Source organism: Chiloscyllium plagiosum, unplaced genomic scaffold, assembly GCF_037043375.1.
Source record: "Chiloscyllium plagiosum isolate Xiang-an unplaced genomic scaffold, Cpla_swu_hap1 HiC_scaffold_4, whole genome shotgun sequence".
Lineage (NCBI taxonomy): Eukaryota > Metazoa > Chordata > Chondrichthyes > Orectolobiformes > Hemiscylliidae > Chiloscyllium > Chiloscyllium plagiosum.
Window position 1 is genome coordinate 13,930,608 of NW_028270142.1, and position 288,358 is coordinate 14,218,965.

The 288,358-nt window shown below is 42.1% G+C and overlaps 2 protein-coding genes across 4 annotated transcripts; one reads left to right on the forward strand and one right to left on the reverse strand.

Annotated features, from left to right (window-relative positions):
* Positions 1–34,404: 34,404 nt before the first annotated feature.
* jph1b (junctophilin 1b) lies at positions 34,405–154,653 on the reverse strand. Of its 2 annotated transcripts, none has more exons than XM_043689158.2 (6): positions 153,994–154,653; positions 133,716–134,475; positions 80,942–81,060; positions 42,546–43,192; positions 36,540–36,635; positions 34,405–36,003 (listed from the first exon to the last, which is right to left on the reverse strand). In XM_043689158.2, exons 1-5 carry the CDS (start codon positions 154,370–154,372, stop codon positions 36,555–36,557), a joined length of 1,986 nt encoding a protein of 661 aa, XP_043545093.2. In that variant the 5' UTR covers positions 154,373–154,653; the 3' UTR covers positions 34,405–36,003; positions 36,540–36,554. The 2 variants fall into 2 exon arrangements, with proteins under 2 accessions (XP_043545093.2, XP_043545092.2); XM_043689157.2 differs by having other exon boundaries at positions 34,405–36,376; positions 153,994–154,651.
* A 35,346-nt stretch (positions 154,654–189,999) lies between these two features.
* Positions 190,000–216,510, forward strand: gdap1 (ganglioside induced differentiation associated protein 1). 2 transcript variants are annotated; one of them, XM_043689154.2, is made up of 6 exons: positions 190,000–190,164; positions 199,826–200,018; positions 208,493–208,666; positions 212,144–212,238; positions 213,568–213,682; positions 215,578–216,510. In XM_043689154.2, the coding sequence occupies exons 1-6, from the start codon at positions 190,000–190,002 to the stop codon at positions 215,919–215,921; spliced, it is 1,086 nt and encodes a 361-aa protein (XP_043545089.1). In that variant the 3' UTR covers positions 215,922–216,510. The 2 variants fall into 2 exon arrangements, with proteins under 2 accessions (XP_043545089.1, XP_043545088.2); XM_043689153.2 differs by having other exon boundaries at positions 190,007–190,164; positions 215,575–216,510.
* Positions 216,511–288,358: the final 71,848 nt, after the last annotated feature.

A 288,358-nucleotide genomic window follows, 5' to 3' on the forward strand; every position in this document is an offset into this window, starting at 1 on the left:
TGAACTGGACACTTTAATAATAGCCAACAGATGCTGCCTAAATTACCAATCAGAAAGGCTTTCAGATAAGTTTTTTAAAAACACTTGTACAATGAAAGGGGAAGGCCAGTTCTCTTAGTTGAGGGTTTTCTTTCTAGTTTTGGGTTAGTTTTAGCTGGGGACCCAAAGACACAGCTCCATGCTGATCCTCTCTCTGTCTCTGTGACCTCTCTCTCCTGTAAGAACCTGTGTTTGAATTTACTGTTTTGCCAAGGGGTGTGTTGATGGGATGTTGCAGGAAATTGGAGCAGCCTTTTGCTAAGTTGTATTTTTGTGTCGATTGGGTTTTCAAATAGTTATGTTATTCTAAATTGGGTTTTCTTTTGTTCATGCATAAATAAATTCTGTTTTGTTTAAAACAGAATGGTTTGACCAGCTGCATTGCTCCTTACACCTGCTTAAACCAAAGAGAAAAGTCAGGGTCTGGGTTACTGTCTTAAAGTATTTTGAGGGGGTGTGGCCCAATCCATAACACACACCTCAGTCTTCATTCTTCAAGAGAAAAGAAACCTTACCTGCTAATCTTTTCCTGAATTCGAGCAATATAATCCTTTTAAATCTTCCTTGACGTCTCTCCAGTACCTTTATCCTCTACATTATCAAATCAAAAATATCAATAAGTTGCTCAAGCAAAATGTCCCCATTTGAAGTCCACAATGTTTATTTATTAGTACTTTTCCTTTACAGATTTGTTTTATTCTCATTTTTTGGTGTTCAGCTGACTGGTCTATATTTCCCTGGACATGTTTTCTCTCTCTCTCTTATTAAATCAGATAATTCAATTAGCAATCCACAAGGTTTCTGTTACTACATATTTTTGTCTCTGCTATCGCTTCCCTAGATTCTATAAAATATATGGATATAATATAGGGGTTGAGATATCATGTTGCATGATGATATACAGGACATTGGTTGGGCTGCTTTTGGAATATTATGTACAGTATTGCTTGCCCTGCTACAGGAATGATATAAATAAATTGGTAAGAGTGCAGAAAAGATTTACCAGGTTGTTACTGGAAGTGGAGGGTTCGCATTATAAGGTGAGGTTGGATAGGCTGGGACATTTTTCACTGGAGCATTGAGGGCTGACCTTTATAAAATCATGAAGGGCGTAGGTAAGTTGAATAGCAAAGCTCTTTTCCCTGGAGTAGGGCAGTTCAAAACTAGGGGGCATATTTTTAAGGTGAAAGGAGAAGGATTTAAAAGGACCTGAGGGGTAATGTTTTCACACAGGGTGTGGTTTGTAAATGGAATGAACTGCCAGAGGAAGTGGGAGACGCAGGCACGGCTGCAACATTTAAAAGACTTTTGGACAGGAACATGAATAGAAAAGGTCTAGAATGATATGAGTCAAATGCAGGCAAGTGGGAGTAGTTTAATTTGGGAAACCTGGGTGACTTGGGTGAATTAGACTGAAGGGTCTGATTCTATGCTGTATGCCTCTGACTCTAACACATCCAGACCTGTTATTTCAGCCTCTTTCAACTTGTTCAGTACCATCAATATATTTTAGTTTTTATTTGAAATGAACTTATTACACTGCTCATTTATCTTTAAACATCAAATCCACCTCTTTGAACTCCCTGGTAAATATCAAATTAATTAATTAATTAATAGTTCTGCAATCTTTCTATTATTATCTGTCGTATTATTCTGTCTGTTGCTTAATTATCCACATCCAATTGTAGGTTTTTTTTAAAAATTGATGCGCTGTTTAATATTTTAATGTATAGCGTTTTGTTTTATGCTCTTTCAGAATGTAATTTATGTCAGTTGTGACAGAGGCAGTTTCAGTCAAAGCATCCTGCAATGAACTGGATAATTATCTGAAGTGAAGACCTTGCAGGTCTATGAGAGAAAGGTGGGGAAATGCAGTTAGGTGAGTTACTCTTCCAGAAGACAAGCCTGGATTTGATAGGCTGAATTTTTCCTTTTGACTTTCAGGACATTGGTGTTGCTGGCTGGACCAGCATTTATTTCCCATCATTACTTGCCTTTGAGGAGATGGTGGTGAACTGCCTTCGTGAAACGCTGCATGGCCTCTTTCTGTATCATAACTATTCAATGGTTCTATAAGGATGAAGTTTGTTGCACAGCTGGATAAATTTTATCTTCATCAGGCCTGCCAAATCCTTTTTCCTGTACATTTTTAGCTCAATGATCAGTGTCCAGGGACGTTCAGGCTAGGTGGATTAGGCATGGGGTTATTTGGATAAGTTAAGGGGTTGGGTTTGGGTGGGATGCTCTTCGAAGGGTCAGTACGGAGTCGATGGGTCAAATGCCCTGCTTCCCCACTATAAGGATCCTATGATTCTATGATTTAATTTACCCAGCAAGCCTACATGACTGTTGTTGTGAGCAAGATATTCGGTTTCCTCTTCCCTCAGTTATTCTCAGTGGAAATTAACTCAACCCATTCAAATGGATGTTTTGTTAAGATCTTTGCTTGGCTGAGCAGAAAATAATGAGATTGATTCATGTTACTTATAAAGTTAAACATGCAAAATCCTTGACTATTTTTTTCCCATGCACTTTGTTAATAAATAACACGGTGCAGTCATTGAGAAAGAGGGGAAAGAAATGAATCAGAATTCCTTTCACATGAGTTACTGTACATCTCTTGGCAATAGACTATATCAATAATCAGCTTGTGGAGACACCTTAGTAATCTTTCTTTAGACAACAGTACCCTGTCATTATTGGTCAAGATAGCAGAAAATCCCAGAGAGAATTGAATTGCACTTTGACCTTAATAGTTACTGGATGGATATATTAAAAATATTGTCTCTTTATGCTGGATTCCACACTGTTTTTATAAAGTGCACGTGCACATTATGGCTTGCCTTGTAGCAAATTAAAGGGATTGTTGCTTCATCAGCCATTAGGCATTAGAGAAACAGATCTCTTGCTGACAGAGGAAGAGCATTTAGTGACAGATAATAATGCATTTGCACATATTATGCCTTTAATCATCCATTTAACAGCACAGCATAGTATGCAAAAAATAAGTTATGTATTGGTAATTGTGACAAAACAGCTGGCTATAATGACAATGATTTTATTTTAAAGCAAAGAGGGGAGAGACTATGATAGGGACCAAAGATTTGGTGGCTTTGTTTATTTTGTCTCCTTTGTCTACCTTGTTTATTTCAGGCAGTTTTAAACAGAGGAATAGTTCAAGAGGGAATGGGAAAGAAAGCAGGGCCCAGATCAAGACTTCTGTATGAATCTCTCAAATTTCAAATCTAATGTTGGTCTTGCTTTTTGTACACCTTCTTTGCAACAGTAATTTGTATTCCTCACTCTGTTTAATCATCCTATGATCTTCAATGGTATGATCTGTCTGTACTGCATGCAAAATAAAACCTTTCACTGTTCCTCGGTGACAATAATAAATCAAATAAATGAACATATTTTGAATCTCTTTGGTTCTGTATTATCGAGCTGGAGTTCTAACTGGTGACTTTCCAACGTTAATGAAGGGGGAGCAGTACCTATTAACCCACCTCTCAACCTGTCCTACCATCTTCAATCCACGGATACAACAAGGTCAATCTGCTCCTGCAACCCGTTAGAATTATATCTTTTATTTTATATTTTATATGTGTTCTTCCTACTACAATGAATCACTTCACACTTAGCTACACCAAACTTCATCTGCTATTTGTCCACCTTTTCCACCAAGTTGACTATCTCCTTTTAAAGTTCTACACTATAGTTCCTACAGTTCACAATACTTCTGAGTCCTGTACCATTTTCATGTGTTGAAATTGCAGATGAGGGCTTGGTCATTAATATATATTAGGAAGAGCAACATTAAACCCTTGAAAACTCCACTAAAAACCTTCATCCAGTAACCATTACTCAAATAAAAGCAAAAATACTGCAGGTGTTAGAAAGCTGAAATAAAAACAGGGAGTGCTGGAGAAACTCTGCAGGTCTGGCAGAGTCTTCTTCAGAGTCATTTCAGACAGAAAACATTGACTTTATTTCTCTCTCCATCATTGCTGCCAGACCTGCTGATTTCCCCACAATGCCTGTGGGAAGTCCATGCACACAATGCCAACCGCATCACTCTTTTTGACTCTTCAAAACCCCCCAGTTAAATACAGTCTGCCCTTCATAAATCCATGCTGGCTTTCCTTAAAATACCTGACCAAGAGACTAACAATCATTTCCCCATCATTGATGTTAAACTGATTGGCCTTTTGATATTTGGCTTATCTTTATCCCCTTTTTAGAACCAATAAGAAACATTTGTAATTCTCTGGCATCAATTCTGTGTCTAATGAAGATTGAAAAATTGGGACCAGTGTCTCCCTAATTTCCAGTCTCAGTTCCCTCAATATCCTTGGCTGCATCTTACTGAATTCTAGTGGCTTAAACAGAGACAGCCCGTCCAATACCATCTTTTTATCAATTTTAACCTTTTCTAGTGCTTGAACTATCTTCTCTTTCACCTTGACCTGAACAGAATCTTCTTCCTTTATTTGGACAGATGCAACATATTCATTTAAAACCTCAGCTACGTCACCTGCCTGATTTTTTGGTGCCTAATTCATCATTTGACCATCTTTATACTATTTGTTATGATCCTACTGAGGACTATTAGAAGTTTAAAGAAGAAATCCAGATATCCATCTATAATTGACAGAACAACACAACTAGGTTTCATGTTTTTCAGCAAAAATAACTTTATTAAATATCAGAAAGAATTTAAAAAAGTAAGCACAATTAAACTTTTTCACAATAATTTATAAAAACTGTTGGAATAAACTCTGTCCCACTCTCACTTTCATTCTGGAGTTCCCTTATCATAAGTGATCGCAACTTGCATTTGCTATTCCCAAAACCAACTCAAAAGGTATGTCACCACTCTCCAGGATTCACTCTGATCTCTCTTTAGTATGTCATTTGTTCGCCAAGGTTCCAGATTTCAATGGGTTTTTCTATTAGCTTCTGGCTAAGTGATGCTCCAATTTCTTTCTTGACCTTGTGACACTGAGCTTCAATTAGATTAGATTACAGTGTGGAAACAGGCCCTTCGGCCCAACAAGTCCACACCGCCCCTCCGAAGCGCAACCCACCCATACACCTACATTTACCCCTTACCTAACACTACGGGCAATTTAACATGGCCAATTCACCTGACCTGCACATCTTTTGGACTGTGGGAGGAAACCGGAGCACCCGGAGGAAACCCACGCAGACACGGGGAGAACGTGCAAACTCCACACAGTCAGTCGCCTGAGGTGGGAATTGAACCCGGGTCTCTGGCGCTGTGAGGCAGCAGTGCTGACCACTCTGCCACCGTGGTTCAAGCTTCCCAGCAACTTCCATGCAATGGCTTAAAAGTTCAGAAAAAGCCCTTTGCTTTCAACAGCCCACTGCTATGGTTTTAAACTGCAAACAAGCTGTTCACTTATAGATCTCCAACTTCGAAACACAAACACGATCTTTTTGAATGGCAGGGCAGGCTTGAAGAGTTTACTTTTGCTCCTATTTTGTGTGTTTGTATATTTGAAAGAAAGGTTAGCTTTTATTTATAACTGTGCTGATTACTATAGATTCCTTGGCTGCAACTAAACAAAACTTCCAGTCATTTACTCCTTTCCAGTTCTGCCTTATACTGAAGACCAGCTCCCATTCACAGGTTGCATCATGGATGCTAGATGTAGCATTTACTCTCCTTCAGAATGGAACATGGTCTCCTCCTGAGGTCCACAGCATCACAGATGTCAGTCTGAAGCCAATTCAATTCACTCCATATGATACCAGGAAACAGCTGAAAGGAGTAGATATTGAAAAGACTGCAGGCCCTCACAACATTCCAGTGATAGAACATAGGACGTGTTCCAGAATCAACCATGCCCTGTTCCAGTGCAGCTACCTGTCCAATCAATTGGAAAGCTGCACAGGTATTTTCTGTGCACAAAAAGCAGGGCAGGTCCAATCTGGTTAATGACCATCCCATCAATCTCTACTTGGTTATCAGTTCATATATCAACCAGGAGACATCGACAATGCTATCAAGCTACATTTGTTCCACAACAATCTGCTCACTGATGCTCTTTATAGGTTCTACCAGGACAATTCAGCCCCTGACTTCTTTACAGCCTTGGTCAAAACATGGACAAAAGAGCTGAAGTCCAGAGGTGAGGTGAAATGCCCTTGACATCAAGAAATGCTTTGACTGAGCCAAGGGGCTCCGGCTATGGGAGTAGTCGGATTGGGCTAGGATCAGAGTGGAGAGGTAGGTATCTGTTGGAATATGAGGCAGGTTTGTGATGGTCACATGAGCAAACTCCCTCAGCTTTGCTGGGGAGGTAATAGCCTATGGGAATTAATACTGGACTGCTAATCCAAAGATCCAGGGAAGGTTCTGGGGAACCAGGTTCAAATCCTGCCACCGCAGATGGTGGAATTTGAATTCAATAAATTAAGGGTCTAATGATGTTCATAAATCCATTGTTGATTGTTGGAAAAACTCATCTTTTTTTTAGATTAGATTACTTACAGTGTGGAAACAGGCCCTTCGGCCCAACAAGTCCACACCGCCCCGCCGAAGCGCAACCCACCCATACCCCTACATTTACCCCTTACCTAACACTACGGACAATTTAGCATGGCCAATTCACCTGACCCTGCACATCTTTGGACTGTGGGAGGAAACCGGAGCACCCGGAGGAAACCCATGCAGACACGGGGAGAACGTGCAAACTCCACACAGTCAGTCGCCTGAGGCGGGAATTGAACCCAGGTCTCTGGCGCTGTGAGGCAGCAGTGCTAACCACTGTGCCACCGTGCCGCCCACCGTGCCATCTTGTTCACTAATGATCTTTAGAGAAGCAAACCACTATCCTTCCCTGGTTTGGTCTATATGTGACACCAGATCATAGCAATGTGGTTGACTCTTAACTTCCCTCTGGGCAATTAGGGATGGGCAATAAGTTCTGGCCTAGCTAGTGGCACCCTCATCCCATAAATCAGTTCAAAAACCCTTCATGAAACTCAATGAAAATGAAATATAGTCAAAATATTAAGTTTCAGACCATTGTTGCAGCAAACTATTCCAGACAGGAAATTTATTGTTCTGACATGAACATCATCCAAAGGCAATGTGTTAACAAGCTGATAACATCCACCTGCCTGCCACCGCCTCCAATATTGCTAAATTATCAGACTGTGTATCCAACTTCCAGGCTGAACATAAGCTTGCCGAGATTAGTCTGTCCTCCCCAAATGCTGGCAATTGGTGCGTAGGAAGTTTAAATCTTTTTCTAGAAATGTATTTTTTTGTAATTTATCTGAAATCTACAGTTTAAATTCTGAAGTTCCCAGCATTAAGTGTCGCTTTAACAACTGTTTTAATTAACTAAAGAAACAGCAGAAACAGATTACAGTCTGTAACTGGGTCAGCTAGACCTTTTGTCTTAATATGTGGAGGTGCCAGTGTTGGACTGGGGTGGATAAAGTTAAACACCATGTTATAGTCCAACAGGTTTATTTGGAAATCCTAGCTTTCGGACTGCTGCTCCTTCGTCAGGTAACTAGCTACCTGATGAAGGAGCAGCACTCTGAAAGCTCGTACTTCCAAATAAACCTGTTGGACTATAACTTGGGGTTGTGTGAATTTTAACTTTTGTGTTAATATCAACCTTTCCAACTAAGTATGACTTAGAATGTGATTGTGACTTACAATCACAGTGCTTTAAGGAGTTAGGCAAGAGGGGGAAAGAGATGCTCCTTTCATGCTGCTTGTTTTTAACATTTTCAGCCTCTGAAAATTGTTTCTTACTCTGCTACAAGAGAAGAAGCTAATTATTTGGTGGAAGTTTATTCTATCCCTAAGCAACATTCCCCTTCAGTTGAATGCACAGCTCTAATGTTCCATGCACAGTTGTGGCTTTAACATCCAGTTCTGGAAGTTACCACAGTGCAGGGACCTCAGAGATCCTCAGAACTGGTACAAAACTTAGAAGGAATGCTGTCTTGCAGGATCAAAATAATTTGGTGACAGGTAACAAGATTTAGTTTGCTTTTATTCCCTTGTGGGATGTGGGTGTCACTGGCTGGCTAGCATTTATTGCCCATCCTTAGCTACCTCTGAGAAGGTGGTGGTGAGCTGCCTTCTTACAGTCCACCTGCTGTAAGTTGACCCACAATGCCATCACGAAGGGCGTTCCAGGATTTAGACCCAGCGACAGTGAAGGAACAGCGATATGTTTCCAAGTCGGGATGGTGAGTATCTTGGAGGGGTATTTGCGGTGTTGGTGTTCCCATGTATCTGCTGTCCTTGTCCTTCTGGATGGTGTCTTCAGTACAGAAGATTGAAACAACATCCCAGAAGCAGCTGTAAATCAGGAAATGGAAAGGAGGGAGAAACACAGGAAAAATACAATCATCAGAAATTATTCCTTTCTCTTCTACATTACTAGTCTACGTTTTATGACACCATGATCGCTCTGACCTGAATGTCAAACACTTGGTCCATTCAGCCCATCTCATTTCTCAGCATAAGATCCAGCAATATTCTTGGTAGTATGGATGTGCACAGGGATCTTGGAGTCCATGTGCATAGATCCCTGAAAGCTGCCACCCAGGTTGATAGTGCTGTTAAGAAGGCACACGGTGTGTTAGGTTTCATTGGTAGAGGGATTGAGTTCCGGAGCCGCAATATCATGCTGCAACTATACAAAACGCTGGTGCGGCCACACTTGGAATATTGTGTACAGTTCTGGTCGCCCCATTTCAGGAAGGATGTGGAAGCATTGGAAAAGGTGCAGAGGAGATTTACCAGGATTTGCCTGGTCTGGAGGGAAGGTCTTATGAGGAAAGTGTGAGAGACTTGGGTCTGTTCTCATTGGAAAGAAGAAGGCTAAGGGGGGATTTGATAGAGACATACAAGATAATCAGAGGATTAGATAGGGTAGACAGTGAAAGACTTTTTCCTAGGATGATGACATCAGCGTGTACAAGGGGGCATAATTACAAACCGAGGGGTGATAGATTTAAGACAGACATCAGAGGCAGGTTCTTTACACAGAGAGTGGTAAGTGCGTGGAATGCCCTACCTGCTAATGTAGTCAGCTCAGCCACATTAGGGAGATTTAAACAATCCTTAGATAAGCACATGGATGATTTTGGGATAGTGTAGGGGGACGAGCTGAGAATAGTTCACAGGTCGGCGCAACATCGAGGGCTGAAAGGCCTCTTCTGTGCTGTATTGTTCTATGTTCTATGTTCTAATACCACCATTTTCATTAGCCTGAGAATATGCTGACAAAGGGAGTTCTCCTGAATGTGTTTCAGAAATTCCTCCCCTTCTATATAATTAATTCTATCAAAATTCCAATTAGTATTTCGTAATTAAAGTGCCCCAATATCACCTCAGTACAGTTCTTGCAAATTTCACTGCTGATTTGCTCCTCTGTCTCTTCCTCACCATTTAGAACCATATATGATATTCCTGATAGCATAACAATATCCATTTGTTTCTCAACGCTAACCAAATGGATTCTGTCCTTACATCTTCAAGGATACCTCTGCTTTCCAACGACATCTCTAACCAATTCAGTCACTCCTCTTCCCTTTTTTCCCTTTCTTGTCTTTATTGAAAAATTTGCTGTTCATTTATTGAACAATTGCTGAACCATTGTATCGTTTTGAATGTAAGGTCCACAGTCATCACAGTTTTAAAGTCACATTTCTGTTATTGCCAATGCTTCCTATTTCCACACTTGCAGCTTCCTAGCTTATTCAGAACTGTTGGTATTAATATGCGTTGTAATTGTTTCTTGATTCCTTGTATTCTTCTATCCAGTATGGAATAATTCCACTCTCTTGTACAATCTAGCATTCTCACTTTATGTAATTTATGTTCATTAATAATGGTTGTGCCTATTCCCCCCAACAATTCAGTTTAAATGTTCTTATCCACATGAGAAAGCATGAAAGAGAGCCCCCATCCCCATTCCCCACAGTGAGGCTGCTCTAGTTTAACAATCACGTGTTGGATGGCTGTCTCTACTGATTATAAATGATGTCAGAAATGGGAAGAGGGGCTTAGTCGACCAATTACTTGGCTCGATTGACTCTTCGGTAGGTGAATTCTCTGCCATCCTTATGGCTGTTAGTCAGATGTATCAGTGAGAAAGTGGGAAACAATAGGTACAACCACTTGCTTTTCCATACAATTTTACAGCACACCCCATCCTGCCCATTTGTAGATGCCTGGTAAAATTCAGCTTTATTTTTGTTTTATTTGAACAAATACAGAAAATTAGAAATTTCTCTTCAGTTCCAACCATGCAGTTGGAACTGGGCCATGTTCCTGGATCACAGCTTCCTTTCTGTTCTGAAATCAGTGCAAGTGACAAGATCTCATCCTTAGGCTCAACAGATGCTGACATATTAAGCCAGAGGCTTCTTGGGTTGAATTTCACCACTTGGGTCCCATGGCACCACGAGCTTCACTTTAATTCCCAATACACCATGTGTTCAGAAGACATTGTGTACAGCTGTATCAAGATAGTAGATCACTGGGTCACCACTGTGGACCATCACACCATTGACAAGTTACTGGTCTTGGCTCTCTATCCAGTTGTTAACTGTATGGCCAGACCTTCAGGGTTTTCCAACATCTTCTGTTTTTATTTCTATTCCTTTGACTTTGCTTATGGAAATCATAGCTATCGGTCAACACACTATCTTCGAGTGCTTCATGCTTTCAGTTGTATCAGAAAACACAAATATTCAATTTATTCAGAATAAAGTCCAACTCTAGGGCATTGGGATAGGCTGAAGCTTCCTAGTTAAATTTTAATGAAGGCAATAAAAGTTACACCAGGCACTTCCATGGACAGTACAAACGTTGTTATTATGAAAGTTGCAATTGTTTACTTTAAAAACATTTTCTGAAAACCCCAGTTGCATTTCTGAAAAGATACACTGGGAAACAATTTGCAGTCAATTACTGGGGGCTCCAGACCAATGTATTTCATAAGTTGAATATCTGTATACAATGCCTCTGCTTTCTTGCTGCTTTGATAATTAAAGGCTGTAATGGCATCTTTTCAACGTAATGTTTTTGAAATGCCTCATTGTCATTAAACTAACACCTTTATCAACATGCTCTCTAATGTTCCTTTTGATAAGATGCTAATTAAAATAAGCTGAATAGCTCTGTGGGTGAGAAGGGGAGGGGAGGAACTGATCTAAGAAATGATACTTGGAATCTGTTGTGCATGAAGAACCACATACATGTCAAATCAGCCTTGATATCTGAAATTTATTTTGCTGAAAGCATTGAAGTAACATTCTTTTAAACTGGCATTGCATGTAACATTGTGATGGTTAGAACCTATAAATAGATTGGAATAGAGACACTGTCTTACCATCAGCTTTTAAGCATTCCAATAAATTCTCAATGAAATTAAATAGCTGGACAATAGTGCTTGGAAAACTAAACCTATAAATTTTGATATTAAACTTTTGGTGAAAAATTATTGATATGCAATTTACTTTCCTTATTTTGTATTTATACAAAAAAATGTTTAGATTTTTGGTGGGGAACCAGGAGATCTGTTAGCATGGGCTTCAATTATTGTTCAGAGTTGAGAGCCCAACTCAAGGAAGATTAGGGTCCTGACTCTGCATCAAATAAATATCAATGATACAAAGCCGTTTTGAAATGTAAAGAGTCTAATGAGATATAAAGTGTGCTGGGAGCTGCATAAAGATGGGACCCAGATATGGATGACCCTCTGACAAGACAAGCCGTTCTCCTGTGGGCACATCATTCACTGAGGAGATGGCATAGGAGGGCAATGGGCATCCCTAACGTTCTCAAATGCCTTTCTCAAAATGATAACTGAGGTGATTGCTAAACCATGAGAGTTACTGGTCCTGGCATGAAATCCACCCAGTGACACCAAAAAGGGCCTGGATGGAGGTGGTGTTGAAGATCACCAATCAGCAAGTGACTGCTACCAAGTGTTGGAAAAGCTGCTAAGATCTGGAAATATAAGTAGCAAGCAACACCTTGGTGACAGGCCTCTTACCCTCTACGCAGTAGCATTCAGAAAAGCTCAAGAGACTGATTTTCCAAAGATTGTCCCCAGCACTGGCAAAACAAATGGTGAGATGTATCACTGAGGAGTCAGCTATCCTCACACACAGGGTACAGTGGTAAGGGGGTATCATTGATGACTCTAACAGAACGCAGGACGATGTCAAGCTGTCATAGTTGAGAGAGGCCAGGTTACTCATACATCATTCTCAACAATTAGGAAGAGGGAGCTCAGAACAATCAGGAGATGTTCCATAACGTAGGTGGTGAGGCAGACACGCATAAACTGACTCTGCTGAAGTGGGCATTACGAGAATGCCAGGATGGTGGGCTATCACAGCTGGGGAGAGAAGGATCAATGAGAGCAAGATCATTTGATAGTAGTATTTTTAGCTGAAGGGTATGGGTGAAAACCCCTCCCTCATGTTGAGGCTCTTCAATAGTTGCATGATTAGGGGCTTCTGAGGTGCCTGTGTTCTTCATCACCTCTGCTTTGGTTTCCCCCAGGGGGCTGAAGAGGAGGGGAGGTGAGTGCCCAATCATCAATGAGCTCCTCGCTGGGCAGAGATGTTTCAGAGAAACATTGTCACATTATTCCTCTGCACCTTATGCCAGTGCAGAGACGTTCATCTCAATTGGATCTAAATCAAGATCACAATTAGGAGGAATGGAAGCTAAACACTGCAGATACTGGAGATCTGAAATAAAAAGCAGAGAGTGCTGGAGAAACTCACCAGTTCTGGCAGCATCTTTAGGAGATAACCTTTGTGAGCACATGCTTTCATAACTTTATCCCCAGCAGCCACCAATGGAACCTGGAATTTGTTCTTAAGAGGTCTGGCATCTGGGACACTTGCAAGATATTGCCACTGTGAATGCTACCCAGAGACTGAGTGAGACCTGCAAGATATATTTCCTGTGGTCACAGGTCACGAGGAGGTTGAACAGTTCATCCACTTTACCAACACCTTCCACCCTGACCTCAAATTTACCTGGACCGTCTCAGTACCAGAGCATCACTTCAGGACTTCCTCAGGATAGTGTCCTAAGTCAATCCACCTGCTTCATCATTCATCAACCTCCACTATAAGGGAAGAAGTGGGATACACTCTGATGATGGCACCACAGTCAGCAATATTTGTGGCACTCAAATACTGAAGCAGTCCATGTCTATCTGAAGCAAGAACTGGACAACATTCAGACTTAGGCTGAGAAGTAGGAACTAAAACTATGCTGCACATTGTCAGGCTAAGACCATCTCGAGCAAAAGAGAATCTAACCATCTCCCATGGACATTTAGTACCATTAAAAGCACTGAATTTCCCACAATCAATATCTTGAGGTTTATAATTATAACTGTGATCAGTTTCCAGATCAAAAACTGAACTGGATCTGCCAATTAAAATACTGTATTTACAAGAGCAGTTCTGCTGTGAACAGAACTGTTCCAACAACATTTAAGATGCTTATCACCATCCCAAACAAAGCATTCTGCTTGATTGGTGCCTATATAACACGAAAATCATTTACTCCTTCCACCGCTGATGGACTGTGGCAGCAGTGTCATGTATATATATGACACACAGCAGCATTGCACTGCATCTGCCAAACCATTACAAGGACAAGGGTGCAGATGAATGGGATGCTGCAAGTTCCACTCCAGTATCTGGATCATCCTGGAGCTCTCTTCCTAACAGCACTGTGGGAGTACCCACAGGACCAGATGGTCCTTAGAGGCTCACAAAGGCGGATCACCATCACCTTCTCAAGTGTAATAAATGCTGGCTTTGCCAACAACTCCCAAACCAGATAAAATACCAGCAAATATCTGTTCTCCTTGCACGCATTGATCAGCTGTCTAGTTTTCAATTGACACATGCATTTACACACCAAGTTCATCCCGAGTGGGTCTGGATGGGATACTCTTTTTAAGGGTGGGTGTAGACCTAATGGGTTGAATGGCCTCTGTCTGGACTGTGGGCATTCTGGGATTCCATGAAATATATTTGCTGGGCCTCCAAGTTCAAATCTGTGGCACTTACAGTGGCTTTGCTGAATTAAAATGATGCGCTTGTTCTAACACCTTGCTGTGTATTAAAAAGCACTTATTTTCCTTCAAGAGCAAGTTCCTTCAATAATGCGAGGATGTGAGCTTGCTGTTTAGCAATCTGTTTATGGCCTTAAACCTATACCTGCTTGTGTTGCCTTGTGCTCTCTGAATCACTTCATGCAAATTCCCAAACTCAGCAGCTGTACCACCCACGGAGCTGAATCTTTGCCAGTGCTTGGAAAGATATAGCAACCCATATATATCTCGGTCGAGAGAGTAGTGCTGGAAAAGCACAGCAGGTCAGGCAGCATCCGAGGAGCAGGAGAATCGACATTTCGGGCATTAGCCCTTCATTAGGAATGAGGCTTGTGGATCGGGTGCTGAGAGATAAATGGGAGAGGGTGGGGTTGGGAGAATGGTAGCTGAGAAAGTGATAAATGGATGAAGGTGAGGGAGAAGGTAATAGGTCAGAAGGGGAGTGACGGACAGGTTCAGAGGGCGGTGCCGAGTTGGAGGTTTGGGACTGGGATAATGTGGGGGACAGGAAATGAGGGAGCTGTTGAAATCCATAATGATCCCGTGTGGTTACAGGGTCCCAAGCGGAATATGAGGCGTTCCTAATCCAGGCGTCGGGTGGTAACGGTTTGGCGGTGGAGGAGGCCCAGGATGTGCATGTTCTTGACAGAGTGGGAGGGGGAGTTGAAGTGTTCAGCGACGGGGCGATGGGGTTGGTGGGTGCGGGTGCCCCAAAGACAGTCTCTGAAACGATCTGCAAGAAGGCGCCCTGTCTCCCCGATGTAGAGGAGACCACACCGGGTGCAATGGATGCAGTAGATGACATTGGTCAAGGTACAGGTGAATTTCTGATGGATGTGGAAGGATCTCTTGGGGCCTTGGATGGAGGTGAGGGGAGTTGGTGCGGGCGCAGGTTTTGCAGTTCCTGCGTTGCAGGGAAAGGTGCCAGGAGTGGGCTGGTGGGGGGTGTGGACCTGACGAGGGAGTTGTGGAGGAAATGGCCTTTTCAAAATGCTGATAGGGGTTGGGAGGGAAATACATCTCTGGTGGTGGGGTGGATTTGGAAGTGGTGGAAGTGGCAGAGGATGATGTATGCGGAGGTTGGTGGGGTGGAAGGTAAGGACTAGGGTGGTTCTGTCCTTATTGCATTGGAAGGGGTGGTGTTCAAGGGCAGTGATGTGTGAAGTGGAGGAGATGTTCTGGAGGGCATCGTCAACCACGTGGGAAGGGAAGTTGCGATCGTGGAAGAAGGAGGCCATCTGGGACTTTCTGAGGTGGAATTGGTCATCCTGGGAACAAATGCGGTGGAGGCGGAGGAATTGAGAATAAGGGATAGCATTTTTACAGGAGATAGGGTGAGAGGAGGTGTAGTCTAGGTAGCTGTGGGAGTTGGTAGGTTTGTAGTAGATGTCTGTGGTTAGTCGTTCACCAGAGATGGTGATGGAGAGGCCTAGGAAGGGGACGGAGGTGTCTAAGATAGTCCAGGTGAATTTAAGGTCAGGGTGGAAGGTGTTAGCAAAGTTGATGAACTGTTCAACCCCCTCGTGGGAGCACCAAGTGGCACCGATACAATCATCGATGTAAAGGAGGAACAGGTGGGGGGGGTGGTGCTGATGTAACTGCGGAAAATGGACATTCCACGTACCCGACAAACAGGCAGGCATAGCTGGGTCCCATCTGGGTGCCCATGGTCATCCCTTTGGTTTGGAGGAAGTGGGAGGATTGGAAGGAGAAGTTGTTGAGGGTGAAGACCAGTTCAGCCAGGCGGATGAGGGTGTCAGTGGAAGGGTACTGGTTGGGATGGCGTGAGAGGAAGAAAATGGATATCATTCATCTCTATGAAGGTGCCGTATCAGTAAAGGAGACCTGAATTTTACATTGAATGCAGTGTTTAGTGCAGCAGAAACTTGAACAGCTTTCAGTTTTAATATTACAATGACATTCTTTGTAACGACAAAAATTCAACAACAATGTTAGTCAACAAAGCCGGGGTTACTTTATTATTTGGAAATTTTAAATGGATCTGAATATTACACAAACATCAGTGATCAACATTAAAGTGAACCTTATGGATGGAGACCAGGTCATTGTTGAAGCAGCTGAAAACATTTGGGTTTGGATGCTACATTGGTAAACCCCTATATCAATGCTTAAGTTCTGGCACAATTGCCCTCTAATACCCAGAAAACTTTCTTTTTGAGCTATGTACTCCAATCAGTGGAGTCATTTCCCTCATTAACTTCAAATTAGCCAGGGTATCTTCAGGGCACATGTTGTCAAACGCTTTCTTGATGTCAAGGGCAGAAATACTTGGTAAACCTTTTCTTATCGATGTTTGGCTCAAGGCTGTAATGAGATCAAGGTACTGAACAACCCCAGAGTAACCAACTGAGAATCAGCGATCAGTGGTGGATAAATAAATTGTATTTGACAGAACTGTTGAGAATTCTTCCATTACCTTGTTGATGTCAGGGAGTAGACTGATTGGACTTTAGTGGATAGGACATACTTACGCAATTTTCCAGACTTTGCTGTGCACGGAAAACAGAGCTTAAATAATGTACTGGAAGTTTCTATCCAACCGCTGGTAGATTTTGCACTGATCTTTTGACCAACTGAACAGCTGTCAGCAAGTAAGTGCTATTTAACATAAGTTTAACATGGTGCATATCCTTTATGCTGGTGATTAAAAAAAAAACCCATTAAGTCTAATATTGAAAGTGTACATTAAAGACGAAGAATTGAGGATGTACCAGTTGTTTTACAAGGATTAAGTTTTTACTCTGGTGTTGGGAAGTCAATATAAATTAAATCAATGTTTATTATTAGGAAGAATGAAGCACTGAAGGTGTATCAGTGAAGTGTCGAGAGGAATCATGGACCATCCTAGATGAGTGACATGTTAATTATTGAGCAATTTGAGATGCGCAACATAATCAGGACATCAGTAACTCTCACTTTAGGGATTAGTGGAATACTGTACTAGTACACTGTGGACTGGCCACCTGATACATGCATGTCTGATTTTGCTTCCAATTGGCTTAATCTTAAAGGGTATCTGGACTACAAACCCCACTTCTCAATGGAACTCCAAAATGACAATTTTTTTCTCACATTAAATAATCTCTAGTTATTCATGTAATACCCTGTCAAAATGCACAGGACTTGGTTATATGTAGGAAATTATAATGTTCATCTTCACCCTTCACTGGGATTCAGGTAAAATTCAAGGGGCTTCCAGATACCTTTGTTTTAGAATGTGTGACAGTTTCAACATGAAAGGGCTGGTTTAACTCCCTCGACTCAGTAGAAAGATGCCAATGGCAGAGTTAATATTGATCTACTGCTCCACTGCTGCTTTGGCACCACTTTAATTCAGGCCTTTAGCCCCGACATACTTCAATGCAACTGGGTTCTATGATGTAGAAGCATAGAATCATAGAATGGTTATGACACAGAAGAAGGCCCTTTGTGTTCATGTTGCTTCTCGAAAGCAGTTTATGAAGTGCCAGTTCCCAGTCTTTTCCCTGAATCCCTGCACATTGCCTCTTTCCAGATGATCCAATTTTCTTTTGAATGCTAAGACTGAACTCTTCTCCTCCACTATTCTCTCAGACAGGTATTCCAGGTTCGGACCACTTGCTGTTTAAAAATATTTCCTTCCGCTTTGCCCATCGCCCGTTCCATTAATTATCTTAAATCTGCACCCTTTAGTTCTTGATCCTCCCAACAATGTGGATTCATTCTCATGATTTTGAATACTTTTGTTAAACCTCCTTTCAACCTCGTCTTCTCCGAGGAGACGTTTTCAGATTCTCCAATCCACTACGTAATTGTAGATCTAGTGGTTTTTCTTTTGTCTGCGCTCTCTCTAAAGTCTTCATTATCTTCTAAGGTGCAGTTTGTCCATCTTTAAAAAGCTCAGGATGCTGTTCACTTTATTAATTAATCTCTTGCCCAGTTTGCCACCCTCAATGATTTGAGCACATATACCCCAGGTCCCTTTGCTTCTATACCCCTCTTTAAATGTTCTCTTTACATTATATTGTCTATCTGCATTCTTGATTCTGCAATTGGTCACTTCAAACCTCTCTGCACTAAATTCCATCTACCACTTATCTGCCTTTCCACCAATCTATGTCCTTTTGAAGTTCTACATGGTGCTCCTCACAATTCTCAATACTTCCAATTTTTGTGCTCTGTACAAAGTTTTAAATGTACTCCATATGTCATTTAGCTCATGAATATACACCAACAAGTGCATGAGTCCTAACATCAAAACCCGAGAAACACAAATCTTCCTCTAGTTCTAAAAGCCACTGTTTCCTACCACTCAACTAAATTTGTGACCAAATCGCTCTTGTCCCTTTATTACAGGAGTTTTAGCTTTTATTCACAAATATGCTTTGACCACGTTGTTGGATGCTTACTTGAAAATTCATGTAGACCATAACAGCAGCATTACCCATATCAATCCCTCTCTGTTACCCTTTCAAAACCTCAAGCAAGTTAGTTAGACATAATATATCCTTACCAAGTCGGAGCTGATGTTCCTTGAGGACTCAATATCGAATTCAATAATTGTAGGGTCCGAACACCTTCTTGCATGTCCTTCTCCCACACATGGGCTGCATTAACCTCATCCAATCTATTCGCAGCTACTGATTCTTCCAGTGTCAGGTTTGATGATAATCCCTGCTGCAGTTTCATGTGTTCTCCTCAGCAAACATTTTTCCACATCCACTTGTGACTAAGGAAGATTTAGCTGTATTATTTCTAATTAAATGATGTATCATGGTCATTATGGATTGGAAATATAATTGGAAATTTACTTTGCTAGATTTCTGCCCAATTAGCAGCCAATCCAGACTTTTGAGTCATTTTCAGTACATACAACAGAATCACTGCAGTTTGCAGTTAATTGTGTTAAAATTATACCCTCTCAATACATGTTTATATCAATGCAACAAATTGTCATCAATTCATCCACATAAAAATAAAGATTTAGATTTTGATGAGTGTTATTTATGGATCTGCATTTAATGGATTCTTCAACAAGATTTGTAGCAGAATGGTAAAAGTATTTCAGAATCTAACGTTTAGATTAGATTACCTACAGTGTGGAAACAGGCCATTTGGCCCAACAAGTCCACACTGACCCTCCCAAGAGTAACCCACACAGACACATTCCCCTCCCCTGTATTTACCCCTGACTAATGCACCTGACACTATGGGCAATTTAGCATAGCCAATTCACCTAACTTGCACATCTTTAGATTGTGGGAGAAAACGGGAGTACCGGGAGGAAACATGGGGAGAATTTGCAAACTCCACGCAGACAGTCACCCGAGGTTGGAAACAAACCCAGGTCCCTGGTGCTGTGAGACAACAGTGTTAACCACTGAGCCACCATGCCCCACCCATCTTCTTGTTCATTTGATTCCTAAATGATTGACCAGCAGAATTTGTCACATTTTTGCCATTTTGTGAAATGTTCTCAATATGGAGTAATTATTTTCCCAATGGGAATTCTTCCATTACTTATGTTTTTGAAGGAAGCACAGGAAGAACGCTTAGACAGGTGAATTTGCAGGTGAGGTAGGATGTACATATATTAATCCATATTCATTTTCAAAGGTGCAAAGTAACAATTACTTTGTGGAATTGACTATAAGTTCCAGGTCAAAAATAACTAGAAGTGAACCTTTAGCTAGCGTGCATCATAGGGTTAACTCTACTAGTTCCAGCACTAGTTATTCTCAACTCTGTCCTCATCATTTGATTTGGCCTCATTCCAATGTTGTTTTATTAGGAGGTTGGTTTTAATTGCTATTCCAGTCTCATTTGGCACTGTCTCCTCTTTGAGGAGAAAGTGAGGTCTGCAGATGCTGGAGATCAGAACTGAAAATGTGTTGCTGGAAAAGCGCAGCAGGTCAGGCAGCATCCAGGGAACAGGAGAATCGACGTTTCGGGCATAAGCCCTTCTTCAGGAAAAGGGCTTATGCCCGAAACGTCGATTCTCCTGTTCCCTGGATGCTGCCAGACCTGCTGCGCTTTTCCAGCAACACATTTTCAGCACTGTCTCCTCTTTATCAATCATCAGGCAGAGGAGTGGACTGTTATGCTGCTCATCAAGTGACCGCAGGCTCTGTTCCTGTATCACCACAGGAGTTCACAAAGCATTTTTATTTATCTAAACCCGGTCTTGAAAATGTTGAAACATTACTAACCATCGCAAAGGCTGCAACATTTTTAGAGTCATAGAGTCACACAGCCAGGAAACAGACCCTTCATTTCAACTCATCCATGCTGACCAGACATCCCAATCTGACCTTGACCCATTTTCCAGCATTTGTCCCACATCCCTCTAAACCCTTCCTATTCATATACCCATCCAGATGCCTTTTAAATGCTGTAACAGTGCCAGCCTCCACTACTTCCTCTGGCAGCTCATTCCACACATACTGTGAAAAACGTTATCCACAGGTCACCTTAGATCTATGCCCTCTAGTTTTGGAACCGCCTTACCTGGGAAAAAGGTTTTGTCTATTCACCCTGTCCATGCCCCTCATGATTTTATAAACCTGTTGAAGGTCACCCCTCAGCCTCTGATGCTCCATGGAAAATATCCCCAGACTATTCAACCTCTCTCTATAGCTCAAATACTCCAGTCCCAGCAATATCCTTTTCTGCACCGTCTCCAGTTTAACAGCATCCTTCCTATAGCAGGGAGACCAGAATTGTACACTATATTTTATAAGTGGCCTCACCAATGTCCTGTACAGTCACAACATAATATCAGTTATATTTCTACCTGACATCTGTCACAAGCACACTTTTTCTTCAATTTCAATTTAATTTCTATCACTTTTGACACCCAGTTTGCTATGGACTTCTTTGCCTGATCTATCCTCTTAGTGAACTATTCCCAAGAACCAGGTCTAGCAAACCCTACTTTCTTGTTGGGCTGTGAACATATAGAGTCATAGAGTCATAGAGATGTACAGCACGGAAACAGACCCTTCGGTCCAACCCGTCCGTGCCGACCAGATATCCCAACCCAATCTAGTCCCACCTGTCAGCACCCGGCCCTCCAAACCCTTCCTATTCATATACCCATCCAAATGCCTTTTAAATGTTGCAATGTACAAGCCCCCACCACTTCCTTTGGCAGCTCTTTCCAAACATGCACCACCCTCTGCGTGAAAGCATTGCCCCGTAGGTCTCTTTTATATCTTTCTGCTCTCACCCTAAACCTATGCCCTCTAGTTCTGGACTCCCCCACCCCAGGGAAAAGACTTTGTCTATTTATCCTATCCATGCCCCTCATGATTTTATAAACCTCTATAAGGTCACCCCTCAGCCTCTGACGGTCCAGGGAAAACAGCCCCAGCCTGTTCAGCCTCTCCCTATAGCTCAAATCCTCCAATCCTGGCAACATCCTTGTAAATCTTTTCTGGACCCTTTCAAGTTTTACAACATCTTTCTGATAGGAAGGAGACCAGAATTGCATGCAGTATTCTAACAGTGGCCTAACCAATATCCTGTACAGCTGTAACATGACCTTCCAACTCCTATACTCTGACCAAGAAAGGAAAGCATACCAAATGCCTTCTTCACTATCCTATCGATCTGCGACTCCACTTTCAAGGAGCAATGAATCTGCACTCCAAGATTCAGCAAACCTCCCTAGGACCTTACCATTAAGTGTATAAGTCCTGCTAAGATTTGCTTTTCCAAAATGCAGCACCTCACGTTTATCTGAATTAAACTCCATCTGCCACTTCTCAGCCCATTGGCCCATCTGATCAAGATCCCATTGTAATCTGAGGTAACCTTCTTCACTGTCCATTACACCTCCAATTTTGGTGTCATCTGCAAACTTACTAACTATACCTTTTATGCTCGCATCCAAATCATTTATATAAATAATTATCATGCAGAAAATTCTCCTGAACATATTCTCGACCCTCTCAGCCCTTGTATGATTTTCTCTACACTGAGTGATGTAATTGCAGCTTTTTGTTTCTTAACTTGAACCAAATGTATTATATTCTTGACCCATCAGGTACATGGTTTCTCTCCAACATTGCAATGTTTTACTGAATAAATACTGTCAATCGTTACCCTTATCTATCTTGAAACCCAGGTATCTGGGAATATTTGATACTCAGTGCTGCCCTTGTTTGAGCTTGTTTGTCTGTACTATCACCAGAACATTGTATTTCCATGTGTTTATAGAACATAGAACATAGAAGAATACAGCGCAGTACAGGCCCTTCGGCCCTCGATGTTGCGCCGATCCAAGCCCACCTAACCTACACTAGCCCACTATCCTCCATGTGCCTATCCAATGCCCACTTAAATGCCCATAATGAGGGAGAGTCCACTACTGCTACTGGCAGGGCATTCCATGAACTCACGACTCGCTGAGTAAAGAACCTACCCCCAACATCTATCCTATACCTACCCCCCCCTTAATTTAAAGCTATGCCCCCTTGTAATAGCTGACTCCATACGTGGAAAAAGATTCTCACTGTCAACCCTATCTAAACCCATAATCATCTTGTACACCTCTATCAAGTCACCCCTAAACCTTCTTTTCTCCAATGAAAACAACCCCAAGTGCCTCAGCCTTTCCTCATACGATCTTCCTACCATACCAGGCAACATCCTGGTAAATATCTGTGACTGCAACTCAGCAATTATTCTAACCGCTTTATGCATTCACATATATTCACAGTAAACCAAATTTAGACTTGGTACTTAACAATGAAAGCATCTAACACCTTATTTTTCATACTATAGTGCTATCTCCTACTCTCAACATTCTGTTCTCCTTGATATTACTCCCTAGTATTATCCCCTGGCTCCCTCTCTCTGCTAAACTAGTTTAATCTCACTCCAAAAGCACATTGTCTTGAAATTGGGCCGGACTGTTCAGATCTGACTGGTACAAGCCTCACCTCCTCAAGAAGTAATTCCAAGGATCTAAAGCCCTCCTTCCTGAATCACCTTCCCTAGCCTCTGCTTTATGTTTACGACCTCAATGCAATTTATGAGGTGGAGTATAAGCCATGGACGTCCCACTGAGTATAAAATGTTGTGTTTGATTTGCATGGCCAATATGTGCAGGAACGTTTCTCTAACTTTCACACGTTTAAGACAGGATGGTCATTGCTGTTCAAGACTTCTTCACTGCAGGATTGTCTGCAATCTTGGATCTACTTTTCTACCGACTGTTATATGTATCCAATGTAGCACTGGCTTAAAGATAAGCAGCAATCATGAGAAGCCATTCAGGGTGTGGAGTAAATTATCACTGAGGCTATGGCCTTCCACTGGAGAAACTGAGCAGTTGTTGAGTGCATACAAGATGCCAACTACAGGAAAATTGAAACCCACTTCAAATTCACCATTCGTAACATTTCAAGTTACATTTTGATTGAAATATCCACCTGTTGACTTAAACTACTGCAGAGCTTTGAGTAGTAAAGTGATTCATTTGAAACACATTGCGCAATTCTGGAATTTTTCTCTGTCACAACTGGATTTTCCTCATTTTGTTAAATTCAAAATAAGCAGAACCATTTCAAAGCTCCACCAATCCATTCCTGGAACTCAGCATTACTCATTGCTGTCAGCGTCAGCTAACCAAAGTAACTCCTGCTTCAGGGTGTAACTAGTGAGACACTTTAATTGGAAGAATGAGTAAACTTTTATCTTTGTTGACATCCACACAAAGACATTGACCCTCAGTTTACCGGACTGACATATACCAGAAATATGAAACTAACATCAGTAATATGCTGTAGAGTATTTGAATTCTGCATATTTGGAAAGGAACAATGCAGGGTTACAGGGAGAAGGTGGGAGAGTGGCACTAGTTGATTTGTTCAGAGCCAATGCAGAGTGGGTCAAATGGCCTCCTTCTGCACTGGAACAATTCTGTGAATTAACCAAAAAGTTCACCATAAAACAGGAATAGTTGATGAGTTTTGTTTTAAAATTGTGACTAGGGCTGGTGTTTTGTTCTGCGATGGGAAATGGGGCACTTCATTGTGCTGGAGGTATACTGTCAGCTCACCAACACTGGGATGAAAGTAGGTAATTAGAGTTACAGTGGATTGAAGACAAGAACGAGTTTTGTGAAGGCAAGTGACAAAAAACCTATTTTTAATGCATTAACATGTCATGCCTACACATTAAAACACTACTTCACCAGATTAAAGTGTACCTTAGCAATTAACTCTGCAGCAAATGAAAAACCTTTTCCTTCAGATTCATGACTGGTTAAAGGTGGCATGTAGTAGGAAATAATGCTGCTGGTGAAACTTACAGCATACTGAGAGGCCTGGATAGAGTAGATGCGGAGAAAATGCTTCCACGAGTAGGAAGAACACTAGAATCCAGGGGCACAGCCTTGGAGTGAAGGGATTGACCCTTTAGAACTGAGATGAGGAATTTCTTCAGCCGAGGTTGGTTAATCTGTGGAACTCATTGGTTTAAGGAGGTCAAGACTTTGAGTGTATTTAACACAGATTTACATAGGTTCTTGATAGGTAAGGGCATCAAGGGTTATGGGGAATGGGGTTGAGAAACATCTCAGCTATGATCACTTAGCAGAGCAGACCCGTCGGGGTGAATGGCCTATTCCATTCCGACATTTTCTAGTTTTGTGGATTTGGAGAGTGCAGGACCTTTCCTTCTTCCACCAGGGTTTGTTTTTGGATGCAGGAGAGAAGGCATTGATACACTGAGTGTGATCGCTAGTTGTGTGAGAGGGATTAGGATGTGTGCTACTGAGGGAGACAGAGGGAAGGCCGATATGATGTTGGTTTTAAATTGTTAGGGAATGGAGTACAAAAGTGGGGAGATTTTGCTAAGACTATACAAGGCACTAGTCAGACGACACTTGGGAAACTGTGAACAGTTCTGGATCCTTTATCTGAGTCTTTCGAAGCAACCCAGAAAAGGTTAATGAGGCTGGTACTAGGTATGGAAGGACTGTCTCATGAAGAGATACTGAGTAAATCTAGGCCTTTTTTCACTGGAATTTAGAAGAATGAGAGATGACCTTATTGAAATGTACAAAGTTCTGAGGCGACATGACAGGGTAGGTGCAGAAAGGTTTTATCCCCGTGTGAGAGAATCCAGGACCAAGGGCATAATCTCAGAAGGAGGGGTTGGACATTTAAGACAGAGATATCAAGGCATTTCTTCTCTGAGATGGTAATGAATCTGTGAAATTCTTTACTACAGAGGGCTACTGAGGTTGGGTCATGAAGTATATTCAAGCCTGAGATAGACAGGTTTCGAATCAGGAAGGGAATCAAGGGATTATGTGGAAAAGGCAGGAATTTGGAGTTTAGGATCATCAGATCAGCCATGGTCTCACTGAATAATGGAGAAAACTCGATGGGCTGATTGACCTGCTTCTATGCTTTATGGTCTTTCCCTGGCCTTGCCCACTCTCTGATGTTATGCATCTTTTATCCCGCCAGCAGCAAGGAGAACTGTGTATTATTTTCATGGAACCGTAACTCCTTAATGAGCATGCGAGCTGGTGCCAGTAACTGCCTCTGACATGCTAGTCTCGATAGTTTATCTAGTATTCAGACCCAGAACACAAGCTCCTATCTGGCAGCCCTCTACCTTTTGCAGTGTCCACATTGTGCCATTTAACCTTGTATAGTTCAGGAGAACATTGACCTCCTTTTATTGCCCTGGAGCTGCTCCTATTCACGTACCCCACAGCTGCTAACTCCATTGCAGTTTACAGGCTGCCTTGGTCAAACAGGAGGGAGGTCCTGCTGTCATCACTGGGAAAGTGGACCTCCTGCAGATCACAGAGCTGCCTGGACCCAGCAGGGAGGTGTCGCTGTACTGTGGGGCCACTCGCTGCCTGTTCTGAGACATCACTCCAGAACAGCAGGTGGCATTGGCAGTTGAGGCGATGCAGTGAAGAAATATCACAAATTTTTGGCAGGAGCTGTAGTCTCACGATATCTACTTTCACAGCCAGGTGGATGCTGCTGGATTGCAGAGAATTATAGCGTAGGGTGCCTTTTCAGTTTGGACCCCGGACGATCAAATCAGTGAAACTATGGTGAGATCATTGGCCTCATGCCATCTTTGTTGCATGACTGACATGGCAGCTGGCTCATGAAAAATCTAACATCTAGCATCATGTGATTATGTGTGGCTAACCATCCTACCTATGATATCCTCCAGGCTTCTAGCCCATTGTGGGTTGGTTAGCTCATTTGGCTGGGTGTCTGGCTTGTAATATAAAATGACACCAACAATTCCTCCACTGACTGAGTTAAAAATCACACAACACCAGGTTATAGTCCAACAGGTTTAACTGGAAGCACACTAGCTTTCGGAGTGACGCTCCTTCATCAGGTGATACTTTTCACCTAGAGGGTGGGGGTTTGGAATGAACTGCCTGGGAGAGCAGTTGAAGTGGGAAACCTCACAACTTTTAAAAAGTACTTGGATGAGCATTTGCAATATTCAAGGCTATGGGCCTAGTGCTGGGAAGTGGGACTTTGTGTAGGTTTGGCAATATAGAAGCACGGTGGACCTGTCCGCATTGTATGATTCTATGAATCAGCTTGAGAAGGTGATGGTTAGCTACCTTCTCCAACGCCTGCAGTCCATGTGTGTAAGGAAGGGAGTTCCAGGATTTTGACCCAGTGACAATGAAGGAACAGCAATTTAATTCTAGGTCTAGATTGTTGGAAAAGAACTTGACAGTGTTAGTGTTCCCAAGTAGCTGAAGCCTTTTAGTCGGTAGATGTCAAAGGTGTGGAAGCTGGTGTCAAAGCAGGCTTTACAAACTTTAATGACTTTACTCATAATCTCCAATTCTACTTCTTCCCTGCTGTATCTCAATATTAATCTCCTGACTAGACATGCAATACACTCACAGGAAGGAAGTGGTGTGCTGCTTTAGATTTGCCGATGACAGCACCACCCTGTTCTGGACCTCATTCCTGACGAAGGGCTTATGCCTGAATCGTCGACTCTCCTGCTCCTCAGATGCTGCCTGAACTGCTGTGGTTTTTTCCAGTGCCACACTTATCGACTCTTCTGTCAGAGGGCTTCTGTCAGATTCTTGTCCATTGTATATAATTTTAATGAAAGCATTAGTCAAAAAGGATTAGATCAGGAAGGGGAAAGGTCAATTTAAGGAGAAGGAAGTCAATTATCTACACCTTTCGTATTCTATGGTAATTTTAGATGGGGCCACCTATCTCACTCAATAAAGTGGGGGATTCATATCAATACACATCTTGATCCAACTGCATCAACGCAGCACTGGTGGGAGTTTTAATTAGAATCCCTACAGTGTGGAAAGAGGCCCTTTAGCCCAACAAGTCCACACCAACCCTCCAAAGAGTAACCCACCCAGACCCATTCCTCTACATTTACCCCTGACTAATAACCTACACTAAGGGCAATTTAGCATGGCCAATTCAGCTAACCTGCACATCTTTGGACTGTAGGAGTGAACTGGAGCACCCGGAGGAAACCCATGCAGACGTGGGGAGAATGCGCAAACTCCACACAGACAGTTGCCTGAGGCGGGAATCAAACTGGGGACCCTGGTGCTGTGAGACAGCAGTGTTCACCACTGGGCCACCATGATGCCCATACCTGTTGATGAGATTTGGGACCTAAAATAGCCTGGCTTTCAAACTAATGATAAGTGCACGCGATGTTTGCCTGGCACTTCCTCCTGCTCAAAAATCCAATTCTTGTTTTAAAACAAAAAAAAACCCTCTTGATTCAGGTTGACTTGCTACTCATTCAAAACCCACTCTCAATTAAGATCTTCTCCCTTGATTCCAGTTAGACTTTCATTACCATCTTGATGCACTTATGAAACGGGGGCAGCATAACTTGGGATTTAGGTTGCGATTGAAACTTGGAGCAAAAAGATGTAATGTCACTTATATTTTAATGTACGAGCACATTCTTGGCAAACTTGCTCACACAAGTTGATTTGGAGTGCTCAAGTGTTGAAGAGAAATTTGAAAGAATTGTTTCTCACCTGAATCCCACTTCATCCATATTTCTGGACTGTGAGATGTCAAGTGCTCATTAAACAACTAGCTGGGGTTGATGGTGTTGGAACTGATAGCATTTAAAAAGTCCAGACATTTTAAAGGTACACTCATGCATGACATAAACACCCTATTTGTGTTTTTTTTGTTATTCTGAACTTGAACTTAAGTTTTCATGAGTTTGTGGCTGCTGTAGTTATTCACGTACACTTCTAACTTCCTCTACTGGCCTTAGAGTGTCATTAATCTTGTGAGCTGATACGTTTGATGAAAAAAGGGACTAACTGAAGGAAGTCAGATCAGGGTCAAACCACCTGTCCCTCCACCCAAACAAAGTTAACATTTCCAATCCAGCAACCATTTGTCAGAATGACAGCAACTAGGGAAAATGTGGTCTTTCTCTCCATTAACTGTTTTCTCTCCACATATGCTGCCAGATCCACTGAGGTTCTCCAGCAGTTTGTTTCAGATTTCCAGCATCTGCAGTTATAGAGTGACACAGGGTGGAAACAAACCCTTTAGTCCAACCACTCCATACCGAACATAATCCTAAACTAGTTCCACCTGCCTGCTTCTAGCCCACATCCCTCCAAACCTTTCCTACTCATGGTCTTATCTAATTGTCTTTTAAACAGTGCAACTCTACCTGCATCCACTTCTTCCTCAGGGTGTTCATTCCACACACTAACCTCCCTCTGTGTAAAAAAATGCTTCTCAAGTCATGCTTAAATCTCACTCCTCTCACATTAAAAGTGTGACCTTAGCTTTGAATCAAAAAAGACACCTACCATTGTTTTATTTTAATGAGGAAGGTAATCTTGTTTCTTAAAGTGTAGACTGAGGAAATGCTATTATGTAAAATATATTTTGTGTGTGCGCAAAAATGTTCAAACAGGAGATTTGCTCATGATCACTTATTCATAAGCTGAGGTGGAATACATGTGTCAGCCTGCGTTGCTGATGAAGCAGAAAGCTCTGTCTGCATTTGATCAGAAAAGACAGCCTCTTTACTCCTTGTCCCATAGTCCAGCTAACTTTTATGAATCTGCATCGAAAATGACAGGTACAAAGCTGCAGATTATATTCTGTTTCATTTTGCATGGTACTCAGGTAGTGCACCTTAAAAAAACCCCAAGGACAATATGAGATGACGTCCTTTTGTAAGTTCAGTGCTGACAGTTGTATTCATAAGTGGTCTGAATTACTTATCACAGTAACTTAACCATGGTCTCTGCAATCGAATTGTATGGTACATAACAATAGCACCCTCTTGCAATCTGAAGCAGATATTTGTACCCTTTGCACAGGAACTTTTTCACTCACTCTGACAATGAAACATTTAATCACTTGGAGACACTAAATTTGAGGCGATGAAGCTCCTTAAGAATGTAACTATGTAGAAATATACACAGCCAACATTATAATTAGATTCACTTGGTTTTATGAGCATAAACTTGTCTCTACATAATCATCCAATTGTGAAATAACCACATTCACTACATCAAAGTATAATTTGGCTTGAATTAACAAAATGATTTCTTAGTATTCCCTCTTGCAGTCCAACCTTTAGCACCCAACTCTCTTGCAATGTTCTGTTTCAAAACCTAGATTACTACATCAGTCTGTGTTTCAGCATTTTCTTTTCAAACTAGCCCCAGCCCGATAATAGACCAAAGGCCTTCCTGAACAATGGGTTTTTGGTATTTTTCAATCATCAGAATAGTTAATGGATTAGGTATTAGTTATGGTCAATGGAGAAACAATATTAACTCTTCTTGATTAACATTTTGATTATCTGTGGTGTCGGAGATCTCTCGCAAAGAATTGGGGTAGAAATGGGTTAAGTCATGCATTCAGGGTCATAAATGATGGAGCTTATGGGGGAGCATATACCAACTGATTTATCGAAAACTGTGCTTCAAGCACCTTTCAATCATTTAAGCACAAAGTCAGTGTGCACAATGTTATCAGTGATAGCCCACCTATATGAAGTAGTTGTGCCTCTTGCTGCAGGAACAGGCTCTCCATTGCTTTGGGACAGGCTGAAATGAGTGGAAGCCCATTGTTGGTTGACAGTGACTCTTAGGATCCATTCCTCTTGGTTCTACAGAGCTCTAACAAAACATTTTCTTGCTGGACTCCATCCGTGTTCAGAAAACCTGTAGCTCTGTGGTCCCAGTGTCTACTTCATTCAAAGGTGGCCACATTTCTTGCTGGGAAATGAAATTCGATTCACTCCATGTGGAAGGGGCTGGGCCTCCTCCATCTCCAAACTCTAGACACTCGACGCCCGGAGGAAGAACACCTCATCTTCCGCCTTGGGACCCTGCAACCACACGGGATCAATGTGGATTTCACCAGTTTCCACACTTCCACCCCCCCCCCCCCACCCCCCCCGCCTCAATCTTACCCAGACCCAAACTCCCAACTCGGCACGGCCTTCTTGAACTGTCTTACCTATCCATCTTCCTTTCCATCTATCCGGTCCACCCTCCTCTTCAACCTATCACTTCATCCCTACCCTCACCCACCTATTGCATTCCAGCTACCCTCCCCCCAGCCCCACACCCCCTCACATTTATCTCTTAGCCCCCTTGGCCCACAAGCCTCATTCCTGATGAAGGGCTTATATGCCCAAAACATCGACTCTCCTGCTCCTTTGATGCTGCTGACCAGCTTGCTTTTCCAGCACCACACTCTTCAACTCACTCCATGGAAGAACAAGAAATGGTCAGAGACACTGAATACAGGAAAGGCTATGGGCCCTGACAACTTTCCAGCAATAGTACTGAAGATTTTTTTTTAGATTAGATTAGATTACTTAGTGTGGAAACAGGCCCTTCGGCCCAACAAGTCCACACCGACCGCCGAAGCGCAACCCACCCATACCCCTACATTTGCCCCTTACCTAACACTACGGGCAATTTAGCATGGCCAATTCACCTAACCTGCACATCTTTGGACTGTGGGAGGAAACTGGAGCACCCGGAGGAAACCCACGCAGACATGGGGAGAACGTGCAAACTCCACACAGTCAGTCGCCTGAGGTGGAACTGAACCCGGGTCTCTGGCGCTGTGAGGCAGCAGTGCTAACCACTGTGCCACCGGGCCGCCCTTAACTTGCTGCTCCCCTAGCCAAGCTGTTTTAGTACAGTTACAACACTGGTATCTACCTGACAATGTGGAAATTTGCTGATGTATGTCCTGTACATAAAAAGCAGGACAAATCCAACCCGGCCAATTACTGCCCCATTGGTCTACTCTCGATCACCAGTAAAGTGATGGAAGATGTCCAGTGCTATCAAGCAGCACCTGCTCAGTGACACCTAGCTTAGATTCCGTCAGGGCCACTCAGCTTTGGACCTCATTACAGCCTTGGTTCAAACATGGACAAAAGAGCTGAATTCCAGAGGGGAGGTGAGCGTGGCAGCCCTTGACATTAAGCCTACATTCGACTGAATGTGGCATCACGGAGCCCGAGCAAAACTGGAATCAATGGGTATCAGGGAACAAATTCTCCAGTGACTTGAGTCAAACCTGACACATAGGAAGATGGTTGTGAGTTTTTGGAGGTCAGTCATATCAGCTCCTGGACATCTCTGCAGGAGTTCTTCAGGGGAGTGTCCTAGTCCCAACCACTTTCAACTGCTTCATCAATGACCAACATAAGGTCAGAAATGGAGATGTTTGCCAATGGTTGCACAATGCAACTCCTCAGATACTGAAGCAGTCCATGTTCAAATGCAACAGGATCTGGACAACAGCCAGAATTGGGCTGACAAGTGGCAAGTAACATTCACACCACACAAATGCCAGACTATGATCATATCAATAAGATTCTGGATCAGTGGTGCTGGAAGAGCACAGCAATTCAGGCAGCATCCGAGGACAGGCAAAATCGACGTTTCGGGCAAAAGCCCTTCATCAGGAATAAAGGCAGAGAGCCTGAAGCGTGGAGAGATAAGATAGAGGAGGGTGGGGGTGGGGAGAGAGTGGCATAGAGTACAATAGGTCAGTGGGGAAGGAGATGAAGGTGATAGGTCAGGGAGGAGAGGGTGGAGTGGATAGGTGGAAAAGGAGCTGGGCAGGTCGGACAAGTCCGGACAGGTCAAGGGGACAGTGCGGAGCTGCAAGTTTGAAACTAGGATGAGGTGGGGGAAGGGGAAATGAGGAAACTGTTGAAGTCCACATTGATGCCCTGGGGTTGAAGTGTTTCGAGGCGGAAGATGAGGCGTTCTTCCTCCAGGCGTCTGGTGGTGAGGGAGCGGCGGTGGAGGAGGCCCAGCACCTCCATATCCTCGGCAGAGTGGGAGGGGGAGTTGAAATGTTGATTTGGTTGATTGGTGCGGGTGTCTCGGAGATGTTCCCTAAAGCGCTCTGCTAGGAGGCGCCCAGTCTCCCAAATGTAGAGGAGACCGCATTGGGAGCAACGGATACAATAGATGATATTAGTGGATGTGCAGGTAAAACTTTGATGGATGTGGAAAGCTCCTTTGGGGCCTTGGATAGAGGTGAGGGAGGAGGTGTGGGCGCAGGTTTTACAGTTCCTGCGGTGGCAGGGGAAAGTGCCAAGATGGGAGGATGGGTCGTAGGGGGGCGTGGACCTGACCAGGTAGTCACGGAGGGAACGGTCTTTACGGAAGGCGGAGAGGGGTGGGGAGGGAAATATATCCGTGGTGGTGAGGTCTGTTTGGAGGTGGCGGAAATGTCGGCGGATGATTTGGTTTATGCGAAGGTTGGTAGGATGGAAGGTGAGCACCAGGGGCGTTCTGTCCTTGTTGCGGTTGGAGGGGTTGGGTCTGAGGGCGGAGGTGCGGGATGTGGATGAGATGCATTGGAGGGCATCTTTAACCACGTGGGAAGGGAAATTGCGGTCTCTAAAGAAGGAGGCCATCTGGTGTGTTCTATGGTGGAACCGCTCCTCCTGGGAGCAGATACGGCGGAGGCGGAGGAATTGGGAATACGGGATGGCATTTTTGCAAGAGGTAGGGTGGGAAGAGGTGTAATCCAGGTAGCTGTGGGAGTCGGTGGGTTTGTAGAAGATGTCAGTGTCAAGTCGGTCGTCACTGATGGAGATGGAGAGGTCCAGGAAGGGGAGGGAGGTGTCAGAGATGGTCCAGGTAAATTTAAGGTCAGGGTGGAATGTGTTGGTGAAGTTGATGAATTGCTCAACCTCCTCGCGGGAGCACGAGGTGGCGCCAATCCTCAGCCCTTTTTACCTCATATCAATAAGAGACAATCTAATCAACGCCCCTTAACATTAATTGGTGTTATCATCACTGAATTCCCCACTATCAACATCCTGGGGTTATCATTGACTAGAAACTCAACTGGACTCACCACATAAACACAGTCGTGACAAAAGCAGGTCAGAAGCCATGAATACTGTGGCGAGTAACTCACCTCCTGACTCCTCAAAGCCTGTCCACTATCCACAAGGCACAAATCAGGAGTGTGATGGAATACTCCCCACTTGTCTAGTTGAGTGAAGCCCCAACACTTGACATCATCCAGGACAAAGCAGCCCACTTCACTGGCACTACATCCACAATTATCCATCCCTCCACCACCAACATTCAGTCGCAGCACTGCATCAATTTACCATAGATCCTCAGACAGCACCTTCCAAACCCATGACCACTTCCATTTAGAAGGACAAGGGCAGCAAATATAAGGGAACACCATCACCTTCAAGCGCCCCTCCAGTCACATCTTGACTTGGAAATATATCGCTGTTCCTTCACTGTTGCTGGGTCAAACTCCTGGAAGTCCCTCTCTGATGGCATTGTGGGTCAACCCACAGCAGGTGGACTGTAGTGATTCAAGAAAGCAGCTCACCGCCACCTTTTCAAGGGCAACTGTGGATGGGCAATAAATGCTGGCCAGCCAGAGACACCAACATCCCAAACATGAACTTTTTAGAAAATTGGTACTTATACTGGACTGTCAAATTAGTGCTTTCGATCCCCATCTTTACTTGAGAAATGCAAATATTCAATGTTTTTTTTAAAAAAATTATCTGAAAGTAATCTCTTTCACCAAAGTATTCCTCTGCAAAATTGATCAAAATATCCTTAAAAATATAACAGCAATAAAGGAGCTACCTGAGTACCATGTAGCTGGCATACAGATAACCAGTACACACGCAGCATGACTGTAGGAACAAATAATAGTTTTATTCTCAAGCAATTACAGTCAAGAAAACTGTACAGAACAAATAAAATATTTTAAGTTTACAAAGAACAGAATTAAATAATTCTGTCTTAAAACACCAAAAAAGGACAAAGTATTAGAATATATAACAATTTATTGACAACTGTCAAGTGTTATCCACTTGAAGCATCATTAGATAAATATAAAGCAGTATATAGCATGTCATTTATTAAAAAAAAAGAAAAAGGGTTCATGCTAAAATAGAGTTGTGTACAATTAGAAAAAACCCAACAGTTTCTGGCTCATGCTCCTTAGAAAAGCTCATGATTTTAATATATAAGTAAATCCTTTTCTTAAATTAAATTACTAAAATGAACTTCATTTCCAAAAAAAAACATTCCCAACTACTCTTGATTTTTGTGCCAGACAAAAAGGTTTACATAAGCTTTTATTACATTTGCACTGACCCAAACACATATTGTGTTAATTTCCAATTAAATCACAGTCAGATTTGCTGTACATTGGCAACAATTTGTCTTTCATTCTCTTTATTTCATCTTTTTGATTTTTCTCCTTCACACTTTGTACTGGATTCAGAAAATACCTCTGCAGCAAAACACCATCTATTACTGACCTGAAATCACACTGATTTCAGATAATGAATTATGTAGCATCTATACATTCCACAAACCGCCAACTTCCATGTTGCAAATTTAATTTGGGTATCGATGACAAAGTTCTGCAATAAAACCATGCAAACTAACATACAGTTTACATTTAAATTCAGTACTCATGGAATACGAAATCATTCTTCAACACATATATATAATTTATTTTAAGTTATTCAGCCCTTGCATTTTTATGATTAAAATAAATCTAGAGTATTCATCTAAAATTACTCACACCAAATACTCAACCCTTTGAAATAAACATGCCAACACAATAACATGAAATGTAATACAAGGTAATGGTACAGAAATAATCTTTAACTACATTAATTAGTGTCATTTAAAATGATTAAGACACAAAGATTCAACCAGCATTCCAAGAAAAAAAATATGTTTGAGGTAAACATTATAATTTCTGAAGACTTATAAAGGCATCAGTTCTGTTAACATTAAAATTACAATGCTCTACCTGAATGTACAATAAAATTTACTTCACTTTGGAAAAGAAAATCTACATGCAAAACAAATTCCTTCCTTAACTGGTGGTTTCTCAGTGTTGACATATATGATAATTTGGGTTACTGGTCACCAGCATTTCAGTAATCACATAAACTGAATGTAGGCTCCTCATTTGATCACTGAATGCAAAGGAAACCAATTCAGATTGATCTTAGTAAATGCTGTAAATGTTGGACAGAAAAGTTTAATCTGTGACAAAAAAATCATAATTTTCATGCATAAAGTGTGTGAACATTTTCAAAATAATCTCCCAGAACATTGTACACGATGTTAGGAGCAGCCAGTAATGGAATAAGACTGGTTGAGTGATGCTGCTAATGTACGTCTAATGCGATAGGAGAGACGACTGGAAATTGCATCCACAGCACAGAATCGTCCAACCACATTCCTCTGGCAGCGGTTCCCTTCTCCCAACTAAACGTTGAGACAGTAAAAAAGTAAGGCAGCTGTTAATGTCCATCAACAAAAGTGCAGTCTGTACATTTCCAGTTAAGTCACACTCCACTAGAGCAGATGGAGCAGCCATGCACTTCAGTGGTTAGGCTGGTTCAGCAGATATTTTCCAACGACGTGGCCACTTGCTTCAGTTTTCAGAGGATCCAGAGCCGCAAATCATCACCGGGGCCCACATCAGCCCCTGACTTAATTTCCATGTCTCATCTTTCCTGAGTCCCACTCCAATTCCAAGACTCTTTCCCTGTATCTCAGCAGGTCTGGTGTCAATAATAAGGCTGATGGCACAACTGGACAGAACTGTGGGCTAATACCCTTAGTTTTCATGACTTCACTGAAGGGTCAAAACAGTTAGATTATTAAATAACTATGTTCCATCACATTCAGGCCTAGCTAAAGTTAGACAAGAGAAAACAAACAGTTTACTGGCTGATAAGAGATACTGTAAATGAAAAATTTCTAGTACCAATCTTTGACAAAGAAAATTAAATTCTTACCTTGGCAAATTCTTGTCAAGTTAGAAAATGGACAAAAAGAATAGCTAACCCAATATTCAACAGCATCACCAGGATGACCAAGATGGTATTTGGACTCTGTAATTTTTGTAAAAAGGGATATTATTAATGGGAATGATACAAGTTATATTAATGTTGCAATTTAAAAACAAAAATAAAACATCCACCAATTTTCACTCCAAAGAGCTTTTACTCAAATTAGCAGTGAATTATTAAAAAATTAAAACTATTCAAGGTGCTATAATTATTCAACATGAATTTTTATGAGACCTTAATAACGTATTTGAATACGCAAGGACTACAAATAGAATGTAGTTCAATATTGTATGATGAGAGACATTTAGACTAAGGCTGGAAATTAACTCCCATTTGATAAAAGTAGAACACATTTAAAGAGCTGGTTGGTCTCCGCTAACTGGAAATAATGGCTAATGTGACAAGACTTGTGTGGAGACTTTAGCCAAATACATTTTAAACCAAGTAACTTTTACACCATATTTTGATTTACTTGTCATAGTCCTTAGAATATCTGTGCCTTTTTAAAAACATATAATTCCAATATACAGGAATAGTCAACCGATGTGCCTCTTCATTATTTACAGAATAGGGACTTTTTAACATTCATTTGTGGGACTTGGATGTCGCTGGCTGGCCAGCATTGATAGCCCATCCCTATTTGCACTTGAGAAGGTGGTGGTGAGCTGCCGCCTTGTATCACTGCAGTCCACTTGCTGTGGGTTGACCCACAATGCCACTAGGGAGGGAAATCCAGGGTTTTCACACAATGACTGTGAAGGAATAGCGGTGTATTTCCAAGTCAGGGTGGTGAGTGGCTAGGAAGGGAACTTGCATGGGGTGGTGTTCCCAAGTACCTGCTGCCCTTGTCCTTCTAGATGGAAGTGGTTGTGGGTTTGGAAGATGCTATCTAAGGATCTTTGGTGAATTTCTACATGGTACTCCTCTCAGTGAAGATGGCGAGAAGGACAAACAATTAGGTGGGGTTTGCTCTCAAGAGATACTCACCTCCTGCCTGCAACCTCAGCAATAGGTTCTGTATGAGAAAGATCATGAGAAAGACCTTCTCAACTTCCACCAATTCAGACCCCTAATCAGGTAAGAAAAGAGAATGGGGAAACCAGGGTGATTTTTGTTTTCTGACGGTAGGTCAATAAGGTCAACGGCACAGAGGTTTGGTACTAGCAATGGCACATGGGGCAAAGGGCTGGGGCGGGTGGCATGTGAGGGAGCTAGTGATGGGGACATCTGCCAACGTAAGATAAATAGGGGCCTAAAGGACAGTGTCAGAACTGTTCAAATCGGTGTCCGTCTCGGAGCGAAGGCTGACAAGTACTTATCGGCCTCTGAACTCATCCACAACATTTCAAGTACGGCTGCAGAGACTGCCCTCAGATAATATTCTTCAGGAACCATCAAATAAGATGCAGAAGTAGGCCATTTGGCCCATCAAGCCTGGCCCACCATTCAATACGATCATGACCAATCTATGTTCTGAATTGCACATTCCCACCTACCCCCTTTGATAACCTTTGAATTCCTCACCTAACAAGAATCTATCCAGCTCCAACTTAAAAATATCCTCTGACACTGCCTGCACTGACCTCTGAAGGTTGCACAACACGCAGAAAAAAAGTCCCCTTTTGTCTCTGTCCTAAAGGGTTGATTCTTAATCTTTAAACATGTCTACCCACTTGGGCTCAGCCACAAGAGGGAACATCCTTCCCACGTCCACCTTGTCAAGATCTTTCAGGATCTCATACATTTTCAATCAAGATCACCTCTTGTTATTTCTAAACTCCAGTGAAAACAAGCCCAGTCTGTTCAAGCTATCCACACAAAACAATTTGCGCATTCCATCAATCTTAGTAAACCTCCTGTAAACTGCCTTCAATATAATTACGTCTTTCCTTAAATCAGGAGAATAATGTTGCACATGACATTTAAGCTTGGGTTTCACCAACATCCTGCACAGCTAAAACATCACAGAATTGCCACGGCATAAAAGAAGTCTATTCAGTCCATCGTACCTGCCCCAGTTCGAATTCATAGTGCCCACTTCTGGCCTTTTCTTTAAAATCCCTGCACACCATTTCCATCCAACCATCCTTAATTAGAAATAGGTTTGATAACATCCTTTCTATCATGTTCAATTCCATTTGTAACAAAAGTCTAACATCCCACCAGCATTCCAGATTGAGTGCTGTGAATTCATACTAATCTCTGGTGACTCATGCACTAGGGTCCTTTTGCACCTCATAATTCTGCAGCTATTCTCTAATTAGGTCAGACCCTGCTCTTTCATTCTTCCTATCTGCCAAAATGAACAAATTCACATTTTCCCATATTATACTCCATCTGCCAGACTCACTTAACCTACCCAGATTGGTCTGCGTCGCTGTAATGTCATCTTCACAACAAACTTTCCAACCAATTTTTGTGCCATCTGCAAATTTAGCCATCCTTCCTTCATCTAAGTCAATGATATAAATTGTAAAAAGTTGAGGGCCCACCCCACATCCCTGCGGAACTTTATTTGTCACACCCTGTCAATCTGAACCAATGTATACATCATCTCTGTTTTCTATTGTCCAGCCAATTGTCTGTCCATGCTAGTGTGTTGGCTCCTATATCAACAGGGGTTAGAGAAAGAAGGGTTAGCTGAGGTCACATGTTCACCTAGGTCCCACAGTACTGGAGGTCCCAGAGTACAATACTGGACTCAAACATTCAATACAGAGTAATGGTCCTCATCACTTTGTAACCATCAATGTCTGCCAACTATGGGGCCATGATTTGGAGATGCCGGTGTTGGACTGGGGTGTACAAAGTTAAAAATCACACAACACCAGGTTACAGTCCAACAGGTTTAATTGGAAGTACTAGCTTTCGGAGCGCTGCTCCTTCACAACCACCTGTGTGAATTTTTTTAACTATGAGACCAGTTCACTTTGCACTCCAAGATGGTTTCAACAGATAATGATGATGCACTCATCAATAAAGTGGAACCAATGTAAAAGTGAAATATTTACAAGTGAAATTTCATTGTGAAAATCACCTTTTGTGGCCTCAAATCTTATGTTACTAGCTATTGAGTAGGGCAAGGTAAGCTATGACCATGATGCAAAGCCTCATTGTTGACCAGGAGACCTTTTAATAGAATAAAAACAGAAATTGCTGGAAAAAGCTCAGCAGGTCTGGCAGCATCTGTGGAGAGAAATCAGGGCTAACATTTCGAGTCAAGTGACCCTTCCTCACTGAGAAAAGGACATTTGTCCCGAAACATTAACTCTGATTTCTCTCCACAGATGCTGCCAGACTTGCTGAGCTTTTTCCAGCAATTTCTGTTTTTGTTTCTGATTTACAGCATCTGCATTTCTTTTGGTTTTGATTTAGATTTTCTCAATAGGTTGCCTGTCGTTGTAGTATTGTCAGCTTATGGTGTGTTTTATCAATGAGAAGCTACGCTAGCTAAATTGCGTGTGTTTTGCACGCATACCACAAGGACATCGAATTTTAATGATAATCGTACGTGAAAAGGCAATGAGAGAGAAAGCAGATGTGTTGCAACGATTCTAGTCATGACATCAGGAACAGCAAGTAGTTTACACAGTCCAGACCATATTCTCTCCATTCAACCTAGTTAAGTTCCCTCAGGATCTTAAATAAAAACAAAATACTGCGGATGCCAGAAATCTGAAACAAAACAAAAAATACTGGAAGAACTCAGCAGATCTGAAAGCATCTGTGGGAGAGAGAAATGATATTTCGAGTCCAACATATTTCTTCTTTCAGGTATTTTAGTCAGGAATCATACCAGACTTGAAACTTGGGGTGGCACGGTGGCACAGTGGTTAGCACTGTTGCCTCACAGCGCCAGAGACCCGGGTTCAATTCCCGCCTCAGGTGACTGACTGTGTGGAGTTTGCACGTTCTCCCCGTGTCTGCGTGGGTTTCCTCCGGGTGCTCCGGTTTCCTCCCACAGTCCAAAGATGTGCAAGTCAGGTGAATTGGCCATGCTAAATTGCCCGTATGTTAGGTATAGGGGTAAATGTAGGGGTATGGGTGGGTTGTGCTTCGGCGGGTCGATGTGGACTTGTTGGGCCGAAGGGCCTGTTTCCACACTGTAATGTAGTGTAATCTAATCTAATCTAATCTAATCTAGAAACGTTGACCCGGTTTCTCTTTCCACAGATGCTAGCAGACCTGCTGAGTTTCTCCTGCATTTTCTGTGCTTGTTCCCCTCCAGATCTTCAATATGGCCACTTCAATAAAGTCACTCCTCATGTCAATGAGAAGAAGCACAAACTGTTTCACCTTTGCTCACAAAACAACCACCTCATTCCGGGAATCAGCCTAATGAATCTCCTCTGAACAACTTGCGATGCAGATAAATTGCTCCTTATCTAAGGAGTTCAAAACTGAACAGAGTACCCTACATAAGGTCTTAACAATGTTCCATAAGTTGTAGGAAGATTTATCCTACTTTTATACACCACCCTAGTTCAACAAAGGTCACTATTCCATTTACTCTCCTAATTACTTGCTTTACCTGCACACTAATTTCTCGTGATTTAAGAACATCCAGATCCCAACGTATCACAGAATTCTGCAGTTTATCCCTATTTAAAATACTTATTTTTTCTGCCGAAGTGGACAAACTCTCAATTTCCCATATTTTGCTCCCTTTGCCAAATTTTCACCTGTTTACTTACTCGATCACTGTTTACAGACTTTCCGTATCCTCTGCGCAATTTGTTTTCTATTTTCATATTGTCAGCAAATTTGGCTTCAAAACAGTTGGTCGCTTCGTCCAAGTCATTAATGTAGACCAGAAACAAGTTCAGGCCCCAGCACTGATCCCTCAGACTCCACAAGATACATTTTGATAACTTGGAAATGACTTGTTTACCCACAGTCTGTTTCGTGTTCGTTAGCTGATCATCTATCCCTCCTAATATTTTATCCCTACTGTCATGAGCTCTTCTCTTGAGGCAATCACTGTGGCACCGTTTAGAAATCAAAACACAATAGTGTACATCGATTGATGCCCCTTCATACTTAATACATCTTCAAGGAATCATGGGATAGCAAGGGCAATTTTTCAATTTGGTCTGCTGTAGATTAATTTTCTGGGATTTTGACTTTTTATTTCGCACATATACCATTATTTTAAAAATTACGATGTTTATAAACATGTATGTTTGTGCGGTTTTAACAGGCTGATTGGCCTTCTTCTGTATTGTAATAATTCAGTGATAGGTGCATGCTATGTTATGAAGCACTTAAACATAGAAGCTTAGCTTCCCTGATAGTGTGGATCTCCCATGAGCTGTATAGGAGAGCCAGCAAGCAGCCATGCTGTCAACCAATAGTAAGCCTTCATCCATAACCAGTAGGAAAACACACTTTTGAATCCATCTACCTGTCCCAGGTCACAGTTACTTAATGGATTAAAATTAGTCAAATCTACTGCTATGATGGAAAAATATCAACAAACATTGCCTTTCCATGTAGCCTGCTTTCTCTGGTCGTGGAGCTAGAAGATTTGCAAGGAGAGCCCAGGAACCAGATGGATAGGTAGATGGAAGGATTGAGGATGGAGTGGCTGTGCACAAAATCTGTGGGACAAGGTCACTTGTTGCCCCATACAAGTACTCTTAGGTAATGTGTTTGGTAATCTGGTTTTACCAAAATGTGCCAAGGCATATTTCATGTAGCTCTTGAGGGTTACCCTTTGCTTGTTTTACATTCCTGGAAATATTACTTGAAGTACTTGCAGGTTTAGAAGGTCTCTCTTCTCAGGTGAAGCCTCAAAGACATGAACAAAACTGATTGGTAATGTATGATATGCTTAGTTTGTGCCAACTAACAGCAACTAGAGCAGGATTAACCTGATTAATCTTTCTATTTCTCCTTCCGTTGTACATCTCAGGGTGTGATGGAAAACTGCAATAACAAGTGGATACATACCGACTCCACAATTTCTTCGACTTCTTCCACACTGACATCACGCGATTGAGATTTCAATAGTTTCTTTGGTTCGGGTACAATAACAGAAAACTGTTTCTTCAATTTTGGCTCAGGTTTAATCTCCTTGACAGGTGACTTTGTAGGCATTGGCTTTGGCGGTGGAGGTAACCTCCCAAGCGCAATGGGTGAAGGATTCGACTCTTCCTCTGGCTCTTCTGGTGGCAGTTTTACGTCTGTGCGCACAAAGTAACTATGGTAAGCACTATGTAATTGTCCATTGCCAGCAGTTGTGACAGGGTAAACTGCTGACTTGGGCTGCTTCCACTCATTCCCTTGCTTTGTCATCATCTTGGCAGTACCTTTCGACGATGATCTATTCCCTGACGCTCCCAAAACATCCTTGTTAACGCTGCTGGAAGAGCCTTTATTCCAGGTGGTATTTGACGTCTTCTTGTATATTGGTGGTGATGGAGGTGGGGTTGGGCCAGGACTGTGTCCAGGAGTATGAGGTGGAGTTGTACCTTTCCTGTAGAAATGAGGACTGTTATTTGCTGAAGAAGATTTCTTCTCTTGTGGAGGTGGAGGCTCTTCCTTCTTTTCAGTGTATCCCATTGCCTCCGGCATTCTCTGTTTAATGTAATCCAGTCCTAGAAAAAGACAGAATTATTTGTGATGCAACAACAGAATTATTTGTGATGCAACAATAATTAGGAAAAGACTGACTGATAGAGGAGCAAGTGTCAATGAAAGGAGTAAATATATTTCAACCTAATTAAAGAACGTGGAACAGACCTCTTTAACCATTTTCAGTTGTGAAAACAATCACTGTGATAGACAAAAGCAGAATTTGCTGAGAAAGCTCAGCAGGTCTGGCAGCATCTGTGAAGAAACATCAGAGTTAACGTTCTGAAGAAGGGTCATTACACCTGAAACGTTAACTCTGATTTCTCTTCACAGGTGCTGCCAGACCTGCTGAGCTTTTCCAGCAACATCTGCTTTTATTCCTGATTTACAGCATCCACAGTCTTTTCAGTTTCTAATCACTGTCATAAAATGGATAAAATCAGAAATCACACAACACCAGGGTTATAAGTCCCAACAGGTTTATTTGAAATCACAAACTTTTGGAGTGCTGCTCCTTGGTTACTTGACGAAGGAGCAGCGCTCTGAAAGCTTGTGATTTCAAATAACCTGTTGGGGACTATAGGCAAAAGTGGGTACTGCAGATGCTGGAGATCAGAGTCAAGATCAGAGTGGTGCTGGAAAAGCACAGCAGGTCAGGCAACATCTGAGGAGCAGGAAAATCGATGTTTTCAGCAAAAATCCTTCATTAGGAATGAGGGAATGCTGCTTGACCTGCTGTGCTTTTCCAGCACCACTCTGATCTTGACTCTGTTGGGATTGTAACCTGGTGTTATGTGATTTTTGACTTTGTTTGCCCCAGTCCAACATTGACACCTCCACACCATAAAATGGATAGTCAACAAAAACTTGCATTTGGAAAATGTTGTAACAAAATGTTGGAACAGCCAGTGGCTGTTATAATTTGGTGGATGGGGCAAGTTACCTTTTACATTTGGTTTCTAACAGACATATTGTTGGAGGTCACAGTCTCAAGCAATGATTTGCTCATGGGCTGCTCTTAGAATTTTGTCAAAAGGTAATAGTAGGCACCAGTTAACACTGACTGATGTCGCAATGCCGTCCTTTTTGAAATTGAGACAATTAAAAGTATTTTTGAAATGTATTCTTTTTTAAATGTTGAGTTGCAGAGAGTTCACCATTCTGTAGTTGAATGGCTACTTTGCTGATAAAAGTTTATCTTTCAGGACCCTTAGAGACAACAAAGCTTAGAAACATAATAGAGACAAAGAAAGGAAGTAAAATAGAAAGAGATGCCATTAAGTATTGAGAAATAAGGAGAAAATATAAGATAGTGAAGAAAAAGTAGTGAAGAGAAGAGGAAGACCAAATGCTACATGTGAAGATTGGGTTCAATAAAGAAAATGACATGCAAGGAAACTTTGAAAAGACGTACGTATTAAAGAAAACGTCTCCAGCTTACTATTGGGCAATAAAAAGGAATGCACACAATCAAATACAGAATCAAAAGAGCCTGAAAATTTCATAGCAACACCATTTAATTCACGGCCTGAATTTTCTCCCTCTATTTTAAAGTATTACCTGTTCAACACAAATAGGGTAATACTAAGAATCATGGATTTTTTACAGCAGAGAAAAAGGCTACTCAGCCTATCGTATCTGTACATAAAGAACTATCCAATTTACTCCTACATCTTTGGTTTACCCCCATAACCCTGTAAATTACTTCTCTTCAAGAACATTTCCAATTGCATTTCAAAAACTGCAATGGAATTTGATTCCACTATTTTTCTCATCATGCTTTCTGCATCTTAACCTGAAAGCAAAGATACTTCTCACTTCCTTTCTAGTCCTGTGTCAATTATTTTGTATCTCTGACCTCTGATTTGTCAGAGGAAGTGGTATCTCCCGACAGAATTAAAGTCTCTACTTATTTTGAATATCTCAATTAGTTCTCCCCTTAAACCTTCTCTAATTCAAGAACAACAATCTTGGCTTGCCCAATCTCTTCACTTAACTGAACTGAACTCCCTCCATCTGAATGACTACTGTCAATCTACTCCCTACACTCTTGACATCCTTCCAATTACCCAGAATAGCATTCAATACTCCAGCTGAGACCTAACAAAGGCTTAAATGCTTACATAACTTCCATGTGTATTCAATGAATGGCCCTATTTACAAAGGCAAATATCCTATACATTTTCTTAACCACGTTATCAGATTGCCCAGTCAGCTTCAATGATTTGATGAACATGCACCCCACATTGCCCTGGTCTTGCCCCTTCTCAGAATAACACCATCAAGCTTATACTATTGCCCCACTCATTTGTATCAAAAAGTGTGGTGCTGGAAAAGCACAGCAGGTCAGGCAGCATCCGAGGAGCAGGAGAGTCAACGTTTCGGGCGTAAGCCCTTCACCAGGAATGATCTCCTGCTCCGTGGATGCTGCTTGACCAGCTGTGTTTTTTGACTCTGATCTCCAGCATCTGCAGTCCTCAATTTCTCCCACTCAATTGAATGTCAAGCAACTGTCTATTTTACCAAGATAGATCCTGGAATCTGTAAATATAATGTGTATCATTACTAAGTTTTGCACTGCCTAGTCTAACGCTAGGGTATCTAAACCTTAGAAAATGCTCAGATTGCTAATCTAGGGAGAACCCAAATGCTCTTCAATCCGAAGAACTTTCACCACCATTCCCTTCGCCCTATACTGAAGCCAATCTTAGCTAAAGTGACTGCTTTCTCTTAAATACAATCTGATACTATTTTATGAGTTAATCTGCCATGAGGAACTTCATCAAATACCTGAAAACCCATACATCTCTCTGGCTGTATTTCACACTGCCCATCCCCCCACAAATGGGTTTGAAGAGAGGAGGTGCGAACTAAACTCCAACATGCAGTCTTCTTGCTCCAACCTGCCTGATATTTTATCAAGGGCTTATCATACAATCACTACATAGCAGAAAGAGGCCATTCAGCCCATTGAGTCTGAACTGACCCTCTGAAGAGATTCCTGTCCAGACTCAGCCCCATCACCCTTACCTCGTAACCCCACATTTTCCATGGTCAATCCACCTAGCCTGCACATCCCTGGTCCCTATAGGGCAATTCAGCATGGCCAATCTACCTAACCTGAACATCTTTGGATTGTGGGAGGAAACTAGAGCACCCAGGGGAAACCCACATAGACACAGGGAGAACGCACAAACTCCACGCAGACAGCCACCCATGGGTAGAATTGAATCCAGGTCCTGGAGCTGTGAGGCAGCAGTGATAACCACTGAGCCACCGTGCTGCCCCATAAGGGTTGAGAGTGGTGTTGCTGAGATTAGACCTGCTGGCCATAAAGTAGGACTTTGTACTGAGACCTTATGTAAAGATTGCCATGCTCCCATCTCATGTTAAATCACGGTGGGCCAACTGTTGAGATTGTGGGCAGGCAGTTCCTAACCTTTCAGCTGGCATACCATAAAGTCCTCTCTCCTACTTCAGATTTGGTAGATTTGCCTTCAATAAATCCATGCAGGCTATCCTTTAGTATCCCATGTTTTGTTTAAATTAAAGTTAATTGGGTCATTGATAATAGTCCTAAATGTTCTCTCCACTTAGACTGACTGGCCTATAGGTACCAGAATAATTATTGAACAGGAGCACAGTGTTTACAATCCTCACTTCTCTATTGCCATTCCAATATCCAAAGGGATTGAAAGATTGCAGCCAGAGCTTATAATATCTCTATCTTGGAAAACTGGATGTGGCAAACTCCTTTCTATCTATTTCTGATCCTTCTCTAGATTTTTATTCCCTACTCCACTACTTTGACAATGCAAGACAGATGCACACCTTAATTCAGTACCTCAGTATTTGCCTGGGCTTTGAGAGGATTTTGTTTTTTTTGTCCCTAATCAACTATATTATTTAATTATCCTTTTTATAGAATCATAAAAGAATGTTAGGGCCCCTTTTATTTGATCTTTGTTTGTTCTTTCTCATATTCTCTGTTTACTCAGCATTTACCATCTTTCAATGTCCCTCTGCAATTCTCTGTATTCCATCTATTTGACCTTTTTACACCTCAGTCATGAGGAGGTTCCAAAGCAGAGAGTAGCCATGATCTGACAGGAGTCCCCAACAATAGAAAGTACCAGATGAGGGCTGCTGGTGATCAGGTCTGGAGAGGAGGACCTGGATGGGCTCATAGTTGACAAGTCAGGAGAAGGGTCGGGGGTGTACTCCAGTTTTGATTAGATTCCCTGCACTGTGGAAACAAGCCTTTTGGCCCAACCAGTCCACACCAACCCTCCGAAGAGTAACCCCCCAGACCCATTTCCCTCTGACGAATACACCTCACACTATGGACAATTTAGCACGGCCAATTCACCTGACCTGCACATCTTTGGACTGTGGGAGGAAACCGGAGCACCCGGAGGAAACCCACGCAGACACGGGGAGAACGTGCAAACTCCACACAGACAGTCATCCAAGGCTGGAATCGAACCTGGGACCCTGGTACTGTGAGGCAGCAGTGCTAACCACTGAGCCACTGTGCCACCCCAAATGCTGGAGGCACCTTTTTATCCCCCATCCGTGGCTAGGGCAGGCTTAACCCAGATTCGAACTTTATCTAAAAGATGATTACCAAAAGCATCTGAGACACTTCAAAACTTGAAATCTAAATAAAACTGCCACAGCCTTTATTATCTGAATAAATTGGTTCTGGAGGTGGGCTCGATTTCTTTGTATTTCTAGTCAATGGAGAAAAGGAATACAGACAGTGGGTGACCAGGTAACATCACTGATACAGGTTACTGGATATCACATGAAAAGCATCTAGATTATTTACATAACACATCGAAAAATAGGTACAGAGATGTACTCCGACATGGATTTTAGCTGATTGCTTAATCAATGATTATGAATCTAGTTACCCGTCTTTCTTTCACCCTAACTATAATCAGTAATTATAACAGCTACAAATCCTCTCTAATCCTTCTTAAAAGCAAAAAAAAAAACTTAAGCATCTTTATGCCATCTGAAGCAGCACACACTTTGGAACGTTTCAGAGAATTACTATTAAGAAAACTACCTTATTGAGAAAATGAAATGTTTGTTTTCAAAATCCTATGGGAACAGTGAACATGATCTTATGTGGTGTACTTTTGCAACGAACAAAGCTTAGCAATGTCCACTTATAACTGAAGGTTATTTCAGAATGCTGTTCGCCTGTTGAACATTGATAATGTTTAGAAGGAGATATCAGGTGACAGTGCAGCTACCAGATTCATTTCCCACTAGAGGTAGGTTCAGACAATGACGGAAAATATGAAAAAAGTGGTCAATTAATATTATTTTAGCAAACTAGTTAACTATGGCACATCCTGGGAAATTTCAGTTAGGCCTGGAGGCAGCAGAACATGATTTAGTTATTATGTGACATGAGGTGCAATCTTTCCCTCTCCTGAAGGTGGTGAAAAAGAAAATAAGTGAAAGTCTTCGTCCCCCAACAATTAATGCTGAGCAAGGAGGTCTTTTGGCAACTCTCATCTTGTTGGCAATTAAGACCCTTAAATGGTTAATTAATGGCTTGTATTGCATAAAACAAAGTACTTAAAGCTAGCATAGGGAAATAGGGCAAAAAATAGGGTTATGAATGTACAAAGTAGGCAATTCAGTCCCTCCTACTTCTTCCGTCTTTCAATAATTTCATCATTTATCTCATCATGACCTCAACTCCACATTTCCATCTATCCTGATCATCTTTGGGACACTGACAGAATGTCAAGGCTGCTGTATTCAAAGTAAAGAATGGATTAATTCTAGAGCATTACTTACTCCTAACTTGTAAACCTAATATTTTTTAATGTCCTATATAAGTCTTAATATTTGTGAATAACACTTGAAACAAAAGTGCAAGGAACCTCTTGGCTAAGTTGGCGATTATCATGGAGTAAGATTGTGACCATTGTTATGGACCAGACCAAACCCCCTCAAAACACATTGTGCAAATAACCCAGATGCTAATTTTTTCTCATTTTAAAGGCAAACAGCAGATGTTGCATTCCAGATGCAATTCGACTGGTCAAATTATCACATTTGAAGAAAAACATACTTTATTCATACAATGTAGTTAAAATACATCAACAGAAAGAAGAAATTGGAATAACTTAAACGCTATTGAAAAATTAACCAAATAATGGATTAGTTAATTACTAAACAGTAACTGTTCCAATATAGTAACATCCCATAAACAGACCATTGGCAAAGGCAAGTTCAGAAAAAATAGGTTGTCTCACAGGCAATTCTCCAGTCCAGAAGGTAAACCATCAAGAGTAAACTCACAGAGAGAGAGTAGCAGGGAGAGATGTACTGCAACTTCCAAACCCAGCTTTGAGTCCCCAGCAACCACTACTGAAATTCCTGGTTCTGTGGGAGCTTGACCCCACCCATTCAGGCTGCTTGTATTGTTCCAGCTTTTTTTAAAAAAAAGGCCTCACAAACTGTTAACACTAGTGGCTCTGAGTAGACTAATCGGCACCTCTGACTTAACCTTTCTTCATAAAAACCCTGGGACAAAATACATCTCTTCAAGCCACATTGTGAATAAAACTTAATCCTCTCCTGTTAAAAGGTGAACTGGTAATTAAAACACACAACAGAATGAGTATAAGGCACTGAATAAGTTTTGCACAACGGGGTAAAAATTCAGCTTCCGCTCTCTTGGCAAGTGACGGGAGAATAAATTCTGTAATCACTGTTTGATTTTTGTAGCCTTTAATTTTCATGTATGGAAATCAGCTGGGAGCATGCAATTTCAGGATATGTGCTTTCATGGAGGGCAGGAACAAAATTTCTATCTCCAGTTTCCTGAGGAAATTCATCAGAAAATATAGGCAAAGTCACAAAGATCTGATTGATTGTGACATATCATGAACAGCAGCCAGATACCGTACAGAAATACCAGTAAGAAAGATGCAATGCAGTAAAGCTACAAAATATTTGTTGGATATCCTCAAAATCTGTGAAGCACGAAAAGTAGGACATGTTACAGCACATATTATTAGGCTGTAAACAGGCTAAATGAAAGTCTCCTTAGCAAAAAGCTTTTAGAAAATAAACATCATTATAAAAAAATAGCTAAATTGTAATACAACAAAAGACAGCCAAAAACAGACTTCTGGAATTGAAAATCTAAAGGATAACTTTAATTGATTTGAAGGAATTCTAATATAATTGTATTTCAAAATGTAATTAACATTATTGTCGTGAGAAAATGAAACCATGACAACAGCTATTAAGTCTTGGCTCTGCTGCACATATTTTGAAAACAGGGCTGCTGTTAAAATTTATTTTAGCTCCATTTCAATATTCCTTCCAATGTGTAGTGTAGGACACACACACACACACACTCTCTAGTGGGGGTAGTTTAAATTGAAAAACAATTCTTCTTTCTAAATTCCCACCAGTAATACAGCATTAATTTTGGGAATCAGGGTGGATTATGGTGGTAGTATTTGTTTCTGTTTACTGACATGATGCTGTCAACCAACAGTTATAGTCACATCAAAACACAGTGCAGGCAGGTGATGTTCTACTGCCACTATGTCTAAGAATTATAACCGAACATGTAAATAATGAACTCTGGATGACTGAATACAGTGATACATTAGAGGTTATCTCATCATGTTGAAATGGGGTCACATCATTATAGTTGGATTGAAGGAAAGATACGCTGCATATGGCTGGAGGGTTACTTAGCCTGGAAGTGTTTGATGCCTGCTCTGGATGCCAAAGATGTCAAGATGGTGTACTTTAGGCACTGTTTTTTCATTTTGAAGTTATTTTTCGTCCAAACCGATGGGTTGGAATTTGACTGAGATATAATTAGACTGGAAACTTAATATTCTTTGGTACAAACAGTCATTATTAATACAGAACTTGAATACTGTTAATAAATCCATATTTTGTCAAACATTTTTTGTTTTCATGCATCAGGACAATTCACAAGAATACCAAAGTAAAAGGAAACAACATTTTAATACTGAATGGGAAGAGCACACGGGTTAGCAAGTGGACTCTAATTGATAGAGGTCTGTTCTGCCCTTGACAGGCGTACTTTTTGTGCATTGTCTTGAAGAGTGCAAGATGGAAAGTTTTAACAATGTGTCTTTTGATTGCAATATTCAAATTCCTTAACATATTTTCAGGACAGATGGGGAGAGAAAGAATGGTTACAGGGTAGCATTTTTAGCAAAGAACACTGAAAAAATGCTAAACTGCGATTGTGTTAAGGCAGAACCCACACAATTGTTTTAAGTATTGTTACTCACAACTTTGTGATATACCTCAATTTTGCCTGACCGTATTTATCTTCAACAGTAGCCAGGTGGCATTTGAAGATTTTGAAATGATTATCTATTAACCTGTCTATCCAGTTATTTTGGGAAATATCCCATCATTCCTCACTTAGCTTTAGTCCTTTTCAAGTCCAGGACCCTCATCATGGCCTGCTCATAATTCATTTTCAATTTTACACTGAACCTAATGGAACATGGCAAGCATAAACCATAGAATGCCAACATTGTGGAAGCAGACATTCAGCCCGAGTTCAGACTGACCCTCTGAAGAGCATCCCATCCAGATCCACTCCAGCCCGGTAACCCCGTTTCCCCCATGGCGCATCCACCTAGCCTGAACATCCCTGGATACTATTAAGCAATTCAGCATGGCTAATCCACCTAAACTGAATATGCTTGGACTGTGGAAGAAAACTGAAGGACCAGGAGGAAACCCACACAGACATAGGAGCTGTGCAAACTCCACACCGACAGTTGCCGAGGGTGGAATTGAACTGAGATTCCTGGTGCTACGAGGCAGCAGTGCTAACCACTGGGCCACTGTGCCGCCCAATTCTTACATCATCAATTGCCACACAGTACTAGCTGAACACTTCTACTTCTAACTCCATTGTTTAGTGGCCTGTGGGTAGTAACGTTAGTCATAATTAAACCAAACCATATCATTAAAATGTTTCAAACAAGCTTGTTGGAAAAAATGTAGTTGTCATGGCAGAAGGCAAAAAATATAGCAATATGCTGATAATGTTGGCTGAGAGACAGAAAACAATAAATTTTGTAAATGAATGTTGCTGAGGTGGGATTCTGGTGTACCAGAACAATTAGTGTCTAATGGTTAGGGAAACTAACAGCATTCTGGTACATGTTTTGTTGAATGTGCAAATGTGAATAGTTAAAGCACTAGAAAAGCCAACAATATTTGTAGTTTTACAAATAAGGATATCCAGGGCAAGGGTAATAAAGTAACAACAGATTTGTAAATAATAATTTTCACTGAACCATGTGCAGTTTTAGGTGCCCCACTACCTAAAAGAATGTTGAAGCCAAAGAGAAGTAGATTTACCAAGCTGATGTCCAGGACAGGAGATTACAGTTATGAGATGGAGGCGCAGTGTTGGACTGGGGTGGGCAAAGTCAGAAGTCACACGACACCAGGTTTATTGGAAATGACAAGCCTTCGGAGCACGGCTCCTTCATCACCCGATGAAGGGGCAGCGCTCCAAAAGCTTGAGATCTCAAATAAACGTGTTGGACTATAACCTGGTGTCATGTGACCTCTGACATAGTTACGAGGAGAGACTTGTTTCCACTGGAGCAGAGAAGGTTACAATAATTATAAAAACCTCTTCATAACGTTTTGGCAGAGTAAATGCTAAAACGATTATTTTCTTTGCTTGAAGAGTCAATAGTGAGGGTGCTTCAAATTAAAAAGAGGCCCTGGTAGAACAACACAAGATCTTAGGACGAACTTTCTCACTCAGAGTGTGATGGGGAACATCGTGAATGCATTAATTAATTCAGTAAATATTTAAAGCAAAAGACGATAAAATGGGCAACTGGAGAAACAATGGGGATTGTGCTTGGATAACTTTGGCTTTGAGATCGTGAACGAGGTTAGTCAGCTGACTCCCTTACGTCATGCTATAGCTAAACAGCTGACCATTGACTCCCTGAATTAAATCATTTTGGTTTGATATGACTCCAGAAGACAAACTACTCACAATTTGGCAGAAATCAACCCCAAATTATTAATCACACTCAGAAGGTTCCAGAAAAAAAATCACATTGTACAGCATCTCATTAACCATACAAGATGAATGGAAGCCGTATTATTTGGGTAAAACACAGGGAGCTTTACTTTAATATCGAAGTGTCAAAATGAAGTTTTCTATTTAGTGGTACTGATGTTTCTTGCCTTGATAGATTTATATGATTTAATAATACCATTTGGTGTAAATTCTCATTAATGTTACTATTTCTAACATGAATCCATTATTACTGCAGTAATACTGTCAGAATTTGATGATGGCAAGATTCTATTAGCTCTCAGCAATGAGATTAATTAGGTACCAAAAACTGAGTTGAATTGAATTAAATTAACTTTATTGTCACTAAGTACAGCGAAAAGTTTATAAGTCGCCACTTACAGTGCATTTAGGTAAAGGTGCCTAGGTACACCTTTTTCAGTGACAAGATTAGTTACAGTGTAACCATGTTACCAACACAGAGCACCATCTTAGGTACAGAGTACCTAGATTCAATCCTTCGTTACAGAATGGAGAAAAGAAGTAAAAGTTACATAACAGCTGAACACAGTATGACCAGAGGTCAGGAAAACAAGCAGCAAAGGTCAAAGGATAAACATCACATGTTTGGAGTTTGAGCAACTTTTCCCTCTACAGGTAAAGAATATTTCTATCCTGCGCAAAAAGCAATCTCCAATTGAAATCCTTAAGTATTTACACAGAGTATTCACTGAGAAATAAACTGATTGCAGTCACTGTTTGATTAGGTTAGATTTCCTACAGTGTGGAAGCAGGCCCTTCAGCCCAACCAGTCCACACTGACCCTCCGAAGAGTAACCCACCCAGAACCATTCCCCTCTGACTGATGCACCTAACACTATGGGCAATTTAGCATGGCCAATTCACCTGACCTACACATCTTTGGACTGTGGGAGGAAACCAACTAATATTACGAAATTAAAGATACAGTAAACATAACGCTAGAGTATTTTTGCTGAAGGTAGGATGGTAATAAATGTAGCGATCTTACCATCCTTATCAGCACCAAACAGTGCATTTTATTGTGCTCTTCAGCTATGGAATCGGGAGATGGGTGGAGGGGTCACGGGATGTTACAACAGTTGGTGGGATGATGCCATATGTAAATGTCTACCTGTATCTTCTATTGTTATGCTGATTTTTGGATAATGGAAATAGTCAGATCCATATAATCACATATAAGTAGGTACATGAAAACACTCACTCCCAATTTTAATGTCATAGAGTCATAGAGATGTACAACATGGAAACAGACCTTTCCGTCCAACCCGTCCATGCCGACCAGATATCCCAACCCAATCTAGTCCCACCTGCCAGCACCCGGCCCATATCCCTCCAAACCCTTCCTATTCATATACCCATCCAAATGCCTCTTAAATATTGCAATTGTACCAGCCTTCACCACTTCCTCTGGCAGCTCATTCCATACACGTACCACCCTCTGTGTGAAAACATTGCCCGAGGTCTCTTTTATATCTTTCCCCTCTCACCTAAACCTATGCCCTCTAGTTCTGGACTCCCCGACCCCAGGGAACAGACTTTTCTATTTACCCTATTCATGCCCCTCATAATTTTGTAAACCTCTATATGGTCACCCATCAGCCTCCGACGCTCCAGGGAAAACAGCCTCAGCCTGTTCAGCCTCTCCCTATAGCTTAAATCCTCCAACCCTGGTAACATCCTTGTAAACCTTTTCTGACCCCTTTCAAGTTTCACAACATCTTTCCGATAGGAAGGAGACCAGAATTTTATGCAATATTCCAGTAGTGGCGTACCGGGAGGATTTTAATTGCTCAATTTTGAAGCAATTCTAAAAGCCCTGGCTCTTCAAATACCTACTTTGAGTTCATATACAGTTGAACCTGCTGCCTCCTCCTCATTTAAAAACATCCCAAATGAAGGGAACTTCCTTTTATGGGAAATAAGGGATTTTTGGTATGGCTTCCATTATAGAAAGGACAACAACTTTTCAAAACAACATGGTCTTTTATTCACAATGGGCTGAAACTTAACTTTATTTTTGGCAAAGTCCAAGTTGTACCCAGTTTTTGGGAGGAATCTCCACTATAAAGTAGTACCTTAAATTTGCCTCATTAACTTCTTATCTTGCATCTATGGAGTCCGCAACATCTGATTCTGGCTCCATCTTACTATGTGTTGTTCCTGGAACAACTCACCTTCTCAGCCAGAACTCACAGGCAGCCCTTGCGCCCACACCATTTGTGAAAGTCCGTTACGTACCTGGACAACACTGTCAGTCGGAGCTGTGCTGCATGCTTCCTGACACAGCAGACAGGGGAAAGCCTGCAACCCGCTTTTTGGGCAGAGTCCTGGGCATTCTGCTGGATGGGGTGGTAGAGAGACAGGTCAATCTCTAACCCCAGGACCAGCAGTGGGGGGGCACAAAACCAGACCATACACGGCTGCTCTCAGGTTGCCTTGTGGGTCAGTGTGGTCTCTGCTGTCTGCAGGACTCCATTCTGCCACAATCTTCTCTCTGATACCTTACACTCTATCTCTGCCACTGCACCCACTTCCCACAAGGCTCATGCCCTACCACTCTCACTATTGCCTGCAACATTTTCCCTCAGTCACAGTCAGTTACACTGTCCCTGACACCTCAAAACCTGTGCACCCTCTGTGCTGCCCACTCACTCACTCAAGACATCTCCTCACCTGCACCAAAAGTAAGAGTTGTGCCATCCACTTGCAGCCCCCTCATTTCCTGAGGAAAGCTGCCATCCAGTGGCGCAGAGATGGGTGGTGGACTGCCCGACATTCAGCACCTCACCCCTCATGTGGAACGTCCTGACTCCGACTGCCCTGAGTGGCTGACTGACTACAACCAAATCCCTGGTCTGGTGTCAGACTGCTCTCCACGTATTGTGCCAGGAACCCTGCACCCAAGGTTATCTCTCTTGATTTGACTGAGGACTGCTGACAACTATGGCAAGCTTCTTGGCTTTGTGTCTGCACTAAATGGCACAACACAGCAGTAGAAAAATGAGACTTGTATCTCTGGCCAATGAAGAGAAGCACAATAAGACAATACAGGACAATGCTAGGCAGGGACATGGAGAGTATCCAGGTAGGTCCAGAGTTAGTGAGCACCATAACTGCTAACAAAGAACCTGGAGATGCAGTCTGGTCCAGTCTATAAGCTGGGTGCTTGTCTCTGAGTGCACAGTGTCCTTGCTACAGTATGACATGACAGTTGTCAGTGCAGCCCAAGTGACAGTATTAAGAGCAGAAGCATTCTGTAAATGGACCAGAAATGGACCGCGAGGGTTCTTAGTGATTGGCACATATTGGATGCCAATGTCCGTGGATGTGGAATCCATGTGGCTGGTGCCCACGGAGCACACTCAGAGACGGAGGTTTTCCAGAGCTGAATTTGCCAGGTATCTGCTCTGCTTTCCATGTGGAGAGGGCAATTCATGTGTCTAAAACTCAGTAGTGGTGCAATAGCAAGGCTATCTTCACAAAACTAATAAAGTATGTCTGAATTTTAAACAGATTAAAAAAAAGAGATATGTCTTTTATAAGCAAACATAACATGCTTCTTTGTTTCAAAGTGTTTCTAAAGCAACTTCTGAAAAATTAACATTTGAATGAAATTTATTTTCTAAACATAATATTACTCTCATTAGTACATCATATTGTCCAGGTTCTGAACTAGGAACTCAAAAGTTACACATCATGTTAGATCTAACCTTTGCGTTGCTGAGCTGTTGGATTGCTTTAAAATCTCAATTAGTTTACAAATGACCTATGGAAAAGGGAATCTTAATTAGTATCATAGAATCCTTACGGTGTGGAAGAGCACGCCACCCCATCCCTGCATTTCTCATGGCTAATCCACTGAGCCTGCACATCCCTGAATGCTATGGGTAATTTACCATGGCCAATCCACCTAACCTGCACACACTTGCATTGTGGGAGGAAACCCACACAGACATGGGTAGAATGTGCAAACTCCACACAGTCCGTCTTCCGGGGATAGAATCGAACTCAGGTTGCTCATGCTGTGAGGCAGCAGTGCTAAGCACTGAGCCACATGCTGCACTAATTGTTCTGGCTTCCAAGTGACTTCTACTCCACAAAGTATGATTGAGTCTCAATACCTCTTGACATTCCCTTACAAGTCACTCAGTTCTCCAGGACGATAAACACAATCTTTATGGCATCATCTGTGGCCCAAAGGAGTGGTTACTCACCCTAAGTCTGCCTTAGATCTGAGGAGTGACTGATATACCCCAGCATTTCTTACAGGCCTCTTGTAGACAAGTCTAAACAATCTCCCCTTCACCACAAGCTTTCCACTGGCATCCAGACATCTGGAAAGTTGATGTATTTAGAATTTTTCCTTTTAATGCCACCTCCACGTTAGTTCTCATTTGACTGAAGTGAAAACCACCCAACAGTATTAAAGGGGCAATGGAGTGTTTAAACAATCAATGTGCATTTTAAAACTGTGCTAAGTTAACTAAATTGCACAAACTCAACCCCAGATTTTTTATTCTGCCGCTTTAACATATCTGAAATTTTTCTGGCGTTAAAAAAAAAAGTTTAAAAATCGTGTTGATCATTTGTGAAGAGGGCGTGTTCCGTACAATACGAGGAACTGCACTGACAGAGTTTTTGAAAATTAACTCTCAGGGTGTGGGCAACATCAGCATTTATTACCCATCCCTATGCAGGCCCCAGGATAAGGTGCTTCAGTCTTCTTTAAAATGATTCATTCATGGGGTATAGATGACACTGGCCGGGTCTGCATTTATTGCCTGTCAGTAGGTGCCCTTGAGAAGGTGGCAGTGAATTTTTCCTCTTGAATCACTGCAGTCCACGTGCCTGTAGTTAGACCCACAATGCCCTGAGAGAAGGAGTTCCAGGATTATGACCGAGCAACAGTGAAGGAATGGTGATATCTTTCCAAGTCAGGATGGTGAGTGGCTTGGAGTGGAGCTTGAAGGTGGTGGTGTTGCCATGTATTGGCTGCCCTTCTCCTTCTATATGGACATGGGTTTGGAAGGCACCGTCTATGCATCTTCAGCAAATTCCTGCAATGATGCTTGTAGATAGTACACTCTGCTGCTACGGAGCGTCTCTGGTGGAGGGAGTGGATGTTTGTGGATGTGATGTCAGTCTAGTGACTGCTTTCCCCTAAATAATAACAAACATCTTGAGTGTTTTTGGAGCTGCAGCTGTCTAGGCAAATGGGTGCACACTCCTGACTTGTGTCTTGCAGCTTTAGGACAGGCTTTTGCAGACATGCTTTCATGCGTGAACATCTTTACAGATGCAATTAACACAGAAAAGATGGGTTGACTTAATTGTCAATCCTTTATGCTTAGATTAGATTACTTACAGTGTGGAAACAGGCCCTTCGGCCCAACACGTCCACACCGACCCTCCGAAGACCAACCCACCCAGACCCATTCCCCTACCATTTACCCCTTCACCTAACACTATGGACAATTTAGCATGACCAATTCACCTAACCTGCACATTTTTGGACTGTGGGAGGAAACCGGAGCACCCAGAGGAAACCAACACAGACACAGGGAGAATATGCAAACTCTACACAGTCAGTCGCCTGAGGCGGGAATTGAACCCGGGTCTCTGGCGCTGTGAGGCAGCAGTGCTAACCACTGTGCCACCGTGCTCTAAGCACACTGTAGAAATAAGTGAAAAATTAAACCTTGTTGAATGGGACACAACTGATATATTAAGAGATCTTTAAACCAGAATATTTGCGGATCAACTTCTTTGGCCCTGGGCAGTGTCATTCCTTCCATGTGATTTCATAGATATTTATGTTTATTTCACTTAATAAAATGATTAAAACAATAAGTAACAAACAGTCCTTTTTGTTTCTTGGTTTACTACTCTTAAAGATAGGCTGCTGAGCTTGTTGCAAGACTTTGATCAAGGAAGCCACAAATTCCCTCTAGCAGCTGCCAGAATCAAAGTGATGTTGAAACAGGGAAAATCACACCGAGGAACGTGCAAAGTCTCTGTGGACAGCTTTCAAGGTCAGTGCTGTCCCCTCACTGCCAGTTGCAAATTCTGGGCTCGTGATCGAGATTTTGCATTGCCACAGAAATTGGCAGACCAGTAGAGAGAGCAAACGCAGTGAAAGCTTCACAGAACTACTTACAGTAACGCCATTGGGCAGCCAAATATTAGGTGCAATTTGTTAGCAATAATGGTAAATTATTAAACCAAATTTGTTCAAAAAATTGAGACACTTAGAAATGATTAGCAGAGAAAACTAAAATAGATAGAAATAAGTCATCTAGTATAGACAAAATTGAGAAACAATTAATAAGCTATAAATATTGGGTTATATAGTAGATAGATAGTGCAAAGGGCAAATTCCAGTTATGTGAGTAGGCACCATGGAGATGAATGTAGGGTCCTGTGAAGCTATTCTCATTTGATTGGATTTATTTTTGTTACACGTATCTAAGTACAATGAAAAGCTTTGTTTTGTGTGCAGTACAGGCAGATCATAACATAAAAGGACCAACTGATCATAAGGTATATAAACAGAGCGAAGCATACTAGGTTACGGCTGTGACTTAGAATTGAGGTTTAAAAGTGCGGAACTGTTGTAAGAAATGGGAGATCAAGATCTGTTGTAGACAGCATGCAAACAGTCGCCCTGTGTAAGTGCCATTTGGAATCTGGCTTCTTTTTTGATGGTAAGAACAGTAATTGTAAGAATAGAGAAGCAGCATGTTTTTTGTTAAAACATGTAAGCCAGTAAGTGTTGATATTCTTGTAACTTGGGTTACCGCACAGAAAATCAGCGTGCAGGTGTACCATGCAGTTAGGAAGGCGGATGGCATGTTGACCTTTTCTTTTTACAAGTGTATTCAAATACATGAAAAAAGAATAGGCTTTACTAAACTTGTACAGGGTTTGACTGAGATCACACCTGGAGCACTGTAGGTTGGTTTGGTCACCTATTTATGGAAAGCCATGATGGGGAGGTGGTTGAGGTGTGCAGCTGCCTGATGAAGGAGAAGTGCCCAAAAGCTAGTACTTCCAAATGAACATGTTGGACTATAATCCGGTGTTGTGTGATTTTAAATTTATACAAAGAATATACTTGCACTGGAGGGGACGCTGAAAAGGTTCAATAAGTTGGTTCTTGGGACTTGCGATGAGAGCTTAACTAAATTTGGGTCCACATTTCCTGAAGGTTAGAAGAATGACAGTCTGAATATCGGAATACAAGATTCTGAAGGGCTCTGATAGGGTAGATGCTGAGAGATTTTTTTTTTACTGGTCAGGAAATCTACAACAAGGTTACAGACTTAAGATAAAGGGCCTGACCGTTTAGGGCTGGGAGCAGAGAAATTACATCATTCATCAGGATGTGAATCTATGGAATTCGCTAACGTGAGAGATTTTGGATATTCCGCCGTTGACTACAATTTAAGGCTGGGATTGATAGATTGATTGGCTCTCAGGGAATCTACGAGGAGAAAGTGAGGGCTGCAGATGCTGGAGATCAGAGCTGAAAATGTGTTGCTGGACCCAGCAACACATTTTCATCTCAGGGAATCTAGACATATGGGATGCAAGTAGGAAGGTGAAGTTGAAGCCCAAGATCAGCCATGATCATATTAAGTGGCAACTACAGCTCAACAAGTCATATAGCTTCTTCCTCATCCTAATTCTTCAGTGGTACTGCAGCTTTGTGATTTTGGTCATAAAACCTACATAAGGGAATCTCAAATTCTACAATGTAACAGGGGCATCACTGAGGTACATAGGATATTAGCTGACATGTACTCAATAAACCCAGAATATATCTTCAAAGTGAGCCAGTGAGGACCAGACACACTATTCAAATTAGTACAAAGTGAAAATAAGTAAGATGACAAACCTCTTTACACAAAGATATAAAACATTCAGTTTAATGTGCCAGACAAAATAGCAGTGAAAGTAAAAGTCAAAGTAAAATCATTACCAGAGTTTGGGAATTGAGTACAAAAGGAATCAGTTTTGACTGCTTTTATCATCTTGGACTATTGGACTCTTTCTAAAGCATTTAAGGTTCAAATTTTGCAAGACTTTTAATTATTCTTAATCCAATTTGAAAGGGTTCAGAAAATATTTACAAGCATGTCGCCAGGGTCGGAGGGTTTGAGCTAAAGGGAGCGGCAGAATAGACTGGAGCTGTTTTGCCTTGAGCGTCAGAGGCTGAGGGGTGACCTTATAGACCTTAATAAAATCATAAGGGGCACGGATCGGATAAACAGACGAGGTCTTTTCCCTGGGGTAGGGGAGTCCAAAACTAGAGGTGAGAGGGGAAGAGATTAAAAAGGGGTCTGAGGGACAACTTTTTCACACAGAGGATGGTGCATGTATGGAATTAGCTGCCAGAGGAAATGGTGGAGGTTGGTACAATTACAACATATAAAAGGCATCTGGATGGATATATGAATAGGAAGGGTATAGAGGGATAGAGGCCAAATGCTGGCAAATGGCACTACATTTATTTAAGATATCTGGTTGGCATGGGTGAGTTGGACCAAAGGGTCTTTTTCCATGCTGTAAATCTCAATGACTTAATGGTTGATGTACTGTTTGGTTCACAGGGCCTTTATAAAATATATTGCACAATTTCCCCCTGCACATCAAGCCAATGTTGATGTGCAGGACAGTGAACAATATTAATCTAACATGAACAAACATGAAAAGTGTTGACTTACTAAGTATCCTTTACAAAGAACTCCTGATTTTAAAACTAAATATGCTCAGTGAGATTTCAATTATTAGTATGAAATGAGTTTACAAATTGAAAAGGTTCAATTAATGTCTAACGGGAAAATCTTTTAAGAGCAAAGGATCTCACCATGAGGTTCTTCCGAGAGAGGAATATTAATTGTTCTTGACACCCCAATGGATCTATTTCCGGCTGAAGATAGTAGATTATTAATAGGGAAATCCATGGAGGATCCTGCCACTTCATTTGTTCCTGACCAAATCTTGCACAGTAGAAAATTCAGAAGTTACAGGGAAAATGTAAGAATGTGGATGTGAGGAATGTCCAATCATCCATGATCCTATTGAATCATAGAGCAGGCTCAAGAGGGGTGAATGGTCTATTCCGGTTTCTGTTTCTTATGGTCATGCAAGAATTTGGAGACAAATGCATGGAGGTGGTCCTCCCAAAAGGAGGAATGAATAACCCTAATAAAGATCACGCAGGATTGAAACCAAGGCGATAGGAAGCCTAATGCAGAATTTTTGTTTCTGATGCAGTGTGGAGGTGAAAGTGATATTTGGGGTTGCATGGTGGCTCAGTGGTTAGCACTGCTGCCTCATAGCACCAGGGACTCATGTTCGATTACAGCCTTGGGCGACTGTCTGTGTGAATTTGCACATTTTCCCCATGTCAGCATGGGCTGCCTCCCGGTGCTCTGGTTTCCTCTCACAGTCAAAAGATGTGCAAGTTAGGTGAATTAGACATGCTAAATGGGTGGCACGATGGCACAGTGGTTAGCATTGCTGCCTCACAGTGCCAGAGACCCGGGTTCAATTCCCGCATGTCTGTGTGGAGTTTGCACGTTCTCCCTGTGTCTGCGTGGGTTTCCTCCGGGTGCTCCTGTTTCCTCCCACAGTCCAAAAATGTGCAGGTTAGGTGAATTGGCCAGGCTAAATTGCCCATAGTGTTAGGTGAAGGGGTAAATGTAGGGGAATGGGTCTGGGTGGGTTGGTCTTCGGAGGGTCGGTGTGGACCTGTTGGGCCGAAGGGCCTGTTTCCACACTAAGTAATCTAATCTAAATTGCCCAGTGTCTAGGGACGTGCAGGCTAGGTGGATCAACCTTGCGGAATGCAGAGTTACAGGGTTAGGGTAGGGGGTGGGCCTGGGTGGGATAGTGTTCAATGGGTCGGTGTGTATTCAATGGGCTGAATGGCCTGCTTCCATCCCTAGGGGTTCTATGATTCTGTGCCCTGGTTTTCCCAAAGAATTACTTCTTTTAAAAATAATTACATATTCAAGAATGGGTTAAAGAGAAATTATCATCAAATATGGTTTGAAGCTACACCTGGGATCTGATGAAATGAGGGAACAGCTGCTGGATATATGAATTAAGGGCTAACTGGGTGTGAATTTGATGTATAAATAGTGGAGTTATCAATGGAGTGAGAGTTTTGGCATCCTTTACAGGATTATAACTAGTGGCATGCCACAGGGATCAATGCTGGGACCACAATAACTTACAATATATATTAGAGACTTGGATGAGGGAATTGAATGCACTTCAGCCAAGTTTGTGGATGACCCAAAATAAGTGGGAGCGAGTGATGAGGGTGACATAGAGTCTGCACAGGAATAAAAGCAAATTGAGCAACTGTGCAAGAAAAACGCCTCAGATGGAATACAATGTGGTGAAATGTGAGGTTATGCGCTTTGGTAGGAAGAAGAGGAGCTGAATGTTATTTAAAAGGAGAAGGGCTGCAGAAAACCATGGAAGAGGGGTTTAGAAGTCTTTGTCCCGGAATCACAGAAAGCTAGCCTCCAAATGCTGCAGATGACAGGGAAGGCAAATGGAATGTTGGTCTTTATTTCAAAGGGAATGGCGTATAAAAGGGAGGTCTTGCTCAACTATAATCTCAAAAGGTGCTAGTCAGATCTCAGTGGAACAGTTTTAGCCCCCCCCCCTTATCTAAGGAAAGATATACTGGCATTGGAGGCAGTCCAGAAAAGGTTCACAAGGCTGACTCAGGTATGGAAGGACGTTCTAAGGAGGAGAATTTGAGTAGATTGGGCCTGTACATGTTGGAATATAGAAGAATAAGAGGCAACCTCATCAAAACATGGCAGGTTCTTACGTGACTTGACAGGATGGCTGTAGAAAAGCTGTTTTTCCTTGTGGGAGAATCAAGGACATGACCTCAAAAGTAACGGTTGCACATTTATGGTAGAGATGAGGAGGAATTTTAACTCCCAGACAATAGTGAATCCATGGAATTCTTTACTAAAGTCAGCTATTGAGGCTGGGTCACTATGTATATTCAAGGCTGAAATAGGGTTTGATCCGGGATATGGAGAAGGAGAATGGAGTGGGAACATACAACATTCCAGAGCAGTACAGGCCCTTTGGCCCTCAATGTTGCACTGACCTGTGAAACCAATCTAAAGCCCATGTAACCTGTACTATTCCATTATCATCCATATGTTTATCCAATGACCATTTAAAAGCCCCCAATGCTAGTGAGTCCACTACTGTTGCAGGCAGGGCGTTTTGTGCCCTTACTATTCTCGGAGTAAAGAAACTACCTCTGACATCTGTCCGAAATCTATCACCTCTCAATTTAAAGCTACTTCCCCTCATTTTAGCCATTATCACCTGAGGAAAAAGGCTCTCACTGTCTGCCCCATCTAATCCTCTGATCAACTTATATGCCTTATTAACTCACCTCTTAACCACTATTGTCTGGGAGTTAAATTTCCTCCTCATCTCTAACGAAAACAGCCTCAAGTTCCTGAGCCTTTCCTCATCAGACCTTACCTCCATACCAGGTAACATCCTGGTAAATCGCCTCTGCACCCTTTCCAAAGCTTCCAAATCCTTCCTATAATAGTGACCAGGACTGTACACAATACTTCAAGTGCGACCGCACCAGAGTTTTATACAGCTGCAACATGGCCTCATAGCTCCAAAACTCAAACCCTCTACAAATGAAAGCAAACACATTGTATACCTTCTTAACAACCCTATTAACCTGGGTGGCAACTTTCAGGGATCTATTTTCTGCAATAGCCTACTGTGGGGAACCTTATCAAATGCTTTACTGAAATCCATACACACCACATCAACTGCTTGAGTGAAGATTATCTGGTCTCATTATATAGCAGAACAGAGTCAATGGGCTGAACTGTCTACTTCTGCTCCTAACTTTTATGACTTAACTGAAATGAAGCTCTCACTAAACATGTGGACATGGAGTCTGATTTTAAAAAGGCAGTTCTCTTCTAGTGCTTAACAGTGATAGCAGAGGATGGTTGAGACACAATGTAAAGTTTTAGGGTATGATTTCCATCCCTGTTTTTTTGAAAATCGGCCTATGACCAGTGGAAGGGTGAAGTTGCAATGTGGACCTCAGTTACTTCTTCACCAAAGAGGGAACAAGGAATGGCTTGTGCACTTTTGTTACTAATATAGAGACAAGATAAGAAGCAAAGATTTTATTTGTAATTGAAGCAGAACACAGATGAAGACTGGGTGGATTTTTAACTGACATGGATAAATATTATCAAAAAGATAATCTATTGACCAACTTAGGAGGCGCGGTCAGGTTTTGTCAAGTTCGGGAGATGAGGATTGTACTGTGGAAAAGTGCATGATAAAATTCACTGGGTTGCTTGCAGAAATTTCATCTGGAAATTCCCCGTTCTGTGCTGGCATTTAAGTTGTTGGCCTGTGCCAAAGTATCAAATACAGACAGATTTCTAGTTTCGATTAGAGTTAACTTTGTGGTTAAACATACATTATGGGAATGATTGATGGAGGCACTAAAAAAAAATCCTAGGAAAACATTCAATTGTAATAGAAAGGAGGCAATTGGCAATGAGAGAGAAAATAGACAACATGATGCCAACAAATTGGAGAGATCGGCTACATACAGGTCACAGGCAAAAGTACAAACGTAGAACTGCAGTTAAGAGAAATAAGGACAGAAAAGCTATTGATAATTTTGAGAAGTGAAGAGAGTTTGGGATTTACAATTAGGAAATGAATCCCAGAACTGCTTCGGGTATAATCAATGTTTCAGGTGTATTTCAAAGTCCAGCTGACATAGACTGTCCCATACAACGCAATAAAGGATTGAATTTTACGATATTACGGCTGTATTAATATCATCGAGGGTTTCTCTCCATTAGTGTGAATGGATTTTCTCATTGTATCATCCTGAATCTACCTCAGTAACCTCGTACCACGGCCCTATTGCGTATCTCTTGTCTGATGTTAGCCTAATTCTGACACTCACCAGACTGAACTGGCATCGGTGTCATCTATAAACCCCAGCTGAATGCTTGGCCAAGCACTGGGATTCCAAAGTTTCCCTTCACCAGCAATGTAACACAGGCTGCTCACATGGTGGATGTTTCCTGGCACATTATACTTCATTTCAAGGCACACTGCCCTCCACATTGCCCTCCAATTCCTGGCATACTGTACTCCTCTTCCTTGCCCCGGTCACTGTATAATCACCAGGTCACATAGCCTACCCGTCCTTAGCCACACCCCACCCCACCACACTCTCCAAATCACCCTCTTAATGTGTTCCCAATACCTATTGCAGACCAGCACCTTTTCGTTGTCCAGTGGGGCACTGTCATTGGCAGGCAGGCATTTGGACTATTTCAGAGGAGCTTTTATTTGGAGGTATCAAAAGACAACACAAACCAAAGTTACTAGAAGCTGCAGTTCTTCCCCATACTGCACATGAAAGCTGTCATGATGACCAACAACTATTTAAGTTCCATCACTGCCTACTGCAGCCAGCTGTACTGGAACCCCGATGTAAATCAGCTCCTCTCTGGCTTGTTGCACCCAGATCAATTGGGCTCTTTCAAGCACAAAGAAAGCTTCTTCCTCCCCATTATCCCTTCTCCTCTTCCTTGGGAAACTGTTCTCATTCACCCAGTTCCTGAGCAACCATCACATCACCTTGTTGTCTGCTCCAATTTTGTACATCTCAATCATGTCCCCTCTCAGTCTCCTGTGCTCTGAGATAAACAACTCCAGGTCAACTAATCTCTCTTAAAACTGAAACTCTCCAACCCACACAGCAAACTCGTAAATCTCCTCTGCACCTTCTCCAGTGCTATCGCATCCCTCCAATAACGTGTTCCAGAACTTCACACATACCCCTAGCTGTGGCCTAACCAATATTTTATGCAGTTCCAGTATAACCTCCCTGGTCTTAAACCACTTTATCCACCTGTCGTGATACTTTAAAGGGGCTAATGTACATGCACACAGAGATCCCTCTGATCTTTGCTGCTTCCTAAAGTCCAAACGTTCATTATATGTTCCCTTGCCCTGTTTATCCTGCCCAAAGGCATCACCTCACATTTATCTGGATTGAAAACCATTCGCCCCGATTAGCTCATTTGACCACCCTGTCCACATTCCTCTTGTCATCTGAGGCTATCCTCCTCACTATTTATCACCCCACCAATTTTTGTATTATTCTCAAACTTATTGATCAACTCTAAACCATTCATATGAACCACAAACTGAACGGGCCACAAACACTAACTCTTGTAGGACTCCATTCGACAAAGGCCTCCAGTTGGAAATTCTCTCTCAACCATCACCCTCTGCTTCCTGGCATTCAGCTAATTGTAGATCTAATTTGCCAAATTTCCTGTGATCCCATTATCAAAAGCCTTTCAGAAGTCAAAGTGGGCTACAGCTCTTCAAAAGCTTCAATCAAGTTGGTCAGACATGACCACCCCTTAACAAAAGCACGTGGACGGTTCTTGGTTAACCCCTGCCTCTCCAAATGAAGATTAACTCTGGCCATCAGAATTACTTGCAGTAGCTTCCCTGTCCGTGACGATGGATGAACTGGCCTCCAGGTTCCTGCTTTATCCCTTGCTTCCTTCTTTAATAACATTGAAAACTTTCAGCCCTTGACACTGAAAGCATTTATGTCTGAACTTGCTCAATTTTGAAGAAGCCAAGTAATTAAATAGTTGTTTACTCACCAAAGATTGAAGGAAGAACTCTAGCCATCAAGTGTTGGTATTTTTAGTTAAGAACACACATGTCTAGTCAACTAAATTGTGAGGGTAATTCCAGCAGGCTAACCAATATTCACAACTTGTTGCTAAATGCAAAACCAACTCCAGACCATTGCCTGTTCTGAGGAAGGTTCCTAAAATGTTAACTTTGCTTTCCCTCTACAGACGCTGCCAGACCTGCTGAACTTTTCCAGCAATTTCTGTTTTTGTTTCTGATTTTCAGCATCCACAGTTCTTTCAGATTTTATTTAATAGACAGACCATGTCAATTCAATTGAATACTGCTGAGAACTAAAGTCTAACCAACATCATGCAACACAAGTTTTGTCCCCTCTCCAGATGGGCTCTGAAAATTTGTCTGCTCTCTCGGATTTACATGTTTGCTAAATTATGGCCAGTTACCAGCAGTCAAATCTATGTATTCCCTGACATTTTATAATGGACACAAATTTGTGAATGAGGTTTCTGATAACTGCCACACTTGCCCATCACAATGGTTGCAAGTCGAAGTTTGCCTCTACAGAATTTCAACTCTGAAGTACAAACTGAAATTCAGAGGACCGAGTTAGATTGCACTGAAAATGGTTTACTATTTGTTTTCAGTGGGCGCTGTATCAAGCTTGAAAGAGAAAGAATGTACAGCTGCTGCAGATTCTCACTGAGCTGAAGTTTATCAGTAGCATCCTCCCAGATGGGTTCCAACTCTGTGGGATTTCAGCTATGTCTCCGCTAGCCGTCATTGAAGACCTGTACTTGCCTAATATAGTTCATATTAATGTCGCTTCACCATCTGTATGAAGTTTCATCAGCTGTAACTGGAACTATGTAAATTGACAGCAAGTAAAGGTCATTCTTTCAAAGGTAAAATTATTTAGGGTAATCCCTTGCCATTTTATATCAGCTGCCATTTCTACTTTAGAATTAATAATATGTTGATTTCCTTGGAATCCAAACTGGACCCATCTCAGATCTTTTCCTTATACATTGTAGTTTTCCACATGTATAAGTCAGTTCTGTTTAACTACTGTGTCTAGTACCATTGAGAAGAAAAATGATAATTTTTATCAGCATTCGAAAAGGAAAGATGACAAATGTTAGGGGGTGGAAATGCTTGTTTTTTGGATTCAACTAGATTTACACTAACTGAAAAGCCACCAAAATATGCCCCCTTCTATCGTTCCCTACAGTTAAAGAAATTACAATGCATTACTTTTTGGTTTTTCAAATTGCATTGGATCCATGCAATATTATAAATGAAGTGTTTACCAATACACAGCCAAGTAGTGTGTCGGTACATTGGCTTCATTCCCAAAATCCCTTGCTGCTTTGGGCTAACACTGGTCTTGAATAGTAGCACAAAATGGTGATAGCAAATTTGCAGATATTTTACAACCTGTCCATTTCTCAAATTCCATTTGAAGGAATGGACGAGACAATTGGGGTGGGATGGTATACAGCATTTCAAATGATGCAATGCCCAAGACTGATTTCACTCCCTGAATGACCTATCTCAGCTTAGTTTGGATGCCGTAGAGAAATTCTGACTGGGGGAGTGGGGCATGGGAAAATATAAGCAGCTGAGAGGAGTTGAAGAGTGTGGTGCTGGAAAAGCACAGATTTCTGATGAAGAGTTTATGCTCAAAACATCGATTCTCCTGCTCCACAGATGCTGCCTGACCTGCTGTGCTTTTCCAGCACAACATTCTCGACTCTGATCTCTAGCATCGGCAGTCCTCATTTGGTCCCAGCTGACATGAGTTGCTGCAAGGAGTGAAAGGAGAATAATGAGGAGTTATTTTTGTTCAAGTCACTAGCTTTCTTGAATCTTGATGCACAAATAACAAAGATAGCTGAAAAATATAACAAATACTTTATAGCAAAGGGAAAGAAGTCCTTATTAGTATAAGAGCCAATCTGCAATAAGCAAACTTTCTCACAAATAGTACTGTGATAACGACCAGATAAATTGTTTCAGCCATGATGACTGAGGGATAAATAGAAGCCCAAAGAGCAGTGAAAAATCTTTTATTTTCCTTTTCAAAGGTATTGTGGAATAATTTTGCAAACAAAGCTTTGGTTTAACATTCAACAAAGATGGTGGCTCCAAAAATGCAGCATTCCCTCAGTACCACACTGGAACGCCAGCCTAGATTTTACACTCAGGTTTTTCAAAATAGTTTCTTAAAAATATTACATGGTACACTATTATTCTGTTGGCAAGTAATGCGAGGATGATTTTGTGTCTTATATAAAGAACAAATCCTAAATTAATCGATGTTTCCAAATAATTTTAATTTAATTCACTCTCTAAGTTTGCAACCACTACTTTTCCCTCCCTTTTCATTTATAACAAATGTTATGTGGCACTAACGAACGAAGGTCACTTTTCATATAGACTGGAACAAATAAAGTGATGTAACAGGAAAACAGCTTCCATGTTCACAAAGAAGAAAAATGCATTTGATTTGAAGTAGATTTGCAAAGTACAAGACTTCACTGGTTGCTTAAAAGTGAGCTTATTAGTAAACTAAAAAAAAACTTGCTTTTTTTTAAAATACCTTTCATAACTTTGAGATGTTCCAAAGTGCTTTTCCATTAATATAATTACTGTAAATGGAATTTTTTTTGAAGAATGGTCAGTGTTGTCATGTACAAAATGTGTTGGACTGGGGTGGACAAAGTCAGAAGTCACGTGACACGAGGTTATAGTCTGACAGGTTTATTTGATATCACAAACTTTCAGAGCGCTGCTCATTCGTCAGATGAGTCTTCACTTCACCGGACGAGGAAGCAGCGCTCCGAAAGCTTGCGATTTCAAATAAACCTGTCGCACTATAACTTGGTGTCGTGTGACTTCTAACTTTGTCATGCAAGAAATGCAAGAGCTATTTTGCACTCTGCAACCTCTCTCACAAACAGTACTGTGATAACGACCAGATAAATTGTTTCAGCGATGATGACTGAGGGATAAATAGAAGCCCAAGACCAGAGAAAAATCTTTTGTTTTCCTTTTCAAAAGTATTAGACTAGATCCCCTACTGTATGGAAACAGGCTCTTCGGCCCAACAAGTCCACACCGACCCTCCGAAGAGTAACCCACCCAGACCCATTACCCTACATTTATCCCTGACTAATGCACCTAACGCTATGGGCAATTTAGCATGGCCAATTCACCCAACCTGCACATCTTTGGACTGTGGGAAGAAACCAGAGCATCCGGAGCAAACGCATGCAGACACAGGGAGAATGTGTAAACTCCACACAGTCAGTTACCAGAGGCCGGAATCGAACCCAGGTCCCTGGCACTGTGAGGCTGCAGTGCTAACCACTGAACTACCGTGCCACCTGTGTGGAATTGTTTTGCAAACAAAACCTTGGTTTAACATCTCAACAACGATGGCACCTCCAAAAATTTTGCATCCCCTCAGTGCCACACTGGAACACCAGTCTAGATTTTACACTCAAGTTTATTAACTATTGCTTACGCATTCTGATGCAGGTGAGCAACTTACCAGTGAGACAAGGGTGACACCAAAACTAAAGATTAGTATAGCTGAATTCTCAGACTATTTGGAGCTGCGTTACTATTACAAAATAAAAGGGATTTAGTGATAGCATGACCATATGTTTGCTATACGTTAGGATATCCTGGAAGGTAGACTCCTTGTATGATGAGCATTGAATACTAAGTTGTGACTTACTAACCACTGGTGCTAATGACTCACTAACCACACACTAGTAACTCTAAGTCATGTGCCTAGGACATTGTCTATGTTGAACCCAAATTAAGTACCCAGAGGGAAATGGCCAAACATTTGACGAATTCTATATCTCTGAAACTGCAAATCAGTCCTGTTGTTGAACTGATGGATGGGAATTTAATTGTAGCTTTGGTAAACAAAAACAAATGATGGTATTATTACTAACCACCAATGGTTACTAAGTCAAAATGTAGTGCTCAGTGCTCATCATCTGGGGAGTCTACCTTCTAGGACATCCCATCACATAATAAACATATGGTCATCGCTATCACCGAGGGAGTAGATAGACAGACTGATTTCATCAGCAGCGTCCTAGAGTAAAACAAAATAGGATTTCATAGCATGTTATCTCCACAAGAAAAATGGATGCTTGCAGAAAAGCCATACAACCTGGCGCAGTTGGTATGCACTGAGCAACTTTCAGCCTTTCCATGGTCCCAAAGGATCTTACAATGTTTGTACAATTTACTGACCTCACTGTTCAATTCCGTTTGTCACTATATGACTGGTTTTCTCCTAGCAAACACAGATGTTTGCTTGAAGTCATCATTCTGGGTGCTTTACTCCCTATTCTCCTGCCATGATGAGTTCAGTATAACACAGGATGTATTTTATTTGTTGCTGATCTTGCAAAGCACGACTGCTCAATTATAAAATTAGCTGGCCTCCTGCAGTTCACAACACCCATTGGTTACCAGGGCTGTTCGACAGATGACACCACTGACATTTGTGTCGCATATGGTTTAGGTAACTGAGTAAACTGACAGACTGTGAAGCCAAATATGTTCAAGCCTTCAATTTGTGCAGATTTTGAAAAGGTATCTTTGTAATGATATCAATATAAAACAAGACTGGCTGGTTCCAATCTGTCTTGATTCTTGGCCACACTTTATTCTTTCTTGGGATCTGGTTTGTTGCTTTTCATAACTGCCGTTGAACTAGCTGACATGCTAGGCCACCAACATTTCGATGGGTCTGGAGTCACATGTAGGCCACACCAGGTATGGATGTCAGATCCCTAAAGGCATCAGTGAACCAGGTGGAATCTATTAATTGAACTTAAATTCCACCAGGTCCTGTGGTTGTATTTGAACCCATATCTTCAGATCTTTTGACAGGGCGTCTGGATTACTTAATCACTATCTCATTAAATTGTTACTCAGTGACTCAGAGATTACCAGTTGAGCTAACCAGGCTCTCTGACTTTGGCTGTGAGTTAAAGCTGGGTGGTACTGAATCAATCTACAAGGGATTGATAATGATGTTGGCCTTATCTAACTGCTCCGGACTAAATAGGATTTTGTGACAATCCATCCTAGGTACAGATGTCCTAGAAACCAATTAGAAACACGGCAGTCTATAATGATGTCTAAACATTATGAAATGCTGAAAAAAATAGAATGGTTAGTGTTAAAGAAAATGGACAGCAGCATTAAAGTGTCATCTGGGAGTATTTGCTTGATATATTAACCCTAAATATTTCTCAATGCTCCAGCATTTCTATCGGGTTATCTAGCATTTATTTGACCTAGTATAGTTTGGACGTGATTACCAACCAAGGATTCTGAACATTTGTAACTGAAGACAGCTTGGTAATCTTAGACAGCGGGAAAGACGGAGTATAAAGTTACTGAGGCGGTGCTGAAGATAACACACTATCTTTTTACAGCTGGGATACAGTCTGGCATTCTCTCGTTTATCTCATAACTCAGGCCCAACTGAATTTAGATAGCCCCTCATCCCAGCTTTCACCACTACCTCAATCTGCTTTACATGTAATATTTCTTCTCTCCAAGATTCCCTGTGCAGACCATGCACATGTCAGTTCCTTTAGGTTATGGCAAATACTGGTCACATAAAGAATTAATAAAGGCTGCATACTTCAGCAAATTTGCATGCAATAAAAGTGTTTTTCTTTGTCCTCATGCTTATATTATTATGTAACTACTGTGAAATGTCCCAATTACTTTGTCAGCAAGGAATGAGTATCCTTTCCATGATAATTAAGTTGCTATAAAATCAAAGTATTTTTCATATTAACGTATTATGATACGAGTAAGATATTAAGAGGAAAAAGTACAGAGCAAAATATACATTTCACTGTATGAGCCGCAGTCCTAAGCCTAAGCAGGTCATAGTTCATGGTATAAGCAGATCTACAGAAGTAACAGACTTGCCCAGACTCATTAGAAATGTCACTACAAGATCATCGACGTTAAGTTCAAATTTTGGCTGAAGCTGAAGTGATAAACACATTCCCATCCTTCTCTTTTCTCACAAATTAAATGTGATACTGGTATTTCTTTTTCTCTACTCATTCATGGGATGAGGGCATTGCCAGTTTGGCAGCATTTATCGCCCATCCCTAATTGCCCAGAGGGCAGTTAAGAGTCAACCACATTGCAGTGGGCCTGGAGTCACATGTAGGCCAGACCAGGTAAGGATGGCGGATTTTTTGCCCTAAAGGATATTCGGGAACCAGATGGGCTTTTTCGACAATCGTCAATGGATTCATGGTCATCAATAGACTTTTCTTAATTGAATTCAAATTTCACCATTTGCCATTGTGGGGAAAAAAATCTGGGTCCCCAGAAGATTATCTGGGTCTCTAGGTTAACAGTTCAGTGATAATAGTACTAGTCCATCACCTTGCCCTGATATGACAAGTTTCTAATCAGCTTAATGTTTTAATTGTCCAGTACAAACTATTAATTACCATTGAAACTTGTTTGCATGAATCACTTTTCCTTGTCCACTTGGACTCCTCTGAAAGAATTTGTGCAATTCTGTTGTAGTTTATTGTAAATCCAATAAATATAGGTAAAGAGTTTCATTTTGGATGCAACTGGTAATTGGGCGTAAGCTATGCGTAAAAACTATAATGATTTAAACCACAAGTTCCCACACTTTTGCCCTATCCTTCTCTTCTCTCCCACAATAGCGACAGGGACACCTTGATCCTCACTTTCCACCCACCAGCATCCACATCCAAAGGATCATAAAGCAGTCAATACTGCCAAATCCAACAGGATGTCACTACCAGACACATATTCTCCTCCCCTCCCTAGTCAGCGTTATGCAGGGACCATTCCCTCTGGCCTCCCCCTCCTCCATTCCCAACACCTTCCCATGCAATCGCAGAAGGTTCAACACTTGTCCCATTTGCTTCCTTTCTCCTCATCAAGGCCTCAAATACAACTTGCCGGTAAAGCAGCAAATATACCTGCACTTCACTCAAACTAGTCCACTGTATTTGCTGCACACATTGTGGCCTCTTTGACACTGGGGAGACAAAGTGAGGACTGGGTGGCCCCTTTACAGAACACCTACGTTCTGTCTGTAAAACTGATCCTGAGCTTCCATTTGCCTGCCACTTCAACACACCACTATGTTCCCTGACCAACTTCTCTGCCTCGGACTTGCTGCAGTGCTCCAGCGAAGTTCAGCACAAGCTGGAAATACAGCAGCTCATTTTCTGCCTGCAGACTCTGCAGCCCACAGGACTCATTGGAAGATCAATCAGTTTGGAGCCTGAGCACTTCCTTCCATGTTCTTTACCTACACCCCCCACTTCCACTCTTTATTATTTCTTTAATTAATTAATTCATTCATTCACAGAAGTCACATGACACCAGGTTATAGTCCTACAGGTTTATTTGAAATCACAAGCTTTTGGAGCGCTGCTCCTTTGTCAGGTGAGGACGAATAAACCTGTTGGACTATAACCTGGTGTCATGTGACTTCTGATCTTGTGTACCCCTGCCCAACATCAGCACCTCCACCTCATTCATTCACAGGGTGTTAGGTGTGTTGGCTTGGCCAGTGTTTACTGCCAATCCTTAAATGCCCAGAGGACAGTTAAGAGTCAACATGTAGGCCTGACCAGATGAGGATGGCAGCTTCCTTCCCTCAAGGACATTAGCAATGCAAATGGGTTTTCCCGAAAATTCACAACAGTTCATGGTCACCATTAGATTCTTTATTCCAGACGTTACTTCAAATAATTGAATTAGCATTGAACCCAGACCTCTAAAACATTACCTGTGTCTCTGGATTAACAGCCTAGCGGTAATACTACTAGGCCATCACCTCACCAATATTCAATGCCTTTGTAAACTGAAAAAGCAATCATTCAAAACCTTTCAAAATGTATTTATTTGTGCCTTATATCAAAATCAAATGAAATTATAACAGTCACTTTGAAGGTGCACAGACAGATACTACTGGTGAAACTTATGATGTTGATTATTTTGTTCTCGGGTCTTTATCTTTTGCCCGAAACATCGATTCTCCTGCTCCTTGGATGCTGCCTGACCTGCTATGCTTTTCCAGCACCACACACTTGACTATAATCTCCAGCATCTACACTACTCACTTTCGCTGTTTTGTTCTCGGGCCTCGTGAATTTGTTAGTTATACTGGCTTCCAACCTTGATTTTTTTTCAAGAAAGAGATGACTAAAAAAAATTTCAGAAATTAACTTTACATTTTAAATTCTGTAATCTTTGTGCTAGTTTGGCTACTACTTTGGGCGAATTGTATTTGGAAGAAAAGTAAACTGGCTGAAATTCTTTCTAATCTTGTGCTTGCAATGTTTTATATAAAATTCCCTGCAGTGTGGAAACAGGCCATTCAGCCCATACCAACCCACCAAAGAATGTCCCACCCAGACCCAACCTATCCTGTAACCCTGGCAATTCCCATGACTCATCCACTTAGCCTACACATCCCTGGGCACAATGGTCAATTTCCATGGGGAGAAAGTGAGGTCTGCAGATGCTGGAGATCAGAGCTGGAAATGTGTTGCTGGAAAAGCGCAGCAGGTCAGGCAGCATCCAGGGAACAGGAGAATCGACGTTTCGGGCATAAGCCCTTCTTCCTGAAGAAGGGCTTATGCCCGAAACGTCGATTCTCCTGTTCCCTGGATGCTGCCTGACCTGCTGCGCTTTTCCAGCAACACATTTCCAGGTCAATTTCCATGGCCAATCCATCTAACCTGTGCATCTTTGGACTGCGCGAGGAAACCCACGCAGAGAATGTGCAGACTCCACACAGGCAGTTGCCTGAGGGTGGAATTGAACCCAGATCCCTGGCATTGTGAGGCAGCAGTGCTAACCATTGAGCCACCATACTGCCCTTTATCTCCACAAATCTGATTAGGATGTTTCAGAATGTCCTTGAAGTCAATTTGGCCAGAGGTGGTTATGGTAAAGGGGAGTAGGAATACCACCAACAGCAATTCATAACCTGACTAACCACTTGGATTGGCCTCAAGTGAACAGCCAATTGTTACACAATTCTTCCTTTTTTATTCCCTATTTCCAGTGATTTACATTCTCTCATGTCCATTTCCTCCCCCCCGCCTGGTATGTAGGATGAACTGATTCAGTGCTGTTGTTCCTTTAAAGTTATGGTGCAATTGGCAAACAGCGTGTGCATTCTGTTCAGACTGATTGTGAGTTTCCATCTGTCCAAAGGGATCAGGTACAAGGGCTGATCCTTTCCTTTCGCATCCTCAGTGGGACGCTGCTCTCACAGTGAACGCAGCACGTGAAGCTACAGGCATGCCACCTGAGGTGTGTGGCCCAATATCACGAATGTACTGTGCTGCATAACCTTCCGTTAACCAAAATAAATTGGTTTCTAACATTCATTAGAAAATCTTTTAACACCACAAAGCAAGCATCAAAAGACAGACCAGGTTTGAACATGGAGTTCTGGAGGTATGAGAGACAAATGTTCCATTAATAGAATTCTGACTTTACATTGTCTCATGTCAATTTTGTATTTTTTTTGTAAAAGGTGACCTTTGATTTTAAGAACAGCTTTAAATGAATTTTAATATTAAAATCAGACTCTGCTTTTTACCAATACTGTCTTACTCACCTCAAAAACTTTACAATTATTCTGCATGGTACTTGAAAGCTGATGAGGTCTCATTTTACCTACTCTGCATTCTGAGTAGTAATATATCACCCCTGTGGTAGGGCAAGAATACTACATAAAGTTCATCTTAGCTCAAGGATTTGACAGAGCTGCCTAACTTTATCCTATTCAGCTTCATTGCCCGAGGTCTATATTTTAATGTTAGAGAGCCGTGTGGGACTGTGATATGTCTCCAAATGTAATTTGGTTTAAATATCCATCTATCTCACTATGGAAAATAGAAGTATTGTTGACATTTTGATAGCAAATTTCTTTTTGTTTTTGGTTAACTTTTATATTAAAGTTAGTATATGGTATATCAATCATTTGGTATGAAATTATTGCTTGCTTATTTCACAAATAAATACATTAGAATTGCCATGAGAGGTTACTAAAAGATAAATAAATGCAAATCATTTGTGCTTTATTATTCTCTTTTATTGTTTCACTATTAAGAAATATACATTATCAGTTTATACAAACAAAATGGACATTAAATTAGCTGGAGTGAGTGTAGATAAAACTGGAGATTGGGACTCTGTTTTTGGAGACTACAGCTTGTCCAAATGGAAATGGGACCTCTAATCTAGAAGTCCCACCCTCAGTTCCGACTGATCCTGTTTTCATGAGTAGGGGAAAGGGGCAGGATAAGATTCCTCATTATGGGAAACCTGAACTCGACATGCCCCCATAACATAACTAGAGTCAAAGTACACAGTGATCAGAAACAGCACTGAAAGAAATACTTGGGGGTCAAATTTTTGTGGCTCAGAGGTGGAGAGGGGCTCTTCCAAGAGTGCAGAGATGCTGTGGATTTCCTCTGCTTTTAATCACTCAATATTCCAACTGCTGTCCTCTCCAACTAGTCTCCTTCCTCACTCATGCTGTCAGGAATCATTTCCATGGGTCTCCAGTGATGGCCTGACCCTCTGTGACATTCTGCTTTTGACCAGTGGTGAAGAATCATGACTGATGTGTTCAAATAAGGTACAAGAGTTCAAACCCACTGGGTGTCTTGGTTAGATGGAATGTCAGTTGCTTTGACTGGTGCACCCGTGATTTCAGCCCCCAAAGTTAATGCAGATTCCCATACCTGTTAAATGTTTTAAAAACTAATTCAAGGGATATGGACATCACCTCTGGGCCACCCGGACGAACCAACCCAACCACCCTGTAGCACAGCATTTCAACTCCCCCTCCCACTCCACCGAGGATATGCAGGTCATTGGACTCATCCACCGCCAAACCACAACAACCCGACGGTCGGAGGATGAGCGTCTTATCTTCCGACTGGGAACCCTCCAACCACAGGGGATGAACTTGGACTTCACCAGTTTCTTCATCCCCCCTCCCCCCACCTTGTCTCAGCCGGATCCCTCCAGCCCGGCACCGCCTTCCTGACCTGCAGTCTTCTTCTTGACCTCTCCGCCTCCATCCTACTCCGACCTATCACCCTCACCTTGACCTCTTTCCACCTATCACATTTCCAACGCCCCTCCTCCAAGTCCCTCCTCCCTACCTTTTATCTTCTCCTGCTGGACACTCTCTGCTCATTCCTGAAGAAGGGCCTGTGCCCGAAACGTCGAATCTCCTGTTCCCTGGATGCTGCCTGACCTGCTGTGCTGTTCCAGCAATAAAGTTTCAACTTTGATCTCCAGCATCTGCAGACCTCACTTTCTCCTCATATGGACATCACTGGCAAGGTCAGAATATATTGCCCATTGAAAACTGCTCTTAAGATGGTAGGGAATTACTTTCTTGAAGTGCTGCAGCCTGTCGGATGGAAATACTTGCAGGCCTGATAAGGATGAGAGTTCCAGGAGTTTTGCCTCAGTGATGGTGAACAGACTGTGACCCATTTCAAAGTTAGGATGGAATGTGACTCAGAGGGGAGTTAACAGTTGGTGGCATTCCCATGCACTTGTTGCCATTATCATCTCAGGGACAGAAGTCAAATTATCCCTCCAGTTTCCATCAATAGCTTCAGTTGAGGAGACACAACAAAAATACGTTGTGGTAAAAGTACTCCGATGAAAGACCCCATGAAGTTTCATAAATTAAGAAGCGCAAATAATATCAATAATATTTATTCACGCACGGAATGTGGGCAGTGATGTCCAGGCCAGTATTTATTACCCATGATGTAAGCAAAAGAAGATTTTGTAATGAAGTTTAAAATATGGACTAGATATATGTGTTTACCACAATTGCCTCCATATGACAGAAATTGGGCTCATTCTCCTTGGAGCAGTGAAGATGAAGAGATGACCTTATTCAGCTGTTTAAAATTATAAACATTTTTGACAGGGTAAAGAAGGATGTTCTGTTTCCATTAGTTGATGTGTCAGTCACTAAGAGACACAATTTCAAGATTGTCAGCAAGAGGGCTAGGAGTGAGATGATGAGAAACTTCTTTACTCCAGAGAATTGTTAGAATCTTGGAATGGCTGCTTGAGAAAGCAGTGGAGATGGATTCCATACAAAGTTTCAAAACAGAGCTTGATATATATTTGAAAATGCAGAATTTAGAGGGCTACAGAGACACGGCTGAAGAATGGGAATAGTTGGGTAGCTGTCTCTGGAGCCAGTACAGACACAATGGGTCGAATGGCCTCCTTCTAAATGGTAAAATCTATGTTTCTATGTCCGGATAAGTACTGAAGGTCTGACATTTTAATGTGAATGCCTTCACACATCAGAGACAAGGTTAGATGAGTAATTTCACTACAATTTCAAAGCCAACTGACCAGTAAATAAAACACTTTTCCTAACAGGCTGTAAAGGCTATTATCCAATTTAAATGTTTAATTATAAACTGTTGGAACTGTTTTCATGAATCATTACATGAGAAGTCAGACTACTGCTTTGTAACTTCTGCTATCAATATAGCAATTACCCAGATTTACCTGTCACTTATGATTGTGATGCTGAAAACATGAAAGGTTTTAAAATTTGAAGTTAGAATAAAAATGGAAAAATAGAATAAAGGATCATGATATTTATGAGCAATATTTAAACCAATGCCACCTTAAATGCATGTACCACATCATTGCAAGTGTGCTTCCTTATAAAGGAAAGGTCTCTTAATTTCCAAGTACTGAACTGCTATTTTTGAAAACATGGGTTTAAATTGTCTTGCAGAATTAATTTTCTGGGTGTTTGGATGTGGACATTTACCTGGCTGGCAGAAGGTTGGCGACAGTTCCCTGGCAACTCCCCTCGCAATGTCCGATTCCTGGCTTGCAGCTTGTGCAGCTCCATCTGCTGCATCAGCTTTGGCCCTCGCGTGTGCAGTTCTAGATTAAAGAAACCAGAAGTAAACTTCAGCAATATACTGCCAGGATTATTTTATCTCTTACCCCGTACTTCGGGGAGGTGGTGGTGTGGTAATGTCACTGGACCAGTAATGCAGAGTCTCCAGGCTAGAGTTCTGAGGACATGGGTTTTAAAACCCACCAGTTTGAATTTTAAATTCAATAAAATTCTGTATTTAAACAAGTCTCAACAATGACCAGCCTTACCTCATCTGGCCGATACGTGACTCCAGACCCACTGGGCAATTAGGTGTGAACAATTGATAGCTGGTCTAGCCAGCAACATCATGGCCAAATTTTTAAAAGTACTTGGTTTATTGACTTATATGGAATTGTCTAATTGAGTAGGGTTCTCCCTATTGGAGTTCATGCATACCTAAACAAAATGATTTGAACAACAATGTAGCAATGATAATATTTGTCACATGCACAACAAATGGAAGATATTCCTCATTGATTTTACCATTTAACAAGCATTAATTCATCTGTATACAATTTACGTGACATAACTATCAAGTGCATAATCCATCAAACAGTGCATTTTCTCAAATAATTACAATGAGCCCATCCTTCATGCCATCTTGAATAAAGATAAAGGTAAATACCAGTTTCATAAATGTTGTTTTATGGACCAACAAAAGCATTATATGATAATCAATACAAAAAAAGGAACGGCATTACTTAAGATAATTTAATCACTTTTCCTGGAATAGTAATACTTTTATTCAACAAAATATTGCTTTCAACATCTAATAAATTATCTTCAACAAAAGTGGACCTTGATCATGCTACAATTAAATGTTTACAATGGACATATTTTGATTTTAAGTACCAAAATAATGATATTGTGATATAGGAATCCTGTCGAAGTGAAATAAATTCAACTTAAAGTTATTTCTAATGTTTACCTTTGATAATATTTTTAATTGTCAACTAGATTTCTGAAGGAACTATCAATTCCATTAGTTTTCCATTGAAAACTCATCGTCACTGGTTGCTTAATGAACAGGAGCCATAATACAGAAGCAAACACTTGGCCTATGCCCACCATGTTGCCCTTGTTAACATACCTGATTAGCAGAGAGAAAAAAAATCAAGTTGACAAACTGGTGAGTGCTGGAAGGATATTATACCCAGTTTTCCAAAAGGTCATACTCCCAGAGGCATGAAAGGGTAAAAAGCCAGTGCAGTGGCTGCACAGAAAGGGCATCATAACCCCACCATACATTACTTAGCTAATTTGTTTCCATGATTATTCAGAGGACGTGAGCTTCACTGGCCTTGCTCAACCTTCGTGCTGTAATCCATTTGGTGTAGCTACACCCACAATAATGTTAAGGTGGGACTTCCAGTATATTGATCAGTGACAGTGAAGGAAAGGTAATATATTGCCAAGTCATGATGGTAAGTCGTGTCCCTTTTATATGCTGCCCTTGTCCTTCTAGTAGCTGGTTTGGAAGGTATTGTAACCACCTGATGAAGTAGCAGCATTCTGAAAGTTAGTGCTTCCAATTAAACCTGTTGGACTATAACCTGATGTTGTGCGATTTTTAACTTAATCCAGTCTTGTTTCATTTGGACACGGACTGCTTAAGTATGACAGGAATCATGAAAGGCAGCACACATTTTACAATGATCATCAAGCATCTCCCTTCAGACCTTATGATGGAGGGAATGTCATTGATGAAGCAATTAGAACAGGGTGCACAGCGGGTATCTTCACTTGCTCTCTTAGCACTCAGATATTATATGCCTACTCAGAGACACCAAGCATCTCTGCATTGCTTTGCCATCTCATTCAGAACTTGAAATCTCACAGCAGTTGTATCATACTTTGCCGTTTAGCATAGACACAAAGCCAGGCAGTTTGTCGTGGTTGTCAGCAGCGATCAGTCAAGGGGCTTGGACATACCTCTGTTTGGCTCCGTGCTAGGTCAATGCACACCTGCAGCATGTGCCAAAAGCTTATGTGCATACTGCATGTGACTCAACCAAATAGCCATGTCCCAAAGGCCAAAGGGAGTGGTGCTCTGACAAGTCAAAGGGTGATTGTCTTCAGTCTGGGGAATTGCCATAGTCAAGGCAAGGATCCAATCCTCAGTCCATAGTCTGGGACAGGCCAGTCAGCGCCAGGACTCTGTATCACTGCAGTTATTGTTGTTAAGGTGAAGACTGAATGAGAGTGTTGTGTGGGGAAGCTCACGTCTGACGAGGTCAACAAGGGGTGAAAGAAAGAAAGGAACATGAGGGTTTGGAGGCCCCCATTCCCCGCCAGATTATCAGGCTGATCTTGTGAAACGTCACCTGCGTTGTCGTCCATTCTCATCTGACTTGCAAATACGAAAGAGAAATAGTCCTGGGATGTGGTGTCATAGTCAAAGAGCTGGAAAAGCACAGCTGGTCAGGAGGTAGCTGGGAATGTGATAGGTAGATGAAGGTGGGGATGAAAGTGATAGGTTGGAGAGGAGAGTGGAGCAGAACGGGGAAGGAAGATTGACAGGTAGGACCATTCAAGAGGGCACTGCCGAGTTGGAAGGTTGGGACTGGGATCGGGTGGGGGGAGGGGAAAATGGTGAACCTGGTGAAATCCACATTGATCCCGTGTAGTTGGAGGGTCCCAAGGCAGAAGGTGAGGCGTTCTTCCTCCACGCATCATACACAACTAGAGCACTCAAAGAGGGAAAAATAATGATGGCTGCTGAAGAGCTGGGAGAGTAGCAGCTGTCTTCCATGGTGGATGAGGAAGACATTAAGCAAGAGGAATATCACCTTCAGCAGGATAGAGCAAACAATGCTGGGCGCAACAAGCCAGACAGGACTTAACTAACCCTGATTCCAGTAGATGTGGGTTGGGTGAAGTGACTGGTTGAAACTTTATTAATGCTCGAAAGGTAAAAAGCCCCTTTTTATTCCATTTGCCTTTTATTTCTTCACTTTTTCTCTTGTTCAATACAAGTTAAGGTTTTAACAGTTGAGGGCTTTCCAACATGTGATGCTCCCACAGTTGAATGATAATGAGATGTTATGCTATGCCAGGCATTCAGGAAGCACTCCCTCAGACAGAGATCTAACATGGTTTAGCGTTAAAGACAGGTGGCTTGTGGAGCTTGGCTTTTGTAGCTGCAGCCACTATAACAGTCAATCAGAAAGGTGATGACGTAAGACAGCAACACATTTTCGGATGTGGGATTGTATCTGAAATGAACCACCACCTATGTGCTTTCAGAAGAGTTACCCTCCCACTATGTGTACTGTGGAGGGCTACTCATGACTCAGTGGCTGACCTGGTGCACAGCTGGTTCTTAAGTACAGCGCTGTTCTCATTTTTTTAATTCATTCATCAGATGTGGATGTCACTGGCTAGGCCAACATTTACTGTCCATCCCTAATTACCTAGGATTCACGATTCCCAGGAGGTTCTGGCTATGATGAGTACATCTGTTACGGCTGAATGCATGAAAGTGAGAGTGTGGCACTGTACAGGCATGGCATACACATTATGAGTTCAGCAGCCTAAAACTGCATGAGATAAAATGTTAAATCTCACAGAGGGACCCTCCATGAAACTCCAATTTTTGGTACAATTCAGCCCTAATTTCGAGATCTTTTTTGTCAACTTGCACTGTCTTCAAGAGTTTCTGTCGTCTTTTATGTCAAATGGCACTGACCTTTTCACGATGCAATTGGTGCAGTCTCTTAGAAATATTTTTCACAAACATTCTGACAATTACGAACAAACAATTACGGCTTTCGCCAACATTTGAAAGAAATTAAAGTTTTCCTTAGAATACTGCTTCCAGGTCAAACATCAACACTGAATTAATAATGAGGAATCTCAGTTTTGGGACAATAGCTATCGAAGCATATTATCTCTGGAGACTCAGCATAGACGCTTATCACAATTTATTGCAGACTATGGCAACTAAGACTTCACACCAACAATGTAACCAAGAGTCCAGATATATCGTACATTCATGTTTTCCTTAGGAAAATGATTTTAAAAATACACACAGACTGCATGATGAGTTTCCTTTCTCACATACTACTGGTTAATGAACTTCTGGTTCAAACTGTCCACCCAGCAAGAGCTCAAATCTTCACTTATACTACAGGGGTGATATCAACAACTTGGGTGAAATCCTATCATTAAATCAGGTGATATGACATTGTTGTTTGTGGGCAGTCAATGAATCAAGTGACTAGGTAATGCATTTCAGAGATATTGGTTGAGTGAAATATTCAGCAGGGTATCGGAAAAACGGTTCTACTCCTTGAATCATAGAATCCCTACAGTGTGGAAACAGGCCATTCAGCTCATCAAGTCCAAACAGCATCCCACCCAAGCCCGTCCCTCCCTATCCCTGTAACCCTGCATCCCCCATAGCTAACCCTCCCTGCCTGCACATCCCTGGATACAATTTAGCACGGTCAATCCACCGAACCCGCACATCTTTGGATTGTGGGAGGAAACCAGAGCCCCTGGAGGAAACCCATGCAGATGCAGGGAGAATGCAAACACTACGCAGTCCCCTGAGGGTGGAAATAAACCCGGGTTCCTGGTGCCGAGGCAGCAGTGCTAATCACTGAGCTACCGTGTTGCCCGCTTCACAGGATTTCAACTGAAGATGACATTGAGTAGTTCTTGTAAATGACATTTATCCAATAATGCAACTTGCCTTCAGTATATTACTCAAGAGTCTAGTATATGCTTAATTCACAGCATAATGTGAGCCCATGCTGTTTGGATCTATGGAGAGAATAAGTAATAGCCCACTCACTGATGCTCAGTTTGTGTTCGGTTAGGATTACTCAGCTTTTGACCTCCTTGCAACTCTGAGTCAAACATCTCACATTGACATTATCATTGTAGAATATCCCAGTATCAATATCCTGATGGTTACCATTGACCAGAAACTGAAATAGACCAGCCATATGGTCTCTTTGTTCAGCAACACTCCCTAGGACCTTACCATTAAGTTTATAAGTCCTGCTAAGATTTGATTTCCCAAAATGCAGCACCTCACATTTATCTGAATTAAACTCCATCTGCCACTTCTCAGCCCATTGGCCCATGTGGTCCAGATCCTGTTGTAATCTGAGGTAACCCTCTTTGCTGTCCACTACACCTCCAATTTTGGTGTCATCTGCAAACTTACTAACTGTACCTCTTACATTCACATCCAAATCAGTTATGTAAATGACAAAAAGTAGAGGACCCAGCACTCCACTGGTCACAGGCCTCCAGACTGAAAAAAAAACCCTCCACCACCACCCTCTGTCTTCTACCTTTGAGCTAGTTCTGTATCCAAATGCCTAGTTCTCCCTGTATTCCATGAGATCTAACCTTGCTAATCAGTCTCCCATGGGGAACTTGTCGAACGCCTTATTGAAGTCCACATAGATCACATCTATTGCTCTGCCCTTATCAAACCTTTTTGTTACTTCTTCAAAAACCTCAATCAAGTTTGTGAGACATGATTTCCCACGGACATAGCCATGTTGACTATCCCGAATCAGTCCTTGCCTTTCCATAGATGCTGGAGATCAGAGCTGAAAATGTGTTGCTGGAAAAGCACAGCAGGTCAGGCAGCATCCAAGGAGCAAGAGAATCAACGTTTCGGACATGAGCCCTTCTTCAGGAATGAGGAAAGTGTGTCCAGCAGGCTAAGATAAAAGGTAGGGAGGAGGGACTTCGGGGAGGTGCGTTGGAAATGCGATAGGTGGAAGGAGGTCAAGGTGAGGGTGATAGGCCGGAGTGGGGGTGGGCGCGGAGCGGTCAGGAAGAAGATTGCAGGTTAGGAAGGCAGTGCTGAGTTTGAGGGATTTGACTGAGACAAGGTGGGGGGAGGGGAAATGAGGAAACTGGAGAAATCTGAGTTCATCCCTTGTGGTTGGAGGGTTCGTAGGTGGAAGATGAGGCGTTCTTCCTCCAACTGTCGTGTTGCTATGGTCTGGCGATGGAGGAGTCCAAGGACCTGCATGTCCTTGGTGGAGTGGGAGAGGGAATTGAAGCGTTGAGCCATGGGGTGGTTGGGTTGATTGGTCTGGGTGTCCCAGAGGTGTTCTCTGAAACGTTCCGCAAGTAGGCGGCCTGTCTCCCCAATATAGAGGAGGCCACATCGGGTGCAGCGGATGCAATAAATGATGTGTGTGGAGGTGCAGGTGAATTTGTGGCGGATATGGAAGGATCCCTTGGGGCCTTGGCTGAAGAGCTTCTGGGCAGAGGAGATGACATCAGAGGAGATGACCCAGTGACATGACTAACCTGTACGACCACCCCGCCGCTTGCGTCTCCGCCCCCACGCCGATCTCCGTCACCATGCCTAACCCCGCCCCCACGCCGATCTCTGTCACCACGCCTAACCCCGCCCCCATGCCGATCTCCGTCCCTGCCCCAACGCCCAACCCCGCCCACACGCTGACCTCCGTCCCCGCCCCCACGCCCAAACCCGCCCCCACGCCCAGCTCCAGCCCCACACCAGGTCCTAGCTCCCAGCCCTGCCGTGTTTTCACCATCCCTCCAGAACTACCCCTCTCGCTCCCGGATTAATGAATTCAACACACGGCGAGACATCGAACAATTCTTCCGCCGCCTTCGCCTCCGCGCCTACTTCTTCAACCAGGATTCTCGCCCACCCTCTGACGACCCCTTCTCCCACCTCCAACACACCCCATCCACCTGGACACCCCGTGCTGGCCTCTTACCTGCCCTCGATCTCTTCATAGCCAACTGCCACCGCGACATTAACCGCTTCAACTTCTCCACCACCTCTCACCCACTCCAACCTCTCACCCTCGGGAACGTGCAGCCCTCCACTCCCTCCGTTCCAACCCCAACCTCACTATCAAACCAGCAGACAAGGGAGGCGCGGTAGTAGTTTGGCGCACCGACCTTTACACCGCTGAGGCTAAACGCCAGCTCGCGGACACCTCCTCCTACTGCCCCCTTGACCATGACCCCACCTCTCACCACTAAACTATCATCTCCCAGACCATCCATAACCTCATCACCTCAGGAGATCTCCCATCCACCGCCTCCAAACTCATAGTCCCACAACCCCGCAACGCCCGTTTCTACCTCCTGCCCAAAATCCACAAACCTGACTGCCCCAGCCGACCTATTGTCTCAGCCTGCTCCTGCCCCACCGAACCCATCTCTGCATACCTCGACACGGTCATGTCCCCCTTAGTCCAAGAACTCCCCACCTACGTTCGGGACACCACCAACACCCTCCACCTCCTCCATGATTTTTGCTTCCCCGGTCCCCAACGCCTTATCTTCACCATGGACATCCAGTCCCTGTACACCTCCATTCCCCCATCACGAAGGACTCAAAGCTCTCCGCTTCTTCCTTTCCCGCCGTTCCAACCAGTACCCTTCCACTGACACCCTCCTTCGACTGACTGAACTGGTCCTCACCCTGAAAAACTTCTCTTTCCAATCCTCCCACTTCCTCCAAACCAAAGGAGTAGCCATGTGCACCCGCATGGGCCCCAGCTATGCCTGCCTCTTTGTAGGATATGTGGAACAGTCCATCTTCCGCAGCTACACTGGCACCAACCCCCACCTTTTCCTCCGCTACATCGATGACTGTATCGGCGCTGCCTCGTGCTCCCCCGAGGAGGTTGTACAGTTCATCCACTTTACCAACACCTTCCACCCCGACCTCAAATTCACCTGGACCGTCTCTGACTCCTCCCTCCCCTTCCTAGACCTTTCCATTTCTATCTTGGGCGACCGAATCAACACGGACATTTACTATAAAACGACCGACTCCCACAGCTACCTAGACTACACCTCCTCCCATCCTGCCCCCTGTAAAAACGCCATCCCATATTCCCAATTCCTCTGTCTCCGCCGCATCTGCTCCCAGGAGGACCAGTTCCAATACCGTACAACCCAGGTGGCCTCCTTCTTCAAAGACCGCAATTTCCCCCCAGACATGATCGACAATGCCCTCCACCGCATCTCCTCCACTTCCCGCTCCTCTGCCCTTGAGCCCCGCCCCTCCAACCGCCACCAGGACAGAACCCCACTGGTCCTCACCTACCACCCCACCAACCTCCATATACAGCGTATCATCCGCCGTCATTTCCGCCACCTCCAAACGGACCCCACCACCAGGGATATATTTCCCTCCCCTCTCCTATCAGCGTTCCAAACAGACCACTCCCCCCGTGACTCCCTTGTCAGGTCCACACCCCCCCACCAACCCAACCTCCACTCCTGGCACCTTCCCCTGCAACCCCAAGAAATGCAAAACTTACGCCCACACCTCCCCCCTCACTTCCCTCCAAGGCCCCAAGGGATCCTTCCATATCCACCACAAATTCACCTGCACCTCCACACACATCATTTATTGCAGCCACTGCACCCGATGTGGCCTCCTCTATATTGGGGAGACAGGCCGCCTACTTGTGGAACGATTCAGAGAACACCTCTGGGATACCCGGACCAACCAACCCAACCACCCTGTGGCTCAACACTTCAACTCCCCCTCTCACTCCACCAAGGACATGCAGGTCCTCCTCCATCGCCAGACCATAGCAACACGACGGTTGGAGGACAAGCGCCTCATCATCCGCCTAGGAACCCTCCAACCACAAGGGATGAACTCAGATTTCTCCAGTTTCCTCATTTCCCCTCCCCCCACCTTGCCTCAGTCAAATCCCTCGAACCCAGCACCGCCTTCCTAACCTACAATCTTCTTCCTGACCTCTCTGCCCCCACCCCTACTCCGGCCTATCACCCTCACCTTGACCTCCTTCCACCTATTGCATTTCCAACCCCCCTCTCCCAAGTCCCTCCTCCCTACCTTTTATCTTAGCCTGCTGGACATACTTTCCTCATTCCTGAAGAAGGGCTCATGCCCGAAACGTCGATTCTCCTGCTCCCTGGATGCTGCCTGTTGTTTTCCTTATGGCTTAGCAACTTGGCAGCAGAAGAACAGTCAATTTCCACTTATCCCTGCAGGCAAGAAGAGTCTTGCAGCCTGTGATGGAGCCAGACTGACTGAACTCCACAGCCAGCTGCGCTCCAGATAAGTAAATGTACACAGCTCCGACATAAAATACTATGGCCTTCTACAGCAGGACACTGACCACGGCTACAAAAGCTGGAACATCAGCAGCAAGTAGCTTATCTTTTGTCTCTCCAACATCTGGCCACAAGGGGCAAATCAGGAATGCCTTGGAATATTTTTCACTTGCCTGGATGGGTGCAGCTCCAATTACAGTCAAGGAGCTCAACTCCATCCAAAACAAAGCTCTCAACTTGATTAGCCTCCATCTTCAACATTCACCTCTGTCATCCCCAACACACGGTTACTGCAGTGTGTAGCACCTACAAGGTGGACACGTGCCTTCAACAGTACCTTCCGAACCCACCACCTCCACCACCCAGAAGGACAAGGGCAGCAGATGCAGTGAGAACATCACTAGCTGGAGATTCCCCTCCAAGCCACACACCATCCTGGCTTTGAATGATATTGCTGCTCCTCCACTGTCACAGGGTAGAAGTGCTGGAACTCTCTTCCCAGCAACACCGAGGGTGCATCTGCCTCCCAGGAACTGCAGAGGCTCACCACCACCATCCCAGAAGCAATTAAAGAAAGGCAATAAAGGCTGCTGATGCCCGCTTCTCATGAACAAATATAAGAAACACCATTGAGCCAAAGCTGATATTAATTAATGGACTCCGTCTTCAGGGAACTACACTGGTCCTATCACTAACATCTCCTGGGTCGGGAACTTGCTACAGATACTAGGAAATCCTGGTGCAGATAGTGAAATTTTCAGCTCTGATCAAGAGTCATCTGGACTCGAAATGTTAGCTTGCTCTCTCTCCACAAATGCTGCCTGACCCGCTGTTTTCAGTGAGAGCTCAGCCTTCATTTACATGCAGGTGAACAGTCTCAGTGCACAATTGGGCTTTTGAGAAGAAAATTGGGATGAATACTGTTATGGCAGAATTCCAGTGGCTTCCTGCCCTTTTGTCCTTTACCTGTTTCGTGCCACTCAAAATCAGACATGAAAATCCAGGTCTTATTAAATCTTTGAAAAGCATTTTAACAGGACTCCTATTCTTCCCTTCACGTGTGCTCTACCCAAATGCGGGTAATTGCTTCATTGTCTGATGTTTTATCCTGAACCATTGCTTTCCGCCCTCCTGACCAGGGTAAGGAGACAGGCCCCAGGTCTATTTCAGTCAGAACAGGAACTGAACTGCCCACTTAGTGTTAATCTAAACCACACATTACCCATCTGACCGATTCAGCTAACCGACCCCCCATTAGGTTTCCATTACCTCCCAGAATTTAGCAAGATGAGAAAGTGCTTAGGTTTGTGATATGGCCCTGATATAGCTATAGTTAGGCTCTGAAATTTGATCAACTACATATCACACTAAAGCAGTGAAACACTAGGAGAAAACAGCTGCAAGTTATTGTTGCATATTTTTTTATTACATTTCTGAGACATGTTTGAGAATTTTGGGGATACATGTGTTAATCCACTCAGTGTTTGCAAATGTACAGCAATTACCAAGAGGAGCTGGTTCTCCTGCTTTGAGTATCAAAAGTTGAAGTTCTGGAAGTTAAGAAATGAAACGTAGCAGAATTTGTTTGGTTTGTTGTTTAATCGTCTATTCACATTCTAGCAGACTCTGTAGAATAGAGCATAATCTGCATAATATTTCAAATATGCTGCAAAACTCTCGTACTACAGCAGGATCTAGTCAGATGGGTCAATGGGTCGAGGAGTGGCAGATCAGGTTTAAGTTAGATAAATGTGAGGTGCTGCATTTTAGTAAGGCAAATCAGGACAGGGCTTACACACTTCATGCTAAGGCCCTGGGGAGTGTTGCCCAATAAAGAGACCTTGGGGGTGTAGGTTCATAGTTCCTTGAGGTGTGAGTGCCAGGTAGACAGGGTAGTGAGAAAGGCATTTGGTACACTTGCCTTTATTGTTCAGTACATTGACTATACGAGTTGGGACATCACATTATGACAATACAGGACATTAGATTAGATTAGATTACTTACAGTGTGGAAACAGGCCCTTCGGCCCAACAAGTCCACACCGCCCCACCGAAGCGCAACCCACCCATACCCCTACATCTACCCCTTACCTAACACTACGGGCAATTTAGAATGGCCAATTCACCTGACCTGCACATCTTTGGACTGTGGGAGGAAACTGGAGCACCCGGAGGAAACCCACGCAGACAAGGGGAGAATGTGCAAGCTCCACACAGTCAGTCGCCTGAGGCAGGAATTGAACCCAGGTCTCTGGCGCTGTGAGGCAGCAGTGCTAACCACTGTGCCACCGTGCCACCCACATTAGTTAGACTACTATTAGAATACTGTGCTCAATTCTGGTTTGCCTGCTGGAGGAAAGACGTTGTTAAACTTGAAAAGGTTCAGAAAAGATTTACAAGGATGTTGCCAGGGTTGGAGAGTTTGAGCTATAGGGAGAGGCTGAATAGGCTGAGGCTTTTCCTTGGAGCGTTGGAGGCTGAGGAGTGACCTTGTAGAGGTTTATAAAATCACGAGGGACATGGATAGGGTGAATTGCCAAAGTCTTTTTCCCATGTTAGGGGAGTCCAAACTGGAGTGCACAGGTTTAAAATGAAAAAGGAAGGATTTAAAAGGGACCTGCGGGGCAACTTTTTCACACAGAGGGTGGTGCGTGTATGGAACAAGCTGCCAGAGGAAGTGGAAGAGGTGGGTTCAATTGCAACATTTAAAATGCATCTGGATGGTATATGAATAAGAAGTGTTTTGGGGGATATGAGCCAAGTGCTAGATTAATGTAGGATATCTGGTCAGCATGGACGGTTTAGACCGAAGAGTCTGTTTATGTGTTATATAAAAGTCTATGACTCACTAAGCAAACATTGAGGTTCAGGCTCCTCCCCTCCAAAACTATATACAATAACTTTTATTTGTCAATAAACATGCTAGGATGACAAGTATATTATCTGGGAATAATTGGAAATTAAATGACTTGATGAAGTTGAAGCAGTTTCTAAATGCCATCTGGATTCAGAGCTAGAATAAAGGCCACAGACTTTACCTCAACAATGCCTTTAATAATCCAGACAAAAAGTTGTGACGTTCATCGTGATTGTAAAGGAGGAATATTATTGCTAAGTGCAGAATTAAAGTGACATTATTGCCTGAGGGTCTTCAGGCAGGCCACAGCTGACTTCTGTAGATATTCCACTCAGTGCACCACAGCGGCCTGAAAACTTCATCCTGCAGAATTCTGTCACCTGGACTTTTCACTGTGCATTTTTGTATCATGCCCACTGCAATTGTATCAAATTCTCTTGTCCTTTGCTGAAGTTACAGCAACTTGGATTTCTCAGGCTAAGACGCTCTTCATTGGTACATAAATCTGATAAATGTTGACATCAACCAAAGGTTGATCAAAGATTTAATGACAGTCTAAAAGGTTCAGAGGTGGCCAAGTATAGTGAGGACGTTTCAGAGTTCTGGGCCACCATTGCTAAAGGTCCAGCAATAATGGTGGGACAAAGGGGCAGAATTCTAGATCTCTGCTTGATGTACCAGTTTTCCACTGCCAGGTTATTTTCCTAGGAATGGGATGAGGAAGATGGCAAGGATACCTGCCATCCGGTATCCAATTCAGCCGATGGCCTTTTAAGGACTATCGTTGACACGGGAGTTTACTGGAATTTTCTACCCAGCTGTGAAGTCGTCCAGGATGTCCGTAAAGACTCTAACCAATCTTTATAGATGCATCACAGCTCAGTACGGCAACTGCTCTGCCCAGGACTGGAAGGAACTGGAGAGCTGTGAACACAGCCCAATCTATTACGCAAGCCAACCTTGCATCCATTGACTCAATCTATACTTCTCGCTGCCTCTGGAAGACCCCTCCTGCTGCCTCGGGAAGACCCCCTCCCACCCTGGCTATAATCTCTGCAAAACCCCTTCCGCAGAAGATACGAAAGTGGAAACACAAGTACCATCAGATTCAAGTACAGCTTCTTCCTCGCTGTAATTGGACTTCTGAATGGACCTTTAAAATTTCAAATCTAATGCTGATCTCGTTCTTTGTGCAAATTCTCTGCAAACGTAACGTTGTATTCCTCACTCTGTTCTATTACTCTTGTGCACTTTGTATGGTAATATGCCTGTACTCCACACAAAACAAAAAGCTTTTTACTGTACCTAGGTATATGTAAAAATAATAAACCAAATCAAATCAAAGTTCCCAGAGACAAGGAACAGTATAGCTGCCGAGAGGTGGGCACCCAGTGTCAGTACCTGTTGGACTATAACCTGGCGTTGTCTGACTTCTGACCTTGACAGACCGGGTGGGCAGAGTCGAAGAGTGTGGCGCTGGAAAAGCACAGCCGGTCAGACATCACCCGCGGAGCAGGGGAATTGATGTTTTGAGCGTAAGCCCTTCATCAGGAAGAGACAAGCTGAGAAGCTCTACAATTGTAACCAGCAGAGTTTTGAAAACCTACATGCCGTCCTTAATTGGACAGCAAGCTGGTGCTTTGGCCATTATTTGGGGGAATTCAGGGCCAATCACAACTGGGTTATCATTCCCTGCAAAGTGTGGGTTTCTGCCCCTCGATGGAATTCTGTCATCTGTGAGGAAAACCCTACTCGGCCTAATTGAAAGCACGGAGGGGTGCGAATGAGATGGTGAGAATTTTAAACTGTCGTGCATCAGTGCAATGCAGGCATTTAAAACCAAGGCTAGTGTTGATCTGAGTTTGAGAATGTTGATGTGCAATGCTACCACAGTGTCAACAAATCTCCAGGTTTCTAAGGTAACACAACTTGTAATGTGACAAAATTTCAACAAGCAGGGACTGAGCAAGCATTACTGAGGATCAGTATAGGCAGCAGTTGCTGGAAATGGGTCATAACTGGGGAAAAAGCCAACAGATAAGATGGTGAGATGAGCAAGAAGATCCCAATAGAATGATGACATCAGATGGTCAACACAGAAGCCAACAGGAAGGGTAATTACTGATAGGCTGACTGTATTTGAGACCAAAGAAACAGTGGCTGATATTGTTGCCATCTATTAAAGTCAGTTATTTATTTGAACAACAATTACTGACTCCATTTCTCTACAAGTTCAACTATTACGGAGTTGTTGAGATTTAATCAGATAGGTCAATATTAGTGGAACTACCTGAGCATCAGAAGGTATGTTTTTTGAAAAATACCAGGCTGTAATTCTAATGGGAGCATAGCATTTTACTTGGGAGGAAGCTTGAATGAAGACAAGTGAAAGAAAAAGACAAAAAGAACAAAAAAAAATTAACATTTCAAAATGACCTAATACAATCCATAACCCAGGAGAAAGTGACTCCACATTATAATAGCTAGTTTTCAGATCCACAGAGCTTGACTGGCAATTACTCACACTATCATCATGTCATTAAAAGGATACTTAGGAATTACTAGCACAAAAATGTGTGTGGTGGGTTCAGCTATCTAAATAAAACTACATTTCCCCCATTAAATCAATTTTGTTGGTGAGGCAAACAGTGAGGGACCATTTTCACAAAGTTAATGATGGAAGAGAATCATTTGCACAGCAATTTTTGGAGATTTGTTTTTGCCACTTTTCTGCATTCACCTTAAGTTGCTTCACTGTTTTGTGCACTAAAAGTCCTAAGTGACGACACAATTACGCTGATAGAAAAATCTGTCCCTACATCCATCATGAACTCTCAGCCAAGTCAAATTTAATTTGAAGAGGCGAAATCATTATACACAAGGCAATTTGATGCCTGCATTCATTTTTTTGTTTGCTTTCTTTTTGTGTTGAAACTTTACATAAAATATTGGTCAGCAATATTTATTTAATGGTAGTAAATAGAATGGTATAGATACCAATACTTCACAGATATCAGAAATGAAATGAAATGCTAAATCATTCTGAATCAGCTGCAGAATGCTGGGAGGGATAACCCCATATTGGCAATATGTTTTCAATCGCATTGAATACATCAAGACTGACAACTAAGCAGGGTTATCTTGCGTTTTTAAGTGATATACTCCTTCAGACTGGTACAGCAGGAATTTTGACATTTTAAGTAGTCACTGTGCAATGTCGTGAATGCTGATTATCCCTCTTTATAATTCCATGCTTCTAAAATTAGCAAAACCAGAATTAACATTTTGTGTTGATCCCAGACTCTGCAAAATGGTCCATCAAGTTAACACACTGCATACCATTTTCAACTGATTGTATGTACTTCCACATTTGGACTTGAAGACAGGAGTATAAGGGGGTAATATTAAAACAAAAACTCTTTGGCATAGCACTAAGTGGAAAGTGCCACAGACTGCTAACTTCATGGAGGTCTTCAATGCTATTAAATGAAGAAAGTTGAAGTGGCCATGAAGATAGTTTGTGGCATTGCCTTTCTCCAGGAATCAACGTATGTGCTTCATAAGCAAACATGTTCCTCATAGCGGTCATTATTTGGCTCAACCGGTCCATGCCAGTGATAAAAACAGAAAAACTCAACAAGTCTGTGGTAACAGAAACAGAGGTAATATTTTGAGTCACAGAACTGTTATGGTGGAGAAGGGGGTTAATGGACCCATCACGTCTGCAATAGCTCTCCGATGAACTATATGACAATGCTATATTCCTGCCTTGCTCTCATACTCTTGCACATTGCTTCTATTCAAGTAATGATCCAATGCCCTCTTGAATGCCTCAATTACACCCATTTCTGGCACACTTCCAGACAGTGCATCCCAGACCTGATACACTCATGTGATAAAGTTTATTCTCACAGTAGATTGCCCTCTCAATTGTGATTCTTTTAAGAGCGGAACAGTTTATCCCCATTGACTTTATCCAAAGCTCTCTCAATTTTGGGAACCTGTAGGTGATCTGCTCTCAGCCTTCTCCTCTCCAAGCAGAACAACTACAAACTCTCGAACCTCGCCTCCTAACACAAGTTTTCTCATCCCTGGACCAATTCTTGTGAATCACATCTGTACCATCTCCAATGCATTAGCATCCTTCCTATAGTTTGGCACCCAGAACCATACATGATACTTCAGCTGAGGTATATGAATGGTCTTGTATAAGTTCAGTATAACCTCCTTGCTCTTGTACTCTATGCCTCACAGTCTATGCTTTATTAACTGTCCTATCCATTTGTCCTGCCACCTTCAGTCAGCTATGCACACATACACCCAGCTCCCTCTGCTCCTGCACCCCGCTTAAGTATTTAAGTCCCTAATTTATATTGTCTTTATATATTTTTCCTACTCAAGTGCATCACTGCACTTCTCCACATCAAACCTTATCTGCCATATAACTGCTCATGACACGCCTGTATCTATGTTCTTCTGCAGATCTTCACTATCCTCTTCACAGTTTATAATCTTTCCAAGTTTCAGATCATCCTCAAACATTGAAGTTGCATCCAGCATACCAGGTTCTAGAACATTCATTAATCCTGAGGAAGAGCAAGGGTTCCAATACCCTCCCACTACAAATTTCCCTCCAGTCTGAAAAATATCCATTGACCATGGAGTAGCCAATTCTGTATCCACATTACTACTGTCCTCTTATTCCACAAGCTATAAATGTTCTAACAAATCTGCTGTGTGGCACTGTACTTTTTTTCTTCATGGGATGTAGACGTTTCTGGTTGGCCAGCAACTATTGCCAGTTCCTTAGTTACCCTTGAGAAGGTGGTGGTGAGCTGCCTTCTTGAACCGCTGCAGTCCATGTGCTGTCGGTAGATCCACAATGCCCTTAGGGAGGGAATTCCAGGACTTTGACATTACGACACTGAAAGAACAGCAATATATTTCCAAGTCAGGATGGTGAGTGGCTATGAGGGGAATTTCTGGTGGTGGTGTTCCCATGTATCTGCTGCTGTTGTCCTTCTAGATGAAACTGGTTGTGGGTTTGGAGGTTTTTTGGTGAATTTCTACACTGCATCTCGTAGGTACTGTCAGTAGTGGAGGGAATGGATGCTCATATACCTTTTCTAAGTCCAGTAATACACTCATTGGATTTGAATATTGACTGTTTCTCACTCCCCAGATGCTGCCTGACCTGAAGAAGTCGAGTGGCACTTTTGGTTTTATTTCATATTTTCTTCTCATAGCTGTAGTTTTTCACTTTAAAAAACACTGCAGTGCGTGTGCTCCATCACAACCTCCTCCCTTCCTACCACTCCAACTCAGATATTCTTCAGTTGTCTATGTATTGATACAATATGCACTGAAAATACCATAATTCTCAAGGGACCAGGAATTACTTATCATTAATGACCTCTTATCAAGTTACTTTCTACTGATAAACTTGGTCACCAATGAACAAAAAAATGACTTTGTGTTAATGATACTTAAAATATGGTCATTGGCTTCCAGCAAATGCATACAGAAGTTCTGAAGAAGTGACTTTTGACACATACAATTCCACATTTGTTGGTTTTCCTTGTCAAATCAGGTCTGCAATCTTACTCGGTGAACTGCATTTCGAAAATAGCAAACCAAGATCTGCAAGGGCTGTCACCTTTCTCACAACTTCACCAAACATTGAAGATTTAGTTAGTCCACATCAATTCAGTGTTTTAGGATGTTTATTAGTATGCATCTCCCTTCAAAGCAAAATAATCGTATTGGTATCCATTTACAGACCTGAATATTAAAAAGCAAAATCTAATTGAACATGCACATTTTTCCAGTAAGGTCAAACCTGGAAATTATTGAAATAGAGATGGTATTTGTCCAAAATGTTGTTCCATTTGGTTCACATTTTTCCACTGTGAAGAGGACAGTGAAGATCTGCAGAAGGACATAGACACCTGTGTCTATGTGCCACTGGGCGGCACGGTGGCTCAGTGGTTAGCATTGCTGCCTCACAGTGCCAGGGACCCGGGTTCAATTCCTGCCTTGGGCAACTGTCTGTGTAGAGTTTGCACATTCTCCCTGTGTTTGTGTGGGTGTGCTCTGGTTTCCTCCCACAGTCCAAAGATATGCAGGTGAGGTGAATTGGCCATGCTAAATTGCCATAGTGCGTTAGGTGCATCATTCAGAGGGAAATGGGTCTGGGTGGGTTAATCTTCAGAGGGTCGGTGTGGACTTTTTGGACCGAAGGGCCTGTTTTCATACTGTAGGGAATCTAATCTAAACGAACCAATGAAATTTGTAGAAGATTGATGTTTTACAGGTCCTTTCCTGCACTTCTGATGTACCCTGCATGTCTACCTATGTTACAATCCTTTTCCATTCAGCACCCAACATAGAACATAGAACAATACAGCACAGAACAGGCCCTTCGGCCCACGATGTTGTGCCAAACATTTGTCCTAGCTTAAGCACCCATCCATGTACCTATCCAATTGCCGCTTAAAGGTCACCAATGATGCTGACTCTGCCACTCCCACAGGCAGCGCATTCCATGCCCCCACCACTCTCTGGGTAAAGAACCTACCCCTGACATCTCCCCTATACCCTCCACTCTTCACCTTAAATTTATGTCTCCTTGTAACACTCTGTTGTACCCGGGGAAAAAGTCTCTGACTGTCTACTCTATCTATTCCCCTGATCATCTTATAAACCTCTATCAAGTCACCCCTCATCCTTCACCATTCCAATGAGAAAAGGCCTAGCACTCTCAACCTATCCTCGTACGACCTATTCTCCATTCCAGGCAACATGCTGGTAAATCTCCTCTGCACCCTCTCCAAAGCTCCCACATCTTTCCTAAAGTGAGGCGACCAGAACTGCACACAGTACTCCAAATGTGGCCTTACCAAGATCCTATACAGCTGCAACATCACCTCACGACTCTTGAATTCAATCCATCTGCTAATGAACGCGAATACACCCATAGGCCTTCTTACAAGCTCTATCCACCTGAGTGGCAACCTTCAAAGATCTATGAACATAGACCCCAAGATCCCTCTGCTCCTCCACCTTACTGAGAACCCTACCGTTAACCCTGTATTCCGCATTCTTATTTGTCCTTCCAAAAAGGACAACCTCACACTTGACAGGGTTGAACTCCATCTGCCACTCCTCAGCCCAAGAGGATAGTAACCACAGTGATCAGTATAACAGCTATTAAACAGTCCCAAACCAGCACCATTCACTCTTCATATCACAGCAGCCTGATCTGTTCTGCCACCAAACAACTACCATTTCAACACTGTGTTTTGTGTATTTTAGTAAACACAGACTTGCAAACTCAAGGGGCTAATTTTGACAAAAGGAAAGTTCATTTCTCACGCAATTGAAAATTCAACTCGCATGGTGGAACATTCACATAACGGCCCGAATTCTGCCGACCAGCCAATCATGTGCCATTGGAGATGGGAGGTGTGCGTGTGGATCCTACAGAATCCCCATCGATTCCAGATGGTAGTGATTCTGGGTTTGGAAGGTGCGATCCAAGGAGCCTCGGTGAATTTCTATAGAGCATTTTTCAAATTGTACACTCATTTAAATCAGCTGCTTCTGAGGGTTCTGATGAAATTAAGTACAAGAGTTACTCAGCAAGAGTTGGACAGTCAAGTACTTAGTCTAACTCCTGAGCAAACATTAAACTGATCTCACACACACACACACACCTCCCCAGAGGCCCCATGCCCCCATCCCTGCTGCACCAAGCCGAACTCCCCTTTCCACCCACTTGACAGACCTGGCATCAGCCCTCACCCAGGACAACACACACTTCTACCAGCTCAATGCCACCCCCATTGGACCTTAACCTGACATCTCACCTCAACTGCCAGATTTAAGATGAACACCCTAGTGGAGACCCGATGGGCCTTTTCTGTGCTGTATGACTCTATGGCTATGATTCCCAATAATACCTGACCTGAGCTGATTCATACTTCCACCTACAGCCATTGGACCAGGCCTGAATCAGTTCCCCCCTCCCCCCACCACCCCTCACCACCTCTCCAGGTGCTACCCTGGATCCCTGGCAGAAACCTTCCCACATGCAACTGTCTGCCGCTCTCCCTTGAACGACCAACGGCCACCTGAGGCCTGTGACAGAAAAGCCAAGTTAGCTGCTCAGCTCCAAAAATGGGCAATCTGTCCAAGAGTGCTAATTCAGCACCAAACGAATGTACAAAAATGTTGTACAAGAAATGATTAGTTGGACCATTGAGTCTTGCTCAAATAACAGAAGAGGCATTATCATCACAATACAAATAAGCCATATCCACCCAAACCTGTTAATCACCTGTGTAAGGCAACAAAACACAAAAACTCAAGGGTTAGGAATGGGGGTCGGGGGTGTACGGGATGGAGATCAAGAAAATTCCTTTCAGTATTCTTTAAGTGAACTAACAAAGGCACTGAACTGACCCTGACTTACATTTCAGGATATTTCCTTTTTAATATGGTCTCCCTAATCTATTTGAAATAATTCCTGCACTTAAAACGTACTTTCATCATTTTAAGGATGATTAGGGATAGTCAACATGGCTTTGTGCATGGGAAATCATGTCACACAAACTTGATTGAGTTTTTTGAAGAAGTAACAAAGAGGATTGATGAGGGCAGAGTGGTAGACATGATCTATATGGACCTCAGTAAGGTGTTCGGCAAGATTCCCCATGGGAGACTGATTAGCAAGGTTAGATCTCATGGAATACAGGGAGAACTAGCCATTTGGATACAGAACTGGTTCAAAGGTAGAAGACAGAGGGTGGTGATAGAGGATTGTTTCTCAGACTGGAGGCCTGTGCCCAGTGGAGTGCCACAAGGATCTGTGCTGGGTCCACTACTTTTCGTCATTTATATAAATGATTTGGATGTGAGCATAAGAGGTACAGTTAGCAAGTTTGCAGATGACACCAAAATTGGAGGTGTAGTGGACAGTGAAGAAGGTTATGGGATCTTGATCAGATGGCCCATGGGCTGAGAAGTGGCAGATGGAATTTAATTCAGATAAATGTGAGGTGCAGCATTTTGGGAAAGCAAATCTTAGCAGGACTTATACACTTAATGGTAATGTCCTAGGGAGTGTTGCTGAACAAAGAGACCTTGGAGTGCAGGTTCATAGCTGCTTGAAAGTGGAATCGCAGGTAGATAGGATGGTGAAGGCGGCGTTTGGTATGCTTTCCTTTATTGGTTAGAATACTGAGTACAGGAGTTGGGAGGTCATGTTGCAGCTGTACAGGACATTGGTTAGGCCACTTTTGGAATATTGCATGCAGTTCTGGTCTCCTTCCTATCGGAGGGATGTTGTGAAACTTGAAAGGGTTCAGAAATGATTTACAAGGGTGTGGTCAGGGTTGGAGGATTTGAGCTATAGGGAGAGGTTCAATAGGCTAGGGTTGTTTTCCCTGGAGCATCAGAGGCCGAGAGCTGACCTTATAGAGGTTTATAAAATCATGAGGGGCATGGATAGGATAAATAGTCAAGGTCTTTTCCCGGAGATGAGGGTGTCCAGAGCGAGAGGCCAGAGGTGTAGGGTGAGCGGGGAAAGATATGAAAGAGACCTAAGGAGCAGCCTTTTCACGCAGAGGATTCTGCATGTGTGAAATGAGCTGCCAGAGGAAGTGGTGGAGCTGGTATAATTGGAACGTTTAAAAGGCATCTGGATGGGTATATGAATAGGAAGGGTTTGGAGGGATATGAGCTGGGTGCTGGCAGCTAGGACTAGATTGTGTTGGGATAGCTGATCAGCATGGATGAGTTGGACTGTTTCCATGCTGTACATCTCTATGATTACATTAACAATCTCAATAAAACTGTCAGCACCTACACTATTGTACATTATATATGCCCAGATCTTTCAAGTATTTAGTCATTATCACTTCTGTGCTGTTGAGGATGTAATTGTTTGGAGTTTCAATATTGCTCTTCACTTGGACAGAGTAATATGATAACACATTGTGACTGTTTCATCCACCTGTTGTCTCCATAAAATGATCATACAGGCAAATAATTAGACATAAGTTGGCTTTGTAAGACAGAAAAATATCGTTAAACATTCTGTGCATAAAAAAGAGAAAGGAAAAATAATAAACTAGTAATACAAATTTATTGCATTAAATAATTGAAATAAAAGGTTAAAATACATAATATATGCAACTACATAGCATTGACTGGTGAACTAAGTAACCTTTGCTAAGAATCCATTCATCTATGTTTAATAAAACTGATCAAAGCAATCACATGCAGTAGGCAGGCTATTATACAACTAGTGAAGAGTATTCTCATGTTGGCTGAAATGGCTATTGTTGAATCCAAAACAATAATAGAATTACTCTTTACAGGTGATAATTTCACATTGAAAACCAACCATTGTTCATAGACAATGAAATAGGAGTAATCTCTATGGCAACCATCTGCAATGCATAATACTTGAAAGTGAGTAGGCAAATCACTTCCCAGTGGAAACACTTTGTTCAGCTACCTACCTACATGCTGTGGTACAAAAATGGAATTACAAACTTTGATGTTGTGTGATTTTTAACTTTGTTTTATCAGCTTCCTTGGTGCATTTCCTGGTGTCCAGGGACTCTGACACCCCATGTAACAATTAAATTCACAATTCCACTGAATTGCAAGTATCTTAAGTGGCTGATATTAAGAGATGTGGATTTAACTCAAAGAAAAACCTTGCACAGACCTTCTGGGATAGAAACCTCCCAAAAATCTATAATAAACCTAAAAATTAGAAATACATACATAAAAATAATTGAGCTAATTATTGGGACAAAATATCAGGAGTTGAGTGTGTGAGGTTCTTTAGTTGGAGCAAATATCATATTGGAAAACTTGCTGCTCTTTCTGATCTTCACCTTGAACAAATAGATGACAAAATATGGAGCTCTTTAGTTATATTAAATTTAGTGAGTTTTGAGAAGATTTGTAGCTCAGGTTGAGGTTCTGGATGTAGGTTTGCTCGCTGAGCTGGAAGGTTCGCTTTCAGATGTTTCATCACAATACTAGGTAACATCTTCAGTGAGTCTCCAAATGAAAAGCACTGATGGTGTCGCCCACTTTCTATTTATTTATTTGATTTTCCTTGGGTTTGTGATGTAATTTCCTGTGGTGATCACCATAGGAAATGATGTCACCACAGGAAATGACATCGCCAACCCTAGGAAACTCAAACATATAAATAGAAAAAGTGAGCTTCATTCGGAGACTCACTGAAGATTTTACCTAGTGGTGAAAGTGAACCTTCCAGCTCAGAGAGCAAACCCACATCCATTATATTAAATTTCTTTGTATGTGTGAATAATCCTAGTTTTGTGTCTTTGTTATTAGCTCAAGACACTAACAAGAGTGCTGTGTAAAATTTTAAAGCAAGCATTTTGTGCTTTTTGGTGATGTTAATTGTAAGATCATCCTTTGTATACATTCACAATATATTGTCCAGTAACAAAATCAGCCAAAGTTGCCATGGTATAGTTGTGAAAATTAATTTGCTTTCCAATGATAGACAATGATCTTAAAGCTAATGATTTGGAAAGAAGAATTTAAATTGCTACTTTCATTACTTTTCAATCAGAGGTATTTACCAAACATAGCTAGTCATATTAAAAATATGTTGCGAATATATTTCACAATATTATATAAGACAAGCAAACTATTTAATAGGATACAAAAGAGTAAATGCATAATATAACTCAGGCATCAGTGTAAAGGTGTTTCACTTCATAACACAACACTGACTTTGTCATCAGATCAGAAACCTAGAGCGAAACATTGATATTCCTCGAGGAGGAAGCCCTAAATTAGTTTCAGAGTCAATTCAGACCAAGTATTCAATTTACAATCTACACGTTTCCTCCCCACATCATAGAGATGTGAAGAAAACCTGAAGAAGCACATAGAAAATAAATATAGCAATGTACAAAACCCAAGAACTATGATCTATCCAGCTGATTCTATCCAGCTATATTTTTGTCATTTTTCACTGAAAGATTGTGCTTACTCTGTATTGAAATGCTAGTATCAATGAAAGGCTTTGTAAAAATTAATTTGTGGGATATGGGTGTCACTGGCTGGGCCAGCATTTATTGCCTATACCTAGCTGCCCTTGAGAAAGTGGTAGCAAACTACCTTTTGAACTGTTGCAGTCCATGTGCTGTAGGGAAGAAATGCCAAGAATATGATCCAACGAAGCTGGAAGGACAGTGATGTATCTCCAAGTCAGGGTGTTGATTGGTTTGGAGGGGAACTTGCAGATGGTGGTTTCCCCATGTACCTGCAGTCTTTGTCCTTTTAGCTGGTAGTGGTCATAGGTTTTGAAGGTGCTAAGGATCTTTGGTGAATTGATACAGTGGTATCAGTGCAGATAGTAGCAGCAGTATGCACTGAGTCTCAGCGATGAAAGGAGTGGTTATTCATGGATGTGGTGCCAATCAAGTGGGCTGCATTGTCCTGGATGATGTCGAACTTCAAGTGTTGTTGAGGCTACATCATCCACATAAATAGGGAGTATTCCATCACACTCTTGACTGGAGCCTTGTAGATGGTGGAAAGGCTGTGGGGAGTCAGGAGAGTTACTCGCTGCAGTATTCCTTGCCTCCGACCTGCTCTTGTAGCCACAGTATTTATATGGCGAGTCCAGCCAAGTTCTGGAATAGTTACCCCTAAGAGATTAATACTGGGGGATTCAGCGATGGTAACGCCTTTGAATGCCAAGAGACGATGGTTAGATGGTTTCTAACTGGACGTGGTTATTATCTTGCATTTGTTTGCCGCAAATATTACTATTTGTTTTTCAGTGAGTGACAAGATAAAAGTTAGCATAAAAACGGAATAGATTTCAGTCACCTATATTCCTTCCCATTTTCAATATTCATTTTTTGGCAATAGAAGTGCAGGTATACTTTGTTTGATATCCAATGCAGCATAGAAATGACATTGCAAGTAAAGCTAGAACAAATGATTTTAAAGAATGGTGTTTGCTCTCTTAGTGAAGGGGTTAACAAGAATTATTAAACAGTTTTTTCAAAAAAATGGACATAAAGGTGAGATCTATGGGGGAGGCAGTTCCTCAAGCAGACATGGGGGTCAGATTCACCATGATAAGTAGGGGAACCATCCAGCAGCACCTGCTCTGACATCAATGTAATGCTTGGATTCATCCTTTCATCGCTGAGCCTCCGTGCACACTGCTGCTACTATCTGTAAGATTCATCAGCTCCCACCCTCAGGGAACAATTGGTGGTAGTGGGATTTTATGTAGAGACACAGTCTTATCAGCTGGTAGCAGGACACTCCTCCCCCACACCCTCTCTCTTTCACTCTCTGGCCTTTTGCACCTGTCTTGCCTGTAGGGATCAGAATACTCATGTTTAAAACCAGCCCACCAACTATGTTCTAAAGTGCTATTTGGAATGGAGCTCATTCCACAGCAATAAAGAACTCCACTTATGGAAAAATTATAGTGTCTTTAGGCAGTAGGCACACGTCTTACAACAAGAGGCACTTGAAAGTCTCAAGAATAAGTCGACTTAGAGAATGAATAGTGCTTCAATTTCAGCATGATCCATTTCCAGGCCAAGTGTCATCATGGAGAGAAATCAGATACCAGGTTATGAAATTGAAGAGCAAATATTTGTGTGCAAGTACACACAACACTTCATTTGAAGAGAATGCCATACCACCAACATCAAGATTTTGCTTAGGGTTTGTCCCAGCTGAATATTGCAATTAGCATGAGAAGGTAAACAGAACCCTATTTATGCAGTCTATCATGGGAAAGACTTACACCCAGGAGTGTTCCTAGATCTTCCTATATCATAGTTTAACCTAAGATGGCAATAACAGGACCTGCTTGTCACTTTGAACTGGTTATTGTTGCCCTGAAATTCCAAAGAGTTTACACTATTTACTACAGCAACCTGATTACAAAGATTACCGAAATGGTCTTGGTAGAACAGTTAGACCTTGGTGCCACATTGCCAGGGATTCTGCTGAAGCTTTGCCAGAGAATGTCAGTAAACTTTCTGGGCACACTGCTTTGCACATGCCCTCCTGCACATTTCTCCAACCTATTCCCACGGTAAGCAGGGAACCTGATGGTGAGATCAACCCAGATGTGAATTGAAAACTCACTTTATGAAAAAAACAGCGTGTGAGAGTATAAAGTAATAGATGGTCTGGCATCTTTCTTTGATTTAATAAACCACAATAACGCAGGGAAAAATAATAAAAACACTGAATCATTCTTTGTAGTGGATTTGCAAAAGCTTTGTCAGCCTTCTGTTCCTTAATAGCTCAATACTATAGATGGGAGCGATCTCTGGCTTGGACAGACACTTCCTGCATCATGGTCAGGCAGCATTGGAGGGGCAGGAGAATCAACGTTTTGGCATAAGCCCTTCCTCACGAAGGGCTTATGCCTGAAAAGTCAATTCTCCTGCTCCTCGAATGCTGCCTGACCAGTTGTCCAGCACCACACTCTTTGACTCAGTCTCCAGCATCTGCAGTCCTCACTTTCTCCCACTTCCTGTATCATAAATAAAGCAATGGTGGATGCTGGAAATCGGAAATTGCTGACAAAACTCAGCAGCTCTGGTAGCATCTGTGAAGAGAAATCAGACTTGGGGTCCAGTTCTGCAGAAGGGTCACTGGACCCAAAATGTTAACTCTGCTTTCTCTTTACAGATGCTGCCAAACCTCCTGAGTTTTTCCAGCAATTTGATTGCCTCCTGTATCATTCCCATTTGGTCATTTGTCTACACAGGCATTTGTCCTTTTTCTGTGTATGTTGACAATGGGAGGGATATCCCATTGACAGTTCCCTGAATTAGAATTGAGCAGGAGATTGATAAAATTGTGAGGGGCATGGATAAGGTGAATAAGTCAAAGTCTTTTTCCTAGGGTGGGGGGGGAAATGTCCGAAACTAGAGGACATTGGTTTAAAGTGAGAGGGGAAAGATTTAAGAAGGACCTGAGGGTAACTTTTTTTACACAGAGGGTGGCGCACGTATAGAATGAGCTGCCAGAGGAAGTGGTGGAGGCAGATACAATAACAACATTTAAAAGGCAGCTGGTTGGGTATATGAATAAGAAGAGTTTAGAGGAATATAGGCCAAATGCTGGCACGTGGGACTAGGCCAGATTGGGACAGCTGGTTGGCACAGACAAGTTGGAGTGCAGGGTGTGTTTCCATGCTGTACAACTCAATGACTCTATTTACCAATAAAACTGGCTATCTCCCTTTATCGAGTTTAAACAAAAATATCTGCTATTCTCCACATGAGTAAGGCACATCTGGCTGATTGGACTTGGGATGAAACGAGTACCTTCATTGCATTATTCTGAAATGGACGGTGAACTGTAACATTCCACAAATCAATGAGTTGGGTTTTATTCCACAGCAGCATCTGCAGTTTGAAACTTCCATAAAAGTCAGCGTGATTAATTAGGTTTGACACACGTGTAAACATAACTCATTTCGTAAATCTTCATCATGACACAGAAAAGTAATGGTAAATTCCCTTAATTATGAGTGAAGCTTCAAGTTTTCTGTTTCAGTCATGGTGAATGCTTGCATGGTACAAATGTTCCACACAAATAAAAATGCATAGTTTATAAAAAAAAGGAACTGAAACATTAATAAGATTGAAAATGGAACAAATCCAGCATCTTGAGAATTAGAGCATGCAAAAAATCCCAGGGAGTGTCGAGAAGGATTAGTTATTAAAGCAGAAGTCACATGAATTCTGAGCCAATAATGTGCTTGAGCATGCCCCTCTGACAGAAAATGTCATCACTTCCTTATCTTAATCTTGCTATGATTAGGGGGAAAAAATAAACGAATGCATTCATCCCAAGTTAAGATTATAGAATGGTCATCACAGAGGCGGCCATTTGGTCTGTTAACTTCATGCTAGCTCTCTGCTGGAGCAATACCGTGAGTGCCAGTGCCTTACCCTTCCTGTATAGCTTTGTAACCTACTTTCCTTCAGGTTCTTACCCAATGCCCTTACTGAATCTGCTGTCACCACCCTTTCACACAGTGCATTCCACATCACGTCAGAAAAGGGTTTTTTTTTGTACAGAGTGGTTATGCTACTTTTGATTCTTTTGACAATGGATTTAAATATGGGTAATCAGGTTTTTGATCTTTCTGTCAAAAGGAACAGGTTCTGTCTATCCTTCAAAACATCGCAATGTTAAACACTTCTTATCAAATCTCCTAACTTGCTCTTCTTGAAGATGAACAACCCTGGCTTCGTCAATGGATTCACAAAGAGTGTGTGTGTGTGCGCATGTGCGTGTGCGAGATGCTGGTCAGTACCCATCTGCAAGGATCTCAGTCATTGTGATAGTCTTCCCCACCCACCATGACATGGCCTTCTGAAAAGGAGGATAATAAGGGCCTGGAAGGAGACAGCTCATCTAGGGAAGAATAGAAGGTGAGAGAGACAAGAGGAGGCGGCAGAAGGAGATGGCACTGAATAGAGGACTGCACTGACCGCACAATGAGGTGGCCTCCAACTTTTACTCACACTTTTAGGTAAAACAAAATGCTCTAAATTGGGAAATGGTGCAATGATTTTGAATTCTATCTGTGGATAGGCCCAGTGAAAAAACACAGAGACACAAAAGGTCAGTTTCACACTTCAGCATAAAAAATCAAGTGAATTTGGTCTGGGCTAATCACAATCTCAAACTCAGACAGAAAGACTGAGAGGGAAATGCTGTTTTATAGCGTTAGACACCAAATAGAATCTTGCTGAGAATAGACTTCCTTAAAGAGGCAGGATTTGTAGACATTAAGGGCCATTAAATTGTCAAAGGGTACCTAGCTTTTCAAAGTCATTGGGATAATGCTAAAAATGATTGAAGGAAGGGACTTTCAAAGGATATTGGAAAACTTACCCTAAGGTGACAGAGAGAAGGAATCTGTTGAAAGTCGAGAGGAGTTTGTGGCTTAATCTAAAAGGTTACTTATCTGTGAAAGAGTGGAATAGCACAGAAACAAAGTAGTTGGGTTATGTTAATTAGCTGATGGGGAAGCACCTCTTCTGTAGTTTGATACAGTAGTTGCCTATGAAGTAATATTTCTTCCAAGTTGATTTTAATTGGTTACTAGAGTGTCTTAAAACAGGAAATGTCTTTCCAGTGGTGGCTGGGAAATTCATTTTCCTTTTAAAAAGTTATTGGTTTTGGTTTGATCTTGAGGGAGACTATCAATTTGTAAAACAAATTCAATCTCCCAGCTCTTAAAGAATTACAACACAAGATTTCATGTGTTCTTGAGCCAAACAAAGCATGTACCAACTTCAAGCTCTATTTTACAAACACTTATTTCTCTTTTTCCTTAAAGCCTGAAAATCTCCACAGGAAGCTCCCTATTCTATTGCTATTCCGCCAAAGGGTTCTCTTTAATATTACAGGATCTTGAAAGTTCCTTCACTGCACCCATCATTAAACCAAAGGGTATCACAATCCTCAGGAATTCACTTTATGTTACCTCAGTTACCTACTATTTTCAGAGGTGACATTTCTTAGGGTCTTTCCAGTAGTATGCTACTAAACAATCCTCTTAATTAATCCTACTATAGTGGCCACACATGCTCAAACATGGGTCTCATTAACTTCTGATTCAGAAATACACCCGACTTCCCATTGCCCTTTGACTTTGCTCCATTTTTCAATGGAGTTCCCAGAGTGCAGGGTGACAGAGAATGGAAACTTTGAGTTGTAAGGAGTGGGAACTTTTCCCCTGGGGCAAAGGAGGCTGAAGGCTGACCCTATAGAAGTCTATAAAGGTCATGATGAGCAAAGGTAAGGTAAATAGCAAAAGTCTTTTCCCCAGGGTAGAAACGTCCTAGAGGCATAGGTTTAAGGTGAGAAGGGAAAGATATAAAAGGGACCTGAGGTGCAGACAGAGGGTGGTGCATGTGAACAAGCTGCCAGAGGAGGTGGTGGAGGCAAATACAATTACAACATTTAAAAGACATTTGGACAAGTACATACACTGGAAAAGGTATAGGAGGATGTGGGCTAAATACACACAAATGGGCATAGTTCAGTTTAGGATGGACAAGCATGGTTAGCATGAACAAGTCGAGCTGAAGGATCGGTTTCCATGCTGCATGACTATGACCCCTTAGTCTGGCCAGCCCCCCACACATTACCGAGTATTGAAGAGACATTCCTCACTTGTTCCTGTAAGATCTTATTGAGCTGAAAATGTGTTGCTGGAAAAGCGCAGCAGGTCTGGCAGCATCCAGGGAACAGGAGAATCGACGTTTCGGGCATAAGCCCTTTTCCTGAAGAAGGGCTTATGCCCGAAACGTCGATTCTCCTGTTCCCTGGATGCTGCCTGACCTGCTGCGCTTTTCCAGCAACACATTTTCAGCTCTGATCTCCAGCATCTGCAGATCTCACTTTCTCCTCTCAGATCTTATTGAGCCAATTGTAGCTCTCCAGCCACTGTCTGTGCCTGTGTGGCTTCTCTGCTTAGTGTCGGGTGTTTGTGCTACTCACTTTATTGGGTTCTCACCTGTATCTTTTTGTACTTTAAGAACTGAATGTAACCTGCTAATCTCTCATGTCAAGCTTGATGTTTCTCAAATTAGGAGTGATCGGTGTTGCTTCCAGACTCCTACTTCATTCACCGTTGCAGTGGACCTCTCGAGAGTCCAATCTTCTTTAAACTGTAACAAATCTGAGAAAAATTCTGACAATTGTACAGAATGAATTATGACTTCAGGATCAGTGTGGTCACATTTCCCAGCTACGCTGTGGAGATTGTGCATGAAAGCATCTCTCAATTCCCTGGATGCCGAACTCTTCCAGTAAATCTTGCTCTTTCAAGAATTTAATTCATCCTGAGATTGAAGTACTTGTCAAAGGCTTTCTGTACTTCTTGTGCATCTTGGTGAGCTATAACAATCAACAGATATATTCTTATTTGCATTTAGATGTGTACTTGCTCAGCTTCAGACTTAGTATCTGTTATGAAAGTTATTCTGTATCTTAAAATTGGGACATCTTGGGGAAAATAAATCTTGTGTTCTCTGTGGCAGCCTATCAATGAATTTAAATCTTTCTGCCAACATTATTTCTGATGCCATGTCTTCCTAATATACTTTGCTTAAAAAAGGTTTTTACTTTGCAGTAATCATTACACGTACAAGATGAATTCCACATTTAGCAGCTCTAATAATGATCCTTCTTTCTTTGTCAGATTATTCCTAGATTGTTTCTCTCCTCTGCAGTTTAAAGAAAGGTGTCCTTAAAACACAGTTTTAATGAAGGCTTTCCTGTTGTTCCTACAGCCTTGATAAAGTCGCCTCACATCCTTCTATTTTTAGAGTTCTAATTTGTCCCTTTAATTCTGGCTTTGCAATGTCAGTCGGTCTGCAATCTGTTTAAATCACTTTTGCAGCCCTTGATGTTTCCTGGCTGCAGGTCTACCTTATGATGCCCACCTGCCCTAGCAACACAGTTCAGTTGAGCTGCAACTACTGAACGTTTTGCTTTCACAGTCTGAAGTACTGCACTGTTTTTAAAAAGGTTTTCCTTACTCCAATATGTGTTTTTTTATAAAACTTTATTCACAAAATCTCTGCTCTCTGTCACTCTCTGGATTTGTAAGACAGATCACCTCCAGCCTATATCTGCTTCAGAGACATTCTAACTCTCCTGTTGCAGTGTCTCCTGCAATAGATTTGTTTTGTGTTGAATCTCTCCAAGGCTGGGAGTTGTTCTGCATTCAGGTTTTTAAATGCTCTGTATTCCCCTGTTGCTTGCTGCAGGAACAGGTAAGTTAAAGCTATGTTTGAAAATACTAAAAAATCTCCAGGCTTCCACTCGTGCCAGCACAGCGGACATGTGGGTAGGCCAAGTCTGCGATTCACCCAGAGGCAAGTTTGCTGCCACTATCCTCCATACGTACAGACCTAGAGTTCTGAGGAAGGGTCACCAGACCTGGAATGTTAACTCAGATTCATCTTCACAGATGCTGCCAGACCTGATGAGCTTTTTCAGCAATTCCTGTTTTTGTTTCTGACCTACAGGGCACAACTGGGCTAGTGTGGAAAATGAAAACCACACACTGGTCTAACTTGATGGGATTCTTGGTCTAGAAGCAGCTTATTACACTTTAGCAATGAGTTCAAGTTACTTTGATATATCAGACATGTTTACAGAAACAAATATTAGGTCTTACTCCTGAAATCTTACGCTGTTCTATCCAGAAGACTATTTGACATTATCACACAGTCATTGGTGCCTATCACAGTCCTCAGCATTGACTATATTTGATCTACATACAAGACCGTTCAAATCCAATACATATGGTTGATAAATGTTATCATTTAAAGGTGTACACTAACTTGCAAAATAAATCCAAATGCTAAGATAGCAAGTTTTGAAGCTTTCAAATGCTTAAATTCTTCATCCCATTAAAGTTTAACTTTAACTTCAGATGTTTACAAAATATAATTTCAAGGGAAGATGATTTTAAAAGCTGATCAAATTCATACAATTCTATCATTTGTGTACAAAACACATATGAATAACTTTGATTCATTTGTGTCATATAGGAATGAATTATGCCACTGAATTTACTGGTGACATTTATTATTGCTTATTCTTGCAAACACAAAATATACAGAAGTTCAGCTTTGAATTCTGACAGAACACCCACTGATCAATGAACCTGACAGGTGTTTGCAAAGGAATTTAAGATCATAGTATCTATTTCACCCAATAGACAGTGAGAAAATGAGCGAGTTTTTATACTGAACCTAATCACTAACATTACTCATCTATGTATGAACAGAATGTCAAAATAAAATTTGAGTATTTAATAATGAAATACGTGCTGTACTCCAACAGTCGTGCATCGAGTTTGAGAGTGGCACCAATTGAAACAAATAAATTCAAAACACTATTCTTTCAATTGCAGATTTGAACTTTCACCAACTAAGGAGTGACCCCAAAAATGAGATCTGCAGAATGCATTATACAATAAAGCAAGTCAAAACAGACAGTGCCTTTTAAGAGCAACGGGGAACTATACATCTTCACCATTTTGGACACTAGACATGAAAAACTAAGCTAGTGTACAGTAAAGTTGAGGCACATGTTATGGAGAATGTGCACTCGAGATGGATTTGGCTTGAACAGTCAAATGTAAAATGCACTGTAGCAGTTGAATTTTCATTGAATCAGCAGTCTAGTTGGTGATAAACATAATCTGTATAAAACTCCAGCAGTTGACAGTGCAGTAGTGATGGGCTTCTATATCAGCTGTTAGTAGACTATATTCCTGTCAACTGCTGATAAGCCAACTCGTGCATTGCCTTATTTAGTAAGAGCTGTTTGCTGACACACCAGCGCAACATGTGTATTCTGTTCATCTAGGAGTTTTTATTCTTGCTAAGCCAACTATTTTTATGAAATGCTACAAATAATCTAGATTTTACGGCACTGAAGACCTGGCTCTTAGTCATATTTAAACACGTGAATGTTAAACTCATTCACTGCAAATTAAACATTCTCTTCCGTTGTGTGTGTGTGTACACTCTGTGTAATACTTTACATGGGAAAGCTATTTCTTTATGAACTAGACAGACCACTTGGATCTTCTAATAAGAACCAGGCTAAAGAAAGCACATTTGCCTTAGCCCGATGGATACACCCACTGAATATTAATCCTTTAGCACTGAATGCCATTTGCCACTTTGAAAGCATGTGTGCAGTGTCTGGCAGAAGATCTGTGATATCTCTTTTTAACATTACATATTTCAGCTGTCATGTGCTCACCAAGGCAAGAGATTACAATGCTGAAGAATGGAGTAATTTTTTCTTTCTATCCTCATCCTGCCAACTGCATTTGCAAAAATAAAGCTTTTGTTGTCTCCAATTTTTAGAGAAAAAAAATTAGGCAGTTACAGGGCCAGATTTTTCTCAGTGTTCAGAGGCACATGTCAGTGAGTGAACAGTCACATTTAGTTTCCTTTTGAAGGGAATCGGATTTTCCCCCATGCTCCCGACTTTGTGCCATTCTCCTCTGGCTGTTCTGTCCATCTTTAGCGTGCAAAGCGACACTGTCCCTTCTGATGACAGCTCCCCATTTCCAACAGGGACAAATAGACCTCCTGCAGCAAACCATTTTTATCTGGTGGAGCAAAACGTTTTGTAAGCACATTTTAAAAAGAAATTACAGTTTTCAGAGATTGTCATGACAATGGCAAACTGGCTGAGGAGTTTGGAACATTCTGAAACTTAACCACAAAACATTTTCATACCTGCAAATGGCACTATTAGGTTCTGTACTGGAGTCAGTGTGTTTTAATGCAATGGTTCATTCTAGTGATCTGTCATTTCAAAGACAGGTTTACTCTTACACTGACCAGACTTAAAGTCATACAGTCATAGAGATGTACAGCACGGAAACAGACCCTTCAGTCCAACTCGTCCGTGTCGACCTGATATCCCAACCCAATCTAGTCCCACCTGCCAGCATGCGGCCCATATCCCTCCAAACCCTTCCTATTCATATATCCATCCAAATGCCTTTTAAATGTTGCAATTGTACTAACCTCCCACCACTTCCTCTGGCAGCTCATTCCATACATGTACCACCCTCTGTGTCTCTTATGTCTTTCCCCTCTCACGCCAAACCAATACCCTCGAGTTCTGGACTCCCTCAGTCCAGGGAAAAAAACCTTGTCTATTTATCCTATCCGTGCCCCTCCTGATTTTATAAACTTTTACAAGGTCACCCCTCAGCCTCCGACGCTCCAACTTGTGCATTTGTTCGTGCCTTACTGCTACTTTCCAATGAAAGCAGGACCATAATGCAGTGAAAAATGTAACAAAGCCCTGCCAGTGCCTGTTGTCAGATTTACACGTGGTTTTTAAACGGCTCTTAAAAAGATTGGATTTGACATGTGGGGGGGGCAAACTAAAACGTCTAACCCTCCACTTCCCCACACTGAGCAAAAAGCACTCTGCTTTGAAATTGAAATTAGCATCTGCTCTTTCCTTCCCAGAGAGCCCTGTAGTAACAATTTCAAAGAATTACTTTTATGCTTGTACTTTCCATCATGGCAGCTTTATGTCGGACCTAGAAGCTGCATTGTACTTGAATCAGATCACTGGCTAACAGTGGTCCACGGGTTTAATTTGCAACTAGGCAAGATTTTGTTGGTTCCACAAAATATGTAGAAGGAGTAAGACTTACCTGTTGATTGAAATCTCCAGTGGGCCCTTTGGAATTGTCACCCAGCTTTGCTTGGAGTAGCAGCACAAGCATGGTCGCAGTCATTTGCAGATTGAAAGACCTAATGTATATTTCAGAGATGCTGCTGATGGAGAAACATGATCAACATGGCAGGTGGAGCATTTCCACAACAGAAAGACGGCACAAATACCGCCAATAAGATTCAACTCTTAGATGCCATTTCATGAAAGGAAAATGAGTGCAGCATGATCTAATTTCCTGACCTTGAGGTTTTATGGGGTGATAATACCTTGATACTTTCAGCTGTTTCAAACCAACTCCTGATTAGTTTAGAGATGGGGGAACGTTCAGCAGATCAACAGTTATGGTGTATCCATTTGAATATGCAGAAGGTGGCAATCTGGCAAGGACAGAGGCAGAAATATCCCAGATGACTGAAGTCAAAAGTGCAAAGATCAAAAACGACTTATTCAATATTGAATTGAAAATGTGCACAATACATACAAATTCACAGCAAAAAATCCTTGAAAACTTCTGTTTGCATTACAGGTGCCAGTGGCAAACCTCACATTATTGCTGAACCCCAATCTCCCATCAGAAGGTGAAAGAGCAAAGAAGGTTACCTCAGAGTACAACAGGATCTTGATCACATGGGGGTCAGTGGGCTGAGGAGTGGTAGATGGAGATTAATTTAGATAAATGGGACGTGCTGCATTTTGGAAAGGCAAATCAGAGCAGGATTTATACACTTAACGGCAAAGTCCTGGGGAGTATTGCTGAACAAAGAGACCTTGGAGTGCAGGTTCATAGCTCCTTGCAATTAGAGTCAGAGGTAGATAGGATAGTGAAGGCAGCATTTGGTATGCTTTCCTTTATTGGTCACAGCATTGAGTATAGGATATAGGAGGTCATGTTGTGGCTGCACAGGACATTGGTTAGACCATTTTTGGAATATGGCATGCAATTCTGGCTTCCTTCCTATTGGAGGGATGTTGTGAAACTTGAAAGGGTTCAGAAAAGAGTTACACGGATGTTGCTAGGGTTAAGCTACAGGAAGAGACTGAATAGGCTGGGGCTGTTTTTCCTGGAGCGTTGGAGGCCGAGGGGTGACTTTAAAGAGGTTTATAAAATCATGAGGGATATGGATAGGGTAAACTGAAAGGTCTTTACCCTGGGGTGGAGGAGTCCAGAACTAGAGGGCATAGGTTAGGATGAGAAGGGAAAAGATTTTAAAAGGGATCTACGGGACAACTTATTCATGCACAAGGTGGTGTGCGTGTGGAATGGGTTGCCAGAGGAAGTGATGGAGGCTGGTACAATTACATCATTTAAAAGGCATCAGATGGGTATATGAATAGGATGAGGACATGGGCACAGACTGAGGTCCCAGGGCACCAGTGGTACTGGTGACTGGAATGTCAAGAAGCTTGCTGTGGCTTGGACAATGCTGAGCTTCTGCAACAGTGTTAGAGTTACTCTTAATTGCCTAGGGAGCATATTACATCACACACCTAACTCGTGCCTTGCAGATTGGAATTAGAATCAGAATTCCTACAGCGTGGAAACAGGCCCTTAGGCCCAACAAGTCCACACCGACCCTCCGAACAGGAACCCACCGAGACCCATTCCCCTATCCTATTATAGACACCCCTGACTAATGCTGGATCAATGGTGCTGGAAGAGCACAGCAATTCAGGCAGCATCGAGGAGCTTCAGCAAAATCGACGTTTCGGGCAAAAGCCCTTCATCAGGAATAAAGGCAGAGAGCCTGAAGCGTGGAGAGATAAGCTAGGGGAGGGTGGGGGTGGGGAGAGAGTAGCATAGAGTACAATAGGTGAGTGGGGGAGGAGATGAAGGTGATAGGTCAGGGAGGGGAGGGTGGAGTGGATAGGTGGAAAAGGAGCTAGGCAGTCGGATAAGTCCGGACAAGTCAAGGGGACCGGAAGTTTGAAACTAGGATGAGGTGGGGAAAGGGGAAATGAGGAAGCTGTTGAAGTCCACATTGATGCCCTGGGGTTGAAGTGTTCCGAGGCGGAAGATGAGGCGTTCTTCCTCCAGGCGTCTGGTGGTGAGGGAGCGGCGGTGAAGGAGGCCCAGGACCTCCATGTCCTCGGCAGAGTGGGAGGGGGAGTTGAAATGTTGGGCCACGGGGCGGTTTGGTTGATTGGTGCAGGTGTCTCGGAGATGTTCCCTAAAGCGCTCTGCTAGGAGGCGCCCAGTCTCCCCAATGTAGAGGAGACCGCATCGGGAGCAACGGATACAATAAATGATATTAGTGGATGTGCAGGTAAAATTTTGATGGATATGGAAGGCTCCTTTAGGGCCTTGGATAGAGGTGAGGGAGGTGGTGTGGGCACAGGTTTTACAGTTCCTGCGGTGGCAGGGGAAAGTGCCAGGATGTGAGGGTGGGTCGTAGGGGGGCGTGGACCTGACCAGGTAGTCACGGAGGGAACGGTCTTTGCGGAAGATGGAAAGGGGTGGGGAGGGAAATATATCCCTGGTGGTGGGGTCTTTTTGGAGGTGGCGGAAATGTCGGCGGATGATTTGGTTTATGCGGAGGTTTGTAGGGTGGAAGGTGAGCACCAGGGGCGTTCTGTCCTTGTTACAGTTGGAGGGGTGAGGTCTGAGGGCGGAGGTTCGGGATGTGGACGAGATGCGTTGGAGGGCACCTTTAACCACGTGGGAAGGGAAATTGCGGTCTCTAAAGAAGGAGGCCATCTGGTGTGTTCTTTGGTGGAACTGGTCCTCCTGGGAGCAGATACGGCGGAGGCGGAGGAATTGGGAATACAGGATGGAATTTTTGCAAGAGATAGAGTGGGAAGAGGTGAATCCAGGTAGCTGTGGGTTTGTAAAAAAATGTCAGTGTCAAGTCGGTCTTCACTAATGGAGATGGAGAGGTCCAGGAAGGGGAGGGAGGTGTCAGAGATGGTCCAGGTAAATTTAAGGTCAGGGTGGAATGTGTTGGTGAAGTTGATGAATTGCTCAACCTCCTCGCGGGAGCACGAGGTGGCGCCAATGCAGTCATCAATGTAGCGGAGGAAGAGGTGGGGAGTGGTGCCGGTGTAATTACGGAAGATCAACTGTTCTACGTAGCCAACAAAGAGACAGGCATAGCTGGGCTCCATACGTGTGCCCATGGCTACCCCTTTGGTCTGGAGGAAGTGGGAGGATTCAAAGGAGAAATTGTTAAGGGTGAGGACCAGTTCAGCCAAACGAATGAGAGTGTCGGTGGAAGGGTACTGTTGGGGACGTCTGGAGAGGAAAAAAACGGAGGGCTTGGAGACCCTGGTCATGGCGGATGGAGGTGTAGAGGGATTGGATATCCATGGTGAAGATGAGGCGTTGGGGGCCGGGGAAACGGAAGTCTTGGAGGAGGTGGAGGGTGTGGGTGGTGTCTCGAACGTATGTGGGGAGTTCCTGGACTAGGGGGGATAGGACATTGGGGAGATTGGGCGCTTCCTAGCAGAGCGCTTTAGGGAACATCTCCGAGACACCCGCACCAATCAACCAAACCGCCCCGTGGCCCAACATTTCAACTCCCCCTCCCACTCTGCCGAGGACATGGAGGTCCTGGGCCTCCTTCACCGCCGCTCCCTCACCACCAGACGCCTGGAGGAAGAACGCCTCATCTTCCGCCTCGGAACACTTCAACCCCAGGGCATCAATGTGGAGTTCAACAGCTTCCTCATTTCCCCTTCCCCCACCTCATCCTAGTTTCAAACTTCCAGTCTCCTTGACTTGTCCGGACTTGTCCGACCTGCCTAGCTCCTTTTCCACCTATCCACTCCACCCTCTCCTCCCTGACCTATCACCTTCATCTCCTCCCCCACTCACCCATTGTACTCTATGCTACTCTCTCCCCACCCCCACCCTCCTCTAGCTTATCTCTCCACGCTTCAGGCTCTCTGCCTTTATTCCTGATGAAGGGCTTTTGCCCGAAACGTCGATTTTGCTGAAGCTCCTCGATGCTGCCTGAACTGCTGTGCTCTTCCAGCACCATTGATCCAGAATCTGGTTTCCAGCATCTACAGTCATTGTTTTTACCCCTGACCAATGCACCTAGCCTACACATTCCTGAACACTGTAAGCAATGTTTAGTACGGCCAATTCACCTAACCTGCACATCTTTGGATTGTGGGAGGAAACCAGTGCACCTTGAGGAAACGCATGGGGGAAGAGTGTGCAAACTCCACACAGACAGTCGGCAGAGGCTGGAATCGAATCCTGGTCCTTGGCGCTGTGAGGCAGCAATGCTAACCACTGAGCCACCGTGCTGCCAAGAACAGGCTGGGGCTGTAGAAAGTAGATAGTAGAAAGGTTTTAGCGAGTCACATTAGAATTCCCAGCTCCAGCCTGCCCTTGTAACCACATAATTTATATGACTTGACCAGTTCAGTTTCTCCTCAAAGATTTTAACATGCAGACCTCACTTTCTCCTCAAAGATTTTAACCTACTGCGAATCCTCTTACAAGGATGCCTTCCTTGAAGAAGCTCTATTCCTCCCTCTACAAAGATTTCAGTGAGTCCCTCTCTCACTGCACACCCCAAGTCATCTCAGCACCGCCTTCCTAACCTGCAATCTTCTTCCTGACCTCTCCGCCCCCACCCCAGTCTGACCTATCACCCTCACCTTGACCTCTTTCCACCTATCGCATTTCCAACGCCCCTCCCCCAAGTCCCTCATCCCTACTTTTTATCTTAGCCTGCTGGACACACTTTCCTCATTCCTGAAGAAGGGCTTATGCCCGAAACGTCGATTCTCCTGTTCCCTGGATGCTGCCTGAGCTGCTGCGCTGTTCCAGCAACACATTTTCAGCTCTGATCTCCAGCCCTCACTTTCTCCCCAGTTCAGTTTCTGATCAATGGTAACCCACAGGATATTGGAAGTTGGAGTTTGTGATGTTAAAGCCATTGATCGTCATGGGGAGACACAGTCAAGATTTTCTTTCAGGAGATGGTCATTGCATGGCATGGGAGTGACATGAATGTCACTTGCCACATACCAGCCCAAGCCTTGCCACTGCCTGAGACACTGCTGCTTTTAGGATGGACTCCTTTATGACCAAAGGGATTGTGAATGTGTTGAACATCAGCACCTTTCGAAGTAGGGAAGACCATTAATGAAGCAGTCAAAGATGTTTGTGCATAGGACACTAGCTGGAAGAATTGGGGGCCCTTGTGGGTGCAGTAGTGTAGTATCCCAGCCTGAGCCAGGAGGACCACATCCATGTCCCATCTGTTGCAAAGACATGTCATAACATCAGAAAATATGTCGATAGTAAATATCTACCCTGAAAAACTCTGGCAGTGAGGTTCTCGTATTGAGGTGAGATTGTCCTCCTAAAACACCATTTCCCTTCATGTTAAATTTGATTAGCAGAGTCATTGCCTGGTGAGGCTCTTCTGTTTACCAGATTATACTAAGTTTGTTATGCTGGTGTCGCAAGAAGGCTCATGACCTTTGCTACCCTGCATTCAGTTAGATGTCAAATGATCACAAGGAGAATGCAAAACAATGTTCAAAATGTGGCTAGCAAGACCTAAAGAGGTCTTATACTTTTAATAAACTTTGTGGGTGGTACTCTTCCCAAAAAATACTCCAACAGCGATTGCAACTTAAAGCAAAAGGATGCCACACTTGTAAAAACTATTCATTTTCAGCACCAGAGTGGCTGTTTCACTGCACTGAAGATTTAAAACTTTGTGTTCACCCGAATAGACAAATGACTATTTCTTCTGTCATTTTATAGGTACCGAGTGGACAGAGTCAGCAACTTTACACATTCCACGCACATAATGGCAAGTTCTGGGTGAGACATCAGTACATCACAGCTCCTGAAGGATCAGGGTGAAGCATACACTAACTGAGTGCTAATATTCTCACTACTGTTTTCTACTGCTAATACAGGTCAAAAAAAAAAAGGAATTCCCTTAGAGATGCTGTCAATCCCCGATAACATATTTCAACACTTATGGACAGAGTTTCTGCCTAACCTCTAGACCACATGGAATAATGCAAGCTGTCACTTCCAGAAGGCACCTCATCCCTGTGTCAGCACAGAAAGTGTAGATCCAATCCTTCAAAACAATGCTAATGAGATGGAAAATGAGTGTTTACGAACAGAGGGCAGGAAGACAGTGCAATCAAATGAATCATTCATTTCTAGCACTGCAAAGGCAATAAAATATATGCTGCAAAAACAGAAAGTGGAACATACTGCTTAGGTGGGGAATTCCACTTGATTTTAATCGCAGATACACAGCATACCTCGTGAAATAACTGCACAGAGGCCAGTATCCTATCACCAAGTCACCCTTTATTTAACTCATGCACAGTACACTGGCTGTAGCTAGCCAGCCAGCTCAGAGTCAGTCATCTCAACTGAGGAGATTCTAAATCCCCTGTTTATCACAGTCAGCTTGGGCTTTCCTGGTAGGCCCAGATTAATCCAATCAGTCAATGAGATCCACCTGGTTCCAATCACTACACCTAGATATAGGTAAATTTAAATCACTGCTAGAAAATTAAGCCTTGATTTCCAATATGAATTTAAAAGTTCTATTTGCTAATGTGACTGTGGAAGTCAATTGATAAAATTACCTTCTTGTCCTGACCAGTTGCTCCTACAGTCTTAATAAAAACAAATAGCTAGGTATTTAATTCAAGCTCAAATATTTCAGTTACATGCCTGCTTTTTGTGATCGACTTTCCATTTTTTTTGGAAGAGGAGGCTGCTCCCTCTTTGTTCATGGCACATGGGTGTTGCCACCAAGACCAGCATTTATTGTCCATCCGGAATGGCCTGTTGGAATCCACTCGGTGCAGGTACACTTACAGTTCTTTTGGAAAGGGAGTTCCAGGATTCTGATCCAGCGACAGTTAAAGGAATGCTGACATAATTCTAGGCTGGGATGGCAATGAAACCGAACTTGCAGATGTAGGTGTTCATGTAAGTCTGCTGCCCTTGTTTCAGCCTTTACAATTATATAACAATGAAATACAATGAAGTGCACTGACAGTGATTGTAATAAAAAAGGTAGACAGTTCCACTCCAGCCAATATACTCATTGGTCTATTTAAATTACCCCTGATCAGACAGATTAGCTTTGAAAGGACCAGACATAATTATTGAATAAACTGGCCATTAGGAACTAACCATTAGAACATTAAGGAGCAAGAATTAATTACAAAGGTACCAATTAATTAGAGTACTTAGTAAGGGATTCCTCAGGTCTCAAATACTTCTGTTCATAAGAGTCATAGCCAATATTATCTGACAATCTTGCATGAAGTGATGACTGTTTGAGGCTTTCAACGTTAAAATTGTTAGAACGAGATATTAATGGAAATATTTCTACAAATGAAACTTATAATGCACAGGCTTTACTTGAAATCCCAGAAGTCTATTTTTAATAGTTTACTTGACAGCCTAAAAGCAATAAAACAGCTAAACTTTCAATTTTGGGTAGTATTCATACTTGCATTCAATTACCTGCAAACACTTGTCCAACCAAAGGAAAAGGAACTGGTTATCAGTTACTAACTTAGAGACCATTATTTAAAAGGAGTAGCAGGGGGTTGATGTGTTTACAAACTGTACACTGTGCATAATTCAAAGCAATTTCTCATTCTTATTATGCAAAGTTATTTAATACACCTAATACCCCCATCCTAAAGTTTGGTTTTAATATTGATTCATCACAGTCCAACCTATAATATTGTGAACAGGCAAATACCAACAGCAATTATAGTGAAGCCCCTTTTGCCTCCCAGTCATCATAATATTAATTTGTGACAGAAACTTTAAAGACACTTGTTAAAAAAGTTTTCCCCTGAACATGGAGAATAATTGTGAAACATTGAAAATTCCATTTAGTCTTGGGTAAGTTTGATTTTATGAATGGACTATAACCTGGAGTTGTGTGACTTTTAACTGTTCCTGGAAACTTTTTCCACCCGGTGTGTGTAGAAGTGCTTCCTAAACATCCTCTCCTGAAAGGTCTGGTCCTAATTCTCAGACTATGCCCCTAGTTTTAGAATGCCCAACCACTGGAAATAGTTTATCTTTATCTCCCCTGTCTTTTCCTGTTACTATCTTAAGGGCTTCAATCAGAGCACTGTCTAACCTAAATTGTAAATTTAATGCAACCAATCAAATGGCCAGCATCTCTCTCATCCCAGTCATGCCAGAGAGAGTAATGGTCATTGCTGGGGACAGTAGCCAGCCCCTAACTACATCTATCAATGTATGAAAGCAAGTGGGAGAAGGTCTCAATGGGATCAGGCCTTTAACAAGTTAAAGACACTAAATTCTGATCCACAGATACTAGTGTCAATTGTGATGCCATAACAGTGAACATCAGCAAGTCCCCCCACCACAGAATCCACCGAACCAATGTTCAATCCAATCAGCACTCAACATTAACAACACACATCAACATGGATTTACAAAAACCTTTTTGGTTAAGACACCACATAATGGAGTCATGGCTATTATCACGGCATGTGGAGTCAAGGATCAAGCAGTAAAATGAAGAACAAGTTAGTTAAAAATAATCTGGTTTACAATAGTCATTCAGGCTAGCAGGATTAGATGGGGGAGGTCAGTGCTGGGATGATTGCTGTGCACCATTTACATAAATGTTTTAGATTCAGCAATTGGAAGTACAAGATAAAAAAACATACAGATGACACCAAATTGGGAGGTTTGGGAATACTGAGTAAAATCGACAGTCGAAAACGATACCAGCACCATGGTGGAACACAACCACCTGCAAATTCCCTCCAACTCACACACCATCGGCTTGGAAATATATCGCCAATCCTTCACTCGTGCTGGGTCAAAATCCTGAATCCCTCCCTAAGGGTATTGTGGGTCATCTCACAGCAGATGGACTGGAGCAGCTCAAGAAGGCAGCTCAACAGCATCTTCTCAAGAGCAGCTAGGGATAAGCAATAAATGCTGACTAGTTAGCGTCGCCCACATCCCGTAACTGAATATTAAAAAAATATGACACTGGCAAGCTTGCAGAATGGACATGTCAATGACCAATGATTTTCAGTACAGAAATCTGAGATGGTATATTTCGATAGCAAGATTATGGAGATCATAATCGAAAACAAGAACGTATATGGGGTTGAACCACACAGATCACGGCATGTGAAGAAGCAACTCCTCAAACAGGAATGCAGGCTGACAATGCAATGAAACAAGCAAACAAAGCATAGAACAAAATTCAAAAGCATTTCAAAAGTTGTGTCACATTTCTATCACATGTTTGGTTATGATTCTGTTTTCTGGTTTCCATCTTCGAAAGTGGATATTGAAGCTCTACTGAGCCAAGTAAGTACAATTGTCAAGGAACTTTTGCATTTAAAAAAAACAGACAAAATTGAGCTGCTGGAAATTTGTATGACTATGAAAGGGTTCAACTGGATACACGAGAGGGGATGTTTCCACTAATGAGAAAGTTCCAAAACTAGAGGGATGCAAGTCCAAGATAGTCACTAATAAATACAAAAGATATTCTGGGAAAACTCAGTTTATAGTGTGGTGTGAACTTATTACCACATGGAGGGGTCATGATAAGATAATTAAGAAAAAAAAAGGAATCTGTAGAGTATTTTGTTGTGGTGAAAAGAAGTAAAGATTAGGAGGTGGTTCCTGAGGAACACTAGCTCCAACATTGACCAAATGTCCTGCTTCAGTGCTTTCCATGTAATTCCGTGCAATGTTCATTTTTAACATGGGCCAGTGGCAAATCTCTCCAAACCAAGAAGCACTGCATTCACCAAAGTAAACACAAACTATGCCATCATGAGAATCCAAATTCAGGCTTCCTTTCCTGAAAATTTGTTTGGCAAAATCAATTACCGAATATCAAAAATGTAAGGTGTGTTATTCTAAGCCTGTACTGTCAAGTTCTATTCCCAAAACATAACCTTGTTTTTAAGTGGCTGCCGAGATAATTGATGCACTGATTATTCAATAATCTCTGAATGCCAGAAAGGCCCAAGCGGATTTGCAAATAGCTAATCTAACACTTATTCAAGAAATGAGAGTGAGACGGAAAGCAGAAAACTATAAGACAATCAGCTCAACAACTCTAAAAACCAATACTTTCCTCGCTACCATCAATTCTGAGGAAGGGTCACTGGACCTGAAACATTAACTCGGATTTCTCTCCACAGATGCTGCCAGACCTGCTGAGCTTTTCCAGCAATTTCTGTTTTTGTTTCTGATTTACAGCATCCACAGTTCTTTTGGGTTTTTATTGAATGTTGAAAAATTGGTATTCCTCAGTTGTTTGATATTTTTGCCAATTTAATAATTTTTTTTTGATTCACTTCTCTCCTGGTTTGTTTGTGAGTATGCCAATATTGCAAAGCATGCCACCCTTGACCCCATTTCCAAGAGTATGCAAAAAACCCTCCTTATGGTTTAATTGCAAAACTGTGTCATTGTAGTCAATATAAAGTCAAAGTCCACAAACAGTGCTGGTACAGAAATACTGTTGAAAAGGGGAAAAAAAATCAAATCATAATCTGCTCATGGACAAATTGTGCAAATGAGGAAAATCTCAATCCATCCATATCGGAGGTTCGGAGGGATTTGTACAGAGGTGTCCTACTACATGAAACACAAAAATTTAGCACACAGGCAAAACTTAGGAAGATAAATGGGAAAATTGGCAGTTATTGCAATGGGAATGGAGTATAAAAGTAGGGAAGCTTTTGCTGCAGCTGTATAAGACTTTACTGAGAGTTGCATCTGGATTCTGGTACAGTCTTGGTCTCTTTGTTTGTAAAAGACACAAAGTCATGTTAAAAACACTTGAGAGAGAGTTCACCTGAATCATTCCCGAGCAGGAGGGTCATCTTATCAATATATGTTAGCAGGTTGGGTTTAAATCCATTGGAGTGGAGAGGAATAAGAGGTGATCTTATTAAAATATGTAAAATCCTGAGGGAATATGATCTGAATGGATATTAGAATGGTTCATCTGATGGGAAAGACTAAAACTGAGGGACTCCGTTTAAGAATAAGTAGTCTCCCTTTCAAGATGAGGGTCAGGATAATTTTGTCCCTGACAGAAGCATTAGTGAATGGAGTTCTCTTCCCTAGAAAGTATTGGAGGCTGCCTCATTGAACTTATTCAGACAGGTAGACGTTTTTGATACAGAAGGGTGTCAAGGGTTACAAGGGACAGACAGAAAAGTGGAGTTGAGACCAAACCACACACTGATCAGCTCTAACTTTACTGAATGGCAAGCAGGCTTGAAGGGCCGAATGGCCTACTCCTGCTCCCATGTCACAATGCTGAATTGATACAGACAAACCACTGTTTGAAACTAGAGAACGAATGATCTATGCGTTCATTACGATCTCTCTGATGCTTACAATTCTGATGAAATATCACGGTCTTATTTTTGTTTCAAACACAATGTGATATTTAGAAAAAGGGACCTTTAAATTTATTGGTGATAGTGCTGCAGATCTGTTTGAGGGGTTTCTACGTGTCACCTTAATGACATCTCTAGAGAAGCACCCTTGGCACTTTGTGCAGGATCCCTCAATCTAGTGTTCTGAACAGTTGCCTTGAGTACACAACAGCAATGGTAGCAGGAAGAATGTCTCAAAGAGAAACAAGTACAGATATCAGCAAGAGTTTCATTCAAATTAGATAACACCTCTTGCTTCGTAGTTTATGGTGACAGATTTAATCAGCTTTTATATCATAGTTCAAGGTAAATCAAATATTTGACCCCTTTAGTATCACAGAGTTTACAATAAAATCTATAGCTCATAAATATTTTCTGAAATAAACAAAACAAACTGTTTAACAAAGGTTTTTCAACAAAACAATTTCAAGCTACAAGAATCTGACAATAATAGATTGACAGACTTCCATTAATATGGCACTCTCCACGACCACAGAACCAAGTAGCCCGATGACTAAATAATGATGATAACAGAAGTTTGGTAACCACAGAACTTTGCAGCCAATGCGGTAGTTTTATTACTGTTGGAAAAGAGGAAACTCATCGTCCAATTTGCAAGCTCACACAAATATCAATACGAAAGTGGTCAGACAATCTGTTTCTGTGATGTTGATAGAGGGATAAATGTTGGATATGGATAAATCCTGTCACCTGCTTTGATGAGATGATGACATAGATCTTTGCTATTGACTCAGAGTACATGGGACCGTTTCCATCTTTCATCTGAAAGACAGCACTTTGGACAGTGCAGCTATCCTTCTTTAGGGCATGAACGCACACAGTCTTCTGATTCAGGGCAAGAACAATATGAAATGAGCCACAGTAAACAATACACTGTGAAACAAGATTAATTTAAAAAGGCAGGGCAAAACATGACAGTTTTTGAATTATGTAATGGGATGATAATACTTGAAAGGGAAATGCATTGATCTGGATTTTTTTTTTCTGCCTGCCATTTTTGGGGGAGATGTTAGCCTATTCACATTAAGCAGGTTAATGACTGTTCTGAAATAACGGAAGGAATTTTAGTTAAACACCACATGCTGTTAACCAACAATAAAACTCAAGGCCCAGTGGCTATAAACATACTTGTGGAGGTGCCGGTGTCGGACTGGGGTGGACAACGTCAGAAGTCACACAACACCAGGTTATAGTCCAACAGGTTTATTTGAAATCACAAGATTCTGGAGCTTGGTCTCCACCTGACGAAGGAGTAGCAGCACTTGGGATTTCAAATAAACCGGTTGGACTATAACCTGGTGTGGTGTGACTTCTGACCATAAACATGATTGTTATTGTGCCAAAATAGTTTAAGGACAGATGGTCCCTGGTGACCCATCCCAGGTGTTGGGAACATAGTAATTTAAATTTTAGCATCACAAATTGACTGCTTCAGGTCAAATGGTAGGTTAAAATCTGAAAGCTGACCCACTGAATCAAATCAAAATATGCTCACATCAGTGTATGACAAAGCATAGCCTAGCACATCCTGAAAGAGGGAAAAGAAATTGGATATTATGGGAATAAGATTTTAACCTCACGACGAAATCCCTCGTACAAAATTTAAGCAGAGCATTGCTACGGATTGACTTACAAACTTTTATGTTGGGGCAAAGGTTTCAAGAAGGAACTTTCTCAAGTGCATTAACTGGTATCAACAAAATATATTTAATAAAAACTATTCAGATTATAAAAAAGCAGGGTACATGAGTTCTGTAACTGTCCACTGTTAGGAATGCGGTGCAATCAACACGAATTTATGTTTAGCTGGGATTTATGCCATGGAATTTCAGGGAATTGCCATAAAAAGCTTGGTCATTGTGGAACACAATTATTACCATGCACCAGAAACTTTCAAAAGAACACTCAATGTGTATAGCAGAAAATGCTAGGAGCATTTTCTGTTCTAAATGATAATGATTCAGCAGAAGTATCAATCAGACAGATGACATTAATAAAAGCAGACAGAAATATTGCTTTGCAAGTGTTCCCTAAACCAAATAATTGACTTTCCGACTGTGGGTAGAAATTTGACCATACAATATTTATAATTACCACTGGTGGAATTTTACACAAAATTATTGATGTTCCGAAGTGTGACTAGCATGACCGCACTAGTGACCAAAGTCTGATACAAAAACACAGACACAATATCAAATAGATTATCTGCAAACAATAATTGAGTTTCATTCCTCATGGTCATTATTAATGGGTAGGTCCCGGGCCAAATTTCAAATGGTGTAGCGATCTCAAATTGATAACCTCACAAATACAATTATACTATACACTTATTATACTCCAGGCCAAAACCAATACATCATTCTCCGAATTAAACATTACATGCTTCACTACTAACAGCATTCCTTTTGTTACTTAATTTATGGAGTCCAAAAATGTCTCAAAACTTCAATACCATTTTCTTCAATACAGAAGAGTGCACTAATATTGTCAATGATCGTCCCTAGGTATGTTAGACAGTGTTACATTATCATTTGGAAATTTGGATGTTAAAATAAAAGTAAAATACATTTTGGTTTTAGTTCTGTGCAAGTGACTTCTGTTCCGTTCCAAATGAGTTTCTGACTTCTTACAACGAACTAAAGACAATTTCCAACAGACTGTGTAATTTCAGTTAATTACTTCAATCCAATGCCTAGTGCTGAGTGTTTACAGTTCTGAGATTGGGAAGGGGTGGGGGTAAGAAGGGAGTCTTGTGGTACAGTGGCATTGTCCCTACCTCTGGAGCAGAAGGTCCGGATTCAAATCTCATCTGCCCTGAAGGAAGGTCACAGCATGTCCACAGGTGGATTAAAATAGCTGCAATGTTGAGTCTTACATATAATCAACACATTCAGAGATGTTATTACATGCCTCTGGTCCAGATGGGGACTTGTTTCTGGACCTCCTGACTCAGAGCTAGGGATACTACCACCACACCACAAGTTGAATTTTATGACCAACACAGAGACAGGTGATTGGAGGCCAGAATCAAGTTTTAGTCCTAAACAATGGTTTCAAATCAGAAGGGCAGGTTGGCTTGAAGGAATCTCCAGGTTGAGAGAACTTTACAGAGTCCTGAAAACTGAATGGAAATGCACACTCTTAAGACTGGAAGGAATTCTCCAGGTCAGCAAACTGAAAGAAGTCAGTTGGGTAAATAATCTTAAAGGAGAAAGTGAGGGCTGCAGATGCTGGAGATCAGAGCTGAGAATGTGTTGCTGGAAAAGCGTAGCAGGTCAGGCAGCATCCAAGGAACAGGAGAATCGACATTTTGGACAAAAGCCCTTCTTCCTGAAGAAGGGCTTATGCCCGAAACGTCGATTCTCCTGTTCCTTGGATGCTGCCTGACCTGCTGCGCTTTTCCAGCAACACATTCTCAGCAGTAAATAATCTTAAAGTTAATATCACATCATTCTTCACTGGTATTAAGTTTCCATTAAGGACACCACTGGGAAACGAGTTGAATAAATTTCTTTTATTTAAAGAATACTGGTAGCCTCAAGTGAAAATGCTCAGTGACTGACCAACATGGTAATGAGATTGGAAACTATAAAACCTATCAAGTAAGGGGCATGGCTCAGGGGGAATACTCAAGTTCCTTTCTCTAGGGTATGGGAGTCCAAAACCAGAGGGCATAGGTTTAAGGTGAGAGAGAAAGATTTAAAAAGGACCTAAGGGGCAACTTTTTCACGCAGAGGGTGATGTGTGGATGGAATGAGCAGCCAGAGGAAGTGCTGGCAGCTGGTACTATTCCAACATTTAAAAGGCATCTGGATGGGTACATGAAAAGAAAGGGTTTAGAGGCACATGGGCCAAATGCTAGCAAATGGATCTCAACTAATTTAGGATATCTGGCTGGCATGGACATGTTGGTCCAAAGGGTCTGCTTCTGTGCTGTACACCTCTATGACTCAAAACTAATTTCACTCAGAAATCAGTCATACAGATTCAGATCAGCTTAGATCATAACACAAGACATATTTCAGACTTAAGAGAGGGGAAATAACACTCATTGAAGCACACATTTAAATGCTGATTTTCACTAGTAAGAAGAATTAGTAAAGAGAGGGAACAAAGTGGAGTTTGTACTGAAACAATAAATGCAAATAAAAATAGTTCTGGTTAACAGATTGGCTTCTGCTTCTGTAAATGAATGACTAACAATATAACAAAAAAAATTGTATGAGTGGCACATGCAACGTGAATGAATGCAGTATAGGAGGCAGAGAGTGGAATAGACATTCACCACTAGATGAGATCACATAACCCAGATGAGATCAGAAAATCATATCTCATTTACAGTGAGATTTATTAGTGCTGTCATGGTGAAAGGTAAATCAATCACTTTGGTTCATTAATGTCTCTGACTGAATAAAAATCGAATCACAGAAAATGTTACAACACAAAAACAGGCCATTTAGCCTGCTGAGTTCAATCCAGCTTACTGAACAACATACATAATCATACACTGAAAACAACAAATGCTGAAGATCACAGTGGAAGTGAAGCTTTGGTGAAGAGTCATCTAGACTTGAAACATTAGCTTACTCTCTCTCCACTGATGCTGTCTGACCCGCTGTGATCTCCAGCATTTTCAGTACAGATTCCAGCATCTGCAGCAATTTGCTCCTATAGTCACATATTTCTGTACAGCAAATTGATAATGGGAGGCCGGTGTGAGGGGAACACAGCATCCTTTTTAATTTTTTTATTAAAATCCGGAAGTCAAAATAATAGTAATGCCTCTTGAGCCTTTTCCCATTATTAAATTAGATCATTGATCTGGACCGGAACAGCATCTGTGTTGCTTTCATAAACCTTAATGCCCTTAACAAACAGAAGTTTCAATTCTGACATGTTCAGCTCACGGTGTCTTTTGAAGACTTAGGAGTTCCAGATTTCCAGTACCATTGCTGAGAGGAAGCCTCAAATGACCAACTCCAATTTGATGCTTAAGCCACCTTGTCTAAAGGGGCATGCCTTGACTAAAGGAAATAGCATTGTCCTTTCTAACTGATCAAGTCCTTTCATCAGCTTAAAATAAGTTGACTAGGTGATCTCAATCTTCAATAACCACTTTAACTTATTGAATATATATCTTGTCCAAATAATACATCATCCCAATTTTCATATGAGTAACTTCTGTAAATATTATTGGGGGTGCAGAAGGAACTACTAGGGCAGACCTACTGTTATAACTACAATCATTTCACTACAAGCAAGAAAGCAAGATTAAATTTCACAGCATATTTTATGAAATTCTTTAAAATTGTTCAATATTATTATTGGAACAGAGTTGCAATTTTCAACTTACATAAATAAATGTTATGAGCAGCATTCTACACATTTCTCCACTTTGTTTGTAATAGGTTTGTCATTTACCAATGCATAGGTTGGAAAGTCACCATTTTAAGTACTATTGCACCATAAATGAATTTTGACCAACAAGGGAAACCAACAACAGAAGGTGTCCATTACTGTGCTCAAAAGGTCCATTGGGCAAAACAACTCGAAAGCTAACCTTTAAGAGTCTACAGCAACTCCTGAATGCAGTCTGAAGACTGCAAAGGAAGATCAGTTCTTGATGGATTAATTCCAGCAGAAGACTAATGCAAGTTTAGAAACCAGATTTAATGTTTTTTAAAAAAAAGCTGCATCATTTTTGGCTGGGTGGTAGGCGAGCTGGGATATAATTACTGAGTAATCATTTTTTAGGAGCTGGGAAAAAGTACAACAGAAAATAAAGAATGCATGTTTCCTAAATTTGCATTGGTTCATTAAGTTGTAACAACACAAGGCTGTTCAAATAATTATAGGTTTGAGCAATGTCATTTACTATTTCCATCTTCAAAAAGTCAGGAACGTTACGTACAATTCATATTCAAATTAATCATGTTCAGAACAATTGTAGACGTTAGTAGGAGTGTTGGTAACCCACACAACATAATTACTCACCTTGAAGCTGCTATATCCACTTTCGTCCTGGCAATTGCTGCTGCTCGATGTGCTCCTTCTGTCGCTCTCCCCACCTTTTCTTGAATTTTGCTGGTTCTGATGGGTATAAGGTGCTTTTTCTTTCCTCGGATCAAAATGTTATTTTTATATTTTCCTTCTTCCTTTGTGCCATCTGGAAAGGTCGTACATCCATAACCATTCCTTTGATTATTCAACCACTCCCCCTCATATTTCATACCATTTGAGCGCTCACTTACACCAAACCCACTGCGTTTATCATTTTTCCATTCCCCCATGTAGGATTCCGTTGTGGTAGCATCGACATGGTCTTCCACTGGCAAATATTCAGAATCGCCTTCCCCAAAACTGATTGTCGAATTGGCATCACTATTTGCTGAACTTATTCTACTCATCGATGCCTCACTCCGGGCAGAGCTACGCTTGCTAGCCAGAGATGACTTAGACTCGGATCTCTTGAGCTTCAGATTTCCCAGAAGTGATCCCCTTCGGAAAAAGCCTTTTTTCTTTCCTGTCATTAACTCTGTGTCACTGTGAAACGTGAGGACGAAACCTCCTCTTGTACCAGCTGGACTATCTGCGGATATGTCATGTAGAATGGTGCCATTGCTCTGTTCACTTCGGAGCGATGCTAGGGAAGTGCGGAGAGGTGAGCGGATGACTGTGGCCATACCAAATGGTACACTCTGGCGTACACCATATCCATGACGCATTCCTCCAGCCCACTGTCCCTGGTACGTTCCTTCAGAACATGGATTGAAAATGAATTACAATGTGTATTAACTTAAACTCAAGCTTTATGTACCTAACAAATATACTTAACAGACATTTTGGCCTACTTTTGACATTTGTTACGGCCCCTTCAGAAATGGTATGCTCATATTTGCAGTTTTCAACAAGTTGAGAGTAAATCAGTCTAGAATTTGAAACGAGCAATGAAATATCAACTTTTAGTGTTTTGTTTCATGGAATGATTTTGCACAGCTACATGAACAATTAATGTTCTCAACCTGAATATATTTTGCTTGTAAAGCCAATTATTTATAATCTAAAACAACGGAATCTTTGAACATTCAATCTCAAAAATAGGATTAAATATTCAGTATAAACCAAATTATAACTTCTTATTCATGTAACAATAATTGTACATGAAAGATGACCAAGATTAATGGCAAACAAATGTAATTAAATGTCACGATCTTGCTTTTGTATAACAACACTCAGAATTACTTATTCAGTACAGATACTAACAGAATAGTTTTACATGACAATACAAAAAAACTCAATATAACATGCATGCAGAGATAAGGAATTATATTAAACTAGGAATGAACATTGTGATATAGGTTGGTGATTTTGAGTGATGCTCTTGCTCAGTACTGCAGGATTACTTGCAGTCAATCTGCTAAATCTACAGCTCAACTCAAGTTGTCAATTTCTGTCTTTTGGAAACAGAAGTCTTGATCACATTTGTAGCAGTGTGCCAACCATAAAGTGATGTCTGTCTCAGTAGCAGGAATCAGATTGTTGCTTTGAGTGGACAAAGGATGCAAAAAGACATTACGCAATTGCCTACTGGAGAGAGAAACTAAAGAGTCAGTAGAAATGCTCGGTTGGAGTTCTATGTTCCTGGCAACCCCAACTGTGCAGACTTTGTGCAGCTAGGCTATCATTTTTAGCTTCTTCTTGTAATGAGCTGTTCCAGTGGCTCAGGCGTATCACTACCTTACAACATTTGAGCACATATTAAAAGGTAAAAGTTCAGAATTAAAATAGCCTAGACTGTGCCTTTGGTTTTCACGGATAATATGTAAAGATTTTGAAATTTTGAAGACTCAGAAATCAAACTTCATTTGAAGCCATGAGTATGTATATACTGATCCTCAAATACAATTAACTAAGACACTGGAATTGAATAGAACTGGAAAATGGAAGAAAATATAACATTATGGGATATAACTCCACCTTTTGAAAGCAAAATTAGCTTTTTCACTTCTGAATTTTTTGGAATTTCTATGTATGGGCATTCACCTTAGTAAAAATATTTAGTGATTTTTTTTTCTCAAAGCATCAGAACAATATAGTTAGTAATTTCAAATTAGAATACAGAGAGAGACAGCTGCCAGTCACTAATTCACATAGTGACCAACCTGAGCTGATATTTTGCAGCAAGACCATTCATTTCATCACAAACATTCAATATAAAGCAATACTTTGGCTAGAACAGAATGGAAGCGATACAATATCCAGTAAAATGTATTGATGAATGTTTGGTGACTAAATATTATCTGTATAGCTGTCACTTAACTGAGAAATAACTCTGCTGAGCTTACATTTTCACCAAAACAACATTTTGGAAACATATCAAAGTTGTCACCTCTGTACTTTTCTTTCTGAAAAGGCATCATACATCATAACTGTCATCCAGTGAGAATGAGGAGTTGCCAAGTAGTTCAGTATCTTTGGACACTCCCATTCTTGTTTTCATCAGACTGTAAAATGATCCATAACATTGGATCAGTCACAAATAACAATAACAAGGATTTACTGCAGTAAGCTGGACAGGTTTTAGTTCGTCACTTTATTCATACATTTGGCTAGCTTTGTTACTCAATTAAAAAAAACATATCTTGCAAAAAAAAATGTATTTCTGGATACACCACCTTCAGCAACTTTTTAAAAGGATGCTAGACTAATCCTTTAATTTCTATACTAAAATTACAATTAATATTGTTTAGTATTATTTCATACTGTAGAATGCTCTGCAGCCCCACCAAGCTCTGCAATTCTAACATACAACATTCAGATCTAAAGAACACCACAGGGGAAGCCGATAACAACTCCCCACATTGAAAGGGAAGCATCTATTTTCAGCTCTACCACATAAGCATTGTTGGCAATCCTTTCACAGCCGTTGATTTCCACACAGTTTCTCGAACATTCAGTAATGGTTTAAAAACAAACTTCCTCCAAATAATCCGAAGCCATTGCTTACAATCCCACCACCAAATGGGTCTCTCCCCCAGACCAATGAGCAAGACTGAACCAGATGATGATGCATCTTTCCAGGTCGAGACAATGTTCCATCTCCCTACCTGTGTCAGCTTACGTTCTGCTGAAACCCTCTTCAATTCCTTTTCTACCAGCTAGATTAATTACTCCTAGTTCTGCTGATTCCCCTCCAACTTTTCACTCTCTGTAAACTTGAACTCATCCAGAGCTCTGCTGCCTGCAGCCTTATTTGCACAAAGTCACATTTAATCATTCCTCAGTTCTGCTGGTCCACATTGGTTTCAGGTTGAGCAGCACTGATTAGAGATACTCATCTTCATTTTGAAATCCCTTCCATAGCTTTTCTCCCTTCTTTCTGGGAGCCCTACAACCTCTCTAGCAGCCATGATAGAATGATAGAGCAGACTCAATGGGCTAAATGGTCTGATTCTGCACCACTGGGATTGGTGACCACTTCTCGGATTGCAGACAATCCTCAAAGACAAATAGCGTAGTGGGGAGATGGGCAACATTGGGCCAGGATGAAAATAACTTGTGGGGGATTCAGGGAGAAGATCAACAATCCATCAGTCCCATTCAGTCGCCGTATTCAATCGTGCATTCTGATAACTTTAAAACCCCACACAAGGCTGCCTGGTTTCTTCTTGAAATCAATCTGTTGCTTTTGCGCCAACCATGCCAGTATGCTGCTCCATAAACTAACTATCCTTTTAGAAAACAAATCATATTCTGTTTATCTTTTTTTTTTGATGCATTTCAGGCATGTGACCCCCTCATACTTCAGTTCAGCACACAATCTTGCTGGGATTGAACTTTGTTTTAACTGACAATAGCACAAACCTATAATTGTTTTGTTCTGTGATAGAGACAGTGAAGGTGAAGGGTCAGCAGCCTGAAGTATTAACTGTTTCCATCCCCAAAGATGCTGGAAAATTCTGCTGAGTATTTCTATCACATTCTGTTTTTATAACTGGTGATTGCATACTGGCAGAAAAGCCTTAAGCTGTTATTCCTGTAATTGGGTTGATCACATTGCATGCATAACTGTGTAACAGGTGGAGTGACTGCATAGTCGTCTCACATTTGTGACATAGTTAATGGCGTGTAGAGTCATAGAAAATCAATGAAAAATTGACATCAAGTTACTCTTGTATACACTAGACAGTTAGTTGCAAAGTTGCATTGTCAAAGGTCTGATAGCTGGAATCTATCAATGTCCTGTCAGCTGAAGATTGCCATCCAACATTTGGTGGATGGCAGAGAAAGCAATTAACATTGTGGATGAGACAAAGTACAACTTCAGTATTCACCTGAATTTGAAAGAAACAAAAATAGGTTTGATTATCCTGTGGTGGCATTCTCCTTGCTGAGTCAGTTTAAGAATGGCGCGATTGTGGGTTCAAGTGCCACTCTTGAGGCTTGAGCACAATCTGGTTCCAATAATCTGGATAATACCGAGGAGATGTAACACTGTCAGATTTACCATCTTTCAAATGAGCTGCTAAATCAAGCGCATGTCTGCTCTCTCTTCAGGGAATGTGAAATATCTCATGACACTATTCAAATATGTTCTTCATGGTGTCTTGGCCAATATTTATTCCTCAAACAATATCGCTAAAATAAATGGCCTGGCCATTGTCCTATTGTTGTTTGTGGGACTTTGTGCACAATTGCCTGCAATATTTCCCTAAACAACTACATATCAAAAACTTTCATTTGACTGTGATTTGGGACATCCTGAGGCCATAAAAAGATGAAATAGAAGTACAAACCTTTTTTATAAAAACCTCTACATGACATTCGGATATCATGCTGCCTCTCTTTGATGTTGCGATTAGAACATTCCACTGGGTTTTGGAATGGGTAACAAATACTCAATGGCATCGGATGATATCGACAAGCCCTATTATCAGCTCCATACACCCCACTTGAGTATAAAAGCTATTTTTCTATTTACTCAATGGGATTGCTTTAAAGATGCCAGCTGAAAGTCAGGTGAGGTCCAAATCCTTCACTGGCAGAATAATAAACTCACCTTGCTGGATGTGGTAAAGGGTAAATGGTAGCCTCAGATTACTATTCGATTACTTCAAGCAGGAGTCCTGAAGAAGGGTTACACCTGAAACGTTGACTTCTCCACTTACTGATGTTGCCTAGCTTAGTGTGTTCTTCGAGCCTCCTTGTCTACCTTGGATTCCTGCATCTTTAGTTTTTCTTGTCTCTATCCAATTACTTCAAGCATATGGTTGCAGATTTTTGTATGAATCAGTCTGCTTACAAAAACTGATTCTCATTACATAGTAGAAAGAGGACCTAAATCATTTTATTTGCCATTAAGGCATTTATTGTCTCCTATCAAAACATAAGAGCTAGGAGCATGAGTAGGCCACCTGGCCTATTGAGCCTGCTCCACCTTTCAATAAGATCATGGTTGGTCTTTTCATGGACTCAGCTCCACTTACTCATCTGCTCACCATAACCCTCAATTCCTTTACTGTTCAAAAATCTATCTTCACCTTAAAACCATTCAATGGAGGTAGCCTCAACTGCTTCAGTAGATAGGAAATTCTACAGAGTCACAACCCTTTGGACGAAGAAGTTCCCCCTCAACTCAGTCCTAAATCTATTCCCCCAGATTTTGAGGCTCTGCCCCTAGCCTTAGTTTCACCTGCTAGTGGAAACAATCTCCGTGCTTCTATCATATCTATTCCCTTCATGATTTTGTGTATTTCTATAAGATCCCCCCTCATTCTTCTAAATTCCAGTGAGTATAGTCCCAGTCTACTCAATGTCTCCTTCTAAGCCAACCCCCTCGACTCCAGAATCAACCTCGTGAACCTGCTCTGCACCCCTTCCAGTGCCAGTACATCCTTTCTCAAGTAAGGAGACCAAATCTGTACACCGTACTCCAGGCAGGGCCTCACCAGCAACAGTACCTGTACAACTTCAGCATAACCCCCTGTTTTTAAACCCCCTAATCATGCAAGTATCGAAGAGCCTCAACATGAGGGAGGCGGCACAGTGGCTCAGTAGTTAGCACTACTGCCTCACAGCGCCAGGGACCTAGGTTCAATTCCAGCTGCAGGCAACTGTCTGCGTGGGTTTCCTTCAGTTTCCTCCCACAGTCCAAAGATGTGCAAGCCAGGTGAATTGCCCATAGTGTTAGGTACATTAGTCAGAGGGAAATGAAGGGTGGGTTACTCTTCAGAGGGACGGTGTGGACTGGTTGGACCGAAGGGCCTGTTTCCACACTGTAGGGAATCTAATTTAATGTAATCTAATCCATTCCTCTAGCAATGGAAGCCAATATTCTATTCGCCTTCATAATAACCTGCTAGACCTGCAAACCAACGTTTTGTGATTCATGCAGAACACCCAGGTCCCTCTACAGAGCAGCATGCTGCAATTTGTGCCTTACAAATAACTGTCCATTCCAACGAAAATGGATGATCTTACATTTACTAAGATCCACCAGCTTATTTTAAATGCGTTAACACAGCCACCAAAATACTTAAACAGAAGATGGATACAGCTATAATGAGTTCTCTCTCAACCTTGGAAGTTAAAACACTAGTGGCAAATGTTGACAAACTTGACATGAATGCTTTGAATTGAAGGTCCAACAACTGTGGCAAGTTGTTATTCTGAAAACTGACAGACAGCATGAGTAATAAAGGAGCATTGTTTTAGGAAGGGGTAGAGGGTTGAAACTGGATAGAATATAAACTATCTTTGGGAAGTTATCTTTCTGCTGCAGTGTCTAAGTCTATAGCACCCACGCAATGATAAGCATCAGAGAGCCCCCTTAAAAGGTATAGTCATTTCTTCGATAGCGCGATATTCATGTTCTGGTGTCACTCTGCACCATACAACAATTGTGCAATATAAATAACAAAGTGTTGGCTATGTAATCGTATTACAGCCAACACATTTTAAAAGTAGCAGTATTCCCGATTCATCAAATCGCGTCACAGCCAATTCGTGTTGATGAAACGCACGTTATAGCAGCACGACCTGTAGTTCTTTATTTGAGTAAATCCAATAAGCTAAACAATATAAAGACTTACTTATTGACACTGTTGCAGGGTTAGAAATTGTACATTTGTGCAGTTTTATTTTGAGAATAAATCTAAATGGACTTCTTCACTAAATAGCTATAAGATGTGCAAATTGGTAACAGTGAATAATAACCTGAAAGTGAAGGCTGGAAACCAAGCATTTTTTGAAGATGGATTATAATCCAAGGAGCTGTTGTGAAGAATGGCTTAAAAAATATCAGTATAAAATGTCAGAACATGATTACGGACCCATGTTCGCTGAATCTAAACCTAATGATCAGTGGAAAAATTAAGTGAATGTGAGGACATGAGTTACATTCCTACCAAAGGGTATGGCCATGCCATTGTCACTCTCTAAAATAGTAAAATCAGAAGCAAAATATTTTGAGAGCTAGAAATTTGTCATTTGACGGTCAAAATAATTTTTCTTTTCTAATAGGTTTCATGGATGAAATTAACCAGAAATTTGTTAGATGTCTACAAGGTATGCTCAAGGTTAGATAGATTTTGAAAATCACATGGACAGATGTGATTTTAAATAAACTGTAAGAAAAGATTACAGAAATTTTAATTGAAGGTTTCTTTTCTCAGTGCTCACAAGTAAATTACTATATTGTGCTAAAGTGTCACGCACGGATCACTTCCAGGACTTTGATTAGGATGCGATAAGAGACTTCCATTTCAAGCCAATGGTTGGGGAGCCAGTCATTTCCAGCAACCTCAATGGCAAAAATCAAGATGTTTGGTGATATCAAAGGTTGGAAGGATTCAGTGGTTGCAGCATTTCAGGAATAACAAGATTCTGGATTCAGGCACCAGTAGAAAAGATAAACTACAGACAGAAAGAGGAAGAAACAAAGCATTTTCAGCTGATTTGGGTACCGCAGATGACTGGATTTCAGCAGCAATAACACTCTAATGAACCCAAAGAATGTCTAGGGTACAGTGAGCAGATGCTTCAGGCATGATTCAAAATATAATTGCTGGGTAAACTGCACAAAGCAGGATCACAGGTTTATCAAAGTGACACATGGCACAGAGAATTTGGAGGCTTAAGATGATAATAGTGGTCAGCCTGAAAGGCTCTGACAATGTGTGTATTAGGCTTGATTTCATTTAACTGTGAGGCATAAGGCAGTGACTGCACCTCAACAACAAGTGCAGTAGATTTGCTAAAATATTTGATTGACTCTGCAGGGAAGGTCGATGGAAGGTCAGGCAATATAAAAGCTCTTCTCGACTTAGTGAGCTCAGTGTATTGTAACCTAAGAACAGTAAAAAAAAAACTTAAAGAACTGCAGATGTTAGAAATCTGAAACAAAAGCAAAAAATTGCTGGAAAATCTCAGCAGGTCTGGCAGCATCTGTGGAGAGAAATCAGAGTTAACGTTTCAGGTCCAGTGCACCGAAAGAAGGGGCAGTGAAAGAAGGTTGACTGGTCCCGAAACGTTAACTCTCTCATCTCTCTGCACAGATGCTGCCAGACCCGCTGAGATTTTCCAACAATTTCTCTTTTTGCTTCACAAAGAAGGGTGTTGATTCTGTACAAAGTTGCTGGGGTAAGCTACTTTATTCATATTGATGTAGCTACTAGTGAAATATCTAAGGGAAAGAAAAGCAGGAATGAAATTGAAAGATTGGAGCATGACAAATTTTGGAAAGTCAATGGATCTATAGTTTATCCTTCAAGTCAATATCATATCTTCGTTACAAAACTAAAGTTAAAAGTCACACAGCACCAGGTTATAGTGTTTGGGAGCAACACTTTGCAAGCTAGTTCTTCCACATAAACCTGGGTTGGACTATAACCTGGTGCGGTGTGATTTAACTTGGAATGTGGGAGGAAACCGGAGTACCCAGAGGAAGCCCACACAGACACGGGGAGAATGTGCAAACTCCACACCGACAGTCGTCCAAGGCTGGAATCGAACCTGGGACCCTGACACTGCAGTCAGCAGTGCTAACCACTGAGCCACCATGCCACCCCCAAATTTAATGACATTGCCTCAGGAAGTGGTGCAGCCAGTGTGTTTCAAAGTTGCCGAAACTCTGGGGAAAAAAAAAAGACCCAGCTCTAGCTAAAATTGCAACCCCTAATTTTAAAAGGGTTCCTAGTTTTTTTTTCCATGAGTTGCTTCCTCTAGGTACACTATAATCATATGACCCCTCACTGTCCGAAGGCCTAGTAAAAACAAGCCCAGCCTGACCAATCTGTCCCAGTAACAGTTAAAAAGCAGAAAGAACTGCAGATGCTGTAAATCAGAAGCAAAAACAGAAATTGCTGAAAAAGTTATGGTCTGACAGCATCTGTGAAGAGAAATTAGAGTTAACGTTTCGGAACTCGTGTACATTGGAGACAGATATTCCCATGTGCATCCAGTACTTTCAATGACCAACAAATCCATCACCCAAAATTATTCTAATTACTAGGCTAAAACAACAGCTTTAGTGCACCTTGCATTACATAACATGCAAGGGGTTGCAATCCAATTCGGGGTGATTTTAAGCTAACTCACCAATTAGAAAATTGACTAAACTGGGTGCAGTGTTTGTTCTACACTCACCTGGGAGCACAGGAACAGGAGTAGGCCATTCAACCCCTTGAGCTTGCTCCACCATTCAATAAGACCATGGCTGCTCTGTGACCATATGCCTGCCTTGGGCCCATATCCCTTGATACCCTTGCTTTGTTAAAAATGTACATCTCAGACTTAAATTGAACAACTGAAATGCATTAACTGCTGTTGGAGTTGATCATTCCTTGCATGTAGAGGTGCTTTTCAACGTCTCTCCTGAATGGTCTGGCCCTTATTCTTAGACTGTGCCCTGGTTCTAGAATCTTCAACCAGTTTACTCTTATCTATCCGGTTAATATCCTGAAAACCACGATTAGATCACACCCATAACATTCTAAATTCTAGAGAAACTAGGCCTAATTTGTCACAACTCTCATAACGTAACCCTTGAAGTCCAGATATCATCCCTGTAAAACTACATTAAATCCCTCCAGGGCCCACCCTTCCTAAGGTGTGGTGCCCAGATCTGCTCACAGTACTCTAAGTGGGATCGAAGTAACATTTTGCCTACCTGCAGCATAATCCCTGGACTCCAGCCCTTTAGATATGAAGGCCAGCAATCCATTAGCCTTCTTGACTATTTTCTGTAACTATTCATTGCATTTTAAAGAGCTTTGTATCTTAATCTCCAAATCTCATTACACATCCACTGTGTTTAACTTTGTGCCTTCTAAAAATACCCTGATTTATTATTTTTTGACCTGGAATGGATACCTTTACACTTGCTTGTTTAAAATCCATCTGCCACAGCTTTGTCCATTTACCTGTTGTAATGTTATGTTGTCATTAATACTATCCACAATGCTGCCCAGTTTTGTAATGTTAGCAAATTTGGATATTTGAATTTCTATACCATTATCCAAGCCATTGGTGAACTTTGTGAACGATTGAGGTCCCAACACAAATCCAGCGGGACATAATCAGTCACATCCTGCTAATTTGAGCACGTAGCATCATTCCAACTCTCTGCTTCCTGCCACTCAACCAATTTCCGATCAGTGTCAGTTATTTGCCTCCCAATTCCATGTGGGACATTATCAAAAGCCATCTGTGAACTAACTCCACAAAGGCCGGTATCCAGTCACCAAGTCACCTCTTATTTACTTGACCCTGGTCCAGCTTCCTCAGAGGCAACTTAGGGCTTCCTGATTGGACAAGATTAACAGCCCCAATCAGGGAACTCATATTCTAAGACGTCCACCTGGCTGACTTCATTCCAATCACCACATTCTAGGAGTTCATTTAAACAACATCCATCAACTTGCCTCTCTTCACCACCTTTGTCAGTTCTTTAAAAAAAAACTCAACAGGTTTGTCAGGCATGACCTAGCTTTCATGAATCCTTGGAGTCATAGAGATATACAGCACGGAAACAAACCCTTTGGTTCAACTTGTCCATGCCGCTGATTAACTGAAATTTTGAGGTGATTAGTTCCCCTGTCCTTTATTATAGACTCCAACAATTTCCCCATCACAGATGTCAGGCTAGCTGGTCTGTAATCCCCCAATGGCCCTCTGTAACTGTTCTTAAACAGCAGAGTGACATGAGCAAATTTCCAGTCCAGAAGTTCAATCCTGGAATCCTGGGAACTCTGAAAGACGACATTCAGACATCAGCAATGTGCTCTCCTACCTCCTTGAACGTTTGTAGGTGGAAACCATGGTCCTGGGGACTTGTCACTAATCAGTTCCATTAATTTTTAAATTATTGTTGATGATTTACTTAAGCTTACAAACTTTCCTTACACCCTGTCCCTGATCCTATTAATTTCTTTGGGACTTCTCACAAGCTATCCTCCTTTTCGGTGTGAATACTGAAGCAAAATAATGCTTCAGCGTGTCTGCCATTTTCCCATGGAAATTATCCCACTCAGTCTTCAGTTGATAAATAGTACTATTAACCAGCCATTTCCCCTTTATATAACTATAAAATCTCATTGTCTTTTATGCTCGATGCAAGTCTCCTTTCATAATCCATTATAGCCATCTTTATAAGCAGCTTTGTCTCCCTTTGTTGGTCTTTGTATGGGACCCATTCTGCAGGATCATACATTTCGTTGCATTTTTACAAGCCCTTGCTTTTAATTTTAAGCTGTCCCTTTCCTCCTTAGATGTCAATTGCTGTTATTTTTGCGAGATGGAGATTTTCTTCTCATGGGCACAACTGGCATTGTTTTTCTTTGAACAGCTTCCACCGTCCCTCAGTTGTTTTACCAATTAGCAGAGCTTCCCAGTTTACTATGCATCTCTACCACATTCCATTAAAGTCTGCCTTACTTAAATCCGAAATTCTAGTTTCTGATCTGTGCTTGCCTCTTAACAAATAATATATGAAACTCAATCAAGTTATGAGCACTATTCGACAAATGCTCTTGAACAGCTCGGTTACTAATCGAATCAGGCTCATTGCTCATTACTAGATCCAGTATTGCTTGATCCTACATACTTGCTTGCACATACAAGATAGAGTGTAGCAGGAAATTATCCTGGATACACACTAGAAATTCACAACCTTTCTGACAGGTGCTTATCAGTCTCACCCAGTCTATGTTAAGATTAAAATCCCTCATTAATATTACTCTGGCCTATACTGCATAGTGGTCTAATTTCAGCATTTATACAGTATAGTACTTCTGAGCTGCTACAAGCTGGTCTATATATATCTATTGGGTTTTAGTTCCCTTACAGTTCCTTAAATCCACCCATAAAATCTCCATTTGGTGTTTTCACCTCATTATATTCTCCCTCACTACAGACGTGATTCTGTTTCTAATCCGTAATGTTACTCCATCCCTCTGTCATTTTCTCTGGGCCCCCTGTAAAGCTTACAACTTGGTACACTTTAGTGCTCAGTCCTGACCAACCTGCAGCCATGTCTCTACAATGGCCACTACATTATAGTTTCCAAATTGAATCGGTGCCTTCAGCTCATTAATTTGTTCCTCGCACTTGCATAATGAACTGTATTTTGGCTGTAAACTCTATCCTGCCCTTCAGCATCTTTTTATTATTTCTCTCTCCTGTCTGATTCAATTCATTTTTTATAGTCTTGTCCCACTCATTAAACCGGCCCTGCTTGTCCAACAACTTCCCTTCGCATGCTGACCTGCTGCTCCATGTCCCACCCCCTGCCATACGAGTTTAAATCCTCCCAAGCAAACCTCCCCGCAAGGATGTTGGTGCCTGCCAGCTCGGGCACAGCCCATCCTTTTCAGACAGATCCTAACTGCCCTAGAAGAGATCCCAATGATTCAGATATCAGAATCCCTCTCTCCTATACCAACTGTGATGTCATCCTACTTCTGGCCTCACTGGCACATGGCACAAGGAATAATCCCAAGATTACAACTGTAGAGATCCTGCTTTTCAACTTTCTACCTAACTTCCTAAATTCCTTTTGCAGAACTTCATCTCCAGTGCTACCTATGTCATTAGCTCCATATGGACCACGACCACTGGCTATTCACCTTCCTCTTTCAGTACGGCCTGTGTCGTGGAAATTAAATCGATTCGACTCAACTGCTAGCAAGAGCAAAGAAAAAGCTTTATTTTTTTACCTCTGCAGGGGACCAATACACTTAGCAAAAGCATCTTGTGTAAGCACCCTGAACAAATTTCACATATTCTTTTTATACTATTCTTATCATACGCTCAAGGACAAGAGCTAGGAAACATTCAAGCTTCTTGTTTTCTCATTCCTTTGCCGTGGATATAATTGCTTACTGTCTTTATGTTTCCCTTAGCTTTTTTGCTGAATTCGACGGCTCGCAACGTTTGCAAAGTTCAGCAAAGCCAAGCTGCCTCCACTGCAAAGTGTTTGCAAAGTTCAGCAAAGTATTACATTTAGCAAAGTATTCGCGTTCAGATTTCACAGTACATGTTAATTTTCCATTACACCTGTGTTTCATTAAAATCAACATGTGTCTTCCCAACTGTTTACTTTTAAATGATCTCCTAAGTGTTGCACTGGAACCAAAAAACAAACATTATTCCAGCACGACTTTGAGTGGATTAAGGTGGAAAGGAAAGTATCAGAGCTGATTTGGATCTCACAGCAGGTTTATGTAAAATACGACGTATCGTTGATGGGTCTAACATCCATTTTGCATTAAAAAAAATGGAAATGCTACATTCCACTTCTACGCAAGGATTAGATGTCACTGTGTTCTAGTAGAAGAAAGGACAGTGCTCAGACAAATTCAGATGTATTCTGAATTAGCAAATGTTAACAATGGAAGCACCCTCTCCTGAATAGAATACAAACTGATGTCAAGGAAAGCTGACCCGCCTGTATAATTCTTGCAAACTACTCCCCCAGTTCCAACACCATTCCCTCTTCAAATTCTTTGAGCATATTGTTACTAACCAAATCCACATCTATCTTGCATACAACTCCATGTCTGATTCTTTCTAATCAGGTTCAGCCTCAGCTACAGCACTGAACTAGCCAAAATAAAATGGCAAACGATTGTGATGTATTTCTTTTCATCCTCGACCTCTGTGCAACCTTTGACATTGTTTACCACATCATCCAAGGCCTTTTCCTACAGCATCTCCTTCACTTCCAGACTTTGTAACAGAACCTATGTGAATCTGTTACTTTTGGCTACTCTCCTTCCTCATATACACATTTTTGCTTAGAGACATCATGCAAAAGGTGCTTTTAATGTTTGAGCTGACAGACTCCACCCCTTCAGCATCTTCCTTACTGTTACTGTGCTATTGAACCAAAATTCAGTCTTGGGTGAGCCAAAGGTTCCTACAAGTTACATTCATCATTTTTGGTCCCACTATACACTGTGTCATTCCCATTTACTGTCATAGGAGAAATCTTTCTGGCCACCACCCTGCTACTGAGCTGAAGCTGCATATTCTCCATTCACATGGACATACTTCCACCCTCCAATGATTACCTGACTTCATCCCCATCTCAGCACATCTGCTGCACAAACTTTCATCTGTAGATTTCACAGGTGGCTATGACTTCAGACCCCTTCGGATCCAGAATTTTGAATTCTCTTCCAAAATCACTTCTGCTTCTCCATTTCCCTCTCCTTACTGAGACCATCCTTAAAGTCTACCTCTATAATCAAACTTTTACTGAGCACTCCTTAAATCTTTTATTTAGTTCCAAATTTTTTTGGCATGCTATGGCTCTGTGAAATGCATTAAAATATCTTGCTCTATTAAAAGCACTATATTTATACAAACTATTATTGGTAAGTAAATATTAAAAGGGGAAGGTGTAATAAAACAAGTAATGCTTTTTGCCAGAAACAGCTTTTCCTTAACAGATGCTACAGTTGTGGTGGCAGAATTTTAGACCTTGGCTACCGTAACTTTGGTGTAAAAATGTAGTGCTGTCTAATTATCTGATAATATACATGGTTCGGTATAATTTTATTACATAAAATGACTTTAAATTAGCAGTTTTTGTCTGAGTCACATGGTGTGTTAATGTAGTGTTTTATTTCTGATTGTTTAGCAATACTAAGAGCATAAAAGGATTAACCAATTATATTCCATATATGATTGATTACACTAAGGCCTGATTGTAAAACCCTTTGTAAGGTCTGAATATAACAGCTGATATTTGCAAAAATATTGATCAGTAGTTTGAGAATATCAACTGTTATGATATATTAACTTTCTAAATGAGCAATTACCACACATATTTTTAAACTACTTTTTGAGAATTAATCAATTAACATGCTTTACGAATGGTAATAAGGACCTCCTGTTTACTGACATCCACATGATCAAGAATGCATAAATATTTCAAGTACGAAATTTAAGAATTCAATTTTTATTGACAAGAAATTCCTATTCAATTTTAATCTTTCCCTTTAGTGCCTGTTAATACAGTAAAATTTTCAAACAGAAATTCTAGCCCCCCCCCAAAAAAAACTGCTTCATAAAGCTTGAAAACAGAATGCTATGAGCTTTAAAAAAATGCCTTGAACACATACTCTCAACCAAAGCAACCATGTTTCCATGGCAACATTGCTGAGTGATTTTTCAGCAGTGGGTAGCATTGCTTGAAACAAATATTGAAACTAACTAAAACAAAAATATTCATTTGTTTGAAGGACTGAATTTCAAAACAACATATGGAGAGAATTTTATGGTGGACCATAATGATATCAGTTTGTGCCTTTTCAATTTCCTCTCAAGTGCCAAAATGAATCACTGATCTAGAGTGCAGGAAGATATCTTGAGTAGAAACTTAAAAGATCTGTGTTACACCCTAAAATTATATAACATCTCTCTGTTGGCTGGCAAGATTCAAAAAATTAGAAGCTATTGACTTAAAAATTGTATTTGACCAAAGTGGATAGTCACATTACTTTTTTGAGAATATGTATATTATCAAGGAAAAAAAAAATTCAGTATTTGGTCATAACATTCCCAAGCACTTCAAATCAAATCTAATTCTAAAACTGATAATATTTTGATGTACTCTAACAATAACATGGAGTAGACTTGCTCTTCAACTATCTGAAATCGGTGTAGAATCACAAAGTACAACTGCAGTCTACTTCAAAGTGATATATTCATTTTAAAATAGAATTGATTTGTCCATAACCAAAACTCAAGGTGAACACCATACTACCTCAAGCAATCAATTTCTTTAGACTAGCCATAGAAAGGTTGTATTTAAATCAGACAGTACCCCTTGGTTAACTTTTCCAAATTAAGTTCTATAATTGTGAACACCCTTGGCCACATTTCCAGAGAGAACCAATTATGCACATTAGGTACAGTGTGTACTGATTTATTCAAGAATAATTGTTCCGAATACCAGAAATTTCCTTTTAAACATATGCTTGTTCAGCTAAAAATATAAAGTTAATAATGATTGACTGGAATTTAAATCAATAGATCTGAATAATTATAATGTAATACTAAGGATCAGGAATGGATAATGTAATAACTCATTTACATGCTCATATTTTTGCCTCATTGGTGCATTCTGGATACAAATCAATATTACTTCTGCATGATTTTGAAATGTATTGAGGATTTTACATTCCAGGATTGCTTACTAAAGGGCTTAAATGTTCGCAACAATCTTAATATTACGTGCAATAAATATGTACCAGCTTTTAATTTCAATCCATAGCCACATAAACCTTATTATATTCTCTTTTGATGCGATATTGATTATGTCTTATGTTTGTGAGTGTGTTTAAATGTCACACTGAGTATTCCAAGTTGGATATTTTGGTCAATGATGACATGAGTTTGTAAGTTAGAAAACTATTTTTAGTTGATGACCTGATCACACTCAACTACCTCGATAAACTCTAGTTCTTTCCATTAGGAGATGGCTGACAAAACAGTTTACTTGAACATAGATGTTGAAGCAGGTTCACAGTTTTTTTTCTTAAAAACTAAATGCTAGTTTTACATTTTTAAAAAAAGTTTCAGAGCTTGAAGGAACAACAAAATTTAAAGTGCTCCTCTTCGAGGAAATAAATGAGATGAATTCAGTTTTATAAAGTTTAATTTATAAAGTTTCATTGCAGCAACAGTGAATGAATATTAATATTCCTTATTAGGGAAGAAAAAGTGTCTGTACTCAACATATTTTTATTTTTTTTAAATCACTGTGAAACTACGTAACTTCTAATTAAAAGACTAATAGTATCCTAACTTTATTTTGTTTCCCCAGAGTTTCCTCTCCACTCTCACACGCAATTTATGCTGCAGTATAATCCCACAGACCTCAGCAGCCTGGTAGTAAACGATGAAAGTTGCTTTTTCTCTATTTAATCTCAAAAGGACTAAACTGACCATCCTAATCTAGACTGTAGCTAACATAGACATATCAGAAATTTCAAGACAGTGAGTGGGAATACAACAATCTCTTTTCCTCTCTAATTCGTGAATATTTAAGTACATTGTAGCACCCATACAACCAATTTTGCTTTAGCTAACTCAATACAGAAAGCTTATTCTGTATATTCCAGCACTTTATTATTGGGCCATTTTGAGGCACCTTGCTCCATACTTCAAATTGATTGAACATGCATTTGTAATTATGGTCAGATCTGTTGCTTTTAAGATGGAAGTGAAATTATGGTTCCAAATTTTTAAAGTTGCAAAACGTTAAAATGAATATTCTATTCATTGTGTATCTTTTGAATAACTTGTAGCACTTGCAGCAGTGACATATGCTACACTTTAATCTCAAGAAATTTCTCTGTTAGCACATCTGCGACTTTTTCACAATGCATATTTAAAAATAAAAATCACCTTTGTGAAAATGAAGCATGAGGCTGTAACAGTACAAATAATTACTTAGGATTGCAATTGTTCTTGAGTGATTGCCTATGACGAATCTGGTCATGATGTCTGGAGGATTCGGATTAACAACAAACATGAATAATTTTGGCTTCTTTTCCTGCAAATAATCTGTTCTGGTTCTAGATGGGAATTCAATATTCCAATGACTTTCATTTTGGGAACATGTAATCATAATCTATATTATGTAAATACATGATAAATTAAGAGCTGTATCTTTGCCTTCAGGTAATACCAATTCTGTGGCATACACAGATACAGCTTTTAATTTATCATGTATTTTCATAATATAGAATATGCTTAAGTGTTCCCAAAATGAACGTGCCTCAAATATTGAATTTGGTAAATAAATATACCTTTTCATAAATGGTTGTTCAATTTATGATACGTACTACACTTTCGCACTGGATGACATTTAAGTGCCAGTCATAAATCTGCATGGCCAAGCTGTAGCACACTGTGCCAGCAGCAAAACAAAACTGGAAGGGACTACTCAGGCAACTTGGGACAAAACTATGGAAACACAAAATACAGGAAATTCGATATCAGTGGATTTAAATGGAAAAAATGAATGACTACAGTCATTTTAGTGTCTATTACAGTATTTTGGCAATGAAGCAAAAGACAATATTCAAATGTTTATTTTTTTCTTCGAAGTATGCATAAAGGTGTTTATGTTCATTCATCCTCAAAAGCAAAGCTTTTACAAACATAAATTTATGACCACATTAAAGAATGGTCCAGTTTGAAGTTATTAATATTAATTCAAATTATCTACTACAATGATCTTTATGCAATTGTACCGCGATGATTAAACGTATGGAACTTCCCCCCCTTGCCCCACATACATTTTCATTACTTCTTTTGGAGGCGTTTGACAAGGAACATACACCCACCAGTTATTCACTTCTTCAGCTGTTGCTGGAGATGTGTTATACAAATACAGGCATATGTTGTAGCATTTGACTATCGTTTACTCAGCGGCTCCAAAATTTACTGACTTTGTTTTTTTAAATGTAGACAATAATTCAGTGAAATTATGTAGTAATTTGGACACCTTGGGTTCTGGGAATAGTTCACACGTTTTGTACATCTATAGATTTCACCGAGCTGTCTGCACTTAAAGGGGGGAGGGGGGAGGGGGGAGAAAAACTAGTTCGATACCGCCACAACATGCTCCCTTACTGTGGAATGAATAAGGATGTAATCCAGTTTCGACTCTCATCTGTTCGCTCGTGAATTAAAATAAATAAAATAAATAAAGAATTACACAGCCCCCTGTCCCGAATCCTCAGACGACTTCATAGACATCGGAGGGAATCCCAAACAATTCGTGTGAAATGACCAACAGGGTCACTTCGCCTCTATAAATCTGACAGAGTCTCACCGGGAAAAGGGAGGACGAGGAGGTGGAAGTTGGACTAACTTTGCGGAGCGCGGGAGGGAAAGCCCTGGACTCGTGGGACTGTGAGGGGAGAGGGAAGAGAGAGAGGGGAGGAGAGGAAGCGATGAGGGGGGAGAGAGAGAGAGATGAGGGGGGAGAGAGAGAGAGAGAGATGAGGGGGGAGAGAGAGAGAGAGATGAGGGGGGAGAGAGAGAGAGAGATGAGGGGGGAGAGAGAGAGAGAGATGAGGGGGGAGAGAGAGAGAGAGATGAGGGGGAGAGAGAGAGAGAGATGAGGGGGGAGAGAGAGAGAGATGAGGGGGGAGAGAGAGAGAGAGATGAGGGGGGAGAGAGAGAGAGATGAGGGGGAGAGAGAGAGAGATGAGGGGGAGAGAGAGAGAGAGATGAGGGGGAGAGAGAGAGAGATGAGGGGGGAGAGAGAGAGATGAGGGGGGAGAGAGAGAGAGATGAGGGGGGAGAGAGAGAGATGAGGGGAGAGAGAGAGAGAGATGAGGGGGGAGAGAGAGAGAGATGAGGGGGGAGAGAGAGAGAGATGAGGGGGGAGAGAGAGAGAGATGAGGGGGGAGAGAGAGACAGTGGGGAGAGAGAGAGACAGTGGGGAGAGAGAGATAGACAGTGGGGAGAGAGAGATAGACAGTGGGGAGAGAGGAGGAGAGAGATGAGAGAGATGAGGTGGTGTGATTGGGGAAAGAGGACAGAGAGATGGGAGGGAAAGGAACTTTAGCCTCTCCTCGCGGCTGGAATATCTCGGAAATTCCACGCTCCCCTTGAAGATCCCGCCCCATTGTGTTGGGAGTCTGACTGCAGTGAGGTGATGGTTGAGTTCCTGCTCAGGTGAAGTAGCCGCTTTGCTCCTGAGCTGAGGAGTCAGTCTGAGAGGAGGGAGGCTCTGCCGGTTACTCACCGCCGTCTCCGTAGGTCTCCACACCGTAGCCGTCCTGCAGCCCATTGCTCCATGTGCCTTCATACCTGGCCGGGCTGCTGAGGCTCTGACGGAGCCCGTACCTGCCCTTGAAGCCGTGTGTCCACTCGCCGCGGTAACACCAGCGACCCTTCGTCTCTACCCCCAGCCCGTGGCGCTTGCCCTGAGTCCAGTAGCCCTGGTAGGTATTGCCGCTGGGCCAGGTGTACACTCCCACCACCTCGAAGCCGTGAGCCCAGGAGCCGCTGTACTCGCCCTGGCCCTTCGGCCCGGTGCAGATGCCGTGTCCATGGGCTTTGCCGTCCTCCCATCCACCGCAGTAACTCCCGCCATCCGCGAAATCAAACCTTCCTCCAGTCATGCATGAAGCGGTGCACACGGACCGAGCGCGGGCTCAGGGACAGGGAGCAAGGGCAGGGTTGGGGGGGGCGGGGTGGGGAAGGTGGTGGTGGTGGGTGGGTGGGTGAAAAGCAGCTCGTGTGCGAGGGCAAGGAGGGAGGAATTACAAAATAAAATACCAAGGCAAGTGCAGCGGGCGCCTGAGTGGAGAGACCGCCAGGGAGGCGGGTCCGCTGCCTTTAACTGGAGAGCCGGCCAGGGAAGGCGGGCTCATCCCTTACTGGAGAGAGACACCGGAGAAAGGCGGGCGCCTACTGCTCAGGGAGGAGGGTGGGGGCTGCCTGCCACTGGAATCGGAGGGCAAGAGGCGCAGGAAGGACAGGGAGGACGCTGGGGAAAGGGAGGGAGGGGGGTAGTTGGATGATCGACTAGATATCGGTGCAGCGCAGCCCAGCCCCGCTAATGGAGAGAGGCGTTTTACAGCGGGTAATTGGCAGAGTGCCTAACAGAGACTGACAGGCGCGGTGAGAGTTTGGCTCAGGGCATGGCTAAGAGTCGCTAAGAAACCAGCGAGAAAGGGCACTAAGGGAGGCACTAGACTCGAAACCTCAACCTCGGTTTTCTCTCTCTCCTCCCCCCCCCCCCCCCCCTCCCAGACGCACCTAAACCTGCTGAGTTATTTTTATCTCTCTTTCAGAATCCTTTGTGTTGTTTAAGGAAGTCGAATAGTGGGGACCGTCCTGAGGTGTCACTGGACTGTCCTGAGGTGTCACTGGACTGTCCCTAGATGCTAGGTAAAAAAACAAGGGCTGCAGATGCTGGAAGATTTTCCTGTCCCTAGATGCTGCCAGACCTGCTGAGTTTCTCCAGCAATGTTTACTTTAGTTTCAAAGTGTTAGCATCCGCAGTTTTTTTTTCTTTTGTGTAATTGAAGAAAGTGGGCATTCACGCATCATGGGGAACAGTGTGGAGTGACTTAGAGTCACTGTATCTGTCCCGGTGGTGTGTGCACAGCGATTGGTAATTCTGACCTTGCAAGGGTAATCAAAAAGACAGTTAAGTCAACTCTTGCAGACAAAACACAAACGTGGAGAGAATCGGGAAGAAAAAGGCTCCCAGCAAAAGAATGAGTGAAAAATGAACATGTAGGAAGCAACAACACGGATAGAGAAAAACTAAAGGTGAAGAGTAGGGACAAGAGCCTAATGGATGAGCGAGGGGGAGGAAGTAAAGACTTAAAATTCAATACCGAAGAGAGATTTAAACATAAAATTGGAAAACTGCTATTGAGATGTGTAACATGTCGAGCAGCCAGTGAGACGCAAATGGGTGAAAATTCAAACGAATTGAAAATATGAAAATAACATTATTGAGACACCAAAAGAAACACATAAAGTGAAGGAAAAAAAATCCACGCGTGATTTGAGTACAAAATTAACCAGCGTAACAGTCCCGAAGTGTAAATTAAAGTTTTAAAGATTTTGAAGGAGCAGTCAGCATTGTATTTGAAACACCTTTGTGACTTGGGATGAAATGAGGGATCTAGTAAAGTTGAACAAACCTTCAACAGATGCATCCAAACCTGTTGTTTCACTAATAACTATTGAAGCTGGAATTTACATCAACCAATTCGACTCGTCTCCTTTTCACTTAATTCCATTTTTCTTAGAAAACGTCAATATTGTGTAAATACACGACAGTTAGTAATGCGTTTTTGATGAACGTTTGATACAAAGTGGTTTGTTTTGACTGGGAGAAGTTGTGATTCATGGTTTACACTCGCTTAGCGATAAGTCAGAAACAAAAGGACTGTTGTGTTTCATTGTAAACACCTACATTCATACACCTTGTTATCGTACTTGCAATCGAAACCTATTTTTTAAAAAAGCAGGAACTTTATTATAAGTTGGTTCCCCGCGACTGTTAGGTTAACCGGCAGGAAGAAACGCCAATAATGCTTTAAAACACAGAACCATGCTTTGAGTTTTGACGGTGCTTAAGCCGAACACCAGATGTTTTTCAAAGGCAGTTAAACACTATAACTGGAATACGTAATTGGAGAAAAAGTGCGTCACGAGGTTCCCAGAATAGAAGGAAGAATTAATATGGTCATCGTTGTGCAGCGGTGAGGATTAGGGGGGGACGTTTTCCTGAGAGTGCATAGGTTCATGTGGGGTTGCCTGCAAAAGACTCTCACATGGACTTGTTGAACTTGTCAGGGAGCTGACCAGAGGGGCCAGGGAGGGGCCCAGGTAGAGCCCACAGAGACTCGGTCAACCTGCACGCTGAAGACCAGGGAAAGTAGTCGAGCAACAGCAGCAGCGGGAGGAGGTGGTGTACTATGTCCCCTGGTTGCGTCAATCACGCGTGTAGCTAAATAGAACAACGGCTTGTCACAACATTCACTTTAGGGGATAATTTAACTTGCACCGATATGATTTTATCGATCTTGGCTGAAATTAAATATTTAACTTCGATTCTGGAAATGACTGCAAGTCAAGTGTAAACAAAAGCTTTTAGATACCATCATAAAGTGCAGGAACACGGTTCAAATAAATTATAACCTACAGCTGAAGTCAATATACTTAGTACTCCGAAATAATATAGACTGCTGAGTTTCCTTAAAAATAATAACTGTTATATAACATCTTAATTATATGTGTAAATCTTCATTGTTGTAAATTGTAAGCTTTCAGAGAAAAAAAAACAAAATGCACTTGATTACTAGAATGTAAATGCAGTTCCTATACGCAAAGTGTGTACAATACAGTACACATCAAATAGTTGGCACCTTCCCAGGACAACTTATTTTTTACATTCTATTATTTTATGTCCAACCTGCACCGTATTTAGATGTGGGGAAATGGTCTGATGCTGTGCTACATCATCAAATAAATCTCACAAGCTTCTCGGTATTTTATAACCAACCTGTTTAGAGATGTGTTACACACCTCTGGAGCAGGTGGGACTTGAACTCAGGCCTCGTGGCTGAGATCATTCAAGGAGGAGTGTGAGGTAGAGAGGGTTAAAAGAAAAGTTTTGGGTGAGGGAACGACAGATATTCAGTTCTGCTCCTCTCTGCAATAGAATTCCATTTCATTCTGTTTACCTTCCATCTTCTGTCCTTGTATTTAGAGTCATAGGGATGTACAGCACGGAAACAGACCCTTCGGTCCAACTCATCCATGCCGACCAGAAAGCCTAGCCTAATCTAGTCCCATTTGCTAGCATTTGTACCATATCCCACTCAACTCTTCCTATTCATATACCCATCCAGATGCCTTTTAAACATTGTAATTGTACCAGCCTCCACCACTTCATCTGGCAGCTCATTCCATACACGCACCACCCTCTGCATGAAAACGTTACCCCTTAGGTCCCTTTTAATTTTTTTCCCCTCTCACCCTAATCCCAAGCCCTCTAGTTCTGGACTCCCCTGCCCCAGGGAAAAGACTTTGCCTATTTAACCTATCCATGCCTCTCATGATTTTTAAAAGCTCTATAAGGTCACCTTTCAGACTCCGATGCTCCAGGGAAAACAGCCCAAGTCTATTCAGTCTCTCCCTACATCTAAAATTCTCCAGCCCTGGCAACATCCTTGTAAATCTTTTCTGAACCCTTTCAAGTTTCACAATATCCTTTTGATAGGAGGGAGACCAGAATTTCACAAAATTTGACAAAGTCTTTGCCAAAACAGTCCTGATAAAGAGCACTGGATCTGAAACTTTAGCTCTGCCTTCTCCCAAAAAAGATGCTGCGGAGTTTCTCTAGCCAACTTCTGCTTTTTTTTACAGATCTTCAGGCCTATACTGCTGAAGATATGGCGGCCTGTGCTAGTGTGAAGAAAGTGTAGATGACCAAGAGTCATAGAGATACACAGCACGGAAACAGACCCTTCCGTCCAACTCATCCATGCCGACCAGATATCCCAATCTAATCTAGTCCCACCTACCAGTACCCAGTCCATATCCCTCCAAACCCTTCCTATTCATATACCTATCCAGATGCCTTTTAAATGTTGCAATTGTACCAGCCTCCACCACTTGCTCTGGTAGCCCATTCCATACACGTACCACCCTCGGAGTGAAAAAGTTGCCACTTAGGTCTCTTTTATATCTTTCCCCTCTCACCCTAAACCTATGCCCTCTAGTTCTGGACTCCCCCACCTAAGGGAAAAGTCTTTGTCTATTTATCCTATCAATGCCCCTCATAATTTTATAAAACTCTATAAGGTCACCCCTCAGCCCCCAACACTCCAAGGAGGGCAGAGTTGAAGAAATACAGTGTTATTAGCAATTTGTAGCAAGTTGAGATAGGAAGATAGGTGGCCATGGAAAGTTTTGAATGGATCAGTAAAAATTTTTAGTGTAACATATGGTTGACTGGAAGTCAGAACAGATCAATGTGAAGGATGATGATGGATAAGATTTGGTGCAAGTTTGGATATGGACAGCATGTTGAATGAGGTTAGGTTTAATGACGTCACCTCAGAGAGCATTGGAAGAGGAAGGTCTGCAGGGGCCACCTAATAGCTTAAGATTTCAGCACCAGATGGCATAATATGACATGTGATATTATTGAAGTGAAATTAGTCTTTGTAATAGCAAGAATAATGGACAGGATGCCCAACTCCAAATGAAGTAGAATGCTGAGGATGCAGGCTGAGAGTGAGACTTGTTCAACTTGCTCCATTGTCCAAGGAAAAGGATGGCACTAACTGCTGGGAAACATTGATTGTGGTGAATGGTGAAGATAGTGGTTTCAGCTTCCCAATGTTATACAAACAAAATTTCAGCTCATCGAGACTGAATGTCAGACAATCAATCTAGGGGATATTGGAGGGGATATTGAGAGAGCCAGTAATATGTTGATAGAATTATGAGGGACCAGGACTAGGATTAATCTGGGATGCATCTTCAAAAGAAGACCACGGGATAATGTACTGCATCACTTTCTCTTCTTTTTGTTACTAACTCTTTAAAAAGGGCCCGAGTGAAATATTTATGTTAAATGAATAATCCTACAAGTTGATTCACAAAGTGATCTTAATGGTCTCTGAACTTGAAGTATCAAGAATCCAGATTCGATGAATAAAGCAAGGTTAACATTATTTGCTTCCCTTGTTCAAACATTTCTGATGAAGCTGCTTCATGTGGCAAAATACTGAGTTCTCTGCTCTCATCCAAGTTAATTCCTAATGCAAGAAGAGAGGTTGACTCACAAGTTACTATCAGATAGATAGGCTGAAACATGTTGATGGAAACTAAGTTCACCTGTGATCTTTAAAATTTGAGCAGTCCTTTCACTTACTGACCAAAAATAATCTTAACATTAAAAAAAATGATAATGCAGAATGCAGGAAACAGGACTTTTCAAAATTTCTAAACAACCTACAATATGGTACCATATCAAATGGTTTCTGAAAGTCCAAATATACACCAACCACAACACTAGTTTCATCCATTGCCTTTGTTACCTTGTATCTGTTCTCCTACCTTCTCCTTGTAACCTTTGATCCCCTTACTAATTAAGAACCTATCTCTATCTTAAAAACCATCAATAACTTGGCCTCCACCACTTTCTGTGGTTATAAGTTCCAATGATTCACCGCCCACTGGCTAAAGAAGTTCATCCTCATCAAAGGGTTGTTGCTTCACTCTGAGACCATGACCTTGGGTTTTAGTTTCTCCTATGAGTGGAACCATCTTCACATCCACTCCATGGTGACACAGTGGTTAGCACTGCTGCCTCATAGCTCCAGGGACCTGCGTTCAAATCCATACTTGGTTGACTGTCTGTCATATTCTCCCTGCATCTGTGTGAATTTTCTCTGGGTACTCAGGTTTCCTCTCACTGTCCAAAGATGTGAAGTTTAGTTGAATTGGCCATGGTAAGGGTGCATCTGGTTGGAATGCTCTTTGGAGGGTTGATGCAGACTCAAGGCCATATGGCGTCTTTTTGCACTGTAGGGATTCTATGATTCAATCTATCCAGGCCTTTCAGAGTTCTGAGGAAGGGTCACTTGACATGAAATGTTAACTCTGATTTCTCTCCACAGATGCTGCCAGACCTACTTAGCTTTTTCAACAACTTCTGTTTGTTTCTCTCAGTATTCTGGGAGTTTTACTGAGATCCCCCTCATCCTTCTAAACTCTTTGGAGTATAGACCTAGACTCCTCAAAAAATCTCATATGACAAGCCCATCATCACCGGGATCATTCTTGTCAACTTGCTCTGGACCCTTTGCAATGCCAGCACATCCTTTCTTAGATATGGGGCCTAAAGCTGCTCTCAATGTTCCAAAGCCGGTCTAAAGCAGAACCTTTTACAGCCACAGCGGTACATCTCTGCTCTTGTATTCTAGCACTCTTGCAATGAATGCTAACATTGCATTTGCCTTCCAAATTGAACCGGAATGTTAACCTTAAGAGAATTCTGAACTAGGATTTTGAAGTCGCTTTGTAGTTCCAATTTCCAAAGCCTATCTCCATTTTGAAAATAAACATTTTACTAAGGAAAATTTATTCTTCCTACCAAAGTGCATACTCCCACACCTTTTCACATTGTATTCCATCTGCCACTTCTTCACCCTTTCTCCTAGCCTGTCCAAGTCTACTGCTTCCTCAGCACCACCTGGGCTGCCACCTGCATGTGTGTTCTTGTTTGCAGTGGGGAAAGGGATGAAGATTTGATCCCACAAAACATCCCAGAAAAACTAGTAGTGGAATAAGTGTGGACCCAGCATAACTGAGCACTGTTGAAATAGATCAAATTTGGCAGCATTGCTGTTTGCTAGTTTGGTTATTTATATCACTGTTTTTAAAATGTAACAAAAAACACATTTCCAGAATTGCTAACTGTAAAATCAAGTTAGATGTAGAATGGAACAATCTCCACGTCACAGAACATATTGTACTGAATAATGTGCCTCAGCTCATAATGAAACAGTATTCTACATTCACTTGACAAATGTATGAGGTAAAATGACCCAGATATTGCAATAGTAATGATGACAAAACTGTCAGTGTTCAGCCTCATTACGCCTCTGAAACTGACAAACCTTCAAGAATCATTATATGTGCAGGTACGTGCAGAAATCTGGGAGCTGCTGTCAGTGATACTTTGCTTCTCCATAGGGAGCACTATTGAAGTCTCCGGTGTTTGCAATCAATTAGATATCACTGTCACAGTCAGAGAGGTCTACTCCACTGAGGAAGGGCCTTTGCTCCATTGAGTCAAAAACCACCCCACTATTCTAATCCATTTTCCAGCACTTTGCCCACAGCCTTGTATGCCTTAGGATCGCAATGTACATCTAAATACTTCTTAAATGTTGTGAGGGTTTCTGCCTGTACCAACCTTACAGGCAGTGAGTTCCAGATTCCATCAGGATTTTAGTGAAAATAGAATTCCTCAGATCACTCTAAACCTCCTGGCCCTAACCTTAAATCTATACCCATCCCCCCCAACACCAGTCACTGATCCCTCATAGCAGAAAGATTCCTTCATTTCTAACCTCTCTATACCCCTCATAGTTTTATGCATTTCAAAAATGTCCCCATTCAGTCTCCTCTGCTTTAAGGAAAACAACTGTTGATATTCCAATCTTTCTTCACAACTGAAACTCTCCAGCCCAGCCAACATCTTGGTAAATCTCTGTTGCATCCTCTGCAGTGCAATTCAATCCCTCTTACAATTTGGATCCCAGAACTGCATGCAATGCTCTTGCTGTAGCCTCACCAATTTTTTAATATAGTTTTAGCATAACCTCCCTGATGCTAATTTCTGTGCCTCGGCTAATTAAGGCAAGTATCTTGCTGCAACTATATAAAACGCTGGTGTGGCCACACTTGGAATATTGTGTACAGTTCTGGTTGCCATATTACAGGAAGGATGTGGAAGCATTGGAAAAGGTGCAGAGGAGATTTACCAGGATGTTGCCTGGTCTGGAGGGAAGGTCTTATGAGGAAAGGCTGAGAGACTTGGGTCTGTTCTCATTGGAAAGAAGAAGGCTAAGGGGGGATTTGATAGAGACATACAAGATGATCAGAGGATTAGATAGGGTAGTCAGTGAAAGTCTTTTTCCTAGGATAATGGCGTCAGCTTATACAAGAGGGCATAACTACAAATTGAGGGGTGATAGATTTAAGACAGATGTCAGAGGCAGGTTCTTTACACAGAGAGTGGTAAGGGCGTGGAATGCCCTACCTGCTAATGTAGTCAACTCAGCCACATTAGGGAGATTTAAACAATCCTTAGATAAGCACATGGATGATTTTGGGATAGTGTAGGGGGACGAGCTGAGAATAGATTAGATTAGATTACATTAGATTACATTACAGCGTGGAAACAGGCCCTTCGGCCCAACAAGTCCACACCGACCCGCCGAAGCGCAACCCACCCATACCTCTACATTTACCCCTTACCTAACACTACGGGCAATTTAGCATGGCCAATTCACCTGACCTGCACATCTTTGGACTGTGGGAGGAAACCGGAGCACCCGGAGGAAACCCACGCAGACACGGGGAGAATGTGCAAACTCCACACAGTCAGTCGCCTGAGGCGGGAATTGAACCGGGGTCTCAGGCGCTGTGAGGCAGCAGTGCTAACCACTGTGCCACCGTGCCGCCCACTAATAGTTCACAGGTCGGCGCAACATCAAGGATCGAAGGGCCTGTTCTGCGCTGTATTGTTCTATGTTCTATGTTCTATCCTATATGCCTTCTTAAGCACTTTGTGTACCTGTCCAGCTACCTTAAAGGAGCAGTGCTTCCAAATAAACCTGTTGGACTATAACCCGGTATTGGGTGATCTTTAACTTAAAGGGCTGTGGATTTGTACACAAAGATCCCTCTAATCCTCGGTTCATCCCAAGATTTTACTGTTCAAAACTGATTTTACATTGTTATTCTCATGATAAAAACATTGGTAAGAGTTATTTCATGAAAATGCAACTGCATTTGTCGAAGAATAGAATCAAAAAGAGATGGGAGCAGGGACAGTTTCTCCCCATCTACTTTATCCAGACCCCTCATGATTTTGAAAACTTCTATTAAATATCCCCTCAACCTTTGCACCTCCAAGGAAAACTGTCTCAACTTCTCCAATCTATCCTTGTTACTGAAGTGTCTCAGCCCAGGAACTATTACTGTAACACTTTTCTGCATCCCCTCCAATGCATTTACAACTTTCCTAAAGTGTGATTTCCAGAACAACACTGCACTTTAGATACTCCCTGCTCTGGTTCTCTCTGCCCCTATTAATGAATTTCAGAGCACTGTAGACTTTATGAACAGCTCTCTCCTACCATATTTAATGACTTATGCACACGCACAGCCAAGTCTCTCTGCTCCTTTACAGTCTTAAAAATAGTACCCTTTGGTTTATACGTCTATCCAAGCCATCTGTTCAGAAGCGTATCAACTCATACTTCTCATAGAACTTCATTTGCCACTGATGTGCCTGCTGCACCAACTAATCAATGTCATTTTGAAATTTTACATTGTCGCCATCATTAGTTTGCAATTCTTTCAAGTTTTGTACCATCCACAAACTTTGAAACTAACCCCTCCAATGAAAATCTAGATTGTTTCTATATACCAGCAAAAGCAAGTGTCCTGATAGCGACCTCTAGGAACTCCCCCATAGGAACAGCTAATGAAAATTCACATCAAGTTCAATATAAATGAAGTTTATTGATTGCTTTCTGAGGAGACCTCTACAGATTATGAAATAGCCAAAAGCACTATTCTTGGTGCTAATGTGTTTTTCCCAGAAGCTTTTAGGCAGAAATTTTGTAACCTCCAAAAGTAGCCTGAACAGACCTATGTGCACTTTGGGTAAAACAACTTATATTTCATCATCAATGGAGGCATTAAAGAAGAGACCATGCGCAAGAACCTCAGGGAAGTAATTGCCCTTCAAGTATTTCAAAGAAAATCATCCACTACATTTATAAGTTGGAAAACCAAATGGCTTCAAAAGCCAGCCAAGCACTGACATAATTATAAGCCTGTCCACAAGCTCTTACACAGGGAGAGATTGTTTTTCTGTAGCTTCCACAAACCTGAGAAGGATTGAAGGTGGGAGGGAGAATGAAGATGAAAAACAGAAGAAGCAGTTACAACTGAGAACACAAGCCAGAAAGCAAGGTACTGAAAGTAGAATGATGTCCAAAGGCCTACACATTACCACTGTGACAGAGAGGATACGTTTGCATTATTTTTGGAACAATATTTGACTATTGGTCACAGACTGTAACACAAGTCAATGAAGACTTAACACTTTTCATTGGTACATTTGTAGCAACTAATTCAACAAAGATAGGGCTTCAATTAAACTTCAAGGGCCAGATGTCTTAAGGAAGTATGATGAAAAATGTCTCCATTGCATTAAAGCAGTTCCTCCCCGGAGTGTTGGCAATGTGGGGAGCGGTTTCTTCCCGAAGGGTCGGCAGCGGGGGGAGCAGCTCTATCCCAGAGTGTCGGCAGCGGGGAGAGCGGCACTAACCCAGAGTGTCGGCAGTGGGGGGAGCGTCTCTATCCCAGAGTGTTGGCAGTGGGGGGGAGCGGCTCTATCCCAGAGTGTCGGCAGTGGGGGGAGCGTCTTTATCCCAGAGTGTCAGCAGTGGGGGGAGCGGTTCCTTCACAGAGTGTTGGCAGTGGGGGGAAACGTTCCTTCACAGAGTGTTGGCAGTGGGGAGAACGGTTCCTTCACAGAGTGTCGGCAGTGGGGGGAGCGGCTCTATCCCAGAGTGTTGGCAGTGGGGGGAACGGTTCCTTCACAGAGTGTTGGCAGTAGGGGGAGCGGCTCTATCCCAGAGTGTTGGCAGTGGGGGGAACGTCTCTATCCCAGAGTGTCGGCAGTGGGGGGAGCGGTTCCTCCCCGGAGTGTTGGCAGTGGGGGGAACGGTTCCTTCACAGAGTGTCAGCAGTGGGGGGAGCGGTTCCTTCACAGAGTGTTGGCAGTGGGGGGAGCGGTTCCTTCATAGAGTGTCGGCAGTGGGGGGAACGGTTCTTTCACAGAGTGTTGGCAGTGGGGGGAGTGGTTCCTTCATAGAGTGTCGGCAGTGGGGGGAACGGTTCCTCCGCAGAGTGTTGGCGGTGGGGGGATCGGCTCTATCCCAGAGTGTCGGCAGTGGGGGGAGCGGTTGCTCCCCGGAGTGTTGGCGGTAGGGAGAGCGGTTCCTTCACAGAGTGTTGGCAGTGGGGGGAGCGGTTCCTCCCCGGAGTGTCGGCAGTGGGGGGAGCGGTTCCTTCACAGAGTGTCGGGAGTGGGGGGAACGTCTCTATCCCAGAGTGTCGGCAGTGGGGGGAGCGGTTGCTCCCCAGAGTGTTGGCGGTAGGGAGAGCGGTTCCTTCACAGAGTGTTGGCAGTGGGGGGAGCGGTTCCTCCCCGGAGTGTCGGCAGTGGGGGGAGCGGTTCCTTCACAGAGTGTCGGGAGTGGGGGGAGCGGCTCTATCCCACAGAGTTGGCAGTGGGGGGAATGGTTCCTTCACAGAGTGTCAGCAGTGGGGGCATTGGCTCTATCCCAGAATGTCGGCAGTGGGGGGAGCGTCTCTATCCCAGAGTGTCGGCAGTGGGGGGAGTGGTTCCTTCACAGAGTGTCGGCAGTGGGGGGAACGATTCCTTCACAGAGTGTTGGCAGTGGGGGGAACGGTTCCTTCACAGAGTGTCGGCTGTGGGGGGAGCGGTTCCTCCCCGGAGTGTCGGCAGTGGGGGGAGCGGTTCCTCCCCGGAGTGTTGGCAGTGGGGGGAGCAGTTCCTTCACAGAGGTTTGGCTGTGGGGGGAGCGGTTCTTTCACAGAGTGTTGGCTGTGGGGGGAGCGGTTCTTTCACAGAGTTTTGGCTGTGGGGGGAGCAGTTCCTTCACAGAGTTTTGGCTGTGGGGGGAGCAGTTCTTTCACAGAGTTTTGGCTGTGGGGGGAGCGGTTCTTTCACAGAGTGTTGGCAGTGGGGGGAGCGGTTCCTTCACAGAGTTCTGGCTGTGGGAGGAGCGGTTCTTTCACAGAGTGTTGGCAGTGGGGGGAGCGGTTCCTTCACAGAGTGTTGGCAGTGGGGGGAGTGGCTGTATCACAGAGTGTTGGCAGTGGGGGGAGCGGCTCTATCCCATAGAGTTGGCAGTGGGGGGAGCGGTTCCTTCACAGAGTGTCAGCAGTGGGGGGAGCGTCTCTATCCCAGAGTGTCGGCAGTGGGGGGAGCGGCTCTATCCCACAGAGTTGGCAGTGGGGGGAGCGGTTCCTTCACAGAGTGTCAGCAGTGGGGGAAGCGTCTCTATCCCAGAGTGTCGGCAGTGGGGGGAGTGGTTCCTTCACAGAGTGTCGGCAGTGGGGGGAGCGGTTCCTTCACAGAGTGTTGGCAGTGGGGGGAGCGGCTGTATCACAGAGTGTCGGCAGTGGGGGGAGCGGCTCTATCCCACAGAGTTGGCAGTGGGGGGAGCGGTTCCTTCACAGAGTGTCAGCAGTGGGGGGAGTGGTTCCTTCACAGAGTGTCGGCAGTGGGGGGAGCGGCTCTATCCCACAGAGTTGGCAGTGGGGGGAGCGTCTCTATCCCAGAGTGTCGGCAGTGGGGGGAGTGGTTCCTTCACAGAGTGTCGGCAGTGGGGGGAACGGTTCCTTCACAGAGTGTCGGCAGTGGGGGGAGCGGTTCCTTCACAGAGTGTCGGCAGTGGGGGGAGCGGTTCCTTCACAGAGTGTCGGCAGTGGGGGGCGCGGTTCCTTCATAGAGTGTCGGCAGTGGGGGGAGCGGTTCCTTCACAGAGTGTTGGCAGTGGGGGGAGCGGTTCCTTCACAGGGTGTCGGCAGTAGGGGGAGCGGTTCCTTCACAGAGTGTTGGCGTGGGGGGAGCGGTTCCTTCACAGAGTGTTGGCAGTGGGGGGAGCGGTTCCTTCACAGAGTGTCGGGAGTGGGGGGAACGTCTCTATCCCAGAGTGTCGGCAGTGGGGGGAGCGGTTCCTACCCGGAGTGTTGGCAGAGGGGGGAGCGGTTCCTTCACAGAGTGTCGACAGTGGGGGGAGCTTCTCTATCCCAGAGTGTCGGCAGTGGGGGGAGCGTCTCTATCCCAGAGTGTCGGCAGTGGGGGGAGCGGTTCCTTCACAGAGTGTCGGCAGTGGGGGGAACGGTTCCTTCACAGAGTGTTGGCAGTGGGGGGAACGGTTCCTTCACAGAGTGTTGGCAGTGGGGGGAACGGTTACTTCACAGAGTGTTGGCAGTGGGGGGAGCGGTTCCTTCACAGAGTGTCGACTGTGGGGGGAGCGGTTCCTTCACAGAGTGTCGGCAGTGGGGGGAGCGGTTCCTTCATAGAGTGTCGGCAGTGGGGGGAGCGGTTCCTTCACAGAGTGTCGACTGTGGGGGGAGCGGTTCCTTCACAGAGTGTCGGCAGTGGGGGGAGCGGTTCCTTCACAGAGTGTTGGCAGTGGGGGGAGCGGTTCCTTCACAGAGTGTTGGCGGTGGGGGGATTGGCTCTATCCCAGAGTGTTGGCAGTGGGGGGAGCGGTTCCTTCACAGAGTGTCGGGAGTGGGGGGAACGTCTCTATCCCAGAGTGTCGGCAGTGGGGGGAACGGCTCTATCCCAGAGTGTCGGCAGTGGGGGGAGCGGTTCCTACACAGAGTGTCGGCAGTGGGGGGAACGGTTCCTTCACAGAGTGTTGGCAGTGGGGGGAACGGTTCCTTCACAGAGTGTCGACAGTGGGGGGAGCGTCTCTATCCCAGAGTGTCGGCAGTGGGGGGAGCGTCTCTATCCCAGAGTGTCGGCAGTGGGGGGAGTGGTTCCTACACAGAGTGTCGGCAGTGGGGGGAACGGTTCCTTCACAGAGTGTTGGCAGTGGGGGGAACGGTTCCTTCACAGAGTGTTGGCAGTGGGGGGAGCGGTTCGTTCACAGAGTGTCGGCAGTGGGGGGAGCGGTTCCTTCACAGAGTGTCGGCAGTGGGGGGAGCGGTTCCTTCACAGAGTGTTGGCAGTGGGGGGAGCGGTTCCTTCATAGAGTGTCGGCAGTGGGGGGAACGTCTCTATCCCAGAGTGTCGGCAGTGGGGGGAGCGGTTCCTCCCCGGAGTGTTGGCAGTGGGGGGAGCGGTTCCTTCACAGAGTGTCGGCAGTGGGGGGAGCGGTTCCTTCACAGAGTGTCGACAGTGGGGGGAGCGTCTCTATCCCAGAGTGTCGGCAGTGGGGGGAGCGTCTCTATCCCAGAGTGTCGGCAGTGGGGGGAGCGGTTCCTACACAGAGTGTCGGCAGTGGGGGGAACGGTTCCTTCACAGAGTGTTGGCAGTGGGGGGAAACGGTTCCTTTACAGAGTGTTGGCAGTGGGGGGAGCGGTTCGTTCACAGAGTGTCAGCAGTGGGGGGAGCGGTTCCTTCACAGAGTGTTGGCAGTGGGGGGAGCGGTTCCTTCATAGAGTGTCGGCAGTGGGGGGAACGTCTCTATCCCAGAGTGTCGGCAGTGGGGGGAGCGGTTCCTCCCCGGAGTGTTGGCAGTGGGGGGAGCGGTTCCTTCACAGAGTGTCGGCAGTGGGGGGAGCGGTTCCTTCACAGAGTGTCGACAGTGCGGGGAGCGTCCCTATCCCAGAGTGTCGGCAGTGGGGGGAGCGGTTCCTTCACAGAATGTTGTCGGTGGGGGGGAGCGGTCCTTCCCGAGTGTTGGCAGTCGGGGGAGCAGTTCCTTCACAGACTGTGGGCACTGTATTGGTCCCAGAAGCCGGATCGAGGCACTGAATACTTCACCTACCACCTACCCTTACCTACCACCCCACCAACCTCCATATACATCGTATCATCCGTCGTCATTTCCGCCACCTCCAAACGGACTCCACCACCAGGGATATATTTCCCTCCCCTCCCTTATCAGTGTTTCGAAAAGACCACTCCCTCCGTGACTCCTTCGTCAGGTCCACAACGCCCACCAACCCAACCTCCACTCGCGGCACCTTCCCCTGCAACCGCAAGAAATGCAAAACTTGCGCCCACACCTCCCCCCTTACTTCCCTCCAAGGCCGCAAGGGATCGTTCCATATCTGCCACAAATTCACCTGCACCTCTACACACATCATTTACTGCATCCGCTGCACCCGATGTGGCCTCCTCTATATTGGGGAGACAGGCCGCCTACTTGTGGAACGTTTCAGAGAACACCTCTGGGACAACCGGACCAACCAACCCAACCAACCCGTGGCTCAACACTTGAACTCCCCCTCCACTCCACCAAGGACATGCAGGTCCTTGGACTCCTCCATCGCCAGACCATAGCAACACGATGGCTGGAGGAAGAGCGCCTCATTTTCCGCCTAGGAACCCTCCAACCACAAGGGATGAACTCAGATTTCTCCAGTTTCCTCATTTCCCCTCCCCTCACCTTGTCTCAGTCCCAACCCTCGAACTCAGCACCACCTTCCTATCCTGCAATCTTCTTCCTGACCGCTCTGCCCCCACCCACACTCCAGCCTATCACCCTCACCTTAACCTCCTTCCACCTATCGCATTTCCAATGCCCCTCCCCCAAGTCCCTCCTCCCTACCTTTTATCTTAGCCTGCTTGGCACACTTTCCTCATTCCTGAAGAAGGGCTCATGCCCGAAACGTCGATTCTCCTGCTCCTTGGATGCTGCCTGACTTGCTGCGCTTTTCCAGCAACACATTTTCAGCACCGAATACTTCAGCCTGGTGGCCCTAGCATTGCGTTTTGGCCGGGTTTGGGACCCGGCAATTTCAGCAGCTGCTACATTGCAAGATCAGCCCAGCGTGGAGTAATGGCAGTGGAGCCAAGATGGGGTTGAAGAATGCTGACATGTTTCTTGCATTGGAGACACAGCTCTAGGATATTGCTGAGTGCAGGTATCTGATGGTGTAGGTGGTGGTGTTCCGGCTGCAGCAGTGTTTGGGGACTTGGGGCAACTGGGTATTCGCAGACTGAGGGATGGACTTTGTGCATCTGTTTCTCTGGTGGCGAAGGCAGGCCAGTGATCTTGACATTTCCTTTTCTTTTTGCTGTTTCTTTAATTTGTGCTTCTATTTTTTTATTCTGTATTTTGTATACCAAGGTGGTGCCAGAGAATGGCAACATTTACACTTTCCATTGTACTACTGTATTCCTGTTCTCAAGTAGACATGACAATAAAACTTAATAAACAATAAACTTAAAAATAAGGGCAGAAGTAAACCTTCGGCCTTTTAAAACCATTCTACTGTTCAATCATATGGCTGATCTGATTATCCTCAACTCCACTTTCCTGCCTTTCCCATAATGTTTCATTCCTTTAATGATTAAAAATCATCCATTAGTCTCAGCGTTCAATATACTTAATGACCCAGCCTCTACAGCCCTCTGCAGGAAAGAGTTTCACAGATTCACTACTGTCTGAGAAAAGAATGTCCTCCTCATCTGTGTCTGAAATGGGTGACTCCTCACTCTGAGATTATATCCTCTGGTCCTAGATTCTCCCATAAGGCAAAAGAACCTTTCTACATCTACCCTACCTCATTCCCCAATTTGTTTCAATAGGATCACCTTTCATTCTTTTAAACTCCAATAAGTACAAGCCTAATCTGCTGGACATCTACTCACAAGACAGTCTATCCAAACCTTCTAGGAGAAAGTGAGGACTGCAGATGCTGGAGATCAGAGCTGAAAATGTGTTGCTGGAAAAGCGCAGCAGGTCAGGCAGCATCCAAGGAGCAGGAGAATCGACGTTTCGGGCATGAGCCCTTCTTCAGGAATGAGGAAAGTGTGTCCAGCAGGCTAAGATAAAAGGTAGGGAGGAGGGACTTGGGGGAGGGGCGTTGGAAATGCGATAGGTGAACTTCCTTGGACTGCCTCCACTTCCAGTACATTTTTCCTTAGATTACGGGCCCAAGGCTGTTCATATTATTCCAAGTGTGTCGGGCGAGTGTCTTGTTTATGTTTAGCAAGACCTCCCCATTTTTCTCCTTCATTCCATTTGCCCTTCCTATTATTTGCTCAACTTGGATGCTAATGTTTTTGTGAACGGTATGCAAGTCCCTGTGCTATACTTTCCTGCTTTCTTTTCCAAGTTAGATAATATTCAGCTCTTCTATTCTTCTTGCCAGAGTGCATTACCTCACATTTCCCCCCACTATATTCCATCTGTCATGTTTTTTCCTATTGACTGAACCTGTCTATATCCCTCTGTAGACTCACTATGTCATCCACACTACTGGCAATAGTACATTCATTTTCATCATCCAAGTCATTAACAAATATTGTCAGTGATTGTGGAATCAGTGCTGCTCATTATGATACTCCAGTAGTTACAGTTTGCAATCCAAAAATTTACTCCAACTTCTATATGTCTTTTTAATGATAACAATTCCTTTATTCCATGTTAATATACTACCCCCTGCACCATTGTCTCTTATTAAGTAGCCTTATGTGTGGTACCTTATCAAATGCCTTTTGGAAATTCAAATAATCCAATAATATTTATGTCTCCTGTTTATCCCTTCAAAATACTGTAATAACTTTGTCAGGCATGATATAACAAAATCTGTTATGGAGAAAGTGATTGAGGAAGATAGTTTTGAAACTGATTGTCAATCAGACATGCTTGCTTTCCAAACGTTAAAGGTGCATTGAAAGTGTGTTTCCAGTAAGAGAGAAGTGTAAGGCAAAGCTTTCGAGAGGATTGGGGAGATGTGGTTTGTGAAATCCAGCACAAGCAGCCATTTACATTGCTCAGAAAATATGAAATAAGTCATGTTCAGAATGGCATCAGAAGAAAGTGAAAGATCTCAAAATGACCATCTTTTAAAACAAATAGAATTATAAATAATTACACAAAACAAATCTGAATAACATTTTTGATATAGCCAAAAGGGATTTTGATTGGAACAGAGATAAATTGTTAGCAAAAGAAACATTTTGACATTTTTGACTAGAAGTTATAATTTATCAGGTTTGAGTTGGAAAATTAACTTAGACCTGGAGTTTTGCCTACAGCTAACGAAAAGGGTGACAATTTGTTCAGGACCTCACTGGAATATCCTTTATACAGATAAAAGAAAAGTCTAAGGGAAAATGCTGATGTTTGTATTCAGTGACTGCTATGATGCTTAGAACTTACTAATCCTGCATGATACATATACTTAATTTTGTTTCAGTTAAGCTTTCATAGTTTTATAAATATATGCGAAAGTATGCAAATGAAAGTCACCTGTGTGGTCTGTAATATGTTGTTTGTTAAACAATAAGCATTTGTAATGACAAAACTGTTGCAAAGAAACCTTCACCATGGTGAAGCTTTCTCTCTCCCAAGTTGGGAGACGGATGAATTCTTCTTTTCATATGTACTCATGTGAAGCACAGTCACCTTAGTCTTGCTGAAAGCCTGTTCAGGTTGAAAAGCTTCCTATCAAGTTGAAACTCAGTTGCCACTCCATGTGGAAGTTGGTCCTGAATGAGTTCCATGACCAGGCTGGGGGAGATAGTGAAAAGAATTGGCAAAATCACACAACATTGCCCAACACTCTTCTGGACACAAAAATGACTTGGTCTTCAATCTAGGGACAGTTGCTATCACAATATTATGTAGGAGTGTCAGGGTAGTAACAAAGTTTGGGTGGACATCAGGCTGTCTGGAGGTTTTTCAACAGGGCTTCATGGCTGAGGAACATGCCTTTGACAAATTTATACAAGCCTTAAAGCTCTTTGCAATATTCCAAAAAAAAAGTGGAAGTTCTTGGATTTGTTGAGTGATAAAACTTATTTCTGTGGTTCCCGTGGATAGCAGGAAACCATATTGGATCTCTGAAAGAATTTCTTCATTGACAAGTTGGAAGAAGTTCAGGATGATTTGTTAAGAGCCGTACTCAAAGTGAACAGAAGGGGATATTTCTCTTTAATTCCTACAAATTGATTTTTTTTTTCCCTTCTTAAAAGTGAAATAAAGATGGCATTGTGAAAGCTGGGAGGTAGTACCACTTCTTTCCAGACTGTTGCAAAAGGATTTGAGAGTTTCAGTAATAGCTCATGACCATGGGTTTTATAGGTCACTGCATGGAATATTGGCTGAACCACATACCGTGTTGTTCTTCAGCAGCTGGATTGCTTTTTCTATCTAGCGGGCGAAAGTGGCTACTGCAGATGCTGGAGGTTAGAGTCAAGATTAGAGTAATGCGGGAAAAGCACAGCAGGTCAGGCAGCATCCGAGGAGCAGGAAAATTCACGTTTCAGGCAAAAGCCCTTCATCAGGATGAACGTCAATTTCCAGCACAATTCTAATCTTTTTTATCTAGCAGCCTACCCAAATTTGATCTCTCAAGCTATTGAGGGATTGTTTTGATGCTTTTCTACATTGTTGTTAAAACCTGAGAAGGTTTGGGTAGCACTCCTTTCAAAGTTCTCATATAGCTGCACTGTCTTTGAGAAATATTGCTATCTTCAACTCAGATTGGCAAGAGTTTGTTTGCTTTTGCTACAGAGATGGTCTTGGTCATCGCAAAGAAACAGTAACATATTTTGGTGTGTCACTAAATACACAGGTATATAAGGCAACAAAAATAGTTATAAATATATGCTGTGCATTAACTGTGCGCAATTTGATTCTTCATCTACAATATACTCAAAACCTTTGATATAGAGAACACGTATATATGTGGATCTTTTCAAAACTGTTTCACTGAGACATTGGAATTTAATACAAGGAGCTGCTGATGTTTCTGTTGATCCTGGTGCTAACACTGTGACTTTCAATTCCCTTAACACTACTGCATGACAATACCCACTTTATTTCAGAAGTAAATTAAATAATACCATATGAAACCTAATCTGTTGAAGTTGGGTTGAACAATTTCTTTTGTTCTAAACTGTTGAATTAATATTAAGCAAGCTGCAATTGCTAAGGTTTTCAGGTCGGGTACGTTGGAAATTCATTGTTGATTGGCTTTCTTTCACATCAAGTGTTCATGAAGAAAAAATAATTTGGTTACTGCCTGTAAACATTGTAGTCAGTCTCCTGTGGGTTGACCTGCTGCAGTTTTCAGCTCAAGCATTGTTAGTAGGTAAGGACAAAGGAAGAGGGAGGAGGCAGATGGATAGGGAGAGGAGAATCGGGTGAAAGGAAAGAGGGAACTAAGAAAATGAAGGGAAAGGAAAGAAGGGGAAGGGATAAAAAGTGGGGAAATAAGAAAAGAATAATCAAGAACAGCTTAGGCAATTATCTCAGCAAGGAAAAACATCAGCCAGAAAAGACTAGGGGTAGAGCAGGAAACTACGTAGTTAAAAATCACACAACACCAAATTACAGTCCAATAGGTTTATTTGTAAATACAATCTTTCAGGAAACTATGTAGGGTAGGATTGATGAAGCAGTAAGAAGCATAATTCTCAGGTTGATGATGGGGAAGGGACTTACTCCATGAATGAATTGGACAGCATTGAAAATTAAAGTAACTAGTGAAAAACCATTGCTACATTATTTGATGTTGAATGTTAACTGTTTCTCTCTTCAGAGATGCTGCTTGATCTGCTGCATAGTTCCAAGTGTTTTTTCAATTTCAAAATTCCAGCATTTATAGTACTTTGATTTAAAAATCTTTATCCTGTGTTGCTGACCTCTTTTCTGAAAAATGGTACTGTACATTAAAGAAGTGGTACATGAAGGTCTCAGTTATTAAATCAGATGATTGAAAACTAATCATCCATTTTTTACCTCTGTTATGACAAAACAGAGAGGGAGAGCTGACAAAAGGTTATTGGGTACACAAACTAAAAGGTGCAGCCATAAACAGTGGGAAACATTTTAAGAAACAATTTAATATGTTCAACAACAAAACCCTTCCTTAAATAAAACTCAGCAAAGAAGGACCTTGATTTGATTACTGTCATGTGTTCCGAGGTACAGTGAAAAATGGTCTCTTATGTGCTTTACAGGCAGATCCTATTATATGAGTGCATCAGGGTAACAAAACAGAGTGCAGGCTACAATATTACAGTTGTTGAGAAAGTGCAGAGAGAGAAAGACGTCCATTCAACAATCTGATAACATCAGGGAAGAAGCTGTTTTTGAATCTGTTTGGATGTGTTTTCAAACTTTTATATCTTCTGCTGGATGGAAAAGAGTGGAAGAGAATATAACTGGGACTAGGATGGGTTGTTGATTATGTTGGCTGCTTTCCCAAGGCAGCAGGAAGTATAGATGGAGTAAATGGATGGAAGGCTGGTTTGTGTGATGGATCGGGATGCGTTCACAACTCTCTGAATTTTCTTTTGGGCTTGGGAAGAACAGTAGCCAGAACACACCGTGATGCATCCAGATAAGATGCTTTCTATGGTGCATCTATAAAAAATTGTAAAAGTAGGTATGATTAGTAAGTTTGTAGATGACACTAAAATGGGTGGTGTAGTGAACTGTGAAGAAGATTATCTCAGATACAACAGGACTTTGATCAGATGGACCAATGAGCCAAGGAGTGGCAGATGGATTTTTAATTTGGCTAAATGTGAGGTGTTGCATTTTGGAAAGGCAAACCAGGGCAGAACTTAAGCAGTTAATAATAAGGTGCTGGGGAGTGTTGCCAAACAAAGATACCTAGGGATGCAGGTGCATTGTGCCTTGAAAGTGAAGTTGCAGGTAGATAGGGTGGTGAAGAAGGCAGTTGGTACACTTGCCTTCATTGGTCAAAGCATGGAATATAGGAGTTGTTGCCACTGCACAGGACATTGGTGAGGCCATTGTTAGAATGGCGCGGCACAGTGGCTCAGTGGTTAGCACTGCTGCCTCACAGCACCAGGGTCCCAGGTTCGATTCCAGCCTTGGGTGACTGTCTGTGTGGAGTTTGCACATTCTCCCCATGTTTGCGTGGGTTTCCTCCGGGTGCTCCGGTTTCCTCCCACAGTCCAAAGACATGCAGGTCAGGTGAATTGGCCATGCTAAATTGCCCATAGTGTTAGGTGCATTAGTCAGAGGGAAATGGATCTGGGTGGGTTACTCTTTGGAGGGTTGGTGTGGACTTGTTGAGCCGAAGGGCCTGTTTTCACACTGTATGGAATCTAATCTAAATACTGCATTCAATTCTAGTCGCCTTTCTATAGGAAGGATGTTTTTAAGCGTGAGAGAATGCAGAAAAGATTTACAAGGATGTTTCCAGGGTTGGAGAGTTTCAGTTATAGGGAGAGGCTGAATAGACTCCAGGCTTTACTCCCTGGAGCTTTGGAGACAGACGGGTCACCCTGTAAACATTTATAAAATCATGAGGGGCATGGATAGAGTGAATAGCCAAGGTCTTTTTCCTAGGGTGAGAGAGTCCAAAAGTAGAGGACATATGTTCAAGGTGAGAGGGAAAAGATTTGAAAAGGGCCTGAGGGGGAACATTTTCACACATAGGATGGTGCATGTATGGAACAAGCTGCTAGAGGATGTGGTGGAGGTGGGTACAGTTTACAACATTTAAAAGGCATCTGGATGGGTTGAATAGGAAGGGTGTAGGGGAATATGGGGCATATACTGGCAAATGGGACTAGGTCAGATTGGGATGGCTGGTTAGCGTGAACAAGTTGGACTGAAGGATTTGTTTTTGTGCTGCAAGACTCTATGACACAATGAGACATATGTTCTGTACATATGTTCTGTCTTTTCCACACTCGGGTCATTATGATGTAGACAGATCGGGTGGAGCTCAAAGCAGCTACCAACTTTAACCCTTTTAGGACTATGACCATCTTTTCCAAAGCTTTTTTTCCCCACAGCTAACATTAGTGCCTTCATATATAATTACATTTATTCCTATTCCACCTATAACTCTCTGACTTCACAAATTCAGGTAGAATCGAGGTTTCACAATCTTTCCAGAATGCACTTCCTTTAGACTTGGAAGATTAGTAGGTCTTTGGCGTGAGGATTGTTGACCTTGGTTTTGTTCTTGCTCCTATGAGGTCTGTAAATTGCTGCTATTCAGTTGTTTCTCACTGGATTCAACCCAATTCAATTATTCATGGATGATAATTCTTCAAAGAAATTAGGCTCCTGTGGTTCCATTTTCCAAATTCCTCAGCCATACGAATAATATACAAACACTGCAGATCTGTTGCCCTTGAATAATCATACTTTCCTGTTAAAGTCCTGTATCTACACCTATTGGCCATGGCTCATTTGTGTCAACTGTTATGCAAGATGATATCTATTGGAGTGGGCAGCTTGCTATTCTGTGTAAGACTGTTCTTTCTTATATACATTATTACAGTCCCAAAACCTTAAACTTTTTTTCAGCATAGGAAGTTGAGTCTTCCTATTTCTTCCCATCAGTAATGATTAATCATGCTGGATTTGGTGGACCAATAACTTAAAACTGCAGTGTAACTGTTCAACATTTTTCTTCAAAAAGACCTTGATCATTTGGAAGCCATGTTCATCTTTCCCATTTATCTGTTGGAGTCATGGTGAGCTTGTGACATGCTCAAATCCAGGACTGGACACCAATTGGCTGAAAGGCTCATTAGCAAATTGTGGTCCATTATCTGACATGACCATGTCAGGGATTCCATGTGATCAAATGTTTCAGGTAAGACCCTGAGAACCTCACCTGTGGTGGTAGTAAATAACTTTCTCACATCTGATCTTTAGGAAATATAGTCGACAGCAATAAGGTAAGATTGTCTGTCAAACATAAATAGGTTTGCTCCCCTTGTTGCCACAGTCTGGTGGAGAAAGTGGTCTTTGCTGACTCGGCTTATGAATACAACAAATATCACAGTCAGCTGTGAGATTTTTAATCTCCTTTGAGATTACTGCCAACCACATCGATGACTGAGCCCTTCCTCTACATCTGATGATCTCTAAGTGCCCCTTGTGTATCATTCTGCAGTGAAACGGAAATGTCCAGCCTTTCAGCAAGTACTGAAATGTTATCCACAATTGTGAAATTCTGTCAATGTGCAAAGTAAGTCTTCATGATTAACCTACTGGGCCTTTGGTCTGGCCAAATTTCAACATAATACTGTTCGGTGGTAACACACTCTTGGCCCTACTGTTATTCCTGGTGTACAGTATTTGATTGATGCTCTTCTGGCTTGCTGACCACTCTAAAGCCATTTGTGGTCTGAGTATACAATGCAATTTTACAAACAGTTTCCTCACCATTTGTTGAAAAGCTGTCCACTGTCAGTCTATTGAGTGCATCTGCTAATCTCTACAGCTTCCCCGCACACATTTTATCTCAAATTTAAACCTCCATGGATGGAGTTGGAACCCAGTATCCATACAGGCATCTTTGACAACTATTTTTCATCTAACAGGGAGACTAATTATTTATTGTCCATCTATACAGGCATTTCAGGCCAAAGATATAGGCTCAACTGACTGAAAGAACCTCCTCTCTATAATTACATAGCATGTCTCTATGTGTGGCTTTGCCCTGGAAGCATGATAACTGGTTTCCGATATCCACCTAGTTGTCCTGAAAGTACACTGCTCCTATCTGGAGCTTTGATGGATGGAGATTATGGATTGTAGTAGGGGCAGGAAATCTGCAGACTTCAGCATGCACTTGATCCTTTGGGACTTCTCCTCCTGAATAAACTCCAGCACTATCCTTGTGTTTTCTTGAGCGGTTGTCTCAAGGGGAGCAGTTGTTAAGTGAGGCAAGAATTTCACCAACTGGTTTATGTTCCAAAAAGGTTTTGAAGGCCATGAACCAATTTCAGGACTAGAGGTACAGAGCAGTGAAAGGTCAAATGGCTACTCAGAGATTGATGTTAATGCATTGGAGCTACTGACATTAGAAAATATATCCAATGCAATCCAAGGGGAAATTGGTGATCCAGGCAACCCAGATTTGACAGACATGTTTATATTAATCTAAAGGGGGAATCAATTTAAGTAATTTGCTGGGATTTTTTTTAAAAATGACAACAGAGAGTTTTGATGAGGGTAATTCTGGTGATGTTGTATACATGGGCATACAGAAGGTATTTGATGCAGTGCCACACAACAGATTTATGAGGAAAGTTATAGGTCATGGAACGAAAGGGTCTGCAACAACATGAATACAAAACTGTCTGAGTGATAAGGGAAATGAGAATAGTGGTCAAGGGATATCTTGCAGACTGGAGGAAGGTTTGTAGCAGAGTTCCCCAGAAGTCAGTGTTGGGACCCTCACTTTTCCTGATACATATTAATGACCCAGATCATGATCTGCAGAGGAAAATTTCATATTTTACTGATGACTCAAAACTTGGAAGAATTGTAAACTGTGAGAAGGACAGTGTGGAACCCCAGAATGACAAAGACAAGGAGGTGGAGTGGGCAGACAGGTGGCATATTCGTTTCAATGCAGAGAAGTGTGAGGTGAAGAACATTGAAAAACAATAGGGGGTACAATTCTAAGGGGTGGAGCGCAGGAGCAAAAAGACCTGGGTATGTACATGCACAGGCCATTGAAAGTGGCAGGACAGGTGGAAAAAACAATTAATAAAGCATACACTATCCTCAGCATTATTAATTGAGGCTTAGAGTACAAAAGCAACTAGGTGATGTTGAACCTGTACAAGACACTTGATAATCCTCAGCTGCAGTATCATGTACAGTGTGGACATCATATTATAGAAAGGGTGTGAATGCATTGGAGAGGGCGCATAAGCAGTTTACAAGAATGGTTCCAGGGAGAAAAGAACTTCAGTTATGAAGATAGATTTTAGAAACTGGGATTACTGTCCTTTGAGAGAAGACAGCTTTAAGGAGATCTGATAGAGGTTTCCAAAATCATGAGTGGGCTGTATAGTGTGATAATGGAGAAACTGTTCCCACTCATGCAAGGAATAAGAATGAGGGCACAGATTTAATGTGATGTGTAAAATAAGCAAGGGTGAATTGAGGAAACATTTGGATACGCATAGGTCAAATGGCCTCCTTCTGTGTCTTTGCATTTCTGTGATTCTGTGATGAAAGATTCCAGACCTGAAATGTTATATCTGTTTTTCTCCATTCTCAGCATTTCCAGTACTTTCTGTTTTTATTTCAGATTTTCCCCTCATCTGTAATATTCTGCTTTTTAATGAAAGATTTTGAGATTGTGTTTGTTGAGAGCTTTGGGGAGAACTTGGTGGGGAAAGGGGATTGGTTGCTGTTATAATTTTTGAAATATGGCTACATTTTGAAGGAAGTACATAATTTCATGTTGGCTGAGGATAACTTTGACTGTCAGCTGTTGTAAAATACTATTTTTCTACTAAAGCTTGAATATATTTAAAACATAGAACACACTGCACATCAGTGATAAGCAAATGATTAGTTATAATTTAAGTACATACTGACAATGTGTCTTTGTAAATGATTGCCTTTGGTTTTTAAATGTAATTTCATGTTCTTTGGTGGAGAGATGATCTGTACTTAAAACAAATTATAAAGTACAAATATAAATGATAGGGTGTGTGATATCATGTCATGAATAATAAAGTCAGGCAAGCAAATATCAGAAAAATTATCAGAGAAAGAATCTGTACTGTTTTTATAGTCAAGAGTTGTTTTATGACTGATTCAATTTTCATTCAGAATGTGCACCATGCTCTTACAGCTGATACCTTTCTGCTTTTTAACATCATTCAATGTAAATATATGACTGGTGTATTGTTGAATATTTCTGGTAAAAACATCATATTTCTGGTAAAAAAAACACCATATTTCATATTGTTTGTTTATTTTTATCTATTTATTAGTTTTTTTGTCCATCCTTTTTTTCCATTCTTGAGCTCTCTTTTGTTGCTCCCTTTGTCTTGATCCTTTGATTTCTTTGTGGGTTTTCCTGTGTCTCTGTTGTAGACGGGTGGTTTACCAGTGTGAACCTTTGGGATCATGATGTAATGATACTGTGAAGGTAAAGTTGCTATAGTCTTACCAGAGCTCTGTCAATAGTGACTCTCTCTAATGAGGTACACCATACCTCAGGTGAGGTTGAAAAGGAGAATCCTTCATGGAAATCTCAGCCAGTGCAGGAATTGAACTCACACTGTGGGCAATCACTGCATTGCAGACCAGCCGTCCAGCCAACCAAGCTAACCGGTTTTCAGCAGCAGCAGCAACTCGAAGGGCGGGAGCTTGCACCAGGGGCCTGCCGGGAGCGGTGAGTCACTGATTTGTGCTTTTAAATTTGAAGTCAGAGAGCAGAGGTTTCTGGGAAAGGAGGGGCTTCTTATTTTTGTTTCTGTCCTGCTATATAAGTCAGTGTCTTTTCAACCCGTGACCCTACCTTTGTAGAGCCTCCCAGCCAACCACCTCCTCTAACCTTAAAGACCGGGGACATATCACTTAAGCGTCGCTTCTTTTTTACTTTGTGACTAGGGGACGAGAAGGGATGGCAGAGCAGGGAGAGCAATGTTCCTCCTGCAGGATGTTTGAGGTCAGGGACGCCATTCATGTCCCATCCAAGTACATTTGCAGGAAGTGCACCCAACTCTCACTTCTCCAAGACCGTGTTAGGGAACTGGAGCAGGAGCTGGACGAACTTCGGATCATTCTGGAGACAGAGGCTCTGATAGATAAGAGTTACTCCTAGGCACGAAGAAAGCTGGGTGACTGGTCGAAGGGGGAAAAACAGTGAGTGGAGGGATCCCCTGTGGTCGTTCCCCTGAAAAACATGTATACCGTTTGGATACTGTTGAGGGGAACGACTTACCCAGGGTATGTATTGGGACCCAGGTCTCTGGCACAGAGCCTGTCCTTGTTGCATAGAAGGGAAGGAGGGAAAAGGAGGAGAGTATTAGTCATTGGGGACTCACTAGATAGAGGCTCAGATAAAAGGTTTGTTGGGAGCGAACGAGACTCACGGTTTGTGTGTTGCCTCCCAAGTGCCAGGGTCTGTGATGTCTCGGATCGTATCTTTGGCATCCTGAAGGGAGAGGATGACCAGCCTCAAGTTGTTGTCCATGTAGGTACCAACGACATAGGTAGAAAGAGGGATAGGGATGTAAGGCAGGATTTCAGGGAGCTAGGGTGGAAGCTGAGAGCTAGAAGAAACAGAGTTGTTATCTCTAATTTGTTACCTGTGCCACGTGATAGCGAGGCAAGGAATAGGGAGAGTTATCAGCTGAACATGTGGCTGCAAGGATGGTGCAGGAGGGAGGGTTTCAGGTTCGTGGATAATTGGGGCTCATTCTGGGGAAGGTGGGACTTTTACAAACAGAGTGGTCTTCACTTGAACCAGAGGGGTACTAATATCCTGGATGGGAAATTTACTGGTGCTATTCGGGTGGGTGCTAAACGAACATTTCTCATCGGTTTTCACTCAGGAAAAGGAGAATATTATTGAGGAGAAGAATGAGGTACGAGATATTAGACTAGAAAGGATCAAGGTTAGTTACGAACAGGTGTTATCAATTCTAGAAAGAGTGAAAGTAGACAAGTCCCCCTGGGCAGGTTGGGATTTATCCGAGGATTCTCTGGGAAGCTAGGGAGGAGATAGCAGAGCCTTTGGCTTTGACATTTGAGTTGTCATTGTCTACAGGTTTGGTACCAAAGACTGGAGGATTGCAAATGTGGTGCCCTTGTTCAAGAAGGGCAGTAGAGATGACCCAGGTAATTATAGACCAGTGAGCCTTACTTCTATTGTAGGAAAGGATTATAAAGATAAGATTTATAATCAAATTGCAAGCAACAATTTGATTTCAGAGAGCCAACATGGTTTCGTCAAGGGTAGGTCGTGTCTCACAAACCTCATTGAGTTTTTTGAGAAGGTGACCAAGCATGTAGATGAGGGTAGGGCAATTGACGTGATGTACATGGACTTCAGTAAAGCCTTTGATAAGGTTCCACGTGATAGGCTGTTGGAGAAAATGCAGAGGCATGGAATTGAGGGCAATTTAGCAGTTTGGATTAGAAACTGGCTTTCTGAAAGAAGGCAGTGAGTGGTGGTTGATGGAAAATATTCAGCCTGGAGTCCAGTTACTGGTGGTGTGCCTCAAGGATTTGTTTTGGGACCACTGCTGTTTGTCATTTTTATAAATGACTTAGACGCAGGTATAGGTGGATGGATTAGTAAATTTGCAGATGACTCTAAAGTCAGTGGAGTAGTGGACAGTGTGGAAGAATGTTACAGATTGCAGGGGGACTTGGATAAAATGCAGAATTGGGCTGAGAGGTGACAAATGGAGTTCAATGCAGCTAAATGTGAGGTGATGCACTTTGGGAAGAATAACAGGAAGGCAGAGTACTGGGTCAATGGAAATACTTTTGGTAGTGTGGATGTGCAGCGGGATCTTGGAGTCCATGTGCATAGATCTCAAAGTTGCCACCCAGGTGGATAGTGCTGTTAAGAAGACATACGGTGTGGTAGGTTTCATTGGTAGAGGGATTGAGTTCTGGAGCCGCAAAATCATGTTGCAACTATACAAAGCGCTGGTGGAATATTGTGTACAGTTCTGGTCCCCATATTTCGGGAAGGATGTGGAAGCATTGGGAAAGGTGCAGAGGAGATTTACCAGGATGTTGCCTGGTCTGGAGGGAAGGTCTTATGAGGAAAGGCTGAGAGACTTGAACCTGTTCTCATTGGCAAGAAGAAGGCGAAGAGGGTGTTTGATAGAGACATACAAGATGATCAGAGGATTAGATAGGGTAGACAGTGAAAGTCTTTTTCCTAGGATGATGACGTCAGCATGTACGAGGGGGCATAATTACAAATTGAGGGGTAATAGATTTAAGACAAATGTCAGAGGCAGGTTCTTTATGCAGAGAGTGGTAAGGGCATGGTATGCCCTACCTACTAATGTCGTCAACTCAGCCACATTAGGGAGATTTAAACAATCCTCAGGTAAGCACATGGATGATTTTGGGATAGTGAAGGGGGATGAGCTGAGAATAGTTCACAGGTCGGCGCAACATCGAGGGCCGAAGGGCCTGTTCTGCGCTGTATTGTTCTATATTCTATGACCCCTGATGTAACATGTGAACAAAAGAGATCTGTAAAAGAGCACATGGACAAGACACTCTGAGTTAGTGGAGATCAATGACTGTATGAAATGCTAGTACATAAATAAATGGCTGTGATGAAATGTACCTAGGCTGCAGATTAACCAGCAGACCAAGAGTCCCATCAAACTGACCAGAAGAGGTGGCAGCAAGATGACACACATGGTACCAAGTATTATAGAGAAGACATAAGCAGCCAGAATATAAAGAAAGGCTACAGCAATGGAAAACCACTGCAATACCTCAAATGCAGGTCAGAAGGAGAACCAAAATAAAACCTCTTTGACTCACCAGCAAGGAGAGGTCGTGTCCTGGACAGAAGGCTCCTAAATCTGTTGCAATCCAGAAAAAGTTACTTACATAATGCAATGATCAGCAAACATCCCAATTCTGGTTAATGCTGGAGGAAAGATCACCGGTGAAGCAGCTGAAGATGGTTGGCTCTTGACTTACCAGACCCTAAACTTATTGGTCAGAGTATTGAGTACAGGAGTTGGGAGGTCATGTTGCGGCTGTACAGGACATTGATTAGGCCACTGTTGGAATATTGCATGCAATTCTGGTCTCCTTCCTATTGGAAATATGTTGTGAAACTTGAAAGGGTTCAGAAAAGATTTATAAGGATGTTGCCAGAGTTGGAGGATTTGAGCTATAAGGAGAGGCTGAACAGGCTGGGGCTGTTTTCCCTGGAGCGTCGGAGGCTGAGGGGTGACCTTATAGAGGTTTACAAAATTATGAGGGGCATGGCTAGGGTAAATAGGCAAAGTCTTTTCCCTGGGGTCGGAGAGTCCAGAACTGGAGGGCATAGGTTTATGGTGAGAGGGGAAAGATTAAAAAGAGACCTATGGGGCAACTTTTTCACTCAGAGGGTGGTATGTGTATGGAATGAGCTGCCAAAGGAAGTGGTGGAGGCTGGTACAATTGCAACATTTAAGAGACATTTGGAATGGTATATGAATAGGAAGGGTTTGGAGGGCTATGGGCCAGGTGCTGGCAAATGGGACTAGATTGGGTTGGGATATCTGGTCGGCATGAACAGGTTGGACCGAAGGGTCTGTTTCTGTGCTGTATAGCTCAATGACTAAGGTGACAGTACAGTGAAGTGAGTTTCTTCAGTGAAATTGACAGGTTTAGAAGCTTACAATAATTGAAATGTACCAGTTGCAACTTTGCGAAGATGAGAGTCTGCTATTCACAATACATCATATAAAAGTGTGTTCTTATTGCCTGAATAGTGCTTTTTACCTTGCTGAAAGTCAGTCCACCTGACTTGGACTTTACTTATATTTGATCTGCACTTTCTTGCTGTTTGCCTTCACTGTGGCGTGGGAGCAGCTTGTCCAGTTTTATCTTGGACCTCTGATGAAGAATACAGAAACAGCAGTATACATCCTCAGACACTTCCAATTAGTACTTGCTTGTTTAGAAAGATTGGTCTCTTCTTCCTTGGCACACATAATCTCACTTGCTGAAACCACAGGCATCAAAGTGAGGTTAGGCCATTCTGACTCTTATCCAGGTCTTTTTAACAAGAAATCCATCTTTTGACAAATTCACTGTGTCTTCGCTGCCTGTCCTCTTCATTGAATAAGAATCCTGGAAAGAGGATGCTCCTGCCATGGCTGAGTTCCCCATACTACAGCTCTCAACACTTGCACGTCCACTCAATTTCCACTGGATGGGTACTGGAGTGATTCGGAACTAAGTTTTCTGTCTAGTTATATTTGTGTGTGTGAATATCAACATCTGCACATATTCACCTGTAGCTGTGAAAATGCTCTGAGTTATAGCCTGCATGTGAATATATTAACCTGACTGTCCTTTCCAGAGCTAGCCACTCCCTTGGTCAATCAATTACAGTTCAACTTTGTATCAATAATGTTAACTTTAAGTGGAAAATTGCTACATGTGGCTTATCCTCAAAACACACGAGAATTCTAACCTGACTAATTATAATGTTATCAGTCTCATCAATAAAATAATGGAAAGAACCACCAAAAGAGTCCTGCAAAAAAAAACACCTGTTTGCTAATTCTCACATTGAGTTTAGCCAGGATTACCTGGCTGCATATTTCATAAAATCTTTAAATTCAAATTTGCATGCAAGAGATGAATGGCAGTGGAAAAGTAAGGGACGTAGTTTTGACAGTAATGCAGCAGTTGGCTAAACTTAGCACCACTGAACCCAACTAAAATAGAAGCCAATATGTTTTATAGGGAAAGACTTTAGAGCCTCTTCATTCCATTAATCAACCTAATGAACCTTCTTTGAATTGCCTCCAGTGCAAGCATTTCCTTATTTCAGACAAGGAAACCAAAACTGCACGCCATGCATTAACAGTTGACTCACTAACAGCCTGTACAGTTGTAATAAGCTGTTTCTATTTGCAAAAGGCCAATATTCTATTTGCTTTCCTAATTACTTACTACCTTGCGTGCTAACTTGTTGGCACTCTGTGCTTTGACGTAATATCCATCCTTCTCGATTACAGTGGAGTACACAGTAGCTATAATCTACAGGATACACAACAAAAGTTCATTGGGTTAATTTTGATGACAGTCATCTCCCTGGAATTTTCCAGTCCTAGAGGAAGTGAGAAAAATGGTGGGTGAGCGGACTTCATTGGGTTGGAGTCAAAAAATCAGATCCTCACTGGTGAGATAAACTTCTGCAATGAGGTTCTGCCAAACTCAGAATATGAGTCAACCTTCATAATTGTAGGTGCCAGCATCTATTTGCAACTCATTAAAACTTGCTGAACTTAAATGGCTCTTTCTGATTAACTTTGGAGGGCAACCTCAAAGAGAATGAAGACCGCATGCATCAGTAAACGATCCTCAAAAATCTCATGAAACTAACAGCATGATGGCAAAGGTCAACCATGCCCTTCTTCTGGTCATCTTGCAGCTGAGGGAACATGTGTTGTAGGATATAGGAGCAGGATAAGCAGCCAGAGACGGCAGATTGGCCTGCAGATATGTAAAGTTCAGGCCAGCAGGAACCACACTGGTGATAAGCATTGGCCAGAAACCACAATTACAGACATTGCTGGAACTATCTACAAGTGATTCAGAGACATTGCAGTAGGTGCCACATGATCTTCTGTGAAGTTGACTCCAATGCCTCATAATGACTAGATAAGCACCTGCAGCCACAAGGACAGTGTAGCAATCCCATGTTGGTTACTTTAAAGGAAACAACGACCTTCAAGTTTTAAGCATGTGAACCAATTCAGGGAGCCACTGGGCACACCTGTGGAATTTCTGAGTTTGCCACCATAAATGTATCTGGAAGATGACTCTATTTGTTAAACCTCGCAAATTTGTGATGTTCCCTTTGGATACAGGCAGCCATTGTGGTCAGATTTCCTGTGATAGCAGGTTTCTCACAGGTACAAGGTGCAATCTGTTGCACTCATATTGCCATCAGAGCACCATGGCAACAACCAGTGGTGTTTTGCAATAGGAAAAGGCTACACTCTCTTAATGTCCAGATCATATGCAACCATAACAGCCAAATACTCCAGATCTTCGCAGTAATATCCACGGAGCTGTCAGGACTTGTACATTCTGGAGCTCTGATAGATGGTTACAGATGAGTGTCCTTGTGTGCCATGGCCATTGATGAGCTTGAGCCATGTATTTCAGGTTTGAACTCAAGTCAAGAACTATCTTGTGTTCTGGTAGACCTCAGACTTGAGAGGAATCACCATCCTTTCCAGACAGGTAACCAAGCACGAAGTAGACAAAAACCTAGCTGACCATATGCAGCGTGGGTCATACATAGAAAGGTAAGGGCTGTTGTGGAATGGTGGTAGTCCCTTTACCTCTTGGCCAGGAGGCCTGGGTTAAAGTCCTATCTGCTGCAGAGGTGTGTTATAACATCTCTGAATGGGTTGATTAGAAGACATCCACACCCAGGGAGATAGATTATATAGAAGTTCAAGGATTTAGCCCACAACTTCGACTCTGCCCTCAAATTCACCTGGTCCATCTTGGACACCTTCCTCCCCTTTCTCGATCTCACCATTTCCATCTCTGGCCACAATCGCTAGACGGATGTCTACAAAGATCCAGAGACCCCCATAACTGCCTGGTTCCCACCCTGCAAAAACACCATCTCATTCTCCCAATTCCTCCGTCTCTGCTCCATTTGCTCGGACAAGGGGACATTCCACTCGCGAGTATCCCAGATGTCCACCTATTTTGAGCAATGTGATTTTTCTCCCTCTGTTATCCAGACAGCCCTCTGCCATACCACCTCCATTCCCCGTTCCACTACTCTAAAGGCCCCCCAATGCAATAAGGTCAGAGTGCCCCTTGTCCTCAACTACCACACTACTAGTCTCCGCATCCAACGTATCATCCTCACACACTTCCACCAACTGCAAATAGACTCCACCACCAAGAACATCTTCCTCTCCCCACCCCTCTCAGCCTTCTGCAAGGACCATTCCCTCAGACAGTCTTTGGTTCATGCCACCCCCGCCAACGAACCCCCAGGTACCTTTCCCTGCAAGCAGAAAAAAATGCAAATTCTGCCAGTACACCATTCCCCTCATCTCCATCCAGGGCCCCAAACAGTCTTTCCAGGTGAGACAGAGGTTCACCTGCTTCCCTTGCAATCTAGTTTATTGCATCAGGTGCTCCCGATGTGGTCTTTTCTACATTGGGGAGACCAAACGTAAACTTAGGAAATGGCTCACCGAGCATCACAGCCGAATCCACAGGGCCCGACCAGACCTCCCAGTCACCGCCTATTTCCATTCCCTCAACCACTCCCTTTCTGAAATGACCACCTTGGCCTCCTCCATTGCCACAACAAACAAACAGCGCCTATTGGAGGATCAACACCTTATCTTTTGCTTGTGCACCCTACAGCCTGGAGGACTCAACATTGATTTCTCCAATTTCAAATAACCTCCCTCCCCATCCCCATCCCCATCCCCATCCCCATACCCATCCCCATCCCTCGACTTCCTACTCAGCCCCTCCCCTTCGTTTCCCTTCCACTGCTCCCTGCCACCAACTAGATCCATTCCTCCCATTGACCAACCAGGTCGTATCCTCTAGGCGAAAGTGAGGACTGCAGGTGCTGGAGATTAGAGTCAAGAGTGTGGTGCTGGAAAAGCGCAGCAGGTCAGGCAGCATCAGAGGAGCAGGAGAATTGATGTTTTGGGCAAAAGCCCTTCATCAGGAATCCTGATGAATGGATTTTGCATGAAATGTTGATTTTCCTGCTCCTCAGCGGTCGTACCATCTTCACCTATCCATACTTCACCAACTTGCCCCTGCCTCACCCTTTATCTGCAACTCCCCCTACACCCACCCCCAGTCCTGAAGAAGGGTTACACCTGAAATGTTGACTTCTCCGCCTCCTGATGCTGCCTGGCTTGCTGTGTTCTTCCAGCCTCCTGCTTGTCGACTTTGTATAAAACGTGAGCAATCTAATCAACCAGTATGTGACATGTTTGCAAAAGACCTGCCACTATCTTTCTTTTAATGCACAAATTAATTCAAGGTGCAATATGTTTTTAACTGTGGCCTGATACTGCTTACAAGCTCCACAATTTAATGCCAGCACTGCATCCAGACTGCCCTTATCACCTGGGCAGCGCTTAGGATTGTGGGAGTTGTAGTTTTCTAGGGGCGGGGCAAGATGTTGATGCGAAGGAGGGTTCTGCGATTCCTTGGACTACGTTACCCAGACTGCCCCGGGAGCACCGTCGGCGTTCGCAGGTGTTTGCGCGATGGCGGCTGCTCAGGGGGAGCCGGACGGAGGTGGGCGATGTCAAGAGATGGAGGTGCGAAGGCCGCAAGAAGGGGATGGGTCGCTGCAGGTGATCCCCAAACCCGAGAACACTCGCGAAAAAATGGTTCTGTACCATTGGTCACAGTCCTTCTCCTCACAGAAGGTGGGTTTGTCTCGGATAAGGCGGGATGAGCGGAGAGGGAGCAGTGGTTCCACAGGCTGGACTAGGCCAGGGCTAGGGCCAGGGCTAGGGCCAGGGCCAGGGCCAGGGCCAGGGCCAGGGCCAGGGCCAGGGCAAGAGCTAGGGCCAGGGCATCCTTCCCCAAACATCCCCCCCCCCCCCCAACTCCTTTACATTTCTGTCGAGGAGTACGACTTGTGTCTCCCTGCTTTACAGGTCAACCTGTTATTTTATAGTGTAAAAACATACTTTATCCATAAATTAGCTGTAAATAAGTGGAAAGGTCCAAATGCAATTCAGTACAGACTGGAGAAAATACGGTGGAATTTGACATTGCTCCTTAAAGCTTCAATTCTGTTGCAGTAGAAAGTGGTTTTCTCATTGTAAAAGGAAACTATTTGCAGTCCCATTAAGACGACAAGGGGATCTTGCAATTTAGCAGGTCCTTGTTATATTTTGACAGTGGTCTTTCCTCGCTCAAGGGAGACTGATGGATGTCCTATCTCCAGCTGAGGGTGGGTTTATCCTGGGTCAAACCTATTGTTACATGAGGACTGGGCTTGTTGTTTTATATAAATTCATGCCTCAAGCTTTATTGTTAGGGAGGACTCGGCTTGTTTTATGCATAGATTCATGCCAGCGGTGAGTAAGGACGTTTTAGGCAAAAATGAGGACTGCAGATGCTGGATGTCAGAGTCTAGATTAGAGTGGTGCTAGAAAAGCACAGCAGGTCAGGCAGTATCCAAGGAGCAGGAAAATGGACATTTCGGACAAAAGCCCTTCATCAGGAATGTTATCCCATTGTCTTATGTACTATAGAGATACAGCCTGTCCACCCTTATTGGTAGTGTATAGAATCAAATCAATTTGGTATTTTGACTTTTACATTGTCTGGTGCTGCAGCATGACAAATTGATCTCTTAATGTGTAGAAAAGGAAGGTGTTTGATTGTGTTAAACTAGTTCAGAACAGTGGTTCCTGAGCTGTCATTATTGCTTACCTCTGGCAGGATGTAAATTAGACATTTTAATGTCTGCAATGGCTGAGCATGTTACAAAATGTAAACATTATTAATGTGTGTTCAACACGGTTAATGTGATAACTTTGTTTGAATAAATGCACCACATTTGGTGTAATTGACAATAGCTTGAGTCATAAATAATTGGACATTGAAGCATAAAGGCATTTTTTTGTGCACTCCACAATTGGATGAGTTAAACTGTTTCTAGCCAATGCGAAGATTATCTATTTCCCAAAGGGCAACATTGTTGTTCTTGACACTTTTTAATCCATTTTTTGCCACCTTTAGGCTCAATTATTCTAGTGACCTATCCTCCATGAACATCCATGCGTGCAGAGCAGTGTTTATTCTGTCCTACGATAAATATCTGTTCTGCCATTATTGACTTGCACTGGTCCATGTGCTACAATGCATTACATTAAAACTTCTCTTTATGGTCTTCCTGAATCCAATATTTTAAAGCATTCTCAAAGCCTTTATTTAGTTGCATAGGCATCTTTCAGTCCTGAGTCTTTCTTTTTTAATATATAAATTCCCTTCCTTTATCTCACTTGTGGTAGGTCATGTGTTGACTCCACTTTTCCCTCATTCCTGTATGCTTGCACCAGTCTGTTCCCATACTAATGTTTGTCTTCAAGACAGTCGTACCTTATCATGCCATCCCCCATTTGTGAAATCCTGTGTGTGATTTCTTTTAACTATACGAAGGCAAGATAAAAATAAAATATCACAGATGTTGAAAATCAGAAATTAAAAACTGGCAACACTAAACAAGTCTGGCAGTAACTGTGGAGAGAGAGACTTAAATTTTTCAAGTCAAATGCGATTCTTCAGAACTGAAGAATGCAAATTATACATTTCTTTGATAAACTGTTAAATGATGTGTTGATGTCAACAGTTAGATAGGAAAACTCTGAACTGCTTACCTCGGTTGATGAAGAAGGGCTCATGCCCGAAACGTCGATTCTCCTGCTCCTTGGATGCTGCCTGACCTGCGCTTTTCCAGCAACACATTTTCAGCTCTGATCTCCAGCATCTGCAGTCCTCACTTTCTCCTCCAGGACTCCTAATCCCGAGACACAGGGAGCATTTCTTACTTCATCTAATTGCTTTGCACTGAAGAACAATGCTGAAATCCTGAAGGAATCAACTCCTTTTGGAGTCTCAAAGCTCCTTTCCTGGAGGAGGTAACCTGGAAACACAGGCATTTTCAGAGCCTTTTGCTGGTTGCGGTTAGTGGCCTGAAGAAATCGAACCCCTGCCACTACGTTACCCCATTCCTTCTGATCCCTTGAAGCTCCTTTCTAGTCAGGAAGTTGGCTATCATAGGAAACTGCTGTGAATGACAGGTTGCCTCACTTCCTCAGGCATAAAGCCATATAATTGTGTTGATAGACCCCTCTGAGAAAGTGCATTTCTTCAAATGTGTAAGGTGAGGGGGGGAAAGATATAAAAAGGAATTATGGGACAACTTTTTACACAGAGGATGGTACATGTACGGAGTGAGCTGCCAGAAGAACTAGTGAAGGCTAGTACAATTGCAACATTTAAAAGGCATCTGGATGGGTATATGAATAGGAAAGGTTTGGAGGGATATGGGCTGGGTGCGTGGGTTGGGATATCTTGCATGGAAGAGTGGACCGAAGAGTCTGTTTCCGTGCTGTACATCTCTATAACTCTGATCCAAAGTAGTTTGGAAAAGAATGCTGGGACCTCCAACATATGTACTAGCACTAAGAGCAGATTAAGGATTGTCATTGACCAATTGGCACAGAGAACCGTTCTCCTGGAACAAACTTATCAACCCATCCCTGAACCATAATATTATGTGCCATTGCCTAATTTTTTTTACACTCATGTATTGCAAACCTGATGAACCAAAATAAGGAAATATCAGTTAAATCCACTTGATTACTTCACTTACCCCCCCACCCCGCACCAAGAGATGAATTGTGTACCCCATAGAATGTGCTTACCATTGTTTAGGTGCCACTGGTCTAGAAAGTGCACTTTGTGGTCTATTAAAAAAAACATTCCAAATACTGATCACATGGATTTTGCTCCTACTGGGTAGGTATTGTTTGAACAAATTGTTAATACTATGAAAAATGTGAAGACTCAAATAGGGTACAAGAGATTTGTTAGAATTGAACTGGACTAGCCTGCTTTGGAGCAGAGAGGGTTTTTGGAGAGTCAAAGTAATGGTGCATTTTGCGAGAGGAAGGAAAGTGAAATTATTGTTGCAGACAAGTGGTAGTACCATACGACTTGGACTTCAATTAGTTGGAGAGCTGGTGATCTGATTTATTAATATGGAATGAGTTACAATTTGGAATGAACAGCCTGTGCCTCCACAGATAGATCAGTCACTTGATGTTGTATGCATAGTTATCAACGATATGACTGCTTTTCTAGATTGTTTCACCTTGCTTTTTGTCAGAGAGATGTAGCCACAATGCCACCAATCGTCCATGCATTGCTTTTAGGTTATCGGTAGTAGACAAATAATATAATTAGGAATTGTTTTGGAATTTATGCTTTTGTTCTTTCCCTGTTCATACCTGCAAAATAATAGTGATAATTTAGCCTGGATGTAGGTTTGATGGCTGAGCTGGAACGTTGGTTTTCAGATGTTTCATCACCATAACTAGGTAACATTTTCAGTGAGCCCCCAGATGAAGCACTGCTGGTGTTTCCTGCTTTTTGTTTATATGTTTGGGTTTCCTTGGGTTGGTGATGTCACTTCCTGTGGTGACATCATTTCCTATTCTTTTTCTCAGGGGGTGGTAAATGGGATCCAAGTCAGTGTATTTGTTGATAGAGTTCCGGTTGGAATGCCATGTCTCGAGACATGCACGAGAATTCCTAGAAGGATGGCATTCCAACCGGACCTGCCAGTGTGCCAAACTCCAAGAAAGCTTGAGTAATCGGCATCTGAGGGAGCTTTGAGAAAGGGTTTCACAGAATTGGTACACAGAGAAATTCTAGCCTATTGAAGGAAAGTCCAGCAGTGTGAGGAAAACAGCTGAATGCGTTAACCTCTTGGCTTCAGCTTCAACTCTGCAGTGGGCCCAAATAATATCTGAGACTGATTGGGACTTTCTTCTTTTAAGCGTTGTTTAATTTTCAGTACTCGTTTTCATCTTGATATCTATCAATTTTAGTTAAAACATTATCCCTAAGTAACCTTAAGTCGTTTAGAATAAACTTACTATTAATCACCTTAAACTGAATTACCTTGCAGTTGAATTATTCAAATTGAATGGTTGGGGGTCAGTAAATGAGCAAAATTAACAGCTCACTGACCATGTGTTAGACCAATCTGATGGCCTTAACACTTTGTAAAAGTCATCTAAATAAAGTATTCTGCAGAAGCATAAATTCTGAGCAGAAATAGACGTGACAAAATTCAGACCTTTCATAAATAAATCAGCAAATGGTGGAATATTTTGAGATTGTGAATAGTAATTGGAATATGTATTCAGCTGGAATTAACTGTCATTAAGGAAATAACCCTATTCTGGGAATATTATTAATTACCTTAAATTTTTATATCAATGTCTGACAGTTTATTGAAACAAATTAATTAGTAACTCAGACCTAGATTAATATTCTGGAGATATCAGTTCAAATCCCACTGTAGCAGTTTGCAAATTTGTTTTTGTATTAATTTAAAAGAAATACAATGTGATACCCTTAATAGTAACCTTGAAGCTATTATTTGTTTAAACGTTTAAAAAAAAGTCAACTGGCTCAATAATACTTTTTTATTCACTTCTGAGACTTGGGTGTCGTCTGTCCCATGTTGTTCTTGAAGGTGGTGGTGAGCTGACTCCTTGAACCACTGCAGTCCATGTAAACTAACCCACAATGCCTTTAGGAAGGGAGATCCAGGATTTCGACCTAGCAGTAGTGAAGAGATGGCAATTATATTACCAAATCTGGATGGTGAGAGGCTTTGAGGTGAACCTGCAGGTGGTGGTGTTCCCATGTATCTGCTGCCCTTATCCGTCTAGATGGAAATGATTGTAGGTTTGGAAGATGCTGCCTGAGGATTTTTGGTGAATTTCTGCAGTGTATAATATGTACATTGTTGCTCTTGAGTGTTCAGTGTTGGAGGGAGTGGATCTTTGTGGATGTGGTGCTAGTCAAGCAGCTGCTTTGTGATGGATGATGTCAAGTGTTTTTGGAGCCGAACCCATCCAGGCAAGTTGGGAGTATTCCATCGCACTCCTGACGTGTCTTGTAGGTGATGGACAGCCTTTAGAGAGTCAGAAGGTGACTTACTCACCACAGTATTCCTAACCCCTAATCTTTTTTTAGCCACTCTGTTTATTTGGTGAGTCCATTTGAGTTTCTGTTTGGTGATAACCCCCAGGGATATTGATAGGGGGCATTTGGTGTCAGTAATATCATTGAATGCCAAGAGACAGTGTTTAGATTGGCTCTGTCTCTGTAGAATTTGTGTGCTGTGCATGTTGCCTAGCTGATGAGATGCCAAATTCTCAACAAATCTTTTCAAAACTTGCTTTCAACAATGACTTTTAATGTTCTAGTAAGCTTGTATTAAACTGGTTCAATGCTATGTAAGGTTTAGCAAACAACCTGATTGTAATCTAGGTAATAAATTCACATCATACTCGTCTGTCCTTTAAATTCCTTGTTATTAACATATGGGGACATAAGCTAAAATTGTGTGAGCTATCCAATTGACTTGAGCAAGACCCTGAAATGGTCATGTGCTCAGAATCAAACTTGTCAATTGGCATTCTACACTTTCCCATCAAAGCCAGGAGGTGGCAGATCAGTGAAATTACAACTGGGACACAGTGGCCCTGGAAGTACTCAGCATTGACTCTGGACTTGATGACAAAAGGAAAACACTATATAAGCTGTTAGCTCAGTTGGTTAGATGGCTGGTTTGCAATATAGAGAAATGCTAACAGCATTGTTTCAATTCCTGCACCTGCCAAGGTTGCCATGAAGGGATCTCCTTCTTATCCACCAGTCCTCGCGCTATTGCCTCTGAGAGCAGCCTTAAAGTCTTGTTTGACTGTGGCGACTTAACTTTTTCCTGTCCTCACTCATCTAAAGTATCACTCCTCCTCTATGCTGAGGCCATGATGATTCTGATTCTGATCTCCAGCACCTGCAGTCCTCACTTCTCCCACTGGGATATCAAAGCAATTACAGAAACGTGGCTTAGGGATGGACAGGACTTTTCGTCATTTATTTAAAAGATTTTGGATGTGAGCATAAGAGGTATAGTTAGTAAGTTTGCAGGTGACACAAAAATTGGAGGTGTAATGGACAGCAAAGAAGGTTACCTCAGATTACAACGTGTCCTTGATCAGATGGGCCAATGGGTTGAGAAGTGGCAGATGGAGTTTAAATTAGATACATGTGGGGATTTGCATTTTGGGAAAGCAAATCTTAGTGGGACTTGTACACTTAATGGTAAGGTCCGAGGGAGTATTGCTGAATAAAGAGACCCTTGGGAGTACAGGTTCATAGCTCTTTGAAAGTGGAGTTGCAGGTAGATAGGAAAGTAAAGAAGGCATTTGGTATGCTTTCCTTTATTGGTCAAAGTACATGAGTTGGGAGATCATGTTGCAGCTGTACAGGACATTGGTTAGATCACTTTTGGAATATTGCGTGCAATTCTGATCTCCTTCCTGTTAGAAGGATGTTGTGAAACTTGAAAGGGTTCAGAAAAGATTTACAAGGATGTTGCCAGGGTTGGAGGATTTGAGCTACAGGGAGAGGCTGAATAAGCTGGGGCTGTTTTCCCTGGAATGTCGAAGGCTGAGGGCTGACCTTATAGAGGTTTATAAAATCATGAGGGGCATGGATAGGATAAATAGGCAAGGTCTTTTCCCTGGGGTGGGGGAGTCCAGAATTAGAGGTTTCGGGTGAGAGGGGAAAGATAGAAAAGGGATTTAAAGGACAACATTTTGACACAGGGTGGTGTGTGTATGGAACGAGCTGCCAGAGGAAGTGGTGGAGGCTGGTACAATTGGAACATTTAAAAGACGTTTCGATGGGAATATGAATAAGAAGGGTTTGAAGTGCTGGCAAATGGGACTGGATTGGGTTAGGACATCTGATCGGCATGGACACATTGGACCGAAGGGTCTGTTTCCATGCTGTACATATCAATGATTCTGTGAACTTTCATTCACGACTTGCGTTTAGTATGACCTGTGCAGCATTCGGGATTGGGTTTATATTTGGCAAGTACCAATCGTGCCATAGAACTCTTGGGCAGTTACCCTCTCCAACAAGAGAGTCTGGCCGTCCCTCTTGAAATTTATTGGCATTCCCATCAGATTCTCCACAATTAAGAAACTCGGAGGTCGTGATTGACCAGACATTTTGTTGTTTCAGTCAAATAGATCTGTGGCTATAGGATAGGTCAGCGATTGAAATCCCTATAGTGAATGTATCTCTTGGCTTCCTCGAAAACCATTCTATCTTGTATAAGACATTAAATCCATAGTGTGATGGAATATTCTCCACTGGTCCAGATGAGTACAGCTCTGATAACATGACATTCTGTTTGATCAGCACCCAATCCACGTGTGTCAAAAGTGTACCGCATCTGTGTGTCATCTTCAAGGTTAACTAAATCAACTCACTGAGGCTTTTATGGTAGCATCTCCCACATTTGTGACTATCTATAAGAACAAGATGCATGGGTCGAATACCACTACCTAAATTCCGTTCTACGTCGTACACCATGCTGACTTGGAAACATATCAGAGTGGAGAGTGTAGTGCTGGAAAAGCATAGCAGTTCATGCAGCATCCGAGGAGTTGGAGAATTGACATTTTTGGGCATAAGTTCTTCATCAGGAAGATGATGTCAGGGGAAGGTGCTGGGAGTGGGACGTGGATCTGACCAGGGAGTAGCAGAGGGAATGGTCTCTCAGAAATGCTGATGGGTTGGGGAGGGAAATATATCCCTAGTGGTGGGGTCTGTTTGTAGTTGGCAGAAATGGTGAAGGATGATGTGAGATTGGTGAGGTAGAAGGTGAGGACTGGGGGCGGGGGGTGCAGTTCTGTCCTGTTCTGATGGGTTGGGAAGGGTGGGGTTCAGGGAAGGTGGTGCGGGAAGTGGATGCGATACTCTGGAGGGCACTGTCGACCATGTGTCATCTTTGGAAATTGTCATCTTTTGGAGAAGGAGGTCATCTGTGGTTTTCAATGGTGGAATTAGTCACCCTGGGAATAGATGCGGCGGAGGACTTGGGAATAAGGGATGATGTTTTTACCAGAGGCAGAGCGGGAGGAGGTATAGTCCAGGTAGCTGCTGGAGTCTGTAGGTTTGTAGTAGATGTTGGTCGCTGGAGATGGAAATTGATAGGTCAGGAAGGGGAGGGAGGTGTCAGAGATGGTTCAGGTGAACTTGAGGTCGCGGTGCTTATGTCCAAAACCCCAATTTTCCTGCTCCTCGATGCTGCCTGACCTGCTATGCTTTTCCCGCAACACACTCCCGACTCTAATCTGCAGTCCTCACTTTCTCCTTGGAAACATATCAGCTCATATGTATATGAAATATGTTCCTTTCTTGCCTCTGGGTTAAAATAGTGGAACTACTTACTTAATGGAATGAAAGTATAACCACTAAACAAAATATAGCAATTAAAGAACACTCTGTACCACCTTCAGGACAAAGAGAAATGGTTAATAAATGCTGGTCTTTCTAGTAGCACTCTCTTGTGAAATACTAAATGGAAAAACCCAAGAAAGGGTGGGTGCCGTGAGTGATTTGAAACGTGTGAGATCCTCAAATTGTTTTGCTTTGGCAGTTGAAGAGCTGCAGAACATGCCTGGGATGAGATATTTGTCTGTGACTTGGTTCAGTTGAATATGCAAACAACAGTAGAGTTCTCAATGATTGTAAGTTGGGAGATATGGGATGCTGCACAGGATATCAGACAAGGTAAGCTTATGGTTGATACACACAGGGATCATGTTTTTAGCGGTAAGTAGGTGACAAAGGTTTACGTTGGAGGTCTAAGAATTTTTTTGTAGATTTATTTGTAGGTTTGCTTGCTGAGCTGGAAGGTACATTTTTCAGATGTTTCGTCACCATACTAAGTAACATCTTCAGTGAGCCTCCGGACAAAGCACTGCTGATGATTCCTGCTTTCTGTTTATATGTTTGGGTTTCTTTGGGTTGGTGGTGTCATTTCCTGTTCTTTTCCTCAGGGGTGGTAGATTGCATTTTTTGTAATATAACAGAACAACTTGGAAGGAATCTTGCTGTAATCTCAATAATGGTTATGTATGTTTGGACTTCATCTGAGTTGTTTGCCAGGTGTGTCATAGTATTCAGAATAGGGATGTAAGTAGCAGCAGTAAGATGGCTTTGCTTTTATCAACGTCACTCTCAAATGGTTTTTGTGCTTTTTTTCTGAAAACATTGTTACTCCATTGTATAATTTTAGACAGAAAATTAATATATAAGATTTCTTTTTGCAATGACAATTAGTCAATAAAAGTAGAAGTCAAGCACATGTATATGATAATGAAAACAAGGCAAGTGCTTTTGATAACATCACACTGTGAAAGGATTAAAAAATGACATGGTGTTGATGATATCTCTGCTGCATTTCAGGTTCGTTTGGTTATTGCGGAAAAGGGTCTAAAATGTGAAGAGTATGATGTTAACCTACCATTAAGTGAGCACAATGAACCTTGGTTTATGCGTTTGAACCCAGCAGGAGAGGTGCCTGTACTAATTCATGGCGATAACATTATCTGTGAATCCACTCAGATCATCGACTACTTGGAGAAAACCTTTGAAGCTGGTAATATCATGATTCAGTGAAGCCTTATTTGTGTGTTATAATATCACAATATTATATGTGGTATATTCTAGTGAAACAATATTGTGTTTCTGAATGTCTGTGTTTTGGTGTAGATGTGATTTTTGAAGCCTGATATAAATAAAAAGGTAAGATTTAGTGAATTCACATAGCCAAGTACGTTCTCCTCTGCTCTTAGCTGATTTTTGTTTTCCCTTTCTCTGGTTTTCTCTTCTAAATTGTTAATGTGGTTTGGCTCCAACAGTGAGTACTGACAGGTTGTCTAATTATGGAGATATTAGGATCAAGACTTACCTAATGTCTGTCTGAGCTTTGTGCATGCAGATAATGAACTTAACTTTGGTGTGAATTGGTTAATATTGAGTGAGAATTGTGCCTGTCTCTCAATTTGACCTATCTGAGTGGCAAGACCAGTCTAGATGGCTGGAATTTAATCTAGATCAGTGAGTGACCAGGGGACAGAACAAAGGAAGCTCTTGTCCAGTTAGCCAAACATTTGTCATAAGGAACGTGCTAAAATCCATTAATAGGGAGGTTATAGCAGGAGACTTAGCAAATTAAGGTATGACCATGCAGAAACGACATGGGCTTGCAAATCTTCTGATTTGAAAGATAGACAATAGGTGCAGGAGTAGGCCATTCAGCCCTTCGAGCTTGCACCGTCATTCAATATGATCATGGCTGATCATTCCTAATCTGTATCCTCTTCCTGCCTTATCTCCATAACTCTCGATTCCACTATCTTTGAGAGCTCTATCCAACTCTTTCTTAAATGAATCCAGAGACTGGGCCTCCACTGCCCTCTGGGGCAGAGCATTCCACACAGCCACCACTCTCTGGGTGAAGAAGTTTCTCCTCATCTCAGTCCTAAATGGTCTACTCTATTTTTAAGTTGTGTCCTCTGGTTCGGCACTCACTCATCAGCGGAAACATGTTTCTGGCTGCCAGAGTGTCCAATCCTTTCATAATCTTGTATGTCTCAATCAGATCCCCTCTCAGTCTTCTAAACTCAAGGGTATACAAGCCCAGTCGCTTCAGTCTTTCAGTGTAAGGTAATCCCGCCATTCCAGGAATTGACCTCGTGAACTTACGCTGCACTCCCTCGATAGCCAGAATGTCTTTCCTCAAATTTGGAGACCAGAACTGCACACAGTACAGGTGTGGTCTCACCAGGGCCCTGTACAGCTGCAGAAGCACCTCTTTGCTTCTATATTCAATTCCTCTTGTTATGAAGGCCAGCATGCTATTAGCCTTCTTCACTACCTGCTGTACCTGCATGCTTGCCTTCATTGACTGCTGTACAAGAACACCCAGATCTCTTTGTACTGCCCTGATATAATTGACTTGGAACCAGTTCAGAGAAGGTTCATTTGCAGGATGAAGAATTTTTAGAATCAATGCATCCAACATCTAGAAAAGGCCCTTTAGCCCACTGAATCTGCCCTGTTTTTTTAAAACTACTCTAATGCTACAAAGGCCCAATTTTCAACATTTGGCCCACAGCCTTGAATGTTTTGACATTTCAAATGCTCATTGGTTGAGTTTTTCTGCTTGAAGTGACCTCCCAGGCAGTGCATTCTGAGTTCCCTTCACCCTCTGGGTGAGAGAGATTTCCTCAAAATCCTTATAAGCCCTGGTCCTTAAAATTATGTCTCCTTCAACTAAAGGATCAACTGTTTCCTATCAACCCTCTCCATGCCCCTCAATTTTACATACCTCCATCAATTCCCCCTTACCTTTCTCTGCTTGAATGAAAAGAAACTGAGCTTATTCAGTTTCTTCACAGCAAAACAGTTCCATCCCAGGCAACTTCCTGGTGAATATCACTGCCTCCAATCCAATCACATCCTTCCCATAGTGCCTTGATTAGAACTGCATGCAGTACTTCAGCTGTGGTTTAATCAAAGTCCTGTACAGCTCCAACATAACCACCCTGTTCTTATAGTTTATGCCACAGCTGATAAAGGCGTGTCTTGCATGCCTCCTTAACTACACTACTGAGCAGTCCTGCCACCTTCAGGGATCTGTGGACAAGCAACCGAAGCTGATTCTGTTCCTTCCGAGCTTCCAAGCTACTCCCTTGACTTGTTTGCACTTTCAAAGTACATGACCTCACACTTATCAGGGTTAGATTCCATCTGCCGCTGACCTGCTTATCTGACCAGACTGTCCATATCCTTTTATAACCTAAGTCTACCTTCCTCATGATTAATCACCTGGCCAATCTTGGTGTCAACCGCAAACTTACCACTTATCACTTATATATTTTCTCTCGCAAACAATAAGAGGCCCAACACTTATCCCTGTAGTATTCCACTGGACACTGGTCTCTGTCACGCCTTCTATCACCACTGTCTCCTATCACAAGCCAAGTTTGGATCCAATTTGCCAAGTTACCCTGGATCCTGTGTGTTTTTACCTTCTTTGTCAGTCTCCCGATTGGACCTTGGCAATAGCTTTGCCGAAGTCCATATAAGCTACATTAACTGCACTACCCTCATCTGCACACCTGGTCACCACCTTGCAAAATTCAAACAAAGAAATTAGGCTTGACCTCCCTGTGAGAAAGTCATGCTGATTATGTGACGATTAATTCTCTGCTTCAGAATTTTTTCCAGTAGTTTCCCTACCACTGATTTGAGACCTCACTGGGCTGTAATTCTGATGTTTATCTCTTGAAACATGAAACTGAATTAGTTGTCCTCCAGAACGAGGAATTAAGAATTTGGAAAGAGCCCTAGTAATTTCCCCCATCGTCTCCCACAGCAGCCTGCACTGAACTCATCTGGGCATGGAGATTTTTCGACTTTAACCCTCACCAAAACCTCCAATACCTCCTCTCTCTTCTATGTCAAATTGTTTAAGAATCTCGTAACCCCGTTCCTGAATTCTGTACCTACATTCTCCTCCAAAGACAGAAGTGAAGTTCTAGTTTAACATCCTGCCAATGTCCTCTGGCTCCATGCACAGATTGCCTACTTGATCCCTATTCTTTTCCCCGATATACTTATAGAAGATCTTGGGATTCTTCCTAAACATACCCCTTTGTTTTCTCATATTCCTGTTAGGGTGAAAGGAAAGGCTGGTATAGGCATAAGGAATGTTGGATGACCAAAGAAATTGAGGGTTTGGTTAAGAAAAAGAAGGAAGCAAATGTCAGGTATAGACAGGATTAGATGAGATTAGATTACTACAGTGTGGAAACAGGCCCTTCGGCCCAACCAGTCCACACCGACCCTCCGAAGAGTAATCCACCCAGACTACTGCATCTAACACTATGGGCAATTTAGCATGGCCAATTCACCTAACTGCACATCTTTGGATTGTGGGAGGAAACCGGAGCACCCAAAGGAAACCCATGAAGACACGGGGAGCATGTGCAAACTCCACATAGACAGTTGCCCGAGGCTGGAATTGAACCTGGGACCCTGGCGCTGTGAGGCAGCAGTGCTAACCACTGAGCCACCGTGCCGTCCCCACAGATCGAGTGAATCCTTAGAGTATAAAGGCATTAGGAGTATACTGAAGAGAGAAATCAGGAGGGCAAAAAAGGGATATGAGATTTCTTTGGCACATAGAGTTAAGGAGAATCCAAACGGTTTTTACGAATACATGAAGGAGAAAAGGGTAACTAGGGAGAGAATAGGGCCCATCAAAGATCAGCAAGACAGCCTTTGTGTGGAGCCGCAGGAAATGGGGCAGATACTAAACGAGTATTTACTGTGGAAAAGGACATGGAAGATACAGAATGTAGGGAAATAGATGGTGACATCTTGAAAAATGTCCATATTACACAGCAAGAAGTGCTGGATGTCTTGAAACACATAAAGGTGGATAAATCCCCAGGATCTGATCCAGTGTGCCCTAGAACTCTGTGGGAAGCTAGGGAAGTGATTGCTGGGCCTCTTGCTGAGATATTTGTGTCATTGATAGTCACAGGTGAGGTGGAGGAAGACTGGAGGTTGGCTAATGTAGTGTCACTGTTTAAGAAGGTTGGTAAGGACAGACCAGGGAACTATAGACCGGTGAGCCTGATGTCGGTGGTGGACAGGTTGTTGGGGGGAATCCTGAGGGGCAGGATGTACATGTGTTTGCAAAGGCATGGACTGATTAGGGATAGTCAACATGGCTTTGTGTGTGGGAAATCATGTCTCACAAACTTGATTGAGTTTTTTTGGAAGAAGTAACAGAGGATTGATGAGGGCAGTGTGGTGGACGTGATCTATATCGATTTCAGTAAGGCGTTCGACAAGGTTCCCCATGGGAGGCTGGTTAGCAAGGTTAGATCTCATGGAATACAAGGAGAACTAGCCATTTGGACGCAGAATTGGCTCAAAGGTAGAATATAGAGGGTGGTGGTGGAGGGTTATTTTTCAGACTGGAGGCCTGTGACCAGTGGAGTGCCACAAGGATCGGTGCTAGGTCCACTACCTTTCATCACTTATGCTCACATCCAAATCATTTATATAAGAGGTGTAGTTACTAAGTTTGCAGATGACACCAAAATTGGAGGTGTTGTGGACAGCAAAGAAGGTTACCTCAGATTACAATGGGATCTTGATTAGATGGGCCAATGGGCTGAGAAGTGGCAGACGGAGTTTAAATCAGATAAATGTGAGGTGCTGCATTTTAGGAAATCAAATCTTAACAGGACTTACATGCTTAATGATAAGATCCTCGGGAGTGTTGCTGAGCAAAGAGACCTTGGAGTGCAGGTTCATAGCTCCTTGAAAGTGGAGTCGCAGGTAGATAGGATAGTGAAGAAGGCATTTGGCATGCTTTCCTTCATTGGTCAGAATATTGAGTACTGGAGTTGGGAGGTCATGTTGTGGCTGTACAGGACATTGATTAGACCACTGTTGGAATATTGTGTGCAGTTCTGGTCTCCTTCCTATCGGGGGGATGTTGTGAAACTTGAAAGGGTTCAGAAAAGATTTACAAGGATGTTGCCAGGGTTAGAGGATTTGAGCTATAGGGAGAGGTTGAATAGGCTAGAGCTGTTTTCTTTCAAATTCCCAGCGTCGGAGGCTATGGGGTGATCTTATAGATGTTTGTAAAGTCATGAGGGGCATGGATAGGGTAAATAGACAAAGTCTTTTCCCTGGGGTGGGGGGAGTCCAGAACTAGAGGGTATAGGTTTAGCGTGAAAGGGGAAAGATATAAAAAAGACCTAAGGGGTAACTTTTTCACGCAGAGGGTGGTATGTATATAGAATGAGCTGCCAGAGGAAGTGGTGGAGGCTAGTACAAGTGCAACATTTAAAAGGCATCTGGATGGGTATATGAATAGGAAGGGTTTGGAGGGCCGGGTGCTGGCAGGTGGGACTAGATTGGGTTGGGATATCTAGTCAGCATAGCCAGGTTGGACCGAAGGGCCTGTTTCCGTGCTGTACATCTCAATGACTCTCTTTGCACTTGTATTTGCTTTTGTAAGTGCCCCCTGCACTTACTGTACTCCAGTCGGATGTCCATTGACTTCTGTCTCAGTTAAAACCTTTTCCTCCTTTTCCCTGTCCTGACTATTCCTAGTTATCTAGATTTCTCTGGGCTTATTGCTCCTACATTTCACCCTGCAGGGAACATGTTGGGCTTGTTCTCTTGCCAATTCCATTTTAAGCATCCCCGGCTGTTCTGTAGATCTACCTGGAAGAAGCTGTTGCCAGTATACTTTGGCCAGAATCTGCCTGATTTTAATAAAATTTTCCCCCCACCTCCCTGTCCAAAACCTCTTTTTTTTTTTGCTGACTATCTTTTTCCTTATCCATAACAGACTTTAAAATGTATGGAGTTGTGATTGTTATTACTAAAATGCTCTCCCACTGCCACCTTGAACACCTGCTGGCTTTGTTTCCCCAAAACTGGGTCCAGCACTGCACCGTTCCTTGTTGGACCCTCTACATGTGATATAAAAAGCTGTCCCTAATATATATTTCAGGAAATCTGCTTCCTTTTAGTCCTTTACGCTACAACAATCCAGGTTAATGTTGAAATCCCCAAATATAATTACTTATTGTTTTTACACACCTCAGTAAGTTGTCTACATATATGCCCCTCTGACTGTTTGGAGGTACGTAAAACATTCACAGCAATGTGACTTCCCCTTTTACATTCTTAAACTCTACACCCCAAACAAAACCTCATTTGAAGTCCCTTCCAAGATATCATTCCTCCATACTGTTGTTAGTGTGGAATTCTCCCTCAGAATGTAGTGGAGATGGTGTCTTTCAATCTATTTGAGACCGAGTTAGATTTTTGATCAACAGTGGAGTTAGGGCTATGGGTGTAGGCAGGAAACTGGAGCTAAGATCACAGCCACTGCAGACATGATCTTATTGAATGATGGAGCAGGCTGGAAAGGCCTAATGTCTAGATTAGAGTGGTGCTGGAAAAACACGGCAGGTCAGGCAGCATCTGAGGAGCAGGAAAATCGTCGTTTTGGGCAAAACCCTTCATGTATTTCCATACATTCTATATCTTCCACATCCTTTTCCACTGTAAATACTGATGCAAAATACTCGTTTAGTATCTGCCCCATTTCTTGCGGCTCCACACAAAGGCCATCTTGCTAATCTAGACTCTGGTTTCCAGCATCTGCAGTACTCACTTTTGCATGGAAAGGCCGAATGGCCTACTCCTCATCCTGTGTTCTATGTATCCATATGTTCTGGGAGAGGATTCCCCTTCTGAACCACATGGAATGACAGTGATTCTGGCAATCTGCCACAATCCTTGTGCTGGACTGATTAGCACAATAGTTGTGACTGATTCAAGCACTTAATGACATGACCAGCTGGAATCCTGTAAATTGGATTTTTAAATGTTGATTGAAGTCTGAGATTTTCAGTCTGGAAAACAAATGTAGCTGGTAAATACAGTTACAAGCTTAAATGGTAAAATCTGTTTTTTATAAATAGGTAAGAGAGCCTGAAATGTAAATGTTGCTGAGCTCCATGTGAATCAGTTGTCTCTTGATGGCTTATCTTAAAGTTTGATAGTATGTGGAGTACAGCATCCCCTGCTGTTTTAACTTATGACTTTCTAAATTTAAGAGTTCAATTTAACAGTTTTGTGGAATGTTTATATTCCTGTTAACACAACCATAAATATAACTAAATGATCAAATTCAGAATTGCATCTTTATCCAAGTTACATCTTTATAAGTAGTTTCATATCCCAAAACTAAAAATAATGGTTTTTGGAATTGCCAATTGTGGTACTGTTGTAGAAGATGTTATGAACTTGTAGGGAGATATTTTGGGATCTGTGAAACAGTATGTGTACCTTGCATGATTACAGAAAATGGACAAAACCAAATTTAACATTTTTATTTTATTGTACAAAAATAATTACCTATGAGTGGAAGTTCTACCTTTTTTATTCATTTATTTCTCCAGTGTGTTGAGACTGTAAAAGTAATGCATTTAGTGTCAACTAACTTAGAATAGGCTAGGAATTGTTCTGGAACTTTGAGACCGTAATCAATCAAGATCATATAGTCAGTGCATTTAAACACTAGGTTCTGTACTATAATATAGTTTTTAACCATCAAATTGTCAAGAAAATCTATCTATTCAGTTGCGTTTAAATAGGAAGTCATTATATTCATGTGAAATATATAAATTGGATGATATTTTTAACAATTCTTAGTTGCCTCAATTGGATAGTTTAGCTGAGTCTTCATTGTGAGTAGGCATCTGCGCTGCTGTGGGGGGGAAAACTTGTAGGTTCATGTGATATTGTTTAAAATTGAACATAAATGGGAACTGTGTCTGAGCAAATGTGCTTTACCTTGTAGAACTTTGTATTTTGTTTCACATTTGACAAAGTTTATTTTCCCCATTATTTTCATATTAAGTTCAACATTTATAAATCACATTGATTTCTTGAGCAAATTTACACATTTGTCTTTTTCTTTACAGTTATTCATTTGTTACGTCAAGTCATAGTGATTTTGAACTAATGTACAATATGTAGACCTAGCAGACTCCACAGCTGGAATGTTTCAGTTTCTGAGGTAACATGTTCTGTGATACATTTGTAGCATTCTGTTTCAATGTCCAACAAATTACTTATGGAAATTAGAACATATTTGGTATTGAATGCAGTCCCTAAGCATTTTTAAAAGAAATCTTGAATTAAAATCAGACTGGGATATTACATGTTTAAAATAAATGGCTTACTGCCTGTGTTAAGTAGTAACAAGGGAATTTCATGTTGGTTTATTTATTATTAGCATGGTGTGTGAACAATTTTAGTACTGGAATTTGGAAAATCCAAGAAATGTGAAAGGCTTATTCTTGTAACACTATATTTACATGTATACAATCTTATCAATGTTCCCTTTGGAAATGAAGTGCCAATTAAAAAAAAATAAATTGCGCAGAAAGTAGACCATTTACTTTTCTGAGCAAGTTGACTTTTTTTGATAAAAATATCCTTTATGTATTGTACTTTTAGAAAACATCCCCAAATTAATGCCAGAAGAAGGAAGCCTGTATTATCCACGAGTTCAGCATTATCGAGAACTGCTAGACTCTCTCCCAATAGATGCTTATACCCATGGTTGTATTCTTCACCCAGAGTTAACTTTGGATTCCATGATTCCTGCATATGCAACCACAAGAATTCGCAGTAAGTAGTTATCAAACAGAATTGTTAGAGTTGAAATGTGTTTCTCCCTGTTTGTTGTGATTCCAATTCACTGAAAATACAGCTAACCTAACAGTTGAAGTATTTGTAATTATATTTTATGGAGCTACCATTTTCTTGCGGTTCTTTAATCTGGGTGTAAGTTTTCCTCGCTGAGCTGGAAGTTTCATTTCCAGACATTTCGTCACCCTACTAGGTAACATCTTCAGTGGGCCTCTGGGCGAAGCACTGCTGATAATTCCTGATTACTACTTATATGTTTGAGTTTCTTTTGGGTTGGTGATGTCATTTCCTGTTCTTTTTCTCAGGGGTGATAGATGAGGTCTAACTTGATGTATAGAGTTCCGGTTGGAATGCCATGCATCTAGGAATTCTCATGCGTGTCTCTGTTTGGCTTGTCCTATGATGGATGTGTTGTCCCAGTTGAAGTGGTGTCCTTCCTCATCCGTATGTAAGGATACTAGTGAGAGAGGGCCATGTTTTATGGCTAGTTGATGTTCATATATCCTGGTGGCTAGTTTTCTGCCTGTTTATTACAGTTCTTGCACGGTATTTTGTAAATAATGTTAGTTTTGCTTGTTGTCTATATAGGTTCTTTCAATTTCATTAGCTGCTGTTTTAGTGTGTTGGTGGGTTTGTGGGCTACCATGATGCCAAGGGGTCTGAGTAGTCTGGCAGTCATTTCTGAGATGTCTTTGAAGTAGGGAGAGTGGCTAGGGTTTCTGCACGTGTTTTGTCTGCTTGTTTGGGTTTGTTGCTGAGAAATCGACAGACTCTGTTCATTGGGTACCCATTCTTTTTGAATACACAGTATAGATGATTTTCCTCTGCTCTGCGTAGTTGCTCTGTGCTGCAGTGTGTCTTGGCTCATTGAAATAATGTTCTGACATTACAACAGGAAATGGCATCACCAACCCAAAGAAACCAAACGTATAAATAGAAGTTAAAAATCACACAACACCAGGTTATAGTCCAACAGGTTTAATTGGAAGCACAGTAGCTTTTGGAGCGACGCTCCTTCATCAGGTGATAGTGGAGGGCTCAATCCTAACACACAGAATTTATAGCAAAAATTTACAATGTGATGTAACTGAAATTATATGTTGAAAAATTGATTGTCTGTTAAACCTTTCATCTGTTAGAATACAGTGATAGTTTCACTTTCATGTGTAAATCACAAAACCTTTTTTATATAAAAAGTTGCATTCTCGGGTTAGCTGTTAACAATGGTGATAGCTAGACAATATGTTGAAGGTGTTAACCCCCTGTGTTCTCTGTCTATGCCATGATGTTTAGATTGATTCTAATCTAAAGAGTGAGATAATGGAGTTTTACATAAATTCGTGCAGTTTTTGAGTTCAGAGTTCTACATGAATGTATGCAGTTTTTGAGCAAAGTACAATGTAACCCTGCAAGTACAAATTCACCCCACAAAATATGTGTGCATGTGGGTCTTTGTCTGTCTGTCTGTCTGGGTTGGGGGTTGTGAGTGTGAGAAAGTGTGTGTGTGTGTGTGTGTGTGTGTGTGTGTGTGTAGTGAGTGCAGAGTGTCTTAGGTCTGTGAGGGTGTGTGTGTGTGTCTGTGTGTATAGTGCAATGGTGGTCACCTGTAATGTGACATGAACCCAAGGTCCCGGTTGAGGCCCTCCCTATGGGTACTGACCTTAGCTATCAGCCACTTTTCTCTGCTGTCTGTCCCGAAGTCCACCTTAGACGTTGGTCACCCGAAGGTCCGAGGCTGAATGTCCTGGACCAGGATGCCCGGAGGCATGGTACATTGGGGAAACCGAGCAAAGGCCACGACAACGGATGAATGGGCACTGCACAACAATCAACAGACAGGAGGGTTCCCTCCCAGTTGGGGAACACTTCAGTGGTCCAGGACAGTCAGCCTCAGACCTTTGGGTGACCATCCTCCAAGGTGGACTTCGGGACAGGCAGCAGAGAAAAGTGGCCGAGCAGAGGCTGATAGCACACAGACACCCACACATACTCTTACAGACACACACACTCCCACACTCACACATGTACCCCCTCACAGACTTAAGACACTCTGCACTCACTACACACACACACATACACTTTCTCACACTCACAACCCCCAACCCAGACAGACGCACCACACAGACAGACAAAGACCCACATACACACATGTTTTGTGGGGTGAATTTGTACTTGCAGGGTTACATTTTACTTTGCTCAAAAACTACATGCATTCATGTAGAACTCTGAGCTCAAAAACTGCACGAATTTATGTAAAACTCCATTAGATTAGAACCAATCTAAACATCATGGCATAGACAGAGAACACAGGGGGCCAACACCTTCAACATATTGTTCAGCTATCACCATTGTTAACAGCTAACCCGAGAATGAAACTATCACTGTATTCTAACAGATGAAAGGCTTAACAGACAATCAGTTTTTCAATGTATAATTTCAGTTACATCACACTGTAAATTTTTGCTATAAATTCTGTGTGTTGGGATTGAGCCCTCCACTACCACCTGATGAAGGAGCGTCGCTCTGAAAGCTAGTGTGCTTCCAATTAAACCTGTTGGACTATAACCTGGTGTTGTGTGATTTTTACCTTTGTACACCCCAGTCCAACACGGGCATCTCCAAATTATAAATAGAAAGCAGGGATTATCAGCAGTGCTTTGCCCAGAGGCCCGCTGAAGATATTATCTTGTAGGGTGACGAAATGTCTAGAAATGAACCTTCCAGCTCAGTGAGCAAACCTACATCCAGAACCTCAACTTGAGCTACAAATCTTCTCAGTTCTGTTGTGGAGTCAGTTGGTTAAATGGCTGGTTTGTGATGTAGAGTGATGCGAACAGCATTGTTTCAATTCCTGAGGTTACCATGAAGGATTGTCCTCAGTCTCTCCCCTCACATGAGGTGTGGTGACCCTCTAGTTAAACCAGCATCAGTCATCTTTAACGAGAGAGCAGCCCTTTGGTCCTATGCTGTCTTTCAAATCCCATACTAAGTAACATCATCGGTGAGAGTTTGGCAGTTAAAGTGAAAACCTTAACTTTTCAAAGGAACCAGGGTTTGCACATGAATTGATGGAATTGGTGAGGCTACAGACAAGGGGCTGACAAATGGGATTATAATGGGTGGCTAGTTTATTTAGCAGTGTTGATACAATAGGTTTCTTTCTGTGTTGTAACTTTTCTATGATTCTGTGTGCTGTGGGTCCACCAGCACAGACAACTCACCAATTTTCTGGAGGGAAATTTGGGATGAACGACAAATGCCTTGCATCCCATAATAAAACAGGGCTGTTGTCAGTTTTTCTTGATTTGATGTGCTGTAACATAAAAAGATTAATTATGGACAATTAATTGCAATGACTTTGAAATTCCAAATCTCGAGTATTGAATTTGAATCCCCTTCTCTTCCCTGAATTCCAACTCAGTTATTGCTTTAATGTGCCCTTTCATTTACTTTCAGGCCAAATTGGAAACACTGAGTCCGAGTTAAAAAAACTTGCTGAAGAGCACCCAGATTTGCGTGAAGCATATTTAGCAAAGCAGAAACAAATTAAGGTAAGACTAAACCTTTATTACACTTATTTAACTTCATTAAAATGTGTTTCTAAATTGTGACATTATAAGCAAAAACAGTGATATGAAATCAAATTAATTTTTATTTCAGAAAATGTAAGGCTGCAAATGTACCATGGAAAACATGTACCAAAATATGAATTTAATATAACATACCCTATGTATAATCATAGATTAAGTGCCTACTTTTAAAACAAAGTGTCAGGAATAGTCAATGTTTTCTGGCAGCATCTGTGGAGAGAGAAACTGTTAACTGTTCCATCTCACCGGGCTACAGTTTGGGAATCAAGCCCCAGTGTTTCTGGATTTGTCAAGAGTCTTAAGATTTTTAGGAACTACACAGATTCCCCCCCCCCCAATTTACCCACCTTTTAGACCCAGGTGGGCAAGAAGCATAGACTAAGTTTCTGAACTGAAGAGTTCCTAATTATGACAAATGTATCGCTTCTAACTATAGATAAACAATTATGTCAACATATAACTTTACTAATTAAAACTCCAATCCACTCCTTGACATGAATATACAGAGATAAACAATGGGTGTTATGGTTGGAAGGAAATACTGGAAAGGCAGTTCAGTAGTTCTGTGCAATGGTGCCCAGGTACCAATCAGTTACTTCTTTTTAAGCTGAAACTACATTTGAACACAGTCCTCTCGCTCCAATTCAATTGTAATTATCCTTTCCCCAGTGATTGAACCAGTTTAAACAGCATTTACAATTAGTATCATGTAACTTGTTTTTAAAATGTGCAGTCATCCTTCAACAATTTGCATTTAAATCAGTTCTCTTCCAATTTCAATCCATAATCAAAAATCTTTACATAAGATTTTGAGACCAATGTGACTCATCATTCAAGATTGACTACTTTGCCTTATGACAATCCAAATGTGATCAAGATAATCCTTACTCTTTTTTTGGCCAGTTACTACTATTAAATTTTGTCTATACGATCTAGGTTATAACATTTATGGTAACTCATTAATCTGAATAATGATGCAGTTTTATCCTCCTAACTGCATCCAGAATATGGACCCCCATGTCTATTGCTTCACAAAATCTTTTGAAATTAAGGTTTTATGCATACATCTTTGGACCAATCTTTTATCTATGAGTGTGGGACATGTCCAGAGTACAGAAAGTTTGCAGATGTGGTACAAGTATCACATTTGTGAAAAATATCATTATTTCTTGAGATTTACTGTAGAGATTCCACTGATCCCTTGCATATGTTAAGAAGCAAAGTATTATTCACCCTTATCTTCTGTAGTATATAAAGCACGCTGCCAATTTTTATTTGTTTTACCTTTAGTCCAAGATACGGGACCATGATAATGTAAACTACTTGAAAAAAATATTCCGTGAGTTGGAGAGTGTTCTGGATCAAGTGGAGACTGAGCTGCAGCGAAGGATTGAGGAAACACCAGGTTTGCAACAAAAAAAATACCTTTACATTTGAGCATTTCTTTTTCCATAAGACAGTAAAATGTAGGAGCATAACTAGATGGCGGTAGCGGGAGTGGTGAGAGCGTGGACCAGGAGGCTGCTGGGAAGGTAAATTTTCCTGTTAAAGACTTGCCTTGTAACTAGGCGGAGCAAAGGCTCAACAGGAGTGGATGGGGCTTGCTGTGGCTGTGCCTGAGACACTACATGTGTAGTTTCTCCTATCTGTCGTCCTCTGACCAAAAAAGAAATGTGTGGAGGGTTGGTAAGGTAAGATTTTGGGGTCCATGTCCATGGATCCCTCAAAGTTGCCACCCAAGTTGGTAGGGTTATTAAGAAGGCATATGGTGTGTTGGCTTTCATTAGCAGGGGGATTAAGTTTAAGAGCCGCGAGGTTATGCTGCAGCTCTATAGAGCCCTGGTTAGACCACACTTGGAATATTGTATTCAGTTCTGGTCGCCTCATTACAAGGAAGATGTGGAAGCTTTAGAGGGGGTGCAGAGGAGATTTACCAGGATGCTGTCTGGACTGGAGGGCATATCTTAGGAAGAAAGGTTGAGGGACCTAAGGCTTTTCTCATTGGAGTGAAGAAGGGTGAGAGACGACTTGATAGAGGTGTACAAGATAATAGGCATAGAGTGAATAGCCAGAGAGGTTTTCCCAGGGCAGAAATGCATAATTTTAACATGATTGGAGGAAGGTTTAGCGAGACGTCAGGTTGGTTCTTTGCACAGAGTGGTAAGTGTGTGGAGTGCACTCCCAGCGCTTGTGGTAAAGTCAGATACGTTAGGGAAATTTAAGCGACCCTTGGATAGGCACATGGATGATAGTAAAATGAATGGTATGTAGGTTTGTCTGATCTTAAGAGTAGGATAAAAGTTCGGTACAACATAAATGGCCAAAGGCCCTATACTGTTCTATGTTATATGTTCTGTCACTTGGCCCGTTGTAAGAGCAAATTGCTGAAAAATGCTGGATTCTGAACTGAAAAATGCTGGAGATCACAGCAAGTCGGACAGCATCCGTGGAGAGAGCAAGCTAACGTTTCAAGTCTAGATGCTCTGATGAAGAATGCTCTAGACTCTGAAGCTTGAGCTTGCTTTCTCTCCATGGATGCTGTCTGACTTGCTGTGATGTCCAGCACGTGAGATTTTCCCTCAGCCCATTGAGTCTGCTTTGCCAGTCAATAAGAACTTGGCTGATCTGATAATCCTCAACTCCGCTTTCTTGCCTTTTCTCCAGAACCTTTGATTCCCTGAGTGATTTAAAATTTTTTATCAGTCTTGTATATATTTAGTGACCTAACCTCGACAGCCCTCTGTGGTAAAGAATTTACACAGGTTCACTACTCTGGGAGAAAATGTTCCTTCTCATCTTTGTCTTAAATGTGCGACCAATTATTCTGACATTAAGGCCTTTTGATCCTGGAGTCTCCCACAAGGAAAATTTGCCTTTCTGCATCCACCCTGTCAAATCTTCGAAGGATTTTGTATATTTCAATAACCTCAGCTTTCAATAACCTCTTTTGTCCTCCAATGGGCACAGACCCAACCTATGCAACCTGTCCTCGAAACTGGGATCTAATCCTCATAATCCATTCCAGTTGAAGATGGTGATTGAGTCTTGGGAAGTAGCACGTTTGACCAAAAATGAGGAATAAATAACAATTAAGAAAGAACTGTTTCTGTGTGCTCCAAACAATAGTTTGTAGAACATTCAAGTCTAAAATTGGCTGAAATCTTTGCTTTATTGATGAGTTTTATTGAAAGGGTAATTTGCTATCTTTGAAACTGTCTTGTAATAATTGTAAAAAAAATTAAACTTGCATCATATTGTAATTGGTGGAAATATTGATTGCTTTATCTTTTTCTTAAGCAGATGAAGGACTTCAGCCATGGCTCTGTGGTGACTTCTTCAGTCTTGCAGATGTGTCTCTCAGTGTGACATTGCATCGGCTTAAGTTTCTAGGACTTGCCAGAAAATACTGGGGAAATGGAAAACGGCCAAATTTAGAAACTTATTATGATCGTGTGTTACAGCAAAGGACTTTTCGGAAGGTTTTGGGAAATGTGAACAACATCTTAGTGTCAGCAGTACTGCCTACTGCTTTTCGGGTTGCGAAAAAACGTGCTCCATCATTTTTGGGGGCTAGTTTTATTGTAAGTCTGCTGGGAGGAATAGGGTATTTAGCCTTCTTGTTCCTTAAAAAGAGACTTGCATAGATTTTGGTGGTATGAACTTGCTCAAATTCTTGGTAGATAAAACTGTGGAAGAACTTCATTGCAGTTATCAAGTTAAAATACAACTGACTGGAGCCATTGCAGTTAACCCATTTGCTGTAGTAACAAAATTTACTGTCACTATTTTATTTTCAAACATTAAGATTGTATTGTGTGGAAAGTTTAATCAAATGCGCTCAACACAATTCATTTATTCTAGAACCACAGATAGGTTCACTTTTGTATGTTTAACCAATTTCAGGTAGTAAATTGTGAATTGGCGAAACTCCCAATATTTCTGTGCTCCACATTAACAATTTTACAATGCACTTAAATAACCTTTGAAGCTAAAAGTGAGTCACTTGGCTCAAATGTTAGTCAAAAATCAATTCTCTAACCTGCATGTATCCAACTTCTATTTGTCTTTTTTGTCTACCCTGTCCATCCTTGAAGACATTGTCCATTGTAGACATCAGCCTTTTAGGAGGTTGTGTACTGTATCACTTTTACAGATTGTTTGTCAATTTGTGAATATAATTTCAATATCAAATACTCATTCTGAATAAAGGCATACAGAAAAAATCTGAAAAAATGTTTAAAAGCTTTGGAATAGTGAGAGTTCATAATTTACTTTAACAGGATAACATCTTCGATATTTATTTCTTAGCAGTATGAAATCATTCAGATGGATAGAAGATCAAAGGAAACATTCAGTAAAGTGGTTATCATATGAAAGAGTAGATTTTTTTAAATGAACAATTTGTAGACCTGCCTGCATTTGTTTTATCATCTACATATCTCAAAGACGCTTTAACTTTGAAGCAAGGTCTACTGCTGGTGCTTCCACAGTGTATTCTGTTAATGGAGGTTACGGGCTATTGAACCAACTGATGCTCACCCAACTGGAGAAAAAAAAAATCAAGTAATAAATCTAAAAAACTGTCATAACAGACGCACTTGGGAATGGCATGCTTTCCCTTTTTCTGAGTTCTAAGTTAGTAAGCTCCCTTTTGTATTAGTTGGTCATTAGAATTTGGGGATGGATACTCCAATTTTATTGCCTATTTGACACTGGTAAAACACCAGAGGTGTGGAAAGTCTGTAATTGGCCCCTTAAGGGCCTCACTTCATTTAAGTCCAGGTGGGCCTTCTGCAACTAGCTTCTAGTAAAATATTAGCAATAGTTCTCCATTGGACCTCATGTCTTTAACTCACCACCTCACACTCTCCTTGAGGCCTTGTATATTCCTAGGCAGAGACTCAGTTAAATTTAGTGAGGTAAGCAGGTGATGACTTTGGGGATGTATTTCCTCAGTGTTTCTGTAAAATCTGATAGGCTAATTGGAATCTTTACTGATTTGACTACCTGTTCAGATCTTAATGAAAAGCCATCACATAAAATATCTACCAGTTGAAATCTTTCCTATAGAGACACCTGAGCAGAAGATTTGAAGATCCGAGGCAATTCTTATATACTTGCCACTTCCCACCACAATATATTAATCACTTCACTGTTAGCATCAGCTTAAGACTATCCACTCCTGAAAATGAGTTCCAGTTAGAAGCACCAAGTGCACAAATGCTGTTTGTACTAAGGAAGCAGCTTGAAGAAGGTTTCAGCACGTCCACTGTGGTCTCGAATCTGAAGACCTTGAAGGGAGCGTTGTTTGCTGAGTACTATCTAGTATTTGTAGAGTATGCTCTATGATGTATAGGGCTCTTTCAGTCCAATAGTATCTTGGAACCAGGAGGCCCAAGTTCAAATGAGTTTGTTTTCTTCACTGTCACTAATTTTTTTTCCCCCCAACTGCTTGATTGACTTTGAGATGAGCAGAAATTTCTGCCAGGTGAATTCCAGAAAGAATGGGACTGATTGTCTTTGGTTCCTGCTATAAACTCGCTTTTTTAGCTATCAACCATCCCTTTGGTTAGCAAACTGAGGTTGAACCATACAGTTTACAAATGTGGAGTCATATTTGGGTCCAAAGTGATCTGTTGATGGATATTTGTGTCAGGATGATTTCCAGCTCTGTATCATCATTCATATTTATTCCTACCCCAACTCACCTGATATCTTCACACCTGTCCTTGTTACAAATGGACTTTTGTCCTGCTATGAGGGCATTGGTAATCACATTGTAGTTTTTGAAAAGTTAAGGTAATTCTACGTTCTATTATCTGTCCTAACTATCTCAAGTTCTGTTCGCACATCCCTTCTGTGCTTACTGGCTTACTTCCTGGTAAAGCAATGTCTTGATCTTAGTATTTGCATCTTATTTGCCTGGCCTTGCCTTTCCCTTACTTGATGTCCTCAAGCTACACAGGAAGGCTGTTATTTCAAGGAGCAGGAAAATCTTACTGCAATTGTTCAAAGTGCTGTTGAGACCACATCTGCATCACTGAACAGTTTTGTTCCCCTTATTTAAAGAAAAATATTATTTAATTGGAGACAATTCAGATCGAGGGATTGTCTAATGAGCAAAGGCCAAACAGAATGGCATAAATCTTAGAATTAAAGGCCATTAACTTAGCACTCAGATGACAAGGAACTCCTCTGAGGGCTCGGAGACTTTGGAACTCCTTACCACAGAGATCAGTAGCAGATCCAGAGTTACGGGGAAAGGGCTGAAAGTGAATGTGAGGATTGTGGGATAAGTCATGATGCAATGAATAATGGAGAAGGCTAGAGGGGCCACACGTCCTCTTTCTGTTCCTATTTCATATACTATAGATCTGCAACAATAGCATGTGAAATACAGTTCTGAGCTATTGCGCCTTAATTCTGACTTTCAGGGCTGCAATTGTCTTATGTGCCTCTGTGTCAGATTTTGCTTTTTAGTGCTTTTGTGGCGTGCCTTGGAACATTTTGTTATGCGAAAGATGCTATCTCAATACAAGTTGTTGTTTCTCAAATTTCTTCTTATCCAGATGTAAATGTTTTCATAACCAAGGCATTTTGCCACTAGATGTCAGTGTTTTACCAGTACTGTCTGAAATATTTCAATATGCACAAAGTAGGAAATTTGTAATAAATGAGTCGTTGTTATTTAAAATTGATTAAGGTAGATGAAATTTTAAATGGCATATTTATAATCAGAAGTCTTCACAGTATTGAACATTTTATCTTGTTTCAAATTCTACTAACATAAAGAAGTGAACCTTAGAATAGTGGGTTGTAAATTCAGTTTCAGCATTCCTTGACAATGGTTCGACTGTCTTTACCCCTGGTGAGGGCAAAACTATCCAGTTGAACTTTTTGTTAGACTAAAACTTTAACTAAAACATATTTTAGATCTTTATTAGCTAAAGACTAGGACTATTTAGTAATGAAATAGCTCCCACTTAGGAGTTAGCAACATTATCTCAAGATATAATATATTTGCAAGCATGTTGCATTAAAGATAACTTTTCTGAGTTAACCAATATCAATGTGTATAATTCCTGACTGAGGAATTCTGGGGATATTACATTGTAGTAATGAGTATCATAGAGTATATGGTAAATGAAACGTAGTTTATAACAATTCTACTTTAAATTTAAACAAATTGAAAACCACAAAGAAAACAAAATAGGTATTCAAACAAATATGTCATGAAACTAATGCTCCAGTCCAGTGTGATCTCTTATTAGGTTGAAATGTCTTTGGCTTGACCTTTTATTAGATAAGCGGATGTAGGGCATTCATATCCCCTTAGCTGTCTGCAATGCTATCTAAGAATTTGCTCCCGGCAAAATGTCAGGTTCGCATATTGCTTAGTCCCATTTTTAAATTTAACACTATAATTACTGGATTACTTTTGTTTTTCCTTACACCTTCATTCACCCTCATTGACCTCTTGAATTTTCTAGGTTCTTCTGCTTTCTGACCCGCTTGCACAATAGAATATCCTTTACCTGACCAGTTCAACCAGTTCATCATCTTGACCACATCTGTTAAAGCTACTTCTTAATCTCATCTATTCCAAGAAGGACAGTCCTATATTTTCTCCTCATGATTTGAGGTCCTCTTCCCTGCTAATGTGTTCATAAGTCTCCTTTGTTTCTTGTCTCAGGCTTTACACGTTTGCTGAAAATGTCCATTGTCGATTTCTGTTAGAAGTATACACTGCACTAGTCAGGCCTCAACTAGAATACTGTGAATCGTTTAGATCCTTTAGATAAGGAAAGTATATTGGAAATGGAGTCAGTCCAAGGAAGGTTCACTAGGTGTGGAGAAACTACCTTATGAAGAGAGTTTGAATAGATTGAACCTGTGGTTATTGGAGTTTAGAAGAATGAGAGGAGACCTTGTTGAAACGTACAAGATTCTTTGGGGACTTGACAGCATAGATGTAGAAAGGTGGTTTCTCCTTGTGGGAGAGCCTAGGACCAGAAGGCACAGTTTTGGAATAAAAGAATAATTTCTTCACTCAGTTGTGAACCTGTGGAATTCTCTCTCACAGAAAGCTGCTGGGGCCAGGTCGTTAGCTGTATTCAAGAGGGAGCTAGACATGGCCCTTGCAGCTAAAGAGATCAAAAAGGGGTATAGAGAGAGAAAGCAGGAATGGGATACTGAGATTGCATGACCAGCCATGATCGTATTGAATGGTGGTGCAGGGTCGAAGGGCTGAATGGCCTACTCCTGCACCTAGTTTCCCCATCTCTGTTTCTGAAAGTCACACATTTAAGTCAGATGAGGAGGACTTTCTTCTCTCTTAGGGTAGTCAATCTTGTGTAATTCTTAACTGTAGGGGACTGTTGAGGCTGGGTCATTGAATGTATTCAAGATGGAAATAGTGAGATTTTTAATAGTAAGCGAATCAAGAGTTTGGGGGAAAGACAGTCTTCAGCTCCACTTTCCTATCAGATCAGCCATAATCACATCCAATGGTGGAACAGAGTCAATGTGCTGAATGACTCACCTCTCTCTGCTCTCTTATGGTTTTATGGTCTAACTAATGATTATAAAGTTCCAGACTGAACTCTTTAGGTTTAATTCCATCCAAATAATCACCACACGAAAGAACAAAAGTAAACTTACTTTCGGCCAAAGGATCATCGCATGTATCGGAACAAGATCTTTTTAGATTTGATTAGATTCCCTACAGTGTGGAAACAGGCCCTTTGGCCCAACAAGTCCACACCAACCCTCCGAAGAGTAACCCACCCAGACCCATTATTTACCCCTGACTAATGCACCTAGCACTATGGGCAATTTAGCATAGCCAGTTCACCGAACCTGCACATCTTTGGATTGTGAAAGGAAACGAGAGCACCTGGAAGAAACTCATGCAGACACTACGAGAATGTGCAAAATCCACACAGTCGCCTGAGGCCAGAATTGAACTTGGGTCCATGGCACCGTGAGGTGGCAGTGCTAGCCACTGTGCCACCCCAAATCTTGATGATTGTTATCATTGTTACCCTTCAATGGAGTGAGAAAAGAGGAGACAATGAAATAAATGGAATTGTGGTTTTGTAAAGCTAATTGAAATCTGGCAGGATAGTTTCTAAAATCTGTCTTGATTAGTTGAGTAATATTCTGAAAGTGATCTACACTGCTGAATAGGGTTTATAGTTGATCAGGATATTTGAATTGAGAAGTTTTGTGTAAACTGAGGGTAAAAGAGTATTTGCTAACATTTTGAAGTTTTTGTAAGTAATCTGAAAACTACAAAAAGCTCTGTTTAGATGAGAAAATACAGGCAAATATAACAATAGTATAAGCAAATGACGACCCTTGTTAGAAAATGTGTAGGCTAGGTGCATTAACCAGGGATTAATGTAGCATAATAGGGGAGGAGAATGGGTCTGGGTGGGATACTCTTTGGAGGGTCATTGTGGACTTGTAGGGCTGAAGGGCCTGTTTCCACACTAGGAATTCTATTTAAAAAAATTTTCAAATGTATGATCAACAAAATATGATATGAATAAATAGATGGTTGAAAGAAATCTGCAGAACTCTGATGTTTCCTGTCATGGTGCAATCTAGAACGTGAGGTGATAGTTTTAGAATAAGAGGTGACAGATTCAAAGCTGAGGTGAAGAACCATTATTTCTCTCAAATGATCATGAATCTGTGGAATTCACTGCCCCAGACTCTGTTGGATGCTGGGATATTGAGTAAATTTAAGGAGGAGATAGACAGATGTTTAATTAGTAATGAGTAGAAGGATTATGGAAAGCGGGCAGGAAGGTGGAGTTGAGGCCGATATGAGATCAGCTACGATCATATCAAACGCCAGTGCAGATTCGAGAGGCTGAATTGATTACTCCTACTCCTGGAGGTTTACAAAATTATGAGCGGCATGGATCGGGTAAATAGACAAAGTCTTTTTCCCTGGGGTGGGGAAGTCCAGACATAGAGGGCATAGTTTAGGGTGAGAGGGGAAAGATAGAAAAGAGACATTATTCATTTGATTGGAAGAAGGTTGGGAGTGTAACCCAGTATAAACACGGGGCCCGACTGAGTATACAGACTGTGACGTTCAGTCCATAGTGATCCTGGTGCAACAGAAGACCTGTGTGCTCTTCACCACTTCTAAGTCAGCTGGCACGAGCGCGCTTTGTATCTGCTGGTAAAGTTAGAGTAGGTTCTGCCATGATGTAGTCCAGCTATTCCAGCTGACTATGCACTTACTTCCCCAAACCTGGTCTGCACCACACATCAAAAGAAATGCTAATCAAGCTTTCAGCAGCAGAAGGGATCCCCATTACCTTTAATTAAAGAGCCAATCATCGGTTACAGTTGAGGTGTGTTTGGCTTCTTTTTGAGAAGTGTTAGTGGGGATTGTGCGGATTGGGCTTGAAGATATTGTTTTGAGCAGTGTTGGTGGAAACTCTATGGATTGGGTTTCGAGATATTCTTCTTGAGCAGTGTTGGTGGAAATGCTGTGGATTGGGTTTAGAGATATTTTGTAGAGCTGATGTGAACATTCAGGGAAGACACGGTGTTTTATGATCCAACTCTGTAGAAGATATAGAAGCTGTGTTTTTATTGCCTCAGACAGAGAAGCCCAACAATGACAGATGAGGAAGTGGGCTCTCCCTGAAAGACCCTCCTGGCCACAGGTTTTTGAGAGAAATTTCACCTGCCTCCACTTCACACAGTAGTACCACAGGTCACTCACAATGAACAAAGAAGTGGTCACTGAACCATGAGTGATGGCAGTCCTGCTGGTGACTATAAAGATCACTATGATATTGAACTTTAACCTCCAAGAAACCTTGCCAGCAAAAGAGAGTGCTGTCTATCAGTGCAGCTTGGAGATGAAGGGCTAGTTGGAGATATAATTTTCTTCCTCAGTGGAGAGACGCAGGATGAGAAGGGATGTGGTTTTGCCAGTATAGTGGGATTTCTAACACAGTATTCCCCTCATATGGTGATAAAGGACCAACAAGGGGCTACTATTCTGTTTTGTGGTGTTGTGTCTCTCTGCACAATGCATCATGTTGGTGAATGTCCAGTCCCCTAGTAATGTGTTAATCCTGAGGTTTTCTGTCACTCCAGCTGGCTTTGTTTCTTTACAGAAATCCAGAAGCTGCTCAGGAAGAAAGGCTGTCTTGTGTACACCCAGCTAATGATTGCTGCTGCTCTTACCAAAGTGATGGACTCTAAAGCCAGACCCCAAAAGTCATAGATGCCACCAGTTATCCTACAGATCTGAAGGAGAGTCTCAAAATGTTAAGATTTTGCATGAGGATCATAAAAAGGATACGGCCAATACATTTGAATGGAATCTGGTGTGAGGATGAAGAAAGACCTGATAGTTTAAGAGTTTTTTTGTCAGATAGAGCAGATTGGTCATGATATGTTTGAGGTGTTTAAAATTATGAAGGGGTAAAACCAAATAGTTTGTAGAAACAGACAGCTTCCCATGGTTGGAGGATCATAAACTGTAGAACTATTACTGCCTTTTTGAATTCTGTGTATAATATAGAGTGTGGATCTGTCTGAACTGTTTCACTTTGTTTTCAAGTAAACACACATTTATATACAGATGTAAGCTTGTAAAACCGATTCTGGCATAACTAGCACATTTATAACAACTTGAATGAAACAGTTGAATAGGCTTCTGTATTTGTCTCTCTCTGCAGGTACAAATAAACTATTACACACCAACCACGGGATTTTCTGTATATTTTTGGCAAAATATCAAAAGCTATGTGAACCATTGGCCATTGTCTATACGAAGCAATGCATTACTGTTCATTACTATATTTTCCACTGCTCTGCGCTGTAGGACATAATTGTTTATGATTGTACAGTCAAATAACGATAAATCTGTAACTACTTAGCCAAGAAATCTTATGCTTAAAATGTGATTATATGATTATGATTGGATCAAGCTTTCTATGAAATATAGTTATAAATATTCTTATTATGAAACTATGTCCCAAATCCATGTAACATGTTTGCAACCATATGTAACAGAAAACACTCGGAAAAATATACTTCGTAAATTTTCTAAAATTTGTAGCTAGATGACATCTGTCATTATTTTAATTATTTTAATATAATGAGAATGGGAAACTGGTAATATTTTACAGCCTAGAAATTTGATGGTGAACATCTTTTGTTTGGCAACTAAGTAGTCACCTAAGCCACCAAATGACTGTCCAGGAATCTTGCAAATACTTCCAGCCAGAAGTTTGATTTGGTTTGATTTGATTTGATTTATTATTGTCACATGTAACTAAGTACAGTGAAAAGTTTTGTTTTGCGTGCAGTACAGGCAAATCATACCATGCAAAGATCATATGAAGGGTGGTAAAGCAGTGCAAGGAATGTAAAGTTAGACCTGCAAAGAATGTGCACAAAAAGCAAGATCAATGTTAGTTGATAGGTCCATTCAGAAACTGTTCTTGAATCTATTGGTTCACCTGGAGGCCCACTGAAGATGTTACATAGTATGGTGACAAAACATCTGGAAATGAACCTTCCAGCTCAGCGAGCAAACCTACATCCAGAACCTCAACCTGAGCTACAAATCTCAAAACTCGCTAAAACCTATTGGTGTGTGTGTTTACGCTTTTGTATCTTCTGCCTGACTGAAGAGGTCGGAAGAGATTATAACCGGAGTGCGAGTGGTCTTTGATGATGTTGACTGCCTTTCCGTGACAAAAACAAACGTAGATGGAGTAAATAGATGGGAGGTTAGCTAATGGAATGTTCTAGTCTATAGTTTCTGATGGTCCTGGGCAGAGCAGTTGCAGTGCCAAGCTGTGATGCATACAGATAGAAAGCTAGGGATCATTCTGGACATGCCGAATTTCTTAGCCTCCTGAACAAGAAGAAGTGTTGTTCCTTCTTGTTCGTTGCATCAATGTGTGTGGTTCAGGACAGATTGTTGGTGTTGGTCGACTGATATATGGTATCAGACTTTTAATTAACTTAAGAGATCACACATCTGAATAGTAAATATGTTAATCAATTGTTCTGATTTTAGTATATCTCGAACATAATTACTGCTTGTTGAACTCATTAGTCCATTTTAAAGAGCTTGTGTAGAACTTTGTCCTTTCAGGTTATTGGTTAACTTCTTGGTACATTTATTAGCTCCAGAATGGTCTGTTTGCTTGCTGAGAAAAAGATTTTACGGACAATGCACTTTTGCTGGCTATCTCATAGTTTGCAATCATGGATGAAAACTCTGGTTGTCTATGGGCTGGGGGTTGTGGGGATTTAGGAAAAAGGAGGATCAGGTGTCACATGGAGGAGGGGAAGATTATAGAACTTCTACGGTGTGGAAGCAGACCATTCAGCCCACACTGACCCTCCTAACACCATCCCACACAGACCTATTTTATCCCTTCAGTTCCCATGGCTAAGCCACCTAACCCATACATCCCTGGATACCATGGGAAATTTAGCATGCCCAATCCACCTAACCTGCATGTCTTTGGACTGTGTGAAGAAATCGAAGGAGACCTGCAGAGACACAGGGAGAAAGGGTGCCAACTCCACACAGGCAGTTACCTGAGGATGGGATTGAACCCAGGTCCCTGGCACTGTGAGGCAGCAGTGCTAGTCACTGAGCCATATGCCACTCATTCGACAGGAAGCTGAACCCACTGCAGAACAATATATGAAATGCCTTTGCTTTAAATAGGTGGCACTAACCGAGCTGCGATACATGTTATATCCAGAACTGTAGCCTTGCAAGAGCACTTAGAGATGAGAGCTTGCCAAAACAGGTGACATCATATTTTGTGGTCAACAGATTAGTGACAATAAAGGTCTCCCTGAGTAGAGGAAAACTTACTCTTCATTCCTATTGGATGGAGCAAAGCAGGAAGCAGAAACAGTCAGTCTCACCCACATGGACTGTTCTTCTCTCATTTGGAGACCTGAAAAATGTCCTGAGCCCAAACTCATCTGGAACGGCTGCTAAAAAGCACATGCTAGGTTCCTAGCACCTGTTAATAAGCAACTTAATGATCCCCTACAAATTGAACTGCTTTGAGTGGAGCATGCTAGACATGGATGTAGTGTAATAAGCTGCAGAGTTAAATTGAATTAGTTTCAAATAGTAATGTAGAGATACCTCTCTGCTCCTTTATATGTTTTCTGACTGCAGTTTGTTCATCTCCATCCTACTGTCCTCCAATCCCTGGAACATTAACAATAATGTAAGTTAATAACATAATGAAAAATCCTAAGGTACTTCTCACGTGATTTATAAAACAGAATATGACACTGAGCCATGTAGTGATGTATTAGGTCAGATGGTCAAGAACTCAGCTGAAGAAGTGTGTTTTAAGAAATGTCTTAACACAGCTTAAAATTACAAAGAATTGGGCCAGGCTAGGTAGAAATAGACTGTTTCCAGTGGTTGCGCGATCTGGATTGGTAGGTTTATCTGCATGATCTCAATATAAAAGGCTGGGCAGACTTTATTGAGTGTTGTGAGTCTGAACTGAACTATTGAAGCAGTGATAGTCTCAACCTTCAGACAAATTGTTCCAAGGAACCAATGGATAAAGTAATACACGACTAGGGAAGGTAATGGGATTAAGCTTATTGCTCATTTGGAAGACCAACATGCAATAGTTGGGCTGATTTAACCCTCTTCTGTGTCATCATTTTTCACTAAAACTTCAAATTATGACTGATATTTTGATTTGCAGAGAGTGAAAAAAGATCAGAAGCATTCATATGATCATGTGAAGCTGATATGAATGTGCAAGTTATGATAAAGGTTTGTAGAATATTTTTATTATTTAGGAGTTTGGAATTGAATAGAGGAAAAATAGATTTTATTTTTCATTTCTGTGAAGGTGACTTTTTTTAAACAAAGGTCAGAAAGTCATTTTCAGCAGTGAACCATGGACAGTTTTTCCAAGGAAGCATGTGAATTAAGTTAAATGACTCGATCAGCTACCTCAAAAGGTTAACTGCTGAATGTCTTCAAAGTTGAGACTGTGTGATACAGAAACAAGTGGTCAGGGTCATGAATAAGGTGAGTTCAGACGATGAGAAGTCATGCTTGCAGAAGAACCATGTTTTTTTTAGTTTGTTGAAATCTCCAGGATGTGAGAATTGGTTAGTGATCTTGAGGCTATCAATATTGGAAAGAGGTTTCTAGGCCTTCAGAGTTGGAAAAGGTTTTAAGCTTCTTCAGCAATGCAGAGAAATGGACCGAAAGCAGTAACTCCAGTAAGAAATGAAAGAGTTAATTTAGGAGTGATACTTTATTGGGATTGAATGACTGTAAAGCATATTGCTTGGAGAAATGTCAAACCTTTCATTTTGCTCACTATATCAAATTGTTGAAATTGTTTATATATACATGCATAGCTTTGTTTCTTTTGTATTTTGTATAACCTTATGTCCTTTTAAGAACATTGCCAACCGATGAGAATATGTTCAATATCTAACCATATAACCTTATGTCCTTTTAAGAACATTGCCAACCGATGAGAATATGTTCAATATCTAACCATAATCGTAACCAACTGCAAAAGTAAAACTCATGATCCGATCCAGCCAGGTCTCACTCTGAGATCTAACCTGTCCAGTATTACCATCAGCCACTATCATGACAAACTTGGATGTGCATCCATATACATTTCAAATTGAAGGGTTTAAAACTAGTTGGGAGACGAAGCAAAGAAAGGACCCCATCATGTCCTGATATGGTAAGCTACTTAGACTAATTGATAACCAATTCAGGAGATGAAAGGAAACTTTAAGAAAGCAACTATAAAAAGTCGGAGCATGGCTTTTAACTGCAGATTTGAATTTCCAAGAGCTGCAGTGTGTAGTAATGAGAAGCCCAATGTTAATAAACTGTGAGCATGTTGCTGAATTCACTCATGGGCACAGGATTGCTTTGGTACATGTTTACTCCTTTCATTCTAAAGCAGAAGCATTGTTGGGTTCCATTCACCTTGTTGAGCTACTTACTGGAGGAGAAAGTGAGGTCTGCAGACGCTGGAGATCAAAGCTGAAACTTTATTGCTGGAACAGCACAGCAGGTCAGGCAGCATCTAGGGAACAGAAGATTCGACGTTTCGGGCACATGCCCTTCTTCAGGAATGAGCCTCATTCCTGAAGAAGGGCATGTGCCCGAAACGTCGAATCTTCTGTTCCCTGGATGCTGCCTGACCTGCTGTGCTGTTCCAGCAATAAAGTTTGAGCTACTTACTTCCTCATTCTGTCTTCGAGTGGCAGATTAGAATATCAGTTTGAAGAAAATCTGAACATATGTGAGCCAACTATCTAATCATGAATTACTAGAAATTCACATGATTTCAGTGTCTCTTAATTCACTGTCATGAATATTAACTGTAGGCTCACCAAATCTGCAATTGTGCCAACATACTGAACAGAATGGTGATTCCCCAGATTAAGAACATTGTACTTATCTTTATTGCACAGTTGAAGCTCATTTGAGAGTCACAGCATTGGACCAAAACATTTTAAATGCAAACTCAGAGAGTGAATGGCAAGCAGAGTCCTGCACTATGATTATTTAAAAAGCCAGCCACTCTACCTGCAGGTAAAATCATTATTAGGAACTTCTGCTACTGCAGATTATATGGGAGTGCATTGGAATATTTTTAAAAGGTGTTGTGAATTCCTGGACCTGTTAGATAGCATTGATTGAATCCTCATGAGGAGGCAGGGGATTAGGTTGACTATTCACACAAAAACTTCAACCGGAACGGGGATGTTTATTGCATTACCTCTCGGTCTGCAACATGTCCACTTGATGGTGCGTAGAGAGAGCAAGCTCCATGTGATGCCTTTGTTATCTTGGAGTTGCTCTCCTTGATGCCTCTTGACAGTGAGAGGAGACTCTCATCATCTCAATGCCTACTTCAGGACTCAATATTGAGTTCAGTCATTTTAGAGTCTGAACAGTTTCCTCTATGTCCTTTACCCACTCCTACAACTCAGACTCTATCATCACATGGGCTGCTTTCAGCACAACTGACCAATTCTCACCTACTTATGGTCCTCATTATCAGATTTTCTTTCTCCCTGGTTTAACAGGCTAGCTTTTTGTCTGCTTAACTGTCTTTTGTTCTTTCTGGGCTCTGTCTCCATGTAAGTGCTTACTCCTTTCCCTAGACCCCCTGCCTTCAGCGTACGCACCACCATTTCCCAGCTACTAGTAATTCTGAAGATGGGTTACTGGACCCAAAATACTAACTCTGTTTTCTCCCCTTAGATGCTGCCAGACCTTCTGAGTTTCTCCAGCAATTTCTGTTCTTGTGTCAGTGACAGGAGACAAGCAGACCAGCTGATGCAGCCAACCACTCAGTACTCTTTCGTATGTCACCGCGTCAAATTCCTCATCTGAACCCTGCCTCGACTGGGCTCTTCATTAAAGAATTTCAAATTCATTCTTCTAAACTCCAGTGAGAACTGCTCCAATCCACTCAGCCTCTCCTCATAAGAAAATGCCTCCATACCTGGATTCAACTTAGTGAGCTTTCAGTGGACTGCCTTCAATGCCAATATATCTATCCCCAGGTAAGAGGACGAACAACACTGTTTACAGTATTCTAGGTGTAGTCTAACTAGTGCCTTGTATGGTTTTAGCAAGTAGTTTTCTTAATTTTGTACTCTTATTCCCTTTGTCATAAAGGCCAACACTCTATTTCCCTATTAACGGTTACCAATCAATGAACTTACGGCTTTCCTGGGACATCACTCTTTCTTTTGTTCTAGCTTTTGTTCAGTCCCGAGCTTCAATTTATCCTGTAAAAGAGACGTTGCAAACTATGAATAAAAATGAAGCAAAAAGCACCTCTTTTCCCCTCTTCACCGAGTTCCCACACTGCCTCCAAATTCCCTGAACTATATACTCATTTCAGGCCGTGTCCCGCTGTAACCTTTTAACTTGACTTCTGAATTTTAAACTTTTAAAATGGAGAAGGAAGAGAAAGATTTACCAGTTGTATTCCCACACTGCCTCCAAATTCCCCAAACTATATACTCACACAGACTGTGCCTTAGTCCAGATTTGATCTGGTCTTCCTGACTGGCAGATTAGATGATGCATCCAGCTCTCAATATGTCTGCCCATCAGTGCTGCTTGGTATAACACTCCATCAAATCCCTCAACAAACACTCAGCTTACTGTCTCAGATGCATCTCACAATACATTGGTTATAGATATTTCCTAGTTACTTTCTTGCATGCAGTTTCTGCCATGGTCACAATTGAATATTGCAGATATTGCACCCTGTCCGAGCAACATTGTTTCATTGGCATTGCTTTTCCATCCATTGAAGAAGTTAGTGGTCTCAAATTGGAGTTTATTCTGTGAAGCTTTTGGAAGGATTTTATTGAGAAATACGATACAAATGACAAGTATTTTCATTATAATGACTTTGTCTTATGTACTGGCTGCAATTGTTTTTTTCACAATTTGAAGCAGTTGCAGTGCATTTCCATATATATATATCAAACAAAAAAATTCAAAATCCTCCAGAAATAGCTGTGTAAAGATTTATGTTGTAAAGGACCTGACAACTCAACCACAAGTTGCCAGGTCAACACATGATTCATTCCAACAGTGTGAAGCATTTTCCTGCAGTAATGACTTGTATTTGTAAGACAAAAACCATTGCTGGTACCTCACAAATTCTAATGTAGTCAAGGTTTCTGTTTTGTCTTTGGCTTCATCAACAATCCTGCTCCCATCCGAAAGATCCATATCCCCAAAGTAGTTGAACCAGTGCCCGAAGTAAAAAAAAAGGCCAAGCCATGCCTAAAAACTTTATCACCCGTTGCCAACAGAGTTACATCGAATGTAATAGATTTAACTATTTTGTAGTACAATTATTCTTGGTGAAACTTTATTCTCAGAATAATATACAAGTGTGGAAGTCTGACCAGCTCACCATATTCATAATGTGAGACCAGTTATAAACTTCAAACAACCAATTCAGTGGAATGTTTGCCAATATGTTTGAAAAACCAGAATACTGGAATGGAAGTACCTTTTGAAATGAACTCCTCCCAGAAAATTCCAGACCAATGGCACAACTTGCTACATTGGGGTTGGGTGAGGTATGGTAAGAGAACACCATATCAAATCCCTACAGTGTGGAAGCAGGCCATTCAGCCCTTTGAGTCCACATTGATGTCCTATCTCTGAATTTCTTCATGATTTAATCCACTTAACCCAGACATCAGGCAATTTAGTATGGCCAATCCATCTAATCCGCACATCTTTGGACTGAAACTGGAGCACCTAGAAGAAACCCACACAGACACAGGAAGACTATGCAAATTCTACACAGACAGTTGCATGAGGGTGGAATTGAACCCAGGTACCTGGTGCTATAAGGCAGAAATGCTAACCACTGAGGAACCCACTGCTGATTAAGGAAAAAGAGGAGCATTGATTTATTCTAAGATTGATGTTTAAAATTAGAGGAAGGTAGACTTCTGATTTAAGATTAGCTGAGAAGATACCATTAGATATAGTGGAATGGACAATATGGAAGGAGGTGGCTATGGCTGTGAACGCTATCGTTATAAACCCAAAGGACCCCCACCATTTTCAATGTTGAATAAAGTTTATTGACCTCACAGCAACAACCTTCATTGATATATCAGTTTTAAACCAGTAAATGTCCCAATACACTTTGTAAAAGTATAATCAGACATAAGTTAACATTGAGCCAAAGTAAGATACTTTAGAACTGGCGGCCAAAAAAATGGGTCAAATAAATGTGCATTAAAGAATGTCTTAAAGGTTGACATAGAGGCAGACAGTTTGAGAGAAAGAACAGCAGAAGTAAGGGTTCACCCTCCAATGCAGGGGCAACAGAAGTAGGGATTGCAGAAGAAACCAGGTAAATAGTGCGGTGAAGAAGGCATATGGCGTACTGGCTTTTATTGGTAGAGGAATTGAGTTCCGGAGTACTGAGGTAATGTTGCAGTTGTATAAGACTCTGGTGCGGCCGCATCTGGAGTATTGTGTGCAGTTTTGGTCCCCATACGATAGGAAGGATGTGGAGGCACTGGAACGGGTGCAGAGGAGGTTTACCAGGATGTTGCCTGGTATGGTAGGAAGATCGTATGAGGAAAGGCTGAGGCACTTGGGGCTGTTTTCATTGGAGAAAAGAAGGTTTAGGGGTGACTTGATAGAGGTGTACAAGATGATTAGGGGTTTAGATAGGGTCGACAGTGAGAATCTTTTTCCACGTATGGAGTCAGCTATTACAAGGGGGCATAGCTTTAAATTAAAGGGGGGTAGGTATAGGACAGATGTTAGGGGTAGATTCTTTACTCAGCGAGTCGTGAGTTCATGGAATGCCCTGCCAGTAGCAGTGGTGGACTCTCCTTCATTATGGGCATTTAAACGTGCATTGGATAGGCATATGGAGGATAGTGGGCTAGTGTAGGTTAGGTGGGCTTGGATCGGCGCAACATCGAGGGCCAAAGGGCCTGTACTGCGCTGTATTCTTCTATCTATCTATCTATCTAAACCAGAGTTGAAGAAACAAAACAACAGAAGACAGGAGGAGGTAGTAGAGATACAATAACATTCAAGTCTCAAAGAAGGGCTTATGCCCAAAACGGCGATTCTCCTGTTCCCTGGATGCTGCCTGACCTGTTGCGCTTTTCCAGCAACACATTTTCAGCTCTGATCTCCAGCATCTGCAGACCTCACTTTCTCCTCAGAGAGTCAGATGTACAGCATGGAAACAGACCCTTCGGTCCAACCCGTCCATGCCGATCAGATATCCCAACCCAATCTAGTCCCACCTGCCAGCACCCCAACCATATCCCTTCAAACCCTTCCTATTCATATATCCATCCAAATGTTGAATTGTACCAGCCTCCACCAGTTCCTCTGGCAGCCCATTCCACACACGCACCATCCTCTGTGAAAACATTGCCCCTTAGGTCACTTTTATATCTTTCCCCTCTCACCCTAAACCGATGCCCTCTAGTTCTGATCTCCCTCACCTAGAGGAAAGACCTTGTCTATTTACCCTATCCATGCCCCTCATGATTTTATAAAACTCTATAACGTCACTCCACAGCCTCCGACACTCCAGGGAAAACAGCCCTAGCCTATTCAACCTCTCCCTGCAACTCAAATCCTCCAACTCTGGCAACATCCTTGTAAATCTTTTCTGAACCCTTTCAAGTTTCACAACATCTTTCTGATAGGAAGGAGACCAGAATTGCACGCAATATTCCGAAAGTGACCTAACCAATATCCTGTACAGTCGCAACATGACCTTCCAACTCCTATACTCCATATTCTGACAAATAAAGGAAAGTATATCAAAGTCCTCCTTCACTATCCTATCTACCTGCGACTCTACTTTCAAGGTACTATGAATCTGCACTTCAAGGTCTCTTACCATTAAGTGTATAAGTCCTGCTAAGATTTGCTTTCCCAAAATGCAGCATCTCACATTTATCTAAATTAAACTCCATCTGCCACTTCACATCATTGGCTCATCTGATCAAGATCCCATTGTAATCTGAGGTAACCTTCTTTACTGTCCACTACACCTCCAATTTTGGTGTCATCTGCAAACTTACTAACCAAACCTCTATGCTCATATCCAGATCATTTTTGTAAATAATTGACATATTTAGACTGGCAATTCAACAATATTCTCAAAAAGTGGAAAAAGTGATCCAAGGATATGTGATGCGAAATTAGTCTCATCCTAAATGCTACACTACTGCAGTGCCTGTGCAAATCTATACAATGTCCAATATACGAGTATACTTCTGCTCTCATATCCTAGACTTATATTTCCAATTATGATTATTAACATCCATTATCTGAATTAAGTTCGACTGTGACTGCTGGAGGTGAAGACTGCTGAAACTCATAAACAGTAGCAGTGCTCCAACAAGAAAAGAGCATACAATGTTATCATCACAGTCATTGGAATGAACTCTGGCCAGTCTATGCTTTAGTGGGCCTGTGAGCTCACATGCATTTTCTTAAACATTGGTAACATGGGAACAGGAGCAGACCTTTCAGGCCGTTGAACCTGTCCCAGCACTCAATATAATCATAGCTGATTGAACACTTTTATGTTGTCTTTTACCCACACCAACCCACCCCAAGCCTCTACACTACTGGTATTCTAGAATATATGGAAGTTAATTTGGCAGTTATGTAGTTAACTTTGTGGTGTAATGCATGCATAGGATTATGTTACAGGGCTCAGGTAACAGATAGTGGTAGCTGAAAAATGTGTTGCTGGAAAAGCGCAGGATTCCTGAAGAAGGGCTTATGCCCGAAACATCGATTCTCCTGCTCCTTGGATGCTGCCTGACCTGCTGCGCTTTTCCAGAAACACATTTTTCAGCTCTGATCTCCAGCATCTGCAGTCCTCACTTTCTCCTTTAGATAGTGGTAGCACATTATGATAGGCTAGTTAAATCATGTGATAGATGAGCTAATGCTAAAGACGATGGTGGCTTAGTGCGATAGGTCAAGTGTAAGCAGGAGATTAGTGAGGCAGATGAGGATTAGTTTAGAAAGACAAAGTAAGCTAGTATAATTGATTATGGTAATACTATCAGATAAGCGCGAGAACTAGCAAAGTATAAACAAAAGAGGCTCAAGAGAGGGGTGGGCAGACAGGAAAGACATTTTCTGATTGCCACAGCTTGAATTCGCAAATATAAGTTTAACTTTGTGAAGGATTTTCTGTGTCTCCTGGTAATTTCCTCAGAGTATTGGGTGATCTTTCCACAACAGTAATTAGATGTCTAACATTCTCTACCTTAAATATATTCAAAGACTGAGCTTCCACAGCTCTGTGTGGTAAAGAATTCCAAGGTTCACAACTCTTTGATTCAAACCATTTTCAATATCTCAGACCTGAGAGGCACCCCATCACCTTTTGTTTTTAAAAGGTGCTCCCCCAGTTCTAGAGTCCCTGCCCAGGGGAAACATCTTCCTGCAGCTGCTCGAAAAGTATTTTCTAGGTTTCAGTGTGATCACTTCTCGTTCTTTGAAACTCTGGAGAAAACAGGGCCAGTTGCGCAATTCCTCTTCACTGGACAAGTCCCACCATCCAGGGACCGAGCCTGGTGAACCTTCATTGACTTCCTGTATGGCAATCATATCTTTGTTGAGATAAGGAGACCCGAACTACCCATGTATTCCAGTGGCCCAGTGTAGCATTCTCGCAGTCTCGTTCTGGCTGGGTCTTCACAGTGTTCCATTGTTCCTTAATCTGTTTTCCCTGAACCCTGGAACCATTAACTAAACTATGGTGAGCTTTATTTTAATTTTACTTCTTTTAAATTATGTGTAACTTCTGTCATTAATATAGGTGCTGCAGTGTGGTGACGTTTTACTGTATTATTCATGTAAACGAACATATGACAATGAATTTCTACTCTGATCTTTTCAGAGGCTGACAGTTTGGCAATCTCAGCAGTGTCACAGCTACTGGAGACCATTGATGAAGCTCAACTAACATTTGAAATATGATGACTGATTTAAAGGATAATGTCGTCCTGGACTGTAGGGCTGATGTCTCATTAGAGGGAGATGACTGCCGGTGGTTTAACCTGAGAGCCACTGTACCTCAGGTGAGGGGAGAGGTTGAGAAGGAAAGCCTTTCATGGTGAGCTGAGCTAGTGCAGGAGGTGAACCCACTGTGTTGGCATCACTCTACATCGCAAACCAGCAATCCAGCCAACTGAACTAACTGACCACCAAAGGCATTGATAACAAGCTAAATTAAGCAAAGAGATTTCATTTTGATCACAGATCAGTTTTATTCCTGAACTGACCTACACTTACACACTACTTGTTGATCAAGAATTGGCCAAACAGGGATTCACAATGAAAGCAGTCACAGAGGTTTACAACATGGAAACAGGCCTTTGGCCCAACATGCCTAAGCAGCTCAGTTTTCACAATTAAACTAGTCCCACTTGCCTGCGTTTGCTCCATACCTATCCCATCCATGTACCTGTCCAAATGTTTCTTAAATGACAAAAGTGTGCCTCCCTCCACTACCATCTCTGGCTGCCCATTCCAGACACTCACCACCCTCTGTGTGAAAAAATTGCCACTCTGGCCCTTTTTGTATCTCTCCCCTCTCACCTTAAACCTATGGGTCGGGATATCTGGTCGGCATGGACGAGTTGGACCGATGCTGTACATTTCTATGACTCTATGACTCGATGCCCTCTGGTTTTAGACTCGCTTACCATGTGGAAGAACTGTGGGCTAACTACCTTATCTATGCCTCTCATGATTTTATAGACCTCTATCAGGTCATCCCTGAGTCTCCTACATACCAGGGAAAAAAGTCCCAGCCTATTCAGCCTCTCATTATAACTCAAACTTCGAAACCTGAGGAAATACTGAATGGAAAAATTGTTGATTGAAAATGTTTATGATTCAGAGGTGCCAGTGACGGTGATGGTGTGCTATATTGGAGCTGCTGATTGTCCTGGAGGCTTGCATGCTCCAAATGGTCCATTCACCTGCACAACCCATTTGCCATCGTTCATTAGATGGAGCTCTCAAAGACAGCCTGATAATTGGCTGCTTCTGGGACAATCTCGTCGTTGGGAGGCCTTCAGGATTGGGACCTGGAAGCAGCACTGGCAGTGCATATCTGCCCAATGACCTGGATTTTGCAATGAATGACAAAAAAAAGCCTTTTGTTTTTGCAGTCACACACAAACCTTTAAAAGACCTGTCAGTGTATATTTCTCATTACTTAACAGCTCTTGAACCCCATCAACTCAAGAGATATTTGGCTTCTGTATAGGCCAAGTATCTCAGGGACTTTACAACCATTCAGACTGAAGAGCCTTGACTGAAACAGACAGCTAGCTCAGGAAGTGGAAAGCAAGAAATATACATTGCATGTGCATCCTTATTACTGGAAAATGAATAGAGATTAGGGCAACAAAGGATTCAGAGAGAATCATAACACTTTTAAAAAACAAAATTATACAAAATATTGTGAATTTCACTTTCTAAAAATCGGAATTAGTAATTTTATATCCAGGGAAGAAATTGTCAAATTAATTTATCGGGGCCAGAGATATTGTTTATAGTTAAAACCTCAGTTACTACTGATTGAATAAGCCCTAAAGCTGATAGCTATTCTTAGAGTGAGTGTATTGTGTTATTAGACTAAGTTCACACCATCACAGTAATACAACACAAATTTTATCAGCAAAGACTGTAATAGTATTGCCTATGGAAGAGCTGAAAATGTGTTGCTGGAAAAGCGCAGCAGGTCAGGCAGCATCCAAGAAGCAGGAGAATCGATGTTTTGGGCATGAGCCCTTCTTCAGGAAACTTCGGGCTTATGCCCGAAACGTCATTTCTCCTGCTCCTTGGATGCTGCCTGACCTGCTGCACTTTTCCAGCAACACATTTTCAGCTCTGATCTCCAACATCTGCAGTCCTCACTTTCTCCTTGCCTATGGAAGATTAGATATCACTAAAGGTAGCTTCCAGATTTTTGTGTATAACTATGCAGATGCAGATGTCAGAGTTTGTTGCCGGTTTTGCCCTGTGTTAACAGTGAGCATTGACAATGGTACAGTTATTATTAATACAGCAGGATCTGAGCTAATCATAACAACATTATTCCCTAAGGAGGCCACATTTTGTAAATTTACCAGTTTCCTTAATAGCTTGCCTAATCAAACACATAATCTAGCCAATGCTTTGCCCTGGGACATGTATTTTATCCTTAAATTATGGTGCTTCCTGTCTCCATAATAAGGGACAGTCTTTAAATCATGCTGCTTAAACTGACTTTTGGCCTAAAGAAACTGAAGATCCAACCAAACAGGCTTAAGGTAAGTGTCCCATTCTCATAACTCAGAGACAGGGTGAGTGAGATCCAGCTGTCATTAATAGAAAGGAATTGGAATAGTTCACCTTAAGAGTGAACATATGTCGAGGGAGTCATTGGTTTGCACTTTTATTATTTTTATAAAATTAGAAGCACAGGAAATTAACTGATTAAAACTATGTTCCAACCATTCTTGTACTAAAAACAAGGTTATTCATTGGATTAAAGTAGTGTCTCTTTCAATAGACTTTAATTATGCAGATAGCCTTAAAGAGCTAGGTCTATTTAATTTAGATCTGTTTAGACTTAGAGATATATAAAACAATGAAAGATCTGGACTGTGTGTGCCCTGATTGTTTAGTTTGGGAGGATCAGAGAACATGCCTTTAACAAATGCATAAATAAGAAGGGATTAAATGTTAAATGATTGCTTTCTTTGCCCTGAGAGCAGTGAACCTCTGGGTTACATGATGAGCTTGTGTAATAAATGTCACATAGACCACTAGACAATAAGAGAAAGGTGCAGGAGTAGCTTTTCAGCCCCTCAAACCTGTTCCACCATTCAATAGGATCATGGCTGATTCCTCATGTACACTCCCCTGTGTTTTCCCTGTAACCCTTGATTCCCTGATCGATCAAGAATTTAACCATCTCTGCCTGAAACATACACAAGGACTCCACCCCCCCCTCACCTCCCACAGCTCTCTGTGGTAAGGTGTTCCAAAGACTCATAATGCACTGAAAGAAGAAATTCCTCCTCATTTCAGTCTTAAGTTGGTGCTCCTTTATTCTGCGACTATGTCCTCTTGCCCTAGACTCTCTCATGAGGGGAAACATCATTTCAACATTTACCCTGTCAAACCCCTTAAGTATCTCATATGTTTCAATGAGATCACTTTTCATCCTTCTAATCTTCAGTGAGTTGAGTCCCAACTCGTTTAACCTTTGCTCATAAAGCAATCCCTACATAACTGGGATCAACCTAATGAACCTGCTCTGAACTGCCTTCAATAATAACAAAATTAATATCTTTTAACTTCAGGGACTAGACATTTCACAGTACTCCAGCTGTGGTCGCACCAGCGCCTTGTACAGTTACAGTAAGATTATTACAACCCCAAACCCCTGGAAATAAGGGCTAACATTCACTTCGCCTTGCTGATCACCTGTAGCATCTGTACGCTAGCTTTATGTATTTCATGCACAAGTATCCCTAAATCCCTTTGTGCTGCAGATTTCTGCAGTTATTCTCTATTTAAATCATATCTGTTCTCTTGTGCTCCCTTCCAAAATGAATTTCTTTGCATCCTGTAAGAAGGAGCTGGACATGTTCTTGCTGCAGCAGAAATCACTTCATATAAAGGGTAAATAAAAAGAAACAGTTAATGTACATGTGGTTAAGGTGATGTCCTGGATTGAGTGATGGAGAGGAATTATCCAGCCATTTCTCCCCTTATCTTCTCTCTGCCTGGCTTCCTTTCCTAAGAGGTTATATTATTGCACAGAATTCCAGGTGGGGGAACAATGCATAGAAAGTGTGTGTTTATATTAAGTGCTCTACAAAATAAACAAATTTAATGTTATTGCAACAGTTAGTATGCAAAGATTCTGTGTTACAAATGCTGTGCAATGTTAACGTTTAACCTCACATTGTGCAGTAAATAGTGGATATTATATTGTGATACTTTATATTGCAAAGAATACAAGGTGTACTGATAGCAATGACAAATGATAATGAAAATAAGAGAATATTTAATATAATATCTCAATTGTAACAGTACTTCAGAAAAGGTAGGCGATACAGGAGAATTCATTGATCGATTTATTATTGTCACGCATCGAGATACAGAGAAAAGTTTTGTTTTGCGTAGTTTATAGATAGATTGTACCATATATAGTGCATCGGGTGACAGAATAGAATGCAGAATAGTGTTACAGCTACAGAGAAGAGACAGAAAGAAATCAGAATTAACATTTCTGAGGTTCATTCAAATAACTACGGGGAAGAAGCTGTAGTTTCTTGGGAAAAGCAATTGCCAAACAAATTGTCATGCAACCAGATAGGATGCTTTCTCTGGTGCATCTATAAAAATTGGTAAGAGTCCTTGTGGACATGCTGAATTCCCTTAGCCTCCTGAAGAAGTAGGGATGTTGTCGTGCTTCCTTGACCGTCTCAGCCAGCTGAATGGTACACTTAAGCGAAGTAATTAAAAACTTGGTCAAAGAAACTCCCGAAGGTTGCAAAACATAAGGCTTTTGGAAGAGAATTTAGAAGGACACCTCAGAATGATCGAACATTCAACCATCAATGAACATCAATAACCAGAAGAATGAAGGGTATAAACTTTTTTGCATTGCAGGAGGAGGTTACAAAGACTGGGGAAAGCAAGGTCAAGAAGGGGATGTTAAATGAGGGTAAGGTTACTGACTGATGCATGGGAAGTATGTCGGTTGTATGTCTGTTTTGCTTCATTTTCCATGTGTTTGCTGTTGCTGCACAGTTCCCAGCGATTTCCTGCCTTGTAGCAAACAGTCTACCTGACTACACCTGAACAGTATTTGAATTAGCGCTGGCTTGGGCTTGTGCTCCTCATACTGAATTCTGAAATCATCCCTCAGTGGCAAGTGAGGCCATACAGCCTTTGGCTCCGAAGATGTTGACCTATCACCTGCCTCAATGAATCATTACCAGTGATCAGACCCATCCCTCCCATCCCTTTGATATATTTCTGGCACTTGAGAAGCTGCAATATGCTTGGCTTGGTCAGTCATTTTGACTCAGGTTTCTTGTTTCCTGGTCAAGTAATTACATTATTAAGTCATCTATAATAGCTTCCAAAAATGATTTCTTAGCATCTCATACCTAATCAAAAGCTGCTTCATTTCTTTCCTCTAATCAGATATTCCACACATTCTTTATTTCTGTGGATGAAGTTTTAAATTCCTATTCACACACTTCATGCATAAAGTTTGCAGCAGAATTGCTTATTGTGCTACGTTACAATGTGCCAGCATTATTTTAAATTAGCTAAGCAATAGTTCAGTGAAAATTTAGTGATACCCCCTCACGCTGTTAACATTAGCAACATGTCAGCCCAACTTTCTCCTTCACTTGTAATATTTAAATAGAAGTCAGAACTTTTCTCAACATCTATTAATGCAGCAACTTTTATTCATATTCATATTTATTTTTAGAAACATAGAAATATTGATTGCACAGAATGATGCCACCGTATCTGAGTCAGTACAGTGAAATCTCACATCCCTGCTCCTGATCACCAGCCTTTTAGGTTAAATCACTTCCATTGTTTCACCACAGTTTATTATTTAAAGGTGATGAGGAGGATCTTTTGCCTCTACAATTATTTCAGGTAGCAAGTTCAATTTCCCAACAACTCTCTCAAGGAAAATAAATTCTCCTGAATTCCCCACTGTTGGTTACTTTAAATTTATGCTGAAAATGTGTTGCTGGAAAAGAGCAGCAGGTCAGGCAGCATCCAGGGAACAGGAGAATCGACGTTTCGGGCATAAGCCCTTCTTCAGGCTTATGCCCGAAACGTCGATTCTCCTGTTCCTTGGATGCTGCCTGACCTGCTGCACTTTTCCAGCAACACACTTTCATCTCTGATCTCCAGCATCTGCAGTCCTCACTTTCTCCTACTTTAAATTTATGTTCACTGCGAATGGATCTCTGTGCTAAAGGAAGTAAGCCCTTCTTATCCATTTCACTTTGGGCCTTTATAATTGTATACATCCCGATTAAATCTCTACAAAGTTTCCTCTGGTCCAATGAAAATCAGCCCAGCCTGTTTCATATTTCATTATAGCTAAAAAAAATCCATTCTTGGAAATATCTTTGTGCATCCCCTCTGTGCAATCTAGTCCTTCTTGTAATGCGGTGACCAGAAATGTAAATAGCATTTTAAGTGGACTAACTCATATTTTACATAGCACTGGCATGACCTCTCTGTTCTTAAATTCTGTACCTCAGCCAATAAAGTAAAATATGAACCTACAATTAGGAGCAAGAGGAAGCGATACTCACCTTTGAACCTGCTGGATAAGATCATGTCTGATTTGATTACTCTACAGACCTGTCCACTCCTAATAAGCTTTCTCCTCCTTTCTTATTCAGAATATATCTACTGATACCTTATAAAATATTCAAGGATTCTGCTTCCATTACATTTCAGAAAGTGTGTCCCTTGAATACCTTTATAACCACCTTATCCAGCTATCCTGCTACCTCATGGTCAGTATACCAGGACACATTTAAGAGACATGATTATGATGTTATCTCTGTATCAGTGTATATGACTTGAGGATATAAAGGTCTCACATTCCATTTTACCCTGGGATCACTTGAAGCATGACACATTATTGGATGACTTCTCCTTTGCTTTAATTTACTAATGTTAACTCAGGTAACAAGCAGAGAGAGAAATACCAGAAGTGGAAACTGAGCACAAATTGTGAATTAGAAATTGACATACGAATACTTGGATACCAGCAAACAAGCCCAGATCGTGCCAAGACATTACTGATCAAGGAGTTACATTCTGAGAGAACAGCAGACAGCTCAGAACAATGTGCAGCAAACCAATCAGATCCAAAGTGAGTGAGGAAGAACACTCCAACAATGGGGATTGTGCAGTGATGTTGAGTGGCAGTTAGTAGCATGGCAACTAACCAAGTTATCAAGTAAGTGCCCTTCTCCAGATGTCGATATGATTAACAGATGGGCAGGTGTCATCAAATATTCAAAGTGTTACACTGAACTTTGAAATGTCAATCTTGTGAACTTTTTTTTATCTTTTGGTATAATCATCAAATTGACAACATATGGCTATAAACAACTGTGTATATCTGTTTGGACTAAGTTCTTTTCTTCGGAAAAAAGAGGGATTTGTTATATCTGACAATCAGTCTATTAGTATACCTTTAAGAGACATGATCATGATTGTCAAGTCACCATCGTCATAGAATCCCAACAGTGTGGAAGCAGGCCATATAATCCACACTGATTCTCTAACAGCATTTCACCCAGACCCATCCCATCCCTGCAGGGATTAGTCAAATATGGACCATGTACAGGTAGGTGGAATAGTTTACACTGCATCGTGGTCAGTGCAGACATGATGGGCCAAATGGCCTGTTCCTGTCCTGTATTATTCTATGTTCTATTTACTACCAGTTCTGACTGAACCACGTAAAATCAGTTCTGTTTTATTTGCAAATGTGACCCATCATTTCAATTCCATCTTGCAGCACAAAGCTAACCCGTGCCTTCTTTTCTGTATTGAAGGCTGAGTAGATTAGATTCCCCACAGTTTGGAAACAGGTCCTTTGTCCCAACCAGTCCACACCGACCCTCCAAAGAGCAGCCCACCCAGACCCATTCCCCTACATTTACCCCTTCACCTAACACTATGGGCAATTTAGCACGGCCAATTCACCTGACTCACACATCATTGGACTGTGGGAGGAAACCGGAGCACCCAGAGGAAACCCATGCAGACATGGGGAGAATGTGCAAACTCCACACAGACAGACAGTCACCTGAGGCTGGAATTGAACCTGGGACCCTGGTGCTGTGAGGCAGCTGTGCTAACCACTGAGCCACCATGCTGTGTACTTAAATCTTTCTCCCCACTCCCTTCATCCTCATCTCCAACAATGAGTGCAAAAAACACATGGATTTCTTTGCTGTCTCATGATCTGCTTGAGGTTACCTAGTCCATGAGACCTACTTCCTATGTACTTTATCCTAGTCCCACTAAACTTCACTAAGATATACCTGGGATGGCGCATGACCCTGGGTAAACTCGAGTTGTTTTCTTTGCAGCAGGGAAGGCTGAGGGGGGATCTGATAAAGGTGTGCAAGGTTATGAGAGGAATGGACAGCACGAATAGGAAGGTGCTGTTACGCTTGGTCAAAGAGTCAATAACAAGGGAGTATATTTTTAAGGAGAATGGCAGAAGATTTAGAAGAGATTTGAAGGAAAACATTTTTTCACCCAGAGGATGGTGGACATCTGGAATGCATGGCCTGGGAGGATAGTTGAGGCGGGAAACCTCACAGCTTTTAAAAAGTACATGGATGAACATGTGAAATATCAATAACATGTGGGAAAGTTGGATGTAGGCAGTTGTATTTTTTTGGCAGCATAGACTTGATGGGCCAAAGGGCCTCTTCTGTGCTGTATTAGTCTATAATTCTATTATTCTACGATTCTATGCTGACCACATGAATCCCCTCCTGGCCCCTGTTAGCTGCTTTGTAATTCTCTCTGGTATCCTTATAACATAACTCTTTAAATAAGATTTTGGTCATCTGACATATGTGTTTGCGTGTTATATTTTGTAATGTTCCGACAAAGTGCCTTGGGAGGTTCCATTACATTAAAGGTACCATGCAGATATAAGTTGTTGTCTGCTATCATCAACTGAATTCCTTGACACTTTTCCTTTGCCACGACTTCATCTCCAATTTTGACAATAAAGCATGCTTTCCCTGGCTCTCCCTTGTCCTGTGCTGTTCCATTTCCTCCTGTGTTACTCTAGACATCTGGCCTCCTGATATTTCTGCCTTTCTTTCATTACCAGTCTTCTGTGCCCATTTTGTCCTTGATTCTTGTATTTACTGTATCTGCAGCGTCTTACCAGTTTAAAACTACAATTCATATTCTCGGTGAAATGGTGATGTTTCATAGATGGATGACCCAAGACCATGCTTTTGTTAAAGTTGTCAACCATTGCCACGGTCAGAATGGCAATTCCATAGACCGAACCCCCTTATGAAACAAAATTTTTCACTGGTTACTCCAAATGAACCAAACCTGTTAGACAACAGCTTAGTGACACCAGAAGATTTAAATTAGTCACAATTAATCTTGATTACAGCATCAACATCAGTTCAGTTCCTCTGAGTAACCCACAAGAATTACAGACATTTTGGATTAATTGCAAGCACCATAATTGGTATAAATTAATAGAAACTTGTATGAATGCTTTTTGTCTTTGATAGCCTCCTGAATGAATAAAAAAAGCCTCTGCACTGCGATTGTCACAATAACGGTGCTGGTACAGATAGAGCACGTATAATGCGTGTTTCAGCAGCACAATTTGGCTATAACATTGCTGAAGGATTAGGGGATGGTAATATGGAGAACGCTTACCTCTGTACACAATAGCACAATCGCAGCAGTGATCATTTCACATGCTTCGTTCTGTGCTTGAGCTGATGTCAGCACTGTCAGAGCATGTGAGAGGTACAGGTATAGGACAAAACGTTGAGCAACTCCATCTCAAAAATTAAACTAATGAGTGTACATTGCTCTCCTTCTGAGACAAGAATATTCTTGTATAATTCCCGTATAAGCTGTGTATTATTGCTGCAGGACTGCATTACCCTTATATATACCATATGCCTTTCTAATTTGTTCTTGTTCTTACATATCACACAATCTACTTAAATTTTTTTTTTTTGCAAAGATGGAGGGGCGTAGTGACAAGAATGTTAGCACGAGGCGTCCTGGTGATAAAATTGCTGGTGGTGAACAGACTATTTCATGATGTTAAAGAAAGTGGACCATCAGAAGAACTCTCAAAAATCAAAGAGCATTGTGTTGCCCTTGCAAAGCGGGTTGGCTTTGATGAAGTGGAAAGTAAGGATATTGAAGAGTTGCTTGAGACCCACTGTGAAGCCCCCTGTACAGCTGATCTACAACAGCTTGTTGCTGAGGGGGATGTGGTGGCCGGAGATGAAAAAGATGAAGTCCAGGAGGCAGCACCATGAGAGCTTTCCACTTCGTTTTTGTTTTCTATCCTGAGGGAAATTGAGGGGCAATTGCAGCTCTTAGAGGACAATGATTACAAGGCAGAACACAGCAGGGCAGCAATTTGTTCAATAAGATATCATTTGACAACCTACGAATAGCTTCTTCAAGACTGAAGAAAAAGGGCAAAGCAGCAAAACTTGGATGACTTTTTTAAACCAATCCCCAAGAAACAGTCAGATGGCAATCAATGACAGCCTCACCTTCTACAAGCTCAACTGCACCTTAAGGTGGTGATGATGATGGCCCTCTGTCTCTGCATTAAAAACATCTTTTCATTATAATGTGTTAAATTTACTTTTGTTTTGTTAATAAATATGATTTAAACCTTCATTCAGACTGTGCTATGCTTTGCGTTAGCATTTTGGGTGATTTTTGAGCGATCGTGAGTGATATTTTTTGCTGGACTGCCCTAGCCCCACTTTTCTCTTGGGCCCCATTATTTAGATTGGGCGATTTTCTATGAAGTAAGGTTTCATTGGAAGCTGTTATAGGAGACCTACCTGTAATCTAATACTGCTGCTGGGGATTGTCCCTTACAAATCTCCATTATTGGTTGCATGACAAAACCCATTTTTCTCTTCATACATTCGGCACTTCGTAAGATTCTCGTTAGGAACAGTCCAACAAATACAAAATTTTATAAAACAATGTACAATGTTTCTCTGCATTGTTTAGCTTCCAAGCGTCACCCTCGACACATGTCAATGGGCTGAATCAGAGTCAGATTTCACATTTGTCATGTGTACTCAAGTACAGGAGTACAGTGCAAAGCATATAATGTTGTCAACACAAGGTGCCATCTTAGATGCAAACAACTGAGTACAGAATCTTAAGTAGAAAGAAGGAACAAAATTAAAAGTCAAGCATTGCATTGATTATAGTACAGCGACACCTTCTTAGTTTTAAGTAGTAAATAAAGAAACAAAGTGGAAAGTTCAAACATTACAGTCTTTCCCAAGTGCTTAGCCACAGTTGGGACTGCACTTTGAGGAAATCACCCTGACATTAGAAGTCTGCACTGAGACCGCACTGGAATCTTACCAGAAATCAGCCAAGGCATTCTGTCAAGTTTGATGGAGGCCCTTATATAGCCACCAGACTTCATACTGGAAGAAGTAATGGGTTACCAATTCATATAGAGTTCAATAAACCTTTGTTTTATGAATCAGAATCCTGGTTAAGCCTTTCAAGTTCATGAAATGACAGTGGCAAGTGTAAGATTGACCTGAGTAACAGAGAAATCTGTAATTAACAGATTAACAAATTCTCCCCTGTGTCTGCAGGGGTTTCCTCCAGGTGTTCCGGATAAAGACAGTGTCTTTCTCAATATCATCTTGAACTGTTGAGTTACAGAGTCATAGAGATGTACAGCACGGAAACAGACCCTTCAGTCCAACTCGTCCATGCCGACCAGATATCCCAACCCAATCTAGTCCCACTTGCCAGCACCCGGCCCATATCCCTCCAAACCCTTCCTATTCATATACCCATCCAGATGCCTTTTAAATGTCGCAATTGTACCAGCCTCCACCACTTCCTCTGGCAGCTTATTCCATATACGTACCACCCTCTGAGTGAAAAAGTTGCCACTTAGGTATCTTTTATATCTTTCCCCTTTCACCTTAAATCTATGCCCTCTAGTTCTGGACTCCCCCACCCCAGGGAAGAGACTTTATCTATTTATCCTATCCATGTCCCTCATGATTTTATAAACCTCTATAAGGTCACCACTCAGCTTCCAACGCTTCAGGGAAGACAGCCCCAGCCTATTCAGCCTCTCCCTATACCTCAAATCCTCCAACCCTGGCAACATCCTTGTAAATCTTTTCTGAACCCTTTCAAGTTTCATAACATCCTTCTGATAGGAAGGAGACCAGTATTGCATGCAATATTCCAAAAGTGGCCTAACCAATGTCCTGTACAGCCACAACATGACCTCCCAACTCCTGTCCTCAATATTCTGACCAATGAAGGAAAGCATGCCAAATGCCTTCTTCACTATCCTATCAACCTGTGACTCCACTTTCAAGGAGCTATGAACCTGCACTCCAAGGTCTCTTTTTTCAGCAACACTCCTGAGGACCTTACCATTAAGTGTGTAAGTCCCGCTAAGATTTGCTTTCCTAAAATGCAGCACCTCGCATTTATCTGAATTAAATTCCATCTGCCACTTCTCAGCCCATTGGCCCATCTGGTCAAGATCCCATTGTAATCTGAGGTAACCTTCTTTGCTGACCACTACACCTCCAATTTTGGTGTCATCTGCAAACATATTAACTGTACCTCTTATGCTCACATACAAATCATTTATATAAATGACAAAAAGTAGTGGACCCAGCACTGATCCTCGTGGCACTCCACTGGTCACAGGCCTCCAGTCTGAAAAACAACCCTTGGTTGGACATCGAGAAAGGGAGGTAGTAATTTTTCTTGGTAAGATCTGCTGACTAAAGATTCCAGGACAGAGGCATTGAATCTTGCTAAATGGAGCTTTTGCTCTCTGATGGGAAATATGATGCAGGATAATTTGAACTAACAACAGAATGAAGACATGACGGAATGCTATATTTTCTGTATTCAGTTGAAATAATGCTTACCGTCATCAACCACCCAATGCAAAGGTTTCAACAGGCAGTTCTGAGGAAGGGTCACTGAACCTGAAAAGTTAACTCTGCTTTTTCTCCACAGATGCTGCCAGACCTGTTCGGATTTTCCAGCAATTTGTAATTTTTTTTCAGATTTCCAGCATTCACAGTTCTTTTGGTTTTAAAATCAAAGAATCTCGACAGTGTGGAAACAAATCATTCAGCCCATTAAGTCCACACTGACCCTCAAAAGAGCATCCCACCCAGACCCACCCCATCCCTGTAGCCAGGCATTCCCCACAGCTAATCCACCTAGCCCGCATATCCCTGGACACAATGGGCAATTTAGCATGGCCAATCCACCTAATCTGCACATCTTTGGGCTGTGAGAGGAAACTGGAGCACCCAGAGGAAACCCATGCAGATACAGGGAGAATGTGCAAACTCCACACAGACAGTTACCTGAGGGTGGAATTGAATACACGTTCCTGGTACTGTGAGGCAGCAGTGCTAACCACTGAGTCACTGTGCTGCCCCAAATTTATTTTTAAAAATTATCTTTTTAAAAAACAATTAACTTTATTTTTAAAGGCAGTGTTTGTCATTCAATTTCAGCGTATGTTTGTCAAGTTTCTCCATAAATTTTGAATATTTTAGCTTTCTTGATTGAATCAAGTCTCTTCTTTCCGAGATGACTCATAAAGTCTGAATTGAAGCAATTTGGATCCTACAGGGAGTTGGTTTAACATGCATGCGTCTTGTTACAGAGGATGGTGGGAAGAGAAATGTAAGCATATTGCACTCTTACTGGGACAGACTTCTCTATATTTAAGAAGATTCTTATCTTTCACATGTTTCTGATTTGTAAATTTGTGCAAGTGTGTCACAGATTTTGAACTGAATTGAATTGAATTTTTTGTCACGTGTACAGAGGCACAGTGAAAAGCTTTGTCTTGCGAGCAACACAGGCAGATCACAGAGTTAAGTCTCATAGATAGTAAATAATAGGTAAACAGCGGCAAAATCAAAAACACAGATATAGGCTAATGTTAAGGGTTTGTGAGTCCATTCAGTATTCTAACAACAGTAGGGTAGAAACTGTTACGAAACCTGCTGGTACATGTATTCAAGCTTCTGTACCTTCTCCCCGATGGTAGAGGTTGTAGGAAAACATTGCCAGGGTGGGGTGGATCTTTAAGGATGCTGGCGGCCTTTCCTTAACAGCGGGCTTAGTAGATGGATTCTATTGATGGAAGGTTGACCTTTTTATATGCACATTTGCCTTCAAATGTGCATCTTATGATAGTTGCCTTATCTGTATGTGAATTTTCTCTGTAATGCTCTAAAAAGGAACATTAGCTGAATGAAATGCTCATTGAAAGTCTGATTAAGTGACCATAAAACGTACCCTAATTTCATCTGCTAATCTCTTTCAGGTAATAGGCAGATGTTGTGTTCACAGGCAGTGCATTGCCAGAAATATGTGTCCAATCCAGTTTCTTTACATATCAGGAAATAATCCTGATTTCTAATTCCCTAAATAATCCCCACTCGGAGATTCGTATGTTTTCATCTGCTCCCATTATGATCACCCATGCAAGGCACCTTAACCATCCCAACCTTACGACAGCAGGCTGCCAGGAACAAGATAAGCCTTGCCTTACCTGTACAGAAAAAGTTATACACTTAGCCAGAGTCATTTTAGGATTAGGTGTTAAACGTAGATCCTTTTTTGGCATATCCTGGCATACTCCGTCTGCTGGTACATCCGTGTACCTGTATAGTGGCTTCCACAGAACACAGAATATTACAGCGCAGTACAGGCCCTTCGGCCCTTGATTTTGTGCCAACCTGTGAAACCAGTTTAAAGACCACCTCACCTACACTATTCCATTATGATCCATATGCTTATCCAATGACCATTTAAATGCCCTTAATGTTGGCAAGCCCACTACTGTTGCAAATACATTTTGCCCAGTTGACAAAATGCACAAAGTAATTTCAATATATGACTTTTCTCCTCTTAATAAAAGAGAATCACAGTATGTTTCAATTGTTTCCAATTTTAAACAATAAACTTCAGCAAAACTGGAATATTCAACTCACTCGCATTATAACTTCTGTAATAATTTAACAAAGCACTTAGCCATAGAGTGAGATGAAAGATTTGTTGTTCCACATGAGATCAGATGTAGTTAAAAAATAGTGAAGACCTTGTATGTAAGTGATTTCATTTGTAGACTTCTCTTGATCAAAGCTTTCCAGTTTTGTGATTCCACATCCACTGTACATCGTTCAGATTAGATTAGATTACTTACAGTGTGGAAACAGGCCCTTCGGCCCAACAAGTCCACACCGCCCCGCCGAAGCACAACCCACCCATACCCCTACATTTACCCCTTACCTAACACTAGGAGCAATTTAGTATGGCCAATTCACCTGACCGGCACATCTTTGGACTGTGGGAGGAAACCGGAGCACCCGGAGGAAACCCACGCAGACACGGGGAGAACATGCAAACTCCACACAGTCAGTCGCCTGAGGCGGGAATTGAACCCGGGTCTCTGGCGCTGTGAGGCAACAGTGCTAACCACTGTGCCACCGTGCCGCCCATAAAGTTGTGATGCTTCATGTCACTTTGTTGTCACTTTGATGTAAATTAGTTTTAGTGACTCTGGCACCTCATTTAGGCTTAAGTAGTGTGAGATGTTCAACAATCATTTTCTCATGTTCAGTAGACTAGCTGTTGGCAAAGAGCTGAAAGATGATCTGGTAGATTCAGCCTGCCTGGCTGGTAGTCTCAACATGGAATCATATTCTTGTAGTTTGAATATCAAACACTTTATTTGAGTAGATAATTTGCTATGTGGATTACTGAGTGACTATTCTCGTGGTCTATATTCTGGTATTATTACAAATGAGCTTCCATTTAACAGATATGTCATTAAGAGTGTCATCGCTGATGTTCAGATTGCTTTCAAGTCCTGGATTTACAGACTGAATCACATGCTGGAATACCAGAGCGTCTGTATTAGCTTCAGGGTTGAACCTTTTGTATTATCCAAAGTCCAATCTGAGGGGAAAATACTGTATAATACCTCTATTCTTGTGCAACTAACCAGGCTGGGGCTATTTTCCCTGGAGCATTGGAGACGCAGGGGTGACCTTATAGAAGTTTATAAAATCCTGATGGACATGGATAGGGTGAAGTCAAGGTCTTTTCCCCAGGGTTGGGGAGTCCAAAACTAGAGGGCATAGGCTTAAGATGAAAGGGGAAAGATTTAACGATTGCTAAGGGGCAATGTTTTCATGTAGAGGGTGGTACGTGTATGGAACGAGCTGCCAGACGAAGTGGTAGAGGCTGGTACAATTACAACATTAAAAACACATCTGGATGGGTATGTGAATAGGCAGGGATTAGAGGGATGTGGGTCAAATGTTGGTAAATGGGACTAGCTTTATTTCGGATATCTGGATAAGTTGGACTGAAGAGTCTGTTTCTGTGCTGTACATCTCTCTGACTATGATTCTTTAAGTTGATATGATGATAGTCTGCACTGCAGTCAAGCTTAGTCAGGTGTTTGACACCAAATATTTTCTCTATGATATGATCGATTGTCAGTGCCGTGTGTCTTTTCTTTAGGAGGACTTTGTTTGGTGACTGCATATCATGACAGATTTTAGTCTGGTTCTCATTCTTGGATTTTGTGAAGAATCCACTGGGTGAGACCGAAAAATAGTAGGTTCATTCCCAACGCTCTCAATAATCTGAGGGCCCATGAGGTGACAAAATTTCTTTTCTGTCTGCATTGTGATATGAAATGGTATTCACTTCCATTGATGTGAGACTGGATGATGTTGATTGTTGATACCAGTGGAGCATTCAGCAAACAATTCAAGAATGTGGTGTTGGTGTAGGATTATTGTATGGCACTGCAGCTATGTGCAGAACTGTCACTGTAAACACATGGATAAGTATGTCACGGTCTTCAGACTTAACTTAGAATATAGCATCCATTTTGACATCTTTGAATGAGGCAGATTAAGTCCTGAGATCTTTCAGTGGTTTGTCAATATCAAAAGGCAAAATGTTTGTATTTCCCAGAGTTGTAGAGAATGAGGCAATCCTAAAGTTTCTTGATTTGGACATACCGGTGTTGTACTGGGGTGTACAAAGTTAAAAATCACACAACACTAGGTTATAGTCCAACAGGTTTAATTGGAAGCACTAGCTTTTGGAGCGACACTCCTTTGTCAGGTGGTGTGGAGTCTTATACTTATACTCCACAACCACCTGACGAAGGAGCGGCGCTCCGAAAGCTAGTGCTTCCAATTAAACCTGTTAGACTATAACCTGGTGTTGTGTGATTTTTAACTAAAGTTCCTTGAATGTTTTGTCCCCCATTACATTGAGAGATAATCAATGAAAGCACCTACATCCAGGCAGCTAAGTTAAATGTTTGTTTGGGAATGGGTGAGAAGTGGCAAAAATGTTCTGTCACTGGATGGAAGACAGGAGAGATTAAATGGTGGAAAAGTCAAGTCTTACTAAGGAAACAGTGCTCGGGTAAGAAAATAAATAAGGAAACAAAAGGTGTGCCTGGATCAGGCATGCAGCTGTCTGAAACAAAAATAAAACATTCAAGGATATGAGAACCAAATAGGAAGACAGAGATTGTAGCCTGAAGTTGTTCAACCAATATGGGGTTCAAAAGGTTGTGACGTGCCTAACTGGAAAATCACACAGTGCCAGGTTACAGCCCAACAGGCTTGTTTGAAAGCACTAACTATTGAAGCGTTGCTCCTTCGTCAAGTAGCTTTCATCAGACCTGGGAAAAGTTGGAGCTAGCTACCCAATGAAGGAACAGCGCTCTGAAAACCTGTACTTTCAAATAAACCTGGGAGAAAGTGAGGACAGCAGATCAGAGACAAAGAGTGTGGTGCTGGAAAACCACAGCAGGTCAGGCAGCATCCGAGGAACTGGAGAGTCGACGTTTCAGGCATAAGCCCTTCATCAGGAATGACGAAGGGCTTCTACCGGAAACATTGATTCTTCTGCTCCTCAGGTGCTGCCTGACCTGCTGTGATTTTCAGACAAACCTGTTGGACTATAACCTGATGTTGTGTGATTTTTAACTTTGTCTACCCCAGTCCAACAGCGATACCACCACATCCAAATGGAAACTGACATGCTGTTTCTGAGGCTTGCCTTGGGCTTCACTGGAACATAGTGAGCTTAGACGTCAGCAAGAGAACATGGGGGAGAATGAAAGTGACGAGCCCCTGGAACTCAGGATAATGAGTTCTGAGGAAGGGTCACCAGACCAAAAGGTTAACTCTGATTTCTCTCCACAGATGCTGCCAGACCTGCTGAGGCTTTCCAGCAATTTCTGTTTTTGTTTCTGATTTACAGCATCCGTGATTCTTTCAGTTTTTTTTCAGGCACATGGCTATCAACATTGGTTGAATAATTTCAGAATGCAAACTCTGTCCCTCCATTTGGTTGTCTCATCCTTGCGTGTTGCGGTTACTCTCTTATTTTTGCTTTCAGGCAGCAACACGACTGATTCTGAGGCAGCTTTTGATTCTCTGATCCTTTTTGTGCCCTATTTCTTTTGTAAGACTGATTCTTCTGCCGTTTAATCTCTCCTGTCTTCCATTCCTGTGGCAGAATGTTTCTGTCATTTCCCATCCATCCTCTGCTCAAAACCCGTTACATCTCCAACTTCTCCCAGGTCCAATGAAAGGTCATCAGCCTGAGACATGGATTCTCACTGCGGATGCTGCATGTCTTGGTGAGTAATTCCAACACTGCTCTGTTTTAATTCCATACTTTTGCTATTGGCTGTGTGTTTTTCCACAGATGAATCAGAGTTAATTATGTGTGAAAGTGTTGGCAGCCTCGAGCTGTGCAAAGTGTTCTTTGCACTATTTCCCGAGTTATAAATGAGGTCTCTCAACACGTCTTCTGGGAATGAGCAGAAAGTAACTGAGAGTGCACCTGTAATGCCCTGATCCATATCCCAGTTTGTGTGAGTCTCCATGGCAGGAATCTACATCCTAAAAATATCATCAAGTACTGTGCCAAATTATTGAATGAAGCTAAATATTTTTGTTGCAGCAATTTTTCACATTTGTAAGTATTTAAACTCTGTTATTTCACCGTGCTAGCTAGCAGATTAACAAATGACTTATCCAATTTTCTGAAAAGGATAAAGAATGATCAGCAGAGGATTCAGTCACTCCTTTCACTCAGTGATAATTGTGTTCGCTGTGTGGCCTGTCTTTTGTATGTTCGCATTGCAAATTTTTGACACCTGTGGATTTGATGTCTTCCTGTTTTCCTTGGTGCCCTCTGGTTTTGACAGAATTGAATGAAGGTGACTCCTCTATGGAGACACCCGCTCTATAATTTGGATTGCAAATGTCATAGTATACTGAAGACTCCGGGGATGTGTTCACCTTTTTATGCAGTTTCAATGCAGCTAAGATGGGAACACAGAATTCAATTACATTCAACCACCTTTCAATCAACAGTTAGATCAAAGGAACCAATATTAACCATGCTTTGAAAGAATTTGGACCAGAGAAAAGTTCTGATTGGAAATTGATAAGTGTGAACACAATTTTATTGAACACTTTTATCAGGGAAAAATCAATATTTCATCATAGTATCCCTACAATGTGAAAGAAGGCCATTCAAACCATCAAGTCCCACTGACCCAGACCCACCCTTTCCCTGCATTTCCCATGGCTAATCCACCTAACCTGCACATCCCTGAACACTATTGGCAATTGAGCATGGCCAACCCACCGAACCTGCAAAGGTTTGGAGTGTGGGAGGAAACCCACACAGATATTTCACACCGACAATTGCCCAAGGGTGGAATTGAACCTGGGTCCTTGGTAGCATGAGGCAGCAACACTTACCATCTTTTATCCAACTCTACCATTGTACTTTAATTAAACTCTCTCAATCTATTCACAGGACCCGTCAATAAAAATCTTAAATCTCTAAGTAAACAGTCTCAAATCTCCAGCTATCTACTTCTGTCATACCCTTCCGAGGTTTCGCTACACCCTATCCACAGGTGCCTACCACTGTATTCGAACTGCTTGTCTGAAAGGACAGGTTATACCCATTCACAAAGGCTGGGTCAGACTGCTCCTTGGTCTGCAATCATTGATTTGAGCTTCTCCTCTCATCCAGAGCTGGCTGTAGTCTTCGGGTCATCTCACCGAGGTGATTTCTCAGGAGACATCATTGAAGAAGGTGCAAAAATCAACTAGCAGCTAGCTGCTAGGGCTCCAGGTTGTCCTTTTTATCCTCTTCTTCAGAGGCTGTTGTCTGTGCCCATGTACTAACATCGGGCAGGGGCAGGAAGATCCAATGAGGTGACTGCTTCCAATATTTGGAGGTCACTAAACATGGTTTTGAATCTTCAGCTGGTAAGTGCTGACCTTGTCATGCTCTGGCCTATGGCTGGGTCCCACCAAGGCTTGGCTGCTCGAATACTGTCTGTTCCGGCTCTACAGTTTGCAAATTGCAGAGTTCACGTAGGGTTTAAACTTGGCTTTCCGCTTTTTATTTATTGTTATGGACCAGGTCAGACCTCCTCAAAACATTTTAAGAAAGTAATCCAGACCCTAACTTTGCTAGTTGTTTAAAGCAGGTGTAATGTGGATATTCCAGGAGGGATGCAGTTGGTCAAACCACTTAATTTTAAGCAAAACAGAATTTATTTACAAGGTTGGACTGAATGGTCCGTTTCCATGCTGTACATCTCTATGCCTCTATTGCGGGATGAAACACACATAAAGAGAACAGAATACTGAACAATGCAACGTATCCGAGAACCAACAGAATTTCCCCACTTCATGATGCTGTTCCAAATACTTGCAGCAATCCCCCACAAACAGCCCCTTGGCACAAAAGGTAAAATCAAACACAGGTTCTTACAGGAGAGAAGTCAGAGAGAGAGGAGGATCAGCATGGACCTGGTTCTTTGAGTCCAGCAGCGTTTTCAACACTACTGTGCTAAAACCAAACTAGAGAAAAGCTGAGCTGGGAGAACTGGCCACTCCCCTTTCATTGTACAAGAGCTTTTTAAAAAAATACTTTAAAGCCTTTAGCCTGAGGCAGTATCTGTTCGCTGTAATCAAACTCGCCCTAAGACCTATTCAAGCTCAGACGTTTCGGACACCCGTGTTTTTAACAACCTCCGGAGAAAGAAAACCCAAGGACAACATCACCTATACTGGTGAAAAATTATCAATATTTCTGTCACAGTCCTGGAGATCATGGGCTACCTGACCACAAAACTAATTCAGGGACTGGGAAACACTCATCGATGAAATAGCAAGAGTGTAAGGCAAATAAGTTCCTATAAAGACACAGGGTGGGACTGAGGCCGGAGACACTGGATGTTGAGGGGCATAGAATTAAGGAAAAAAAGAGATATTAATGGCTGATAGGTCTCAATACCATCCTTGGAGGGTATAAAAGATGCAGGGTAATGTTAGAGAAATTAGGAAAGCTAAGAAGGTGTAAGAAAAGGTGCAGGTGAGCAGGATAACGAAAAACCCAAAGGGTTTTTGAATTACTTAAAGCGCAAGAGAATAACTAGGGATGGAATAGGATCAATTAGAGATGATGGAGGTAATTTATGTGTGACCCGAAAGATGTGGGTACAATCTTCAGTGAATACTTTGCACCGGTCTTCACAATAGAAAATGATGACACAGGTACAGATTTCAGGGTTGAGGGCTGAGAAATATTACAAGAAATTAAGATACAGAGAGAGGGGTACTAGTAGATTTATCAGCTTTAAAAGTGGGATAAAGGTCTCATTAAGATGTTGTGCAGGTTGTTGAGGTAGGTAAGGGATATCAGGAGCCCTGGCGATAACTTTCAGGGGACTGAACATTACTGACATTGTCGCATTATTAAAAAAATTGGGGAAGAGATAGGCCAGAAGGTTAAAAGCCAGCCAGTCTAACCACATCAGTGGGAAGCTGTTAAAAACATTCTGAAGGACAGAATATGTCTGCACTTGGGGAGACCCAGATTAATCAGGGGTAGACAGCATGGATTTGTTCAGGGAAGGTCAAGTTTGATAAATTTGATCAAAGTTTTTGAGTACTGTTATGAAACGGGGTAAAGCCTCCTGCTTAATTTAAAGCAGCAACACCAAAAAAGATTTATCCTGTGCAGTAGTCTGTGAAAGTTTGAGAGTCTAGGAACAATTTAAAGTAAAAATTAACAACTTTGTTTCTTAAAGTATAACAGAGAATAATTAACTAACAACTATTTACAACTCCTTCCTCTAACCTATCTTTTACCTTCCCTTCTATAATACTAGTCTGATAAAACTCCCAATTAAGATTCACAAAACAATACTTCTTATCTCAAAACTAGGCAGCTTTCAGTTTTCTCTGTATTCCTGTCTTCTTTTCTTCTTCCTGGTGATTCTGCTTCACAGGTCACTGATCGATTAAGGTACCTTTAAGAGAGCTATTTTTCAGACAGTCTTCACATGCTGGTAGTTTGACAGTTCTCCTCCCAACTGTTCAATTTTACCCGGTCGTATACCCCCAAAGCATTGGATTGTGTCATTGGCTTTTAAGATTGTCAATATACTCAATTCAAACTGGATTGGAGTTTGGTATTTTTCAGGGTATAATTTAACCTGATTGGCCTAATTCAGTAGCTGGAGCACATAGAGTCATAGAGTCATAGAGACGTACAGCATGAAAACAGTCCCTTCGGTCTAACCCGTCCATGCCGACCAGATATCCCAACCCCATCTAGTCCCACCTGCCAGCGCCCGGCCCATATCCCTCCAAACCCTTCCTATTCATATACCCATCCAAATGCCTTTTAAATGTTGCAATTGTACCAGCCTCCACCACTTCCTTTGGCAGCTCATTCCATACACGTACCAACCACTGCGTGAAAAAGTTGCCCCTTAGGTCTCTTTTATATCTTTCCCCTCTCACCCTAAACCTATGCCCTCTAGTTCTGGATTCCCTGACCGCAGGGAAAAGACTTTGTCTATTTATCCTATCCATGCCCCTCATAATTTTGTAAACCTCTATAAGGTCACCCCTCAGCCTCTGACGCTCCAGGGAAAACAGCCCCAGCCTGTTCAGCCTCTCCCTGTAGCTCAGATCCTCCAACCCTGGCAACAGCCTTGTAATTCTTTTCTGAACCCTTTCAAGTTTCACAACATCTTTCCGATAGGAAGGAAACGAGAATTACACGCAATATTCCAACAGTGGCCTAACCAATGTCCTGTACAGGCACAACATGACCTCCCAACTCCTGTACTCAATACTCTGGCCAATAAAGGAAAGCATACCAAACGCCCTCTTCACTATCCTATCTACCTGCGACTCCACTTTCAAGGAGCTATGAACCTGCACTCCAAGGTCTCTTTGTTCAGCAACACTCCCTAGGACCTTACCATTAAGTGTATAAGTCCTGCTAAGATTTGCTTTCCCAAAATGCAGCACCTCGCATTTATCTGAATTAAATCCATCTGCCACTTCTCAGCCCATTGGCCCATCTGGTCCAGATCCTGTTGTAATCTGTTACATTGTTTCTTATTGAGAACACTTGGTGCTGTCACTGCTAGTTTTTAACTATCTTAAAGGTACAGTAGACACAAATCTTCATAATTGTACTGTTGAGGATAATGCTTTTTTAAAAATTCATTGATGGGCTGTGATCATCACTGGCTAGGCCAGCATTCCTTGCCTGCTTCTTATTGCCCTTGAACTGAATAGCTTCCAAGAACCTGATTACACGCTTGTCATTGCACCGGCTTTTAATTCCAAATTTTAAAAATTGAACTCAAATTTCACCATCTGCTACTGTGGGTTTCATGGTCATGTCCCCAGAACATTAAGGAACATTATTAGTTTTAATTTGATGAAGTCTACATGGATATCAGCCAGGCTTTTGTTAAGAGTGTCCATGGAATGCATGCTCAAGTAACAAAGAGACCATGGGATCCAAGGTAGCGTGGAATGTTGGATCCACACTTGGCTGACAAGCAGAAGGTATGAGGGTGACAGTAGAGAGATGTCTCTGTGACTGGAAATCTGTTCCAGTGGGTTTCTATAGGGCTTGGTGCTGGACCCACTCTGTTTGTGGTGCACCTCCTTGAATTAGATGTAAATTTTCAGGTAGGCTAAAGAGGTTCGCAGCTGACAAGAAAATTGGTGAAGTTGGTAAATAGTGTAGTTGTAAATTCCAGAAGGATACCAACGGCCTGGGCAGAGCAGGAAGTGAGTCCTGAAAAGTGTGAAGTGATGCCCTTGGTGAGGGCCAACAAGATGGGGGATTACACCATTAATGGTAGGACCCTGGATAATACTGAAGATCACAGTGATTTCAGTGTTCATATCCACAGATGCCTGAAATTGGGTAAAGTGGGTAATAAGGCATTTGAGAAACTTGCCTTTTATTGCCAAGGCATAAAATACAAGAGCAGGGAGGATATGCTGGAATTGCATAAAACACTGGTGAGGCCACAACTGTCCTGCATGGAAATCCGGTTACCACATTACAGGAGACTGTAGGAGAGAAGGTGCAGAGGACATTGACCAGGCTGGAGGATCTCATCTATGAAGAAAAGTTGAATTGGCTGGAGTTGTATTTCTTGGAAATGTGAAGTTTGAGAGGCGATCTGATAGAAGTATACAAGATTCTGAGAGGTGAAGATACGGTGGATAGGAAGGAACTTTTTCCATTTGTAGAAAGGTCAATAACCATGGGGCACAAGTTAGTGGTAAGATTTGATTCGATTCCCTACAGTGTGGAAACAGTGTGGTAAGGGATAGAGGGATTAGAGGGACGTTGAGGATAAATTTATTCTAAGGCTAAGAGGGTGCTGGGAGTCTGGAACTCTTTGCCTGAAAGGGTAGTTTAGTTGCAAACTCTTGTAACATTTAAGCATTGTTTTGGACCCCTCTGGCTTGACATGTAGGTTCAAACCGTCAGGAAATATATAAATGCCCGATTCGTCAGCCACACCCACAAGGCAGAGCAAAATGTCACCTGATCACAGCGCAATGCACCCTCAACTCATTGACCGCCAGTTCCAACGTGCCATTGTGAGAAACCGTAATGACCTCCTCAGGAGACAGACAAGGGTTGCAACCGATACGGTACCCTTTATTGTCCGCTACTTCCTGGAAGCAGAGAAACTATGCCATGTTCTTCGCAGCCTTCAACACATTATCAATGAGGACGAGCACCTCGCCAAGACCTTCCCCATGCCTTACTTCTCGTCTTTAAACAATTGCCAAATCTTAAACAGACCATTGTTCACAGCAAACTGCCCAGACTTCAGGACAACATTGACCACGACACTCTACAACCCTGTCATGGCAGCCAGTGCAAGACATGTCAGAGTGTTAACATGGATACCACCATTACACATGGGGACACTACCCACCATGTGCGCGGCAGGTACTCATGTGACTTGGCCAAATTTGCCTACCTCATACACTGCAGGCAAGAATGCCCCGAGGCATAGTATATTGGTGAGACCAAGCAGACGCTATGACAATGGATGAATGGACACTGTGCAAAAGTCGCCAGAAAGGGACGTTACCTCCCAGTCGGAGAACAATTCAGCGGTCAAGGATATTTGGCCTTGGATCTTCAGGTGACCATCTTCCAAGGCAGACTTCAGGATATGCAACAGCGCAGAGTCGCTGAGCAAAGGTTGATAGCCAAGTTCAGTAGCCATGAGAATGGTCTCAACTGGGACCTTGGGTTTATATCACACTATAAACCACTATGCTATACACCTCATACACACACACTCTTACACATGATCACACTCACGCACTCATACAGACTCTCTGTCTCAGACAAACACACACACACTCACATTCATGTGCACACCCTCTCACAGGCATATACTCTGTCATACCCACACACACACTCTATCAACCATGCACACACACAGACTCTCCCTCTCTCTCTCCGCTCACACCCACACACACACACTCACTCTCTCTCACTCTCTCCCTCCCCCTGTCCTACACACCCACACCCACCCAAACCCACACACTCACACACTCTCTCTCTCGCTCATACACTCTCTCTCCCTCCACTCCACACACACACACACACACACATGAACACATCTATTGGGTGAATTTGCATTTGCAGATACATTCCATTTTATTCAAAAAGCACACAATCTTTCGGCAGTCAATCCATGTGGCAATTTATCAATTCTTATTTTGGAAATGGAACCACTCTGACTCGGGGTTGGGATATAGACAGACTCTAACCTCACACCTTTAATGTATTAAGTGAGCTGAGATGTCACCTTATGAAATCTTAGGTTATCTCGGGATTGTGACTTGAAAGAAGTTCTGGGATTTGCATATTAATGAATTAAAATCTGTAGCCCCATTCTAATGATTAAAGACCTCACAGTAATCTAGATTTGTTCAATACATTGCATCAGTTAATTGACACTTTGATCCTTTACTATAAATTTAGTGTCCTATGATCCATCCCAACTAGTTACCTGATGGAGGAGCGTCGCTCCAAAAGCTAGTGCTTCCAAATAAACCTGTTGGACTATAACCAGGTGTTGGGTGATTTTTAACTTTGTACACCTCAGTCCAACACGGACTCCTCTACATCACAGATATTCACTGGGGTTGGAATTACCTCCAAGGCCAATGGCTAAGAGCTTGAAAATGGGATGAGGATAGACAGATCTTTATTGTCTGGCAGAGACACAATGGGTCAAATGGACCCATTCTGTGCTGTACAAGACTATGTCTCCTAATGCACTTTATGGATATTTTGATTTTAACAAATTTCTGTTCATGTTTTCTAAGTCTGCATTGACCATTAAATTTTGTGTTGTTACAGATTCCCTTCTTCATTTCCAAACACACACTCAATCTTTGTCTCATTTGCAAATTGCATAATCATAGCCTTTACATTCAAGTCCATATAGTTTACATATACTGCAGCAAAAAAACAAGGGCCCAATATTGAGCCAGTTCGAGTCTTCTTGACAAAAGCTACCCAATAACCTTCATTCCTCGATTCCTGCCCCTGGGCCGATTTGCCAGTTGGCCTTGATCTTATGAAGAGAAAATGAGGTCTGCAGATGCTGGAGATCAGAGATGGAAATGTGTTGCTGGAGAAGCGCAGCAGGTCAGGCAGCATCTAGGGAACAGGAGAATCGACGTTTCGGGCATTAGCCCTTCTTCAGGAATCATTCCTGAAGAAGGGCTAATGCCCGAAACGTCGATTCTCCTGTTCCCTAGATGCTGCCTTGATCTTATGGCCTATTAATTTGCAAATTAGTTTGCCTTGTTGGACATTTTGTTAAAAGCTGTTTTAAAATCCAAACAGACTGCATGCAGTCCTCGGGTTACAAATGGATTCCATTCCTGAGAATGCTCACAAGTCAATTAATCAGCAAGTCAGAACACAATAGAGTCCAATTTAAATATCCATTTGTGAGTAAGAGTGAACATTTGCATGTTGGGTCCTTAAAATTGCTAGTATTACGGAATCTTGTTTGTAAGCACTAGCATTTGCAAATCAGACGATCCTAAGTTGGGGACCCCTTGCATTTCAAATGGATTACCTTCATTAACTTCCCTTGCTATCTCTTCAAAAGATTTAATTATTTTAGTCAGACATGACAGTTCCTTAATAAATTTGTGCTTGCTTTAATTAATTCATATTTGTCTAACTGAAGATTTATCTTGATCCTTAGAATACCTTGCAATAATTTCCTCTCCACCAAGGCATGACTGACCTATAATTATTGGGTAATAGTAGATTGATAGCTGGTTTCAGTCCTCTTGTAGCCAGAGAGGATTGGAAAATGATGTTCAGCCCCTCTATAGAAGCTAGAATACAGCTTCACTCTGGATAACATCATTCTTCCATTCTAGATCTAGACATTTCCTTTAGATTTTATTTCTGTTACATTGCAGCATTAGGTTCTGTTTAACTGGTTACAGTTTATTTTCCGAAACGAATAGACAGCAGGTTGATTCTACAGCCGCTGGGAAACTTCATTACCTCAGATAATGATAATTTGTTTTGATTTTTATGAATTTCTCTGTTCAGGTTTTGTAAGTTTGCATTGACCGTTTGACATTTTGCTATCGTTACAGCGCCCCATTAGGAGGTGTTTAACTTGATGAATGTTTCTTTTAAAAGTGTGGGAGGGGGAGTGGGAGGGGGAGTTGAATTGCAAAACCTGTGCCCACACCTCCTCCCTCACCTCCATCCAAGGCCCTAAAGGAGCCTTCCACATCCATCAAAGTTTTACCTGCACATCCACCACTATCATTTATTGTATCCGTTGCTCCCGATGCCGTTTCCTCTACATTGGGGGGGACTGGGCACCTCCTAGCAGAGCACTTTATGGAACATCTCCGGGACACCCGCACCAATCAACCACACCGCCCTGTGGCCCAACATTTCAACTCCCCCTCTCACTCTGCCGAGGTCATGGAGGTCCTGGGCCTCCTCCACCATCACTCCCTCACCATCCAACGCCTGGAGGAAGAACGCCTCATCTTCCGCCTCAGAACACTTCAACCCCAGGGCATCAATGTGGACTTCACCAGTTTCCTCATTTCCCCTTTCCCCACCTCACCCCGATTCCAAACTTCCAGATCAGCACTGTCCCCATGACTTGTCCGACCTGCCTATCTTCTTTTCCACCTATCCACTCCACCCACCCCCCGCCCCCGACCTATCACCTTCATCCCCTCCCCCACTCACCTATTGTACTCTATGCTACTTTCTTCCCACCCCCACCCTCCTCTCATTTATCTCTCCACCCTTCAGGCACTCTGCCTGTATTCCTGATGAAGGGCTTTTGCCCGTCGATTTTCCTGCTCCTCGGATGCTGCCTGAACTGCTGTGCTTTTCCAGCACCTCTCTAATCCAGTATTTGGAATAGTGAACAAAATACATTATTTCCAAGAATGCATGTGACTTAACTCCACCCAGAGCTCCTCTAATCTGCTGCCTTTTTTTTTCTCTCATTTTAGCCATCCTGGAGCAGCATTCGGGAAAGTGGTCCTCAGAGCAGTGTGAGAGGAAGCGTGTGCCGGAGCAGTAAGGGGAAGCGTGTCCCGGAACAGCACAAGGTGAAGTAGTTCCCAGAGCAGCGCAAAGAACAAAGAAAATTAACAGCCCAAGAACAGGCCCTTTGGCCCTCCATGCCTGATCTGATCCAAATTTACTGTCTAAACTTGTTGCCCAATTCCTAAGCATCTGTATCCCGCTGCTCGCAACCTACTCATGCATCTGTCCAGATGCATCTTAAATGAATCTACCGTGCCTGCCTCTACCACCTCTGCTGGCGACACGTTCCAGACACCTACCACCCTCTGTATAAAGTACTTTCTGCATGTATCCCCTTAAACTTTTCTCCTCTCACCTTGAACGCGTGACCTCTTGTTATTGAATCCCTCACCCTGGGAAAAAGCTTATCTCTATTTACCCTGTCTATACCCTTCATGATTTTGTAAACCTCAATCAGGTCCCCCCTCAATCTCCTTTTTTCTAATAAAAACAATCCTAACCTACTCAACCTCTCTTCATAGCTAGCACCTTCCATACCAATCAACATCCTCATAAACCTTCTCTGCACCCTCTCCAATGTGGTGACCAGAACTGGACACAGTATTCTAAATGCGGCCGAACCAATGTCTTGTACAATTTTAACATGACCTGTCAGCTCTTACACTCAATACCCCGTCCAATAAAGGCAAGCATACCAGATGCCTTCTTGACCACTCTATCCACCTGTGCAGCCACCTTCAGGGTACAGTGGACCTGAACTCCCAGATCTCTCTGCTCATCAACTTTTCCCAAGGCTCTTCCGTTTACAGTATAGCTCACTCTAGAACTAGACCTCCCAAAATGCATCACCTCACATTTGTCTGGATTGAACTCCATTTGCCACTTCTCTGCCCAACTCTCCAGTCTATCTATATCCTCCTGAATTCTTTGACAGCCCCCTATGCTTTCTGCAATTCCACCAATCTTTGTGTCATCTGCAAACTTACTGATCATTCCAGATCATTTATGTATTTCATAAACAACAGTGTCCGCAGCACTGATCCCTGTCGAACACCACTTCAGATTCCTGCAGAAGGGCTTATGCCCAAAACGTCGATTCTCCTGCTCCTCAGATGCTGCCTGGCCTGCTGTGTTTTTCCAGCACCACATTTTTCAACTCTGGTACTCCAGCATCTGCAGTCCTCACTTTCTCCTAGAACACCACTGGTCACCTTTCTCCATTCCGAGAAACTCCCTTCAACTACTACTCTCTGTCTCCTGTTGCTCAACCAGTTCTTTATTCACCTAGCTAGAACACCCTGCACACCATGTAACTTCATTAGTTTACCATGGGGAACCTTGTCAAGCGACTTACTAAAGTCCATGTATATGACATCAACAGCCCTTCCTTTAACTATCAACTTGGTCACTTCCTCAAAGAACTCTTAAAGTTGGTAAGGCACAATCTTCCCCGCACAAAACCATGTTGCCTATCACTGATAAGCCCATTCTCTTCCAAATATAAATAGATTTTATCCCTCAGTACCTTCTCCAGCAACTTTCCCACGACTGACGTCAGGCTGACTGGTCAGTTACCCGGAATATCACTACTACTCTTCTTGTACAGGGGGACAACATTAGCAACTCTCCAATCCTCCAGCACTTCACCTGTGTTTAAGGATGCTACAAAGATATCTGTCAACGCCACAGCTATTTCCTCTTTCGCCTCCCTCAGCAACCTGGGATAGATCCCATCTGGTCCTGGGGATTTGTCCACTTTAGACTACCCAACACATCCTCCCTCCTATGTCAACGTGATCCAGAGTAAACAAACTTCTATCTCTAATCTCAACATTCATCATGTCCCTCTCCTCAGTGAACACGGATGCAAAGTAATCATTGAGAATCTCACCCATTTTCTCAGGTTCGACACACAATCTTCCTTCCTTATCCTTCAGTGGACCAACCCTTTCTCTAGTTACTCTCTTGCTTCGTATATTTGAATAAAAAGCCTAGGGATTCTCCTTAATTCTGCTCACTAAAGTTATTCCATGACCCCTTTTAGCCTGTTTGATTCCTTGTTTAAGATTGATCCTACTCTCCCGATATTCCTCCAAGGCCTGTTCTGTTCTTAGCTGCCTGAACCTTATGTACGCAAGAGGAATCGTGTCCCGGAGCAGCGAGGGGAAGTGTATCCCAGGCCAGCAAGGGGAAGAGTATCCTGGAGCAATGTGAGGGGAAATAGTCCTGGCGATCTGTGAGAGGGAAGGTGAGTCCTGGAGCAGCTGAGTATGTGGAGGAGCGGACTGGAGGGTTGGAGCGATGAATTGAGTTTATGATCTGAAAGAAAATGATCAGGGGTCACTAGTAATACAGAAGAATCAGTGTTCAGTTCAGAAACATCGCTTCATCTTAGCAGAACAGCTGTCTGTTATAAATAAATCCCCAGACAGTAAGTGTTTAGTTTGTAGAATCTTCAGGTGGTGAGAGTTTGTCAAGTCTTGCAGCTGTCAGAACTGAAAAGGAAGCCAGATCTTTCAAAATGGCAATAAACCCCTTGGCCATCAAATCTGGAATGAGTCACTTAAGCAAGAAATTAAGGAATTAAGATAAGAGTGACACACACACAGAGAATGAAGGATATTGCTCGGGAAAGCGGGACTCTTCGTTTTTGCCGATTATGTTAAAGCCTTTCTAAACAGTGTTATGTATAGGTTTGTTGTTTCTCTTTTATATTCTTTTTCTAAAGAACGTTGCGGCCTTGTTTAATGTTCAACAACTGACCACATGAACCAACTGTAAAAAATTAACGTACGATACACCAAGCCAGGTTTCAATCTTGGAATAGACTTTACCAAACACCTGTAATTGTAAAAAAAAAGCACGATTGTAGAGGGTCTTGGGGCACATTGAGGTAGTACCCTTACTTCTGGACCTGAATATTTGGCCTCAAGAGGTGCCAGAGGGGAGTCATGGGATGTCTGAACAGGTTGGTTTGAAATGATTTTCCCTCCATCAAAATGGTTTTAGGTGTTGGGATGATAGGGTGACAAGGGATGTGCTGGATGACAGGGGAGTAGACTGGATGACACCGCAAGTCAATGCCAGGTGGGCGCCTGTTAATATTCACCTCCAGAGCCTGAAACCATTGGTGTGTACTCCCAAGGACAACCAAGTTGTTGAGGCAGCTCAACCATGACATGGTCCTCCGTCTGACCAGATTCCTCAGTCAGACAGAACTTCACATCAGCCCCAAACCTTAATGGGGAGACACACTCCGAAATTTGAGCCATCTTTAGGAAATTCCTTAAGTGTCTTTCCAGTGGGTGAGGAGGGGTTTCTGGTGTAGGCTACAACTGCACAACCTTCACTTTCTAACCTTCATCCACCCTCTGAGCCCTAACCTTAACCTTAACCCTAACCTTAAGACTAGCCATAATCCTAACCCTAATCCTAACCCTAATCCAGCTGGACACTGCCATTCTATCTTGCCAGGTGGGGGTGCTGGAGGCCTCCAGTGGAGGGCTGTCCATGTGGGAGTCCTCCTTGTTACCATGGATGATCTGGGATGGTGGGTGTTGCATGCAGCAGTACTGAATAAGCCTACATTCAGTAGATTCATGGATCCCCAAGCTGCCTGTGCTTTTTGTGGCCTGGAGGAGTCCATGGACTATATGTATTAATTTTATAGACTAACACCTCCACTTGCCTCCCCCATTGTTTTCTCAAAGAGAGAAAGAGAGAGACAACTTGGTGTCTCCTGGTACATGTTAGGGCTTCAGTGACCAATGTGCAGGGGTTCATCACCACCCCTTATAAAATGACATTTTAACTTAAATTAGCCGATTGCTTTGCTGTGTCCTAAGTCACTTAAGCAAGAAATTAAGGAATTAATAAACATATTTGTTGTACTAGATAATTTCTAACCAACCTCTTCGAAGATGTTATGACACCTCTGAAGCAGGTGGGATTTGGTGCGCACTGGAACATGCCACATTAATATTGCACTTGTAGCATTTACCATCTCCATTTTAGTTGTTATGCTATCCTTCAACTTTCACAGGTAGAAAAGCTTTAAAAATGGCTGATGTATGTTTTCTGTCCCTTTTCTCATGAGCTCTTTCAATACCACATGGTCTGCTATAGCTCATGAAGACAGCTCACTTAACACCTTCTCAGGGGCAAAGGAAATAACGCCTACACACCATCAATGAACTTTAAAAAAAAAACAAGTTTCAATTTTCCTCCACATTTTCAGTATTTGGCCATCCTTGGTGTTGTTCTAAGCCAGCAATGCTGTTATTTCTGACAAACAAGCACATCTAACATAGATTGTAAAATCCAAACTTCACTCACTCACCCATCAATCTCATTGTGACCTTGAACATTGCAACTTGGCGTGAGTCCCAAGGGCTTAATTATGTTTCAGTCCTTTTTTGGACAATACATTCTAATTTGTGTCGTTAGAGGTTTTACATGTTTGTGTCTCATTGTTAAATTATTGTTTCTAGATAAGCAAGGTGGAAATTGTACTATCTGCTGACACATTAGCAAGGACATCTGTGTTTTTAATCTCAATTGTCAATAAAATGTCATCAATTTTGTCTAACCTTTAGCACAGAACTGTCTAAACAAGGTTTCACTAGGGTTGACAAAGCATGGCTCGACTTGCCATGTGAGTCCAAAAAAATGTTAATTTGTGGATGTCTGACTGAAAATACATTTTATGTTCTTTGTTTTTCTTTTGAGTGACTTTTCTCATCATTATATGCCATGTTTGTCCTAGAATGAATGATCCATGGCACTGTTCAAAGAAGAACTGATTTGTTCTCCCAGTGTCCTGGCCAACATTTACCCTCCCGACCAACGACATCAAAATAGATTAACTCCTTGCTGCTTGTGAGACCTAGCAGTGAACACATTAGCTGCTTTGCTTGTCTCCATGACAACAGGAGGCATGCTTCAATTTATTTAGACAACTGAAGTACTTTTGAGATATTTTGAGGCTAAGCAATGCATGATAAAAGTGGGAGTTCTTTCTTTGTCCACGTTTACCTATGTCCTTCCTCTGTGGATCAGTCTTAAATATGGTTGACTTTTTCAATACAGGATTTAAACATGGACAAACAGGACTGATTCATTAAGGAAACTCTATGCATGAAAACTGAATTGAGTTTTTTTGTAAACTGACCGAACGAATAGATGAAGGAACTCAGTCAATGTAATGGATGTGGAATGTTAGCAAGTTGTAATATGTTGCACAGAAGTCGTTTTCGGTAAATTTAGCAACGTGGCATATAGAAATGCAACATGAAATTTAGTTGATGAGTACAAAACAAAAAGTAAAGGTAACTTGAAAGGATAACAGTTGTGCATCCCAGCACTCTGTGCTAGATGTACTTGTGTTCTTGGTACTTCCCATTTGGACATGGATGAAGGGAATCCGACCTTGAAATTTACTAATGACGCACAGGTTGTGGACTTGGGAAATAGTCCTGAGGGTTGCAAAAAATTCACAAACAGCTTCCAAAAAACAGCAGTGGTGAAAGTAGTATGAAATTTAGGAACGGGAGAACACAGTCAATGGAAAAATGAATGACAAATTTAGAAGTTCAAATATTTAAGTCATTGGAATGGCTATACAGGTCAAAAAAAAGAACAAAATTCTGAATTTTTGAGAGAGGATGATAGAATTCCATAATAAATACACATTGAAGTCCCTTAGTGAATATTCTTTCACGGCACCTATTTAATAACAAGAATCTTGCTAGCAGTCTACGGATGTATACATAAAAGCTGTAATTCCTTTACTGTTATGATACAAAAATAGCATTGCACTGGATTCTCCTTTGTCCACGTTCTTCCTCTGTGGATCAGTCTTAAATATGGTTGACTTTTTCAACACAGGATTCAAACATGGACAAACAGGACGGATTCATTAAGGAAACTCTATGCATGAAAACTGATCACAGCTAGAATGTCTGGGCACGGACAGATGACTCTCCCACAAATTATGTAGCTAAATGTGCAACGTAATCTGTGATGGGTTTCGAACTAGCCATCACTGTGAAGATGCCCAATAGGGCAAGGTTAAGGGAAAATTGGGGAAACAGATAAGTGGAACGATCATTTTCGTTTATTCTCAAGAGCTGTTTTAATACTTTCGAAAAACAATATAAAAAAGGCTATTATTATTGTGTTGAAGTAAGATCAAGAGTTGAGTTATTAGAAACATTAAAAAAAGAAGCAGATGGACCACAAATTCCCTTGAACTTGCTCTGCCATTCAACATAATCTGGGTTAATCATTGGCTTTAGCTCCACTTTCCTATTTGCTATATATATGCTTTATGGAATGCATTGTTTACATAATGTAGGTTTTGTAACATAGGAACCTAACTGGGAGATAAAATATTTGCTACAATCGGACACGTGTTATGAAGTTTTCAGTATGTGGGTATTAATTACTGAATAATGATATTTTAAACACGCCCACCTTTTTGCAGTTCACAATTTATTTGGCCCAGTATCTGTTTTTCCAATATACTATCCAAACAGTATTTAGTTTTTTCTCGTTGTAGCCTTTCACACTGATCATAAAATTTGTTGCACTTTTTTTGTTTCATGTTCAGTAATTAAAGTTAGGTTTTTCTATTGGACAGAGAGATTTAACTACAACTTTTCTTTTCTGTGAAGCGTTCTTGATTGTCAGTGGCTTTTCTTATCCCTTCAGGTGATTAGATATGGTATGGTCTGGATTTTGTTGAACACAAATACAGAGTAGACAACGCTGGCCAAGAAAATCAATGCCCGCTGCCAATTATTCTTGGCACAGCAAGAAAGCTAGAATTTGGGTTGATCTATGTGACTGGATCTGACCTTTGATATTGAGTGATTAATAACCAGCTTGAGCTGATAATGTCAGAAAATGAGCTAAGAACTAGAAGCAATGCATTAGTTAATGGATTCATGGTGTTTGTCTCAACTATTGAATCTGATTTCTTTATTTTAATTCCTGTCTTGTGAATTTTCTCTGCTATTGAATGGGGTTTGGCACAATGGGTACTGCCCCATGCAGTGGGTTAATCTGCCTGAATATGCCAAGCTGCAGGCTAGGACCAGGAAGTGGCACTGTGCCTTACTGAATTCCCTCTTGAATGTTGGTGGGCTATTCAGCAGCTGAGGACTTCTTAAATAGCTTTGTTCTAGACGTGCACACTTTCCAGTGAAGAGTGTAAGCATAGCTGAGAACATTTCATCCAATTGTAAACCCTCTGCTACTGCTCTAGTTGAGAATAGTTAACTGAGCAAAGACCTTACTTTGCGGGATACGATCTCTTGCTGTTGTGACTAGTTGGGCAATCAGACAAAGCAGTGGGGGCTACTGCCCTGTTGTCCTCTGTGTTACTGTAAGCCCTTTAAGACTGTACTTGTGTAAAGATTCAGTTATATTACTAAATTCATAATCGAATGGCCTAAACTAATAATCGAGAAAATGTAAGTTCAAATCTCATCATGAGAATTTGAATTCAGTTCAAAAAGATCTATATAGCTATTGGTAAATGGAACCATTAAGCTGTTGGATTATTGCAAAATCTGTACATTAATGTCTTTGGGGCAGGAAACGTGTTATCCTTATGTAGTCTGGTTGATCTATGACTCATCGCCACACCAATGTGTCTACTCTTACCTTCTTTCAGAAGAGACAACACCGTCTTTTCCATAGAGGATGGGTAATAAATGTCTGACATCCTAGTGATGTGAAAACCTTAAGGAGAAATAAATGGAAATAGTTAAATGCTAACATTTAGGCGTTGCAATTTCAGGGCATCTGAAAGCATCATACATTTAATAAAGTATCTATCGAACAGCAATCTATGTTGCAATATAGCAAATGTGAAAATCAATTTTCTCATAGCAAGCTGCAATGAACATCGATGAGCTAAATGACCAGACCGTTTGGTCTCAGTGTTGTTTGAATGATGAATGTTAGCCAGGAACAGCGTGGGGCATTGGGCGGGGGGGGGGGGGGGGGGGGGGGGAGGAATATCCCCCTCCTCTTCGTTGAATAGTACCATGGAACTTTTTTAAGGCCACCTAAGAAGATAGATATTTTATCTCAGTGTAATGTCTCATCTGAAAGGTGGCAACTACCCCCATTACTGCATTGAAGTATTGGTCTTCATCTTGGGTTCAGATCACAAGACTTGAGTGGAATTTGAGTCTATGACCCTCTCAAATCACAGTTGAGACTGATAACAATGAATCAAAGTTTATCTGAATTAAACTAAAAGGAGAACTATGGATCTGGAGATCTGAAACGAAAAACAGAAATAGTTGGCAAAACTCAGGTTTGACATCAAAGCAGTGATTGGAATTGAAATATTAATTCTCCCCACAGACACTACCAGACATGCTGAGTTTATTGAACAATTTCTTATTATCTGAATTAATTCTGCACATTTTGCATTGAATCATTCAGACTAACCATTTACTGAAACAATGATGTATGTATGAATTTTGGTGGTAGGTAAATACAATTACTGTAACTGTTGTTGTATAACATTGCAACACATAAGCCAATGTCCCCATATTTTTTGTTCCTTAAGTAGATTCTTTAACAATATTCAGCAGCTTCTAATGGAAAAAAAGGCTATTTCAAACAAATGGTTTCTATAAATATTTTCTTGGCTCTATTGAGAATTGTTTAGCATGAAATAGCACACAGATGTGTTTCGTCTGACCTCAGTAACATTTCTACCTTCCTAGTTCGTAAGAAGTCATAAGAATGCACCATTTTATGATGATTAAGACAATCTTTTCCTGAAATTCAGCATTACAGTACTTTTAAGAACGAGACTTTAAGATGATGACTTTTAACTATTTAATCTTTAGAGGCTATATTTTTCATTACGTATTAATGTCTGGAAAATCTGAAATTTCCAAATGTAAGCTCATGTCAAAAGAATTCATCCTGAATGATTTAAACTTTCTGTTTCCATTTCTCCCTTTTCTAGTCTTGGACAATTCTTATCCTGAGGTTGAGCTGTCTGTGCAGGTGCATGTCCCTTGTGTGTTAGTAGGTAGTTATCAACTCTTTCAAGTCACTGTTTCTAATGATTGCATGATCACCCTGCATTTAAATTAAAAACATTCAAAAATTATCTGCACTGAATTAAATGTTCATCAACTCAGGAGAACCTAGTGTTCTGGAATCCATCTGGATCCATGTTGTTCAAAGATGCATAGTCATTCAGCAGTCCAGATGTTCCCAATAATGCTGACTAAATGTTTTCCCCTTTAAGGTAATGTGTGTGTGGCTGTGCAAAATAACGTAAAAGTCCAGAAAAAATAGAATTCCTACAGTGAGGAAGCAGTCCATACGGCCCAACAAGTCCACAATGGCCCTCTGTAGAGCATCCCATCCAGACCCAACCCCCATTATATCCCTATATTTCCCATGGCTAATCCACCTAGCTTGAACATCCCTGAATACTATGGGCAGTTTAGCGTGGCCAATCCACCCTAACCTGCACAACTTTGGGTTGTGGGAGGAAACGCACGAACAGACACCAGGAGAATGTGCAAACTCCAGATAGTTGCCCAAGGGTGGAATCAAACCCAGGTCCCTGGCACTGTGAGGCAGCAGTGCTAACCACTGAGCCACCGTGCCATTCATAATTGATTGGTCTGTGAATAACAAAACAAAGGGGATGTTGCTCTTCATGAGAAGGTGCATTCATTGAACTATTTAAGGATGGATTTAACCTGGCCTGATTGTTCTGGTTAGATCTGCTTTCCATCATAAAGATCTCCTACTTCTGTCATCTTTGTTTCAGCTCAATAGCTGCTGAAACGTCATCTGTGTTTTTGTAACCTCCAGATTCAATTGCACTGAACATTTTCCTGGCTGGCCTCTCATTGTCCATAATTTTCAGTTCATCCCTAACTCGGCTGGCTCTCCCTTATCATGCTCGGCCAACACCATGTCCATGTTGACCTGTGATGGCTTCAATGCTCTGCTTGTTCAGATAATCTTGACATTGGGGTCATTTCTGAGTCATGCAGCAAATTCGAGTGGCCGGCTTCACAGGAACAGCAGTAGGCCATTCAGCCCCTTAAGCCTGTCCTGCCATTCAACAAGTTCATGGCTGATGTCTTCATATACCTGTCTGTGGTTCGTATTCCTTAATATGTTTGCTAAACAAAAATGCATCTATCTCACATTTAAAAATAACAACTTTTATAGAAAGGATATTATTATATTTGAGAGGGTTCAGAAGAGATTTAGCAGGATGTTGCCGTATATGGAAGGTTTGAATTAGAGGGAGAGACGAGGTAGGCTGGGACTTCTCTCACTGGCACGTAGGAGGTTGACAGGTGACCGTATACAGGCTTACAAAATCATGAGGGGCACAGATAGAGTAAATGGTAGGTGTCTTTTCTCTAGGATGGGCATTTCAAAACTCGGGACATTATTTTTAAGGTGAGAAGAGAGAGACTTAAAAAAGACATGAGGGTTATCTTCCCAAAACCTCATATCATTGCCAGATGAATGATAGGGGAAGGGTGCTTGGGATGGGCACTGAAGGTCTAATAAGATTTTCTGATAATGACAATGAGCTTGCAATTCAGGCAACACCGAGTGCAAATGTTAAGAGCTTGGGTGTGAATCCAAGTTTATCAATAACAAGCATCTAAATAGCTGGGAATCTGATAGAAACTCTTCCTTAATTAGCACAAGGCATGTGGAATTCAAACTAACAACATGAGCGGAGAAACCTGCTGGAGTGCAGGAGCAGAAACAAAGGGAAATTCTTAATCCTTCACTTCTCTGGATCTGTCACAGCAAGATGGCACAGATCTGGATATTATCTCGCGAGAGATTTGATGATGGGTTTCACAGCATTCAGTGATTACCCTGCAGCTAAATTAATTAAGATCACAAGTCATGTATTTTTTTAAAAATTTGGGATGTGGGTGTCTCTGGTTAGTCCAGCATTTGTTGTCCATCCCAAATTACCCAGGGGGCAGTTAAGAGTCAACCACATTACCGTGCGTTGCACATAGTCCACACCAGTTAAGGCTGACAGTTGTCTTCCCTAAAGGACATCAGTGAACCAGATGAGCTTTTCCTGATAATCATTTCATGGTCATCAGTAGATCCTTAATTCTAGATTTTTATTGATTTGAAATTCCACCATCTGCCGTGGCAGGATTTGAACCCAGGTCCCAGAGTCCCTAGGTTTTTGGATTAAACTTCGAGTGACAATGCCACCAGGGCTGAAGAGTGTGGTGCTGGAAAAGCACAGCCGGTCAGGCAGCATCTGAGGAGCAGGAGAATCGATGTTTTGGGCATTAGCCCTTCTTGGGGAATCTGTCCACACTTAAGTGCCCAGCTATGAGACATGGCAACTGAAGAGAAAATGAGGTGCACGTGATGAGCAATGAGTGTGTCATCATTCACGGCATTAGACAGATTTTGGGTGGTGAACATTTCTGGATATCAAAGCTCATGAGGTGTCTGGGATGGGGATTTGAGCTAAGACATCCATTCAACGGTGTTTATGATTAGATGCCATCTTGGTCTAGGGGGTGAAGCTTGCTTTGAAGCTGTTCCAGGAGAGAGGGTGGGAAGTAACAGGAAGGCAAACTGGAACTCTCCCCATCTGCACGTACATGGCACCCAACATTCTTTGGGCCTTCTCCTCAGTGCCTCCCATGTTACATCCAATAATCTGTGCTCACTTTCATTCCCACCTTGAGCCATCCTGAAATCTGATACGGCCGGCTGAAGTTTCCTGGGCTTATGGTCTCTGACTTCGACATGGGCCACAAGCTTGCTTAATTACTTATGAAATATAGTCACTAATGTAGGGAAACACCGCAGTCAATTTATGCATCATTAAAGAGACGAGAAAAATGAAGTATGATGAATGATCTTTGTCTCCCTCGCATATGCATGAACAAACACTGGTGAAGTTTACAAATGTCTCAGTCTTTTTATAATTGAGGTAATTTAACATAGAACCTCCCCTTTCAAAGTGCAACAAAATCACAGATGACATCAGCCAGGAATGGGCATCTGGCCAATCAGACTCGAGAACCCTAGTATCACATGACATCCAGAGAGAGCATTGATGAAGCTGGAAGTGGATCTCTACACACTCATCGGAATTGATTACCTTGTCATCTTAGGTGATTAATCTAACTATGGGGAGGAAGACCAGCTGACTTCAGCAACAAATGATGCGACTGTAAAATGTTTGAAAGCACGCTTTGGTCATTCCCAATTTTGTGCTGAGTGACAATAACCTTCAGATCACGAGTGTAGAATTCAACTGCTTCATAAAGGGTTAGGAAAATCAGCACCATACATCATCCTCACACTATTCTCCAGTCAAATGGAAAGGCTGAAATGACAGGGAAATTGCCAAAGGAATCAAAAAGAGAGTGAACAAATCCAGCACAGATGTAAACAGGGAGCCTTGATTAGAGAAACATACCAGTTAAAGGTGTGGACAGTCATCCAGTACAATGAGTAACGCCACGTTGCACATGAGCTACACTTCCAATGGAACAAAGCTACTAAACCCTGAAGCAGTAACAGGACTGAGTGACAAAGTCAAGGTGAAATGGCAGAAAACCAAATGTAACTTTGACAAAGCTGCCACATGGTTGTCAGAGTTGAGCACTGGATAGTCAGTCAGGATATAAACCTTCAGTGCTCTCAGTAAGTATCGGTTCAAGTGGCAACTTGGGACCTGCGCAAACAGTTGCCAGCTCAATCATAAAGTGAAGGGGAACGACCAAAACGTCCCTGCAACAGGAGGCACTGGTGAAGTCGTTTGTTCAGTGTAACTGGCTAATCAGGAATGTGCGGCCTTGACATCTGCACAGATCACAGATTAGCCATTGGTTCCACAGAATGGAAACAAAACAATAATAGTAACCTTGGCAACAGCAAATGACATGGGACTGACACTCCCCAGAGAATGGATCAGTGGTGCTGGAAGAGCACAGCAATTCAGGCAGCATCCGAGGACAGGCAAAATCGACGTTTCGGGCAAAAGCCCTTCATCAGGAATAAAGGCAGAGAGCCTGAAGCATGGAGAGATAAGCTAGAGGAGGGTGGGGGTGGGAGAGAGTGGCATAGAGTACAATAGGTCAGTGGGGAAGGAGATGAAGGTGATAGGTCAGGGAGGAGAGGGTGGAGTGGATAGGTGGAAAAGGAGCTGGGCAGGTCGGACAAGTCCGGACAGGTCAGGGGATCGAGTTTCTGGAGGTTAGAAGCTAGGATGAGGTGGGGGAAGGGGAAATGAGGAAACTGTTAAAATCCACATTGATGCCCTGGGGTTGAAGTGTTCCGAGGCGGAAGATGAGGCGTTCTTCCTCCAGGCGTCTGGTGGTGAGGGAGCGGCGGTGGAGGAGGCCCAGCACCTCCATATCCTCGGCAGAGTGGGAGGGGGAGTTGAAATGTTGAGCCACTGGGCGATGTGGTTGATTGGTGCGGGTGTCTCGGAGATGTTCCCTAAAGCGCTCTGCTAGGAGGCGTCCAGTCTCCCCAATGTAGAGGAGACCGCATCGGGAGCAACGGATACAATAGATCATCACTGAGATAAACAGCCAGTGATACTGCACACACATACCATGACAAGGATCCAGAGCATAACAGGCAAGCCGCACAACTGGCACTGGGGGGATTCAAACCTACGCTTTCCTTAGAGACTGTAGCCTTAATCCAGTGCCTTAGACCACTCAGCCACGCTACCAGCCTTCCACAACCATCAAAGTTTCACCTGCACACCCACCACCTTCCACATCCATCAAAGTTTTACCTGCACATCCACCAATATCATTTATTGTATTCGTTGCTCCCGATGCAGTCTCCTCTACACTGGGGAGACTGGACGCCTCTCACAGACCACTTTAGGGAACATCTCTGGGCCACCCACACCAATCAACCCCATCGCCCCGTGGTCCAACATTTCAACTCCCCCTCCCACTCTGCCAAGGACGTGCAGGTCCTGGGCCTCCTCCACTGATGCTCCCTCACCACCCGACGCCTGGAGGTAGAACGCCTCATCTTCCACCTCGGAACCCTTCAACCCCAGGGCATCAATGTGGACTTCCCCAGTTTCCTCATTTCCCCTCCCCCCACCTTACTCCAGTTCCAACCTTCCATCTCAGCACTGTCCTCATGACTGTCCTACCTGCCAATCTCCCTTCCCACCTATCCACTCCACCCTCCCCTCTGACCTATCACCTTCATCCCCACCCCCATTCACCTATTGTACTCTTTGCTACCTTCTCCCCAGCCGCCACCCCCACCCCCCCCCCCCCACCCCACATTTATCTCTCCACCCTGGAGACTTCCTGCCTCTCTTCCTGATGAAGGGTATTTTCCTAAAATGTCGATTTTCCTGCTCCTCGGATGCTGCCTGACCTGCTGTGCTTTTCCAGCACCACTCTGATCTAAACACTTACCATTATGAGGCTGGCATGGTTAATTTAAAGACTGTGTGTGCAATGCATGTGTGTAGAGTAATGCATGAAAACAGTTGCATGCAATGTGGAAAACCTGGGTAATTCACAGTGTAAATGAAAATGCGCACAATTTATTTGTTTATCTTTGTATAAAAAAGGAGGATGTTTTGGGATAGAAATGCAATACTGTACTAATGTGGCCTTGACTTGTCATGGTCATGTGATCTCTATTTAGAGCCACACACTGCATGTGGATGATCTTACAGTCAGTTCAATAAATATACAACACAATCCAGGCTATTTTCCTGTGAGCTTCTAACACACTGTACAACAGTGAGCCTCACTGACAGCCGAACAGTGTAAGTAATTAGGAATCCCATTGTGGTGTTGACTTACATTCCTGGACAAAAATGCAGATTATGCTCATAACACACAACCTGGCTGTGTCAAGTACAGATGATCAAAGATTTCGAAACGTGTCTGTTTTTTTTAGATCTTTTCTTTGCAGAAATGGCCATAACAAAGTGATATTTGTCAGTAAGAAACACTAGCCTTTGTTTCGGTCACTAAATATCACGAGTTTGGCACTTGGTCACCACTGAAACAGCTTTCTCGGAAAAGAGATGTTCACTTTGTTAATGCTTTTCCTGAGAAAGGTGTTTTTCAGAGAGTGAATCTTGGGTTAGAAATGATGCCAGATAAAACTCAACTTATTAAACAGGCTTCTTAGGCACTGGTACATATCCAAAACAGCTGGGGCTCTGAGACTCAGATACTGCAAGACAAATGGAGAAAAATGTGAAAGAAGAAAAACAAGAACACGTGCTGAAGTTGGCTTTGATGCTCCTAACAAATGACACAATTATATAGCTCAGGAGGCCATTTGACCCATTGTGCTGTGCTGGCTCTTTGAAAAACCATCCAATTAGTATCAAAAACCTTTGCTCTTCCACCATGGCAGTATAAATTTTCCTTTGTCAAGCAGAAATTAAACTTTCTTTTGAATGTTACAATGGAATCTGCTTCAGTCTTCCTTTTGACCCATGCATTCCAGGAAAGGATACCCCCCAGCATAAAAGCCCAAGCAGGGGATGGAAAATGTCATAAACAATTATGTGCACAAATTACTTGCTCACATATCATGCAAAAGTAGCTTAGTTACACTTACTGTTAATTACAAACTGATGTTTGGCAGCTGAGGTTTCCCACTGGGGAGGAACCCTGGGCAGATGTTGAATTGAGTCGGACTTCTTCCTACCTGTTATTGAGCAGACTGACTTCTGGGATCAGTGCAGACTTCCACAGAGAATAAAATTACACCACTGGCCTAAGGGTAGTGGATGGTGCAGCGTGTGGGTGGGGGCTTTGCAAGAATGTGCTTTTGACTCCCTATTGACTCCAGAAAGCTCTCCTGAAGCAGTAGGGAATTAATGAGGAAGCAGCTGCCCTACTTGAATCCTTGTGAATTTGGTCTTTACAATCCTCAGTGCGAGCTTCCTCCTGTATTCCTGTGCAGTGAACCTAACAGACTTTGCAGCTAGAGGACTTTGTGCCTCTATCTGCTCTACTTTTTGGCTGGCTGTCTCTCTCTCTCTCTCTCTCTCTCTCAGATCCTGCCAGACTGATCTAAATGTGAAATTTATGGATCTCTTTTAGGACAACCCTGAATTGCAGCATTGATAGTGGCGCTTCTGGTGCAGTGGTAGTGTCCCTACCTCTAAGCCAGGAGATCTGGGTTCAAATCACACCTGCGCCAGAGGTGTGTAGTGCCATCTCTGAGCTAGTTGATTAAAAGCTATCTGTAATCCAATTCTGCAATAGCACCCTTCACCCTCTTGGTACAAATCACCATGGCAACACTCTCTTGGTACCAATCCCCATGGCAACATGATTCACCTGGGCCTTGTAACCTGGCAGTGTCGATCATTTCTATTTTAGATTCCTAACTTCATGTCAAGTTAAACTAAATTGGCAATTAAAGCGTAAATATTTATAAAACCTGACATTATTAATTCCTTTATAGCTTTTTACCTTGGAAATGTGCAGTGATAATGCACTGACCTCTCTGTGTATAACAGGAATCTTCATCAATCTTTGAAAATGTCTGCTCTCTTTTCTGCTTACAGCAACTCTAGTTAATTTTTCGAGCAGATCTCACCCAGGCTTAGCTAGTTATCACTTAATGGACACGCATTACCAAAAACCAACCATTAGAACAATTGAAACCTTATAAATCAAAAAAAATGTTAAAATAAACTTATACACATTATGGCTTTTTCTTAGAATTCAGCTTATCATTTTTTGTAAATACAGGATTAATTCAAGGTTTGTGTAAAGACTTGTAGCTGGGGTGCCACCTGATGTGTTTGTGGGTATGTTCACCGAGCTGGGAAGGTGATTTGCAGACATTTTGTCCCCTGTTTAGGTGACATCTTCAGTGCTTTGGAACCTCCTGTGAAGTGCTGCGGTATTGTGTTTTCTGGAATTTATTTGGTTCCGTTCCAGCTGCTACTGGTTGCTGGTTCCATTTATTCGTTGTAATGGCCATTATATTGGGTCCAAGTCTATGCGCTTGTTGATGGAGTCACTGGATGAGTGCCATGCTTCTCGAAATTCTCTGGCTGTCCTCTGTTTAGCTTGTCCTATGATCATTGTGTTGTCTCAATCGAATTTGTGGTCCCTGTCATCTGTGTGTATGACTACTAGGGACAGCTGGTCGTGGCATTTAGTGGCTAGTTGGTGTTTGTGGGCAACTAGCAATCCACATCCATGAACATTAAATGCCATGACCAGCTGTCCCTAGTAGTCATATACATAGATGACAGGGTGTGGTGCTGGAAAAGCACAGCAGGTCAGGCAGCATCCAAGGAGCAGGAGAATCAACGTTTCGGGCAAAAGCCCTTCAACATTCCTGATGAAGGGCTTTTGCCCGAAATGTTGATTCTCCTGCTCCTCGGATGCTGCCTGACCTACTGTGCTTTTCCAGCACCACACTCTTGACTCTGATCTCCAGCATCTGCAGTCCTCAATTTCTCCTTCATAGATGACAGCGACCACAGATTTGATTGGGACAACACAACGATCATAGGACAAAGCAAACAGAGGACAGCCAGAGAATTTCCAGAAGCATGGCACTCACCCACTGACTCCACCAACAAGCGCATAGACCTGGACCCAATATAGCGGCCATTACAATGAACAACTGAAACCAGCAACTGGAAGTAGCAGAAACGGAACCAAATAAATTTTGGAAGACACAGTACAGCAACACTTCCCAGGAGCCTCCAAAGCACTGAAGATGTCACCCAGACAGGGGACGAAATGTCTGCAAATCAACTACCCAGCTCAGTGAACATACCCACAAACACAGCAGAATTAATCTTTCAGATATGGTAGTGTCTGATGCCAATTGTGGTTCTTCATGTGAACTCAAGTTTGCAAACCAGTGAGACATTCCAGCTGCAAGTTACACCGATGAAAACAGGGTGACCCAAGGTAAGAGATCACTGTTCAGATCCTGACATGGCTGACAATGGAGTCAGCACTTGTGGAGACTGAACTGTAGAGATACATGTACCAGTGACCCCAGCATAGATGGAGACCAGTGACTTCCTCTCTGCAATATAGTACTTGTGCTCATTTTCTGTCAGCAGGCATGATGCGTAGCAATTGGCTGTTCACATCCTTCAGTATAATCTGAGAGTACATCTCTAAGAGATTTGCCAGTGCATCAGTTATGACTTTGGATTATGCATATAAACATTAAAATGTGTGAAGACTGGTGAAGATTTTATCTTAGTCTTTAATCTCTGTTTGCTGTGTGAGTATCAATTCTCATTGTGCATCTTTGCACAGAAGCTTCTGAAATACAGTAATCTCTGTGATTTTAGGAATTAATTGCTAATAAAAGGTGATGGTAAAGATGGTGGTAACACATTAGACAGGGTTGGAAGTGCATCAATAGACATAACATTGTCTGTGTGGGTTTAACTCCAGGTGCTGGCATTTTATCCTGTCGAATGTCAATCCTTTCGATACCACAATTGTGAATTTATCCTTGCTTTATGATAAATTGGATTGTGTGAGTCTAATGAGCATCTTTGATAGCCCATGATTCAGTTCTGCTTTTTTGCTTCCATGGATAATGCTTTTGTTGAATTGGCTCAGCATCCCCTCAATGTCTGAAGAGATTGCAGTAACAATCTTCTGGTACGCTGTCATTCCAGATTGTTGCTGAGCTTAGTCCACAGGACATTCTGTTGTATTGAAGCACTCCTTTGTGAGTAACAAAGACTCTAAGGTTTTGGATTGGCTGCATTGGTGATATCTCCGTCTCAGGTCAAGCTTTGCAAAGGCTGTGAGGTCAGAAGATGATGCTCATAAAAATTCTTGGATCACGGTGGCACAGTGGTTAGCACTGCTGCCTCACAGCGCCAGAGACCCGGGTTCAATTCCCACCTCAGGCGACTCTCTGTGTGGAGTCTGCACGTTCTCCCCGTGCCTGCATAGGTTTCCTCCGGGTGCTCCGGTTTCCTCCCACAGTCCAAAAATGGTGAATTGGCCAAGTTAAATTGCCTGTAGTGTTAGGTGAAGGGGTAAATGTAGGGGAATGGGTATGGGTGGGTTGCGCTTTGGCGGGTCGGTGTGGACTTGTTGGGCCGAAGGGCCTGTTTCCACACTGTAAGTAATCTAAAAAATAAGGAGTGGGTATTTGTCTCAATGGAAAGCTTTGGTGACTGTTTTACAGTTGATACATAAGTTCACCATTTTTGTTTTGTGCAGTGGCTAGGTTTGACATCCACGGCAATGAGTCCATTCATATGCACCATCTGTTTCTATTTGTGTTGATTACAAATGGCAACTGTCTGACATTTTATGAAACTTGCAGAATTGATGTGTTGACCCGAGGAGCATGACAGTCCTCTCTAATCTCCCCAAATCCAGCAAGTAAAGGAAGATACTGTTGTGTAAAGTCTACATCATCAATTAAATTAATGTGTATTTCAATGTCTGCTTTGAATCCAAGCCTTTGGAAAAAGGCTGATCCTAATGAGGTTTCAGAGGATATAGATCATAAACCTACGTGGAGTGACATTTTTGTGGCAGGCTGCAGCTCTGATTGCTTCCAAAACCAGATTAATACAATTGGCACAAGCTTGAAGGATAGTAGGAATAGGAGTAAGGGAACATTGTGAAAAATATCATTGGTAGACACTATCGCTCGTGAAGTATACTTTCGTGACAACATAATGAGGAACAACACTGAGATACCAGCATTGTCAACTAAGCAATCGTTAAAGTCGAAGAGTGTGGTGCTGGAAAATTCCTTACGCCCGAAACGTTGACTCTCCTGCTCCTCGGATGCTGCCTGACTGGCTGTGCTTCTCCAGTACCACACTCTTTGACTCTGATCACCAGCATCTGCAGTCCTCACTTTCTCCCGATGCTGAAAGTGAGTTGTTGCTTTCTTTGTGCAGGATAGACATGATGTACCTCTCTATCAGGAGAGGACTTCTGCACGTGTCGGATTGAGGATTTTCTTTTCTCCTGCATACTTTTGCGAAGAGATTTTGCCTTAATCCCAGGCCATACTTTAACGTCTTGATATGGCTATAGTGTTGTGAATTGTTGGATAACTCCACAACCTGAACTTACGTGTGAGATTGCATCTGAAGTATTGTGCTCAACCTCAAGATGCAGAGGGGCCTGAGTGTCCCCTTGCATGAATCACAGGAGGTTAGAATACCAGTACAAGTAATTCAGAAAGGCAGAGGAAATTATCATTGATTGCAAGGGAATTGAACACAAAAGTGGGGCAATACTTTAATTAAAAGGCCACTGATGACACAGCATTTGGAGTACTCTGCACAGTTTTAGTCACCTTATCAAAGAAAAGCTGCAAATGTGTTGGAGGCAGTTCAGAGGGGCTTGGTCAGTTCAGTAGGCTGGGTGCTAGTTTGAGATATAGAATGGTGCTATTCAAATCTGTAGTTTAATGTGAATGCAAAAGTTAATCATATTTTTTGCAGATTAACACTGACATTAGAAGTTCCTTGTTATTGTGACTATAAAAGGGTGGGTTTACTTTACTAGGGGGCTGTAATACAAAGGAGAAAGTGAGGACTGCAGATGCTGGAGATCAGAGCTGAAAATGTGTTGCTGGAAAAGCGCAGCAGGTCAGGCAGCATCCAAGGAACAGGAGAATCGACGTTTCGGGCATGAGCCCTTCTTCAGGAAGAGCCCATTCCTGAAGAAGGGCTCATGCCCGAAACGTCGATTTTCCTGCTCCTTGGATGCTGCCTGACCTGCTGCGCTTTTCCAGCAGCGGCTGTAATACAAAGGTCAGTATCCAGGGAAGGCAAGGCTTAATGGTATTATTGCCGAGACTATTAATCCAAAAACTCAGTTAATTTTCTGGAGAAAGTGAGGACTGTACATGCTGGAGATCAGATTCAAAGAGTGTGGTGCTGGAAAAGCACAGCATCTGAGGAGCAGGAGCATCGACGTTTCGTGCATAAGCCCTTCATTAGGAATGAGGCTCTGGAGACCTGGATACAAACCCTGCCATAGTAGATGGTGAAGTTTGAATCCAATAAAGGATCTGGAATTAAGAATCTGCTGATGACCATGGGAGGGGATGGAAAACCTATGTGGTTCACTAATTCCCTTTAGGGAAGGAAATCTGCCATCCATGACTGGTCAGGCCCAAGTGTGACTCCAGACCCACAGCAATGTGGTTGACTCTCAACTTCCTTCTGGCCAATTAGGCATGGGCGATAAATGTAGGCCTAGCCCTCATCCCATGAGTGAATTTTAAAAATGAAAGTATTTAATTGTCTTCAAACAAAATAGTTTGTTGGGACTCCAAACAGTCAGACAGTAGCCATCCTTAGATAAGGTGCATAGAGAGAGAAAGAGATAGAATACTCAGATTAGGAACAAAATAATCAAAGGAAGGTGCAAATTTCAATCTGGCAGCCTGAGGATTGGGTTGTTATTGGACTATGAGAAGTCATGTGTCCTAAACACTCCCCAGATTGTGTTGTCCCCTCACACTGTGACAGCAGCCAAGCAAATTGACTGTCTGCCTGTCTTGCTCTTGGCCACTAACATTCTCAGGGTGGGGCATGGGATGTTGGTGCTAAAGAAAGACCCCTTGAGAAGGCACCTCCTGGTGGAGGGGTCTGTCAATAACAGAGAGGAGGGAATCTAGTCAGGACACTAACCAGCAAACCTGGTCTGCAAGTAGCAGTAATCTGATCTATAACTAGCAACTGTTCTCTCTGAAACTAGCAATAAACCACTGTTACTAAATGCTCGTTTTCAAAATGAACTTCAAAACTTAGACTATGTGGAATGACACAAGAAGAGTCGGAGTCTAAATGTAGTCTAAACAAAGCGCCTTGGATGCTAGATCCACAGAGGTTACTGGGCTAGAGAAAGCCACCTAAGGGCAATACAATTTTAAGTAGGTAGGTCCATTTGGACAAAGCAACTTAAGGGTGTATCCATTATTGTAGATCTGTGGTGTCAACTGAAAACCAGAATCATCTCTCTTACCACCCCTGAGAAAAAGAACGGGAAATGACATCACCATAGGAAATGACACCGCCACAGGAAATGGCACCACCAACCCAAGGAAACCCAAATGCATAAATAGGAAGTGGGCTATACCACCAGTGCTTCATCCAGAGGCGATGTTACCTGGTATGGTGATGAAACGTCTGAAAGCGAACCTTCCAGCTCAGCGAGCAAACCTACATCCAGAACCTCAACCTGAGCTACAAATCTTCTCAAAACTCACTAGAATCATCTCTTATGGAATCTCGGTGTAGTGTCAGTCATGTTGGAGGTCAGGATGGGATCAGTTTTCTCACACAATCACGTGATTAGTTATGTGTTGTGAGTTGGTTCGCAAGCTGAACAGTGAACCTTTTTTGAAGGAGTGCTGAGCAGGAGGTTGTTGCCTGTTCTGGGACATTCCTGGGGTCAAACATTTGAGTGTCATAGTTGAGAGCACCTGGACTTCATTCATTCATGACTGGAGTGTAGCAGCATGTCCACAGCAAGCATTGGCCACTCCCAAACCCCTGGAGATGTCTCACTGAATGCAGGACCTGACCCCAAAGTCCAGCAACACCTCAGTAGAGGTTCTGCTCTCGGCATCCCAGGAACAAAGGATGGTTGGTGGCAATCCCATCACAGATAGGCAGCCTGCACCAAGACCGACTGGACTTGATTGGGACTATATTAACAGGAGCTTAGAAGAATAAGGAGTATCTCATTGAAACCTGTAACGTTGTCACAAGACAATAGGATGATCCTAATGACTGGAGGTCCAGAGCCAGAGGTCATGGTTGAAGGATGTGGAGTTGACCATTTAGGACTGAAATGAGGAGGCATTTCTTTACCCAATAATGGGGAGCCTGAGGAATTCACTACCACAGAAGACAGCTCAGCCAAAACATTGGCTGTTTTCAACAAAGGGGGTCAAACCTAGTTTTTAATGCTAAAGGGATCAAAAGGTGTGTGGAGAAAGCGGAACAGAGTTGGATAATCAGCCGTGATCATATTGAATTGTGGAGCAGGCTGGAAGGGAGACGAAGAAGTCATTCCTTATCTCAGTCCTAAATGGCTAACCCGATATCCTTAAACTGTGACCCTTGGTCTGGATTTCCCAGTCACCAGGAACATCCTTTCTGCATTTCCCTGCCTCGTCTTGGGAGAATGTATAGGCCAACTCCTGCTCCTATTTTCTATAATTATTGTCAGTGCCAGTGGTCAGGATGAAAGGAGGCTGATCCACTGTAGGAAGAGGATGAGCAATCTTCTGTACTCTACAAAGATACATTGTGCAATCATCTCACTGTAGGCTGATACTCACAGAGGCACCACTCAGTCTGACTGTGGCACTGCACAGGTATGTCACATCCTGTGGGATAGGATGGTCACTGGCAAGACTCAGCACTGCCTGGATGATGTGTACTGAATGCTGTCAATGTTGTAATGGTTCCTATCAGTGTGCTTTCTAATCACTCACTGCAGAGAGCTCTAGACATGGCATGGCCTTGCAAGCTCATAAACTTTCCATGTACCGACTGGCTTCACACTCAATCCTTCTTGTTCTCTGACTTGGAGACAGTAAGGACTGCAGATGTTGGAAGTCAGAGACAACAGA

Excerpts from the sequence above, each read along its gene's own strand:
- jph1b (XM_043689158.2), bottom strand. The coding sequence starts at position 154,372 with ATGACTGGAGGAAGGTTTGATTTCGCGGATGGCGGGAGTTACTGCGGT. Across the intron at positions 81,061-133,715 it reads GTGGATATAGCAGCTTCAAG|AACTGCACACGCGAGGGCCA; the intron begins GTGAGTAATTAT and ends TCTTTAATCTAG. Across the intron at positions 43,193-80,941 it reads GCCAACCTTCTGCCAGCCAG|GACTGGATTACATTAAACAG; the intron begins GTAAATGTCCAC and ends GTCTTTTTCTAG.
- gdap1 (XM_043689154.2), top strand. The coding sequence starts at position 190,000 with ATGGCGGCTGCTCAGGGGGAGCCGGACGGAGGTGGGCGATGTCAAGAG. Across the intron at positions 208,667-212,143 it reads TGCAACCACAAGAATTCGCA|GCCAAATTGGAAACACTGAG; the intron begins GTAAGTAGTTAT and ends ATTTACTTTCAG. Across the intron at positions 212,239-213,567 it reads CAAAGCAGAAACAAATTAAG|TCCAAGATACGGGACCATGA; the intron begins GTAAGACTAAAC and ends TTTTACCTTTAG.